We start from the raw sequence: 288,358 nt of genomic DNA, 5'->3' as shown, positions 1-288,358 counted from the left end.
TCTGTGGTAGAGAATTCCACAGCTTCACTACTCTCTGGGTGAAGAAGTTCCTCCGCATCTCGATCCTAAATGGCTTACCCCTTATCCTTAGACTGTGACCTCTGGTTCTGGACTTCTCCAACATTGGGAACATTCTTCCTGCATCGAACCTGTCTAACCCCGTCAGAATTTTAAATGTTTCGATGAGGTCCCCTCTCATTCTTCTGAACTCCAGTGAATACAAGCCCAGTTGATCCAGTCTTTCTTGATAGGTCAGTCCCGCCATCCCACGAATCAGTCTGGTGAACCTTCGCTGCACTCCCTCAATAGCAAGAATGTCCTTCCTCAGGTTAGGAGACCAAAACTGTACACAATACTCCAGGTGTGGCCTCACCAATGCCCTGTACAACTGTAGCAACACCTCCCTGCCCCTGTACTCAAATCCCCTTGCTATGAAGGCCAACATGCCATTTGCTTTCTTAACCGCCTGCTGCACCTGCATGCCAACCTTCAATGACTGATGTACCATGACACCCAGGTCTCTTTGCACCTCCCCTTTTCCTAATCTGTCACCATTCAGATAATAGTCTGTCTCTCTGTTTTTACCACCAAAGTGGATAACCTCACATTTATCCACATTATACTTCATCTGCCATGCATTTGCCCACTCACCTAACCTTTCCAAGTCGCTCTGCAGCCTCACAGCATCCTCTTCGCAGCTCACACTGCCACCCAACTTAGTGTCATCGGCAAATTTGGAGATATTACATTTAATCCCCTCATCTAAATCATTAATGTACTATGTAAACAGCTGGGGCCCCAGCACAGAACCTTGCGTGACCCCACTAGGCACTGCCTGCCATTCTGAAAAGTACCCATTTACTCCTACTCTTTGCTTCCTGTCTGACAACCAGTTCTCAATCCATGTCAATACTCTACCCCCAATCCCATGTGCTCTAACTTTGCACATCAATCTCTTGTGTGGGACCTTGTCGAACGCCTTTTGAAAGTCCAAATATACCACATCAACTGTTTCTCCCTTATCCACTCTACTGGAAACATCCTCAAAAAATTCCAGAAGATTTGTCAAGCATGATTTCCCTTTCACAAATCCATGCTGACTTGGACCTATCATGTCACCTTTTTCCAAATGCACTGCTATGACATCCTTAATAATTGATTCCATCATTTTACCCACTACCGATGTCAGGCTGACCAGTCTATAATTCCCTGTTTTCTCTCTCCCTCCTTTTTTAAAAAGTGGGGTTACATTGGCTACCCTCCACTCCATAGGAACTGATCCAGAGTCAATGGAATGTTGGAAAATGACTGTCAACGCATCCACTATTTCCAAGGCCACCTCCTTAAGTTCTCTGGGATGCAGTCCATCAGGCCCTGGGGATTTATCGGCCTTGAATCCCATCAATTTCCCCAACACAATTTCCCGGCTAATAAGGATTTCCCTCAGTTCCTCCTCCTTACTGTACCCCCCGACCCCTTTTATAACCGGAAGGTTGTTCGTGTCCTCCTTCGTGAATACCGAAACAAAGTAATTGTTCAATTGGTCCACCATTTCTTTGTTCCCCGTTATGACTTCCCCTGATTAAGACTGCAGGGGACCTACGTTTGTCTTTACTAACCTTTTTCTCTTTACATATCTATAGAAACTTTTGCAATCCGTCTTAATGTTCTCTGCAAGCTTCTTCTCATACTCCATTTTCCCTGCCCTCAGCAAACCCTTTGTCCTCCTCTGCTGAGTTCTAAATTTCTCCCAGTTCCCAGGTTCGCTGCTATTTCTGGTCAATTTGTATGCCACTTCCCTGGCTTTAATACTATCCCTGATTTCTCTTGATAGCCACGGTTGAGCCACCTTCCCTTTTTTATTTTTATGCCAGACAGGAATGTACAATTGCTGTAGTTCATCCATGCGGTCTCTAAATGTCTGCCATTGCCCATCCACAGTCAACCCCTTAAGTATCATTCACCAATCCATCCCAGCCAATTCACGCCTCGTACCTTCAAAGTTAGCCTTCTTTAAGTTCTGGACCATGGTCTCTGAATTAACTGTTTCATTCTCCATCCCAATGCAGAATTCCACCATATTATGGTCACTCTTCCCCAAGGGGCCTCGCACAACGAGATTGCTAATTAATCCTCTCTCATTACATAACACCCAGTCTAAGGTGGCCTCCCCCCGAGTTGGTTCCTCGACATATTGGTCTAAAAAGCCATCCCTTATGCACTCCAGAAAATCCTCCTCCACAGTATTGCTTCCAGTTTGGTTAGCCCAATCTATGTGCATAGTAAAGTCACCCGTTATAACTGCTGCACCTTTATTGCACGCACCCCTAATTTCATGTTTGCTGCCCTCCCCAACATCACTACTACTGTTTGGAGGTCTGTACACAACTCCCACTAACGTTTTTTGCCCTTTGGTGTTCTGCAGCTCTACCCACACTGGATAATTGTACTCTGAAGGGACTGACCCGAGTATACCCAGCAATTCCAGATTGCCAGATTGGTAGGACTACCGGGATAGGGATAGTCCTGATGATCCCTATAGCCACGCCGGACTCAGGGCCGTTCCCCCTATAGCAACTAGAGAATATCGGACTAATACGGGAAAATGTCTCCATACGATACTACCTGACCACCACCTCTGCCGTTCGTCGAAACAACATACTTAACGGAATTTCCCTAGCAGATTGCAAGCAAAAGAGAGAAATCACAGTATTCCCTCACCCGGTGGGCTGAGGTGAGCTAGACGAGTGCGGGTTTAACCGAACCGACAGGTGTGTACTAGAAATAGTGCCTGCACACATGCACTTCGCGAGGGCAGGCTACGGAGGGAAGGGAAGATACTGCGTCTCTACCACAGAGCGTTCATACCAGTATAATGACCTGCAGTGCCCGATACCACAGCCAAACTTTTGCTTTACACCACTACGACCTGTCGCGATCGGGCAAGCGCACATCACCCAGGTTAGGCGCCGGAAGTCTGAAGTTATTGAAGTAATCGATCACCTCCATGATCATTTGCAGGATTATGACGAGCCAGATCAGGTCCCTATCACACATGGAACCGAAGTATTACGAGAGTTGAGGCTCAAAGTGGGTCAATCCGTAAAGCTCTATCACCAACTGCAAACTAAAATCAAAGAACTGGAAGAAGATATCGATGTAGACTTACAAAGTCAGAGTTGGTGGAGTAAGGTCTGGGACTCGGGAGTAAATGTGAACATCCACCCATGGATTCGAATAATTTCACACATACTGGTCGGGGTACAATTGATCTGAGCAATAACATGGGGCGTGATGGCCTGCCAGGCATGCAGGCGCCACAAACGGCGGAGACGAACCAATCACCGTTCCCCGGATATTAAACAGGCCTGTTTGATAAGGGGACGGGAGGAGTTAGCATTTGTTAATTTGATCTAAGCAACTGGGACTCCTGAAACCGCGTGACTGGCCAGCACGTTGAGGCAGGGAGTACCGAGCCGTGCACAAAAATCTGATAAAGGCAGTACGATCGGTTAAAAGGGGACTCGGACTAGTACCTTTACCGAAAGGGGGAATTGCTGGAAAGAGTAGAAACCCATATATAACTAGGCATTAGGCACTTGCTGGATATTTAAAACTCACATAAGCTTAAAGTGGACACACACATAAAATGGCTGCCCAGGCATGATGAGAAATCCGGTAGTCAAGCTGTGCACTGTTGAACGTTCAATGACCGAGCAATAAACCTGTGAGACCCACTATATGAATGCCTGGGATGCGGGAAGACAGAGATAAGAAGGAAACCAACTCCTGTGAACAAGGTCATAAACCAATTAATTCCCCAGGAAGAAAGATAAGAGGGAAACCATCTCCTGTAAACAAGGTTAAAACCAATTATTTCTCCCAGACGAAAGAACTAGGGAGAGAACCTATCTCCCGTAATAAAGTCATCGATCAGCCCAAGCTCACAATAACCGAACATATGGTTCCCGGGACACAAGGGAAATGCTATTGGGTTAAAAGAAACTATATGTAATCTATAATCGTTGGGATTGGCTTGTGTCCAGCCGTGATGGGCTGTGTAGCTGTAGTAAACTGTTTTGTAACTGTTGTGAAACATATAAAGGTGCATGCAACCCTTTGTTCTGTGGAGAGAAACCTGGATACGGTCCTGAGTTTTCCTCCCCGCTGATCGTAATAAAGGCCGCCAGGCGTTGGAACCGACTCTGAGTGTTGAGTGATTCTTCTGTGAAAACACTAAAGCTAACACAGACCATAATGTTAGAGGGACTGCGGTGTCGCTGTGCAGTCAATTGCACTCTGGGGCTTGACTTACAAAGGCAGAGATAAAGGTGTATTTATTCTGATGGGACACTGGGTGGTGCAGTGGCTCCTTAACCGAAGGAACTTGGATTGAAACAAAACCCAAACAGGATGTGTAAAAAATATCAGTCAGGGAAATAAAACAAAGTGTAATGGGATATGGAATGGTGCAGATGAGCCTCCGAGAAAGGAATTCAACAACATGTCCAACTTAGTCCAATCACCATTTCAGATTTGTTAACAATTTTGCAAAGAACAATTGATAGAGATGTTTTCAAAAATGTAGCACAAAGTGAATATAACAACACATTGAGACCACAACACAGGTCGTCTGATCTGCCAGCTCTCTGTATAAATGTAACAGACACCTGGGAGAGAAATAACGGCTCAGCATAAAAGGAATGGAATAATTGAGAATTAGGAGCGAGAAAAGTGACTTATTTCCCCAATAAATATTCAAACAACGGTGAAACTCAGAGATATATTTACATTATGGCCACGATTATCTCACATATTTCAAACAGAAAGATGGAAATCCCGGTTATGATTTTCTCAGGTACAGATTCGGATCTATTAATTGAAGCATTTAACTATGAGAATCACCATGGACATATTTATTTTCAGGACACAGAGATGTTAATAAACAGAGAGTTAAATCCACGGCAACCGAAATTCAAACGTTTAGTTGACCTGTAAACGAGGTATTAAAGAGTGGTGAATAATTAAAGAGTGGTGAAGAATTAGTGGTTTGGAGCATTTATCGCAGGGTTGTTATCAATGAAACATCCAGAGATTTGTCAAACCGCTTCAAACAAATCGATGTGAGCGGATTGAATCTTCTCGCTTTCACCAGAGTGACGGCAGCGATGTAGGAAATGCCCAGGAAGAACAGGATGATGCATGTGGAAGCGGTTGTCCAGATGTTGTCGCACTCATCCTCATTGTCTTCACTCGAGATGTGGTCTGAGGAATCTACGGGGATTAAGAGATAAAAATATATTGAGATCGCTTATGAAACCAAGATATCATGTTATCATATATTCTCTTTTCTTTTCCATGAGTCATTATTTTGTTCTCTAACTTAATTGTTAATAACTACCTTGTGTTATGTTAATCTATCTCGCCAATCTATCTCTGTTCCTACCTGCACAGTCGTTCTTCCTTTATGATCCTCCTATAGTCCGTGTTGGAAAATATGAATGTTGCCTTCAATGTCACACGCTAATAGATCTTGCATCAATTTTCTACGATCTACCATTCGGGAATAGTATAATGTCAGATCGAGGGAGGTTTACTGATTGATATCGATAATTTAACGATAGGTTTAGATAGCTACTTATTTGGAGACTGTCAAGGAGACAAGGTAAGTGATCAGTTGCGAGTTATAATATTGTTTATTTTCTTGTTATGGCAGTGCTCTGAACATAATTAAATTCTATCAGTTTCCAACAAGAACATGGATTCAGTGTAGGTGTATAGGACCAGAAAAGGGCAAGTGAGAATTATGTTTTCAGGAATTATTTATTCAGTGCAATCGTTGCATACTGTGTCTGTATAAAAAGTGCATTGAATTCCACATATGTTTATATCCTGACATGTTTTGTGCGCTTTACTATTTGCATATGTGTGTATCATGATCATTGTTTTCGTTTTCTCTGTGTTGTGTTTGAATATGTATGTTAATATGTAAGTATGTGTGTTCTATATAATTGTGCGTGTATTTATGTAAGTGTGTGTATGTTATGTGTAAGTCTTTGTGTGTTTTTGTATATGTGTATTTACATATATAAGTGTGCGTGTTATGTGTAGTAATGTGCATGTACCTTATGTGTAAGTGTGTTTATGCGTAATTGTGGGTGTGAATGTTTAAGTTTGTGTGTTTTTGCGCAAGTGCGTTTATGTGTGTGTTTATATATATGCATATGGTTATATGTAAGTGTTTTTGTATGTTGAGGTCTTTGTTTTGTGTTTTTATGAAGTAAATGTGTGAGTTTGAGTGTAACTGCGTTTGTATTTGTGTGTGTGATTTGTGTATGTTTGTTTGGTTGATATGTGTTTTTATGCGTGTGTAAGTCTGTGTGTTAATGCGTATGTTTGTGTACTTTGTGTAAGAGTGTGTACGTTTACTCAAATTTCAGAGAGTACAAATAACGGAGTCTGACAATAACAGAGTGCATTATATTCTGGGTACCTATATTATTCTGTATTCTTGTGAAGACGTGTTTGTTTATTTGTAAGTCTGTGTGTGTTTGTGTGGAAGTGTGCAGTAACACAAAAACACACAAACTTACACACAATCACGACCACTCGTACACATAAAGACACACACTCACTTTTACAGGCTTTCTCGCCCGCTCTATGTAAAATATTTCCGTGTGAGACACAATGTGATGTCAGTCGATGGATTTCAACAATTCAACCGATGGGCCTCGGACCTATCTTGGAGATAACCATGAAAAACCTGTAGAGGATTGAACAACCTGTTTAGATTTTGACTATTAAATTTCAATCAGTTAGTTTATGAATAACTTGTACAGATTTAGCCAAATACTAGTTAAAGCAGAAATGTTGAACAATATTTATTATACAATATGATGCATATGCGGCAAGTTTAACGTTTTCTGACAGCGAGTTGGAAGCTATCATTTTACTGATTGCTACTGAGTTCACAGAATAGAGATTGGTTGACTTCCCCTCTCTGCAGTAGGGACGGGGGGGCGGATGGCGGGCGTGTGATGTACATCGGGTTAACAATTGTCCTTTCCCCTCTCGCTGGTGGTTGAGTGTGAGATACATTGTGTTAACCATTATCCTCTCCCCTCTCTCTGCAGGCGAGTTGAAGGGACAGTGGGTTAACAATTCCCTATCCTCTCTTTCTGGTGGGATCGTGGGAGGCGCAGTGCATGTACGTGTCTGGCCCTTTTTTCAGTTTCTAGAAGATGCGAAGCTTCAAAATAAAACTGGCCTCAATTCTGAAGGGATGGACAACATGAGATACAGGGACACCAATATCTAAATGGCTGCATTTGTTTGTCGGAAATGGGAATGTCAAAGATTCCTCCAGTGGGAGGAAAGTTGCTGAAGTTACATTGAGGAAACCTGTCATGAAAGAGCTTCACCCTGTCTCCAACCAGTGGTTTATCTGAGCTGGGAGCTTTGGCTGTAGAAGCCTTGAACCAGAGTCCTGTAAATAGCCTGCTTCAGTTTAGCAGCCTCACGTGTTCACAAAAATGAGAAGCAAAATTATTTGATTGGCTATGTATTAAACTCACGATTGGAAGAAAAGGCTTTGACAGTATTTTATTTAAGAATTTAAATGCAATCGAGAGATTCTCTTTGATAAGAATTCACCGTATGTACCAGCTTAAATGAAATGTTCACAAAAGTCGGTTTATCACTGGATTTATTGACCGTTCTGTTGGTGATCTTCAAGGGGATCGCTTCATGTCTCATAACACAGGAGAAAGATGCGCCGCTGGCCCACTCCTCGGCTTCAATGGATAGCATGCTGTAGATGAATAAGGAGCTGCTGCCGTTCTGCGCCATCACCTCGGTGTTATTGGACGTGCCAGAATCCACCGGCTTATCATTGACGGTCCATTTGACGAAGATCTCTCGGGGGGAGAAACCTCTCACTAAGCAGTTGAAGGTGAAGAAACTTTGAATGGAGACTTCTTCTGCCGAGGGCAGGATGTCAGACACGGCCGGTTCCCGCGGTTCTTTAGCTGCAGAACAATTACAGCAAAGGTCAATAATCGAGAGAATTGCAGAGACAAAGAAACCGGTGGTTAGATGTGAGAGAAATGTGCTTTGCTGAATTTTAAAGGATTCCATTTTTCCCCTCTGTGGCCTGTCCGGCTTTGCAGCACGGAGCAGAGGGGAATGCAATCTTTCTCTCTGGGTGCTTTAGGAGTAGGACTGGAAAATAACATAGCATTTTTTATCACAGAAGCGGACCTTTCTCCCCAACTGGTCATTAGCATTGTTTACGCTCCAAACGAGCCTCGTCCACCTACCTTTATCTAACACAAATAAAATATCTTTGCCTTCCTTTTTCCCTAATGGCCTTATCCCTTTTCCACTTAAGTTCATCATCTCGGATCCCAGTCGGATTATTTAGTGGAATTACCATTTCAATTATCAGAGCAGCCCATTAACACACTGAACAGAGCCAATTAGCACACGCACGGAAATAGTCAGAGCGTCTCACTTGTTGCTACAATCTCCCCGCTCATTCTTTTCCTTGTGGATGGCATCTCTCATATTCGGTATAATAATGGTGCTTTATCACGCAGCAGAACTCAACACTGCTCAGCCAGGCATGTTTCGAGATGTTTATGTTGCTGATCACACTGGTGAGAGCTTCACCGGGTTCGACGGCAATCTTTGATTTCCAAGTCTTCTTTTCTCGGGTTCTGGATACTTTGATTCCTTAAGAACCATTAGACACGACGCAGGATAATGTTTCAAGTAAGACCTGTTCTACTGACGGTTGTAGAAGAGTGATTTCTGGATCGGTGCATTGGATATAATCTATGAAGCAGAAATATAAATCAAATCAAGCTTGATCTTCACAATCAGGGTAACAGCATGCAGCCTTCATTCCCCAAAGAAGAATAAATCAACTTTGAGATATTAAGCACTCGCTGTCGCTTAAACAAATCGTTATTGGAAGAACAACAGATTGGCAAAGTGTCCGGGAGACTCTTTAACATTTTCGGTGTCTTTACATCCAGAGCCACATGTAATGTGCTGTGAAACAAATACCCGGCGTAAAACAATAAATACATTCGTGCACAATAGTGTCACGCACTGAATAGCGCTCTTCCCAAAAACCTTTGTTCCATTATGCCCGATTAGAGATCCTTGTGCCCTAAAGTTATCACCGCTCTAAAAATGACTCTGCCCCAGGTTGAAGAGCTCTACACGAAACTTACACTGGTTCAAAACGAGTAACAAATCCAACTCAAAATTTTCGAATCTAAAGGAATGAAAGTTAATTTCCTGGTGTCTTGTGATTTTTGGGGCGATGAAAATATACAAGCAGCATTTGCAGCCCCCGTCCAAGGAGAAGTGAAAGGTCGGAAGAATGGCGTTCCAAGGGGGCTTTTGTGATTGGGAATCATGTGAAATGTTGGTGTGAAGTAGTTTTTTTCATTTATATCATTAGTGAGCCTTTATCATGCCTCGTTAAAGAGTGTCAGAAGGAAATATGGCATTCAGTCCATCAAGCCTGTTCCTCCATTCAATTAGATCTTGGATGATCTGCATGTTGTGTATCTATATAGCACGCATTCCCATGTTCCGACACAAAGCGGCGCATCCCCTGAAGTCCCAAGTGATCCCAGCATCCCTTATGAGCACTGTATTTAAGCCGGCCACTAAGGCCTGTTAATCAGTTTGGAGTGTCTTAATAAAGACTGAGGTCACTCTTACTTTAATCTCCCTGAGTGCAGTCTCATCTGTGTTAGGAACACAATAACTGGCGACGAGTATACGAATCCAACGCAAAGATGCAGCAAACTGTGGCATCCTGGAGGATTTCTCGGAGGGTGAGGACTGGGAAGTATATGTCGAACGGCTAGACTAGTACTTTGTAGCCAACGAGCTGGACCGAGAAGTAAGCACTGGAAAAAGGAGAGCGGTCCTCCTCATGGTGTGCGGGGCACGGACCTACAGCCTCATGAAGAATCTTCTGGCTCTGGTGAAAGCCACAGATAAGTCATATGAGGAGCACTGTACACTGGTTCTGTAGCATCTTAATACGAGGGAGAGCGTGTTGATGGCGAGGTATCGGTTCTATACGTGCCAGCGATCTGAAGGTCATGAATTGGCGAGCTACGTTGCTGAGCTAAGGCGACTTGCAGGACAATGTGAGTTTGATGGCTACCTGGAGCAAATGCTCAGAGACTTTTTTTACTGGGTATTGGCCACGAGCCCATCCTATCAAAACCTTTGATTGTAGAGACACCGACCCTCAGTAATTCCATTGCAATAGCACAGGCGTTTATGTCTGTTGTAGGAATTAGGCACCTGCTGAATATTTCTAAACTCATATAAGTTTAATACGGCCACATATAAAATGGCTGCCCAAGCATGATGGGAACCCCGTTAGTCATGTAATGAACTGGGACTGACCGAGCAATGACCGAGCAATGACCCTGTGAGGCCCATTACCAGGAATGCCTTGGATACAAGATAAGAAGAATGAATCAGTTATTTCCCCAGGAAGAGAAAGATAAGGAGATAACCTATCGCCGATAACAAGGTCATTAATCAGCCTGAGCTGGCAAAAACCGAACATGCAGTTCCTGAGGTACCAGGGGAATTCTATTGGGTTAAAATAACCTATATGTAATCTATAATCGTTATAATTGGATTGTGTCCAGCCGTAATGGGCTGAGTAACTGTAGTAAACTGCTGTGAAACATATAAAAATCCATGAAACCCTTTGTTCTGTGGAGAGAAGACTGGATCCAGTCCTGAGACTTCCTCCCCGCTGAGCGTTAATAAAGGCAGCATTGGCGTTGTAACCGACTCTGAGTGTTGAGTGATTCTTCTGAGAAAACATTCACGCTAACAATGTCCACCAGTGAAAACACCAAACAAACCTCTCAGTACACAAGTGCTGGCAATGTTCATAAATGAACTGGAACTGTGTTTTCGAGCAGAAATGTACAGGGCAGAACACACGAGTCTGCAACTGCCAGCAGGTCTCAGGTGACCCAGATGACTCAGAGCCCGCAGCAAAGGATGAATGCAAGGCATTTTCACCTTGATGGTGATGTGGAGGCTTCCATTCAGCCTATTCATGCCGCTTCAAAGGGTATGTTTGCAAGAGCTGTGGAACAATGGAGCTCCTCCAACGAGCTTGCAGATGAGCTGCAAGCTCGGCAACACGTGCTAACCACCACGTTGCAGAGGAAGATCGGTCCATGGTGGATCAAAGCTATTTAGAGCCTCAGAGAGAGGAGGCAGATGCTGAAATACACTGGGTACACACATTTTTGACGAAATGACCACCTATAATGCTAAATGTAAAATAGAATTGCTTACCCGTAGCCATTGAACTGGACACTGGCGCTAGCCAATCAACCATGAATTAAAAGATGTTTCAGAGACTGTGGTGAAATAAGGCACTCAGACCATCCCTGAGCCCCATCCACACGAAACAGATAACTTGCACCAAAGAGCTTATCACTGTCCTGGGCAGCGCCTTGGTCAAGGTAACCTACGAGGGCACGGTGCATGAACTGCCACTCTGGATTGTCCCGGGGGATGATCGCACATTGCTTGGAAGGAGCTGGCTGGTTAAAATCCGCCGGAACTGGGATGACATCCAAGCGCTATCAAATGTCGATGAGGCCTCATGTACCCAGGTTCTTAAAAAATGTCCTTCGTTTTTGAGCCGGAAACTTTTGCAGGCGAAGGTGTGAATCCACTTGGTCCCAGAGTCACGACCCTTTCACCACAAGGCGCGAGCGTTACCGCACATGATGAGGGAGAGAGTGGAAATCGAGCTGAACAGGTTGCAATGCGAGGGCAACATCTCCCCAGTCGAATTCAGCGAGTGGGCCAGCCCGATTGTTCCAGTACTCAAAAGTGATGGCACGGTCAGGATTTGTGGCGATTATAAAGTAACTATTAATCGTTTCTCTCTACAGGAGAAATACCCACTACCTGAGGCAGACGACGTATTTGTGACGCTGGCAGGAGGCAAAATGTTCGCCAAGCTCGACCTGATTTTGGCCTACATGACGCAGGAGCTGGAGGAGTCTTCGAATGGCCTCACCTGCATTAACACGCACAAGGATTGTTCATCTACACAGATGCCCATTTGGAATTCGGTCGGCTGCAGCGATCTTCCAGAGAAACATGGAGAGCTACTCAAGTCGGTACCACGCACGGTGGTTTTTAAGGACGACATATTGGTCACAGGTCTGGACACCGTCCAGCATCTACAAAACCTGGAGGAGGTCCTTCAGCGACTGAATCAAGTAGGGTTGGGGCTGAAGAGGTCGATATGCGTCTTCATGACAACAGAAGTGGAGTTTTTGGGGAGAAGGATCACGGCGGATGGCATTTGGCCCACAAACGCCAAGACAGAGTCTGTCAGGAACGCGCCCAGGACACAGAATGCCACGGAGCTGCGGTCGTTCCTGGGACTCCTCAACTATTTTGGTTACTTTCTACCGGGGTTAAGCACCTTCTTAGAACCCCTACATGTGTTACTGGCTAAAGGTGAGAACTGGTTATGGGGAAAAAAAACAAGTAATTGCTTTTGAGAAAGCCAGAAACATTTTATGCTTCAACAAGCTGCTTGCATTGCACAACCCGTGTAAAAGACTTGTGCTAGCATGTGATGCGTCGCCCTACGCAGTCGAGTGTGTATTACAACAAGCTAACATTGAGGAGAAGTTGCAACCTTTCGCCTATGACTCCAGGAGCTTGTCTAAGGCCGAGAGGGCCTACAGAATGATTGCGAAAGTGCCATTAACGTCTGTGTTCGGGGTAAAGAAAATGCATCAGAAACTGTTTGGCCTCATATCTGAGCAGGAAACCGATCACAAGCCCCTCATATCCCTGTTCACTGAAAACAAGGGGATAAACACAAATGCCTCATCCCGCATACAAAGGTGGGCGCTCGCACTATCAGCATATAAGTATACCATCCGCCACAGACCAGGCACCGATAACTGTGCAGATGCTCTCAGTCGTTACCGTTGCCCACCACGGGGGTACAAATGGCGCAGCCTGCAAACGTGTTGATGGTGGCGCAGCCCGCAGACTTGTTGATGGGCATGGAAGCGTTTGAAAATGATAAATTACCGATCACGGACCACCAGATTAGGATTTGGACAAGCCAAGAATCTCTGCTCTCCCTAGTAAAAAACTGTGTACTGCATGCAAGGTGGGCCACCAAACCCCTGTGAAACTCAAGAGCTAATCTAGCCGTTCCAGCGGCGAAAGGACAAGCTGTCCATTCAGGCAGACTGCCTGTTGTGCGGTAACCGTGTTGTGCTACCCAAAAAGAGCAGGGAGACGTTCATCTCGGATCTCCACAGGACACCCCCGGGTATGGTAATGATGAAAGCGATAGCCATATCCCACGTGTGGTGGCCCGGTATCGATTCTGACTTACAGTCCTATTTACGCCAATATAGCATGTGTGCTCAGTTGAGCAACACGCCCAGAGAGGCACCACTAAGTTTGTGATCCTGGCCCTCCAGACAATGGTCGAAGATCCATGTCGACTATGCGGGACCGTTTCTCAGTAAAATGTTCCTGATGGTGGTGGATGATTTTTCAAAATGGATTGAACGTGAAATAATTTCGGGAAGCAACACCGCCGCCACCATTAAAAGCCTGAGGGCCATGTTTGCCGCCCACGGCCAGCCTGACATACTGGTCAGTGACAATGGGCCATGTTTCACCAGTGCCTAATTTATAGAAATCATGAACCGCAATTGCATTAAACATGTCACCCCGGCCCCGTTTGAACCACCCTACATTTGGCAGGCAGAGCGGGCAGTACAAATAATCAAACAGAGTCTCAATCAAGTCACAGAAGGCTTTCTACAAACCCGCCTGTCCCAACTACTGCTCAGTTACTGCACGTAACCTCACTCACTCACAGGTGTGCCCCCGGCTGAGCTACTCATGAAAAGGACACTTAAAACCAGACTCTCGCTGGTTCACCCCAACCTGGATGAACAGGTAGAGAGCAGGCGGCAGCAACAAAATGTAAATGATGGTCGGGCCACTGTATCAGGGGTAATTGATCTGAATGACCCTGTGTATGTGCTAAACTATGGACATGCTCCCAAGTGTAACGCGGGCACGGTGATAGTTAAAGCAGGGAGTCGGATGTTTGCAGTCAAACTAGACAATGAACAAATTTGCAGAAAGCACCTGGACCACACGAAGCTGTGGTTCATAGACTGCCCTGAACAACCCACAGCAGACATCACCTTTTTCGAGCCCATAACACACACCCAAAGCTCAATGACACCACGCCGGACCAGGAAATCGAACCCATCACACCAACAGCCCAGCAAGGCCAGGCTCACCCAGCAGCTCTGCAGGGCCAACAATACGTCAGCCCAGCGAGGGAACAGCCAACACAACAGAACCAATATTTGTATCAAGGCGGTCCACCAGGGAAAGAAAGGCCCCCGACCGGCTCAGCTTGTAAATAGTTTTCACTTTGACTTTGGGGGGGAGTGATGTTGTGCATCTGTAAAGCATGCACTCCCATTTTCCACCACCAGGGAGCGCATCACCCGAAGTCTCAAGGAATCCCAGCATCTCTTGAGAGCACTGTATATAAGCTGGCCCCTAAGGTCTGTTACTCACTCTGGAGTGTCTTAATAAAGCCTGATGTCGCTGATACTTTAACCTGCCTCTGAAGTCTTATCTGTGTTAGGAACACAATACTATAACCTCAATATCATCTATACGCCTCATTTCTGTAACACCTGATGCCTCGCCTAACAAAGATGTATCAATCTCAGTTTCGACAATTTCAATTGATCCTCCGCCTTAGCAGCTGTTGCGGGAGAGATTTCCAGATTAATATTAACATTTGTGTGAATGAATCCTTCCTGACCTCACCCCTCAATGGGCTCGCTCGAATTTTAAGTTTCTGCACCTTGTTCTCAATCCCGCACCAAGGAAATATTTTCTCTCTACCCTAACAATTCCGTTTATCAAGTTAAACAACTTAGATCACCTCTTTACCTTCAAAATGAAAACTAATACAAGCCATTCTGTGCAACCTGTCCTCATTATTTAACCATTTTAGCCCCGGTATGATTCGGGTGAATTTGCATTGCACCCCCTCGAAAGCCGGTATATCCATCCTGCGGCGCGGTGCACGGAACTGAACACAATGTTCTAAATTGGGAAGGCGCCCTTTTTAGCAGTGGCTCCTGAGACTGTTACAAGCAAAGGGTTCCAACACCTGCTGTCGCTCCAACTCAGTTTTAACCTGAGACCAAGGGCAGCTGACATATTGTCTGACATTAGATGAGAATGAAAGCAAGAGCAAAATACTGCAGATGCTGCAATCTGAAGCAAAAACAGAAAATACTGAAAATCTCAGCGGGTCATGCAGCATCTGTGGAGAGACAAAAAACTTAACGTTTCAGGTCGATGACTCTTCGTCACGGAGAACATCTTGCGAGTTTATTAAATCCTGAACCATGAGGAATCCCGAATCAGAAGATTGTGGGTTCGAGTCGCACTTCGACATTCTTGAACAAAAAATGTAAGCTGCCACACCCAATGGAGTACTGAGGGAGGATCCGTATTTCGGATGAGCTAGGAAACCAAGGCCCCATCTGCCCTTTGAGTTGGATGGAAAATATCCCTTGGCATTATTGGTAAGGGAGCCCAACAACTTGGTTGCACTTGCTCTGTGTTTAGGGAATCCACATCAAGCATTGGCTGTCGCTCTCACAGCCCATCGACACCGTGCTTGCCACTTGCCAACGGATGTTGGACTCGACGAGCAACCCGAGGGACCCAGACCTTATGGCGCACGCCACGGCTGCCGTAGCAGCAGCCACTGCAGCACAGACCAAAACAACGCAAAGCCTACGTGCTCTCATCGAGTCAGTTCATCTTGTCATCAATACTCAGTGTGCTCTCATGCAGACTCAGTTTGATACCACGCAAGTGCTGACTGTTGCCACCGTCTCTGGGTCCCCAGCAGTGCAACGCTGAAGCAGGCCAGCAAGTTGTGCGTGAGCAGATTGCTCAGGATGTTGAGCCACTGCCCCGGTGAGTGGCAGACGACAACATGCGTGCTCCCACAACTGCCGCTTGTCAATGCTCCTGCCACTTTCCGCACCTCAGCCATGCGAAACGGCTGCCGCACATGCTGAGGTGGTGCAGTCTGCAGCCAAGCCTTTCAGGGCCAGTGTTGGTCGAAGGCGTCCTTCTCGGACATCTGAAGTCTTTGTGTCAGAGTTGGTGTACTCTATTTTCTTGCGGTGTAGAGCAGATGAGACGTCCCGGATGCAGCAACAAACAGCAAGTTGGGAGATGTTTGAGATATCCTCTGCTGGTGCCTGGAAGGAGCTTGTGTCATCTAAGCTGAGGTTTACTGATCCGAGCTTGTCCGAAATCCTGGTCCTGAAGTGCGGCTGGTGGTCTGCCTGCAGAAGGTGGCACAGCTCTGTGACAACCTCCTTGCTAAACCTAAATCTTATTAGGCACTGCTCCTCCGAAATAATAATGCAGTCGAATTCCTTCCGATAAACCTCGGTGGAGTGGACAGGAGATAAGGCCTCCTATTACGACCTCTATGCCTACTCCTCAGGCCTCGGCCCACGTTGGCCATATTCTGCATCTGCAGATGGCGCTGGAGATTACGGAGTCGTTTCCATTGGCAAAGGTTAAAGGCCAGCATTGCCCCATCTACGTCACAAAGGAAGAGATGAATGTGTAGGCAATTGCTAAGCTAAAGAAATAAAGAGCAACAGGTAAACACGAGCAACACATTGTGCTACCAACACACATGGCACTCACTCTGACCTCTCAGTGACCCGATTGTTCATCCCTTTAAATAGCGCCAAACACAGGATGGAGCGCCTGCTTTCTCTGGTGACTTTAGCGCCAGGTGATATTGAGGCAAAAAAATGAAGGTCGTATCTGGTGTGCTTGCGTGGCATTGAACTCGTACTGATGTCACGATCTTCCTTGCGCTAAAGGGCACAGCTCTAACTGCCACAGCTGAAATTCAACTGAAGTTTGCAAGCGGCGCAAAAATTGCTGTGTGCTGCCGAAACCCATTAGTTCCCTGCCAACGTGCTAACGGGTGGTGCTAACCAACTGAATTCCTGGACATCATGGTCTGTGAATTTAAGGGCGCAATGTCCCCATTAAGCATGCAATAATAGAGTTGTTTTCAAGTTTGTAATGTATGTCTTCCTGTAGGGCTGGAGGAGGTTATAGAGATAGGGAGTGGTGTAGGGGCTGGAGGAGGTTACAGAGATAGGGACGGGTGTAGGGGCTGGAGGAGGTTACAGAGATAGGGAGCGGTGTAGGGGCTGGAGGATGTTACAACTTAGATAGTTTACGGCCATTGGTATCTCATTGGCTTTCATAAGATTAACTGCAATCACGTCGCATGAGGTCTATGAACTCACAATTTCCCCCTTTCAAGCAGAGACGATTCTAATTATCAATATTGAGATCGATTTATAGTTCACTGCAAGAGTTATCTTCATGTTTTTTTTATTTACAGTTTGTTTTAAAGTTTCCTCATTATTATACAATTCTACAGAGCACGGAAGAAGGCCATTTGTCCCATCGAGCCCGTGCCGACTCTCAGCTGCTCCCACTACCCCTCCCTTTCGCCGAAGTTCTGCATTTTTTTCCTTCAGATACTTATTCAACTCGCTTTTTTAAAGATAAGTTTGAGTCTGATTCCACGAACCTTTCAGGCAGTGCATTCCAGATCTTAATCACTCGCTCTGTAAAAATGTGTTTTCTTACAGCGCTTTGGCCAATCACCTTCAATTGGTATCATCTGGTTCTCGACACTTCTGCAAATCGGAATAGTTTATCTCTATCGACTTGTCCAGATCGCTCCTCTATCAATTTTCCTCTCAATCTTCTTTACTCCAAGGAGAATAACCCCTGGTTCTCCAGTCTATCAATGTAACTGAAGTCCCTCATTCCTGACATGAATTCCAGTATTTTTTCTGCACCCTCTCTGAGGCCTTCACTTACTTCCTAATATGCGGTGCCCAGAATTGGACACAATTCTCCCGTTTGAGCCGAACCTCCTTATGGTTCTGTATGTATTACCCTTTTCTGAGTAAGATAACTCTGACCGCCCCAATCGTCCATGAATACACTACAGTCTAATTCTCCACCCGCCGTCTCTGTAACAGCTTGAGATCTTTCAAGAAGAACCGACATCTGTTAAAGTCAATCACTGCGATGTATTAATTAGTTTTACGATATTTGATTTTTTGCCGCAGGAACCTTCGGGTCCAGGTCTGACATGAGGAGCTGCGTCCAAGATGGTTAAAAGCTGCTAAATGCTTTTTATTTGTTACAATGGGTCCATTTGGTGCAGGAATGTTTATGATGAATTTAGGATTCATTAAAATGTACAGTGATTAGATTTATGATGTGACACAGACACACTGAAGCGATCAATATTCGACTGGTAGTTCCAGCTAAGCATTCTGCTGCACGTTTTGTCATAACCCTACAACACAGAGCTGTGTCGATTATATTCACTTAATACAATGATTACTTTTGCTAATATCAATATATTGCTTAATCACAAAACAAATTATATCGGCTGATAACTCAACTTGATAACGGCGCTGCTTTATCACCACAATAATAGCGCAAATCTGGGATTTTCCTGATTGTACGGGTAAATTGCACACACAAAAGTTCGTTTCTCAGAGGAGATGTGATACCAGTCAGGAACTCGGTAATGCAGCGTACATAAATACAGCAACTCTGCAGTTAGCCCATTGACTGCTCATTACGCATCGGCACGATGTTGACACAGGCATTAAAGTGTCACTACATTAGTGTGTCAGTTCTCGATGCTGCGGACAATCATAAGCCGAATCCACATTTATATTGTAAATCTAAGGAAATTAATCCAAGCGGCAACACTGGCAATTGTACTATAAAAATAATACTTGAGATACTACCTTTTGAAGTGTGTCAACGAACACCAATTACTTACTGCAACTGAATATAAGCAATCAGATATTGGGCAACATGGAGTTTTGGATGGATAATCAGATTTGTGCGTTTCATTGCAAAGTTATATCTGAGTCGTTGCTCATGGTTTATTGGAAGTAAACGATAAGCAAAACGTGAAGTAAATAATCGAAGCGCAGCCTACAGTAAACGAATCCAAAGGCTGGACACGATCTGGGATCAACAATATCAGCGACTCATAAAGGCCATACATTGATTACCAGCAACTTTCAAAGGATGCAAAAAATGTAGCTTTGGATGTAACTTTTCTTGGTGAATGTGAATGTTATTCTGACCCACATGAGTGTAAGAAATACTATTTGAATTGTATGGGTAAGTTTGTGTGAGGGAGTGAGTGTGTATGTGTACGTGTGATTGAGAGTCAGTGTGTATGAGTCAGTTTGTGTGAGAGTGTGTTTGTATGTGTGAGAGAGGGTGTGTGTCTGAGAGTGAGAGTCAGTGTTTTTGAGTCAGTGTGTGTGAGAATGCATGTGTCTCTGTGTGTAGAGAGAGAGAGAGAGAGAGATTATGTGCATGTGTGAGGGAGAGTGTGTACGTGTACAGGGTCTAATGTAAAATAAACAGAAACAGGTCCCAGTGTAATATAAACAGATACAGAATGTAGTGTAATATAAAGGGAGACAGGTTCTAGAGTAATATACACAGAGGCAGGGTCTAGTATAAGAAAACAGAGGCAGGGTCTAGTATAATATCAACAGAGACAGGGTCTAGTGCAATACAAACAAAGACGGGGCCTAATATAGGAATAACTGAGACACAGTCTAATTTGACATAAACAGAGACATGATATAGTGTAAAATAAACAAAGAAAGAATTTAGTGCAATGTAAAAAGTGAACAGGTTCTAGAGTAATATGAAAAGATACAGGCTCTAGTGTAATATAAAAAGGGACAGGTTCCAGTGTAATATAAACAGAGACAGGGTCCAGTGTAATATAAACATAGACAAGTTCCGGTGTAATATAAACAGAGATCGGGATTGGTTTTATTTAAAAGAACATGGACTAGTGCAGTAATAACTAAGACAACGACCAGTGAAATATAAAGAGAGACAAGGTCTAGTGTAATAAAAACAGAGACAGGGTCCAGTATAATATAAAGAGAGGCAGGGTCTAGTGTAATAAAACTGAGACAGGGTCTAGTGTAATATAAACAGAGACACGGTATAATGTGGTGTAAACAGAGACGGGGTGATTTGAAATTTAATCAAAGACAGGCTGTGGACCAATAGGAACAGACACAGCGTAACATAAACAGGGACATGGTCCAGTATTTTATAATCAGATGAATTGTCATGGATTTTAGCAAGGATTTTGGCAAAGTAACGCATGGCTGGTCAAAAAAGTAAAAGCCCATGGGATCCAAGGGAAAGTGGAAAATTGGATGACAAATTGGCTCAGTGTTACGAAGCAGAGGGTAAGTATCGATGGATGTTTTTGTGACTGAAAGGCTGCTTCCAGTGGTGTTCTGCATGTCTCAGTACTTGTTACCTTGCCTCTTGCGGTATACATCAATGATTTAGAGTTCAATGTAGGGGGCATGATTAAGACGTTATACATGATACAAAAATTAGGGTGTGGTTGATAGTGTGGAATGAAGCTGTAGACTACAGGAAGGTCGCAATGGACTGGTCAAGTGGGCAGAAAAGGGGCAAATTTAATTTAATGCTAAGGGTCAAGGTAATGCATTTGGGGAGGGCTAACAAGACAGGCGAATATACAATGAATGATAGGAAACTGTGCAGGTCGAGGAACAGAGGGACCTTGGAGTGCATGTCCACACATCGCTGAAGGTAGCAGTACATGTCGATCAGATAGTTACGAAGGCACGCGGGATACTTTCCACTACTAGCCAAAATGTACACTATAAGTGCCAGGTGGTTATGCATTAACTGTATAAAACACTAGAGTATTGCTTTCAGTTCTGAACACCACATTACAGGAAATAAATGATTGCACTAGAGAGGGTACAAAGGAAATTTACGAGGATGTTTTCTGGATTGGATAATTTTAGATATGTGACAATATTGGATCTGCTGGGTTGTTTTCTTTTGAAATGCGAAGGCTGAGGGGAGACTTGAATGAGGTGAATAATTTTCGGGGGTTAAATATAGTGGATAGGAAAGACCTATTTCTATTCACAGAGAGATAAATAATCAGAGTGAATAGATATACAGTAATTGGTGAAAGGTTTAGAGGGGATTTAGAAACATAGAAACATAGAGAATAGGTGCGAGAGTAGGCTATTCAGCACTTCGAGCCTGCACCACCATTCAATATAAACATGGCTGATGATTCACCTCAGTACCCCTTTCCAGCTTTCTCTCCATTCCCCTTGATCCCTTTAGCCGTAATGGCCATATCTAACTCTCATTGAATATATCTACCGAAGTGTCATCAACAACTCTCTGCGGTAGAGAAATTCACAGGTTAACAACTCTCTGAGTGAAGAAGTTTCTCCTCATCTCGGTCCTAAATGGCTTACCCCTCATCCTTGGACTGTGACCCCTGGTTCTGGACTTCCCCAACACCGGCAACATTCGTCCTGTATCTAACCTCTCCAGTCCAGTCAGCATTTTATATATTTCTATGAGATTCCCTCGCATTCTTCTAAACTCCAGTGATTATAAGTCTAGTCGATGCAGTCTTTCTTCATAAGTCAGTCGTGCCATCCCGGGAATCTGTCAGGTGAACCTTCGCTGCAGTCCGTCAATAGCAAGAATGTCCATCCTCAATCGGGGGACCAAAACTGTACACAATATCCCAGATGTGGCCTCACCAAGGACCTGTACAACTACAGTAAAATCTCCCTTCTCCTATACTCAAATCCCCTAGCTATGAAGGCCAACATGCAATTTGACTTCTTCTCTGCCTGCTGCACCTGCATGCCAACTTTAAATGACTGATGTATCATGACACCCAGGTCTCGCTGCACCTCCCCTTTTACTAATCTGTCACCATTCAGATAATATTCTGCCTTCATGTTTTTGCTACCAAATTGGATATCCTCACATTTATCCACATTATACTGCATACGTCTTGCATTTGCCCACTCACCGAGCCCGTCGAAGGCACCATCCAGCCTCGTAGAATCCTCTGCACTGCTCACATCGCAACGCAGCTTAGTGTCATTTGTAAACTTGGAGATATTGCACTCAATTCCCGTGGCACACCACTAGTCATTGGCTACTATTCTGAAAAGGACCCGTTTATCCAGGCTTTCTGCTACATATCTGCCAAATTGTTCTCTATCCACGTCAATACATTACACCCAATATCATGTGCTTTAATTTTGCGCACCAATCTCCTGTGTGGGACCTTGTCAAATTGCTTTTGAACGTCCAAATACTCCACATCCACAGATTTTTCCTTGTCCAATCTATTGTTACATCCTCAAAACATTCTTGAAGATTTGTCAATCATCATTTCCCTTTAATAAATCCATGCTGACTTGGACCGATCCTGTTACTGCTTTCCAAATGCGTTGCTATTTTATCTTTAATAATTGATTCCAACTTTTTCTGCAATACTGATGTCAGGCTAACCGGTCCATAATTCACCGTTTTCTCTCTCCCTTCTTTTTTAATAACTGGTGTTATATTAGCTATGCTCCAGTCCATAGCAACTGATCCAGAGTCGAAAGACTGTTTGAAAATGATCACTTATCCATCCACTATTTCTAGGCCACTTCCTTAAGTACTGTGTGATGCAGACTACCAGACACTGGGGTTTATCGGCCTTCAATCCCATCAATTTCCCTATCACAAATTGCTGACGAATAAGGATTTTTTTCATTTCCTCCTTCTCGCTAGACCCTTGTTTCCAGAACGATATTCGTGAAGACAGAATCCAAGTATTTGTTCAATTGGTCTGCCATTTCTTTGTTCCCCATTATAAATTCACGTGATTCTGACGGCAAACGTCCTACGTTTGTCTTCACTAATCTTTTTTTCTGCACATATCTATACAACCTTTAACAGTCACTTTTTATTTTAGCAGCATGCTTCCATTTCTATTCTATTTCCCCCCTCCTAATTAAAACATTTGTCCTCCTCTGCTGAATTCTACATTTCTCCCAGTCTTCAGATTTGCTGCTTTTTCTGGCCAAATTCTATGCCTCTTCCTTGGATTTAACACTATCCCTAAGTTCCCTTGTTTGCCACGGTTGAGCCACCTTCCCTGATTTATTTTTACTCCATACAGGGATGCACAATTGTTGAAGTTCATCCATGTGATCTTTAAATGTTTGCCTTTGCCCTACTACCGTCAACAATTTAAGTATTATTCGCCAGTCTATTCAAGCTGATTCACGTCTCATACCATCGAAGTTACCTTTCCTGAAATTCAGGAACCTCGTCTCTGAATTAACTGTGTCAGTCTCCATCTTAATAAATACTTGTTCCATATTATGGTTACTCTTCCCCAAGGGCCCTCGCACAACAAAATTATAATTAGTCCTTTCTCATTACACATCACCAAGTCGAGGATTGCTAGTACTCTAGATGGTACCTCAACATATTGATCGAGAAAACCATCCCTAATACACTCCAGAAAATCCTCCTCGACCATGTTGCTACCAATTTGTTTAGCCCAATCTATAAGTAGATTAAGGTCGCCCATGATAACTGCTGTAGCTTTATTGCACGCATCTCTAATTTCTTGTTTGATGTTATCCCCAACTCCAACTAGCGTTTTCCGCCCTTTGGTATTCCACAGCTCTACCCATACAGTTGCTGAAATCTTTTATCACCAGGCAGTGCTGGGGTCTGGATACCACTCCATGAAAGGCTCGTAGAGACAATGATCATCACAACTAAAAAGTCCTTGTATATGCAATGAAGTGCTGTACCGGACAGGGTTACGACCCAAAAGCTTAAAAATGTGATTAGGCTGAATAGCTGTTTTTCGGCTAGTGTTGACGTGCCTATGATTCGCTGATTCAATGGCAACCTTTCAGATCTTTGATCATCTCTGTCAAATAAAACTTCAAACATCTCTGCTGTACATAATACAAACGCAGCTTCTCTAATTTCGGCATAACTGAACTCAAAAAAGCATGACACAAATCAAGTCAATCTCCTCTGCACCGTGACAATCTTCCTAAAGTGCGGATTTAAATAATGTCAATCTTTATTGTTCCTTCAGGTTAATTCTAAGGATATATGTGGTGTCTTTCAATCGGACTGAGCAGTAATCTGAGTATTATTAAATTTGATAACAATGACACTACGTATTTGGCAGTACAGACGGTGACTGATGTTCTCAGTAACATGGTATGCTGCATGTTTCATATTACAATACGATTACTGTCGCCACCTGTTGATGGCAAACATCTTCTGCAGGTGCTAGAGTTCTCTTTGAATAATGATTAATAATTACAGGCACAGCAACTTGGTTTGCCCAGTGACATTTATAGAGTGGCGATCCTCAGAACAAACAATAAGAGGGTCAAAAGATAAGGGCGAATTAAGATGGGAAGGAGCCAAAATATTTGTATAACTTCTGAGGAGATTTTCCTGGGAAGTTGTGAAGTTATTTTACAAGAAACGGGCAATAAACAAGGTAAATGTTAGTCCATCACCCACAAACCATCCTAATGGTGTTGGAAGAGGAACAGCTCCCTCTGGAAGGGTAGAATAGTGGCTATTTGACTGGCCTAGTAGTCCAAGGGCCTGGGCTAAAGATTCAGCAAACGTGTGTTCAAAGCCCACCACACAGCTGGTGCATTTAAGTTCAATTCATTAAATACATCTGGAATAAAAAGCTAGCATCAGTAATGGTGACCGTTACAACAGGATTGTCGTAATACCACATCTGGTTCAACAATGTCCCTTAGGGAAGGGAATCTGCCGTCCTTACTGTGTCTAGCCTATACCTGACTCCATACCCACAGCAATGTGTTTGATTCTTAACTGCCCTCTGAAATATCTAGCAATGACACCAAACCGCTACAAGAAATATTAATAAGAATAAAATTGGACAGACCACATTGCATGGACCGCGGCACCAGCGACAGAGATGACAATGGCTCATCCATACCCGGGTCGATCCTACTAAGCGATTCTTTACTAACATCTGCAGACCTGTGCCGACATTTGGAGAGCTGTCCCAGAGAGGAGTCAATCAGCAGCCCGACATAGTCTTTCTCACAGAATCACAATTTTCAGCCAATGTCCCAGAATCTTCCATCACAATCGCTGGGTATGACTTGTCTTACTCGCATTCGTATACGGTCGGAAGCAATTGACCCTGGGAGTCCACAACATTGTGTCCGTCCTCAATGAAGGTTCGTGGCTTTAGGTCAAGCATGGGCATAGAAACCTCGGGCAGCAAATCATCTGCCACCCTCCCTCAGCTGATGAATCAGTACTCCTCCAGCTGTTAGATAACTTTGAAGAAACACTGAAAGTAATGTAGTGACTCGGCAGCATGACGACTGACAGAGCTGGTCGAATCCCGAAGGACATAGCTGACAGAATGAGCCTGCGACAGGAGGTGAGAGAACAAACACGAGGGGAAAACCTACTGAAGCTCGTCCTCATCAATCAATCTGTTTTAGATGCATATGTCCATGACAGCATTGGGAGCAATGACCACCTAATGGCATTGTGGAGCCGAAGCCCCGTCTTCAAGCTGAGGACACAGCCTATCGTGTTGAGTGGCATTACCGCCGTTTCAAATTGGATAGATTTAAAACAGATCCAGCAACTCAAATCTGGGCATCCATGGAGCACTGTGGATCAGCAGCAGCAGATTTCTACTCCAACAAATCTGTAATCGCGTCGGCCGACATATCCCTCATTCGACCATTTACATCAAGCCAGAGGACCAACACTGATTAAATAAATATCACAGAAAGGCATGCCAGGAGCAGTACCAGGTGTACCTAAACATGAGGAGCCAACCTGGGAGTCTGCAACAGAGAATTACATACATGCTAAGCAGCGAAAGCAGCATGCCTCAGACAAAGCGAATTGATCCCACAATCAACGGATCAGATCAAAGCTCTGCAGTCCTGCCACATCCTGTTGTGCATGGCGGTGAACCTTTACACAACTAACGGGAGGAGGAGGTTCCATGATTATCCCTATCCTCACTGATGGTGGAGCTCAACACTGAAATGCAAAAGTCAAAGCTGAAGCTTTCGAACCAACTTCAGCTATAAATGCCGAGTGGATGATTCATATCCGCCTACATCTGAGGTCACCATCATCATAGAAGTCAGTCTTCAGCCAATTCGACTAATTACACGTGTTATCAAGAAACGGCTGAGTACACTGGATACAGCAAAGGCAATGGGCCCAGAAAACTTCCTTCTGTCATGCTGCAGAATTGTGCTGCGGAACTAACTGCGCCTCTAGCAATGCTGTTCCATTACAGCTACAACACCGGCATCTATCGGAATATGTGGAAAACTGCCCAGGTCCGTCCTGTCCGCAAAAAGCAAGAGAAATCCAAATTGCCCAATTGCTGCCCCATCAGTCTACTCACACTCATTAGCAAAGTGCTAGAAGTTGTGGTCATCAGTGCTATTACGTGCCACGTACTCACGAATAACCTGCTCATCAATGCTCAGTTTAGGTTCACGGAGGATCACTCGGCTCCAGACTTCATTACAGCTTTGGACAAAACATGGACAACATGATTGAATTCTAGAGTTGAGGTGAGACTGACTGCCCTTGATATTAAGGCAGCATTTGACAACGTTTGGCATCAAGCGCATTATTAAAATTAAAGTCAATGTGGAATCAGGGGGACACTCTCCACGAGCTGGATTCATACCGAGCACAGAGGAAGATGATTGTGGCTGTTGGATGTCAATAATCTATGCGCAACGGCATGATAGCAGCAGTTCTTCAGGGCACAGTACTAGGCCCAACCATCTTCAGCTGCTTCACTAAAGACCTACCCTCCATCATAAGGTCACAAGTGGAGATATTCACTGATGACTGCACAATGCTCATTGCCATTCGCAACTCGTCTGACAATGAACCCGTCCACGTCCGCATTCAGAAAGACCTGGAAGACATTCAGGCTTGGGCTGATAAGTGAAAAGTAACATACACGCAACAAAAGTGCCAGGAAATGTTGATCTCTAAGTCTAACCACTGTCTCAACAATATTCAACACAATTCCCATCGCCGCATACCCATCATCAACATCCCAGTGGTAACGATTGACCTGAAACTGAACTGGACCAGCGTCATAAATACTGTATCAACAAGAAGAAGTCAGCGGTTGGGTATTCTGCAAGGAATGTCTCTGCTCCAGAATTCCCAAAGTCTTTCCACCATCGAGACGGCACAAGTCAGAAGTGTAATGGATTATTTTCCACTCGCCGAGATGAGTGCAGCTCCACCAAGCAACTCAACTCAATTTAGGACAATGCAACCCGTTTGATTGGCATCCCATGTACCACCTTAAACATTCACTCCCCCCACCACCGCCACACTGTGGCTGCAGTTTGTACCATCTACAAGTTACACTGCAGCAATTCACCAAGGCTTCGTCGGCCGTATGTCCCAATCCGACGACTTCTAACACCGATGCCTAACAGCACCTCCCTAACAGCACTGTAGTAGTAAATAGACGAAACGGAATGCAGAAGTTCAAGAAGGCGGCTCACCACCATCTTCCCCAGGTCAATTCGGGATGGGCAGTAAAGGCTGGTCATACCAGCGACGACTATATCCATTTAACGAATAGATTAACATACAAACTAATACACGCCAGAGCGCCCATGAACTATGATGCCACACGGAGGATGCAAAATAGGTTAAAACCCCATAACAGAAAAGGTGCACGGGATTAAAACAGGAATAGAAAATTAAAGGATCTATTCCAGATTTAACAAACATCTAACAGATGATATCAAAAGTGACTGCACTTTTTCCATTTTCGTAGGGCGAGACATGGGACAACCTGGACAGACCTTCAGTTCACGCTCTCTGGAAGACTCCCATCTAAAGCAGAAACATTCCAGGCCTAGCATCTGCAGAACCCTTGTGACTGAAAAGTTAATGCTTATCTGATACTACATGGTCATGCCTGCAGCATCGGTACAGACGGGTCATCTATCAGTAAATTGGGATGTTTGTGTATCTCATACGGGAAGTTCACCTGTCAGTAACTGGGGTGATTGTGTCTCTGGTGCAGGAAGGTCACCTTTCAATATAACAACAACTTGTAGTTATATAGCGCCTTTAATTTAGTGCAATGTCTGTTTTGGATCGATAATAATAGACCCAGGTTCTGGATCTGTATGAATGTTAATAAAAAAGAAAGCAAAAAGAAGTAAATAATAAAATACCGTTTACTGAGAGAAAAGTAACATAATAATACAGTTTACAAATAAAAGAGAAGTATGATAAGATGCAACAAAGCTCACGGCCTTCAGCCCGTCGGAATTCCACAACGACGGCTGGTCTGGAGCTTTGGGGGTCCCAGCTCACGAATAACGGTCCAAGATAAAGTTCAAAGAGCTACGGGACAGTGCCTCTCCTTTATACTATTAAACAAACATAGTATTGAACAAAACATGGGTGCATGTGGCTTATGGCCAACTCCTAATTTTTAAGGCCCCAGGTGCTCGTCCACAAAGCATGAGATCTCGAGGCGCTGACCGTCTCATAACAAGCTGGTGTGCATCCCAAAGTCGCTTCCCTCTCTCTCTATAGCAACAACATTCTACTGGGCATAGGAAAGAAACAAACTGTAAATGACTAAATATCATAATTAACCCTATGTGAATAACCCTACACAATACAATCTACCCTTGATATTTAGACATTCTACGTAATGTAATCAAATTGAAGGCATAATGCATCAGTTACACGTTGAGTATGCTCAAGCGACGCCCGGAATCTACATCTAAGAATACATATAAGCAATAATAATGCGACATGTAAAACAACGCTAGGATGGATCAACAGCTTTTAAGCGGCGGATGTTTTTACGGACCATCCGTAAAAGATGTCCCACCAATACAATCCACCCTTGATTGTCTTGCGTACGATCACAGAAACGTATTAGATTCTGAGGGGACTGGAAAGGTTAGATGCGGGAAGAATATTCCCGTTGTTGGGGAAGTCTAGAACCAGGGGTCACAGTCTTAGGATAAGGGGTAGGCCATTTAGGACTGTAATGAGAAGAAACTTCTTCACTCAGAGAGTTGTTAACCTGTGGAATTCCCTGCCGCAGAGAGTTGTTGATGCCAGTTTATTGGATATATTGAAGAGGGAGTTAGATATGGTTCCTACAGCTCAGGGGATCAAGAGATATGGAGGGAAAGCATGAAATGGGTACTGAGGGAATGACCAGCCATGATCTTATTGAATGGCCGTGAAGCCTCGAAGTGCCGAATGGCCCACTCCTGCACCTATTTTCTGTGTTTCTATGTTTCTAAGATCAGTGTTAGCTAATCGCCACCCTGTGCGGCCATCCCATGCTGTATTTGAGGATGGAAGTAGCACAGTCACAGATAAGGAGACACAGAAACTTGCCCGCACGAGTTGGTAAGTCGTTACTTTTGGCAGAATTCCTGTGGGAGGAAGCACACATATATTAATTTCAGCCTCGTTTAGTCAATTTACCCTTGTCATCACAGAGAGGAATATCTTGACAAGTCAGGAGCACCCAAAATGTTTGTCCTTCTCCTTTCGCTAAAATTTCCCCTGCTTGTAAGGGTTTCTGGCGGTACTGCATCCACACTTTTCCTCCTTCACAAACTGTGTCCTGAGTCTGATTTTCTTTTTCAATTGTAGCGATACTAACTTTGCCTAACATGTGGCTTATGGGAGCCCCCCTCGCTCCCCCTCAATGGTCTGTGATTCAGATTATGCACTGCTTGTGGTACAACCTTTAGCCACCCTTGCAATGTGTTAATCGGCGTTAATATTTTAATATTTTGCTTAAGTAGTCCATTCATGCGTTCTATTAACCCTGCAGATTGCAGATAGTAAGGTACGTGAAACATCCAATAGATCCCGTTGTCTACCGTCCACTGTTGCGATGTTTGACCTCCGAAGTGCGACCCATTATCGGACTGTACTTCTGCTGGCTCACCGTAGTATGTGACTAAATTCTCCAGTCCTTTAATCGTACTTTGTTGATTCGCTTTAGTCACTGGATAAGCTATCAAAAGTATAGAATAGGTATCAACAGCAGTGAGCAAATATTGGAACCGTGGTTGCAATGGTAAAGCTCCGACATAATCAACTTGCCATATTTGTGCTGGTTGAGAACCTCTCTTAATATGGGCACCGAATTGTCATTGTAGGGGAAAATGCTTCACTTTTTGACAAATTTCACAAGTGTTAATGATCTGTTTAACACCATCCATAGTCAAATGTAAACCCCTATTTCGTGCCATTGTATCGTACCCTGAATGCCCAAAATATCCAGATTTGTGGTGGGCCTACTTGCCCATGCCATATGCTTCGTCTTCCGCCTCTTTAACAGCCCATACCCGGGCTATATAATCAAAGGTGTTAATTTATTCAGAGGTCTTTGAAGTGTATTTCATGTGCGCGTCCACATGATATACAGTTATTTTCATCTCCTGGGCTTTGGAACAAATTTGTTCCCATAGGAGTTTTCCCCACAAGTCTTTTACAGTTATTTGCCATTTATGTTCATGCCAGTTTCGGATCCAGCTCGCCATGCCATTGGCTACCGCCCATGATGTCAGTATATATATGTACTTGTTCCTGTTCCTCTTCTAATGCAAGGACTGCAGCTGCTAGTTCTGAAAGCTGGCTGGAGCTTCCCACGTCCTCATCATTCACAATTATCTGTTTTTTTGGATTGAAGGCAGCGACTCACCATCGCCGAAGGCCGTTTCCCCACACCACTGAGCCATCTGTGAATCAGGCATGGCTCGCTGTGCGAGGCCCCTTGGGGAAGAGTGACCATAATATGGTGAAATTCTGCATTAGGATGGAGAATGAAACAGTTAGTTCAGAGACCATGGTCCAGAACTTAAAGAAGGGATTCTTTGAAGGTATGAGGCGTGAATTGGCGAGGATAGATTGGCGAATGATACTGAAGGGGTTGACTGTGGATGGGCAATGGCAGACATTTAGAGACCGCATGGATGAACTACAACAATAGTACATTCCTCTCTGGCGTAAAAATAAAAAAGGTAAGGTGGCTCAACCGTGGCTATCAAGGAAAATCAGGGGTAGCATTAAAGCCAAGGAAGTGGCATGCAAATTGGCAATAAATAGCAGCGAACCCGGGGACTGGGAGAAATTTAGAACTCAGCAGAGGAGGACAAAGGGTTTGATTAGGCCAGGGAAAATGGAGTACGAGAAGAAGCTTGCAGGGAACATTAAGACGGATTGTAAAAGTTTCTATAAATATGTAAAGAGAAAAAGGTTAGAAAAGACAAACGTATATCCCCTGCAGCCAGAATCAGGGGAAGTCATAACGGGGAACAAAGAAATGGCGGACCAATTGAACAAGTACTTTGGTTCGGTATTCACTGAGGAGGACACAAACAATCTACTGGATATAAAAGGGGTCGGAGGGTCTAGTAAGGAAGAGGAACTGAGGGAAATCCTTATTAGTCGGGAAATTGTGTTGGGAAAATTGATGGGATTGAATGCCGATATATCCCCAGGGCCTGATGGACTGCATCCCAGAGTACTTAAGGAGGTGGCCTTGGAAATAGTGGATGCATTGACAGTCATTTTCCAACATTCCATAGACTCTGGATCAGTTCCTATGGAGTGGAGGGTAGCCAATGTAACCCCACTTTTTAAAAAAGGAGGGAGAGAGAAAACAGGGAATTATAGACCGGTCAGCCTGACATCGGTAGTGGGTAAAATGATGGAATCAATGATTAAGGATGTCATAGCAGTGCATTTGGAAAGAGGTAATATGATAGGTCCAAGTCAGCATGGATTTGTGAAAGGGAAATCATGCTTGACAAATCTTCTGGAATGTTTTGAGGATGTTTCCAGTAGAGTGGACAAGGGAGAACCAGTTGATGTGGTATATTTGGACTTTCAGAAGGCTTTCGACAAGGTCCCACACAAGAGATTAATGTGTAAAGTTAAAACACATGGGATTGGCGGTAGTGTGCCGACATTCATTGAGAACTGGTTGTCAGACAGGAAGCAAAGAGTAAGAGTAAATGGGGACTTTTCAGAATGGCAGGCAGTGACTAGTGGGGTACCGCAAAGTTCTGTGCTGGGGCCCCAGGTATTTACACTGCACATTAATGATTTAGACGAGGGGATTAAATGTAGTATCTCCAAATTTGCGGATCACACTATGTTGGGTGGCAGTATGAGCTGCGAGGAGGATGCTCTGAGGCTGCAGAGCGACTAGGATAGGTTAGGTGAGTGGGCAAATGCATGGCAGATGAAATATAATGTGGATAAATGTGAGGTTATCCACTTTGGTGGTAAAAACAGAGAGACAGACTATTATCTGAATGGTGACAGATTAGGAAAAGGGGAGGTGCAAAGAGACCTGGGTGTCGTGGTACATCAGTCATGGAAGGTTGGCATGCAGGTACAGCAGGCGGTTAAGAAAGCAAATGGCATGTTGGCCTTCATAGCGAGGGGATTTGAGTACAGGTGCAGGGAGGTGTTGCTACAATTGTACAGGGCCTTGGTTAGGCCACACCTGGAGTATTGTGTACAGTTTTGCTCTCCTATCCTGAGGAAGGAAATTCTTGCTATTGAGGGAGTGCAGCAAAGGTTCACCAGACTAATTCCCGGGATGGCGGGACTGAGCTATCAAGAAAGACTTGATCAACTGGGCTTGTATTCACTGGAGTTCAGAGGAATGAGAGGGGACCTCATAGAAACGTTTAAAATTCTGACGGGGTTAGACAGGTTAGATGCAGGAAGAATGTTCCCAATGTTGGGGAAGACCCGAACCGGGGACACAGTCTGAGGATAAGAGGGAAGCCATTTAGGACCGAGATGAGGAGGAATTTCTTCACCCAGAGAGTGGTGAACCTGTGGAATTCTCTACCACAGAAAGTTGTTGAGGACAATTCATTAAACATATTCCAAAAGGAGTTAAATGATGTCCTTACTACTGGGGGAATCAAGGGGTATGGCGAGAAAGCAGGAATGGGGTACTGAAGTTGCATGTTCAATAATGAACTCATTGAATGGCGGTGCAGCCTAGAAGGGCCGAATGGCCTACTCCTGCACCTATTTTCTATGTTTCTATGTATATGTTTCTTCAGGTTTAAACTGTTCAAAAGACACTCCCCAGGAGATCGGTGACTCCTGTGTTAAACTGACAGACGGCTGCGTAAGTTCACTCTCAGCTGTTTGTGGGTATTCAGACACATGCTCATGTAGTCGGGCGATTCCTTCTTTCCCTTTACTTGCTCTCTCTGCGATATACCATTTCCAGCACACAATGGAGGTTTGCTGCGCTTGCCTGACATTGTGTGTCTCATTTTCTGAGAAAACCCAGGATAATATGGGTAGGTCTGGTCTTAAACTGACTTTGACGTCCCCTGTCTGTGCTTCTGTTTCTGTTCGGGTCCAATAACATGCTGCTAATTGTTTCTCAAATGGAGTGTAACGTGTGGAAGCATTTGTCAATTTTCTAGACCAGAACCCTGACCGTATACGGGGGCCATGTGTAACCTGCCACAAACTCCACACTGCAGTATCATTGGTAACGGATACCTGGAGCTCACAAAGCTGCCCAGGCACTCGTGGGGCTAGGGGTAAAGCTTGAGCTACGGCTTCTTTGGCTGTATCAAAAGCCTCCTGCTGTTCCTTTCCCCACTCGAAGTGGGCCTTTTTCCATGTTATGGCATAGAACGGTTTTAATAACATCGTGAAGTGAGGTATGTGTCTCCTCCAGTAACCCAATAGTCCCACAAACCGTTTTATCTCAGTTTTATTCGTGGAGGTGGCCATTTCTTGAATTTTATTCTTCACAGGCTCGGGTATGATGCGCCAACCCCGAGATAATTGGATCCCCAGAAACTGGACAATCTGGCTAGGGCCCTCCAGCTTTTTCGGATTTATCTCCCAGCCCCAGTCTCGCATGTGTTGGACTAAAGTATATAGGGCTTCTGACACCACTGCCTCGGTGGGACGCCTTATTAGTTCATCATCGATGTAGTATGTCAGTGAGAAATTAGGTGCCAACCTGCACATGTCTAGGTCCCGGACCACCAATCCGTGGCATCGGGTAGGGCTATGTAGATAACCCTGAGGTAGACGTTTAAACGCGTATTGCCTCCCTTCCCAAGTGAATGCAAACTGGTCCTGGGATTCTTCCGCTATTGGAATGGAGGTAAAGGCATTGGCCAAGTCGATTACCGCATACCATGCAACTTCTTCCGACAGCCGCTCTGTTATAGTTACTACATCTGGGACAGCGGTTGTCAGGGGAGAGGCAAATTTTCTCAGTTGTCGGTAATCCACAGTCATCCTCCAACTTTTGTCGGGTTTCTGTACAGGCCAAACAGGGCTATTGTAGGCGGGCATCGCATGTCGAATGATACCCTCCTACAAGAGCCCGTGTATGGTTTCCCCTATTTCTTTTTGTCCCCCAGTTATTTGGTAATGTTTCATTGTCACTATACGTGATGGCTATGTATTACCACTGGTTCCCACTTTGCTTCCCCTTCAGTCACAGTGATCGCCCGTATCCCGAATGAGAATCGACCGAACGAGGTGTTATGTGGGGTTCCCTTTAAAAGGTCCATCCCAATGATATGTTCCTTTACTGCCGATATTAAGACCGTTACCCAACGCGGAGGTACATTTCCCAACGCCATTCTGATAGTTGTTCGGACAGCGGGCATTCCTGCCTCTCTGAACCCATTAATCATTATACATGTCCCTGTGTGTTTCCTAGGGTTTCCATGATTAATAGAAACTTCTGCCCCTGTGTCTAGCAAAGCCAAATCTCGTTGTATGTCGCGCCCCCCCCTCAGCAATGTATCGTAATCGAAATGTGTGGCCTCAGATCCCCGGGAGCTTGGGTTGATGTGGTTCTAACGGGCTGTACTCCCGGAACCCGGCCACACCCCGAGTCGAGGGGATTAGTAGCCTTCCACTGCTCTTCTCCGTTGGGGTATAGGCTAGCGGAAAGTGGTTTCTCCGTATCCGCAGGCTTATCGCTACCCGACTTTGTCTCCCTTAACTCCCTACTTTCACCCTTCTCTGGTCCCGGGACGCAGTGTTGCTTCCACATAGAATACATCGCTCCTGTTAGGATTCCAGTTATTTTTCCCTTGGGGAGCCCTGCCTTCAGTAAAGCCACGAACAAGTACCTCCGCATAATTTTTTTTTTGTCTTTCCTGACACTGTACCTTTCCCAGAGGTCGAACCTTTGTCGCTAATCCCGATCCCCCTCTACATTAGCCGTTCTCGACTCTCGCACACTATCGTCTGCATCCTGTAACTGGGCTAACAATAGGCAGGCGTGCCCCACCCGCTGCCCTTGGACTGGTACCAATAATGCGAGTAGCGCACCCTTCATCATAGGAGGGCCACAATTCATCAGCCTGCTCCGCATTCCTGCCGTAAAGATCTCCTGATCTGGCGCCCCATATGGTTGGAGATATATCCATCCCTGTGTTGCCATGTTGCACAACTGTATTGCACCCTCCACCATAGTATTCCAAGGTTTTACCTCCCCTTCCCAATCAACGGCAGAGGGATAGTGTTGCTGGACCCCTGTAGTAACCATGTTCCCTAGCGAACTTGTGCCCTGGACATTCTGCAGCACTGCTGTGATCAGGTGGTCCGTAGTCATAGACCCAATTTTTGTTAACTCTTCGGGGTTAAGTATTACGCCTGATGCTCCCTGGTCCAAAATTCGGGTTTGCCATTCTGACAATGATTCCCCGGCTTTTTGACGAAATCGAGACACTATTTCTTGTAACTCACTCGTGCTGAATTCACGCACCACTCTAGTGGTTGCCAGCTGTTCCCCATCTTGCTGTTTTGTCTTATTTGTTATAAGCGATCTAGCTTCCGTGCCCAGAGCGTAAGAGGGAGGTTTTTTAGTTTCCTCCCGTCCCCCCCCCCCCTCTCCACCTGTTCACTCATATTCTGAGTCAGAGGAGTAACAGATATGTTTGGTGCACCATACACAATTGTTTCCAGCTTGTATATCTTACCCACATAATTTTGTATTGGCTTTTAAACACTCACTGGGGTCTGATTGAGCAAGTCTATACCACATGCAGCAGCAATTCAATGAAGTGCAAAGGATATATTTCAAATCCAGCTGTAATTTCCGTCGTCTAGGTTTCTTTTTATTGTGTACTGTCGCCAGATGGCATATTAAAGTTTCTGATTGTTCATTTACCTTGCCCGCCGCTCTTGTGCAGTGTGGACGGCTTCAGTCGCGGGCGAGTTTTGACTTTCCAAAAACTTAGCAGCTGTTTTTAACTGTAGGTTTTCTGCCTCACTTTCCTTAAGTTGTTTACAAATCATCCTTAATTCTATCGACAAAATCCATCCCATTTGTGAGGGACTATTTTTCTCCAGGAGAGACAGTACCGCGTGGGGTACGGCTCTATCTTTGTTGTGTTCCAATAACGGCGTATCCCCATTTTGCAGGGGTCCAAAACGGGCTAGCACATTGGCAAGAGAGCCAAAACCCTTATCCCTCGTGCTCCACCCTCGTATTCTATACTTCTCTCCCGCAGGAGCAGACTGCTTCTTGTCTTTTCTCTTAAACATTTTACCAGTTCCTGTTCGTGATACCTAAATGTTTTGGATCGATAATAATAGACCCATGTTCGGGATCTGGATGAATGTTAAATACGAGACAATACAAATGAAGTACAGAATAAAATACCGTTTACTGAGAGAAAAGAAACATAATAATACAATTTACGAAGAAAAGAGACGTATGATAAGGTGCAACAAAGCTCACGGCCATCAGCCCGTCGGGAACTCCACAACGACGGCTTCTTTGGAGCCTTGGAGGTCCAAGCACCACAAGCGAATCACAGTCCAAGGTGAAGTTCAAAGAGCTACGGGACAGTGCTGCTCCGTATTACTATTAAACAAACATACTATTGAACAAAACATGGGTGCATGAAGCTTATGTTCAACTCCTAATCTGTAAGGCCCCAGGTGCTCATCCACAAAGCATGCGATCTCGAGGTGCCGACCGTCTCATAACAAGCTGGTGAGCGTCCCAAGGTCGCTTCCCTCTCTCTCTATAGCAACAACATTCTACGGGGCATAGGACAGAAATAGACTGTCATTGATTAAATGTCATAGTTAATCCTATGTGATTAACCCTATACAATACAATGTCGCAGGGCGCTTCACAGGAGCACTGTGAGATTCAAACAAATTTACAACGAACCTCAAAAATAGAAATTAGCGCAGGGGACCAAAAGCTTCGTCAAAGAGTTATATTTTAAGGAGCGTCTTGAATGAGGAAAAAGAGGAATAGAGGCGGAAGGTTTAGGCAGAGTGTTCCCGAGCTTGAGGCTAGGCAGCAGAATGCACGGCCACCAATTGTTGAGTGATTATAAACGGGGATGCTCAAGAGGGCAGAATTAGAGAAGCGCATACATCTCGGGGCTGGAGGAGATTACAGAGATAGGGAGAGGCGGGACCATGGAGGGATTTGAAATGAGGATGTTAATTTTTAAATCAAAGTGTTGCTTAACCAGAAGCCAATGTAGGTCAGCGAACACTAGCGTGATGGCTGAATGGAACCTGTTCAATTTATGACAAGGAGAGCCGAGTTTTTCAGCAGCTCTAATTTGCTTCAGCTAAAATGTGGGAGGCCACCAAGAAGTTCTTTAGAGTAGTGAAGTCTCGTGGTCACAAAGGTATGGATGAGGGCCTCAGAAGTAGATCAGTTGAGGCAAGTGCTGAAACGGGCTATGTTACGGGGGTGGAAATAGGTGGTCTTATTTATGGTGCGGATATGTGGTCTAAAGATCATTTAAGGATCAAATATGACACCAAGGTTGCGAACAGACTGATTAGCCTCAGAAAGAATTTGGGGAGATGGAGCGAGTCAGTGACAAAGGAACTGAGTTTGTGGCCGGGACTGAATACAATGGCTTCAACGTTCTCAATTTTCATTTAGAGAACATTTCTGCTCATCGAGAACTGCATGTCGGGGTGGCAGTCTGACAATTTAGCGACCGTTGAGTGGGTCGAGAGAATAAGTAGTTTGGTAAAGCTGGACATCACCAGCGTACATGTGGAAACTGATGTTGTGTTTTCAGATAATATCTCCAAGGGGCAACGTGTAGAGGAGACGTAGGGCGAGGCCAAGGATAGATCCTTGCAGGTCAGCAGAGGTAACGCTGCAGGTGGCAGGAAGAGAAGCCGATGCAAGTCATTCTCTGCCTTCCATTAGATAGATAAGAATGGAATCAGGCGAGTGCAATCTCACCCGGCTGTACGACGGTGGAGAGACGTTGGAGAACTATAGAGTGGTCAACCTTGTCAAAAGGCTGCATACAAGTCTGGAAGGACGATGAGGTATAGTTTGCCATTTTCATAGTCACATATGATATAATTGATGACTTTTATGAGAGCTTATTTGATACTGTGGCATGCACGGCAACTGGATTGGAGGGGTTCAAACAAGAAATTGTAGGAACTTGGGCAGGGACTTGGGAGTCTACAACACTCTCAAGGACTTTGGAGAGGAAAGGGAAGTTAGAGTTGGTATGGTAGATTGCAAGGACGGATGGTCCAGGGTTGTTTTTCTTGAGGCGCGGGGTTTTGACGTCAGATTTGGGGGCAAGTTAAACAATAGTTGAGGAGAACGAACCGTTAACAATGTCAGCTAACATGGGGGCCAGAAAAGGAATTCGGATGGTCAACAATTTAGTGTGAAACTGAACAAGGAAGCAGGAAGTGTGTCTGATGGACAGCATGAGCAAGGAAAGGTCATGGGGAGAGATCGGTGGGAAACTGGGAAAAATGTGAGGTAAGGGAAAGGATACGGTCTTCCTTAGAGGATGTTTGGCCCAGTGGGCTTGAGGAAAAAAGGGAAGAGGTAGGGGCGGACGAAAGGATGGGCTCAATCATAGAGACATAGAGTTCCTCACATTCATTGTCGGAGGTGGTGGTGGAGACTGGGGAATTTGATACTGGGGAAGTTTGTGTTTCTGGTACAGGAGGGTCACCTTTCAGTGAATTGGGATGTTTGTCTCTCTCGGACAGGAAATCACTTGTCATTACATTGGGAAGTTTTTGTCACTGGTTCTGGAGATACACAATCAATAAATTGTGACCGCTTCTTCTCTGCTAAAATCAGATAATCAGCCCCATTCAACAGTGGGTATGTTCCCCCACTGAACCAGTGACATAAACATCCCAATTTAGTGACAACTGATTTCATGTCCGAGAGAGACAAACATCCCAATTTACTGTCAGGTGTCCCTGCTGTATCATAAACAATCACATCCCCACTTAAAAACTCCCCAGTCTCCACCCCCACCTCCGACAATAATATGAGGAACTCATTGTCTCTAAAATTCGGACCATCAGTTCCGCCGCTCCTTTTATGCTTCAATGCCAGCTTGACAGTCTGGTCTTCACACTAAATTATGGATGGTGATTATTTGATATGTATAATTTTTTAGATATTTGTTGTTGGGATTTGAGTGACAATGACAATACAGCAATTACTACTTATCCCTATGCAGGCACTAAACTGATCTGTTTAGTGCAAGACTGGCGGGCATGTAGGCCAGATCGGGTAGGGGTCAGAAGTTCCCTTGTCTATCACAATTTACAGCATACTAGCAGATTTCAGGTTCAATTGTTTCTTGTGCCAGCGCAAAAATGAACAGATCCATTGGCATAATTATTCAGTTGGTTAGTGGCTGTCATTCGCGGTTGCAGGTGGTGCAAATGGGGAGCAGATGCTGTCGCGCCAGGGTGAGCCGAAATTAGCAACGCACTACATTAGCGCCAGACACTAATTCTCCAATACTTCTAAAGATACCGCCCAATTCCGGACTATATTGAATTTATAGCCCTAATGTTTTCACTTCATATCAATAGCATTTTTTCACAAACACTGAACCGGTCCATGGGCAATTCTCATAATGCACAATGAAACCTGGGGTTTGTACTTTCATTATTTTATTCATTTATCTCGAATATTCAGCTATATTTGAGAGCGTTCTTAACTTCTCTCTGAATTTACTCTGAGATCCTGCATAAATAAAAGTGTTGGTGCAGCAACTCAACAGTGGAAGCATGTTTCCGCTTTCTTGCAGGATAAATTTGGGATCACTGAAACCTTTGATTTTGTAATCATTTGTAAATCGCTCAAACAAGAACTATACAAGATAAGTCATCCACAACAGGATGAAACTTCCCGAGATGGCGATGAGTAAAACGATGGACTTTCTCCGGCTCTCCAACTCTGGGGCACTCTGATTCTCCCCAGTGCTCTGGTTCCGGAGTCTCCAGCGGGCTCTGCTGGCCGCGAGAATGTGTCTTACGCTCACAACATTGAGCAAAATAATCAGAAGGAACGGGAGACATGGTGTTAGAATACGGTCGAACCAGTCAAACGTTCTTCATACAGATGAAGTATAACGGATTTTCTTCAATTTACGATACCACGGGGCATTGTCAATCCTGTACATGGGCTAGTGTATAAAATACCAGGGAACGCTTTTCACACAGCACAGTGCACACACCATTCCAATAACCACAGCCGCCAATTTATCAGTGCAGAATTTTGTTTTCAGCTTCTGGCAACAAATGGCCACAAATCGATCAAAGATGAAAGCGGCCGTTAACCAGACGGAACTGTCTCTGGCTGCAAAATTAAAGCAATACTGAGACTGCACACGGGAGTGATGGACAGGAAGCTACCTGGAAAATAAATAGCAAGAATCCGGTTCATATTACAACGGTGATAATGACCAGGAGATCCGTCGCCGCCATGGACACCAGGGACCGAGTGATGCAACTGGAGAGACGGCACCTTCCTCGGGACAGGATCACAATCGCCACGATATTAACTGCAAGAAGGTGAGAGTGAGAGAGAGATGAAAAATTAAGGTAAACTTCTAAAAATTGACACGTTGTCCAGAATTATGGAAAGATTGCAGCTTTGGTACTTGAAGCGATGAAAACCGTGTAATCATCTAAAGTGGAACAGACCAGAGAACTCGGGTGTATGAAAGATAATAACTTGCATTTATAATGGGAATCGACAAGAAAACAGAATCCATTCAAGCAATTGTTTCCATTTCAAATGGATTAAAAGAGTCGACTGTGCAATGATAAATAAAATAACCAGATCCTGCCTGAGGAGGGAAAGAGCAGCGTTTATAGGAAATAGGTCAGGCGCAGCGAATGTGGAAGTGCAGCAAAGGATCGAGCCTTTGTCGAGGTTATAAAACGGACAGAAGCGCGGGATCAACGTGTTTCCGGAATAAGGTTTATTAATAAACTAGGCACTCATTTCGAAATGTTCACCTAGTAGCTTACTTTCAACTAGTCGATTTGTTGAATTTAATAAGTGTATAATAATTCAGAAAATCAATTGATTGAGATGTTGGATTGAACAATGCTGCATTTTTCAACAAATGTTTAACATATGAACACAGTCAGTGATTCACATACTAACGGATCCCATGGTACTTTTTCGAAAATGAGCAGGGGAGTTACCCCAGTGTCCTGGCAAATATTTATCCCTCAATCAACATCACAAGAAACAGATTGTCTGGTTATAAATACATTAATTGTGGAATCTTGCCGTGTGCAAATGTGCTGCAGAATTTCCTGAATTGCAACAGTGAATGAACTTCAAAATTAATTAATTGGCTGTAAATCGCTTTGTGAAGTCCTGAGTTTGTGAAAGGCGATTCATCAATGCAAGTCGTTTTGTTTTTCTGATTTGTCCAACTGTTTGAGAATTCATGAAAGCAGCTTTTGATTTTTTGCATTGCTATATGGTCTAATTTGAATTGCAGAAAATTAACGCGAGTTTTAATTCAATTAAATTATTTTTTACAGCCATGCCTATCAATTGCAGCCCTTTTGTTTTCACATAGCTCATAGAACCATATAGGTTTACAGAATGGAAGGAGGTTATTTCGGGAATTTGTATCCGCGCTGGCCGACATAGAAGAGTCCAGGCTAATCCCAGGTTTCAGCTCTTCATCCGTAGCTTTGTAGTTTAGGGTACTGCAAGGGTAATAAGTGATAAGGAACATGGAGATGACAGAAAATTTGAAAAAATATTTTGTTTTATTCTTTATGGTAGAGAACATTAAAAATATCCCAACAGTGGAAAGTCATGGGGGTATGGGGAGAGGGGTGTGGCGTGGAGGAACTTAAAACAATCACATCATAAAGAAGGTGGTACTCAGTAAGATAATGGGACTAAAATCCGATAAATCCCCTAAACATAATGGCCCGGATCCTAGGGTCTTAAGAGAACTAGCGGCAGGGATCGTGGTTGAATTGGTTGTCATTTACCAAAATTCCCTGGATTCTGGAGAGGTCCCAGCAGATTTGAAATGTGCAAATGTATCGCCCCTATTTACAAAAGGAGGCAGACAAAAAGCAGGAAACTATAGTGTAACATCTGTGGTTGGGAAAATGTCTGAGTCCATTATTAAAGAAGCAGTAGCAAGTCATTTGGAAAAGCACAATTCAGGCAGGCAGAGTCAGCATGGATTTATGATGGGAAACTCATGTTTGCCAAATTTTCTGAAATTCTTTGAGAATGTTATGAACAGGGTGGTTGAAGGGGAACGGGTGGATGTGGTGTATTTGGACTTCCAGAAGGCATTTGACAAGGTGCCACAAAAAATGGTACTGCACAAAGTAAAAGTTTACGGCGTTGGGGATAACATATTTGCATGGATCGAGGATATGGCAGGGGGATGGGAACCAATGCAGGAAGACAGAGGGAAACAAAAAGGAGGCAAAAGCAAAAGACAGAAAGGAGATGAGGAAAAGTGGAGGGCAGAGAAACCCAAGGCAAAGAAATAAAAAGCCATTGTACAGCAAAATTCTAAAAGGATAAAGGGTGTTAAATAAAACAAGCCAGAAGGCTTTGTGTCTTAATGCAAGGAGTATCCGCAATAAGGTGGATGAAGTAATTCTGCAAATAGATGTTAACAAATATGATGTCATTGGGATTACGGAGACGTGGCTCCAGGATGATTAGGGCTGGGAACTCAACATCCAGGGGTATTCAACATTCAGGAAAGATAGAATAAAAGGAAAAAGAGGTGGGGTAGAATTGCTGGTTAAGGAGGAGATTAAGGCAGTAGTTCGGAAGGACATTAGCTTGGATGATGTGGACTCTTTATGGGTAGAGCTGCAGAACACCAAAGGGCAAAAAACGTGAGTGGGAGTTGTGTGCAGACCTCCAAACAGTAATAGTGATGTTGGGGAGGGCATCAAACAGGAAATTAGGGTTGCATGCAATGAAGGTGCAGCAGTTATAATGGGTGACTTTAATATGCACAAAGATTGGGTTAACCAAACTGGATGCAATGCGGTGGAGGAGGATTTCCTGGAGTGCATAAGGGATGGTATTTTAGACCAATATGTCGAGGAACCAACTCGGGGGGAGGCCATCTTAGACTGGGTGTTGTGTAATGAGAGAGGATTAATTAGCAATCTCGCTGTGCGAGGCCCCTTGGGGAAGAGTGACCATAATATTGTGGAATTCTGCATTAGGATGGAGAATGAAACAGTTAATTCAGAGACCATGGTCCAGAAATTAAAGAAGGCTAACTTTGAAGGTATGAGGCGTGAATTGGCTAGGATAGATTGGCGAATGATACTTAAGGGGTTGACTGTGGATGGGCAATGGCAGACATTTAGAGACCACATGAATGAACTACATCAATTGTACATTCCTGTCTGGCATAAAAATAAAAAATGGAAGGTGGCTCAACCGTGGCGATCAAGGGAAATAAGGGATAGTATTAAAGCCAAGGAAGTGGCATACAAATTGGCCAGAAATAGCAGCGAACCCGGGGACTGGGATAAATTTAGAACTCAGCAGAGGAGGTCAAAGGGTTTGATTAGGGCATGGAAAATGGAGTACGAGAAGAAACTTGCAGGGAACATTAAGACGGATTGCAAACGTTTCTATAGATATGTGAAGAGAAAAAGGTTAGTAAAGACAAACGTAGGTCCCCTGCAGTCAGAATCAGGGGAAGTCATAACGGGGAACAAAGAAATGGCGGACCAATTGAACAAGAACTTTGGTTCGGTATTCACTTAGGAGGACACAAACAACCTTCCGGATATAAAAGGGGTCGGACGGTCTAGTAAGGAGGAGGAACTGAGGGAAATCCTTATTAATCGGAAAATTGTGTTGGGGAAATTGATAGGATTGAAGGCCGATAAATACATTGGGCCTGATGGACTGCATCCCAGAGTACTTAAGGAGGTGGCCTTGGAAATAGTGGATGCATTGACAGTCATTTTCCAACATTCCATTTACTCTGGATCAGTTCATATGGAGTGGAGTGTAGCCAATGTAACCCCACTTTTTAAAAAAGGAGGGAGAGAGATAACAGGGAATTATAGACCAGTCAGCCTGACATCGGTAGTGGGTAAAATGATGGAATCAATTATTAAGGATGTCATAGCAGTGCATTTGGAAAGAGGTGAAATGGTAGGTCCAAGTCAGCATGGATTTGTGAAAGGGAAATCATGCTTGAAAAATCTTCTGGAATTGTTGAGGATGTTTCAAGAAGAGTGGATGTGGGAGTACCAGTTTATGTGGTATATTTGGAGTTTCAGAAGGCTTTCGACAAGGTCCCACACAAGAGATTAATGTGCAAAATTAAAGAACAAGGGATTGGGGGTCGTGCGCTCATATGGATTGAGAACTGGTTGTCAGACAGGAATCAAAGAGTAGGAGTGAATGGTGACTTTTCAGAATGGCAGGCAGTGACTACATGGGTACCGCAACGTTCTGTGCTGGGGCCACAGCTGTTTACACGAGGGGATTAAATGTAGTATCTCCAAATTTGCGGATGACACTAAGTTGGGTGGCGGTGTGAGCTGCGCGGAGGATGCTATGAGACTGCAGAGCGACTTGGATCGGTTAGGTGAGTGGGCAAATGCATGGCAGATGAAGTATAATGTGGATAAATGTGAGGTTATCCACTTTGGTGGTAAAAGCAGAGAGACAGACTATTACCTGAATGGTGACAGATTAGGAAAAGGGGAGGTGCAAAGAGACCTGGGTGTCATGGTACATCAGTCATTGAAGGTTGGCATGCAGGTACAGCAGGCGTTTAAGATAGCAAATGGCATGTTGGCCTTCATAGCGAGGGGATTTGAGTGCAGGTGCAGGGAGGTGTTGCTACAGTTGTACAGGGCCTTGGTGAGGCCACACCTGGAGTATTGTGTACAGTTTTAGTCTGCTACCCTGAGGAAGGACATTCTTGCTATTGAAGGAGTGCAGCGAAGGTTCACAAGACTGATTCCCGGGATGGCGGGACTGACCTATCAAGAAAGACTGGATCAACTGGGATTGTATTCACTGGAGTTCAGAAGAATGAGAGGGGACCTCATAGAAAGGTTTAACATTCTGACGGGTTTAGACAGGTTAGATGCAGGAAGAATGTTCCCAATGTTGGGGAAGTCCAGAACCAGGGGACACAGTCTATGAATAAGGGGTAAGCCATTTAGGACCGAGATGAGGAGGAACCTTTTCACCCAGAGAGTGGTGAACCTGTGGAATTCTCTACCACAGAAAGTTGTTGAGACCAATTCACTAAATATATTCAAAAAGTAGTTCGATGAAGTCCTTACTACTAGCGGAATCAAGGGGTATGGCGAGTAAGTAGGAATGGGGTACTGAAGTTGCATGTTCAGCCATGAACTCATTGAATGGTGGTGCAGGCTAGAAGGGCCGAACGGCCTACTCCTGCACTTATTTTCTATGTTTCTATGTTTCTATTTGCTAACTAACAGAAAACAGCGAGTCGGAATAAATGGTGCATTCTCTGGTTGGCAATCAGTAACTAGTCGGGTGCTGCAGGAATCAGTGATGGGACCACAACTATTTACAATCTATATTAACGACAAGGATAAAGGATCCGAGTGTAACTGCGCCATTTTTCCTGACGATACAAAGATGGGAGGAAAAGCAATGTTTCAGGAGGACACAAAACACTTGCAAAATGACATTGACGGGCTAAGCGAGTTGGGGAAAAGCTGGCAGATGGAGTATAATTTTGGAAAGTGTGGGGTAATACACTTTGGTGGAAATTACTCGATCAGCAAGTTATTATTTAAATGGAGGAAAATGGCAAAATGCTGGAGTACAGCGGGACCTGCGGGTCCTAGTGCATCAAACACAAACGTTTCATCTGCTGGTACAGCAAGTGATCAGTAATGCCAATCCAATATTGACCTTTATTCCTAATGGGATGGAGTATTAAATGAGGGAATTCTTGCGACAGTTATGCAGGGCATTGATGAGGCAACAACTGGAATACTGCGTACAGTTTTGGTTTCCATATTTAAGTAAGGATACACTTGCTTTGCAGGCATTTCAGAGAAATTTCACGAGGTTCCATCAGGATACGAAGGGGTTGACTTATGAGGAAATGTTAAGTATGTTGGGCCTCTACTCATTGGAATTCATAAGAATGAGAAGTGATCTTATCGAAAGGTATAAGGTTATGAGAGGGCTTGACAAGGTGGATGCAGAGAGGATGGTTCCACTGATAGGGGAGACTAGAACTCGGGAGCATAAATTTAGAATAATGGGCCGCCCATTTAAAACTGAGATGCGGAGGATTTTCTTCTCTCGGAAAGTTGTAAATCTGTGGAAATCACTGTCTCACATAGCTGTGGAAACTGGGTCATTGAATAATTTTAAGACAGAGATAGACAGTTTCTTAACTGATAAGCGAATAAAGGGGTATGGGGAGCGGGAAGGTAAGTGGACCTGAGTCCATAATCGGATCAGACATGATCGTAGTAATTGGTGGGGCCGGCTCGAGGTTCCGTATGGCCTACTCCTGGTCGTTTTCTTATGTTGTTATGTTCTTATAACCAATTATTTGTAAAGTGGTGTGGACTTCTGCATCTACCGCTCTTTCAGGCACCGAGTTCCATTCCCGACCCCAATCTTAGTGATAAAAATCCCCTGAAATCCCCTTTACGCCACATGCCAATTAATTTAAATCTGTGGCCTCTAATTGTTGACCCATCTATTGAGGAAAATAGGTCCTTCATATCATCTCTATCTAGGCCCATCATAATTGATACATCTCAATATGTTATTCCCTCAGCCTCCTCTTTTCCAATGAAAACAACCACAGTCTGTCCAATCTTTCCTCATAGGCAAAATTATCTAGTCCAGGCAACATCCTCATGAATCTCCTCTGCATTCCCTGTAGAGCAATCACACCTTTACTACAAAGCGGTGACCAGAACTGCACGCAGTAGTCCACCTGTGGCCTAACTAGTGCGTTGTACATTTCAAGCTTAACCACATTGCTGCTGTATTCTATGCTTCCGCGAATAAGAGCAAGAATACCTTTTGCCTTTTTGACAATGTTATCGACCTGCTCTGCTACCTTCAGGTATCCTTGCACATGCACTCCAAAGTCTCTTTGTTCCCCTATACTTCATAGTGTCCTATCATTTACTGAGTATTCCGCTGCCTTGATATCCCTCCCCAAATGCAGTACCTCGCACTATTTCGGAATGAATTACATTTGCCACTTCCCTGCCCACAAGACCAGTTCCTTAATATCTTCCTGCAGTCTATAGCTTTGTTTTTCGTTATCAAGCATGCACCCAATGTTTTTGTCATCTGCAAACAGCTTAATCATGCTACTTACATTCATGTCTCAATCATTGATATAGACCACAAAAGGAAGGGTCCCAGTACTGAGCAATGCGGAAGCCCACTGGAAATAGCCTTCCAGACTCAAAACACCCATCAAGCATTACCCTTTGCTTCCTGCCTCTGGGCAATTTTTTATCCAACTTTCCCCTTGGCCTTGAATCACATGGGTTTTCCCTTTCGTGACCAGTTTGCCATGTGGGAATTTATCAAAAGCCTTGCTGAAATCCACACACACTACATCAAACGCACTAGCCTCATCAATGATCCTAGTTACCTCCTCAAAAAAATTCAATAATGTTAGTCAGACATGACTGTCCATTAACAAATCTATGCTGACTGTCCCCAAATCGTCCGTGTCTTTCTGTATGAAGGTCTCCGTGCGTTCAATTCTGAGATGCTCAGAAGGCTACATTCACTAACCTCATCTTCTACCCATATGACCTGAGGGGAACACATTGCACAAATTGTGGTCAATATCAAGTTATTGAGAACATCCAGATAAATAACGCTTTTTACGATTGGTAGCTTACTGCAATACGTTACCTGGGACAGCAATAGCTGCAAGGGCAGTGTAGTAAATAGCGTAGACTAGATCTCTGGGCGCAGCGTGCATTTTCTGTGAAAAGCAGTGAGGTCTGTTCGGGATACCGCATGTGCTCTGATCGACATTCAAGGGATCCCTTATTTTACCTATTGTTAAACCTCCAGAGACAAATTTAGACATAATCCACATTAATATCAATTACAGTCATTGAACAAACATGGTCGGTGACATCACCATTTATATCAGTTCAAACCGTAGAACAAACAGATTAATCCTGTCGAATTAATTCTCATTTTGATTCAGTAGAATGGACAAAACTTGATGCCGCAAAGTTCTGAAGCGAAACCCAAAAAAGCTACAATGCAATCCGAACACGGGAATAATATTGCAACGTTTTAGTGTTTTTCTTTACATTTCTTCAGCAATAATATTTAACATACTTCGTATCCGCATGTAGAAACTGTTGAAAGAAAAATGGAAGTCCCTTAATAATTTCGATTCAGTGGTTCGAATTTGACTCAATATTGCGAGCAGGTATGATTTTATTTCAGGTTAAAGAAGACTTAATACACTCAGTATCAGAGCAGCTGTTTGAAAATTGCTATTCACAATTATATGACTCGTGATTGTCCATTGGGTAGTAAGGGTGGCCCATTACTTATTCCTCCTGCTCACAGGCTCGTTTGCACCGCCCGGATCATTGGCCTTCCTGTCCCATCTACACTGGGAATGACCTGCCCGGATCAGTTGCCTTCCTGGCCGGTCTGCACTGAGAATGACCCAAACCAGGTTGGATATACCCCCAGAAACAGAACTACAGAAAATCCCGTCCGATCGTGTATCTTCCTTTTCCCGCATTCTACACAATCCTGGGCACGGCAAGTTCACTCTCCAGGCAAAGCCCTTGGGCCTCCGTAATCTGCTTTTCAGCCTCAGCATACGCGTTTTCTGTTCCTCCTTTCTGTTTCAATTGTGATGACGCAATCTTAATTAAGATGGCGTCCAACCAAAACCCCATTTTTTCAACATGCTTCCCGCTAATTCTAACAGAGGTGAAATAATCCTCCGTTGATAAAACTATACTACCTTAATAAAAAGTAAAATTAGCATCCTCAATATCAAGCCTCAGTCCAGCAAAGCTTACTACGGAAAATGAATAAAAGGGATTCGGAGTTGGTTATGATGCCATGGCTCATATAACTTTCACATTCCCACAGACATGAAACTGAAAAGAGATACAGTTGTTAGAGATCTGAGCCTCCCTTGTCCTTTTCCTTTGCCTTTCTTGCAATAGCAACTGTCGTTCTTCAATGAAGAAGGCCCCTTGTGACGCTCCCAGAAACTTCAGTCAGCAGAACCGCAAGCATGTGTGTTTTCTCTTTAAAGAATCGTTTCAGAGAAAATCTGAAGGTCATTTAGCTCCTGCAACGCTTAAACCCTGAAAATACCGTCAAAAGGCCACGTTCTTACACTGTGCCTCCCATACTCGCCCAGCTAAACACAATTTGATCACGGTTTGGGGGAAAGGTTACTTCTGCAAAGGAAACTTCTGGGCATTCATCATTTTTATTTCATGCGAATCATTGACTAATCCAGTGACACAGCACAGAAGATGGCCATTCCGTCCATCGTGCCTATGAACGATCTATCCAATAAGCCCCGTTCGCCTGCTCATTCCTTGTAGTCCAGCAAATGTTCTCCCTTCAAGCATTTATATAATTTCATTCTGAAAATTACTATTGAATATACTTCCACCGCCCTTTCAGGCAGTGAATTCCAGATCATACTAACTTGCTGCACAAAGTATGGCGCCACATGCCGCCTCTGGTTCGAATGACAATTATATTTAATTTGTGTCCTCTGGTTACCGACACTTCTGCCACTGGATACAGTTGCTTCTTGTTCACTCTAACAAAATCGTTAATGATTTTGTGCACTTGTAACAAATCTCCCTTACACTTCTCTACACTAAGGAAAGCAATCTCAGATACTTAGTCTCTTCATGTCACGTATGTCTTCCATCCCTGTTGCAATTTCTGTAAATCTTTTCTGCACTTTCTCTAAGGACTTGACATCCTTCGAAAAGTGCGGTGCCCAGAATTGGCGACAATACTACAGCCCGGCCTAAATCCAGTATTTATTTTGAAGGACTAGCGTAACTTCGTCGCTTTGGTACCCAATGCCGCTAATTGATAAAGCGAAGAGACGTGTTTTCCTTTTTAGTTACCTTGTTTAAATATCCTGCCGTTATAAGAGCATTTCAACTGTCTATCTATTTCCGCTTGAAGTCTGTTACTATATTGATACATAAATTAAATCACTGTTATAGTTAAAGGTTTCATTTGGTGGATTCACAATAACACAGAACAAACTAACAATGTAAGGGTGTTGTAGTTGTTAGCTCACGGTAATATATCCCGTCTCGCCTACATTCGGGCATTTAACAAAGAGGATGGTGTTACACGAAGATTTTCATCGCCATGGGAACGTGAAAATAGAATCAGTCATCAAGAAAAGGGATGCAGTTGTTAAGATACCAACATATCGCAGTAACTGATACATTTGCAAGAATGCTGAGCCAATCGGAAGTACGGAGGCACAGAACGTCATAAGAGGCCTGTACATAAATACAAATTGCCCTATGCACCCCTGAGAGGAACACATTATATACAAACAAGAGAAAAGATGAAAGAGACGCAGGATGTGAGACATCTGATGTCAGTTCACACTGAGTCAGCATGAGAGCAGTATTAATAACTAGGAGATAAGGACAAAGACACGTACGCGCAGCCCAAGGTGGCTGAAAAGTAAAATGGTAGAGCCTGTTGCCTTCAACAGTTGTAGCACTCGGGACAGCCTGAAGTCCATTTCATTGACTGTAGCCCATAAAGGTGAAGTCTGATAATCTTGAACATCTGCACAGTAAACACGTTGGATTAATTACTTATCAAATAATATAATGTTGTATAACTGTTGTATGATAGCAATCCTGCTATTGTTCAATTAATATTAAAGCTTGATGTTTAACACCACTCGGGCCAGACGCACACGGTTGTTATTGATGCAGGATTTACGACTCAAACATAATTAGGGGAGGAATTCCCGAACAATAAATAATAATTGGATAAAAATCCTCCTTATTTGTGGTTGTATTTTAACTTTTATACAAGTCTGTAATGCAGAAGTGTGTGCATTGTGACGCAGATTGGGGTGAGGTAACAACTTGCGGTTTGGAATGAGCATTTGGATTGCTGAAGACCTGAGATACTGAGCTCAGACCTGCAACACGTTCGAGTTCACAAATAACCATTATCAGGTATGATTGCAAGTGCGGCCTGTTACGTGTATGTTTAAATATTATTCCATGCATTTTTTGCTTAATGGACACAATGCACACAATGTTCAATGCTCAGGAAACTGATTTGTTTTGGGAGTAAATTCTAAAAAAGATCCCTATCTCTAGCAAATCATCAGTTCACGAATATCAGTGTCCCAACAGAATGAGCGTTCGAAATCGCCAGAATATCCCTGGTCATTTGGCAGGAAAATTCTTGAAAGTTCCTGCTCCCGATCTTTATCATTTACCCACCTTTTAGAAAGTTTAGTATATGAGCAGCGGATGGAGCCAGGAGAACTCTCAGCTCAGATTCTGCGCTTTATTGGTGGAACAGTCTGTCCAATCAGGCATACAAATAGTATAATTAGCGTTCAATCTGATACCGCCCGATTTGCGCAAACCGCCTGAGACGAATTTGTAGGCCTCGCTATCCAGAGCCATACATGATGAGGTACGGGTGATGGGAGTGGCCGGGAATTCCCTTGGTGCTCATGGAACCGGGCCCAACACGAGACACCGCCAACAGGAGAAACAGGGAGAAACAAACCCGCATTCACAGACCGCGGATGTCTGATGCTCAATCGCAATGGGTGATGTAAAATGTGGATATGTCGATATGTGGTGCGCGGCCTTCTATCAATTTACCAAATACATCCCGAAAAGTCACAATCACCTCATGGATTTCGTTATCTTCAATATCAAGAACATGGTTGCAGCGGCTTTCTACCCTTCCTTCGACCGTCTCCTGCCCATTTTCCCCACTCTTACCAAACTCATACTGCGACCACGTATATCTCTCTCATGTCTCCTCCCCATTCATTTATTTCATCAGACTCACCTTCTGCTCTTTAGATCCCAGTGCTTTGAATTCCCGTCCTCTCAATTCCACTCCCCTTTCCTCGGGCTGGGTCATTTTGTCAATGTTGCTCTTTCCGCAGACAGCAACCTGACGCCTTCCAACCTGCTGTCCTCATTCTCTCCTTAAAGCAACACAATTTACGCAGTGCTCATCTCCAACTACCTTCCTGTTGAATCCCTCCAGTGCAGCGTTCCTCCTTTGTCACAGCTCCAGATCATTTGACAATAATGCTGTCTGGCGGTTTCACTGAAATTATGTGTCACCTGATATCGATGCTCAACTCAAGCATCTCCAGTAACTCAGGTGTCGACCTGTGTAATTGGTCACCTTGTGAGGAGTGGGATGGTGATGTGTGGTGTGCAGAATGACTCTCCACCAAATGCAAAATCATATTATCTTATAATTTTTGCTAAGGTCATGTTTTTGCTACGTTAATTTTTCAAAACAGTTAAAAAGAACTGAAATTAATTCTCTCGATGCTTCTCCAGCTCGTACTCTGTAATTTTAGTGGAAGAGACCAAGAAACCTCGGGAAAATAGTGTAAAGTAGCAATGAAATCATTGCGTTTCAGTCTTGCCACAGTGATAATAATCTTACCTCTGAGTTCCCACTTCAGAGGTTGAACACATAATGCATGCTGACACTCCAGTGCAGGACTGAGGGAGTTCTGCACTGACGGAGGTGATGTCTGCCAGAAAAATCTTAAGTTAGGACCCCATCTTCTCTCTCATGTGGATGTAAGAGATCCGATGGCAGTTTTCCTGGTGTTCAATTTATCCCTCAAACTACATTACAAACGAATCAATTTACAAATTTCTAGACTCAAGAGTTCAACAATTTCACTCCTTTCCTTTTTTTCGGACAGCAGGTACTGGTAAAAATTCTACTGTTGCCATTTACTGCTCCTCTGGACCCACCTGTCATGCTTTACGTGTTCCATTACCACCCCCGTTTGCCTTACAGCATCATCACTTTAGTCATTTAAATTTTCTTGCCTTCCACCCTATCACAGACCTTACCTTTTGTTCGTTCCTCCAATCAACTTTCCTTAAGTTTAAACTTCCTTAAGATCGCTTTGAACTCTAACCTTTTCCAGTTATGACGAATGGTCACCGACGTGAAACATTAGCTCTGTTTCTGTCTCCACAAGTACAGCCTGAACTATTGAGTATTTCCAGCATTTTCTGTTTTAGATTTCAGATTTCCAGAATACGCAGCATTCTGCCTTGTATCACTTATGACAGAATCACTGATCATTGATATAATTGATGCTTGACAGACCACGATGTCTGCAAAATGGCTGCCCTGCTTTCCAACTTGAAATTTGGACCAAAAATAGTTTCGAAATTATTTGTTAGATGGAGGGGCAAAGCAAAGATTTAATAGATATAGGCACTTTAAAAAATAAAATAAAGTCTGATGAGATTAACTATTGTCACTCGCAGTCAATATCTAATATGGCGACTATGCAGAGCCGGGAGGAGGAATGTCAACTTCACCCCCACGTTTACTGCTGGTCCACAGCAGCACCCAATGACTGGCCATGTAACTGAATGTAGAGCTCAAAACAGTTTTACAGCTTCCGGGCTTCTCGGATTCTCGCATTGATAGAAAATCCGATTAAGAATATCAAAAGTGAAGAGTCAAAGCATTTGAATACACTTCGTGGCGGGAAATCTCTCGTTACTGTTGACATAGGATATCTAATTGGAAAGATATTAGGACAACCCGTTTTTAACGAAAAAGGGAGCAGTTTTACAGAATATAAACGCATCCACGTTTGCACAATATAAATAAAACACAATTTGTTCCTTACCAATCGACCAGTTTTATACAAAACAGGTAAAGCTCCAGTGCCGTTGATCATTACTAATCGAAGAGTTTATAATAATGGTGATATATTAGGAGGAGGCAAATTTGCACAGAGCAAATAATTTCAGCGAGATGAACACGTGGCTCGAAGACAGGTGTAGGCGAAATGGATTTCGATTCCTGGTGCACTGGCACCATTTCCAGGGGAAGAGTGACTTGTCCCTTTGGGATGGGCTTCACTTGAAATGTGTTGGAACTAGTGTCCTGGCGAATCGAATAACTTGATCTGCAGAGACGCTTTTAACCTAATTAGTGGGGGGTTGGGGGGAGCATACGTGTGAGAGGAGACTTAAAACTCGAGGAGAAAGGAGAAGATGGTGGAAATGATAATAAGAGTGTGACAGAAATGGACAGAATGTATAATGATAAGAGTGTATCAGAAAGTGTGGTCAAACCAGGGCAACATGTTAAAACATCAAAATTAAAAGCTCAGAATGCACGCAGCATTCATAACAAAATAAATAATTGACGGCGCACATGGATATGAATCGGTATGATCTGATAGACATTACGGAGACGTCGTTGCAAAGTGACCAAGGCTGGAAATTGAACATTCAGGCGTATTGGACAATTTGAAAGAATAGACCGAAAGGAAAAGTAGGTGGGGTAGCTTGTTAATAAAGGGTGAGATCAGTGCAGTAGAGAGAAATGGCATTGTTACAGAAGATCATGATATAGAATCAGTTTGGGTGGATATAAGAAATAAAAGGAGAAGAAATCAGTGGTGGGTGTAGTATGATAGGCCCCCAAACTGTTCAGCAGAGTATAAATCAAGAATAACGGATACTTGTAAAAAAGATATAGCAATAATCATGGGTGATTTTTATCTTCATTTTTATTGGAGGAATCAAATTGGCCAAGGTAGCCTTGAGGAAGAGTTCATAGAGGGTATCAGGGATGGGGCCCTTGAACAGTACGTTGTGGAAGCAATAAGTGATTAATCTATCCTAAGGCTGGTACTGTGTAATGAGACAAGATTAATATATTGTCTCACAGTAAAGGATCCTCAAGGAAAGAGTGATCATAGCTTGGTTCAAATTCAAGTTTAGTTGTAGAATAAGAAATTTGGGTTGTCAAACCAGTGTCATAATCTTAAATAAATGTGATCAGAAATGTCCAAAATCAGATTGGCTACAGTGGACTGGAGAAACAAATTAAAGTGTAAAACAGTTGATAAGCAGTGGCAGACATTAAAGGAGAGATTTCATAACTGCCAACCAAAACATATTCCGGAGAGAAGTAAAGAGTTTAAGAGAAGGGAGAACCATTGGTGGCTAACTAATGAAGTAAAACAACATATCAATTGACACCAATGGCATACAATGTTGCCAAGATTGGAGGGAGGCCAGAGGATTGAGACATTTATAAAACCTGCAAAGGACGAGTTAACATATTATTTAGAGAGAGAAGGTGGAGTTAGAGATTAAAATAGCAAGAAATGTAAAAACAGATATTAAGAGCTTCTAAAAGTATATAAAAAGGAGATAGTAGCTTAAGCAAACATTGGTCCCTTAGAGGATGGGACTGTTGTATTAGTAATGGAGAACAGGGAAGTGGCAGTGTCATTGAACACAGATTTTGTCTCGGTCTTCTCGGTCGATGGCACTAAAAACATACCAATAATTGATAATCAAGTGTCGAAAGGGAGGGGGAACTTAAAACAATTATTACCACTCCAAAGAAAAGTACACGGTAAGATAATGGGACTAAATGTGGACAAGTTCCCTGGACCTGATCGCTTGCATTGTAGGGTCTTAAAATACGTGGGATCAGAGATAGTGGATGCACTGGTAGCAATCTACTAAAATTCTCTGGATTGTGGAAATGTCCCAGCGGATTGGAAAACCGCAAATATAACGCCCCTATTTACAAAAAGACGGAGACATGAAGCAAAAAACAATAGGCCAGTTAGTCTAACATCTATAGTTGGTGAAATGCTGTGATCCATTGTTAAGGAACAGTAGCAGGACATTTGGAAATGCATAATATACTAAAAAGAGCCAGCATGGTTTTTTGAAAGCGAAATCATGTTTGACAAATTTTCTGGAGTTCTTCGAGGATGTAATGAGCAGGGTGGATAAGGGGGAACCAGTGGATATATTTGTATTTCTAAAAGGCTTTCAATAAGATGCCACATAAAATGTTACAGAACAAGGTCAGAGCTCACAGGCCAGCGGGTAATACATTAGCATGGAAAGAAGATTGGCTAGCTAACAGAAAACAGAGAGTCGGGATGAATAGGTTATTTTGTTGTTGGCAAACGGTACCGAGTGGGGTGCCACTGGTTTCGCTGCTGGGGCTTCAAATGTTAACAATCTATATTAATTAATTGGATGCAGGAACCAAGTGTAATTTAGCAACGTTTTCTCACGATACAATGATGGGTATAAAAGGCAGTTGTGAGGAGGACTAATGTACAAAGGGATATGGACAGGCTAAGTGAGTTGGCAAACATATGGGAGATGGAGTATAATGCGGGAAAATGTGAGCTTTATCACTTTGGCAGGAAAATTAAAAAAGCAAATTATTATTTAAATGGAGAGAAATTATAAAATCTTGCATTAGTTAGGGGCCTTGGTATCCGATTGCATGAAACACAAAAAGTAAGGATGCAGTACAGCAAGCAATCAAGAAGGCAAATGGAATGTTGGCCTTCTTTGCAGTGGGGATGGAGCATAAAAGCAGTAAAGTCCTAATACAACTGTATTTGTGAGAAAACACGTAGAATATTGCGCACTGTTTGTTCTCCGTATTTAAGGGGGACATACTTGCATTGGAGTCAGTTCAGAGAACGTTCATTAGGTTGATTCCTGAGATGAAGGGGTGGACATATGAAGAAATGTGGAGCAGGTTGAGCCGATACTGATTGGAGTTTAGAACAATGGAAGGTGATGTTACTGAAACATATAAGATTCAGAGGGGGCTCGATAAAATAGATGCAAAGAGGGTATTTCCACTCGCGCGAAACCAAAACTAGGGGGCGTTGTTTGAGAATAACGGGTAGACCCATTTAGAACTCAGATGAGGAATTTCTTCACTCAGATTGTCATAAATATGAGAAATTCTCTTCCACAGAGAGGTGTGGATGCTGGTTCATTGAATTTATTTAAGTTGGAGATAGACAGATTTGAGAACGATAATAGAGTAAAGGATCATCAGGACCAGGCAGCGAACTAGAGCTAAGCCCGCGTTCAGATCAGACATAATCTTATTGAATGGTGGGGCAGGTTCGATGGGCGACATTTCCTCCCCCTGGTCCTATTTCGTATATTCTTACATATTCGGGGCAATAGAATCGGGCAGTTCTGAGAATGGTCAGGAAATTTTTCCAGGTGCCATACTAGAGTCTGGAGCATTTGGCGAAAGGTTTTCGGAATCCTTGATGCATTGGAGTGTAATATTCTAGGAACAATGACTCGCTAACCATCTGGGAAAGCTGGAATTTTGGTCCTTTGAACTGGGAACACATTCGAAAGCATTCTTAAGATTTGGGAGCATTTGATGCGATTCTAGGATTCAGGAACACTTGGCGACGTGGAATTACTGCGCTCTGCGGACATATCTGGGATGTAGGAATGGGCGACTGAACTCTGAGTCGGGAGAATTTGAGGTCCACCATTGTTCAGATGGTAATTTTATCATTAAGGGTTTGTGGGATTTGTCTGTTTGGGGAGCAGAGTCTAAACTTCTTTGGGGAAGGTGGCCTCCTCTCATGCCCTCAAACCGATTTTCTCCATCATCAGCCAATTCCTAACCTTAGTTCATGCTGGCAAACATTTAACTATAAAGGCTCAATTTTGTTAATTGATCGGCAGCAAGTTATGGGCTGGCTCCCTATTATTATGATATATGAACACGGGTCAACCAGCATATTGTACGCGTTTACAGTTTTATCAAAGGTGGTTTTCCGTTCCACAGAAAAGGGCGGTATCACCTGGGAATTAGCGACTCACAGTTCCTGCTAACACCGTAAATCAACATATATTCAAAAGACCCGTCTGCTGGGCGGTGACGATCTTGGCTGAATCAGTCGGTGGACTATTTTATTAAAAAATATGACGAATGTTATAGACCATCTCCAACACCACACAGCTCAAATCTGCACGACTGGATATCTGCACCCAAGAAATAAAAATATCGACAAATAAACAAACACTTGAAATTCTCAGATTCCATGATGTATGCAATATTTAAATATTGCATAAAAATTGGTGTTTCAGAACTCAGTCAGCAGTCTCTTGTTAACTGAATATATACAAACAATTGCGATGATTGACTGAAAAATCTCAACAAACAATGCATATTATAATCCAACCATCACCAAAGACCATGGCCCACTGTTACCATTCTCGCTGTGGGCAGTCGATTGATGACACATTTCCCTGTTCACTCCCGTGTCGGATAATAACATAAATTGATTCCAGAGATGAAGGGGTTGACTTATGAGGAAAGGTTGAATAGGTTGGGCCTCTCCTCATAGGACTTCAGTAGAATTAGAGGTGATCTTATAGAAATCTATAAGATTATGAGGGGGCTTGACAAGGTGAATGAAGAAAGGATGTTTCCACTGATAGGGGAGACTAGAACTAGGGGGCATAATCTTAGAACAAGGGGCCACCCATTTAAAACTGAGATGAGGAGGAATTTCTTCTCTCAGAGAGTTGCAAATCTGTGTAATTCGCTGCCTCAGAGAGCTGTGGAAGCTGGGTCATTGAATAAATTTAAGACAGAGATAGACAGTTGTTCAACCAAAAAGGGAATAAGGAGTTATGGAGAGAGAGTATGGATGTGGAACTGAGTCTATGTTCGGATCAGTGTTGATCATAATAAATGGTGGAGCAGGCTCGAGGGGCCATATGGCTACTCTTGCTCCTATTTCTTACATACAGAATCTTAATATATTTATATTAATTCCTCTAAAGCAACGCAAGATTTTTCTGGATCTTTCAAAATAATTAGGAAAAAGCAAAGCTATTCACAGATCCTCCGGTACAGTAATGAAATCCTAAGCAAACTAATATTGAATCAGGGTTAGCGACTCTAAAAGATGAATATAAGTATAATAGTAGCAATACATAAAATAAGTGGCATAGTGGATTGGCAAATCCCAGGAACAGATTATTTCCATCACAAGGTTTTAAAGTAAGTGGTGAGCACATTGTAGATGTCCGACGTTTAATCTTACAGAAGCAAAATACTGCAGACGCTGGACATCGGGAATAAAAACAGAAAATGATGAAAAGATTTAGGCGATCATCAGCATATGTGGAGAGAGAAACCGCGTTAACGATTCAGGTCGATGGCCATTCGTCAGAACTGGAAACAGTTAGAGAAATCAGATGTTAAGCGGTTGCGGAGGAAAGAACAAAAGGGCAGGTTTGTGATAGCGGGGGAAGCAGGACTGATTATGTAACAAAATACTCCTGCATTCCACCCTATCACAGGCATTCTGGAATTAGAGCGACAGGAAACCTTGGAAATTTCTAGTGCTCAAAGCGAGCCAGCATGGATTTGTGAAAAGTAGGTTATGACTGACAAACCTCATTGAGTTTTTTGAGGAGATGATTCAATTCGTTGACAGCGAAATGTATATGACTGCTATTTATATGGACATCCAGAAAGCATTTTATACAGGCATAACATCATAATAACCAAGGTAGAAGCCCATCAAATTTAAGGCAGATTATTAACCTGGTTAGGATATTGGATGAGCGGGAGAAGGCAGGAAGTGGAGCTAATGGCTAGGTATAAAACTTGGCAGGGGGTCAATAATGGTGTCCAACAGGGATCTATGTTGAGGATTCAACTGGTCAGAGTATTTATTAATTAATTAGATGAAGGCATAGAAAGTAACATGTACAAACTTGCTGATGACACAAAGATAGGTGCTATTATATGGAATGTAGATGACAGCATTACATTGCAAAAGGATATCGATAGTTTAAGTGAAAGGACAAAACTCAACCAAATGGATTTAAATGTAGGCAAATTTGAGGTCATCAATTTTGCATCTAAAATGATAGAACATGATTTATTCCAAATTTTGAAAAGTTAAATGCAGTGGAGATCAAAAGAGACTTGGGGTCCAGTTACATAGTCCATTAAAATGTCATGAACAGGTACATACAATAATCAAAAAGGTTAGTGCAATATTTGGCCTTTATCTCTAGAGGGCTAGAATAAAAAAGGTTAGAAGTTATTCTGCAGCTATACAACACCCTGGTTAGACCAGCCCTGGAAATCTGTGAGTAGTTCATAAGAGCATAAAAAATAGCAGGAGCAATAGGCCATTTCACGCCTCGAGCTTGCTCCGCCCTTCACTAAGATCATGGCAGGTCTGATCATGGATTCACCTCCACATCTCTGCCGCTCCCAATAACCCGTTACTCCCTTATCGCCCAATCATCTGTCTATCTATGCGTTAAATATATTATATGACTCAGCCTCCACAGCTCTCTGGGTAGATGTTTCCATAGATTCACAACGCACTGAAAGAAGAAATTTCTCCTCATCTCAGTTTTCAGTGGGCGGCCCCTTATTCTGAGTCTATGACCCTAGTTTTAGTTGCACCTATGAGTGGAAATATGCTCGCTGCATCCACCTCGTCGAGCCACTTCATTATCTTATGTTTCATTAAGATCACCTCTATTTCTTCTGATCTCCAATGTGTATAGGCCCAACCTGTTCAATCTATTTTCATAAGAAAACGCCCTTATTTCCGGAATAAAGCTAGTGAACTTTCACTGAACATCCTCCAATGCAAGTATATTCTTCCTTAAATAGGGCGACCAAAACTGAATGCATTACACCAGGTGTGGCATCACCAATACTCTGCGCAGTTATAGCAGGACTTCGCTGCTTTTATACTCTATCCATTTGCAATAAAGAACAACATTAATTTTGCCTTCCTGATAACGTGCTGTACCTGCATATAAACCATTTATGTTTCATGCACAAGCGCCCCCAGGTCTCTCTGTACTGCAGCAGTTTGCAATTTTTCTCCATTTGAATTAAAAATTGCTTTTCTATTACTTCTGCCAAAGTGGGTAACCTCACATTTTCCAACATTATACTCCATCTGCCAATTTTTGCCCACTCGCTTAGCCTGCCTATATCCCTTTGCAGATTTTTTGTGTGCTCCTAACAATTTGTTTTGCCACCATCTTTGTAACATCATCAAACGTGACTACATTACAATCGGTCCCATCATCCAACTCGTTAATATAGATTGAAAATAAAAAAGGACCCAGCACCGATCCCTCTGGAACCCACTAGTCACTGTTTGCCAAGCAGAAAATGACCCATTTATCTTGACTCTCTGTATTCTGTTAGTAAACCAATCTCCTATCCATGCTAATATATTACCCCAACCCCTTGGGATTTTCACTTGTGCAGTGACATCTTATGCGGCACCTTATCGAATGCCTTCTGCAAATTAAAATACACCATATCCACTGGTTCCCCCTGATTCAACCTGCTCGTTACTTCGTCAAAGAACTACAACAAATTTGGCAAGCATAATTTCACTTTCATAAAACCAGGCTGGCTCTGCTTGGTTGAATCATGCTTTTCCAAATGTCCCGCTACTGTTTCCTTAATAATGAAATCCAGCATTTTCCCAACGACACATGTTAGGCTAACTGGTCTATAGTTTCCTGTTTTTTTATCTGCTTCATTTTTTAAATAGGGGCGTTATATTTGCGTTTTTCCAATCTGCTGGGACCGCCCCAGAATCTAGTGAATTTTGGTAGATTACAAACAATGCATCCACGATCATTGTAACCATTTCTCTCAAGACCCTCGGATGAAATCCATCATGTGCAGCGGAATTGTCCACCTTTAGTCCCATTATTTTACCGATTAATACTTTATTAGTGATATTGATTGAAATAAGTTCCTCCCCAACTATAGCCCCTTGCTTATCCATAATTGGGATGCTCTTAATGTCTACGACCTTGAAGACCGGTACAAAACATTGGTTCAGCGCTTCTGCCATTTCACTGTTCTCCATTTAAATTCCCCGTCTCATCCTCCATGGGACCAACCTTTACTTCAGCTACACTTTACCTTTTTATATACCTGTAGAAGCTCTTATTATCTGTTTTTATATTTCGTGCTCGTTTATTCTCATAATCTATCTACCTCTCCCAATGATTTTAAGTCGTTTTCTGCTGCCTTTAAAAATTTCTGAATCCTCTGGCCTCCCACTAGTTTTGGCAAAATTGTCTGCCTGTGATTTCAGTGTGATACCCGCCCATATTTCCTTTGATAGCTACGGATGGTTATCCCTTCTCCTGCAGTCTTTTCTTCTCATTGGGATATATTTTTGTTGCGAGTTATGAAATATTGCATTAAATGTTTGCCACTGCTCATCCACCATCCCATTCTTTGTGATATTTTCCCAGCCCATTCCATTGAAGCCAACTCTTCACTCATACTTTTGTAGTCTCCTATATTTAAGTTTAGGACCCTAGTTTGCGAACCAACTTTCGCACCCTCCAACTAAATTTGAAATTCAACCATATTATGATCACTCATTCCGAGAGGAACTTAAACTATGATATAATTTATTAATCCTGCCTCATTACACAGTACTAGATCTAAAATAGCCTGCTCCCTGGTTGGTTCCACAACATACTGTTCAAGTAAACTATCCGGATACACTCCATGGACTCCTCCTCAAGGCTACCCTGGCCAATTTGCTTTTTCCAATCAATATGAAGTTTAAAATCACCCATAATTATTGCCATTCCTTTATTTCAAGCTCCATTACTTCTTGATTTATACTCCGTCCAACAGTGTAGCTACTGTTAGGGGCCTATAGACTCTGCCCAACAGCGACTTTCCCTTTATTATTCCTCATCTCCACCCAAACTGATTCAATATCTTGATCCTCTGAGCCAATATTGTTTCTTATTAATGCACTGATCCCAAACTTTGTTAACACTGCTACCCCACCTCCTTTTGCATTCTGTCTGTCCTTCCGAATGGCCAAATACCCTGAATATATTAATTTCCCAATCCTGGTCACCTTGCAACCACTTCTCTGTAATGGCGATCAGATCATATCCATTTGTATCTATTTGTGCCATCACCTCATCTATTTTGTTACGAATGTTATGTGCATTTCGACAAAGAGCTATTAAATTTCTTTTTTACCCGTTTTTCTTTCTGTTTTCCTCTATCCACCCAACTCACTTTCTGCATTATTGCGTTGTAATTCCAGCTTTACTTTCCTCCCTACAGAATCTATTCTCACGTTCCCATCCCTCTGCCAAGCTAGTTTAAACCCTCCTGAAAAGCACTAGCAAATCATCCCCCCGTGAGGATGTTGGTCCCGGCTCTGTTGAGGTGCAACACCTCCCCGAGAAGTGGTCCCAATGCATCAGGAATATAAAGCCCTCCCTTCTGCACCATCACCCCAGCCACGCAGTCATCTGCTCCATCCTCCTATTTCTGTACTCACTAGCTCATGGCACCGGGAGTAATTTTAAATATTACCCCAGAGCATGTCACTGTTTATAATTACACAAGACCCTGTCTCGGTTTATATTACATTTGACCCTGCCTCTATTTATATTACACTAGACCCTGTCCCTGTTTATATTACACTAGACAGCGTCTCTGTTTATAAATATGAGTTTAGAGTACAAAAGCGTGGATATCATGATGAACTTGTGCAAAACACTGCGTCGGACTCAACTGGATTATTATGCCCAATTTTGTGCAATGCACTTTAGGAATAACGTGAAGGCCTTAGAAAGGGTGCAGAAATTTTTTTACGAGAATGATTCCAGGGATGAGGGACTTCAGTTGCATGGACAGACTCGAGAAGCTGGAGTTGGAAGGGGGATAGAGTATAAAAGCAGAGAAGTCCTGCTATAACTCTACAGGATATTGGTGAGCCCACATCTGGAGTACTGCGTACAGTTTTGGTCTCTCTATTTAAGGAAGGATATACTTTCGATGTAGGCAGTTCAGGAAAGGGTCACTCCTTTGATGAGGGGGTTGACTTACGACGAAAAGTTGAGTAGTTTGGGCCTATACTCATTGAAGTTCAGAAGAATGAGAGGTGATCTTATTGAAACATAAAAGATACTGGGGGGCTTGACAATGTGGATGCAGAGAGGCTGTTTGCACTCATAGGGGAATCGAGAAATAGGGGGCATAGTTTCAGATTGAGGGGTCGCCCATTTAAAACTGAGATGAGCGGGAATTTCTTCTCTCAGAGGATTGTAAATCTGTGGAATTCTGTGCCACAGAGATCTGTGGAGACTGGGTCATAAATAAATGTATGGCGGAGATAAACGGATTTTTGAGCGATCGGGAGTACAGGGTTATGTGGAGCGGGCAGTGAAATGGAGCTGATTCCATGATCATAATCAGATCAGCCACGATATTGAATGTCGGAGCAGGCTCGAGGGGCCAAATGGCCTACTCCCGCTCTTATGTCTTATGTTTTTATGTTCTCCTTCGATCAGGGAAGATTGCGAGGATATTGGAAAGAGGTGTTCAAAATCAAGAGAGGTCTTGCCAGGGTAGTTAGAGAGATACTGTTCACATTGGCAGAAGGGTCGACAACCAGAGGACTCAGTTTTAAGGTGATTGGCAAAAGAACGAAAGGCGACACAAGAAAAAAAAACATTTGCGTAGTGAGATGTTAGAATCTGGAATGCTGGGACTGAAAGGGTCGTGGAGGCAGACTAAATCACAGCTTTAAAAAGGGAGTTGGATAAGTACCTGAAAGAAAATCATTTGCAGGGCTGTTGGGTAAGGGCGGGGGAGTGGGACGAGCTGAGGTGCTCTTGCAGTGAGCTGGCATGGGCTCGATGGCAGAATGGTCTTCTTCGTGCTGTAACCATTCTCTGATTCAATGGTTCCAACTCTATCAGCATAACCCTCTGTTCGCTTCTCCTTCAAGTGCTGATCATAAGTGCATCGAAACTGGAAACACAGAGCAAGCATTCAGAGCCGTTCTCTATTAGGGTGGGCACTGGATGTGGAAGTCTTACCATGGCCTCTTTTGTGGGTCTGTTTGTTGCATCATTTTGAGCTGGAGTAGAGAGGGAGACGAAGCTGCTGGGATTAACCTGCAGTGCCTCTGAGCCCAGTGGGGCCATACAATTTCCGATGAGAGACTGTCAACGGCGGTGGATTCTTGGGGAGTTTCGGTAGCGAAACACACACTGGCCACACAATGTAGAAGACTATTGTTTTAAGAACAAGTATTTCTGTAGAGGCTTTCAATACACAGATTTGTTTTAATCCATTCTTGGGATGTGGATGTCACTAGTAGGACCACAATATATTTCCAATTTCAATATGCCCCTTGACAAGTTGCTTGTAGGAATTCCCGAACCCATGCAGTCCGTGTGGTGAGGGTCCTCACACAATGCTTTTGGATGAGGAGTTCCAGGATTTTCACCCAGTGACGATGTAGGAAAGGCGATTTATGCCCAAGTCAGGATGATGTGAGACTTGGAGAGGAACTTGGAGATGATGGATTTCCCATGCATCTGCTGCCCTGGTCCATCTAGATGTGAGAGTTGTGGGTTTGGGAGGTTCTGTCAATGTTCTGGTCGAGTTGCAGATGTATAAAGTCCCTCCTCTTAGTCCCGCCCACCTCTCCCTCCTCTCACAGAGGCCAGAGTCTTGTGTAGGCCCACACCGGATGGTGAGTTCCCTTCCATGTCGGACATTCGTGACCAGTTGGGATTTTACGACAATCCGACAGCTTTCATGGTCACTTTTTTTATGCTGATGGCTGCACAAATAGCCAGGTTCATCAGCTCAATGTCATAACCTGCCTTTGTGTTTTTGTTGGTTTTCTCTCACCACCTTTTTTCGTGTTTGAAACTCACCTTACAGGGTATTAAAAGGGGAGGATTTGTCGACCAGAGGTTCAATCCAAACATCACATTAAGATCTGATGAAGTCACTCGATTCATCGTGAACGGAATATCATCGGCCTTTCATCATGGAAGCAAAATGCACTGTTCACAGCGGGGAGAAACTGTAAACGTGCTATGTGTGTGGACAAGGCTTCAGCCGATCATCCAACCTGCAGAGACACAAGTGCAGTCACACTGGGGACAAATCTTGTAAATGTGGGGACTGTGGGAAACGTTTAAACTTCCCGTCCCAGCTGGAAACACATCAGCGAGTTCACACTGGGGAGAGGCCATTCACCTGTTCTGAGTATGGGAAGGGATTCACTCGGCTCTCCACCCTGCTGAGGCACCAGAGAGTTCACAAAGGAGCAGAGGCCGTTCACCTGCTATGTGTGGGAAGGTATTAATTTCGTTAGCCCACGTGTTGAGGCACCAGCGAGTTCACAAGGTACATTGGAGTGGTATTCTGCTGTTATTGCCGCTGGTAATCACATCCCGACTGAACCATGTTCATTCTGACAGTTGGGGTTTGTTTCTGCTGATAATAACTCCTGTAACTGGGCTGGATTTTAATTTTTGGGATATAGACAAATAAATTCGTGTTGCTTTCAACACATTGCTGTAAATTTTTTCTTTCCCACCCGAGTGTTTAGCAACACCTGGCTGGAGCTCAGAGAGGACAATCTGGGGGGAGGATCGTATGCGGGGCGAGTGGGGGATGGGGGGAGATAAGTTCAGCCTGGACACAGTCCTTTAGCGTCACACTGAGAGGGGAAACGGCACTTTGATCTTTCTCATCTCTCTTCACTGATAGCAAAGTCACCGTGTGGGTTAATCCTGACGGTGCAATGGTGTAGATGATATCCACCCAAGGGTGTTTAAAAAGATGGGACGGGTGCTCTGTCAGCCACTTGCCCATATCTCCAACCGCTCAGTAGAGTCATGGATTGTTCCCTGAGATTTTAAGGTAGCACACGCAGTTCACATTTTCCAAATTGGACACAGGTCAGAGCTCAGGAACTGAAGGCCCATCAACATAAACTTGATCAGCGGGAAGGTGCTTCAAGAGATTATGAGAGATGCTGGTTTCCATCATGGAAAAAGGGAAGGGGCCATTAGAGATAATGAACACGGATTCCGGTAAACATGGTCACATCTTATACAAAGTTGCTTGTGTTTGTAAAGACGTTGTTAGGTTGGTGGATCGGGAATCCAGTTGACATTGTCTGCCTCAGGATGTCAAACTAATTTTCTATGTTGGGACGGATCCAATATCCTGGCGCTTGGCATGGGCCACATTCAACAAAAGGTGTTAAAATAGGTGTACATGAAGATAGCCTACATCGGAATGTACAGTTAGATTTTATTTACTTCCGCTGCTCCCGATCCCTGGTACCTCTTAGCTTGAGCATTCATGTACTGAACTTGCTCAAACCAGAAACGCACGAATATCGCTGCATGGTTGTGCCTGTGAACACAAGACTGTATCACTGCCACACACAGATATTGTTTCCTTGTTTCACATCTCCATCCAAAGACTATCCGTTCACATATCCCCTTTCTAGACAATTGCAGCAGACATGAGCAAGGATGTGAGGCTTATTAAAATACACATTTTTTTACAGCAAAGGTTACACTGGGAGAAATGTTCAGTTATATTCCATTACAGGCAAAATGCTGGGCAAGCCAGCAGCACACTGGCACCTGAACAGTGTCTCATTGGCCGACAGGCTTTTCTTAAATAGATTAGCTGCCGGGATATAAACTGACACCAGCTTTGCAGGCGTGATGCTGTATTCAGACATTCAAGTGAGAGAGATGCTTTGCGGCACACACTAAGTCCAGTGGCTGAAAGTGATTAACGGACTGGGTATTGTGTTTAGTGATCCCGGGCGTGTTATCAATACCAGTAAAAATGAAGCCCAAGGAATAAAAGGGACAGTGAATACTGTCTCACGGTGAGCGTGTCAGAATGAGAAGCGATAACAGCAGCCTATGTTTCACAAAGGGAGACCTCACCTGACCAAATAACATTGGTGGCGTTTAATGGGCTGTTTGTGTCACTGGGCTACAGGATGCTATTTGTGACAGAAGGAATGCTGGTCACAGCAAACAGTTTACCGGTCTGTCCAGGGCCCAATCTGACCCCCACCTTCTCTCTCTCACTATTGATGGGCACTGCTGCAGTAATTGCACCTCTGACCTTTCCCCTCTTGTCCCTCTTCCACCCCTAATACACGGCCTGACACAGTCTCCCTTCCGCTACATTCTTACCAAGATGGAATCCACACCAGTCTCCCCATCTGCTCCTTGTTCTCTCCCTGGATCCTCAAACTGCTGAATTTGCTGATCCCTACTGAAGTCTACAGACACTAAAACTGAAGCTTGGTAGCCCTCAATCTCCACTCCTTGATTTACCTCCCCTTCTCTCCTCCTCTTTCCTCCTTGGTTGTGTTCCACACTCTGGGCCTTGGGACTCCCCTCGGGATTCTTATTATGAACAGGGGGATGTATGTTGAGACAGGATGTCCCAGCTCTCCTCCTCTTTCCCTCTTGGTTGTTTTCCACACTCTGGGCCATGGGACATCCCCGGGGATTGTCAGTATGAATAGGGGGATGTGTGTTGAGATAGAATGTCCCAGCTCTCCACATTTAAAAGGACAAGGAGAGGACCAGCTGGGCTGAATGACCCTGCTTTATGACATCACTGCAGTGCCTAGCAACCAACCTCCCTGAGCCCTGCTCATTATGGGCTGGGTTGATCTCAGTGCTGTTGCAGGAGGGAAACAGGAGCAGGATTCCACCCGTGTTGAGACCAGGGTTAATGCGGAGAGATACAGGATCAATTTATACCTTATTGAGTGAGAAATGGCAGCGACCCGGACAATCCCTGTCCCTCAGTATCTGTGTCCGGGAGTGACCGATGGCTTCACTCTGTATCTATCCCATGCTGTGCCCGACTGGAGAGTGTTCGATGCTGGCACGAGGTGCTCAGCTCAATGAGCACAACACTTAACCCAAAGATGATGACAGAAACCCATCAGCTTCTCCCCTGGACACAGGTCCTGAAGGACAGGGAGTGTCTCTAATAATTTGGCTGGTATCCTTGATCAAAGGTAAATACCTCACTCATCTCTTTTTAAAATGAGTTCATGTGATGCGGGCGTTGCCTCTCACCTCTCATTTTTCTAAACGCGAGAGAACATAGGCTTGGTCTACTCAATCCCTCATAGGACAATCCCCCCATCCCAGGAATCAGTCTGGAGAACCTTCATTGCACTCGCTCTATAGCAAGTTTACGTTTCCTAAGGTAAGGAGAACAAAACTACACAATACTTCAGGTGCAGTCTAAACAGGGCCCTATATAATTGCAGTAAAACTTAAATACACAAATCGTGTTGTAATAAATGCCAAAATACCATTTGCTTTCTTAATTGCTTGCTGCAAGTGCATATTAACTTTTAGCGATGTGTGTACAAGAACACCCAGGTCCCTCTGAACACAATGTTTCCCAATCTCTCACAATTTAAAAAAATACTCTGCCTTTCTATTTTTACTATCAGTGTCTAACTTAACATTTCTTCACATTATATTCCATTTACCATGTTCTTGCCTACTCACTGAGCCTGTATATATCCCCTTGAAATCTGTTTTCATCCTCCTCACAACTTACTTTCCCAACTAGCTTTGTATCCTATGCAGACTTCAATATATTACATTTGGTCCCCTCATGTAAATTATTGATATAGATTGTGAATAGCTGGGGCCCAAGCACCGATCGTTGCAGCACCCCACCAGTTACAGCCTGCAACCCGAAAACGGCCCGTTTATTCCTACTCTCTGTTTTCTGTCCGTAAACCAATCATTAATCCTTGCTCATGTATTACCCGATTCCCATGAGCCCTAATTTTGTTGAATAACTTCTTTTGTGGCAACACAACGAATGCCTTCTGTAAATCTAAATACACCACATCCAGTGGTTCGGCGTTATCTATCATGCTAGTTGCAACCTCAAACAACATTAACAGATTTGTCAAATAAAATTTCCCTTTCATAAATCCGTGCTGATTCTGCCCAATCCTGCTGTTACTTACTAAGTGCTTAATAATAGATTCGAGCATTATCCCGATTACTGATGTCAGGTCTACCAGTAAAGCAGGGGCTAGATGCAGAGTAAATCTCATTCCATCCTGTGCCAAATAAGACCAGGATTGATGCAGATTAAATCATTCTCATTCTACAATATCCCAAATACTCCCAGGGCAGTTACAACATAGGTTAGTTACAGGGAAAAGCTACCTCTACACTGCCCTAACAGACAATCTCAGGGCAGGAACAACATGGGTTTAGATACAAAGTAAAGCTCCCTCTACACTGTGCCATCAAATATTCACAGGGCAGCGACAGTACAGGTTAGGCACGGAATATATCTTACTCTACCATGCCTCAAACAGTCCCAGCGCAGGTATAGCACGGTCAGATACAGAGTAAAGCTCGCTCTGCACTATGCCATCAAACATTTTCAGGGCAGGTACAGCACAAGTTAGATACAGAGTAAAGCTCCCTCTATATTGTCCCAACAAACATACAAACATAGAAACATAGAAAATAGGTGCACGAGTCGGCCATTGGGCCCTTCGAGCCTGCACCACCATTCAATAAGATCATGGCTGATCATTCGCTTTTCTGCTTTCTCTCCATACCCCTTGATTCCTTTTACAACCTCTTAAATCTATCCAATGAACTTGCATCAATAACTCTCTGCGGCAGCGATTTCCACAGGTTAACAACTCTCTGAGGGAAGAAGCTTCTCCTCATCTCAGTCATAAATGGCCTGCCCCTTATCCTAAGATTGTGTCCCCTGGTTCTGGACTTCCCCAACATCGGGAACATTCTTCCCACATCTAACCTGTCCTGTCCCGTCAGAATCCTATACGTTTCTATCAGATCCTATCTCATCCTTCTAAAATCCATTGTAGAAAGGCCCAGTTGATCCAGTCTCTCCTCATACGTCAATCCAGCCATCCCTGGAATCATTCTGGTGAATGTTCGCTGCACTCCCTCAATAGCAAGAACGTCCTTCCTCGGATAAGGAGACCAAAACTGAACACAATATTCCACGTGAGGCCTCACCAAGCCCCTGTACAATTTTAGTAAGACCTCCCTGCTCCTGTAGTCAAATCCCCTAGCTATGAAGGCCACCATGCCATTTGTATTCCTCATCAACTACTTTACCTGCATGTCAACGTTCAATGACTGATGTACCATGACACCCAGGTTTCGTTGCACTACCCTTTTCCTAATCTGACGCCATTCAGATAATATTCCGCCTTCCTGTTATTGCCTCCAAGGTGGATAGCCTCACATGTATCAGTATTAAACTGCATCTGCATGCATTTGCCCACTCACCTAACCTGTCCAAATCACCCTCCAGCCTCTGAGCATCCTCCTCACAGTTCACACCGCCACCCAGTTTAGTGTCATCTGCAAACTTGGAGATATTACATTCAATTCCTTCAGCCAAATCATTAATATATATTGTAAAGAGCTGGGGTACAAGCACTGCGCCCTGCGGCACTCCACTAGTCACTGCCTCCCATTGCGAAAAGGGCCCGCTTATCCAGATTTTCTCCTTCCTGTCTGCCAACCAATTATCTATCCACGCCAGTACATTACCCCTAGTACAATGTGTTTGATTTTGCACACCAATCTCTGATGTGGAACCTTGTCAAAGGCATTTTCAAAGTCCAAATACACCACATCCACTGGTTCTCCCTTGTCCACTCTACTAGTTACATACTTAAAAAATTCCAGAATATATTGTCAAGCATGATTTCCCCTTCATAAACACTCCCAGGTCAGTTACAGCACAGGTTTGAAACAGCATACATACCCATCGACCCTGATCCAGCCATTCCATTGAAGATGCAGCATTTGTTAGATATAAAGTAAATCTCCCTCTACACTGTTCAGTCAAATGCACTCCCATGGCAGGTGCTGCACTGGTTAGACACTAAGTAAAGCTCCCTCTATACTGTCCAAATAAACAAATCCTCGGACAGCTACAGCACACTTTAGACACAGTGCAATTCTCTCTCTAATCTCTCTCTACAATTGTGCACAGTATTGGTCGCCTTATCTAAGGAAGGCTATATCTGCCTTGCTTAGATACAGAGTAAAGCTCTCTCAACGCTGTCCCACCAGACATTCCAAGAGCCTGTACAGCACAGGTTAGATACGGTGGAGATCTCCCTCTACCCTGTCCCAATATTCCAGGGTAGATAGTGCATTGGTTAGATACAGAATAACGCTTCCTATACACTGTTGCATCAAATCACATGGGCATGTACAGCATGGGATAGATACAGAGTAAAGCTCACTCTACACTGTCCCATCAAACACTCCCAGTGCATGTACAGAACCCGTTCTGGACAGAATAAAGCTCTCTGTAAACTGTCCCATCAAATCACAGGGCAAGTACAGCACGGAATATATACATAGTAAAGCTCACTCTACAATGTCCCATCAAAAACACTCAGTGCATGTTCAGCACGGGATAGATACTAAGTAATGTCTCCCTCTACGCTGTCCCAGCAAATAATCCTAGGGCAGGGACAGCACTGGGTAGTTACAGATAGAGCTCCCTCTAACCTGTCGCGTCAAACACTCCCAGGGCAGGTACAGCACGGGTTAGATACAGAGTAAAGCTCCAGCTGGTGTCCCAACAAACAATCTGAGGGCAGGTACAGCACAGGGTGAGATGCAGAGTAAAGCTACTTCGACACTGTCCCATCAAACTTACCCAGTGCATGTACAGCACCCGGTAGGGACAGAATAAAGCTCCCTCAACACTGTGCCTTCAAATCACAGGGCATGTACAGCACGGGATAGATACAGAGTAAAGCTCCCTCTACATTGTCCCATCAAGCACTCCCAGGGCAGGTACAGCACGGGGTTAGATACAGAGTAAAGCTCCCTGTACACTCTTCCATCAAACACGCCCAGGGCAGGTACAGCACAGATTACACACAGGGTACAGCTACCTCTACCCTGTCCCAACCATTCCATGGCAGATACAACATGGGTTAGATACAGACTAAATCTCCATCTATGCTGTTGCACTCGACATTCCCAGGGCAGGTTCTGCATTGGTTAGACAAAAAGTAAAGCTCCCTCGACACTGTCCAAATAAACACTCCAAGGGCAAGTACAGCATAATTTAGATACCGTGTAATTCTCTCACTAATCACTTTCACAATTGTACAGGGCCTTGCTGAGACTACACCTGGAGTACTGTGCAGAGTTTGGGTCGCCTTATCTAAGGAAGGATATATTGCCTTGCTTAGATACAGAGTAAAGCTTCCTCAACACAGTCCCACCAGACATTACAAACGCTGGTACAACACAGGTTAGATACGGAGTATATCTCCCTCTAACCTGTCACAAGCAATCCAAAGTAGATACTGCATTGGTTAGATATAGAAAAAGCTCCCTATACACTGTCCCATCAAACACACCCAGGGCAGGTACAGCACGAGGTTAGATAGATAGTAAAGCTCCTTCTTACTGTCCCATCAAACACTGCCAGGGCAGTTACAGCACAGGTTAGACACAGGGTACAACTCCCTCTACACTTTCCCAACCATTCCAGGGCAGGTACAGCATGGGTTAGATACAAAATAAATCTCCCTCTGTACAGTTCCACTGGACATTCCCAGGGTACGTTCGGCATTGGTTCGACACTAACTAAAGCTCCCTCTACACTGTGCCATCAAACACTCCCAGGGCAAGTACAGCACGAGATGAATACAGAGTAATCGCTCCCTCTACACTGTCCCAACAAAAATTCCGAGGCAGGTACAGCACAGTTTAGATACAGAGGAAAGCTCGCTCTGCACTATCCCATCAAACACTCTCAGGGCAGGTACATCACAGTTTATTTACAGAGTAAAGCTCACTCTAACCTGTCCCATCAAACACTCCCACGACTGGTACAGCACGGGGTAGATACAGAGTAATTTTCCCTCTACACTGTCCCATCAAACATTCACAGGGCAGATGTAGCACGGGTTAGAAACAGAGTAAAGCTCCCTCTACACTGTCCCATCAAACATTCCCTGGGCAGGTACAGCACGGGTTAGATACAGATTAAAGCTCCCTCGACAGTGCGCATTCAAACACGCCCAGGACACGTACAGCACGGGTTAGATACAGACTAAATCTCCCTCTATACTGTTCCACTGGACATTCCCAGGGCAGTTACTGCATTGTTTAGATACTAAATAAAACTCCATCTACACCGTTCAAATAAACACTCCAAGGGCATGTGCAGCATAATTTAGATCGTGCATTTCTCCCTCTAATCTCTCTCTACAGTTGTACAGGGCTTTGATAAGACCACACCTGGAGTACTGTGCACAGTTTTGGTCGCCTTATCTCAGGAATGATATATTTGCCTTGCTTAGATACAGAATAAAGCTTCCTAAACACTGTCCCACCAGACATTGCAAGGGCAGGTACAACACAGGTTAGATACAGAGTATATCTCCCTCTACCCTGTCTCAAGCATTCCAGAGTAGATACTGCATTGGTTAGATACAGAATAAAGCTCCCTCTACACTGTCCCGTCAAACTCTCCCAGTGCAGGTACAGCACGGGTTAGATACTGATTAAAGCTCCCTGTACACTTTTCCCATCAAACACTCCCAGCAGAACTACAGCACGGGTTAGATACAGAATAAAGCTTCCTCTACACTGTGCCATGAAACACTCTCAGGGCAGGCGCAGCACGGGTTAGATAGAGAATAAAGCTGCCTCTACACTCTCCCATCACACATTCCCACAGCAACGACAGCACGGGTTAGATATAGAATAAAGCTCCCTCTGCACTGTGCCGTCAAACACTCCCAGAGCAAGTACAGCACGGGATAACTACAGAGTAATCTCTCGCACAACATTGTCCCAACAAAAATTCCGAGCCAGGTACAGCACAGATTAGATACAGCGTAAAGCTCACTCTGCACTGTCCCATCATATACTCCCAGGGCAGGTACAGCACTGGGTAGATTATAATATAAGAAAAGGAAAGGGAGTAGGCCACTTCCCCTCGAGACTGCTCTGCCATTTAATAAGATCATGGCTGATTGATCTTTAGCTCAGCTACACTTTCCTACCAGCTTCCCATAACACCTTATTCTCTTATCGTTCAAAAATCTGTCCATCTCCGCATTATTATATTCAGTGACCCTGCCTCCACAGCTCGCAGGGCAGAAATTCCACAGATTTACAACCATTGAGAGAAGAAATTCCTCCTCAGCTCAGTTTTAAATGGGCAGCCTCTTATTCTGAGACTATGTCCCCTAGTTTTAGTTTCATCTTAGTGCAAATCTCCTCTCTGCATTCAACTTATCGGGCCCCCTCATTATCTGAAATATTTCAGTAAGTTCACCTCTCATTCTTCTGAACTCCAATGGGTGCAGGCCAAACCAATTCAACCTATGTTCATAAGTCAATCCCCTCAGCTCCAGAATCAACCGTGTGAACCTTCTCTGAACAGCCTCCAATGCAAGTATATCTTCCTTAAATACAGAGACCAATATTGCATGCGTTACTCCAGGTGTGGCTTCACCAATATCCTGTACAGTTTTAGCAGGACTTCTTTGCTTCTATACTCGATCTCCCCTGCAATAAATGCCACCATTCCATTTGGCTCCATGATTAATTGCTGTACCTGCTTTGTGTGTTTCTTGCAAAAGGACCCCCAGGTCCCACTTTACTGGAACACTTTGCAATTTTTCTCCATTTAAATAATCATTTGCTTTTCTATTTTTTTCTGCCAAAGTGGATAACCTCACATTTTACCACATTATACACAATCTGCCAAATTTATGCCCACTCACTTAGCTTGCCCATATCACTTTGCAGATGTTTTGTGTCCTCTTCACAATTTGCTTCCCAACCATCTTTGTGTCATTAGCAAATTGGCTACATTACCATCTGTCCCTTAGTCCAAGTCATTAATATATATTCGACATAGTTGATGACACAGCACCGATCCTACGGTATCCTCTAGTCACCGTTTGCCAGGCGGAAAATGACCCATGTATCCCGATTCAGATACAAAGTAAAGCTCTTCCCCATGAAACACTCCTAGGGCAGGTACAGCTCGGATTAGGTACAAAGTGAAGCTCACTCTACACTGTCCCATCAAACATACCCAGGGCAAGTAGAGCACGGGTAAGATACAGAGTAAAGCTCTCTCTACACTGTTCTTTCAGACACTTCCAGGGCAGGTGCAGCATGGGGTAGATACATCGAAATATAGAAAATAGGTGCAGGAGGCGGATATTGAGCCCTTCGAGCCTGCACCACCATTCAGTAAGATCATTACTGAACATTCCCTCAGTACGCCTTTGCTGTGTCTCTCCATACCCCTTGATCCCCTTCGCCGTGAGGGCCATATCTAACTCCCTCTTGAATATATCCAATGAACTGGCATCAACAACTCACTGCAGCAGGAAATTCCACAGGTTAACAACTCTCTGAGTGAAGAAGTTTCTCCTCATCTCAGTCCTGAATAGCCTACCACTTATCGTAAGACTATGTCCCCTGGTTCTGGACCTCCCCAACATCGGGAACATTCTTCCCCATCTAACCTGTCCAGTCCCGTCAGAATGTTATACGTTTCTATGAGATCCCCTCTGATCCTTCTGAACCCCAATGAATAAAGGCCCAGTTGAACCAATCTCTCCTCATATGTCAATCCACTCATCCCTGGGATCATTCTGGTGAACCTTCGTTGCACTCCCTCAATAGCAAGAGCGTCCTTCCTCAGAATAGGAGACCAAAACTGAACACAATATTTCAGGTGAGGCCTCACCAATTCTCTGTGCAACTGCAGTAAGACCTCCCTGCTCCTATACTGCAATCCCCAACTATGAAGGCCAACATACAATTTGCCTTCTTCACTGCCTGTTGTAACTGCATGCCAACCTTCAATGACTGATGAAACACGAAACCGAGGTCTCTTTGTACCTCCCCTTTTCCTAATCTGCTGCCATTCAATAGCAAGAACGTCCTTCCTCGGATAAGGAGACCAAAACTGAACACAATATTCCACGTGAGGCCTCACCAAGCCCCTGTACAATTGTAGTAAGACCTCCCTGCTCCTGTAGTCAAATCCCCTAGCTATGAAGGCCACCATGCCATTTGTATTCTTCATCACCTACTTTACCTGCATGTCAACGTTCAATGACTGATGTACCATGACACCCAGGTTTCGTTGCACTACCCTTTTCCTAATCTGACGCCATTCAGATAATATTCCGCCTTCCTGTTATTGCCTCCAAGGTGGATAGCCTCACATGTATCAGTATTAAACTGCATCTGCATGCATTTGCCCACTCACCTAACCTGTCCAAATCACCCTCCAGCCTATTCGTGTTCCCCTCACAGCTCACACCGCCACACAGTTTAGTGTCATCTGTAAACTTGGAAATATTACATTCAATTCCTTCATCCAAATTGTTAATGTATATTGTAAAGAGCCGGGGTCCGAGCACGGAGCACTGCGTCACTCCACTCGTCACTGTCTGCCATTCTGAAAAAGTATCCGTTCATCCCGACTCTCTGCTTCCTGTCTGCTAACCAGTTCTCTATCCAAGTCAGTACATTACCCCCAATACCATGCACTTTGACATTGCACACCAAACTCTTGTGCGGAACCTTGTCAAAAGCCTTTTGAAGGTCCAAATACAACAAATTCACTGGTTCTTCCTTGTCCAGTCAGCTAGTTACATCCTCAAAAAATTCCAGAAGTTTCGTCAAATATGATTTTCCTTTCATAAATCCATGCTGACTTGGACCGATCCTGTCACTGCTTTCCAAATGCACTGCTATTTCATCCTTAATGATTGATTCCAACATTTTCCCCACTACTGATGTCAGGCTAACCAGTCTATAATTACACGTTTTCTCTCTCCTTAATTTTTTTTAAAAGTGCTATTACATTAGCTACCCTCCAGTCCAGAGGAACTGATCCAGAGTCGATAGACTGTTGGAAAATGATCACCAATGTATCCACGATTTCTAGGACCACTTGCTTAGGTACTCTGGGATGCAGACAATCAGGTCCCAGGGATTTATCAGTCTTCAATCCCATCAATTTCCCGCCGAATAAGGATATCCCTCTGTTCGTCCTCTCACGAGACCTTCGGTCCCCTAGTACATTTGGAATGTTATTCCTGTCTTTCTTCGCGAAGTCAGAACTGAAGTATTTATTCAATTGGTCTGCCATTTAATTGTTCCCCATTATAATTCACCTGAATCCGGCTGCAAGTGATCTACATTTGTCTTCACTAATCTTTTTCTCTCCACATATTTTTAGATGAGTTTGCAGTCTATTTTTTTGTTCCCTGCAAGCTTCCTCTCACACTCTATTTCCCCTTTTAATTAAACCCTTAGTCCTCCTCTGTAGAATTCTAAATTTTTCCCAGTCCTCTGTTTTGTTACTTTCTCGAGCAAATTTATATGCCTCTTCCTTGGTTTTAACATTATCCTTAATTTTTCTTGTTAGCCACGGTTGAGCCACTTTCCTCGGTTTTATTTTTTACTCCAGACAATGATGTACAATTGGTGAAGTTCATCCATGTGATCTTTAAATGTTTGCCATTGGTTATTAACCGTCAACCCTTTAAGTATCCTTTGCCAATCTATTCTAGCCAATTCACGCCTCATACCGTGGAAGTTACCTTTCTTTAAGTTCAGTACCCTAGGTTCCGAATTATCTGTGTCACTCTCCATCTTAATAAAGAATTCTGCCATATTATGGTCATTCTTCCCCAAGGGGCCTCGCACAACAAGATTGTTAATTAGTCGATTCTAATTACACATTACCCAGTCTAGGATGGCCAGCTCTCTAATTGATTCCTCGAATATTGGTCGAGAAACCCATTCCTAATACACTCCAGGATATCCTCCTCCACCGCATTACTACCAGTTTGGGTAGCCAAATCAATATGTAGATTAAAGTCGCCCATGATAACTGCTGTATCTTTATTGCACACATCCCTTATTTCCTGTTTGATGCTGTCCCCAACCTCACTACGACTGTTTGGTGTTCTGTACACAACTCCCACTAGCGTTTCTGCCATTTGGTTTTCCCCAACTCCAACCATAGAGATTCCACATCATCCAGGCTAATGTTCCTCCTAACTATTGCATTAATTTCCTCTTTAACCAATAACGCCATCGCGCCTAATTTTCCTCTCTGCCGATCCTTCCTAAATGTTGAATACCACTGGATGTTCAGTTCACAGCCCTGGAGACATGTCTCCGTGATGCCAATTACATCATAACCGTTAACTGCTATCTGGACAGTAAATTCGTCCACCTTATTCTGAATACACCTCGTATTGAGGCACAGAGCTTTCAGGCTTGATTGTTAACACACTTTTCCCCTTTATAATTTTGCTGTAATGTGGCCCCTTTTGTTTTTTGCCTTGGGTTTATCTGCCCTCCACTTTGACAATTCTCCTTTCTATGTTTTGCTTTTGCTTCCATTTTATTTCCCTCTGCCTCCCTGCATCGGTTCCCTTCCTCCAACCATGTTTGTTTAACTCCTACTCAACAGCACTAGCAGCACTCCCCCTAAGATATCGGTTCTGGTCCTGCCCAGGTGCAGACTGTCCGTTTTGTACTGGTCGCACCTCCCACAGAACCAGTTCCAATGTCCCAGGAATTTGAATCCCTCCCTTCTGCACCACTGCTTTAACCACATATTCATCTGAGCTATTCTGCGAAACCTACTATGAGTAGAACATGGCAATGGTAGCAATCCTCAGATTACTACATTTGAGGTCGTACTTTTTAATTTAGCTCCGAGCTCCCTAAATTCGTCTCGTAGGACCTCATCTCGTTTTTTACATATATCTTTGGTACCTATGTGCACCACGACAACTGGCTGATCACCGTCCCTTTTCATAATGTCCTGCACCCGCTCTGAGACATCCTTGACGCTTGCACCAGGGATACAACATACCATCCTGGAGTCTCGGTTGCGGCCGCAGAAACGCCTATCGATTCCCCTTACAATCGAATTCCCTAACACTATAGCTCCCCCACACTTTTTCCTGCCCTCCTGTGCAGCAGAGCCACCCATGGTGCCATGAACTTGACTGCTGCTGCCCTCCCCTGATGTGTCATCCCCCAAAGAGGACCCAAAGTGGTGCATCTGTTTTGCAGGGGGATGAGCGCAGGGGACCCCTGCACTAACTTCGTTCCGCTGCTCTTCCTGTTGGTCACCTATTTACTATCTGGCTGTGTACCCTTTTCCTGCGGTGAGACCAACTCGCTAAATGTGCTATTCAGATCATTCTCAGCATCGTGCATGCTCCAGAATGAATCCACCCGCAGCTCCAGCGCCGCAATAAGGTCTTTCAGATGCTGCAGGTGGATACACTTCCCGCACATATCGTCGTCAGGGACACCGGGAGCGTCCCTGACTTCCCACATAGTACAGGAGGAGAATAACACCTGTCCGAGCTCTCCTGCCATCCCTTAACACTTAGATTAACCTAATTTGGCAATAATAATGCTAAATGTTACTTACCGAGATAGAAAGAATAAGAAAAACTACTTTCCAATCACCAGCCAATCACTTACCCCCTTGGCTGTGACGTCACATTTTGAACACTTTCTACTTCCTTTTTGCCTCCCCACTACAGCTGCACCGGCTGGTCTCACTAACGTGCCGCCCCAACTCTTCGACGTTGCTCCCTGCAACTGCTGAGCCTCTTGTAGACCTCACCAACGTCATGCTCCGCCTCCTCGACGCTGCCGCTGCTCCGTGCAATTGCTGGGCCTCTTTTAAGCCTCATCAACATCCCGCTCCGCCTCCTCGACGCTGCCACTGCTCCCTACAACTGCTGATCCTCTTGTTGGCCTCATCAAAATCCCGCTCTTCCTCCTCGACACTGCCACTGCTCCCTACAAGTGCTGGACCTCTTGTCGGCCTCACCATAGTACAGAGTAAAGCTCCCCCTAGAATGTCCAGTCCAATGTTATTGAATGGGGAGCAGGCTCGGGGGTCCGGGTGGTCCACTTCTGCTCCTATTTCTCATGGTCTTATACACCCAGCATGCCCCGCGTGGGAGAATGTGCCGCACCCAAACTACTTGAGCTCAGTGCGCAGGCGCGGGCCATGGCTGTGTTTGGAGCATGCGCGGTGTGTGCAATGGCGTAGGAGATATGTTTTGGACAGGCTCCACAGAAGTGTTTTTTTCAGCGGGGCGGTGGCGAGTAATGGGCCAGCGCGGAGCCGGGGAGGCATCATAAAGAAAAGGGGCCCGCCGGAAGCCAGGAATAATAACCAGAATATCGGCGGTTGCAGCTTCGGGGCTTTCTCCCGGTCACAGGCCCAGGCTAACGGTGGCAATCATGATGCAGGAAGGCAGGTTCAGTGTTCCGCCATCTTGATTCAGTGTGTAGCACAGCGCATGCGCGGCCATCTTGGTGCAGGAATGAAGTGAATGACGTCATGGTCTGGAACTGAATCCAGCCAGAGACAGCACCTTCAGGGGAGGGGAACCAACGAGTTGGAACTGAAACCAGCCAGAGCCGGCGCAATCAGGGGAGCAGAGGGAGGGCAACCAGTGAATGTAGAATTGAACCCAGCCAGAGGCAGCACCTTATAAGAACATTAGAAATAGGAGCAGGAGTAGGCCCTACAACCGCTCGAGCCTGCTCCACCACTCAATAAGAAGATGGCTGATCTGATCATGGACTCAGCTTGACTTCCCTGCCAGCTCGCCATAACCCTGAATCCCCTTATCGTTTTAGAAACGGTATTACTATCTTAAAAGTTTTCAATGTCCCAGCTTTCACAGCTCTGTGAGGCAGCGAATTCGACAGATCCACATCCCTCCGAGGGAAGAAATTCCTCCTCATATCAGTTTTAAATGGGTGGTCCCTTATTCAAAGTTCATGCCCTCCAGTTCTTGTCTGCCCAATCAGTGGAACCATCCTCTCTGCATCCACCTTGTCAAGCCCGCTCCTAATCTTATACTTTTCGATAAGATCACATCACATTCATCTGAATTCCAATGAGTAGATGCCGAATCTACCCAAGCATTCCTCATATGTCAGCCCCTTCATCTTCGGAATCAACCTAGTGAACCTTCTCTGAACTGCCTCCAAGCAAGCATATCCTTTTCGGAAATATGGAAACCAGAACTGCACACAGTATTCCAGGTGTGGCCTCACCAATACATTACATAGCTGTAACAATACTTCCCTGCTTTTATACTCGATCTCCTTGGCAATAAAGGCCAAGATTTCATAGCCTTCATTCCTGACCACATGCTGTACCTGCATACTATCCTTTTGGATTTCATGCACAACTGATCCCACTGTACTGCAGCACTTTGCAATCTTTCTCCATTTAAATAATAACTTGATCTTTGATTTTTTTCTGCCAAAGTGCATGACCTCACGCTTTCTACCATTATACTCCATCTGCCAAATGTTTGCCCATTTACTTAACCTTTCAATATCCTTTTGCAAATTTTATGTCTCCTCACACATTGCTTTTCCTCCTATCTTTGTATCGTCAGCAAACATGGCTACGTTGCACTCAGTCCATTCTTCCAAATCGTTAATATAGAATGTAAATAGATGGGGTTCCCAGCACTGGTCCCTGCGGAACCCCACGAATTACTGGTTGCCGACTAATTAACTCTCTGTTGTCTGTTAATTAGCCAATCCTCTATGCGTGCTAATATATTACCCTCATCCCAGTGAACATTTATCTTGTGCAGTCATCTTTTATGTGGCACCTTGGCAAATGCCTTCTGGAAGACTAAATACACCACAACCACCGGTTCCCCTTTATCCAGCCTGTTCATTACATCCTCAAAGAATTCCAGTACATTTGTCAAACATGATATCCCCTTCATAAGTCCATGCTGACTCTGCCTGACCGAATTTTGCTTTCACAAATGTCCTACGACTGCTTCATTAATAATGGACTCCAACATTTTCTCAACCACAGATGTTAGGCTAACTGATCTATATTGTCTTGCTTTTTTTTGTCTCTTTTTTAAATAGAGGCGTTATATTTGCAGTTTTCCAATCTGCTGGGACGTCCTCAGGATCCAGTGAATTTGAATAAACTACAATCAATGCATCCACAATCCCTGCCGCTACTTTTCTTAAGATTCCAGGATGCAAGCGGTCATTTCCAGGTGATCTATCTGACATTAATCCCATTACCTTACCGAGTACTACCATCTTAGTAGTTTTGTTAAGTTCCTCCTTCAATGTGTCCTCTACCGTAATGGTTGATACAAAATATCTGTTCGGTGTTTCTGCCATCTCCATGTTCCCCATTAATAATTCCTTAGTCTTTTCATCTAAGGGACCAACATTTACTTCAGCAAATCTTTGTTTTACTTTTTATACCTAAAGAAACTCTTGCTATCTGTTTTTATATTTTGTAATAGTTTACTTTCATAGTCTATCTTCCCTTACCAAATCATTTTTTTAGTCGTTCTCTGCTGCCTATTAAATGGTTCCCAGTCTTCTGTCCTCCCACTAGTTTTGGCACATTTGCATGTCCTTGTTTTTAATTAGATACCATCCTTTATTTCTTTAGTTAGCCACGGATGGCTATCTTTTCTCTTGCAACCTTTCCTCCTCACTGGAATATTTTTTTCTTGAGAGTTGTGAAATAACTGCTTAAATGTTCACCACTGTTCATCAACCGTCCTGTACATTAATCTATTTTCCCATTCCACTTTACCCAACTCTGCCCTCTTACCTTCATCGTCTCCTTTATTTAAGCTTAGTATGCTGGTTAGGGATCCAACTTTTTCCCCCTCCATCTGAATTTGAATTTCAATCATGCTATGATCACTCATTGCAAGGGGATCCTTTACTAGGAGATCGTTTATTAATCATGTCTCGTTCCACAGGACCAGATCTAAGATATCCTGCCCCCTGGTTGGTTCCATACCATACTGCTCAAGGAACCCGTCTCGTATGCAATCATATGAACTGTTCCTCAAGGTTACCCTGACAAATTTGATTTCTCCAATCAATATTGAGATTAAAATCGCGCATGATTATTGCTGTTCGCTTTTTATAAGCCCCCACTATTGACTGGTTTATGCTCCGACCAACAGAGTAGATCCTGTTAGGGGGCCGAATGACTACACCCACGAGCGACTTTTTCACCTTATTTTTCCTTATCTCCACCCAAACTCTTTCAACACCCTTATAATTTGTGCCAATATCGTTTCTTACTATTGCATTGATTCCATCCTTTATCAATGGAGATAACCCATCTGCTTCTCCTTTCTGTCTGTCCTTCCAGATTGTCCAGTACCGCTGAATATTTAATTCGCAAACCTGGTCACCTTGCAACCACATTGCTGTCACGGCTATCAGATCATATCCACTTGTAACTATATGTGCCTTCACCACATCTATTTTTTTACAAATGCTACGTGCATTTAGACAAAGTGCCTTAAAGTTTGTTTTTTTAAACTTTATTCCTGCTTGTTTCCTCTCTCCTTCAAACTAAATGTCTTTATTTTTGCTTTCTAATTCCAGCTTTACTCCCCTCCCGACTGAATCTATAAACAGGTTCCCATCCCTCTGCCAAGCTAGTATAAACTCTCCCCAACAGCACTCGCAATCCTACGCCACCCGCCCCCCCCCCCACCCCACACCCCAGAGAGGATATTGGTCCCGGCTCTTTGGAGGTGCAACCTGTCCGGTATATCAATATCTCACCTGCCCCCAGAAGCGGTGCCAATGCCTCAGGAATCTATCTAACAGCATCCCGCCTGCACCGTCTCTCCAGACAGGCATTCATCTGCTCTATTCTCCTGTTTCTGTACTCACTAACTCGTGGCTCCGGGAGTAATCTGGAGGTTACCACAATTGAGGTCCGGCTTTTTAATCTCTTTCCTAGCTCCCCAAACTGGAGAGAGGAGGGAGGAGAAACAGTGAATCTGGAATTGAACACAGCCAGAGTTAGCGCCTTAAGTTAAGGGGCAGATTGGAGGGAGTGGAACCAGTGACTTTACAATTGAACTCAGCCAGAGTCAGCACCATCAGGAGAGGAGAGGAAGGGGAACCAGTTAGTGTACAACTGGACCCAGACAGAGTTAGCACCTTCAGGGGAGGGAGGAGAATCACTGAGTGTAGAAATAAACTCAGGCAGAGTCAGCACTTGAAGGGGAGGGAGGAGAACGAGTTAATGTGGAACTGAAACCAGTTAGAGCCAGCAACTTCTGCAGAGAGGGAGAGGGGAACCACTGAGTGTAGATCTGATCCCAGCCAGTGTCGGCAACTTCTGGGAGAGAGGGAGCGGAGTAACCACCTCCAGGGGAGGGGAACCAGTGAGTGCAGATCTGAAACCAGCCATCGTCAGTACGGACATGGGAGGAGATGTAGGTCAACCACTGCTTGTCGAACTGAATCCAGCCACAGTCAGCACATTCAGGGGAGGAGAGGGAGGGGATTCATTGAGTGTGTCCGAAACCCAGCCAGAGTCAACACTTTACGGGAGGACAGGGAGGGGAACCAGTGTGTGTGGAACTGACCAAAGCCAGAGTTTACACATTTAGGATAGGAGAGGGAGGGTAACCAGAGAGTATATCTGAACTCAGACAGATTCGGTACCTTCAGGGAAGGAATGCGAGGGGAACAAGTGAGTGTAGAACTGAACCCAGCCAGAGTCACCATCTTCGGGGGAGGATAGGGAGTGGAATCAGTGAGTGCAGTACTGAACACAGCCAAAGTCAGCATCTTCTGGGGAGGAGATGGAGGGGAATCAATGATTGCAGAACTGATTCCAGCCTGAGTCTGCACCTTTATGGAAGGAGAGCGAGGGGAACACGAGAGTGTAGGACTGAACCCGGACAGAGTCATCTCCTTTGGTAAAGGGAGGGAAAGCATTAAGTGTAGAACTGAACCCAGCCAGTGTCAACACTTTCAGGGGAGGGGAACCAGTGAGTTTAGAACTGAACACTTCCAGAGTGAGCATCTTCAGAGGAGGGCAACTAGTGAATGTGCAACTGAACCAAGAGAGGGTGAGCACCTTCAGGGGATGAGATGGAGGAGAACCAGTGAGTATGGAACTATACCCAGCCAGAGTCAGTACTTTCAGGGGAAGAGAGGGAGGGTAACCAGTGAGTGTGGAACTGAACCTAGCAAGAGTCAGCACCTACACGGGAGGGGAACCAGTGAGTGTAGAACTGAATCCAGCCAGAGTCAGTACCTTCAAGGGAGGGGAACCAGTGTGTGTGGAACTGAACCCAGCCAGATTCAGCACCTTCAAGAGAGGGGAACCAGTGAGTGTGGAACTGAACCCAGCCAGTGTCAGTACCTTCAGCGGAGGGGAACCAGTGAGTGTGTTACTGATTCCAGCCAGAATCAGCACCTCCAGGGGAGAGGAGGGAGAGGAACCAGAAAGTCCATATCTGAACTCGGAATCGACAACTTCAGGGGAGACAGAGGCAAACCAGTGAGTTTAGAACAGTACCCAGCCAGAGTCAGCATCTTTAAGGGAAGAGAGAGAGGGGAAACAGTGAATGTAGAACTGACATGAGCCAGAGTGTACACCTTTAGGGCAGGAGAATGAGGGAAACCAGTGCTTGTAGAACTGAACCCAGCCACAGTCAGCACATTCAGGGGAGGAGAGGTAGGGAAACCATTGAGTGTAGTTCTGAACCCAGCCAGAGGCATCACCTTTAGGGGAGGAGAGAGAGGGGAGGCAGTGAATGCAGAACTGACCCGAGCAAGAGTGTACACCTTTAGGGGAGGAGAGGGAGAGAAACCAGTGAGTGTAGAAGTGAACTCGGCCTGAATCAGCACATTCAAGGGAGGAGAGGGAGGCAAACCATTAGGGTGTAGAAATGATCCTAGCCAGAGTCAGCATCTTCAGGGAAGGGGAAACAGTTAGTGTAGAACTGAATCCAGCCAGAGTCAGCAGCTTTAGGAGAGGGGACAGAGTGGTGGGAGGTGAAACAGTGATTGTCGAATTGAGACCAGACAGAGTCAGCATTTTCAGGGGAGGAGACGGGAGGCAGTTCAGAGAAGGTTTATGAGATTGATTCAGAGATGAGGGTGTGCAATTATGAGGAAATATTGAAGAGGTTGGGGACAATCTCCAGCATGAATAGAGAATTGGCAAACTAACAGAAAACAGAGAGTCGGGATAAATGTTTGATTCTCGATTTTGCAATCAGTAACTAGTGGGGTGCCTCAGGGATCAGTGCTGGGACGAAAACTATTTACAATCTATATTCACGACTTGGAAGAAGGGACCGAGTGTAAGGTAGCCAAGTTTGCTGACGATACAAAGATGGGAGGAAAAGCAATGTGTGATGAGTACACACACAATTTGCAAAATGACATAGACAGGCTAAGTGAGTGAGCAAAAATTTGGCAGATGGTGTATAATGTTGGAAAGTGTGAGGTCATGCACTTTGGCAGAACAAAATCAAAGAGCAAGTTATTATTTAAATGGAGAAAAAATGCACACTGCTGCTGTACAACGGGATCTTGGAGTACTTGTGAATGAAACACAAACGTTCAGTATGCAGAGACAGCAAGTGATCAGGAAGACTAAAGGAATCTTGGCTTTTATTGCAAAGAGGATGGAGCTTATCAGCAGGGAAGTCTTGCTACAGTTTTACTAGATATTGGTGAGACCACACCTGGAATACTGCGTGAAATTTTTGTTTACATATTTACGAAAGGATATACTTGCTTTGGAATCAGTTCAGAAAAGGTTCACAAAGTTGATTCCAGAGATGAAGGGGTTGCATTATGAGGAAAGGTTCAGTAGGCTGGGCTTCTATTCACTGCAATCCAAAAGAATGAGAGGTGATCTTATCGAAACATATAAGATTATGAGGGCTCGTGGCAAGGTGGATGCAGAGAAGACGTTTCGACAGATGGGGGAGACTCGAACTAGAGGGCATAATCATAGAATAAGCACCCCCCCTTTAAAATTGCGATGAGGAGAAATTTCTTCTCTCAATAGGGTTGTGGATCTTTGGAATTCGCTACCTCAGAGAGCTGTGGAAGTTGGGATATCGTATAAATTTCAGACAGAAATACACAGTTTCTTAAACGATAAGGAATTAAGGGGTTTATTGGGAGCGGTCGGATAAGTGAAGCTGAGTCCATGATCCGATCAGCCATGATCATATTGAATGGCGGAGCAGGTTCGAGCGCTGTTAAGCCAACTCCTGTTGCTATTTCTTATCTTCTTATGTTCCCTGCCTGCTCCCCGTAACCCCTTATCCTCTTATCGTTCAGAAACTGAGCCCTTGGGAGGAGGGTCCGGTGGCCCTGCTGGAAAATGCATGTGTGAGACCTCAGGTGAGGACAGTTGAATAGCCAGTCGACACTCACTGTCGCGGTTCACACATGGAGATCGGGTACATGGGACACATATTGGCGAGAATCTGGTGGGTGTAGAACTGAACAAAGCCTGAGTCAGCACCTTCGGGTGAGGAGAGGGTGGGGAAACATTGAGTGTAGAACTTAGAATAATCAGAATCACCACAATCAGGCGAGGAGAACCAGTGAGTATACAAGTGAACTCAGACAGGGCCCACTCCTTTAGGAGAAGAAAGTGTACCAGTGAGTGTATTTCTGAACCCAGACAAAATTGGTGGTGAAAACTGGGAGTGGAGGAGAAACAGTTTAGAAATGTGTGTTTATTTGGATTTCAGCACAACATGAGGGACAATGTGTGGCAGAAGGATGTATAGCTTTGGAAGAACGAGAGAGAAAAGAATGTTCCATGGAAACAAGGGGGCCGAGTTTCGACTGACCGTAGAACGGCGCACCTCCGAGAGGTCTGCCGATTTTTTGAAGGAAAAGTATGCCTTTTGCTTCCCTCGGGATTCTCCACGATGATCAGGCCTGCTTTGGACTGGGCGCAGCCCAGCAGAACCAGCGGGGGAGTGGAGCACCAGAAAGAGTGCAGGCAGCTCCGCGCTTGCGCAGTGGAGTCTGAGTGCATGCGCAGTAGCTCCTGGCCCTCCCAGCACGTCATGACTCCGGGCGACCCTCTCCCTGGACGAAGAGATTACGCGATGTTTGCCGCCCCTATCCCGGGCCGAGTGGCCTGCCTGCCTCATCGTCCATCGCCTTGCTGCTGCCCAAACTCCGGCCTCGCATTGCTAGCCATCGCCTCACTTTCCTGTCCCTCGCCTCACCGCTGCCAGACCTCGGGCCTCGTCTCGCCGCCACTGCTCTTACCTGGAGGCCTCCTTGCCGGCCCGCCCGATCAACAACTATGCAATGCGGCTGCCTGACCAGTTCTTCATCTGTCCCCACCCGGCCACCTCCTCGGCGGCGGGGCCCCACCCGAGCAATTTCCCGGCGGCGGGGCCCTGCCCGACCACTTCTCTGACGTTGTACCATTACCGAAATCTTCCCCGCCGGCGGGCCCCGCCCTAACACATCCTCGCCAGTGGGCCCCGGCCGAACTCTTCCCCTTGAAAATGTAATCAGGTAGGCAGCCAGGGCTGTGTGTGCTGCTATATGCTACTGGAGGGCTGCTGGTGCTCCCAAAACTATATGTGCTGCAGTCGGGGATGTAGGAACTTTTATTTTTTTATTTATTGATTGATTTTTTGATCATTTATTTAGATGATGGTTCTTTATTTTTAAAAGTGAAGTTTTTAATTGTTTGGAATATCCTCTAATTTTCACCCCACCCCCTTCCACCAATCCCACATCACTGGCTACCTGAGCCTGATTTCTAAAGTGTCTGCAAGGTTTTTATGTGCATACAAAAGTGGACACGTACTCTGGCCTACGTTAGTTCGGAGTATGTTTTCTCTGTCTAAACTTGCTTAAATACTCAAAACAGACGTAAGTGGCTGGTAACGCCCCCTTTTGTAAACATAATTGAACTAAAAATAAACTGAACTAACTGACTGAAACTGGAGGAAACTAAGCATGGAGAATTGCGAATAAGAGGAAACTGCAAAAAAAACTAGTTACTCCAAAAATATAGGAGCAACTCCTGAGGAAACTTGGCCCCTAGATGTGTCTCTCCTGAATTTCTGTCTTGTACTGAGAGTGATGAGTTTTGTTATCGCCTTTTACAGCGTATTAGAAGGGAAGATTTTAAGACAGGAAACACAAACCAAACATTGCGTCAAGATCTGATGGAGACAATCGATTCATCAGGATCTGAATATCATCGGCCTTTGAAATTGGAAGGAGAAATGATTGTCCTGGCTGTGGGAAAATATTTCAAATATCATTATGACTGGAAAGGTAGCGAGACACTCACGCCCGAGCGACTGTTCCAGTGCACGGTCTGTGGAAAGAGATTTAACCAGTTACACAGCCTGAAAAAACATCACACCATTCACAGCGTGGAGAATCTGTAAACGTGTTGTGTACGTGGGCGAGGCTTCAATTGATCGCCCAACCATGGAAATTCACGAGGATAGCCGCATCATGGAGAAACCTTGGAAGTGTGGTGACTGTGGGAAGCTATTCAGATCAACGTCTGAGCTGGAAACAAACCGACGTAATCACACTGGGGAGAGGCCGTTCACCTGCTTTGAGTGTGGAAAGGGATTCATTCAATCATCCAACCTTGTCGTTCACTAGTGAGTTCACATTGGGGAGAGGCCGTACACCTGCTCTGAGTGTGGGAAGGCATTCATTGGTTCATCCCACCTGCTGTCACACCAGCGAGTTTACACTGGAGAGAGTCCGTTCACCTGCTCTGTATATGGGATGGGATTCCCTCAGTCTTCCCACCTGCAATCACATCAGCAAGTTCAAACTGGGGAGAGGACGTTCATGTGCTGTGAGTGTGGGAAGAGAGTCACTGTTTCATCCACCCTGCGGAGGCACCAGCGAGTTCATGCTGGGCAGAGGCCGTTCTCCTGCTCTGAGTGTTGGAAGGGATTCATTCATTCATCCCACCTGCTGAAACACCAGCGAATTCACACTGGGGAGAGGCCGTTCACCTGCGCTGAGTATGGGAAGGGATTCACTCGGTCATCCACCCTGCTGACATATCAGCGAGTTCACAAGTGACTGCAGAGGATGGAACCTGCTGTTATTGCTGCTGTTAATCACATCCCGACTGAACCACATTCATTCTGACAGTTGGGGTTTTTTTCTGACGATGTCAATAACCCTATAACTGGGCTGGACTTTAATATTCTGGATATATTGCTGATTGAGCTCTCGGCCTGCAGTGTCCATTTAAAAACGCTGTGTGTTATCTTTCGGCTTAATTCAACAACTCTTGACAGAATTTCAGTTTGCAATAAAATTATGAACTTGTACTTTAATCCTAAATTGGTCTTTGGTACAAAATCTACAATCGTGTCAAACTTTCCACTGAAAAAATTTCCAATTAGATAGACCTTGCTGACAATTCTTGCTGACTTGCTCATTCCACACAATGGCCCTTCCATTATCCACCAGAAAGAAGGGGAATGGGATTTCGTGGCAAATCAGTGTCCCCAAATGTTGCCGCTCCCGTCTGGTGTAGCAATCCCCTCGGCACGGGAATGGAGACATGTCCAGACCAAAACTGTGTGCAGTACTCCAGGTATGGTCTTACAAACGCCCTGTACAGTTGTAGCAGGACTTCCCTACTTTTATACCACATCCCCCTTGCAATAAAGGCCAGCATTCCATTTTCTTTCTGATTACTTACTATATCTGCTTGCAAATCTTTCGTGTTTCACGTACAAGAACCCCCAGATCCCTCTGTACAACAGCATTTTGTAATCCATACCCATTTAAATAATAATGTGCTTTTTTATGTTTTCTGCCAAGGTGTATAACCTGACAGTTTACCACATTACAGTCCGTTTGCCAGATTTTTGCCCACTCACTGAGCCTATCTATAACCCTTTGTAGATTATGTGCGTCCTCCTCACAACTTGCTTTCCCACCTATCTTTGTGTCATCAGCAAATTTTGCTAAGTTACACTCGGTCTCTTCCTCCATGTCATTAATATCAATTGTAACTTGTTGAGGCCGCAGCAATGATCCCTGCGGCACCCCAGAAGTTATAGTTTGCCAACATGAATATGACGCATTTATCCCGACTCTGTTTTCTGTTAGTTAGCCTATTCTCGCTCCATGCTGATATATCCCTTCCAACTCCGTGAGCTCTTAGCTTGAGCAGTAACCTTTTGTGTGGCACCACATGGAATGCTTTCTGGAAATCCAAATATATGACATCAACTGGTTCTCATTTATCCACCCCGCTCGTAACGTCCTCAAACAACTGCAGCCAATTTGTTAAACATGATTTCCCTTTCACAAAACCATGCTGACTCTGTTTGACTGCAAGATCATTTTCTCAATGTCCTGCTAATACTTCCTTAAAGATGGACTCCATTATTTTCCCAGTGACAGATGGTAGCCTTATTGGTCTACGGTTTCCTGCTCTCTCTCTCTCCTTCTTGCTTGAAAAAGGTGTTACATTTGCAGTATTCCAGTCCGCTCGGACCTCTCCAGAATTCAGGGAACTCTGATGGATTACAACCAATGCATCCACTATCTCTGCAACGTGTACTTAAGACCCAAGGATGCATGCCATCAGGTGCAGGGGACTTGACCACCTTTAGTCCCATTTGTTTGATTAGTACTTTATCTCTAGTGATGGTGATTTTTAAGTCGTCGTCCCCAACCCCACAATATCTCCTTGTTTATCAACTATTCAGACGTTTTAGTGTCGTCTACCGATACAAAATATTTGTTCAAAATCTCTGCCATTCCCATGCTTCCCATTATTAATTTTCCAGTCTAATGATCTATGTGACCAATGTTTACGTTAGCTACTCGTTTCCTTTTTATATATCTAAAGAATCTCTAACTGTCTATTATTAGATTTCTCGCTAAACTGATCTCATGCTATCATCTCTGTCTTTATCATTTTTTTAATCCTTTGCTGGTTTCTAAAAATTTCCCAATCCTCTGGCCTTCCACTGTCCTTTGCAAAATTGCATGCCTTTGCTTTCAATTTGATGCAATCCTTTACTTCTTTGGTTAGCCAGGGATGGTTAATCCTTCTGTTAGCGTTTTTATTTCTCACTTGATTAAATCTTTGCTGCGATTATGAAACATCTCCTTCAATGTTTGCTACTGCGTCTTTGCAGTCTTACCCTTTAACATATTTTCCCAATCCACGTGTTGTCAGTGACAAGGGTTGGTTCATATCACATCGCAGGAAACTGGTGTCAGCGACTTTTGGGTTGGTTCAAACTTCTTTGACCTGACCAAGGCCTTTGACACTTGAACCGTGAGGGATTATGGAGCGTACTCTTCAAATTTGGCTGTCAAAAAATTGTCACCATCCTCCGCTTGCTTCGTGACAACATGTAAGCCGTGATCCTGACCAATGGATCCACCACAGGCCGAATTCATGGACGAACCAGGGTGAAGCAAGGCTGTGTCATTGCACCGACACATTTCCCGATCTTCCTTGCTGCAATGCTGCATCTCACCATAAGTAAGCTTCCCGCCGGAGTGAAGATAATATATAGAACAAATGGGAAACTGTTCAAAATCCATCGCCTTCAGACCAGATCCAAGGTCGCGCCATCCTCTGTCATTAATTACAAAATGCTAATGATGCTTGCGTCTGTGCTCACTCACAGGATGAACTCCAAATCTTTGTCAACACGTTCACTGTAGCATCTGAGATCATAGGTCGTAGACTAAACATCCTTAACACAAAGTCGCTCTATCAAACTGCCTCTGCCCCACAGCACTGCCCGCTCCTCTGCACAATTATCAAAATCCATGATGAGGCCTTGGACAACACGGACTATTTTTCATACATCAGGACCCTACTGTCAACAGAGGCAGATTTTGATAACGAGGTTCAACACCGCCTTCTGTGTGCCAGCGCAGCCTTTGGTCGCTTAAGAAATAGAGTGTTTGAAGACCAGAACCGTAAAACCGGCACAAAGCTCATGACCTAGCGAGCAGTAGTGCTACCTGCCCTCAGACATGCTTCTCAGACATGGACTATGTACAGCAGGCAAACCAAAGCACTGGAGAACGACCATCAGTGCTGCCTCCGCTTTCCAGCTTTCCAGCTCTTGGTTTATTGGCCTACTTTTGTGCCGTAAATTTCTATGATTCTGTTGTAGTTTGAATCCCGACTATTGCTGCTATTTTGGTTTTGGACTTCTCAGAAACTTTCCTCCATATTTGCTTTTCTATCTCCCTCTGCCTGTTTATAGTACACTCCCAACATTGTGATTGCCCCACTTTTGTTCATCAGTTCAACACATATGGCCTCATTTGATGATAATTGCAACATTTCATCCCTCCTAGCTGCTGTAACAACACCTCACCTTATCTGACTTATTCTCTAGACTTCTTGCATTGAAGTATACACCATTAAGCACGGCCTAACTCCTTTGTTGTCGATTTTCTAGCCTTTGTTTCCTTTGCCTCCCAAACTCTTTGATGAATTTTCTGCTTCCATTTCCAAGCTTTGCTTCTCTCCCTGCCTGATCTACGCTCAGGCTCGCATTCCCCTCCCCAACTGTATTAGCAAACCACAGGGAGGATAATGGTAGCGGCCCTGTTGAGATGTGACCTTATCCGACTTGTTCAGTTCCCACCCCCTCAGGAACTTGGCTGTTCACGCTCGCCCTCAGAATGTCCTGCAGCCTCTCAATGACATCCTTGACACTGGCACCAGGAAGACAACCTACCATCCTGGAGTTATGTCTGTTCCTGTAACGATTGAAAGCCCTTGCAATATTGCCTTCCTGACCTTGCTCCACCGCCGCACCCCGCTAAATCCCACCCCATATAGTTGAGCCACCCATGATGCCTTTGGCTTGGCTTTGGCTGCACTCCCTGAGGAACTACCAGGACAGAGAGTGAGATGCACTGAGAGGTGTCCTGCACTACCTGCTTGGTCCTCCATATCTGTCTGGGCAGTCACCCATTCCCTCTCTGCCTGCACACTCTTTGGTTGCGAGGTAATGACCCCCTTAAAGGTGCTATCCACGCAGCTCTCAGCCTCGCAGATGCAGTGACACTCGCTGCTGCTCATGTTCTGAAACGCGGAGATCGTGTTCCTCCAGATGACGACACTTGTTGCACACGTACTTGACCAGGACACCAGAAGTGTTGTTGCTCCACAACGAAAGAGTTTCACCTGTTTAAACAGAAACAACTACACAGTGTTATTTGCTGAAATAATCTCCATGTCTGGCATGAATGAAGCCATGTCACTGCCAAATGCTGCAATGTTTGCTCCACCCCACAGGGTTCCATCTCTTTAAAGCCACAATCGAAATGTCCGCTTCCAACTGGAGTTTGAGAGAAATCAGTTTTAACAATGGGTCAGAGTTTCAGCCCCGACCACTGGGGGGCCGCAAGCCGCAACCCTTGCACACTACGATTGGTTGGAGGACGAACCGTCTGCCCAGACCTCCAGCTGCACCCCTGCTCTCGCTATAGGTCGGGAGCTGCCATCATTCAGCAGGGCAGTGTCAGCTCAGCATGCGCGGTGGGCGCGGCACGGGGTGAGAGATGGGTGGATGAAGGGAGCGGGTTAATTTGCACTGCAACAATGGCCACCATGCTCCACCCTTTGTCCATGATTGGTTCCCTTGAGTATAAGCCAACCTGATGTTTCACTCGAAAGTGTAAATGGAACCACTTATCCCAGCGTCTCACTGACTTTGCAAATTGCAACTTGATCCACTTTGACTTCCTGAAACAACAGATGCAGAGCTCCCCGGTAAACAGTGAATGCCAGCCAAATTGCCTTGCCCCAGTCCCAGTGCATCCATCATCAGCCGAAGTGCCTTACTCCAGTCCCAGTATATGCCTCCCCCAGCCAAAGTGCCTTACCCCAGTCCCAATGCATGCCACCCCCAGCCAAAGTGCCTTGCCTCAATCACCGTGCATGCCTCCGCCAGCAAAGGTGCCTTGCCCCAGTCCCAGTAAATGCCTCCCACAGGCGAAGTGCCTTACCCCAGTATATACCCACCCAGCCAAAGTGCCTTACCCCAGAAGCAGTGCACGCTTCCCCCAGCTGGCGTACCTTACTCCAGTTCCCAGTGCAAGCCTCTGCCAGCCAAAGTGCATTAACCCATCTCCAGTAAATGCCTGCCGCAGCCGAAGTGCCTTACCCCAGTCCAATTGCATGCCTCCTCGAGTTGAAGTGCCTTAACCAAGTTCCAGGGCATGCCTCCCCAGCTGAGTGCATTGCCCCAATCCCATTGAATGCCATCCCCAGCCAAGGTGCTTTACCCCAGTTCCAGTGCATGCCTCCCCCAGCCGAAGTGCTTTACACAAGTCCCAGTGCAAGCTTGCCCAGCCGACATGCCTTAGCCCAGGCACAGTATAAGCCTGCCCCAGCAGAAGAGCCTTACGCAGTCGCAGTATATGCCTGCCCCAGCCGAAGTGCCTTATCCCAATCTCAGTGCAGACTTTCCTCAGCTGAAGTGCCTTACACCAGTCCCAGTAGAGGCCTCCCCCAGCCGAAGTGCCTTGTCCCAGCCACAGTATATGCCTTCCCCAGCCGAAGTACCTGACTCCAGTCCAAGTATATGCCTGCCCCAGCCGATGTGCCGAACCCAATTCCAAGTATATGCCTCCCGCAGAAGAAGTGCCTTACCCCAGTCCCAGTATATGCCTCCCCAGCCGCAGTAACTTACCCCAGTCCCAGTGCATGCCTCCCCCAGCCAAAGTGCCTTACCCCAATCCCAGTACATCCCTCCCCCAGCCAAGGTGCCTTACCGCAATCCCACTGTATTCCTTGCACAGCGGGAGTGTCTTAACCCAGTCCCAGTACAGGCATCGCCCAGCTGAAGTGTCTTACTCCAGTCCCACTTCATGCCTCCCCCAGCCGATGTGCTTTACCCCAGTCCCACTTTATGCCTCCCCCAATCAAAGTGCCTTACACCAATCCCAGTACATGCCTCCCCCATCCGAAGTGCCTTGCCGGAGTGACAGTGCATGCCGCCCCCAGCCGAAGTGCTTTACCCCTGTCCCAGTGCACGCCTCCCCCAGCCAAAGTGCCTTACCCCAGTCTCAATGCATGTTTCCCACAGCCAAGGTGCCTTACCCCCGTCCCAGTGCATGCCTCCCCCAGTCGATGTGCCCTACCCCAGTCCCAGTGCATGCATCTCCCAGCCGAAGTGCCTTACCCCAGTCAGTGCATGCCCCACAGCTAAAGTGCCTTACCCGAGTCCCAGTTCCCCACTCCCCCAGCTGAAGTTCCTTACCCCAGTCCCATTGTATGCCTCCCTCAGCCGAAGTTCCCTATCCAAGTCTCAGTGCATGCCTCCCCATCCAAAGTGCCTTACCCCTGTCACAGTGTATGCCTCCCCCATCCGAAGTGCCTTACCCCAGTCCCAGTGCATGCCTCCCCGATCTGAAGTGCCTTACCCCAGTCCCAGTGCATGGCTCCCCCAGTCAAAGAGCCTTAACTTAGTTCTGTTTCTCGGCACCACCTGCATGGAATGTTTTCGGGCACGGATGTTGCAGGATTTGTCGCCTGTCAGTCACAAAGTGCATAGCCAATAGTTCCGGGTTAATAAACCCCGGGTGGGGTGGTGGGGTGCACAAAGGCAGTGTGCGGGCCCAGGCCCGAGAGACATCACTCCGCACCTTTCACTTCACGCACACCCGGGCTCGGCCCCAGGCACCGAAACACACCCTGCAGGCACCGGCTTTACTCCCCGGTTCCAGGCCCGGGCAGTGAGCCTCCGGGGGAGCCGGCTCAGCGGCTGCCATCTTGGTCAGGGCGTGGTGGGGTAGCGTTCTCAGAGGCGGCCATCTTGATCAGGGCGGGTCTCGCGACGCATGCGCGCCCATTTGGGCAGGGACAATTGGTGGCGGGGCTTCAGGGTGTATGTCAGTTTGATTTGACACATGTTTTTGACCAGGTATGTGGCACCTGAAAGGGAGTCTTGTGCTGATTATTGTCTGGTGAACCTGGGCCAGGCTGGCTCACCCTATTGGGCCAGCCCGTTCTCGACATATTGGGCCAGCCAGCCTGGCTCACCCTATTGGGCCAGCCGGGGCTCACCCTATATGGGGCAGCCTGGGCTCACCCTATTGGACCAGCACGGGAACACCCTGTTGGGCCAGCCCGGGCTCACCCTATTGTGCCAGCCCGGGCTCACCCTATTGGGCTAGCCCGGGCTTACCGTATTGGGACATTCTCTGGGGTTGTGCTCCCTGGGGTGTTTGTGTCAAATTTCCAACCCGTGCTGTACATGCCCTGGGAGATTTTGATGGGACAGTGTATAGTGACATTTACGCCATATGTATCTGATGTTGTACCTGCACTGGGAAAGTTTAACAGGACAGTGTAGAGGGAGACTCACTCTGCTTTGTACTGAACTGTGACAATCTGTGATGGAACGGAGTCCTGTTTTTTTAATAGAACCTGCCATGTGACTGTGACAGACCATAATATTAGAGGAGACTGCATGGTGCACTTGGTCGTTGTGCAGTAATTCCGCCTCTCGAACCGAATACAACAAGGCAGCGGTGGAGGTGTTTTTAGTCCGATGGGACACTGGTTAGCGCAGTGGGCCTTTCACCAATCGGACTTGGTTTAAATCACAAACCAGACTGGAGGGGAGAAAAATTGCTGTCAGGGAAATAAAACACAGTGTGACAGGGAAAGTCGAATGGTGTGGAGGAGCCGTGGAGAAAGGAATTCAGCAAAGTCCAAGTTAGTTCATTTGTCATTCCAGTTTTATTAACAATTTCACAGAAAACAAATTACAGAGAAGTTTATAAAAAAGAACACAAAGTGAATATAATTGAGGTTTACATTGAAAACCGAACACAGGCGGATTGGGCCTGTACTCTCTGGAGTTTAAATTAATGAGAGGTGATCTGATTGAAACATAAGATTCTGAGGGCGATTGACAAGTTAAATGCTGAAGATTTGTTTCCACTGGGCGAACAGTCGAGAACTGGTGGCATTCTCTCAGGGAAAAGGATCGGCCATTTAAGACAGGGATGAGGAGGAATATCTTCAATCAGAGGGATGTGAATCTTTGGCATTCTCTGCCCCAGAGGGCTGTGGACGCTGAGTCTCTGAATATATACAAGGCTCAAATAGACAGATTTTTGGACTCTAGGGGAAGCAAGCGATATGGCTATCGGGCGGAAACGTGGAGTTGAGTTCGATGATCAGCCCTGATCTTATTGAATGGCGTGGCAGACTCGAGGGGCCGTAGGGCCTTCTCCTGCTCTTATTTCTTATGTTCTTATGTCGGAGCTGCCAGCTATCTGTACAGCTGTGACAGACACCAGAGAGAGAGAACAGGGGCTCAGCATAACGGGCAGAGAACAATTGTGAATAATAATGAGAAAAGTTACTTACTTACACATGAACTGTTGGAAGTATGGTGAAACTCTGAGGTACAGTTACATTACAGCTACAATTATCGCGCACATTTCAAACAGAAAGTTTGAAATCCCAGTTATATATTTCTCAGCTACCGATTCGGATCTATTAACTGAAGGCATTTTACTCTGAGAACAGTAAGAGGACATATTTTAATTTTAATGAGAAAGAGATGATAAACAGATGAGCAAAATCCATGGCGGCCGAAATTCAGACCATCACTTGAGCTGTAAAAGAGGGATGAAAGAGTGAAGCCGAGGTTTATTCGTCTGGGGCACTTATCTCAGGGTTTGTCAACCGGCTTCTGTCAGATGTAAGTGTGAGCGGATTGAATCTTCCCACCTTCACCAGAGTGGCGGCAGCGCTGTAGGAAATACTCAGGAAGAACAGGATGATGAAAGTGGAAGCGGTTGTCCAGACGTTGCCGCTCTCGTCCTCATAGTCTGCACTCCAGATGTGTTCTGAGGAATCTACGAGGATATAGGGGAGGAAATGCGTTCAGTTCATTTATTAATCCCGGATTTCATACTCTTATTTTATATTGTCTTTTGTTTGCCTTAAGCTATTAGTTTGTCCTCTAATTGGTCTTTCAATGTATATTTTATTTTCAGTTAATCACTCTCAGCCATATCTCTCTCTCTCACTGTTCCTCACTCCACTGCCGCTCTTCCTTTCTGATCCTCCTATAGTCCGTTTTGGAAAATATGATAGTTTTTCTTCCATGTCAGATGCTAATTGATTTTGGATGACTTTGCCACGATCTACCATTCGGGAATAATATGATGAATCATCGAGGCAGGTGTACAGCTCGATATCGATTATTTTACTTATTTGGAGCCTGTCAAGGGGGCTATGCAAGAGATCAGTTGTGAGTTCTAACCTTGTTTATTTATTTGTTATGGCAACGGTCTGACCACAATGAACTTGTATCAGTTTGCAACAACTACATTGCTTCAGCGTATGTGCAAGGCCAGAATAGTGAAATCTGAGATATTATTTATTCAGGCCAAGCATTAGATACTTTGTCAGTCGAAAAACTGCATTTTAGTTCTACATTCGTCGAAAGCCTGACGTTCTTGTTTGTGCGCTTTAGTGTTTATGTGTGTGTATGGCTATCTATTATTACGGATTAGTCCCTGCTTGTGTGTCACTGTGAGCGTGCTGATGTACGAGTTTATCAAAGTGTGTGCGTGTTTTTGTCTGTGTGTGTGCATTTACGTGTAAATGTGTGTGTTGATGTGTAAGTTCGTGTAAGAAATAGGAGCAGGAGCACGCCATTTGGCCCCTCGAGCCTGCTCTGCCATTTAATACGATCATAGCTGATCTGATCATGGATTCAGCTCCACTTCCCTGCCAGCGCCACGTAACCCCTTAGTCCCTTATCGGTTAAGAAACTGTCGATCTCTGTCTTAAATCTATTCAATGTCTCAGTTTTCACAGCGCTCTGATGCAACAAATTCGACAGATGTACAAGCCTCTTAGAGAAGAAATTCCTCCTCATCTCAGTTGTAAATGGGCGGTCGCTTATTCTAAGATAATGCCCCCTATTCCTAGCCTCAAGTTCTATCAGTGGAAACATCCTCTCTACATCCACCTTGTCAAGCCCCCTCATAAAATGTTATACTTTTCAATCAGATCACTTATCATTCTTCTGAATTTCAATATGTAGAGGCCCAACCGACTCAACCTTTCCTCATAAGACATCTCCCTCATCTCCGGAATCAACTAAGTGATCCTTCTCTGAACTGTCTCCAAAGCAACGATATCCTTTCCTAAATATGGAAACCAAAACTGCACGCAATATTCCAGGTGTGGCCTCACCAACACTCTGTATAACTGTAGGAAGACGTCCCTGCTTTTATACTCTATCATCCTTGCAATGAAGGCCAACATTCCATTTGCCTTCCTGATTACTTCCTCTACCTGCACACTATGATTTTGTGTTTCATGCACACTTACCCCCACGTCACGCTGCACTGTAACACCTTGCAATATTTCTCCATTTAAATAATAAGTTGCCCCTTGATTTCTTCTTCAATAGTGCATGACCTCACATTTTCCAACATTATACTCCATCTGCCAAATTTTACAAACTCACTCCACCTGTCTATGTCCTTCTGCAGATTTTTTGTGTACTCCTCACACATTTCATTTCCTCCCATCTTTGTATTGTCGTAAAACTTGGCTACATGACACCAGGTCCCTTCTACCAAGTTATTAATATGGATTGTAAATATTTGGGTCCGAACACTGATCCCTGCGGCACCCCACTAGTTACTGATTGCCAATCTGAGAATGAACCATTTATCCCGACTCTCTGTTTTCTGTTAGTTAGCCAATCCTCTATGAATGATAATATATTACCCCCAACCCCGTGAACTTTATCTTGTGCAGTAACCTTTTATGTGGCACCTTGTCAAATGCATTTTGGAAGTCCAAATACACCACATCCACTGGTTCCCCTTTATCCATCCTGTTCTGTACATCCTCAAAGAATTCCAGCGAATTTGTAAAACATGACTTCCGCTTCATAAATCCATGCTGACTCTGCCTGACCGAATGATCCTTTTCCAAATGTCCTGCTACTGCTTCTTTAATAATAGATCCCAACATTTACCCAACCACAGATGTTAGCCTGTCTGGTATATGCTTCCTTCTTTTAGTCTACCTCCTTTTTAAAAAAATGATGGTATTCATTACATTCTGATTATGTGTAATATTCTGTGTCAGAGTGTTAACGTGTGTCTTTTTTGTAATTCTATGTGTTAATGTGTAATTTTGCACTTATACAAAAACACACACACGCACAAATTCATCAACGCACTGACATATGAACACACACAGACTCACTTTCTCATTTATCCTCCCACGCTCTGTGTACATGTGTTCCGTTTGAGGAATAACGTGACATCAGCTGAAGGAATGCAACAATTCAACCGATGGGCCTCAGAAACATCAGGTACACAATGGTGAGAAGCCCGCAGAGGATTAAATCACCAGTTCAGATATGGCCCATTAGAATTCAATATTTTAGTTTACAATTAACAGGGACTGTTTCACCACAACATAATTAAAAATATTACATGGAATAAATATTTATTCCAGAATAAAATACTCATGTGGCAAGTTTTAAATCTTCAGTCCATGGGTTCGAATTTGACCTTCTACTGATGGCAACTTAGTCAATATAAAAGAGAGTGGTTCACTTCCCATGTCGCTGCGGGAGCGGCAGTGTGGATCACACTTTGGCCTTTCCCCTCTCGCTGGAGGGTGTGAGAGGTACAGTGAGTTAATAATTACATTTTACTCTCTCCCTGCTGGGGCAATGGCCAGGTACAGTGAGTTAATAATTATCCTTTACTCGCTCCGTGCTGGGGGAGTGGGGAGGTATAGTGAATTCATAATTAGCCTTTACTCTCCCTCTGCTGTGGGAGTGGGGAGGTACAGTGAATTAATAAATCCCTTTACTCTCTCCCTGCTGGGGGAGTGGGGAGGTATAGTGAGTTAATAATTACCGTTTACTCTCCCTGCTGCGGGAATGGGGAGGTAGAGTGAGATAATAATTACACGTTAATCTCTCCCTGCTGGGGGAGTGGGGAGGTAAAGTGAGCTTATAATTAATCTTTACTCTCTCTCTGCTGGGGGAGTGGGGAGGAGCAGTGAGTTAATAATTACACGTTACTCTCTCATTGCTGGGGAGTGGGGAGATACAGTGAGTTAATAATTACCCTTTACTCTCTCCCTGCTGGGGAGTGGGGAGGTACAGTGATTTAAAAATTACCCTTTACTCTCTCTGCTGGCGGAGTGGGGAGGTAGAGTGTTTTAATAATTACACTTTATTCTCGCCCTGCTGGGGGAGTGGGGAGGTACAGTGAGTTAATAATTACACTTTACTCTCTCTGCTGCGGGTGTGGGGAGGTACTGTGAGTTAATAAGTACACTTTACTCTCTCTGCTGGAGGAGTGGGGAGGTACAGTGAGTTAATAATTACACTTTACTCTTTCTCTGGTAGGGGAGTGGGGAGGAACTGTGAGTTAATAATTACCCTTTACTCTCTCCATGCTGGGGGAGTGGGGAGGTACAGTGAGTTGATAATTACCCTTTACTCTCTCTCTGCTGGGGAAATGGGAAGGTACAATGAGTTAACAATTAACCTTTACTCTCTCTGCTGCGGGAGTGGGGAGGTTCAGTGAGTTAATAATTACCCTTTACTCTCTCACTGCTGGGGGAGTGGGGAGGTACAGTCAGTTAATAATTACCCTTTACTCTCTCTGCTGGGGGAGTTGGGAGGTACAGTGAATTAATAATTACCCTTAACTCTCTACCTGCTGGGGGAGTGGGGCGGTACAGTGTATTAATAATTACCCTTAACTCTCTCCCTGCTGGGGGAGTGGGGAGATACAGTGAGTTAAGCATTACACTTTATTCTCTCTGCTAGGGGAGTGGGGAGTTACGGTGAGTTAATAATTACCCTTTACTCTCTCTGCTGGGGGAGTGGGGAGGTAAAGTGAGTTGATAATTACCCTTTACTCTCTCTCTGCTGGGGAAATGGGAAGGTACAATGAGTTAACAATTAACCTTTACTCTCTCTGCTGCGGGAGTGGGGAGGTACAGTGAGTTAATAATTACCCTTTACTCTCTCTCTGCTGGGGAAATGGGGAGGTACACTGAGTGAACAATTACCCTTTACTCTTTCTGCTGTGGGAGTGGGGAGGTATAGTGAGTTAATAATTACCCTTTACTCTCTCTCTGCTGGGGAAGTGGGGATGTACAGTGAGTTAATAATTACCATTTACTCTCTCTGCTGGGGGAGTGGGGAGGTACAGTGAATTAATAATTACCCTTAATTCTCTCCCTGCTGGAGGAGTGCCGAGGTACAGTGAGTTAATCATTACCCTTTACTCTCTCTCTGATGGGAAGTGAGGAGGTACAGTGAGTTAATAATTACCTTTTACTCTCCCTGCTGGGGGAGTGGATAGGTACAGTGAGTTAATAATTACCTTTTACTCTCTCTGCTCGGGGAGTGGGGATGTAAAGTGAGTTAATAACTAACCTTTACTCTCTCTCCTTGCTGGGGGCGTGGGGAGTACAGTAAGTTAATAATTACACTTTACTCTCTCCCTGCTGGGGGCGTTTGGAGGAGCAATGTTTTAATAATTACCCTTTACTCTCTCTGCTGCGAGAGTGGGGAGGTACAGTGAGTTAATAATTACCCATTACTGTCTCTGCTGGGGTAGTGAGGAGGTACAGTGAGTTAATAATTACCAATTACTCTCTCAGCTGCGTCAGTGGGGAGGTTCTGTGAGTTAATAATTACCCTTTACTCTCTCTGCTGGGGGAATGGGGAGGTACAGTGAGTTAACAATTACCCTTTACTCTCTCTGCTACGGTAGTGGGGAGGTACAGTGAGTTAATAATTACACTTTACTCTCTCTCTGCTGGGGGAGTGTGGAGGTACAGTGAGTTAACAATTACACTTTACTCTCTCTGCTACGGTAGTGCGGAGGTACAGTGAGTTAATAATTACACTTTACTCTTTCTCTGCTGGGGGAGAGGAGACGTAATGTGATTTAGTAATTACACTTTACTTTCTCTGCTAGGGGAGTGGTGAGGTACAGTGAGTTGATAATTAGTCTTTACTCTCTGTCTGCTGGGGAAGGGGGAGGTACAGTGAGTTAATAATTACCCATTACAAGCTCTTCTTGGGGAGTGGGGAGGTACAGTGAGTTAATAATTACCATTTACTCTCTCTGCTGGGGGAGTGGGGAGGTACAGTGATTTAATAATTACATTTTACTCTCTCCCTGCTGGGGGCGTGGGGAGCTGGGGGCGTAGGGAGGTACAGTGAGACATTGAGTTAATAATTACACTTTACTCTCTCTCTGCGGGGTGAGTGGGGAGGTACAGTGAGTTAATAATTACACTTTACTCTCTCTCTGCTGGGGGAGTGGGGAGGTACAGTGAGTTAATAATTACCCTTTACTCTCTCTCTGGTGGCGATGTGAGTGTACAGTGGGTGACCAATTGCTGTTCCTCTCTCTCTATTCGGAAGGAGTGGGACTAAGTGGACTAACAATTAATCTTTCCCCTCTCTGTGTTGAGGGGAGTGGGACTGAAGTGTGTTAATAATCACCCTTTCTCCTCTCTCTAGTGCGAGAGTGGGTCTGAAGTGTGTTAATAATCATCTTTCCCCGCTCTCTAGTGGGGGAGTGGGACTAAAGTTTTTTAACAATTACCCTTTCCCCTGTTTGTGCCGGGGAGCGGGTCTGAAGTTGGTTAACAATTTCCCTTCCCCCTCTCTCTGGCGGGGAAGGGATTAAAGTGGGTTAACAATTACCCTTTCACCTCTCCCTGGTGGGTAGTGGGACTAAAGCTGGTTAACAATTACACTTTTCCCGCTCTCGGCGGGGAGTGGAGGATACATTCCATGTCCGTTTGTGGCCCTCACTTCAGTTCGCAGAGGCTGCGATGCTACAATATCAAACTCGCTTCAATTCTGAATTCAGGATTGAAAACCCGTGAAATAGGGACAAAGTGATCTAAATGCGCTGCGTTTATTTGACAGAAATTCGAAAGGGAGGACATTAGCTGGTTACTTTCAGGAATCCTGTAATGGGAGAGCTTCATCCTTTTTCTAACCCATGGTGTATCTGAGCTGGAGCGCTGGCTGTACAATCCATGGATCCGAGATCGGCGCCGTCCCGGCCTGCAAGACCATCAGCAGGCCGGGGCCATCGGAGGGCACAGCGAGCGGCAGCCCCGCCCAGAAATCGGCGTGGACCCGGCGTGCAAGACCAACAGCAGGCCGGGGCCATTGGAGAGATTAGCGTGCTCTGGCCCAGCTCGGAAATCGGCGTGGACCCGTCTTGCAAGACCATGAGCAGGCCGGGGCCATTGGAGGGAGTAGCGTGTGACGGCATGTGCAGCGCATGCTGCTGCAGGAGGGCGACGTATGTCTGCAGTGCGGGCAGATACAGCAGGAGTGGACAGGTCGGGCAAAGGAGTGGCAAGAGTTTGCAGAGGGATGTGATCTGGGCTCAGGAGTGGCGCGATTTCGGGTCCCAGAAGTGGCGAGGGCTCAGGGGCAGCATGGGCCAGCTTGCACTGCGTGCACCAGAGCTGGCCTCCAGTCGTCTGTTTAATCCTTGCCACAGGACCAAGGCCGAGCTCTGTCAAGTCCATGTGGTAGCTGGGATGCATCGGCCACCACACGTTAAAAAAATTCACGCACAGGTATCTTTCACACTTAAAGATGTTGTTTGGAATCCGGAATATTTGGTCATTCATTGAAACACCTGTGAACTCATCCTTTTTAGCAGTGGAAGGAAGTCATTCACGTTTCGAGGGACCGCCTATGATGGACCCGAGACCCGCAAGCACCCTACTTCATATAAACAGCCCTCACATTGGCAAAAATAGGAAATTGAGCGGCTGTGTGTTTAACACAAATGGAAGAAAAGCACTTTATTGGTTTTTATTTAAGAACTGAAATGCAATCGAGAGATTCTCATTGACAAGAATTGACCGTGTCCATCAGCACAAGGGAAATGTTCACAAAACTGGGTTTACCGCTCGATTTATTGACGGTTCTGTTGGTGATCTTCAAGGGGATCGCTTCATGTCCCACCACACAGGAGTAAGAGGCGCCGCTGGCCCAATCCTCGGCTGCAATGGATAGCAGGCTGTACATGAAGAAGGAGCTGCTGCCGTTCTCTGCCATCACCTCGGTGTTCTTGTAGTTGCCGGAATCCACTGGTTTGTAATTGACGGTCCACTTGACAAAGATCTCACGCGGGAAGAAACCTCTCACTAAGCAGGTGAGGCTCACCAACCTCTGAGCGGAGATTACTTCTGCCGAGGGTAGAAGGACAGACACGGCTGGTTCCCGTGGATCTTTCACTGTAGAACAGTTACAATAAAGGCCAATCAAATGGACAGTTCCAGAGACAATGGTGGTCATTTTAACCTACTGATAAATATTACATTTGTAATATTATATTTGAATATTATGTAAAAATGAGGCTGGAATCCTCTATTGTAACCTCCATTTGGTGTTTAACTGTCGCTGGACGGATTTGACACACTGAGTAAATCCCAGCAGTTATAGCGAGGCGGGGGACTGCTGCTTCCAGGTGCTAATTGCCCTTACACCTACATCTAAGATCCAGTGTCCCTGCCTAATCGACCCCCTGCGATCCATGACCTTCTCACTCAGCTTCCAATTCTTCCGTTTTCCCAGGTGGCCTGTGAGACCACCGCCTCCAACTTGCCTTCCGCATTTAAATTCAGCCAATTTCCGATGGTTACATGTGAGATAAATGGACTCTGCGTTGGATTCTAACACTTTTCCTTTTCCGCTCTGGGGTCTCTCTGGTTTTCCATCCCGCAGCAGAGGGAACATAATCTTTCTCTCTCAAATCTTGGGCTGGAAAATTACATAGAATTTACTGCTCAGAAAATGAGATTTGTCCAACTGGTCTATGTTGGTGTTTATGCTCCACACAAGCCTCCTCCTGACTCACTTCATCTAACCCTAATAACAGACCCTTCTATTCCTTTCCTGCTCACGGACTTAAACAGTTTCCCCTTAAATCCATAATGCCAGGTCCCAGAATGCTGAATTCGTGGAATTGCCAACCTGAATGTTGAGAGTAGTCCATGAAGCAATTTATCTAATGACTTGGCTCTTTCACATGCACAGGAAATAGTCACAGTGTCTCACTTATTGCAACAATCTCCCCACTCACCCTTTTCCTTGTGAATGGAATCACTGAGAGAATTCGGCATATCCTGATGGCTCACCACGCAGTAGAACTTGGCCCCACTCAGCCAGTCTTGTGTCGAGATGTTTAAGTTGCTGATCACACTGTTGGGATCCTCTCCGGGTTGGACGGCAATCTCTGATTTCAAAGCCTCCTTTTCTCGGGTCCAGGACACGGTGAGCCCATAAGGAGCGTCAGACACGACGCAGGTTAAGGTCACCGTCGCCTCCAGTAAGACCTGTTCCAGTGACGGGGGGCGAAGAGTGATTTTTGAATCGCTGCATGGTACATCTACTGCGAAACAGGAATGAAAGTCAGGAAAAGCTGCATCTTCAGAATCAGGACACCAATACTTAGCCTTAACTCTTTCAAGGTGAATAAATCATTTTTGAGATTTCAATCTCTCGCTGTTGTTGGAAGGGCAATGAATTGGCAACGATTCCGGGAGATCTGTAACTTTTCGCGTTTATTTGCAGCCAGAGCCACCTGTAATGGGCTGTGAAGCACATACCCGGTGTAAAATGCGAATATATTTGTGCGTCATTGTGTTAGGCACTGAATAGCACATTCCTGAAATCCCTTGCTCCTTTACATCCATTTGGAGTTCCTTGCATCTAAACGCATCGCGGCTGGTTATAATATCTGAAGTATGAATAGCCCGAAGTTCAAGAGCTCTGCACCAATATTAAACTGGTTCAAAATCAGTTTCAAATGAATTCAGAATTTTAGCGGCAACAGGAAACAAAGTTAATGTTCTGGTCTCTTGCAGCGATTTTTGTTGCGGTGAAAATGAGTAGGAACCAGTCACAGCCCGCATCAGAGGAGAAGTGCAATATCGGGAGAATGGCGTTCCAAGGGGTCTTTTGTGGTGAGGAATAATTTGTAATGGTTTCAGATACTTTGTTAATTTCTGTCATTATTGAGCATTTATTTTGTCTGGTGAGAGAGAGGCAGAATGAAATCTGACCTGACGGCATTATTAGCAATATAGGAACAGGAAGGGCCCATTCATAGAAACATAGAACATAGAATATTGATGCAGGAGTCGGTCATTCGGCCGGCGAGCCTGCACCAACTTTCAACATGACCATGGCTGCAAATACAACTTCAGTACGCCATTCCTGCTTTCTCTCCATATCCCTTGATCCCTCTAGCAGTAGGGGGCCACATTTAACTCCCTTTTGTGTATATCTAACGAACTGGCCTCAACAAATTTCTGTGGTAGAGAATTCCACATGTTCACAACGCTCTGAGTGAACAAGTGCCTTCTCATCTCGGTTATAATGGCTTACCCCTTATCCTTAGACTGTGAACCCTGGTTCTGGACTTTCACAACATTGGGAACATTCTTGCTACATATAAACTGTCGAATCCCGTCAGAATTGTATACGTTTCTATGAGATCCCCTTTAATTCTTCTAAATTACATTGAATATAATGCTAGTCGATCGAGTCTTTCTTCATATGTCAATCCTGTCATCCCGTGAATCAATCTGGTGAACCTTCTCTGCACTACCTTAATAGCAAGAATGTCCTTCCTCAGATTAGGTTACAAAACTGAACACAATACTCAAGGTGTGGCCTCACCAAGGCTCTGTACAACTCTAATAAGACCTCCCTGCTCCTATACTCAAATCCCCTCGCTATGAAGGCCAACATACCATTTGCCTTCTTCACCGCCTGCTGTACCAGTATGCCAACTTTCAATGACATAAGAACATAAGAACATAAGAATTTGGAACAGGAGTATGCCATCTAGCCCCTCGAGCCTTCTCCACCATTCAACAAGATCATGGCTTATCTGGCCGCGAACTCAGCTCCTCTTACCTGCCCACTCCCCGTAACCGTTAATTCACTTATTCGTTAAAAATCTATCTATCTGTTACTTGAATACATTCAATGAGCTGATTTACCATGACACCCAGGTCTCGTTGCACCTCCCCTGTCAAAAATCTGTCACCATTCATATAATAATCTGCCTCCCTGTTTTTAAACCAAAGTGGATAATCTCACAATTATCTCTATTATACCACATCTGCTATGTATTAGACCACACACCTAACCTGTCCTGCATTTGCCCACTCAGCCGAACAATCCTGTCCCGCCGTCCAGTTAGATCAGGGCTGATCTACACTCAACACCATCTTCACGCCTTGGTTCTGTAACACTTGATAATCTTGCCTAATAAATATCTGTCATTCATAGTTTTCAAATTTTCAACTGAAACCCAGCACCAGCAGCTTTTTGGGGCGGGAAATCCAGACTTGCTCTGTTCTTTCTGTGAAGAAATCCTTCCTGACATCACCTCTGCGCGGCTTAGCTCTAATCATTAGGTTATGCTACTTGTTATCGACTCTCCCACCAAAGCAAATAATGTTTCTATAACTACTCCATCAATTCCATTTATCAACTTAAACATCCGAATTGGATCACCTCTTAATGTTCTATACTCGGCTCCTCATCATTTTACTTTATTAGCCCTGGTATCATTCAGGTAATCCTGCACTTTACCGCCTCCATGACAGGTATATACTTCCTGAGGTGCAGAGCCCATCTGAATAGGGTAGATGCCCATTCTAGCATGCGGTTCCTGGACAGTTAGCAGTAAATGGTTCCAAACGTCGACTGCCGCTCCGTGTATGATCAGCCAACTCCGGATAAACCTGGGACTAAGACACTTCACTCACTGCATGAAATCAGAGCAGCGGGAAAGTTTCTTTGGTGAGGTTATTAAATCATGAAAAATGAGGAATCCTGAAATAGAAGATCGTGGGTTGAAATCTCACTCCAGATACTTGATCACAAAATGTAAGCTGAGTCTCCCATTACAGTACTGGGGCGTGGTGCACTATCGGAGGTGCCAGCTTTCGGATCAGGTTTTTAACCGAGGATCTGTCTGGCCTCTCAGGTGAAACATCCCCTGGAACTAGTTCAATGAAAAGCAGAGGAGTTGCCCCTGGTGTCGGTGGAATATTTATCCCTCAAAAAACATCACTCTACAAAAAAATCTGGCCATTTTCACACTGCTGTTTGTGGGAGCTTGCTGTGCACTAAATGACTGCCGTACTTTGTACATTACAACTGTGACCACATTTCGCAATTTAATTCATTGGCTGGCAAGCGCTTTGCTTCAGTCTGAGGTCGCTGAAGGCGCTGTGTCAAGGCAACTTTGTATCACAAGTATACGCAAACTGCATGATTAGAAATTAGGAATAGTTGTGCGCTTTTTACTAAATCTATTAAAAATCGTGACTGAGATCAGCGCTCAGAATGGTCTGGAACCTCCCGGGATTGTGCCTCTTACCCTGAGATCTGGTGAAGTTACGGCTTTGCGTGACCCCTTCATGAGTGACCTGGCAGGTGTAGATCGAGCCGGTGAACCATTCCCCGGCAGGGACTGTCAGCCGACTGGACGCCGAGAAGCTCCCATTCACCTCAAAGACCGGAGAGGTGACGAAACCCGAATCCAGGAGTTGTCCACTCTTCAGCCAATTCACGGTCAGTGGCTTTGGCTGGAAATCGATGATTGAACACACGGCGCTTGCATATCTGCTGCTGGTGATTTGTTCAGTGGAACTCAGCGTGAGGAGAAGAGTTGGAGGGACGATGGCCGGTTCTGGTCATTCAATAGAAGATATATTATTGACATTGCTTGCAAAGTACATGATTAAGAAATGCAAAGTATCCTTATATTTTAACAGATTCTATGCTGTCAGACTAACAGTAACCTGCTATTTACAGAGACCAGAACTGGTCACAGTATTCTCAGTGTGATATGGAGACAGCATTGTACACAGTATTCTTCCCGTGATATGGGGACCAAAACTGTAAACAATACTCTAAGTATGGTCTAACGCAACTTCTATACAAGTTGAACATACCTTCTCACCTTATCACAGTTTGCCATGTATCCCACACCACTAACCTGGCATTCTGATGTTCCAGACAGTCACACCGCGTCGTACCTCGCAGTGGATTGTGCTGCTCCCCATCTCTGACTCGGTGATGATTAACTGGCTGCTCAGGGTGTAGGTTCCCTTCTTGTTGAGCACTGACGGGTAGCTCTTCAATCCAGTGGTGATCAGCTCTTTATCTTTCTTCCAGGAAAGGCTGGTGATTTCGGGGGAGTAGTCCATTGCCAAACAGCCGTACGTGACCGTGCCGTCGGTGCTGGGTTGTTCACAGGAGGAGAGCAGGGCGTAGAGGGTGGGGGAAGACGGTGTTACTGGGAAGGAATGGCCCATTGAACAAGTTAGACTCTGTAATCCATGCTTATAAAAGAACCAAACAACTCGAGATTTGACTGCAGAATAAAGTAATTCCACCATTTTCCCATCAAGGACTACACGGGCATTTGAGCTTCTGTCAGTTCCATCATAAGCACCTGTCAATGCCCTGGTCAGGAACACACCTCTCTATCACCGAGCTCTATCACATTACAAAACACGTACCTTTACACATTTCTTCAATAAAGAATCCTTCATAGAAGAGCAGAGAACTGTTCCTGCTATTTCGGCCAGCATTTATTTCTCAATCAGCACCAAATCTGGTCATTATTTAGTTGCAGTTTGCGGAAAATTGCTCTGTGCATATTGCCTCTGGCGCATCCATACAAAACAACAGTGACTGCACTTCAAAAGGAACAGCCGAATTCCTGCTTAGGTAATCAGCCAAACCGCTCAAAACTGTACAACCACAGGATTCAACAGGAGCATTTCCACAGTCTACTTTCTAAGATTGAAGCGGTAGATAAATCGAGGTTGATTCGAATCACTCCCTTTCCGTTTCAGCATTTGAGGGAGAGTGATATCCTCCAGCGCACTGTGATCTGGGTTCTATCCCAAACTTTTGAGTGGATGTCTCTTGAGTTTCCTCCTTCCTCCCACTCAGTTAATAATCCGAATTAAATGCCATTCCAAAATTCGCTTAACTGGAAATTTATCCTAAAATGGCCCATTTCATTTCCCCTTGTTCTTCTTGTTATATAAAATGACGTGGACTAGGGTATATGGAATACCATTTCGAAGTTAAAGATGATGTAAAACCTTGGAAAGTAGCCAATAGTGAGCATGATAGCAGCAGACTTCATATGGAGACAGACAGACGAACCAGTGAAATGGGCCGGGACATGGCAGGTGCAATTTAATGCAGATAATTTTGAAGCGCTGCACTTTGGGTGGAACATGAAGAGGCAGTATAATCTAAATAGTACTGTCTTGAGTGGATACACGAACAGAGACATCTGGATGTACATATTTACAAAGTGAAAGGGCAAGCTGGTAAGGCTGTTTTGAAAGCGTATAGGATAATTGACTTTTTAAATGGGGCATTGACTGCAAAAACAAGGCGGTTATGCGAAACCTTTACAGATCACGGGTTAGGCCTCAGCTGGAGTGTTGTGTACAATTCTGGAACCACAATGTAGGAAGGATATCAAGCCAACGGAGAGTGTACAGGAGTGGCTTTTACCAGGATGATGCCAGGGGTACGGTCTTCAGTTATGTGGTGAGATCGGAGAAGCTGGGATGTTCTCCTTGGAGCAGAGGTTAAAAGGAGATGTAGAAGAGATATTCAGCATTATGTCAGGTTTTGATAGAACTAGTAGGGCGAAACTGTTTTCAGTGGAAAGTAGGTGGGTAACCAAAGGTCACAGATTTAAAATAATTGGCAAAAGATCAAAAGGGGAAATTGGGGTAATATTTTCACACAGGGGGTAGGATTTTTCAGGAAAGCACCAGGCAGCTCGTCATGTACTACAGGAGGACTGATTTAAACGTTTACAAGGAAAACCCTGGCGAGGTGGTCTCAATTGGACGGCTGTTTAAGAGCTGGCACAGGCACGATGGCCGAATGGTCTCTTTCAGTGCTGTGAGATGCTATTATTCTGCACGAGTCAGTGGGAATAGTTCTTCTAGATTTAATGGAAGGAAACGTTCATATTTTGGACACCTCTACCAGATCTATTTGCATTTTCATTATAATGAAAGAGGATATTTAAATTAAAGGGATCTTAGCAATCTGGCGCAAATTAGTCCACCGGATGCTATTATCAATGATGACTTATTGCGGGCTGACTCTGTTGTGTATCTGTAAAGCATGCACTCCCATCTTCCGCCACTAGGGAGTGCATCCCCTGATGTACCAAGGGATCCCAGCATCCCTTGGGAGCACTGTATATAAGCCGGCCCCTAAGGACTGTTCCTCAATCTGGATTGCCTTAATAAAGACTGAGCTCACTGTTACTCTCTGTGTGCAGTCTCATCTCTGTCAGGAACAAAATAACTGGCGACGAGAATACAAATCCAATGCAAAGATGCAGCAAACTGTGGGCATCCTAGAGAAGTTCTCGGACGGTGAGGACTGGGAAGCCTATGTCGAACAGCTAGATCAGTACTTTGTAGCCAACAAGCTGGATGGAGAAGGAAGCACTGCAAAAAGGAGAACGGTCCTCCTCACGGTCTGTGGGGCACCGACCGATTGCCTCATGAAGAATCTTCTGGCTCCTGTGAAACCCACAGATAAGTCATATGAGTAGCTGCGTGCACTGGTTGGGGAGCATCTTAACCCAAGGGAGAGGGTGCTGAATGGCGAGGTATCGGTTCGACACGTGCCAGCGATCCGAAGGTTAGGAAGTGGCGAGCTACATCGCCGAGATAATGCGACTTGCAGGACAATGTGAGTTTGATGGCTACCTGGAACAAAGGCTCAGAGGCTTTTTTGTACAGGGCATTGGCCACGAGACCATCCTATGAAAACTTTTCACTGCAGAGACACAGACCTTCAGTAAGGCCATTGCGATAGCACAGGCGTTTATGTCCACCAGTGATAAGACCAAACATATCTCTCAGCACACAAGTGCTATCAATATCCATAAATTAACTGGAACTGTGTTTGCAAGCAAAAATGTACAGGGCAGAAAACACAAGTCTAAAACTGCCAGTGGACCTCAGGTGACCCTGATGACTCAGAGTCCGCAACAACGGATGAATGCAAGGCAATTCACACCTTGTTGGCATTGTGGAGGCTTCCATTCATCCTATTCATGCCGCTTCAATGGGTACATTTGCCAGAGCTGTGGAACAGTGGGGCACCTCCAACAAGCTTGCAGACGAGCTGCAAGTTCTGCAGAACCTGCTAACCACCACGTGGCAGAGGAAGATCGGTACATGGTGGAATAATGCAACTTCGAGCCTCAGAGAGAGGAGGCAGATGCTGACGTACACGGGGTGCACACATTTTCGACGAAATGTCCACCTCTAATGCTAAATCTAAAATTGAATGGCTTACCCATAGCCATGGAATGGACACTGGCGCTAGCCAATCCATCATGATTAAAAAGATGTTTGAGAGACTGTGGTGAAACAAGGCATTAAGACCAACCCTGAGCCCCATCCACACGAAATTGTGAATGTGTACTACAGAGCTTATCACTGTCCTGGGCAGCGCCATGGTCAAGGTCACCTATGACGGTACGATGCACGAAATGCCACCCTGGATTGTCCCGGGCGATGGCCCCACACTGCTTGGAAGGAGCTGGCTAGAATAAACCTGCTGCAACTGGGATGACATCCGAGCGCTATCACATGTCGCTGAGGCCTCATGTACCCAGGTTCTTAACAAATTTCCTTCCTTTTTTGAGCCAGGCATTGGAAATTTTTCCGACGTGAAGGAGCGGATCCACTTGGTCCCAGAGGCACGACCCATTCGCCACAAGGTGTGAGCCGTACATTACATGATAAGGGAGAGAGTGGAAATCGAGCTGGACAGGCTGCAACGCGAGGGCATTATCTGCATAGTGGAATTCAGCGAGTGGACCAGTCCCATTGTTCCAGTACTCAAAAGTGATGGCACGGTCAGGATTTGCGGCGATTATAAAGTAACTATTAATCGTTTCTCGCTACAGGACCAATACCCGCTACCCAAAGCAGACGACCTATTTGCGACGCTGGCAGGAGGCAAGCCATTCACGAAGCTCGACCTGACTTCGGCTACATGACACAGGAGCTGGAGGAGTATTCAAAGGGCCTCACCTGCATCAACATGCACATGGGTCTGTTCATCTGCAACAGATGCACGTTTGGAATTAGGTCGGCTGCAGCCATCTTCCAGAGAAACATGGAGAGCATTCTCAAGTCAGTACCATGCACGGTGCTTTTTCAGGAAGACATATTGGTCACTGGTCGGGATACCGTCGAGCACCTACAAAACCTGGAGGACGTCCTCCAGCGACTGGATCGCGTCGGGCTGCGGCTGAAGATGACGAAATCCGTCTTCATGGCAACAGAAGTGGAGTTTTTGGGGAGAAAGATCGCTGCAGACAGCAGTCGGACCACAGACGCCAAAACAGAGGCTATCGTGAACGCGCCCAGGCCACAGACATCACGGAGCTGCGTTCGTTCCTTGGACTCCTCAACTGTTTTGTTAATTCCTACCGGGGTTAAGCACCCTCGTAGAGCCCCTACATGTATTATTGCGGAAAGGTGTGAACTGGGTATGGGGAATAAACCACGTAATTGCTTTTGAGAAAGCCAGAAACATTTTATGCTCCAACAATCTGCTTGTATTTTATAACCCGTGTAAAAGACTTGTGCTAGCATGTGATGCGTAGCCGTACGGAGTCAGGTGCGTATTACAAAAAGCGAATGTTGTGGGGATGTGGCAACCTGTCGCCTATGCCTGCAGGAGCTTGTCTATGGTCGAGAGGGCCGAGAGCATGTTTGAGAAAGAGGCATGTTTTCGGGGTGAAGAAAATACTTCAACATCTGTTTGGCCTCAAATTTGAGCTGGCAACCGATCACAAGCCCCTGATATTACTTTTCGCTGAAAACATGGGGATAACCACTAATGCCTCAGCCCGCATCCTAAGGTGGGCATTCGCGCTATCAGCATATATCTATGCCATCCGCCACAGGCCAGGCACCGAGAACTGTGCGGATGCTCTCAGTCGGCTAACATTGCCCACCACGAGGGTGGAAATGGCGCAGCGTGCAAACTTGTTGATGGCGGCACAGCCCGCAGATTTGTTGATGGTCAAGAAAGCATTTGAAAATGATGAATCACCTGTCACGGCCCGCCAGATCACGGGCATGGTGATAGCTAAAGAAGGGAGTAGAGTGTTTGTCGACAATGATCAAATTTGCAGAAAGCACCTGGACCAAACGAGGCTGCGGTTGGTTCACAGGCTGCCCTGAACAACTCACAGCAGACACCACCATTTTCGAGCCTACAACAAACACCCAAAGATCAACGACACCACCACGGACCAGGAAATCGAACCCATCATGCCCAACAGCCCAGCAAGTCCAGGCTCACCCAACAGCCCTGCAGGACAAACAACACGCCACCTCAGCGAAGGCACAATCATCGCACCAGAACAGACATTTGTACCGAGGTGGTCCACCAGCGAAAGAAAGGCTCCCTACCGCCTCACCTTGTCAATAGTTTTCACCTTGACTTTGCGGGGGAGTGATGTTGTTTATCGATAAAGCATGCACTCCCATGTTCCGCCACCAGGGAGTGTATTCTCTGAAGTCCCGAGGGATCCCAGCATCCCTTGAGAGCACTGTATATAAGCCGGCTCCTAAGGTCTGTTCATCACAATGGAATGTCTTAATAAAGACTGAGGTCACTGTTACTTTAACCTCCCTGTGTGCAGTGTCATCCCTGTTAGGGACACAATAGACTCTATCTCTTTAGATAGTTCATACAATTGCAGCTCAGGGACTGTGTGCCTTGTGTTGTGACCCCGGCCAATAGCTGCAACTCGTCACAGTTTGTCCCTGATTTTAACCTTTCTCAGGAAGAATTGGACAAAATAATGGTTCGAAACATGAGGTCCTCATTACTGTTATTTGGAGCGGGAGTCTTGACATTTTCCATTTAAATTGTGAAAATAACTTGCAGCCTCCCAACAGTTCCAAACATGCGCTGCTTTCTGGAGCATTATTCACTTCCTGTTTGTTCTGAAAGTGAGCCGAGGGTCAGGCCAATCACATTCAATAATAATCTGATGCTCAAAGTGTTAAAACTTTACTAACTCATTAAAACTTGGGTATTTTTTCAGAAAGAATCTAAACATCAATGAATGTGCATTGCTTAATCTGGGCAATGGGACGATTTATTATATATATCTGGCTCCAGCACTCGCAGTTTATCTGTTAGACGCATCTAACGGTTCCTTGAAATTTGCCTGACCAAGCACTCTCATGCAGATACAGCAAGGAGAAAATAGATCAAAGTTCCCGCTACACTGCCCTGTGGGTCGGGACAGGCAAAGCAATGATTGTACACCGAGTAATACCTTATCCATACTGTCCACTCAAAGATTCCCAGATCGAGTACGGCAGAGATGTGCTATGAAATGTCTGCCCATAAAATGCGTTATCAAATTGATCAATTGGATTAAGCACAATTAAACACTCAGAAAAGCTTCCATTAAAGCGTATCAGCTCACCTATAGCGCTGATTAAATAAAGGATCAATCTATATTGAAGGTGCCAATTAAACTCCACGTCCATGTAACTAAGATGTTAAATACTGATTAAAGTTCCCTCTGCAATGTCCCATCAAACACTGCCAGATAAGATAAAGCACGAGTTAGATGCAGAGTAAAAGTCCCTCAACACTGTCCCATCAAACACTCTCAGAGCAGGTACAGCACGGGGTTAGATAAAGAGTTTATTTCCCTTTACAATGTCCTATCAAACACTCCCGGGAAAGGTACAGCATGGGTTGCATACAGAGTAAAGCACGCTCTTCACTGTAATATCAAACACTCCCAGGGCAGGTTCAACGTGGGTCAGATACAGACTAAAGCTGCCTCTACACTGTCCCATCAAACATTCCCAGGGCAGGTACAGCACGGGTTAGATAGAGAGTAAACCTGCCTCTAAACTGTCCCATCAAGACTCCCAGAGCAGGTACAGCCAGGTTAGATAAAGACTAAAGCTCCTTATAAACTGTCACATCAAACACTCCGAGGGCAGGTACAGTACGGGTTAGTTCTCGAGTACAGCTCCCTCTACACTCTCCCATCAAACCCGCCCAGGGGATGTACAGCCACGTTAGAAAGTGATTAAAGTTCCTTCTCCAGTCTTCCCGTTGTGTTTCTGAACTGCTCCTTCTGATTGTGACAATCTGGGTTACTGATCTCATTCCTGAGGCGCCTCTTCATTCTTAAAGTCAATCTCCAAGTTTCTCACATATACAAGTTTCTCAAATAACCGATTCAAATGACATGCCCCGCAATACAAGATCACAAAACACAAGTTTAAGAACCAGGCAGAAAGACTCCTGATTCTCACACAGTGAGCAGGCGGACAAAGACAGAACAGATACAAACGGTGCCACAATGGTGCTCCAGGCAGAGAGACCAGTTCAATCTGTTAATTTCAATGAAGCTGTTTGATTTCGAATTGATATCTTGTCAATTCCCAACCACCTCAACTCTGCAGATTCTTTGAAATTAACCTGATAATAATTTCAGAAACTATTCAACATCCAGCCATTTCTCCCCCTCTGTCTGCAATCTTGTAAACCGTGTAAAAATTAATTTCCCTGAAAACAAGTTCTGGAAATAATTCACATTGCTCGGGAATTTGCTGCGCATCACACGGGACTCAGTGACAGAGTAAGAATATCACAATGCAGGAGATATACACATTTTAATCTGATCACCCACTGATTTGATATAGTTTCATCAGTAAATATAATCTGTAATATCATCGAGGCAAAAACAAAGTTCATTCACTAAAATCTGCAGCGACACCTTATCGAATTCAGCACTGCCGAACTTAAACAAATGCAATGTTTTCTAAATTAATTTAGGAATTAATTAAACATTCTCCCCAACCCCTGAGATTATCTAATAACTGTAATACTGACCAGTATGCAACGCAATTGCAAGAGATCATTTATGTTTAATGAATTAGCACTGATGTTAAATTCTAAGTTAATATTCATGTTAGCTCCTCAGAAGCACACATAACTGGTACATTTGAATTTAAATTAAGGTGTTTAATTTCAGCCTTACTAATACAATTCATTAATAATAATTTTCAAACCGTTTTCTGCGTGGTAACTTGTGATATATTAGGGTTTAATTAACTTAGCAAACAATTCATCAATATTAAAATATTAAGCAGCATATTAATTCATAAATACAATCAGAAAAATACATTCTTTTTACTTAACTCGAATCACATTTGAATAATTGACAATTTTCACGCAGTTCTACTACAGTCCGCTCTCTACCGACACATTTAAACACTGCATGTTTCTGATATAGCATAAACTGTGTCTATTCTCAGAGGACGTTTCTCATGATGGATTTAGGAGTGGACTATTTTAAATAGTTCAATGTCAGGCCGGGGTCACAACTCCGTTGGGCTGTGAACCTTTGTTTACCAATGCTGGACTCTCGAGCTGAAATATTCTCCTCAATCTTAACACACCCAAAAATGGTTTTAGTAATTAAATCCTACTCGTGCAGTTTGCAGTCAGTAGCAGAGCCTCCACTATTTAATAACACAGACAATCTTTTATAGTTCACTCCTGTTATTCACACAATGCCCGCAAATTAATGATTAAATATATTCTACTACTTCCTGAAAATAGTTTCCAGAATGGTCAGTGTAAAACTGGAGATAATAATTTATTCAGACCATCTGCGGCACTGAAATTGAATGAGGAAATGGAGGAGAGACTTTGTTCATCAATTTAATATTAATAGGAATTAAGCATATCTCTCAGATATGATCTGTGCTTTTTTCTACGGTTCTATCACGTATACAGCAGCACTTTGGCAGATAGGGTGTGGTTTTACATTCAAAATAAGATGAAACATTTGTAAGTAAATTAATCTGCTTGAATTTCGATGGATAATTTGATAGTCTCCAGCCATACGCAGTCTGAAAATGCCCTAAATTTAAATATAATCTCATGAACAATTCTTTGACTGCCAGCGACGCCTGTCTCTCAGCCTTTGGTCTTGCAAACTGTTTAAGATTAGATTAGTGATAATTCTATCGCTATCAAACAACACACACTATTGATTCAATAACAAATTTCGGCTGCACAGTAAGAATTTCTGACCCCGGCAGATATATTAAATTGACAAAATGCAATTTACAACATGGTTTTAAGTTATAATTTAATACACTCTCTCAGTCATCTGTGTAAACAGGAGTAGCAAGCAAGTGAACACCGAATCAAACTGAACACAACGGTGGAATGAATATATTGTCAGTGAAATAATTGCACGCATAATCAATAACTGTATCCAGCCTCTAAACGTTTCCGCTCCCGTTAATAGAGCCCAGGGTAGGGCAGGATTTTGAAAAGCTAATAATATTAAGTAAATTAACATTGATATTATAGCCTTTTTGATAACATTGGAAGATATTATCGCATTATAATCGGTTGGTTTATAGTCATTTAATTGAACTACAACCTGAAAACTTGCCAATTATGTAGCTGGTAATTACAGTAATACTTCACACCGTAAATATCAGCATTGTAAACATAAATTAATAGTTCAATACATAATTATAACTTCAATAATTTTTAGGTTAAAATACCTCTCAATGAATTCTGATTTCTAAAACCTTCCTGTTCACTGTCTACAATCTGCATTTAAACAGTTTCAAAAACATATCGTGTTTGCATTTGATCAGAAACCTGCTGCTGCCCGCTGTCACTGATAATCACCATTGTAGAAACGTCAAGCAGTTTCACAAATTCGAAGTATCCTGAGTAACACAGACACAAACTCTACTCAGCAAATCAACACTAAATCACATCACTGTGGGGCGGAATCCCTCGACAGAACCTTTCATGGAGCAGACCCTTCATTCCATAAACCCTTTCAGCAGAATCAAATGTATCATTGCAAAATGTCTCAATACAGAATCACCGAACCCGCCTAACACTGAAATAACTAATGATTGAATTAAACAGAAATATAAAATAATGGCCGCAGAAGTGTGATCAGACAGATCATGTTAAATGCATTAATGTTGATATTATAGCATATTTATTAATAATAATGGGTGATATTACGACATTATAATAATGTTAGTAATATTAATTTAAATCTGTTCCAACTTGAAATTGGTTTATTTTTCAGTTCTTAATTACAGTAACACCACGTATTGAATCTGAGCGTTCGGGAACATTACATCAGTACATGAGATGACAATGTAATTTTTACAAAAATACTTTAAAATCCTTAAGATTATTTACCGAGCGCGAAGCATTCAGTTTTGTGCCCACAGTGTTCTTTCAAACACATTTAAACACAATGTTTGCATTCGATCAGTAAAAACTGCAGTAATAGAGGTCATCGAGATTAAACATTGCAAAAACGTCAAACAGTGTAACAACCATAAAGTATTTAAAGTAACCCAGGCACACAGTCTCGTCAGCAGATGTACCTCAACTCACATCAACAACATTTTCTGTGGAGAAACTGTTGAATTCTATATTCCCTTTGCAGCAGAATCACATTGAACATTGAAAAAAAGCTCAATACAAAATCCACCGAATGCAAGTTTCAGTGAATGAAATAAATGTTAAAATAAACAGAAATATAAAATAAAGACACAAATACAACAGTTAATGAATGAGTGAATGTTATTTACCTGCAGTCACCGTTACCATGGTCCCTTGTCCCCAGTGGTGCAAGGCGTTAGTCCCACTTGCACAGTAATAGATGGCGGTGTCTTCGCTCCTCAGGTTATTCATGTCGAACGTGAAGATGTTGCTTGAAGTGTCTTTGGAAGCAGTAAATCGGCTCTCAATCCCTGGGGCGTAATAGCTGCTCGATGAACTATAATATTTAACCAGGCTCTCGACGCTCTGTCCGGGAACCTTTCGGACCCAGTACATGTAGGTGGAATTAAGACTGAACCCGCCAGTTTTACAGGTCAGTCTCAGGGAGTCTCCAAGTATCCTGGTCTCTGCCTTGGGCTGAGTCAACACCACGTCCGTCTGGACACCTGTAAAAAGAATCAAAAACCCCGAGGATCGATCTTGGTGAAATGATTCCTGACTCTGAAACATTCCAGAGAGAGACTAACACTGAGACAGTAACAGTGAGAGATTGGACAATAAAACCTACTCACGGGAGAAGAAAGCCAGCAACAGACTGAGAGATATCGCCGACCTCATCCTCCTGGCAATGAGTGGTAAATGGTTCCGGCAAGAACTCACTGAGCAAACCTTCTCCCAGACTGTTGTATTGCGGTCCTAGTGACCGGCAGTTAAATACCCGGGAGATGGGGGCGAGGTTACAGGCGCCGCCCATTGATTCCCTGATAGAGGCGGTTTCTGGATCCACGTCACACCTTTCACGTCACCAACAGAATAGACTCACATCTGGACTGTAAATTAAATCCCTTTCTTTCCTTACTGATTTACAGGGGACGTGAATCCCTGAGATTGAATTACATTATCACGGATTAAAACACTGCCAGTTTGTGTTTCTCCATCTCCCATGCATCTGTACCAATAAAATATCCCCTGTAATCTGAATTGTTATCATTCTATGTAACCAAGTGCGGGAGATGGCTAATGTGATTCTACAAACAATGGATGACTAAAGCTACACAATTTGTGTCTGGTGATAGGTTTACACACCTCACATTATTCAATTGTCACAAATTGCATTTCACTAACTGCCCCAGAGTCTGTGACCCTAAGACATCTCTTTTAAAATTCGCTGTAAAATAAGTCTTCTTGCCTGATAAGTAAGGATTGAGGTGACGGAGAGACATAAGAAAGTTTGGCCCGCCGGCTTCAGATCAGCATCTTATGAGAGAAGCTTGGGAATCAGAACTGATAATACGATCAGGACACCTCGACATCCAAATCCTTGCAGCTAACTTTAATAGCGACCAACTGTGTAACAGGGACGGGTACCAGATGCACGGCCTATCAGGACACAGCGGTATGTTGCAGGATATTCTAGGAATAAATGCTTTATCTCCCGCTGAAACTGATCTGAATCAGGGCATTTCTCTATCCATTGGTAGCCGGGCTACATGAGGGGTAGTTCACAGACCCAAATCATCTCAAATTACAACGCACAGTGCGCGGCTGCTAATCAGTAGTAAGCATACATCAGGCGTAGAATTATATGAGAATGTTAAAGTAAGTGCAGCGGACTCAAGCCAATTCCATCTCTGTTTATTAACTTTGTGAATAGCACGAATCTTATTACAGTGTGGGGTGGGGTCAGTCATTAAACCTCTCTCCAGCACTCCATGCTCTACAGAATAAAGGGACAGAATGATCTAGAATGGTCTTTATTTGGAAACAGTTTTCATTAGATACCTTGTGGATCAATTCATTATTTTCTAATCCCATTCTACAATATTGCGGTAATGGAATTTACGGAAAATTATTCTCAAGATATAATAGCATGTAAAATGTTTCTTGTTTTAAATGTGCTACTGAATAATTTAATGTTAAAATAGGTAGATACCAACTTTCTCCCATTCATGTTCACGCTAATCTGACCCACACAGTATTTGGCAACAACCCAGCAGCTGCCGTCAGCGAGCCTCGAACACCCAATGTCATTTACAGGAAGCATCTGGCGTTCTGTGCAGTCCATTAAATGTTTGTTTTCTCATTACTGACCGCTTGGCTGGAAGCCAACTTCAAAACCTTTACATTGTCAAAAGGCCTGTTTATATACACATCTGAGCAGTAACAGTACTGGAATTAAGTTTAATGTTTTCGTTGTGTAAAAGTGTGTAACTGTTCCCATATCCCTGGAAAGGAATTATATCAAATGTCTCAGATGCCATGTCAGTAGCAGCAGTCAGCTGGAGTAACAGTACCGCAAATTACCCTGTAATAGATAGATAGATAGAGAGATAGATAGATCGATAGATAGATAGATAGATAGAATGAATTTGCAACAATAATGTTGGTAATTCCGCCCTTAATACTTCCTGATCCTGTGCACCTCTTGTGGTTTGCTCTAAAAAAATCCTCTGGGTAAACGTTCATGTAAGTTAATGTGAGTGGAATAATGAATCATGGTTAAAGTTAAGTTTGGGGCGTGCAGTAGATGTCGTTTATCAGCAGATGGCGACAGTGATAATATTGAAACATGAGTCATGCAGAGGCCGATGTTGCTGAGCATTTCAGTCAGTGTCTGCATTGTCCAAACAAGTAACAGCACTTTTAACAATACAACTAATGCTCAGATTACTGCTCAATCAGTCAAATTTGAAGAGAGCACATGTATCCTTAGAAATAACTGAAGGGCAAATAAAGATTGCATTTATTTCAAGCCAAACTTTAGGAAGATTATTGAGGACTTGGCGAGGATGCAGAGGAAATTGGTGCACGGTATGAGGGAGTTTAGTTCTGTAGACACGAGAGACGATAGGATTGTTCATCGTATAGCATGGAATGCTAAGACGGGAAATTAACAGAGGTTTTCAAAATTGTTAAAGTGTTTAATAGAGTCGATAGTACGGTAGGGTTTTCATCGGCAGGGGTATCGGTACCAGAGGACAAAGTTTAAGATGATTAATAAAATAAATCCAGTGTTGAAATAAGGAGATTTTTTTATGCTGCGAATTGTAATAACCTGGAATGTAGTGCCTGAAACGGTGATGGCAGCAGATTCAATTATAACTTTCAAAAAGTGAAATCAATATACATTTCAAAAGGAAAGATGATCTGGTGTAATATATTAACAGTCAGTGTAGAGGGTAATAATAAACAGGGATAATGTCTAGTACAATATAAGCAGAGACAGGGTCTCGTGTAATATAAACAGAGACAGGATCAAGTGTAATATAAACAGAGACAGGATCTAGTGTAATAAGAAAGAGGCAGGGTCTAGTACATTTTAAACATAGACAGGGTCTAGTGTAATAGAAACAGAGGCAGGGTCTAGTGTAATATAAACAGGGGCAGGGTCTAGTGTAATATAAACAGGGGCAGAGTCTAGTGTAATATTAGATAGAAGTACAGATAGATGGTTAGAAGTATGAATCCACGGACGGATGCACGGAACAACGGACCGAACGAATGACTGAACAACAGACAGACAGATAGACAGAGAGACAGACATAAAGATTTGCATGGCTGGAAAGTGCTATCAAATTACTATGGACACTCTGTATGTTTAAATTACTCTAGATCCTGTTTAATTATAACTGCATTGAATCATCTCTCTATTCATATTGCACAAGGCCCTGACTCAGTTATTACAGCACTAGACTCGTGATCTATTTTATTACTGTAGATCCTGTCTCAGTTAAACTGCACTAGACCCTGTCCCTGTTTATATTATGATAGGCTCTGTATCAGCTTTCACAGCACTAGACCATCTGTTTTAATCATTAGACCCTGTCACAGTGAACACTGCACTAGACACTGTCTCTGTTTATATTACATTAGACATTGTTTCTTTTAATATTTCACTGGTTCCTGTTTCGGTTTATATTGCACTAGACACTGCCTCTGTTTATATTTCACTAGTCCGTGTCTTTGTTTATATTACACTGGACACTGCCTCAGTTCATATTTCACTAACAAATGTCACTGTTTATAATACAATAGATCCTGTATTAGTTATTATTGCAACACGATATCCTTTGTTATGTTATGTTGGGCACTGTCACTGTTTATATTATACTATCCCCTGTCTCTTTAAAATAGACTAGACCCTGACTCCGTTTATATTACAACGGGACCTATCTCGGTTTATATTACACTAGACCCTGTCCCTCTTTATATTACACTAGATCATTTCTCTGTTTATATTACAATAGACCCTGTCTCTGTTTATATTACACTACCCCTTGTATTTTTTTATATTACAGTAGATACTGTCACTGTTTATATTGCACTACACACTGTCTCTGTTTATGTTACACGAGGCCCTGCATTTTTTAAATTACACTGGGTGCTGTCTCTTTTTATACAACACCAGACTCTGTCTCTGTTTCTATGACACTCGACCTTGTCTCTGTTTATATTACACCAGACCCTGTCTCTGTTTATATTACACTAGACCCTGTATTTTTTCTATTACACTAGACGCTGTCTCTGTTTATATTACACGACGCCCCGCCTCTGTTCATATTACACGAGACCCTGTCTCTCTTTATATTAAACGAGGCCCTGTCTCTCTTTATAGTAAACCAGATCATGTCTCTGTTTATATTACACTAGACCCTGTCTCTGTTTATATTTCACTAGACCATGTCCCTGTTCATGTTACACTAGACACTGTCTTAATTTATATTTCACTAGTCCCTGTCTCTGTTTATGTTAGACAGGACACTGTCTCAGTTTATATTGCACTAAAAATGTCACTGTTTATGCTATACTGGACACTGTCTCTGTTTATATTACAAGGGGCCCTGCCCATGTTTATATTACACGAGACACTGTCTCTTTTATTATTAAACTAGACCAGGTATTTTTAAATTTTACATTAGACACTGTCTCTGTTTATATTACAGTAAACCATGTCTCTGTTCATATTACACTATACCCAGTCTCTGTTTATATTATACTAGACTCTGTTTCTGCGTATATTTCACTATACCCTGTGACTGTTTATATTACATTAGACGCAGTCTCTGTTTATATTAAACTAGACACGGTCTCTGTTTATATTACACTAGACCAGGTCTCTGTTTATATTAATGCACTAGAAGCTGTCTCTCTTTATATTACGCTAGACCCTGCCGCTTTTTATATTGCACTACATCGTCTCTCTGTTTATCTTACAAGTGTACCTGTCTCAGTTGTAACTGCACTAGACCCTGGGGTTTAGCTGTGTCTATATAGGTCACATCGAGCACTCCGTATGGCTGAGGATCAAAGGTCGAACTGAAATTGCTAAGGCGAATAAGTCAGAATGATGACGCTGCATTGTTTTGAAGAATGAAGTCAACCGGTGTTTAGGTGTTGCTGACGTGATAATGTCCAAAAGGTAATAAAGAAATACAATGTGTATGATGCTGCACTGATATCTCTGGGGTAGAGGTGTCACTCTGTGCCATCAAACACTCCCAGCGCAGGTACAACAGAGGTCGAGAAACAATGAAGCTCCCTCTGCACCGTCCCATCAAACACTCCCAAGGCAGATACATCACGGTTTAAATAGAAAGTAAAGCTTCCTCCACACCATCCCTTCAACCACTCCCAGGGCAGTGACAACAGGGGGTTAGTTACAGAGTAAAGCTCCCTCTGCACTGTTCCACCAAAGGCTCACAGGGCAGAAACTGCACCGGTTAGATGCAGAGTAAAGTTCCCTCTTTGGAATCCCATCAAAAACTCCCAGATCATTGAGTTCCCACGATATATTTTATTATAATGCTCCCTCTCTGCAAGCCAACCAATTTGGGTTGAGGCCTGGAAATAGACCTTAGGGAATTTTTTTATTAGATATTGACTTCTTATGGTGAGGTAAAGATAATGACGCATTCTTTGGAGGTAAGAAAGATGGTGGGAATAGGAGCGAGAGGCAGAGAGTGAGGGGCTACAGGGAATCGCCACTAATACATTTGAGCTGTCACTATATACGGTGACAAGAATTGTTCCCCATTCTGACCGTGGATATCATCTTTAATTTATTCTCCTATAGCTACTAGAAATATCCCAAAAAACAATTGTTGCTGGAATCCGTTGAGACAGTTGCATTTTTCTCTCTCTTTATTTCTATTCTGTGTTGGAGGGGAAACATTTATTGTGCTTCTTTCGTTCAATGCTCTAATATGGGACTCCTATTTCTGTATTTATTCAGAAAAACACATCACTGGTTTCCATGAAGTGTTAATGGCAGCAAATCAAGATCCACAAATTCACTATCTGATTAGTTTGAACTCACAGCACGCGTTTACTTTTAAGAATATTGACTGTGGTTACAAAGAAATGGAAATATCTGGCGCAGTGATATCGGTGTTTGTTTTGTTCAATTAGAACAGATGTGATTTATATCAAAGGAAAAATATTAAATTAAAAGTTCAGTTCTGAAAATTCTGTTAGCAAAATCAGTGGAACTTCTCTGACCAGACGAGTATTTCACAGGATATCCATTTCGCAGAAGTTTCAAGTCATTTAAACTAAACAAGTTAAAACAATGACTCGATGAGTCACCTATTGCAATGACTATTTTAAATGTTGACATTTAGAAATAACTTGAAACGAATTTCACATCCTTGGAATAGAAACATAGAAACATAGAAAATAGGTGCAGGAGTAGACCATTCGGCCCTTCGAGCCTGCATCACCATTCAATAAGCTCATGGCAAGTTATTCACCTCAGTACCCCTTTTCTGCTTTCTTTCCATACCCCTTGACCCATTTAGTCATAAGGGCGATATCTAACTCCCTCTTGAATATATCCAATGAACTGGCATCTGCAACTCTCTGCTGTAGGGAATTCCACAGGTTAACAATTGTCTGGGTGAAGGAGTTCCTCCTCATCTCAGTCCTAAATGGCTTACCCCTTATCCTTATACTATGGCCCCTGGTTCTGGACTTCCCCAACATCGGGAACATCCTTCCTGCATCTAACCTCTCCCATCCCGGCAGAATTTTATATGTTTCTATGAGATCCCCTCTCCTCCTTCTAAACTCCAGTGAATACAGGCCCAGTCGATCCAGTCTCTCCTCATATGTTAGTCCTGCCATCCCGGGAATCAGTGTGGTGAACCTTCGCTGCACTCCCTCAATAGCAAGAACTCCTTCCTCAGATTAGGAGACAAAACTGAACACAATATTCCAGGTGAGGCCTCACTAAGGCCCTGTACAACTGCGTTAAGACCCCCCTGCTCCTACACTCAAATCCCTATCTATGAAGGCTAACATATAATTTGCCTTCTTCAACACCTGTTGAAACTGCATGCCAACTGATGTACGATGACACCCAGGTCTTGCTGCACATCCCCTTTTCCTAATCTGCCAACATTCAGATAATATTCTGCCATCGTGTCTTTGCCACCATCGTGGATAACCTCACATTTATCCACATTATATGCATCTGCCAAGCTATTGCTCACTCACCAACTGTCCAATCACCCTGCAGCCTTTTTGCTTCCTCCTCACAACTTACACCGCCATCCAGCTTAGTGTCATCTGCAAACTTGGTGATATTACACTCAATTCCGTCATCCAAATCGTTAATGTATATTGCAAAAAGCTGGGGACCCAGCACTGAGCCCTGCAGTATCCCACTAGGCACTCACTGCCATTGTGAAAAGGACCCATTTATCCCTACTCTCTGCCTCCTGTATGTCCAAAAGCGCTTTACAATGAAGTACATTTGAAGTCTGGAAACTTTTGCAACGTAGAAAAGGTGGAGTCAAATTGCGTACAGCAAGCTCCCATAAATGTGATAATAATCACAGAATCTATTGTTTAGCGATGTTTGTTAATGGATAAATATGTGAAATGGACACTGGGGTGAACTCCCCTGCTATTTAAAATTGTGCATTCAATCTCTTACATCAAACTGCGAGGGAAGACTCAGCAGATGTAACGTCCCATCCGCAAGACTGCACCACTGGCAATATACTCCGCTCCCCCCCTCCCCCGCCGCCCGTCCCTCAGTACTGGTACCGGGAGTGCCAGCCGATATTATGTGCTCAACCTCTGGAGAGGGGTTTAAACCCACAGCCTTCTCACTCAGAGGGGAGAGTGATCCCATTGTACCGGGACTTCAACACATCACAGCTTGCTTTTTAAAATGTTGTCATTTAGTTCAGAGTGTCAAATTTCAGGGTCTGAACCGAGTTTCACACGGTCTGTTTAATTCCCGGTGCTAATTCACTTATCTTGCCTGGGATGATATTCCAGCATTGTTGGAAGATGGGATTTCCATATAAAATGTTAGCAACTCCGCATCTGGATGTTTGTGAGGTGCACCAGTAGAGCAGCTGGAAACTGCAATTATTCTCCTTAGATCCGAAGGGCGATTTAATAATATGATCAAAATTATGCGGAGTTTTTTCGAGTATTTAATCAGAAAACTGTTGTACTCGTAGGACATACATTAACCACAAGCCAGAGATTTACAATGTATTGCTGCACTAGACCCTGTCTCAGTTTATATTACACTAGACCCTGTCCCTGTTTACATTACACTAGATCCTCTCTCAGTTTATATTGCACCAGGCCCTGTTTCTGTTTATATTACACTGGACAGTATCGCATTTTGTATTACACTAGGCCCTGTGTCTCTTTCTGTTACACTAGAGCCTGTCGCTTTTGATGTTACACTAGCCCATATTTCTGTTTATATTACACTAGAACCTGTCTATGTTTATATTAAACTAGACTTGTCTCTGTTTATACTTGTCAAGATCCTGAGCCTGCTTTCATTACACTAGACTCTGTCTCTGTTATTACTGCACGTGACCATTTATTTGGCTGTATTAAATCCAGCCCTGTCTGAAATACTACTGCCTTGGACATGGCTATGTTTATATTGCCTTAGGCCGTGTCTCATATATTACTGCATTGCACTGTATCTCTATTTATATTAGGCCTTAGGCCTCAGCTTGAGTCTTATGGACAATTCTAGTCACCACATTTCAGAAGCGCAATAAACACATTAGAAACGGTACAGAAAAAGTTTAACAGGTTGTCACCAAGGAGGAGATGATTAACGGAGAAGAAGAGCTTTAAAAAGTTACAAGTGTTCTCCTAGGAACAGTGAAGTTTAAGAAGCGAGCTAATAAAGATCTTCAAGATGATGTGAGTTTTTGATAGAGTAGGTATAGAAGATAGGTTCCCTCTGGCGATTAGGTCACTAAGCAGAGGTCATAGATTTAACAGCATTGGCAAGATAATTAGTGGGCTGTCTTAGTGATTACAGCACTAGAACATTTTATGTATTGCATTTGACCCCGTTTCTGTTTATATTAAACAAGACCATATCTCTGTTTAAATTACACGAGACCTTGCCTCTGTTTAAATTAAATTATACCTTGTCTCTGTTTATATTACATTAGACCCTGCCTCTGGTTATATTACATTACATCCTGTCTAATCATTAATGCATTAGACGTTGTATCTGTCAGTATTAATTTAGGAAGCGTGTGAAATATTACTGCTCTAGACATGTTTCTATTACCTCAGGTCATGCCTCAGTTGTAATTGACCATGCCCCAGTTTATTTTACACGAGACAATGTCTCTGTTTATATTACACCAGACCCTGTCTCAGTTATTACTGAACTAGAACATTTATCTGTTTATTAAACACGACCATGTTCCTGCTTATATTACACTAAACACTCTCTATTTATATTACACTAGACCCTGTATCTGCTTTGAATACACCAGACCCTGTCTCTCTTTATATTACAGGAGACGATATCTCAGTTGTTAACTGTAGTAGATCCTGCCTGTTTATATTACACTCGACCATATCTTTGTCTCTCTGGCACCAGACCCTGTCACATAGAAACATAGAAACATAGAAAATAGGTGCAGGAGCAGGCCATTCAGCCCTTCTAGCATGCACCGCCATTCAATGAGTTCATGGCTGAACATGAAACTTCAGTACCCCCTTCCTGCTTTCTCGCCATAACCCTTGATGGCCCGAATAGTAAGGACTTCATCTAACTCCCTGTTGAATATATTTAGTGAATTGGCCTCAACTACTTTCTGTGGTAGAGAATTCCACAGGTTCACCACTCTCAGGGTGAAGAAGTTTCTCCTCATCTCGGTCCTAAATGGCTTACCCCTTATCCTCAGACTGTGACCGCTGGTTCTGGACTTCCCCAACATTGGGAACATTCTTCCTGCATCTAACCTGTCTAAACCCGTCAGAATTTTAAACGTTTCTATGAGGTCCCCTCTCATTCTTCTGAACTCCAGTGAATACATGCCCAGTTGATCCAGTCTTTCTTGATAGGTTTACATTACTGTAGGTTTACGTCACTGTTTATATTACACTAGACCTCGTCTCTGTTTTTATTACACAAGTCCTTGTCTCTGTTGAAATTATTTTGGACCCAGCCTCTTTTTAAATTGCTCTAGACTCTGGCTCAGTTATTACTGCATTGCACCTTATATCTGTTTATATGACGCATTAGGTCTCTGCTGGAGTATTATGGACAATTCTGGGCACCTTATTTCCATAACGCTGTAAGGGGAACAGAAAGCATCCAAAAGAGGTTTATCAGGTTGTTACCAGGGACGATGGACTTCAACTCGAGGTTAGAAAAGTTAGAACCGTTTTCCGTAGTGCAGAGAATTATAAGAAATGAGCTAATAGTTCTTTTCAATAAGATGAGATGTTTTAATAGTGTAGAGGCGATATGATGGGATATTTTTCCACGTAGAGGGTGGTGGGGATCTGGAACTCACTGTCTGACAGAGTGGTAGAGGCCGTAATCCTCATCACTTTTAAAAGGTAATTGGAGGTGCAATTAAAGTGCTGTAACCTACAGGACCATGGACTAAGCTAGAAAGTGTGATTTGGTCGGCCGGCGCTGGATAGCTCTTGGTCGTCCGGCGCTGATACGATGAGCTGAAATGGCCTCCTTCTATGTTGTAAATTTCTATGATTCTATGATATAAGTATCGGTTCCCACTAAGCAGAGGTCATAGATTTAAAAGCATTCCCAATGATCTAGAGGGGAAAAAAGGAAAATGTGTTGTCACTCAGAGTCAGCACAGGCGCGATGGACCGAATGGCTTATTTATGCAGTAAGTTTCTGTGATTCGATAAAATCACAGAAGATCGTCTCTCAGTTATTGCTCCACTGGACACTGCCTCAGTTAATACTCCACTAGCCCCTGTCGCCATTTATATTATACTAGACCCTGTCTCTGTTTATATTTCACTACACCCTGTCGCTGTTTATATTACAGTAGACCCTGACTCTGTTTATATTATGGAGGATCCTGTCTGTGTTTATATTACAATAGACCCTGTCTCTGTTTATATTATGCTATACCCTGTCCCTCTTTATATTACACTATACCGTGTCCCTTTTTATATTACACTAGAACCAGCCTCTGTTTTTTTTACACTCGACCCTCTCTCTGTTTATATTACGCTAGACCATGTCTCTCTTTAGATTACACTAGATATTGTCACTGTTTGTAATGTACTGGACCCTGTCTCCTTTTATAATACACTAGACCTTGTCTCTCTTTATATTACCCTAAACGCTGTCTCTGTTTGTATTGTACTACACCCTGTCCCTGTTTATATTACAATAGACCCTGTTTCGCTTTCTGCTTTTTTAGACGATGTTTCATTTTAAATTAATCTAGGCCCGGTCTCATTTATATGTGTTAGACCATCTGTCTGTTTGTATTATCTTTAGTCTTGGCCCAGTTATTACTGCATTCGACCATTTCTCTGTTGATATTAAAACGACTCTATCTCAGACATTACTGCACCAGGCCCTGTCTATGTTAACATTACACTTAGCCTTGTCTCAGTTATTAACACACTGGAGCATATCATAGGTTATATTACATTAGACTCTGTCATTTTTTTTTTACATAAGATGCTGTCACTGTTTATGTTACACTGGAACCTGTCTCATTTATTACTGCACTCAGCAATATCTCAGTATATATTAAACTAGACACTACCTATAAGTATATTACACTGACCCCTCTTTTTGCTAAAATTACAAGGGGTCCTGTCGTACTTATTACTGCACTTTCGCAATCCCTGTTCATATTATGCTCGATCTGTTCTCAGTTTACTGCATTAGACCATGTCTCTATTTATATGACACTCGACCCTGTCACTGTTTACACTACACTAGAGCCGGTCTCTTTATAAAATAAACAAGGCCCTGATAATGTATATACAACACTAGAGCCTGGCGCAGTCGGTAATGCACTAGAACGTGTCACTGTGTATATTACACTCGGCCCCGTCTCATTTATGATGGTACTAGACGCTATACCTGTTTATATTACACTAATCTCTGTCTCTAGTTATAATGCACTAGATTCTGACTCTGATTATACTATATTGGACCAAAGAAAAAAGGAAATATCAGAGGCTCTGATCAACATTTTGCAGTTCTCTTGGCTACAGGTGTTGTGCAAGACGACTGGAACACAGCTAAAGTTGTATCTTTGTTTAAAGAGAGAGAAAAGGATAGATCGAGTAATTTCAGGACAGTCATCCTAAATTCAGGGATGGCAAAATTATTGGAAACAATCTTGAGGGACAGGATAAATCTTCACGTAGAAACACATGGATTAATCAAAGACAGCCGGCACGGATTTTTGAAGGGAAGGCCGTGTCTTACTAACTTGTTGATTTTTTCGTGGACGTAATCGTGAGGGACGATGAGGGCAGGACATATGATGTAGTGTATATGGATTTTAGCAAAGCTTTTGACAAGGTCCCACATAACAGACTGGTCAGGAAAATAAAGGCCCATGGGTTCCAGGGCAAAGTGGCAAGCTAGATCCAAAATTGGCTCAGAGGGAGAAAGCAAAGAGTAATGGTTGATGGATGTTTATGTGAATGGAAGGCTGTTTCCAGCAGGGTTCCGCAGGGCTCAGTGCTGGGCCTCTTGCTTTTTGTGGTATATATCAACAATCTGCATTGACTGCTGCGGGTATGATTAAGGAGTTTGCAGATGACACTAAAATAGGCTGCGTGGTTGATAATGAAGAAGAAAGCTTCAGATTGCAAGAAGTTATGAATGCACTGGTCATCTGGGCAGAACAGTGGCAAATGGAATTCAATCCGGATAAGTGTGAGGTAATGCATTTGGGGAGGTCTAATATGGTAAGTAATATATATTAAATGGTATGACACTCTAAAATATAGAGGGGAAGGGGACCTTAATAAGAACATAAGAAATAGGATGAGGAATAGGCCATATGGCGCCTCGAGCCTGCTCCACCATTTAATACGATCATGGCTGATCCGATTATGGACTGAGGTCCATTTCCCTGCCCACTCCCCATAACCCGTTATCCCCTTATCCTTTAAGAAACTGTCTATTTCTGTCTCAAATTTATTCAATGTCCCAGCTTCCACAGCTCTCTGAGGCAACGAATTGCACAGATTTACAACCCTCTGAGAGAAGAAGTTTCTCCAATTCTCAGTTTTCAATGGGCGGCCCCGTATTTTAAGATTACTCCCTATAGATCCAGTCTACCTTTCCAGTGGAAACATCCTCTCTCCATCCATCTTGTCAAGCCTCCTCATAATCTTCTACATTTCGATAAGTTCACCTCTCATTCTTCTGAATTCCAATGAGTCGAGGCCCAACCTGCTCAATCTTTCCACATAATTCAACCCCCTCATCTCCGGAATCAACCCAGTGAACCTTCTCTGAACTGTCTCCAAAGCAAGTATATCCTTTCGTAAATATGGAAACCAAAACTGCATGCAGTATTCCAGGTATGGCCTCACCATTACCCTGTATAACTGCAGCAAGTCTTCCCTGCTTTTATACTCCATCCACTTTGCAATAAAGGCCAAGATTCCATTTACCTTCCTCATCATTTCTCTACCTGCATACTACACTTATGTGTTTCACGCACATGGATCCCTTGGGGCACATGTATACACAGTGTAGCCCCCGACCTTGTGGTGCATGTCCACAGATGCCTGATTGTAGCAGGTCAGTTGGATAAGGTGTCATGAAGGCATATTGAATATTGCCTTTATTAGTCGATGCATTGAATATAAGAGTCGGGAATTTATATTTGAACTGTATAACAGGGCGCAGCTGGATTAAGCGTGCAGTTCATGTCATCACATTACAGGAAATATGTGATTGTACTGAAAAGGGTGCAGAGGAGATTGCCTATGCTGGTGAATTATTTCAATGAGGAAAGTTTGGAGATGATGGGTCTATTTACTTTGGAATAGAGGAGGCTGAGGGGAGACCAGATTGAGGTGTATAAAATTATGAGGGGCCTCGATAGAGTAGATAGGAAGGAACATTTTCCCTTGGCAGATGGTTCAACAACTAAGGGACACAGATTTAACCTAATTGGTCGAAGGTTTAGAGGCGATTTGAGGGTCAATGTCTTCACTGGGAGAGCTGCGGGGGTCTCACTGGCTGAACGGGTGGTAGAGGCAGAAACGCTCAGCACATTTAAAAATACTTGGGTGTGCAATTAAATTACCGTACCTTACAGTGCTAAGGACCAGGAGCTGATTAGTGGGATAAGGCTGGATAGCTCTTGGTCACCAGACGTGGACACGATGGGCCACAATGGCCTCCTTGCATGCTGTAAATGTCTGCGATTCTATGATTCTATGCCTCTGTTTATATTTCGCTGGACTTTGTGTCGAATGTTACTTCTATAAACCATGTCTCCATTTATAATACACTCGTCCTGGAGTCTGTTTATATTGCACTCGGACGTATGCCTGTTTATATTGCGCTAGCATCTATCTCAGTGATTAATGCATTAGAGTTTCTGTTCTATTAGATTTGACCCTGTCTCTGTTTAGATTACACTAGACCCCGTCTCTATTTATATTACATTTGAACCTGTCTCTTTCTATATTACACTCTACTCTGTCGAAGTTTATATTACATTAGACCCTGTCTCTCTTTATTTTACACTGTAGCCTGTGTCTATATATATTACACTCGATCCAATCTCTATTTTTATTACTCTCGGCCCTATCTGTGTTTATTTTACATCAGACCCTGTATCTATATAAATTACTCGATGCCCCGACTCTGCTACTATTCCAAGAGGCCATGTTTCCGTTATTACAGCACAAGGCGCTCTGTTATATTACAATATTCCCTGCCCCTATTAATATTACACTTGATCCTGTCTCTGTTTATATTACAATAGACCGTGCCTCTGTTTATATTATAATAGTCCATGTCTCTGTTTATATTATACCAGATAGTGTCTCCGTGTAGTCTACAGAAGAATCTGTGACAGTTATTAATAAAATAGACCCTATCTCTGTTTATATTACACTGGACCCTGTCTCTGATTATATTACACTAGACCTGTTTCTAATTATATTACACTAAACCCTGTCTCTGTTTATATTAGTCTAGACCCTTGATCTGTTTATATTACACTGGGCCCAGGCTCTGGTTATATTACACAAGATGCTGTATTTTTTAACATGAATCTATGTCCTGTCGCTGTCTATGTTACAATTAGACCAGTCTCGCTTGTTACTGCACTACACCCTGGGGCGTAGGCTTGCCAATATCGGTCACATCGAGCATCCGTGTGGCTGAGGGTCAGAGATCGCACTGATGTTGCTATGGCGACCTAGTCACATTGATGACATTGCATGGTCTTGAAGAATGACGTCACCCAATGTTTAGGTGCTGCTGCCGTAATGAAGTCAAACAGGTAAAGCAAAATGCAATATACGTGAAATCGCACTGATATTAACATTTTGCAAGGATAGTGGTGTCACACTCTGCCATCATACACATCCAGGGCAGGTACAGCGCGAATCTATGCAGAGTAATGCTCCCTCTACACTGTGCCATCAAATACTCACAGGGCAGATATGGCAGGGTTAGATACAGTGTAACATTACCTCTGCACTGCCCCATCAAACACTACTATGGATGTTAGTGCATGGAGGCGATACAGAGTAACGTTTCCTCTCCACTGTCCAATCAAACACTCCCAGATCATTGAGTTCACAGGAAATATTTTGGAATAAATGTATCGCTCCGCACGGCCACCAATTTGGTTCGAGGCCTGTAAATAGACATTGACTTCTTATTGTGAGGTAAAGATAATGTTGCATTCTTTAGAGACAAGGAGAGAGAGAGGCAGAGAAGAAGGGGATACATGGAATCGCCACTAATATATTTGAACTGTCAACATATACAGTGACTATAATTTTTCCCCATTTTGACCGTTGACATCATCATTAATTTATTCTCCTATAATTTACAGAAATATCTCAAAAATCAATTGTTGCTGGAGTCCGTTGAGATATTTGCATTTCTCGGTCTGTTTTAACTATTGTGTGTTGGTGGGTAACATTTAGAGTGTTCCTGACGCTCACTATTCTAAGCTGGTACATCTATTTCTCTGTTTATTTACATCAACAGCTTATTGGTTTTCATGGTGTTCCTGGCAGCAAAACAAGGTCCACAAAGTCGCTAACTGATTAGTTTCAACTCACAACACTGGTTTATTTTAAGAATATTGACAGTTGATATAAACAAACGGAAACATCTCGAGCAGTGACATCGGTTTATGTTTTGTTCAATTAGAATAGATGTGATTTATATCAAAGGGAAAATATTAAGGTTAAGAATTCAGTCCTGAAAATTCTGCTGTCAAAATCAACGGAACTTCTCTGAACGGACTAGTATTTCACTAGATGTCCATTTAGCGCAGGTTCCAAGCCATTTAAACTAAATCAATTAAAACAGCGACCAGAGGAGTGACCTATTGCCACGAGTATTTTCAAATGTTGATATTTGAAATAACTTTCACCAGTTTCACTGCCTCGGCATTTCCCAAAGCGATTTACAGCCAATGAAGTATGTTTCAGGTGTAGTCGCTGTTGTAATGTACGAAACATGGCAGTCAAGTTGTGCACAGCAAGTTCCCACAAACGTAATGTGATAATGGCCAGACAAACTATTCTTCAGCGATGCTGGTTAATGGATAAATATTTGTCTTGGTCACCGGGGTGAACTCCCCTGCGATTTAAAATAGTGACATTCAATCTTTTACATCCAACTGAAAAGGAAGACTCAGCCGATGCAACGTCTCATTTGAAAGATTATACCTCCAACAGTCTAGCACCCCATCAGTACTGGTAGCGGGAATGTCAGCCGAGATTATGTGCTCAGTGTCTGGAGAGGGGGTTTTAATCCACAACCTTCTGACTCAGAGGAAAGGGTGATCCCGCTGCACCGGGGCTTTAATATATCACAGCTTGGTTTTTAAGATGTTGCCATTTAGCTCAATGTGTCTGAAGTTCAGGGCCTGAGCCGAGTTTCACACGGTCGGATTAATTCCCACGGCTAATTCTCTTATCTTGCCTGGGATGATATTCCGGCACTGTTGTAGGATGGGATTTCAATATAAAACTCGAAGCGAATTCGCATCTGGATATCCGTGAGGTGCATAAGTAGAGCAGCGGGAAATTGGAATTGTGCTCCTTAGATTCGAAAATATTAAGGGCGATTTATTCGAGGTGTGCAAAATTATGAGGAGTTAAAGAAACGTTTCCACTAGTAAGAAGTACCGTAAGCACAAGCAAGATATTTAAAATGTAGAACTCCACTGGACTCTGTTTTACACTGATTAGATTACACTAGACACTGTCTCTGTTTATATTACAGTAGACGCCGTCTCTCTTTATATTACACTCGATACTCTCTCTGATTATATTGCACTAGACCCTGCTACTGTTTATATTACACTATACCTTGTCTCCGATTATATTACTTAAGACCCCGTCTCTCTTTATATTACACTCGACCATGCCTCTGTTTATACTGCGCTCGACACTGGCTCTGCTTATATTACACTAGGCCTTGTATCTGTTATTTCTACATTGGACCCTGTCACTGTTTATATTACACTAGATCCTGTCTCTGTTTAATTTACACGAGACCCTGTCTCTGTTTATACGACACTAGAACCTGTCTCTTTTTATGTTACACTAGAGCCGTCTCTGTTTACCATGCACTAGACCCAGTCGCTATTTAAATCCCTCTGGATGCTGGCTCAGTTCTTAATGCAGTGCAAGTTATCTCTGCTTATATTAGGCCTTAGATCTCAGATGGAATATTATGGACAAATTTGGGCACCACATTTCCATAATGATGTACGGACACTAGAAAGTGCACTGAAGAGGTTTAGCCGGTTGTTACCAGGAATGAGGGACTTCAATTAGAGAGTGGAAAAGTTAGACCTGTTCTCCTGGTAACAGAGGAGTTTGCTTCGTGATCTAATAGAGGTCTTCAACATGAAAACTTGTTTTCATAGTATAGAGGAGATATGAGGGGATATTTCTTCATCGAGAGGGTGGTGGGGGTCTGAAACGCAATGCATGAAATGTTGGTAGAAGCAGGAATCCTCACTACATTTAAAAGGTACTTGGATGTTCAATTAACCTGTCGTAACCTACAGGCTGCAGAACAAGAGCTGGAAAGTGGGCTTAAGCAGGATAGCTCTTGGTAAGCTAGCGCTGATAGAATGAGCTGAAATGGCCTCCTTCCGTGCTGTAAATTTCCAAGATTCAAAGATATCGTATAGGCTCTCACTAAGCAGTGGTCCTAGATTTAAAAGCATTGACAAAAGATCCAGAGCGGAGAAGAGAAGAAATTGTTTTCACTTAGAGTCAGCAGAGGCGCGATGGAATGAATGGCTTTCCTTGTGCCGTAATTGTCTGTGACACTATGAAATCACAGCAGATTGTTTCTCAGTTATTACTCTACTACACCATGTCTCTGATTATATTTCATTCGATCCAAGCACTATTTATATTACATTAGACCCTCTCTCTGCTTATATTAGGTTAGACCTTGTCTCTGTTTATATTACACTAGACGACGTCTCTGTTTATATTACACTAGACCCTGTCTCAGTATATATTACACTGGACCCTGTCTCTGCTTATTTTACACTAGACATTGTTTCTGCTTAAATGATACAAGACACTGTGTCTGTTTATATCAAACGAGATCCTGCCCCGATTTAAAAAGGGGACAGGCAAAAAGCAGGAAACTATGGACAAGTTAGCCTAAAATCTGTCGTTGGAAAAATGCTGTACTCCATTATTAAGGAAGCACAAGTGGGCTATTTGGAAACACAAAATTCAATCAAGCAAAGTCAGCATGGTTTTATGAAAATAAATTCATGTTTGACAAATTTGGTTATGTTCATTGAGGATGCAACGAGCAGGGTGTATATAGGAGAAACAGTTGATGTGTTATATTTGGATTGCTGGAAGGCAATCGATTAGGTGCCACATAAAACGTTCCTGCAGAAGATCAAATTTCACGGGGTTGGGGCTAATGTATTAGCATTGATAGAGGTTGGCTAACTAACAGAAAACAGTGAGTCGAGATAAATGGGTCATTTTCCGGTTGGCAAAAAGTGACTAGTGTGGTGCCGACGGGATCGGTATTGTTTCCTCAAATTTTACAATATGTTAAAGACATGGATGAAGGGACCGAGTGTAATGCACTCAAATATGCGATGATAACAAAGATGGGTGGGAAAGCAAATTGTGAGGAGAACACAAAATATCTGCAAATGGATACAGACAGGCTAAGTTAGTCGGCAACAATTTGGCAGATGGAGTATAATGTCGGAAAGTGTGACGTTATCCACTTTGGAAGAAAAAATAGAAAAGCAAATTATAATTTAATGGGAAAAATTGCAAAGTGCTGCTGGACAGAGGGAGCTAGGTGTCCTTGTTCATGAAACACAAAAAGTTAATATTCTGGTTAATGCAAGTAATTCGGAAGGCAAATGGAATGCCGGCCTTTATTGCAAGGGAGATAAAGTATAAAAGCAAAGAAGGCCTGCTACAACTTTAATAGGTATTGGTGAGGCCACACCTGGTGCACTGCGTAGTTTTATTCTCAGTGTTTAAGGAATGATATACTTGCATTGGAGGCTGTTCAGAGAAGATTCACTAGGTTCATTCCGGACATGAGGGGGATGACTTATGAAGATAGGTTGAATAGGGTGGGCCTATACACATTGTAGTTAAGAACAATGAGATAGGATGTTATCGCAAAGTATAAGGTAATGTGCGGCTCGACAAGGTGGATGCAGAGAGGATATTTGTATTCATCGGGGAAAATAAAACTTGGGGACTTGATCTCAGAATAAGGGGCTGCCCATTTAAAACTGAGATGAGGAGGAATTTCTTCCCTCAGAGAGTTGTAAATCTGTGGAATTCGCTGCCTCATAGAGCCTTGGAGGCAGGGCCATTGAATATATTTAAGGCAGAGCTAGGCAGATTTTTGAGCTATAAGGAAATGAACGGTTATGGGGAGCGGGCAGGGAAGTGGAACTCAGTCCATGATCAGATCAGCCGTGATGTCGTTCAATTTTGGAGCAGGATCGAAGGGCCAGCTGTCTTACACCTGCTCCTATTTGTTATGTTCTTATGTTCTTATGATTCCATGAAAAGGTTTACACTGGCAAGAAGGCCATTATCCAGAGGGCACAGCTATTACTGCGCAAGGCCACGTTACGGTTTACATTAAACTAGGCACTGTCTTTGTTTTGATTGTATTAAGGCCTGTCCAAATTATTGTTGCACAGGTCCCTAACTCCATTTATATTATATTAGACCCTGTCGCAGTTATTTCTGCACTAGACCATGTCTTTGTTTATTTTACACCAGACCCTGTTTCTATTTTATTATTTTAAACCCTGTCTCAGTTATTACTGCACTAGTATAGTCTCTGCTTACATTACATAGAATTTTCTCAGCTTAGAGGGCTCTAGGCCCTGACTCAGTTAACCTTATTTCTCTTTATATTTCATTCAACGGTGTCTCTGTTTATATTACATTGGGCACTGTCTCAGTTATTACTGCCCTAGGCACGGTCTTTTTTACATATTAAACCATATTTTATGTGTTGTACTAGAACCGATCTCTGTTTAAATTACACAAGATCCTGTTTCTGTTTATACCACGCTAGACCATGTCTCTGTTTATATTACACTGCACTGTGTCTCTATTTATATTAACCTAGACCATGTCTCTGTTTATATTACGCGAGATCCTGTCTCGATTTACATTTCACTACATTCTGTCTCTGTTTATATTACACTCGACCCTGCCTCTGTTTATATTAGACTAGACCATGTATCTGTGTATATTAGACTAGATACTGTCCGTATTGTATTGCACGAGACCATATCTCTATTTATATTAAACTTGATCCTCTCTCGGTTTGTGTTACACTCGACCCTGCCTCAGTTTTTTTAAACTACACTCTGTCTCGCTTTCTTCTACACTAGACCCTGTCTCTCTTTATATTACACTAGACCATGTCCCGTTTTATATTACACTCGACTTTGTCGCTGTTTATTTTACATTAGATACTGTCTCTGTTTAAAGGACTTGAGGCCCTGACTCAGTTACCATTCTGCTAAACCATGTTTCTTATTATATTACATTCAACGGTATCTCTGTTTATATAAAGTAGAGCCCTGTCACAGTTATTACAGCACTAGCCCCTGTCTTTTGTTATATGTTAATTTTTGAGGATGTTTCCAGTAGAGTGAACAAGGGAGAACCAAATGATGTTCAAAAGGCTTTCGACAAGGTCCCACACAAGAGATTAATGTGCAAAGTTAAAGCACATGGGATTGGGGGTAGTGTGCTGAGGTGGATTGAGAACTGGTTGGCAGACAGGAAGCAAAGAATAGTAGTAAATGGGTACTTTTCAGAATGTCAGGCAGTGACTAGTGGGGTACCGCATGGTTCTGTGCTGGGGCTCCAGCTGTTTACATTGTCCATAAATGATTTAGACGAGGAGATTAAATGTAGTAGCTCCAAATTTGCGGATGACACTAAGTTAGGTGGCAGTGTGAGCTGCGAGGAGGATGCTATGAGGCTACAGTGTGACTTGGATAGGTTAGGTGTGTGGGAAAATGCATGGCAGATGAAGTATAATGTGGATAAATGTGAGGTTATCCACTTCGGTTGTAAAAACAGAGAGGCAGACTATTATCTGGATAGTGACAAATTAGGAAAAGGGGAGGTGCAACGAGACCTGGGTGTCATGGTACATCAGTCATTGAAGGTTGGCACGTAGGTACAGCAGGTGGTTAAGAAAGCAAATGGCATGTTGGCCTTCATAGCGAATGGATTTGAGTAAAGGGGAAGGGAGGTATTATTACTGTTGTGCAGGTCCTTGCTGAGGACACACCTGGAGTATTGTCTTCAGTTTTGGTCTCCTAAATTGAGGAAGGACATTCTTGCTATTGAGGGAGTGCAGCGAAGGTTCACCAGACTGATTCCCGGGATGGCGGGACTGACATATCAAGAAAGATTGGATCAACTGGGCTTGTATTCTTTGGCGTTCAGAAGAATGAGAGGGGATCTCACAGAAACGTTTAAAATTCGTACGGGTTTAGACAGGTTAGATGCAGTAAAAATGTTCCCAATGTTGGGGAAGTGCAGAACCACAGGTCACAGTCGAAGGATAAGGGTTAAGCCATTTAGGATCGAGATGAGGAGAAACTTCTTTACGCAGAGAGTGGTGAACCTGTGTAATTCTCTACAACAGAAAGTTGTTGAGGCCAATTGACTAAATATATTCAAAAATGAGTTAGATGTATTCCTTACTACTAGGTGGATCAAGGGGTATGGCGAGAAAGCAGGAATGGGGTACTGAAGTTGCATGTTCAGCCAGGAACTCATTGAATGGCCGTGCAGGCTCGAAGGGCTGAATGGCCTACTCCTGCACCTATTTTTAATATTTCTATGTTTCTTTTACACTAGCCTATTCTCTGTTTACTATCTGTAAACTATCGACTATGTTTCTTTTACACTAGCCTATTCTCTGTTTACTATGTGTAAACTATCGACCAGTTTGCCTAACATCTGTCGTTGGGAAAATGCTGGAGTCTATTATCAAGGAAAGAGTAACGGGACATTTGGAAAAGCATAATTTAACCAAACAGAGTCAGCATGGTTTTATGCAAGGGAAATAATGTTTGACAAATTTGATGGATTTCTTTGAGTATGTGAGGAGCAGGATGGATTCGTGAGAACCAGTGAATGTGATTTATTTGTATTTCCAGAAGGCAATCGATTAGCAACTACATAAAAGGTTACTTCACAAGCTAAAATTTCACATGGTTGGGAATAATATATTAGCGTGGATAGAGTATTGGTATAATAACTAAAAACAGAAAGCCGGGATAAATGTGTCATTTTCCGCTTGGCAAACAGTGTGTCGTGTGGTGCCGCAGGGATCGCTGCTGTGGCCGCAACTATTTACATTGTATATTTATGACATGGATGAAGGGACTGAGTGCAATGTAGCTAAATTTGCTGATGATAAAAAGATGGGTGGGAAAGCAAACTGTGAGGAGAACACAAAATATCTGCAAAGGGATATGGACAGGTTTAGTGAATCGTCAAAAATTTGGCAAATGGAATATACTGTGGGAAAATGTGAGGTGATCCACTTTGGCAGAAAAAATAGAAAAGCAAATTAAAATGTAAATGGAGAAAAATTGCAAAGTGCTGAAGTACACAGAGACCTTGGTGTCCGTGTGCAGGAAACACAAAAGGTTAGCATGCTTTTACAGCAAATAATCAGGAACGCAAAAGGTATGTTGACCTTTATTGCAAGGGGATAGAGTATAAAAGCAGATAAGTTCTGCTACAAATGTGCAGGGTACTCGTGAGGCCACATCTAGAGTACTGCATACAGTTTTGGTCACCGTATTTAAGGAAGGATATATTTGCATTGGAGGGTGTTCAGAGAATGTTCATTAGGTTGATTTCGGAGATGAGGGGGTTAATTTATGAAGATAGGCAAATTTATCGGGCCTATATAAAATTGTGTTCAGAAGAATGAGAGGTGACCTTATTAAACATTTTAAGTTAATGTGGTGGCTCGACAAGTGGAAGCAGAGAGGAAATTTCCACTCATATGTGAAAATAAAACTAGTGGACCACCAATTTAACCTGAGATGAGGAGAAATTTCTACTCTCAGACTTTTTTAAATCTATGGATTTCTCTGCCAAAGAGGGCTGTGGAGGCTAGGTCATTGAATATAATGAAGGCGAAGATAGACCAATTTTTGAGCGATAAGGTAATAAAAGGATATGGGGAGCGGGCAGGACGTGGGGCTGAGTCCATGATCATTTCAGCCATGATCTTATTAGATGACAGAGCATGCTCGAGGGGACAGGAGGCCTACTCCTGCTCCTATTTCTTATGTTCTCTATGTTCTTATATTTATTACAGTATACTGTGTCTTTGTTTATATTACACTAGATCCTGTCTCTGTTTGTAATACACTGGAGCCTGTCTCTGTTTAGATTAAACTAGACCCTGTCCCTAATTTTATTGCACAAGGCCGTCTCTGTTTATATTAAATTCGACCCTCTCTCTGTTCATATTCCACTACAGACTGCCTCTGTTTTTATGACACAAGACCCTGAATCTGTTTATAGTACATTAGCTCCTGTCTCTTTTTCTGCTACATGAGGACATCTCTCTGTTAATATTACACTCGACCCTGTCTCTGGTAATATTACACGAGGCCCTGTCTCTGTTTATGTTACACTAGACCGTGTTTCTGTTTATATTACGCTAGACTCTATCTCTGTTTATATTACACTAGTCCCTATTTCTGTTTATATTACACTAGCCCCTGACTCTGTTTTTATTACATTAGACTCTGTTTCTCTTTATATTAGACTGGACCATATCTCTCTTTATATTACGCTAGCCCCTTTCTCTGTTTATATTACACTCGATCGTGTCTCAGTTTATATGACACTAGATCCAGACCATCTTTATATTACACCAGGCCATGTCCCTCTTCATATTACACGAGGCCATGTCTCTGTTTGTATGGCACTGGGCACTGTATCTGTTTATATTAAACTAGACCCTGTCTCTGGTTACATTAGACTAGACCCTGTCTCAGTTTAAATTACACTCGAGCCTGTCACTGTTTGTATTACACTCGGCCCTGTCCCTGTTTATATAACACTAGACCCTGTCTCAGTTTAAATTACACTCGTGCCTGTCACTGTTTATTTTAACTAGGCTGTGTCCCTTTTTATATTACATATACCCCGTCTCTCTTTATATTACACTCGACACTGCCTATGTTTATTTTCCACTAGACCGTGTGAGAATGCCATACTTTTGGTTTAAGTAAATGTTTAGTTTTGTTTTCAGCTATCAACAAACGTGTGCAATATTTAATTGCAATATTGTTTCATTAATATTTGTGTTGATCGCATGTGGTCAATTTTGTAGCAATCTGCCAGAGATGAACTGGGATTGAGGGACAGGACTGAAGGTGAGCAATTCACTGCACTTTGCACTACTTAGTGGCGCTCAGTGTGTTAAAGGCCACTAATTCACACTTGTTTTGTCATGTGCCAATTCCTCCCAGTTTTTTAATGTTAAGGATTGTTTTTCCTCCAGTATTTGCTATTTAGCTGCCAGGTGACCCAATTATTGTGTCAGACAGAGCCTGGAACCGTGAAGTCACAGCACTTCCGGATGAACACCCGCGTGGTCCTAATATCCACCTGAAAATTATTTCATTTGGTTAAGATGAACAACTGAAAAGAGCAAATACAAAGTGGTTTCTGTATGTGTGTATGTATGTGTGTGTATGTGTGTATGTGCATGAGTGTATGTGTGTGTGTGTCCGCGTGTGTGTACAAAACACATCATTCATAATGTGTGCATTCCACAAAGATAAATGATTAGCTACAATTCTTATTTTTCAGGAATTCATTGTATTCAAAATGCAATTGCATGTCGTTTAATAACTTTACCAATTATTGATAACCCATTGCCTTGTGTGCTCTTGTTTAGAAATTACTGTCACACTGACCATTCCGTTACCAAGGTGACCATATCTGTCCGCAGTATTTAAAGGGAAAGGGGATTAAATCACCGAGGATAATGAGCAGTCCCCCACCGGCCTCTGCACTTTATGTTCCATTGATCACCTCACCATCACACAGAAGCTCCTGAGATTTACCTCCAGTGTGTATGATTACAGTAAGTGATGGTAAAAATTAAAATGCATCTGTACCTGGCATGAGGTTAATATATCTGTAATGATTTGACGTATTGTTTCTCGCATTACAACAGACCCCGTCGCAGTTTTTACTGCACTAGACCCAGTCTCAGTTTATAAGGTTGATGTGGTCCACTTCCAAAGGCGTTTGATAAAATGTCTTGAAAATATCCTTGCCAGCAAAGTTGCAGCCCATAAAATAAAACGAACAGTGGTAGTATGGATATGAAATTGGCTGAGTGGCAGGAATCAGAGTGTAGTGCCTTTTTGGACTGGAGGAAGGTATACAGTTGTGTTCCGCAGTGGTTGGTAATAGGAACTCTGCTTTCCTTGATTTATATTCATGACTTAGATTTTGGTGTACTGGGCACTATTTCAAAATGTTCATATTATTCAAAGCTTGGAAGAACAGTGACGAGGATAGTGATGACTGTAAGAAGACATAGATATGCTGGTGGAATGGCAGGATACGCGGCAATTGAAACGGGGAAAATTTTGAAGTGATACATTTTGTTAGAAAGAACGAGGAGAGGCAAAATAAACTAAAGTGTACAATTCTAACGTGTATGATGAACAGAGACACCTGGGGGTACGTGTGCAGAATTATTGACGATGGCATGACAGGCTGAGAAAGTGGTTTAAAAAGCCTACGTGATTCTGCGCTTAACAAATATAGAAATAGGGTACCAAAGAAAGGAAGTTATGATGAACATTTATAAAACACTGGTTGGGCCTCAATTGGAGTATTGTGTCCAATTCTGGGCACCGCACCTTTGGAAGGATGTGAAGGTCTTAGAGAGGGGACAGAAAATATTTACGTGTGGTACCAGGGATAAAGCACTTCAGTTTTATGGATAGACTGGAGAAGCTGGGCTTGTTCTCCATAGAGCAGAGAAGGTTGAGATCAGATTTGAGAGAGGTGTGCCAAATCATAAGGGATCGAGAAAGAGTAGCTGGAGAGAAACTTATCCCATTGCCGTAAGGGTCGAGAACAGAGGACACAGATTTAAGATGATTGGCAGAAGAACCAAAGGCGAGATGAGGAAAAGGGTTTTACATACTTAGTGGTCGGATCTAAAATGCACTGCCTGAAAGGGTGGTGGAGGCAGCGTCAATAATGGCATTGCAAAGGGAATTGGATAAGTATGGGAAGGAAGAACATTCACAGGACTTCGGGAAAGGGTGGTGGAGTGGACTAGCTGAAATAAACTTGAAGAGAGCGGAAAGTGCTATATGGGCCGAATGGCTTTCTTCTGGCCTGTGACCATTCTTTGATTGTATAATACACCAGAGCCTATCTCAGTTATTACTACACTAGACACTGTTACTGTTTATATTACCCCGTCCACCACATTAAATATTCACTACCTCCACCACTGGCCCACCATATCTGCAGTGAGTACTATCCACAAGATGCATTGCACAACTCGCCAAGACTTCTTCATCAGCACTTTAATCTAATCTAATACCTCTTCCACCAAGAAAGACAAGGGCCGCGGCTCATAAGAGCACCATCACCTCCACATAACCCTCCAAATCATGCGCCATCCTGACTTGGAAATTTATTGCCGAAACTTCATAATCGCTCGGTCAAATACGTGAAACGCTCTACCTGACACTTTGGGAGTACCTTCACCACACGGACTCCAGCATTTCAAGGTGGAGGCTCACCACCTGATTTTCTAGGCCAATTAGTGACAGACAATCAAGGTAGGCCTTGCCAACGATAGCCCCGCCCACATGCCAGGAACCAATAAAAAATGTCCCAGTAGCAGTTATTGCTGCATGAGCCACTAACTCTGATATTACTGCATTAGAAATACAAATATTGTATTAGGCCCTGTCTCAGATATTACTGGAATATGCCATGCCTTTGTTCCTATTATTCAAGACTTTGTCTCTGCTTATAATAAACTAGACAAAGACACTCTTTATATTAGACTAGCTCCATTCTTTCCTGTTAATGAACGAGCCCATGCCTCTGTTTATATTAAACTAGTCCCTGCCTCGGCTATTACTGCACTAAACTGTGTAACTCACAGGGCAGGTTCAGCATGTGGCAGATACAAGAATAATGCTCCCTGTACATCATTCCATCAAACACTTCCAGGACAGGTACAGAATGTGTTAGATACAGAGTAAAGCTCTCTCTACACTGTCCCATCAAACATTCCCAGGGCAGATACAGCACGGGTTAGATACAGAGTCAAGCTGTCTCTGCACAGCCCCATCAAACAGCACGTTTAAGATACATTGTAAAGATCCCTGGACATTGATCCATCTAACACACCCAGATCATTAAATACACATGTCACATTTTGGATTAATGCTCCCTCTGCGCTTCTGATCAATTTGGTTCGAGGCATATCATTTGGGCTCAAGGAAAACATCTGTTAGATGTGGACATCTACGTGGGGGGAAGGCCGATTATCCATTCTTGAGAGACAAGTCGGAAGGTGGAAATAGGAGAGAGAAAGGATGCAGAAAATCTCCACTGTCACATTTGTGATGTCACTATATATGGTGACGAGAATCTTTCCCCATTCTGTCCAACGCATCATCTTTACTTTAACCTCCTACAATTTAGAGAAATATACTAAAGAACAATTGTTGCTGGAATCTCTTGAGAGATTTGTATTTCTCTCTATCTTTATTTCTATGCTGTGTTGGTTGGGAAACATTTATTGTCTCTCTGTCGCTCAATACTCTAATCTGGTACTTCTATTTCTGTGTTTATTTACAAAAACGTTTCACTGGTTCCCATGAAATGTTCATGGCAGCAAAATAGGATCAACAGACTCACTTATTGATTTGTTTCAACTCACAACAAGGGCTTATTTTAAGAATATTCACAGTTGGTACACAGAAATATACATATTTCGAACAGTCACTTTGGTTTCTGTTTTGTTCAATTAGAACAGATGTGTTTTGTATCAAAGGGAATAAATTTTAAAATGAATTATTCTATTCTGAAAGTTCTGCTGCCGGACTCAGTGGATCATCTCTGAACAGGCTGCTATTCCACTGCATCTCCATTTCGTGGAAGATTTAAACCAGTAAAACTTAATACGTTAAACGAGTGAGCAGAGGAGTGTGGGATAATCACAGTGATATATGAGCTTTTCACATATCGCAAATTGTATTTTCAAATGTTGACATTTAGAAACACTTGCATTTATATAGCACCTTTTATGACCTCATGTTGTCCCAATGTGCTTTACAGCCAATGAATTATTTTGGAAGTGTGGTCTCGGTTGTAATGTCGGAAATGTGGCAGCCAATTTGTGCACAGCGAGATCCCACAAAAACAATGACATAATGATCAGATGATCTATTTTTCAGATGTTGGTTGAAGGATAAATGTTTACGCTGGAAACCCTGGCGAACTCCTCTGCTCTTTAACATAGTGCCATGTATCCTTTAAATCCAATTGTGTGGGAAGACGGTGTATCAGTTTAATGTCTGCCCCGAAAAACGGCACCTCTAACTGTGCAGCATGCCTACAGTATTGCCAGCAGGCTTGTCGGTTTAGATTATGGGCTCAGGTATCTGGAGCGGGGGTTAGTATCTTTGACTTTCTGAGTCAGAGAAGTGAGTGATCCCACTGAGCCGAGGCTTGAACCTATGACAGCTTGTATTTTAAAAGGCTGCCATTCAGCTCACCGTTTCTGAAATTCAGGGCCTGATACCAGTCTTACATCGATCCGTTTATTATCAGGGGCGAGTTCTCTTATCTTGTCTGAAATGACATTCCCACACTGGGATTTCAACTAGGTCCATGTAAAAGTGTCAGCTATTCTGCAGGGAACATCTGGAAGTCCCGAGGCAGAGGGACGCACGGAAACACAGAAATATAGACATATGAAAAATAAGTGCAGGAGTAGGCCATTCGGCCATTCGAGCCTGCAACACCATTCAATAAGATCATGGCTGACCATTCCCTCTGTACAGCTTTCCCGCTTTCTCTCCATACTCCTTGATCCCTTTCGCCGTAAGGGCCATATCTGACTCCCTCTTGAATATATCTAATGAACTGGCATCGACAACGCTCTGCGATAGGGAATTCCACAGGCTCACAATTCTCTGTGTGAAGAAGTATCACCTCATCTCTGTCATAAATGGCTTACTCCTTATCCTAAGATTGTGTCCACTGGTTCTGGAATGCCCCATCATCTGGAACATTATTTCTGCATTTAACCTGTCCAGTCCCGTCAGAATCTTATAATTTCATCCTTCTAAACTCCAGTGTACAAAGGCACAGTCGATCCAGTCTCTACTCATATGTCAGTCCTGCCATCCCAGGCATCAGTCTGGTGAAGCTTCGCTGCACTCCCTCAATAGCAGGCACGTCCTTCCTCAGATTAGGAGATCAAAACTGAACACAATATTCTAGCTGAGACCTTACTAAGGCCCTGTACAACTGCAGTAAGACCTCGCTGCTCCTATACTCAAATCCCCTCGCTATAAAGGCAAACATACCATTTGCCTTCTTCACCACCTGCTGGACATGCATGCCAACTTTCAATGACTGATGAACCATGACACCCAGGTCTCGTTGCACCTCCCCTTTTCATAATCTGCCGCCATTCAGATATTATTCTGCCTTCGTGTTTTTGCCCCCAAAGTGGTTAACTTCACATTTATCCACATTATACCTGCATCTGCCATGCATTTGCTCACTCAAACAACCAGCCCAATGATCCTGCAGCCTTTTAGCGTCCTCCTCACAACTCACAGCGCCACCCAGCTTATTATCGTCTGCAAACTTGGAGATATTACACTCAATTTCTTTATCAAAATCATTAATGTATATTGTAAAGAGCTGGGGTCCCCGCACTGAGCCCTGCGGTACTCCACTAGTCACTGCATGCCATTCTGAACTTACGTTGTACACTGTGTGAGCTGCACCATCAGAGTAGCTGGAAGCTGGGACTGTTCTCATTAGAGCCGAGCAGGTTATGGGCTACTGAATTGAGGTGTTCAAAATCATGAAACGATTTGATCGGGAAAATTGGGAGATACTCCATCACTCCCGCCGACCATCTCTCTCACCACCTCCCCCGTATCTCCTTCCCTCCACTCCTTCATCCCTCCCTCTCCCCATCCCTCCCTCTGTCCACACTCTACCCGTCCAATACATCACCCTACTGTTGCTCCACTCCTCCTTCCCTCCGTCCGTTCTTCCATCAATTGCTCCCTCCCTGCACCCATGCCTACCATGTCCATCCCTCCACTCCTCCATCACTCGACCCCTACCTTGATCCACTTATCCCTCCCTGCATTCCTCCCTCAACCCAACCGATTCTTTTTTTTTCTCTTTGCAGTGTTTCTGGTTATACTGGTTATACTCCAGCTGGAGTATTGAGTTTAATTCTTAGCGCCATAATTAGGAAAGATTAAACGGCTTTGGAAAGGGTGCTTGTGGAATTTACTAGATTAGTACCTTGGACAAAAGACTTTAGTTAAGTTAAAACACTCGGAGCATTAAGATTGATGTCATTAGAGCAGAGAAGATTAAAAGGAGCTTTTACAAACATGTTCAAGATCGTGAATGTTCTGACACTTCAAATAAGATAATTTTCCAGTGGCTGACGGGTCAGTAAACAGATGACACAGATGGCAAAAGAAACCGAGGCGAAATGAGGAAAAGGAAATACACAACGTGCTGTTATGATCTGGAATACATTTCCCGATAGGGTGCTGGAAGCAATTCGTGTAATAAATTTCAGAAGTAAATAGGATAAATAATTAAAGTTAAAAAAATGCAGATTTGTTGGGAAATAGCTGGGAGAGTGGGACCATTTCGTTAGCTGTTTCAAATTATTGCAGGCACAGATACCAGAGGGCTGAAAGTGCACGTTATGTGCTGTATCATTCTTCTATTCTGTGAGGCTATTTCTACATCATGTCTCGGTTCCTATTACACTAAAACCCGTCTCTGTTTATAAAACACTAGATCCTGGCGCATTTATTATTGCACTGGTCAAGGCATCTTTTTATATCACGCTAGGACCTTAGAAGAAAAGAACATTAAAATATACGAAATATGAGCAGGGGTGGGCCCTCGAGCCTGCTCTTCCATTTAATACGTTGATGGCCGACCTGATAATGGATTCAGCTCCAATGACCTGCCCGTTCCCCCTAACCGTTTATTCACTCATCGCTCGAAAATCTGTCCATCTCCGCCTTACATGTATTCAATGACCGAGCCTCCACAGCTCTCAGTTGCAGAGAATTCCACAGAATTCCTCCGAAGAAATTGCTCCTCATCTCAGTTTTATATGGCAGCCCCTTATTCTGATATTAAGCCTCCAAGTTTAGTTTCCGCTGAGTGGAGATGTCCTCTCTGCATCCACCTTCTCGTGCCCCCTCATTATCTGATATGTTTCGATAAGATCATCTCTCATTCTTCTGAACGCCAACACTTATAGACTCAACCTACTCAATCGTTCTTAATACGTCATCCGCCGCCCCCCTATCTGCGGAATCAACCCAATGAACTTTCACTGAAAAGTCTCCAATGCAAGTATAACTTTGCTTAAACCGGAGACCAAAACTGCATGCAGTACTCCAGGTGTAGCCTCACCAATACCCTGTATTGTTGCAGCAGGACTTCTCTGCTTTTATGCTCCATCCCATTTGCAATAAAGGCCAACATTCCAATGGCTTCCTGATTAATTGCTGTACCTGCATAGTAACATTTCGTGTTTCATGCAGAAGCCCCTCTGTACCGCAGCATTTTCCAATTTTTCTCCATTTAGATTATAATATGCTTTCTTATTTTTTTCTGCCAAAGTGGATTATCTGAGATTTTCACACATTATGCTCCATCTGGCAATTTTTTGCGCACTCACTTAATCCTGTCTATATCTCCTTGCACATTTCTTTAGTTTCTTCCTCGCGATTTGCTTTCGCACCCAAAATTTATTTTTACACCCTTCCCACCCCCCCCCCCCATTAATTCCGTGTTGCGGTCGGTTTTCTCATCCACCCTGCAGTCCCTGTCTTGGTTATGGATGTCCTGGCGCCTGTCACAGTTATTGCTGCACTAGACCCAATCTCTGTTTATATTACACTAGACCCTGTCTTCTCTTTAAATTAAATTAGACCCTTTTTCTGTTTATATTACCTTAGACCCTATATCCGTTTATATTACACTATACCTGTCCCTATTTATTTTACACAACACCCTCTTTCTGTATATATTACACTCGGCCCTGTCTCTGTTTATACTACACTAGACACAGTCTCTGTTTATATTACACTAGACACTGTCTCTGTTTATATTACAGTAGACCCTGTGTCTATTTATATTACACTCGTCTCTGTCTCCGTTTATATTACACTCGACTCGGTCCCTGTTTATATTACACGAGACCATGTCTTAGTTTATATTACATTAGGCTCTGTCCCTGTTTATATTACACGAGACCCTGTCTCTGTTTATATTACACTAGACCCTGTGTCTGTTAATATTACACTAGGCACTGTCTCAGTTATTCCTGGTATAGACCATAGCTGAAATATATTATAATAAATGACTGTCTCTCTTCATATTACACTCAGTATTGTCTAAACTATTAGTGCGCTGGACCCTATCTCTATTTCTTAGACTATAGTCCCTGCCTCAGTTATTTCTGCACATGCGTCAGTAACATAGGCAGAAGATATAAAGAGAGATCGATAGATATTAATATAAATGAAGATGTATATATATGTGGGTGTGAGGATGCGATACTTTTTTATTTGGAAATATATGTTTAATTTTGTTAACTGCTATCAACAGCTGTGTGCGATCTCTAATTGATCTCGTATTGTGACGGTAATATTTGTCTTTTGAGGATGGTGTGAATCTTGTAACAATCTCCCAAAAATGGACTGGGATTGAGGGATAGGACGGAAGGTGAGCAATAGTGCACTGCACTTTGAAATGCTGGCAAACTCTGTGTGTTAAAGGTTACTAATTCACACATGTATTATGCTGTGCCAATTTCTCCAATTTCTTTAACGTAAGGATTGTTTTTCCTCCAGTACTTTCTATTTAGCTGTGACGTGATGCACTGATTATGTCAAACAGAGCCTGGAACAGAGACCTCACAGCACCGCCGGCTGGGCGGCTGCACTGTCCTAATATCCACCGGAAAACACATTCTCATCTTGTTAAATGAACAAGTGAAAAGAGAACACAAAAAGTATTTGCTATATGTGTACATATGTGTGTTTGTGTTCTTATGTGTGTGCGTGTGTGTGTTTGTGTATGTGTGTATGTGTGTGTGTGTAAGTGTGTGTGTGTATGTGTGTGTGTCTATGTGTGTGTGTGTATGTGTGTATGTCTGTGTGTGTGTCTATGTGTGTGTGTTTGTGTCTATTTGTCTGTGTGTGTATGTGTGTGTGTATGTAAGAGTGTATATGTATGTGTGTGTGTGTGTATGTGTATATGTGTGTGTGTGTGTGTGTATGTGCGTGTGTACAAAACACTTGCACACATTCACAAAGATAAATGTTGAACTTCGGCCAATATTTTTCAGCATTTTACATTAATTTAAAGGCAATTGCAGATCGTTTAATAGCTTTAATATTTATTGGTAACCCATTCTGTTTCATACTCTTGTTTAGAAAGTGATGTCACTCTGACCATTCCGTTACCAAGGTGACTAATTCTGTCCGCAATATTCAGTGGGAAAGAAGATGAAGTTCCACCGAGGATAGTGAGCAGCCAGCCGCCACTCTGTGCGCTTTATTTTCTAGTGATCACCTCAGCATCACCGAGAAAACCCTGATATACACCTTGAGGGAGTGCAGCCATAGTTCACCAGACTGATTCGCGGGATGGCAGGACTGACATATGAAGACCGATTGGATCGATGAGGCTTATATTCACTGGAATTTAGAAGAATGAGAGGGGATCTCATAGAAACATATAAAACTCTGAGGGGATTGGACATGTTAGATGTAGGAATAATTTCGCGATGTTGATGAAGTCCAGAACCAGGGGTCACAGTTTAATGATAAGGGGGTAAACCATTTAGGACCGAGATGAGGAGAAACATTTTCACCCAAAGAAATGTGAACCTATGGAATTCTCAACCATCGAAAGTTGTTGAGTCAAGTTTGTTGGATATATTCAAAAGAGAGTTAGATATGGCCCTAACTGCTAAAGGGATCAGGGGGTATGGAGAGAAGACAGGAGTGGGTTACTGAAATTGTTTATCAGCCATGATGATTTTGAATGGTGCTGCAGGCTCGAAGGGCCGAATGGCCATCTCCGCTACATATTTTCTATGTTTCTATGAGTAGTGCCCATGATGGTAAACATTAAACTGCACCTGTACCTGGCAGGGTGTTAATAAATCTGTAATTATCTGGCATTATTTCTCTGATTACAGCAGACGCCGTCGCAGTTTTTACTGCACTAGACCCAGTCACAGTTTATAAGGTTGATGTGGTGTACTTCCAAAAGGCGTTTGATAAAGTGTCTTGATAAGGTACTTTCCATAAACATTTTAACCCATAGAATGAAGTGGACAGTGGCAGAATGGATATGAAATTGGCTGAGTGACAGGAACCACAGAGTAGAGGTGACCTGTTGTTTTCTTGGACTGGGGGAAGGTATACATTGGTGTTCTGCAGCGGGTGGTACTAGGAACACTGCGTTTCTTCATTTATATTCATGAATTAGACTTAGGAGTACAGGGTGAAATTTCGAAATTTGCAGATAACACAAAACTAGGAAGAAGAGTGCACAATGAGAAGGATATTGATGATTTCAAGAGGACATAGACATGCAGATGGAATGGTTGCACTCGTGGCAAATTAAACGGAGAAAAGTGTGAAATGATACATATTGATAAGACGAATGAAGAGAGGCTAAATAAACGAAAGGGTTCAATGATAGAGGAGATGCATGAAGACAGTGACCTAAGGGTATATGTGCACAAATCATTGAAGGTGGCAGGGCCGGTTGTGAAAGTGGTCAAAAAAGCTTACGTGATTCTGGGCTTCATAAATAACACATAGAGTACAAAAGAAAAGAGGTTATGATGAAAGTTGATAAAACACTGGTTCAGACTCACCTAGTCTATTGGGTCAAATTCTTTAGGAAGGTTGTGCAGGTCTTAGAGAGGACTCAGAAAAGATTTACAATTGTAGTTCCACGGATACGGTACTTCGGTTATGTGGATACTCTGGAGAAGCTCGAGCTGTTCTCCTTAGAGCAGAGAGGTTGAGATGAGATTTGATCGAGGTGTTCAGAATCATAAGGGCTTGAGACTGAATAGATAAAGAGAAACTATTCCCATTGGCAGAAATATCGAGAAGAGAGGCCACAGATTTAAGGTGATTAGCAGATGAGAAAACTGCAAATTTAGCGCCACTATTAAAAAATGAGGCAGACCAAAATCAGGAAAAATTGACCAGTTAGCCTAACACCTGCGCTTGAGAAAATGTTGGAGTCCATTATTAAAGAAGCAGTAGCAGGACATTTGGAAAAACAAAAATCGGTGAGGCAGAGTCAGCATGGATTTATGAAGGGGAAGTCATGTTTGACAAATTTGATAGAATTGTTTGAGGATGTAACAACCAGGGTGGCAAAAAGGGGAACCAGTGGATGTGGTGAATTTGGACTTCCAGAAGGCATTTGACAAGGTGCCAGATAAAAGGTTACGGCACAAGATCAACGTTCACAGGGGTTAACATATTAGCATAGTTGGAGGATTGGCTAACTAACAGAAAACAGATAAATGGTTCATTCGAGGGTTGGCAATCAGTAACTAGTGGCGTGCCACAGGGATCAGTGCTGGAACCCCAATAAGTTGCAATCTAATGACTTGGAAGAAGGGACCGAGAGTAACATAGCCAAGTTTGCTGATGATAAAAATAGGAGAAAAGCAATGTGTGACGAGGAAACAAAATCTCTGCACTATACTAGACACTTCTCAAGTTTATTTCACCCCATCCACCATGTTAAATATTCCCTCTCTCCACCACCGGCGCACCATGTCTGCAGTGATTAAAATCCCGAAGATGCTTTGCAGCAACTCGTCAAGAGATCCTCGACAGCACTTTCCAAACCTATGATCTCTTCCACCTGGAAGGTCAGGGCAGCAGCCTCAGGGGAATACCATCATCTCTACCTACTCCTCCAAATCACACACCATCCTGACTTGCAAACTTATTACCATTCCTTCATAGTCACTGGATCAAAATCGTGGAACCCCTTCCTTAAAACTGGGGATCCCTTCACCACACGGACTGTAGCAGTTCAAGGCCGCAGCTCACCACCTGCTTCTCAAGGCCAAATAGGGATAGACAATCAATGTTGGCCTTGGCAGCGTCACCCACACCCACATGCCAGGAACGAATATAGAAATGTCCCTGTATCAGTAATTACTGCACGAAGCCCTACCTCAGTTTTTACTGCACTACCTCTACCAATATTGCATTGGCCCAGTCTCAGATATTACTGGAATATGCCATGTCTTTGTTCCAATTATACAAGACCCTGTCTAAGTTTATATTATACTAGACCCGGACATTTGTATTTATTAAACTAGCCCCATCCTTTCACAAAATTAGACCAGGTTACTGTTTACATTACACTGAAACCTGTCTCAGTTATTAATGCACTACACTCTGTAACTCCCAGTGCAGATACAGCACGGGTTTGATACAGAATAACGTGCCCTCTATACCCTCCCATCAAACACTTCCAGGCCAGGTACAGCATGTGTCAGAAACTGAAGAAAACGCCTTTTACATTGCTCCATCAAACACTCCCAGGGCAGGTACATCATGTGTCAGTTAGAGAGTAAAGCTCCCTCGATAATGTACAATCACACAATCCCAGATCATTTAAGGCACAGGTCACATTTTGGTAACACGCTCCCTCTGTACACTCCAATCAAATTGATTCAAGGCATGTCATTAGGGCTCAAGAAAAACGTTTGTCAGATGTTGATATCCATTTGTCAGGTAAGGTCAATTATCCAATCTGCGGAGACAAGTTGGAAAGTAGAAATATGAGAGGGAGAGGATGCAGGAAATCTCCAGTGACATATTTGTGCTGTTACTATATACGGTGACTAGAATATTTCCCCATTCTGACCGTGGATATCATTTTTAATTTATTCTCCTATAACTTAGAGACATGTCCCACAAATCATTTGTTGCTGCAATCTGTTGAGAGATTTGGTCGGGGAACATTTATTGTGTTTGAACATTTGCAATGTTCATGGCCACAAATTCAGATCAACAGAGTCAATTAGTCTCAACTCACAACAAGGGCTTATTTTAAGAATATTGACAGATGGTACAACATTCTTAGATATATCTCGAACAATGATGAGGGCTTCAATGTTGGTCAATTAGAACAGATGTGATTTATAGCAAAGGGAATCAATATTAAAATTAATAATTCACTTCTGCAAGTTCTGCTGCCGCAATCAGTGGAACATCTCCGAAGAGGCTGCTATTCCACTGGATATCCATTTAGTGGAAGATTTAACCCATTGAAACTAAACAAGTTAAACCAGTAACCAGAGGAGTGCCTAAAATCACAGTATATCTGAGCTTTTCATGTATCGCAAATTGTATTTTAAAATGATGACATTTTGAGACAACTAGCATTTATATTGCGCGCTTCGTGACTTCATGATATCACAAATGCTTTACAGCCAATGAATAACTTTGGAAGTGTGGTAATTTAGGAAATGTGGCTGCTAATTTGTGCACGACAAGATCTCATACACAGCAATGAAATAATGATCAGATAATCTGGTTTTAAGATGTTGGGTGAGGGAAACGCAGGAGAACTCCTTTGTTCTTTAAGATAGTGCCATATGTCCTTCAAATCTACCTGAGTGTAAAGATGGGGCCTCAGTTTCATGTCAGCCCCGAAAGATGGCATCTCTGTCCGTGCAGCACTTCCTCAGTACAGGCACCAGGCGTGTCGGCATAGATGATGGGCCCAAGTCTCTGGAATGTGGATTAGTAACTGTGACCTTCTGAGGCAGAGGCAAGAGTGATCCCACTGAGCCGAGGCTTGAACATATTACAGCTTGTATTTTAAAATGCTGCCATTCAACAAATCGACTCTGTAGTTGCGGGCTTGAGCTATGTCTTATACTGATCCGTTTATTATCAGGGGCGAGTTATATTATCCTGCTTGCGATGTCTTTCCCACAATGGCATTTCCACTGGGTCCATAGAAAAGTGCCAGTGATTCCACAAGAAACAGCTGGAAGGGACCGATGCAGAGGGACTCACGGAACTTGAGTTTTACACTGTATGAGCTGCACCATCAGAAAAGCTGGAAGTTGGGATTGTTCGCCTTCGAACCGTGCAGTCTATGGGCCATTTAATAGAGGTGTTCAAAATCTTGAAATGTTTTGATCGGGTAAATTGGGAAATACTCCATCACTCCCGCCCAACATCCTTCCCTCTCTCCATCCATCTCTCTTTACCTTCCACCCATCATCCCTCCCTCCCTCCATCCCTCCCATCCTCCAAATAATTCCAGCCATCCATACCACCATCCCACCCTCCATTAATCGCTCCCTCGCTGCACCCATCCCTCCCTTTCGTCATCCATCCCTCCAGCCCTCCATCACTCCTCCCCTATGTTGCTCCACTCCTCACTCCATCCCTCCCTCAGCTCAGCCAATTTTTATTTTTCCCTTTTGCAGTGTTTCTGCTTCCATCGATGCGGATTCCTCAGCTAGAATTTTCTGCACCCAATTCCTTCACCGGGTTTCATATATATTAACAAATAAGAGAGAGCGATGGCAAATATATATATTTAACCCTCACACTGAAAAAAACTGACAAGAAATAAAATGGTGACTTTCGGGAGGGAGCTGGCACTGGGAAACTGGCACTGGGTAGAAATTCTACTTGGGTGATTCAGGATATTTTTCCCTTGTTCAAATAAATAAAATAAGCGAAACCAATTTTAAACATTATTTTAAGATATCTTCGACGTTCAGCTGCTGTTGTATTCTTCCATTTATCGCTGTTCAGGATGGGCCAGTGCCTGCCTGGAGCTCACTGCCATTGTATGTACGGGACGGTAGGGCACAAGCTCTCGCTACGTGGACAGATTAGGAGAAGCTGGGACTATCTCTTTACAGCAGAGAAGGCTGAGGCGAGATTTGCCAGCTTCATACCAGCGATGAATGATTCGAACACTAGTTCGGTCCCAGCTGGAGTATGTGTCAAATTCTGGGCACCAAACTTTAGGAATGACATGGCGATTTTCGAGAGGTTATAGAAGAGATGTATTGGAAAGCATCAGGGATGTGGGATTACAATTATTTGGAGAGGCTGCAGAAGCTGGGTTTGTTCTCCTCAGAGCAGAGAAGGTTCAGAGGAGAATCAGAAGTTTGGTACCTGCACGAGGGACCAGTTAATGTGGAAAGACTGGAGAAGATGGGATTGTTCTCCTTGGAGGGTGCAAGGTTAAGGGCATGTGTAATCGACTGGCATCAGCTATGAGGGAATTCAGTTAATCTGAAGAGACAGGATAAGTTGGGATTCTCCTCTTCAGAGGAGAGAAGTCTAAGAAGAGAATTAATAGACGTTTTTAAAATCATCAAGGATTTAGATTTCGGAAATAAATAGAAACTTTTTCAGATGTAATGTGACTGACAAAAGAACCAGAGGCGAGATGTGGACGGAATTCGCTAAGCAACCACTGGTTAGGAATTAGAGCGTACTGCATGTTATGGTGGAAGATACAAATTCAATAATAGCCTTCAAAAGGAAATCGTATAAATATGTGAAGGAGAAACAAATGGAGGGATATAGGGAAAGAGCGGGGGATTGAGACCAACTGGATTGCTCTTCGAAAGAGCTGGCACAGAATCTATGGGCTAAATTGGCAACTTCTATGCTGTACTAATCTACGAGTGTCCATAACATGTATGAATTTCAAATTCAGTTGTAGGGCGAGAGAGTTGGTTCTCAATCCAGTGTCCTAAGCTTAAATAAAGGAGACTACAAATGTATGAGGGCAGAGTTGGCTAATGTGGATTGGGAAAATAGATAAAAGGATGGGACGGTTTATGAGCAGTGGCAGACATTTAAGGAGATATTTCATAACTCGCAACAAAAATATATCCCAATGAGAAGGCAAGACTGCACCAGAAGTGATAACCATCCTTGGCTAACTAAAGAAAAAAGGGAAGGTATCAAATTGAAAACGAATGCTTACAATGTGGCCAAGACCAATGCGAGCCCACAGGATTGGGAAACTTTCAAAAGCTAGCAAAGAACTAAATAAATGATAAAGCGAGGCAAGCTAGATTATGAAAGCAAACTAGCACGAAATGTAAAAACCGATAGTAAGAGTTTCTACATGTATATAAAAAGTAAAAGATAAGCTAAAGTAAATGTTGGTCACCTAGATGATAAGACTGGGGAATTAATAATGGAGAACATGGAAATGGCAGAGTCATTGAAGAAATATTTTGCATTGGACTTCACGGTAGAATACACTAAACACATCCCAATATTGGAAAATCAAGGGGCTATAGGGAAGGAGGAAATTATTACAATCACTATTACGAATGAAGTAGTACTCGGTAAAAAAATGGCATTAAAGGCGGAAAAGTCCGCTGGACTTGATGGCTTACATCCTAAGGTCTTAAGCGAAATGGCTGCGGAGATAGTGGATGCTTTGGTTATAATCTACCAAAATGCTCTGGATTCTAGGGCGGACCCAGCAGATTGAAAAACTGCAAATGCAATGCCCCTTTTTAAAAAAGATGGCAGGCAAAAAGCAAGAAACTATTGATCAGTGAGTGGAAAGTCAGCCAATGGGAAAAGGCTGGAGTTCATTATTAAGGAAGCTGCAGCGGGACATTTGGAAAAGCCCAATGTAATCAAGCAGAATCACCATGGTTGAATGAAAGGGTTATCATGCTTGACAAATTTGCTGGAGTTCTTTGAGGATGTAACGAACAGGGTAGATAAGGGGGTGCCAGTGGATGTGGTGTATTTGGATTTCCAGAATGCATTCGCTACGATGCAACATAAAAGGTTACTGCACACGGTAAAGGTTCATGGGGTTGGGGTTAATATACCAGCATGGATAGAGTATTGGCTAACTAGCAGATTGGAGAATCGGGATAAATTCGTCATTTTCCAGTTGATGAATAGTGACTAGTGCGGTGCCACAAGGATGGGTGCTGGGTCCTGAACTATTTACAATCTATAGTAATGACTTGGATGAAGGAACTGAGTGTAATATAGTCAAGTTTGCTGATGAGACAAAGATGGGTGAAAAAGAAAATCGTGAGGAGGACACAAAAATCTGCAAAGTGTTATAGACAGGCTAAGTGAGCGGGCAGAACTGTACAGGATATTGGTGAGGCCACACCGAGAATTCTGCGTAAGGCTTTGCTCTCCGTATTTAAGGAAGGATATACTTACATTGGAGGCTGATCAGAGAAGTTTTACTCGATTGATTCCGGAGATGAGGGGGTTGACTTATGAAGGTAGATTGAGTAGGTTGGGCCTATACTCTTTGGTGTTTGAAGAATGAGAGGTGATCTTATTGAAACATAAGACAATGAGTGGGCTCGACAAGGTGGATGCAGAGAGTATATTTCCACTCAAAAGGGAAAATAAAACTAGGCGACAAAGTTTCAGAATAAGGGGCCACATATTTAAAACTGAAATGAGGACGAATAGTTAGGAAGGACATGAGCTTAGATGATGTGAAATCTATATGGTTAGAGCTGCAAAACACCAAAGTGCATAAAACGTTAGTGGGAGTTGTGTACAGACCTCCAAACAGTAGTAGCGATGTTGGGGAGGTCATCAAACAGGAAGTTAGGGGTGCATGCAATAAAAGTGCAGCAGTTACCATGGGTGACTTCAATAGGCATTTAGATTGGGCTAACCAAACTGTAAGCAATACGTTGGAGGAGAATTTCCTGGAGTGCATAAGGGATGGTTTGTAGACCAATATGTCGAGGAACCAACTAGGGGGAGGATATCTTAGACTGGGTGTTGTGTAATGAGAGAGGAATAACTAGCAATCTCGTTGTGCGAGGCCTCTTGGGGAAGAGTGACCATAATATGGTGGAATTCTCTTTAGGATGGAGAATGAAACAGTTAATTCAGAGACCATGATCCAGAACTTAAAGAAGGGAAACTTTGAAGCTTTGAGACTTGAATTGGCTAGGATCGATTGGCGAATGATACTAAAGGGGTTGATGGTGGATGGGCAATGGCAGACATTTAGAGACCGCATGGATGAACTACAACAAATGTACACCCCTGTCTGGCGTAAAAATAAAAAAGGGAAGGTGGCTCAACCGTGGCTATCAAGGGAAATCAGAGATAGTACGAAAGTAAAGGAAATGGCGTACAAATTGGCCAGAAATCGCAGCGAATCCGGGGACTGGAAGAAATTTAGAACTCAGCAGAGGAAGACAAAGGGTTTGATATAGGCAGGGAAAATAGAGTACGAGAGGAAGCATGTAGGGAACATTAAGACAGACTGCAAAAGCTTCTATAGATATGTAAAGCGCAAAAGGTTAGTAAAGAAAAACGTATGTCCCCTGCACTCAGAATCAGGGGAAGTCATAACGGGGAACAAAGAAATGGCAGAGTAATTGAACAACTACTTTTGTTCGCTATTCACGAAGGAGGACACAACCAACCTTCCGGATATAAAAGGGGTCAGAGGGTCTCGTAAGAAGGAGGAACTGAGGGATATACTTATTAGTCGGGAAATTGTGTTGGGGAAGTTGATGGGATTGAAGGCTGATAAATCCCCAGGCCCTGATGGACTGCATCCCAGAGTACTTAAGGAGGTGGTCTTAGAAATAGCAGATGCATTGACAGTCATTTTCCAACATTCCATAGACTCTGGATCAGTTCCTATGGAGTGGAGGGTAGCCAATGTAACCGCACTTTTCAAAAAAGAAGGGAGAGCAAAAACAGGGAATTATAGACCGGTCAGCCTGACATCAGTAGTGGGTGAAATGATGGAAACAATTATAAAGGATGTAATAGCAGCACATTTGGAAAGAGGTGACATGATAGGTCCAAGTCAGCATGCATTTGTGAAAAGGAAATCATGCTTGACAGATCTTCTGGAATTTTTTGAGGATGTTTCCGTCGAGTGGACAAGGGAGAACCAGTTAATGTGGTGTATTTGCACTTTCAGAAGGCTTTCGACATGGTCCCACACAAGTGATTAATGTTCAAAGTTAAAGCACATGGGTTTGAGGGTAGTGTGTTGACGTGGATTGGGAACTGATTGTCAGACAGGAAGCAAAGGCTGGAGTAAATGGGTACTTTTCAGAATGGCAGGCAGTGACTAGTGGGGTACCGCAATTTTCTGTGCTGGGGCCCCAGCTGTTTACGTTGTACATTAATGATTTAGACGAGGAGATTAAACGTAGTGTCTCCAAATTTGCGGATGACACTAAGTTGGGTGGCAGTGTGAGCTACGAGGAGGATGCTATGAGGCAGCAGAGTGATTTGGATAGGTTAGGTCAGTGGGCAAATGCATTGCAGGTGAAGTATAATGTGGATAAATGTGAGGTTATTCACTTTTGTGGTAAAAACAGAGAGACAGACTATTATCTGAACGGTGACAATTTTGGAAAAGGGAAGGTGCAACGAGACCCTGGTGTCATGGTACCTCAGTCATTGAAGGTTGGCATGCAGGTACAGCAGGCGGTTAAGAAAGCAAATGGCATGTTGGCCTTCATAGCGAGGGGATTTGAGTACAGGGGCATGGAGGTGTTACTACAGTTGTACAGGGCCTTGGTGAGGCCTCACCTGGAATATTGTGTACAGTTTCGGCCTCCGAACTTGAGGAAGGACATTCTTGCTAATGAGGGAGTGAAGCGAAGGTTCACCCGACTGACTCCCGGGATGGCGGGAGTGACATATTAAGAAATACTGGAACAACTGGGCTTGTATTCACTGGAGTTCAGAAGAATGAGAGGGGATCTCAAAGAAACGTTTATAATTCTGATGGATTTAGACAGGTTAGATGCAAGAAGAATGTTCCCAATGTTGGGAATCACTAGAACCAGAGGTCACAGTCGATAGATAAGGGGTAAGCCATTTAGGACCGAGATAACGAGAAACTTCTTCACCAAGAGAGTGATGAACCTGTGGAATTTTCTACCACAGAATGTTGTTGAGGCCAATTCAATAAATATATTCAAAAAGGAGTTCGATGTCGTCGTTACTTCTCGGGGGAATCAAGGGGTATTGCGAGAAAGCAGGAATGGGGTACTGAAGTTGCATGTTCAGCCATGAACTCATTGAATGGCGGTGCAGGTTCGAAGGGCCAAATGTCCTACTCCTGCACCTATTTTCTATGTTACAATGTTACTATGTTTCTATGAAATTGTTCTCTTCCAGTTTTGCAAATCTATGGAATGCTCCTCACCAGAAAGATGTGGAAGCTAGACATTCAATATATTTAAGCGGCGATAGGCACATCTTCGAGCGATAACGGAATAAAACATTATGGGGAGCGGGCAGGGAAGTGAACCTTAGTCTTTGATTAGATCAGCCATGATGATAGTAAATAAAGGAGCAGGCGCGAGGGACCAGGTGGCTTTCTCCTGCTACGATTTATTATGTTCTTATGTTCATATATATATATATATATATATATATAAAACACTCGGTACTATCGCTGCTTATATTACACTAGGCCCGGTCTCTGTTTATATACACTAGACCAGGTCTCCCTTTAAGTTACACTAGGTCAAGTATCCATTGCACTTCTCAAGAGCTTCCAGCAGATTTGAAAACTATCTGTTATTTAAAAAAGGAGGCAGCCAAATGCAGAAAACTATAGAGCAGTTATCCTATCATCAGTGGTTGCGAAAATGTTGGCTCCATTATTAAAAAGCAGTAGCAGGACATTTGGAAAAGCATAATTCGGTCAGGCAGAGTCAGCATAGATTTATGAAGGTGCAGTCATGTTTGACAAATTTGCTGGAAATCTTTGAGGATGTTACGAACAGGTGGATAAAGAGGAAGAAGCGGATTGGTGTATTTGTACTTCCAGAAGGCATTTGATATGGTGCCACATAAAAGATTACTACACAAGATAAAAGTTTGCGAGGTTGTGGGTAATATATTAGCATATTAGGATTGGCTAACTAATAGAAAAGACAGAGTCGGGAGAAATGGTTCGTTCTTGGGTTGGCAATCTGTAACTTTTGGCGTGGCGCAGGAATCATTGCTGGAACCCCAACTATTTACAATCTATATTAACGACTTGGATGAAGGGACCGATTGTAACGTAGTGAACTTTGATGACGATACTAAGACGGGGGAATAGCAATGTGCATGCAGGACACAACAAATCTGCAAAAGGATATAGACAGGCCATGTGATTGGGTAAATATTTGGCAGATGGAGTATAATGTTGGAAAGTGCGAGGTCATTAACTTCGGCAGAAAAAAATCAAAGAGCAAATTGTATTTCACTTGAGGAAAATTTCAAAGTGCTGCAGTACAGTGGGTCCTGGGGGTACTTGTGCATGAAACACAAAAGGTCAGTATGCAGGCAGGCCAATGGAATCTTGACCTTTATTGCAAACGGGATGGAGTATACAAGCAGGTTGGTGTTGCTACAGTTGTACAGGATATTGGTGAGGTCACACCTGGAATATTGCGTGCAATTTTCTTTTCCATATTTTTTAAAGGATATACTTGCTTTTGGGGCAGACCAGAGAAGGTTCACTTGGTTGATTCCTGAGAGGAGGAGGCTGACTTATCGGAAAAGTTTGAGGATGTTGGGCCCCTTCTCATTGGAATTCAAAAGAATTAGAAGTGATCTTATAGAAACGTGTAGGATAATGAGGGGGATTTACAAGGTGGATGCAGAGAGGATGTTTCCACTGATAGTGGAGAATAGATCTAGGGGCATACGCTTAGAATAAAGGGTGCCCATTTAAAACAGATGAGGAGGAATTTATTTTCGTTGAGGGTTTAAATCTGTGGAATTCGCTGCCTCAGAGAACTGTGGAACCCGGGACAGGCAAGGAAGTGGATCTGAGTCCGTCATCGGAACATCCATGATCATATTAAATGGTGGAGCAGGCTCGAGGGGCCCAATGTTCTACTCCTGCTCCTATTTCTTATATTGTTATGGTCTTCTTATGTTACAGTGTCTGGTTGTATCTCACTTTCATACCGGTCGAAGATAGTTTTGGGATAAACACCCACTCCAAGGAGTATATCTCTATTTATTGTACAACAGACCCTGTCTCAGTTATTTCAGCACTTGACCATGCGTCTGTTCGATAGATAGAAGATATATAGACGGTCCATCGATATTACTTTAAATAAATATATTGTTGTGTGTTGTTGAAAGGTTGCCATATATTTTGTTTATAACATATGTTTAGTTTCATTAATAGGTATCAAGAGTTATGAACAATGTCGAATTGATCTGGAATTGTGTTGTTAATATTTGTGTTGAGAGGAAGGGCTGAATCTTGTAACAATCTCCCAGAGATGGACCGGGATTGAGGGACAGGACTGAACGGCAGCAATTCACTGCACTTTGCACTACTTAGTGGCACTCTGTGTGTTAAAGGTCATTAATTCAAACTTGTGTTGTCTTGTGCCAATTGCTTCCAGTTCTTTAATGTTAAGGATTGTTTTTCCTGCAGTATTTTCGATTGAGTTTTCACGTGACCCACTGATTGTGTCAGACAGAGCCTGAACCGCGACCTCACATCACCGCCGGATGTGCGACCACAGGTTCATAATATATATCTGAATATTAACGCTCAACTGGTTAAGATAAACAACTGAAAAGAGCACACTCAAAATATTTGCTATATGTTTGTGTCTACGTGTGTGTGTGTGTGTGTGTGTGTGTGTATGTGTGTGTGTATGTGTGTGTGTGTGTGTGTGTCTGTGTGTGTGTGTGTGTGTGTGTATGTGTGTGTGTGAATGCGTGTGCCTGTGTGTGTTTGTGTGTGTGTGTGTTTATGGGTGTGTTTATGTGTGTGTGTATGTGTGAGTGTGTGTTTGTGTATATGTGTGTGTGTACAAAACACATCGTACATAATGTGTGCAAGTATATTCCACAAAGATAAATGATTAGCTTCAACCATTATTTTTCAGCATTATATTTTGTTCAACAGCTAATTGCAGATCGTTTAATACCTTTAACATTTATTGATAAAACATTGTCTTGCGTGCTCTTCTTTAGAAAGTGATGTCACGCTGACATTTTCATTATCAAGGTGAGCATGTGTGTCCGCAGTATTCAATGGGAAAGTGGATTAAATCACACCCGGGGATAATGAGCAGCCAGCCACCAGTCTCTGCACTTTATTGTCCAGTGATCACCTCACCATCACACAGAATCCCCTGATATGCACTTCAAGTGTATGATTATTCGTGCAAGTGATGGTAAAAATGAGATTGCACCTGTACCTGGCATGAGGTTAATAATCAGTGATTACCTGACTTATTGTTTCCATCATTACACCCGACCCCGTCGCAGTTTTTACTGCTCTCGACCCAGTCTCAGTTTATATGGTTGATATGCTGAAGATTCAAAAGGCGTTTGATAATGTGCCTTGATAACATCCTTGCCAGCAAAGTTGAAGCCCACCGAATAAAAGGGACAGTGGTAGCATGGATATAAAATTGGCTGAATGACAGGACTCAGAGAGTAGTTTTTTTTTTCGATTGGAGGAAGGTATGTAGTGGTATTTCGCAGCGGTTGGTAATAGGAACAATGCTTTTCTTGATTTATATTCATGACTTGGAACTGCGTGTAAGGGCACAATTTAAGATGCAAATGACTCCATTTTATTAATGATTTAATCCACTGAAACTAAACAAGTTGAGACAGTGATCAGAGGAGTGTCCTAAAATCAAAGTAATATCTGAGCTTTTCACATATCGCAACTTGTATTTTCAAATATTGACATTTAGAAACACCTTGCATTTATATAACGCATTTCGTGACATCATGATATCCCAAATGCATTACAGCCAATGAAGTAATTTGGAAGTGTGGTCTCTGTTGTAATGTCGGAAACGTGGCAGCCAATTTGTGCACAACAATTTCCCACAAACAGTCATGAAATAATGATCAAATAACCTGTTTTTCAGATGTTGTTTGAGGGCTATTGTTTTTGCCTGGAAATTGGGGAGAATTTCTCTACTCTTTAGATAGTGCCATGAGTCCTTAAAATCGAACTGAGTGGGAAGATGCGCCTCAGTTTAATGTCTGCCCCGAAATACGGCACCTCTGACTGTGCAGCACTCCCTCAGTACTGGCGCCGGGCGTGTCGGCACAGATTATGGGCACCAGTCTCTGGAGCGGGGTTTATTATCTCTGATCTTCTGATTGTGAGGCGAGAGTGATCCCACTGAGCCGAATCTTGAACAAAGCACAGCTTGTATTCTAAAATATTGCGATTCAGCTCAACGTGTCTGAAGTTCAGGGCCAGAGCCCATTTAGGGGCGAGTTCTCTTATCTTGCCTGGGATGTCATTCCCACACTGGGATTTCCATTGGATCCATATAAAAGTGTCAGCGATTCCACAAGGAACATCGGGAAATGCCGAGGAAGAAGGACTCACGGACCCTGAGTTTTACACTGTGTGAGCTGCACCATCAGAGCAGCTGGAAGCTGGGATTGCTGTTATTCGAGAAGACTAGTTTATGGGGCAATTGATAGAGGTGTCCAAAATCATGAAGAATTTTGATCGGATGAATTGGGAAAAGCGCCATCACTGCCTTCCACATTCCTGACCACCCTCCACCCGTCTCTCCTTCCCTCCATCCCTAAATCCCCCCTCCCTCCATAATTCCCTCCATCAATCGCTCCCTCCCTGCACCCATCCCACTCTCCCTTCGTACATCCCATCACTCCTCCATCACTCCAGCCCTAACTTGCTCAACTCCTCCCTGCCTCCATCCCCCCCTCAGCCCAACCGATTCTTGTTTTTCCATTTGCAGTGTTTCTGTTTCCATCGATGAGGATTCCTCAACTGGAATTTTCTGCACCCAATTCCTTTACCAGGCTTTCATATATATTAACAAATCAGACAGAGAGAGCAATGTAATATATATATATATATATATATATATATGTGTGTGTGTGTGTGTGCATATTTAACCCCCTCCCCCCACCCTAAAAACACCGACAAGAAATAAAATAGTGACCTTTCCGGAGAGGGAGTTGGCTGGGGAAGTGGCACTGGGTAGAAATTCTAGTTGCGGCAGTCAGGATATTTTTCCTTTTTTTAAGTAAAAAAATTAAGGGGAACAATTAATAAATTGTTTCAAGACATCGTTGACATTTAGCTGCTCTTTTTTCTTCCTCATTCTCCCTGTTGAGGATGGGCAAGTGCCCGCATGGAACTCGCTGACATTGTGTGTGCGGTATGGTTGGATGCAAGCTCTCGCACACGGATAGAGTTGGAGAAGTTTAGCGGAGATTTACCAGATTGATAACAGGGATGAATGACTCGAAACACTAGTTCGGCCCCAGCTGTAATATGGTGTCCAATTCTGCGCACCACACTTTTGGAAGGATGGGAAGATTTTCGAGAGGGTGCGTAAGAGATTTACTGGAAACGTATCAGGGATGGGGGATTAAAATTATGTGGTGAGACTGGAGAAGCTGCGGCTGTTCTCCTTAATGCAGAGAAGGTTAAGAGAGGGTTTAATAGATTAAAAGAACATAAGATCATAAGAAATATGAGTAGGAGTAGGCCATACAGCTCCATCATTCAATAGGAACCAGGCTGATCTGATCATGGACTCAGCTTCACATCCCCGTCCGCTGCCCATAAACTCTTATCCCCTTATCGTTTAAGTAACTGTCTATTTCTCTCTTAATTTTATTCAATGTCCAAGCTGCCACAGCTCACTGAAGCAGCGAATGCCAAGGAATTATAAGCCTCTGAGAGCAGAAATATCTCCTCATCTCTGTTTTAAATGGGCTGCCCATTATTCTAAATCATGACCTCTAGCTCTAGTCTCATTATCAGTGTAAACACCTTCACTGTATCCACCTTGTCAAGCCCCCTCATAATCTTATACGTTTCGATAAGGCCACCTCTTAATCTTCTGAATTCCAATGCATAGAGGACCAACCTGCTCAGCCTTTCCTCATAATACAACCCACTCATTCCCGGAATCAACTTAGTGAACCGTCTCTGAACTGCCTCCAAAGCAAGTATATATTTTCGTAAATATGGTAACCAAAACTGCACGCAGTATTCCAGGTGTGGCATCACCAATATCTTATATAGCTGTAGCAAGACGTCCCTGCTTTTACACTACATCCGTTTTCCAACAAAGGCCTAGATTTGATTGGCCGACCTGATCAATTGCTGTACATGCATACTATCCATTTGTGTTTCATACACAAGTACGCCCAGGACCTGCTGTACTGCGGTACTTTACAGTCTTTCTCCATTTAAATAATAACTTGCTCTTTGATTGTTTCTGCCAAAGTGCATGAACCTCACACTTTCCAACATTATACTACATCGGCAAATTTTGCGCACTCACTTGGCCTGCTTATGTCCTTTTCCTATGTACTATGAAGTAGAAACTGTTTTAAATATAAGATGATTGACAAATGAACCAGAGGCAACATGTGGACGAACTCCTCTATGCAACCACTGGTTAGGATTTGGAGTGTACTGCCTGATGGGTTGATTGGTACAGGTTCAATAGTAGCCTTCAAAAGGAAATTGTATATATACTTGAAGGGGAATAAAAATGCAGGTATATAGGGAAAGAGCGGGGGAGTGAGCGTAATTGGATTGCTCTTTCGAAGAGCAGGCACAGACTATTTAGGCGCAATTGCCATCTCCTGTGCCGTACTAATCTATGCGTGACAATAATATGGTTGAATTTCAATTTGAGTTGGAGTGTGAGGGAATTGGTCATCAAACCAGTATCCTAGCTTAAATAATGGAGACTTCAAAGGTATGATGGCAAAGTTAGCTAAAGTTGAATGGGAAAATAGATTAAAGCATGGGTTGGTTGATGAAAAAAAAATAAGGGATGTATGCAATAAACGTACAGCAGTAATCATGGGTGCCTTTAATCTACATATAGAATATGCTAACCTAACTGGTGGCAATGCGGTGGAGGAGGATTTCCTGGAGTGCATTAGGGATCGTTTTCTGGACCAATATGTCGAGGAACCTATCAGGGAGCTGGCCATTCGAGACTGGGTGATGTGTAATGAGAAGGAACTAATTAGCAATCTTGTTGTGCGAGGCCCCTTGGGGAAAGTTACCATAATATGGTAGAATTCGTTATTAAGATAGAGAGTGACAAAATTAATTCGGAAACTAGGGTCTTGAACTTAAGGAAAGGTCATTTCGACGGTATGAGGTGTGAATTGGCTAGAATAGACTGGCAGAGGATACTTAAATGGATGACGGTGGATAAGCAATGGCCAACATTTAAAGATCACATGGATGAACTTCAGCAATTGTACATCCCTGCCTGGAGTAAAAATAAAACTGGGAAGGTGGCTCAACCATGGCTAAGAACGGAAATTAAGGATCGTGTTAAAATCAAGGAAGAGTCATATAAATTGGCGCGAGAAAGCAACAAACCTGAGGACAGGGAGAAATTTAGAATACAATTGTGAAGGACAAAGGGCTTAATTACGAAGGGGAAAATAGAGCACGATAGGAAGCTTGCAGGGAATATAAAAACTGACTGCAAAAGCTTCTATAAATATGTGAAGAGAAAAATATGAGTAAAGACAAACGTAGGTCGATTGCAAGTGAATTTATAATGGGGAACAAAGTAATGGCAGACCAATGGAACCAATACTTCGGTTCTGTCTTCACAAAGGAAGATACAAATAACCTTCCGAATGTACTAGGGGACAGTGGTTCTAATGAAAATGAGCAACTGAAAGATACCCTTATTAGGCGGGAAATTGTGTTAGGGAAATTGATGGGATTAAAGGCCGATAAATCCCCGGGTCCTGTAAGTCTGCATTGCAGAGTACTTATGAAAGTGGCCCAAGAAATAGTGGATGCATTGGTGATCGTTCTCCAACAATCTATCGGTTCTGGATCAGTTCATATGGACTGGAGGGCAGCTAATGTAACGTCACTTTTTATAAAAAGGAGGGAGAGAGAAAGAATGTAATTATAGACGGGTTAGCCTGACATCAGTATTGGGGAAAATGTTGGAATCAATAATTAAGGATGAAATAGCAGCCCATTTGGAAAGCAGGGACAGGATCGGACCGAGTTAGCATGGATTTATGAAAGGGAAATCATGCTTGACGAATCTTCTGCAATTTATTGAGGATGTAACTAGTAGAGTGGACAAGGCAGATCCAGTGGATCTGGTGTATTTGGACTTTCAAAAGGATTTTGACAAGTCCCGCACAAGAGATTGGTGTACAAAATCAAAGCGACTGGTATTGGGGGTAATGTACTGACATGGATAGAGAACTGGTTGGCAGACAGGAAACGGAGAATCGGGATCAATGGGTCCTTTTCAGAATGGCAGGCAGTTACTAGTGGGGTGCCGCAGGGCTCAGTGCTGGCACCCCAGCTCTTTACAATATACATTAACGATTTGGATGAAGGAATAGAGTGTAATATCACCAAAGTTTTCGGATGACACTAAACTGGATGGCGGTGTGAGCTGTGAGGAGGAGGCTAAGAGGCTGCAGGGTGAATTGGACAGATTAGGTGAGTGGGCAAATACATGGCAAATGCAGTATAATGTGGATAAATGTGAGGTTATCCATTTTGGGGGCAAAACCACGAAGGCAGAATATTATCTGAATGGTGGCAGACTAGAAAAAGGGGAGTTGCAACGAGACCTGGGTGTCATGGTTCATCAGTCACTGAAAGTGGGCATGCAGTACAGCAGGCAGTAAAGAAGAACAATGGTATGTTCGCCTTCATAGCTAGGGGATTTGAATATACGAGCAGCGAGGTCTTACTGCAGTTGTACAAGGCCTTAGTGAAGCCTAAGCTGGAATATTGTGTTCAGTTTCGGCTCATAGTCTGAGGAAGGACGTTCTTTCTATTGAGGGATTGCAACGAAGGTTCACCAGACTGATTCCAGGGATGGCTGGACTGTCATATGAGGAGAGATTGGATCAACTTGGCCTTTATTCACTGGCGTTTAGAAGGATAAGAGGTGATCTCATAGAAACATATAAGATCCTAACTGGACTGGACAGGTTAGATGCGGGAAGAATCTTTTCGATGTTGGGGAAGTCCAGAACCAGGTTACATCGTCTTCGGTTAAGGGGTACGCCATTTAGGGCTGAGATGAGGAGAAAGGTCTTCACTCAGAGAGTTGTTGACCTGTGGAATTCTCTGCCGCAGAGAGTTGTTGATGTCAGTTCATTGGATATATTCAAGAGGAAGTTAGATTTGGCCCTTACGGTTAAGGGGATCAAGGGGTTTAGAGAGAAAGCATGAAAGGGGTACTGAAGGAATGATCAGCCATGACATTATCAAATGGTGATGCAGGCTCGAAGGGCCGAATGGCCTACTCGTGCACCTATTTTCTATGTTTCTATGTTTCTATGACACTGTCTCTTTTGACGTAACATTAGGCACTCTCTCTGTTGAAATTATACTAGATCTTGTCCCTATTTATATTAAACTAGACCCAGTCTCTGTTTATATTACACTAGACCCTGTTTATTTTTATATTAGACTAGACCCTGTGTATATTACACTCGTAACTGTCTCAATTTATATTACACTGGACCCTGTCTCTGTTTATATTACACGGGGCACTTTTTCCCATTACGCTACAGGGGGCAAAGTATCAATTGCACTTCACAAGACAATGTATTTTGTGTCAACCGAGGTTCACTGTGTCTCACGTTCTCCTGAGTCTCAGATAGATTTGAGATAAACTCCCACTCCACGGTCTATATCTCTATTTATTGGACAACAGTCCTTGTATAAGTTAGCTTTGTACTTGAACATGAATCTGTTAGATAGATAGAAGATATATAGAGGGTCGATCGATGTTAATAAATATAAATAAATATTTGTGTGTGTGTGGGAGGATGCAATACTTTTTTGGTTGGAAAATATTAATAACTATCAAGAGTTGTGTGCAATGTCCTATTGTTCCGATAGTGTGTCGGAAATATTTATGTTGAAATGATGGGGTAAATCTTGTAACAATCTCCCAGAGATGGACTCGCATTCAGGGACAGGACTGAAGGTGAACAAAAGTGTATTTAGTACTACTTACTGGCATTCTGTGTGTTAAGGTTACTAATTCACACTTGTTTTGTCCTGTGCCAATTTGTCCCAGTTCTTTAATGTTAAGGATTGTTTTTCCTGCAGTATTTTCTATTGAGAGTTTAAGTGACCCACTGTTTGTGTCAGACAGGGCCTGGTAATACCTCGACTGTGTGAGGAATAGTGCAAATGATGGTAAAAATGAAACTGCACCTGTACCTGGCATGTGGTTAATAAATCTGTAATTACCTGATTTATTGTTTCTCTCATTGCAACAAACCCCAGCACAGTTTTTACTGTACTAGACCAAGTCTCAGTTTATATGGTTGATGTGTTGGACTTGCAAAATGCGTTCATGAAGTGCCTTGACAATATCCTTGCCAGCAAGGTTGAATCCCACAGAATAAAAAGGACTGTGTAAGCATGGATATGAAATTGGCGGTGTGACAGGAATCAGAGAATAGTGTTTTTTTGTGGACTGGAGGAAGGTATACATTGGATCCCGGAGCGGTTGGTACTATGAACACTGATTTTCTTGATTTATATTTATGACTTAGATTTAGGTGTACTGGGAACAATTTCAACATTTTCAGATGACTCAAGGCTGTGAAGTATAGTGAAGAGTGAGGAGGATAGTGATGACTACAAGAGGGCATAGACATGCTGGTGCAATGGGCGGATACGTGGAAAATGAAACGCAGAAAAGTGTGATGTGGTACATTTTGTTCGGAAGAACGAGGAGAGGCAAAAGAAAATAAACGGTACAATCCTAAAGTGTGTGAATAAACGTAGTGACCTCGGATTATATGTGCAGAAATAATTGAAAGTGGCAGGGCAGTTTGAGAGAATGTGTTTAAAATGATATGGGATCCTGGGCTTCATAAATCGAGGCATAGAATACAAAAGCAAGGAAATTATGACCAAACTGTATAAAACAGTGGTTAGGCCTCAACTGGAGTATTGGGTACAATTCTGGGCTTCGGTCTTTAGGAAGGATGTGAAGGCCTTCGAGAGGGTGCAGAAAATACTTATGTGTGCTCCTCGTGATAAGGTACTGCAGTTTAAAAAAGAAGGCAGACAAAAAACAGGTAAAGATAAATAAATTAGCCCAACATCTGTGGTTGGAAAAATGTGGAAGTCCATTATTAAAGAAGCAGCAGCAGGAAATTTGGATCAGCAAAATTCGGACAGGCAGAGTCAGCATGGATTGATAAAGGGGATGTCAATATTGACAAATTTGCTTGAGTTCTTTGAGCATGTAACGAACAGGGTGGATAAAGGGGAACCATTCGATCTGGTGTATTTTGAATTCCAGGAAGCATTTGACAAGGGGTCATATAAAAGGTTATGGCACAAGATAAAATATCACGGGCTTTGAGGTAATATCTTAGCATGGATAAAGGATTGGCTAAGTAACAGAGAACAGAGAGTCGGGATAAATGGTTCATTATCTTGTTGGCAACCAGTAACTAGTGGGGTGCCGCAGGAATCAGTGCTGGAACTCCAACTATTTAAAATCCACATTAACGAACTGGAAGAATGGATGCAGTGTAACATAGTCAAGTTTGCTGATGATACAATGATGGGAGGAAAAGCAATGAGCGAGGAGGATACAAAAAAATCTGTGAAAGGACATAGACAGGCTTAGTGAGCGGGCAAACAATAGGCAGATGAAGTATATTGTTGAAAAGTGTGACGTCATGCACTTTGGCAGAAAAAAAGTAAAAGAGCAAGTTATTATTTAAATGGAGAAACATTGCAAAGTGCCGCAGTACAGCGGGATCTTTGGGTCCTTGTGCATGCAACATCAAAGGGTATTAAACAGGTACAGGAACTGATCAGGAAGATCAATGGTATCTTGCCATTTATTGCAAAGGGGGTCGAGTATAAAAGCAGGGAAGTCTTGCTACAGCGATACAAGGATTTGCTGAGCCCACACCTGGAATACTACGTGAAGTTTTGGTTTCCATGTTTCTGAAAGGAAATACTTGCTTTGGAGGCAGTTCAGAGAAGGTTCACTAGGTTGATTCCGGGGAGGAGGAGGTTGACTTATGAGGAAAGGTTGAGTAGGTTGGACCTCTACTTATTGGATTTCAGTGGAATGGGAGGTGATCTTATCGAAACGTATTCGATGATGCGGGGGCTTGACAATGTAGATGCAGAGAGGATGTCTCTACTGATGGCTTAGATTGAACTAGAGTGCATATTGTTGGAATAAGGGACCGCCCATTTAAAACAGACATGAGGAGCAATTTCTTCTCACCGAGGGTTGTAAATCTGCAGAATTCGCTGCCTCACAGAGCTGTGGAAGCTGGGACATTGAATAAAGTTAAGACAGAAATAGACAGTTTCTGAAACGACAAGGGGATAAGGGGTTATGGGGAGTGGGCGGGGGAAGTGGAGCTGAGTCCGTGATCAGATCAGCCATGATCTTATTGAATGGTGGAGCAGGCTCGAGGGGCGGTATGGCCTTTTCCTGTTCTACTTCTTATGTTCTTATTTTGATAAACTGGCAAACTTGCGGTTGTTCTCCTTAGAGCAGATAAGGTGGAGATTACATTTGATAGAGGTGTTCAGACTCATAAGGGGTCTAGACAAAGTTGATAGAAAGAAATTTTTCCCATTGGCGGAACGATCGAGAACAGAAGACACAGATTTTAGCAGAAGAACCAAAGGCGACAAGAGGACAATGGTTTTACCCAGCGAGTGGTTAGGATTTGGAATGCACTACATGAAAGGATGGTGTCAGCGGGTTCAATCGTGGCATTCCATAAGGAGTTGAATAAGTACCTGAAGGAAAAAAATCCAAAGGACTACGGGAAGGCGCGGATGACTAGCTGAAATGCTCTTTCAGAGAGTGGCACGGACTATGTGGGCCTATTGCCATCTTCTTTGTTGCAACCATTCTATGATTCTATAATACACCAGAGCCTGTCCCAATAATTACTGCACTAGACCCTGCTCCAGTTTAAAGTTCCCCTTCCACCACTTTAAATGTTCACTCCCACCACCACCGGCACACCATGTCAGCAGTGATTACTATCCACAAGATGCATTGCAGCAAAGACATCTTCTCCAGCAACTCCCACATTGCGACCAGTTCCACCTAGAATGACAAGGGCAGCAGGCTCATGGTTACATCATCACCTCCACGTACCCATCCATATCACACATCATCCTTACTTGGAAATGTATTACCGTTCCTTCATAATCATTGGGATAATTTTGTGGAACCCTTTCCTTAACACTGTGGGAGTCCATTCACAACACGGACTGCAGCGGTTCAAGGTGGCAGCTCACCACCTGCTTTCAAAGCCAATTAAGGATAGACAATTAATGCTGGCCTTGCCAGCGACACCCAAATGAAAAGAATGAATAAAACAATGAATGTCCTTGTATCAGTAATCGCTGCACTAGACCCTACCTCAGTAACTACTGCACTAGAACTAACAATATTGTACTAGTCCCTGTCTCAGATATTGCTGGAATACGCCATGCCTTTGTTCCTATTATACAAAACCCTGTTTCTGTTTATAATAAACTAGAAAAGGATACAGGTTATATTACACTAAACCCATTCTTTCATATTATTAAACGAAACCATGTCACTGTTTGTATTAGACAAGACACTGTCACGGTTATCACTGCACTATAATATGCTTCTGTTTGAAATAAATTACACATTGTGTCAGTTATTACTGCAGTAAACCCTGTAAGTCCCAGGGCAGCTGCTGCATGTATCAGATAAACAATAATGCTCCCTTTTAACTGCCCCATCACACAATGCCAGGGAAGGTACAGCACGAATAGATACAGAGCAATCCTCTCTCTACACTGTCCCATCAAACACTCCCAGATAATTTAAAGCGTAGGTCAAGTTTAGATTAAAGTTCCCTCTCTGCACTCCAATCAATTTGTCCGAGCCATATCGTTAGTGCTGAGGGAAATCATTTGTTAGACGTTGACATCTAGTTGTGGGAAAATATCAATGAATCATTCCTGAGAGACAAGACGGGAAGTGCAAATTGGAGAGGGAGAGGATACAGGAAATCACTAACACATTTGTGATGTTGCGGTACATGCTGACGAGAAGGAATCTTTCTCCATTCAGTCCGTGGGTATCATCTTTATTTTATTATTCTATAATTAAGAGAAATGTCCAAAAAACAATTGTTGCTGGAATCTGTTGAGAAATTTGCATTTCTCGCTATCTTTATTTCTATGCTGAATTGGTGGGGAAACATTTATTGTGTTTCTGTCACTCAATAGTCGAATCTGGGACTTCTATTTTTGTGTTTATTTACATAAACGCCTCACTGACAGCAAAATCAGATCAACAGTCACTTATTGTTTCGTTTCAACTCACAACAATGGTTTATTTTAAGTATATTGACGGTTGGTACACATAATTAGAAACATCTCGAACAGTGACGTCGTCTTCAGTTTTGTTCAATTGGAACAGATGTGATTTACATGAAAGGGAATAAATTTTAAAATTAAGAATTGATCACTGAAAGTTCTGCTGCTAAAATCAGTGGAATATCTCTGAACAGGCTGCTATTCCAGTAGATCTCCATTTAGGGGAAGATTTAACCCACTAAAATTAAACAAGTTAAAACAGTGAGCTTACGATTGTCCGAAAATCACAGTAATATCTGAGCTTTTTACATATAGCAACAAGTGTTTTCAAATGATGACATTTAGGAACACATTGCATTTACATAGCGCCTTTCATGACCTCATGATGTCCCAAAGTGTTTTACTGCCAATGAATTAATTTGGAAGCGTGGTCACTGTTTTAATGTTGGAAACAATTCAACAAATTCGTGCACAGCAAGATCCCACAACCAGCAATGAAATAATGATCAGATAATATATTTTTCAGATGTTTGTGAGGGATAAATATTTGCGCTGGAAACTCGGGAGAACTCCACTGATCTTTAAAATAATGCCATGAGTCGTTTAAATCCAAGTGAGCGGGAAGATGGGTCTCAGTTTAATGTTTGCCCCAACAGCCGGCAACGATGACCTTGCAGCACTCCCTCAGAACTGGCACCGGGCGTATTGGCATAGATTATGGGCTCAGCTCTGTGGAGTGGGGTTTATTATCAGTGATCTTCTGAGTCAGAGGCGAGAGTTATTCCACTGAGACGAGACTTGAAAATATCACAGTTTGTATTTTAAAATGCTACGATTCAGTTCATCGTCTCTGACGTTCAGAGCCTGTGCCCAGTCTTACACCGATCCGTTCATAATCAGGGGCGAGTTGTCTTATCTTGCCTGAGATGTCATTCGCACACTGGGATTCTGACTGGGTCCATATAAAAATGACAGTGTTTCAACGTGGAACTTCTGGAATTGCTCGAGGCAGAAGGACTCACCGAACTTGAGTTTTACACTGTGTGAGCTGCACGATCAGAGCAGCTGAAAGCTGGCACTACTCTCCTTGGAGCCGAGCAGGTTACGGGCCACTTAATAGAGGTGTTCAAATTCATGAAGAGTTTTGATCAAGTAAATTGGGAGATCCTCCATGACTCCCTCCCACCATCCCCCCTCCCTTCACCTGGCTCTCCTTCCATCCCTCCCTTCATCCGTCCCGCCCTCCATACCTCCTTCCCTCCATTCGGCTCTCCTTCCCTCCCACCGTTCATCCCTCCAGTCCTTCATAAATCCATCTCTCCCTCCATCAATCGTTCCTGCCCTGCACCAATCCCTCCATCCGTCCATATCTCCACCTCTCCATCACTCCACCCCTCCCTTGCTCCACTTCTCCCTCCCTCCATCCCTCCCTCAGCCCAACCGATTTTAATGTTTTACCCTTTGCAGTGTTTCTGCTTCCATCGATTAGGATTTCTCAGCTGGAATTATCTGCACCCAAATCTTTCACCGGGGTTTCATATATATTAACAAATAAAAGGATGAGCGAAAGCAAAATATATATGTATATATATATATATATATATATATATATATATATAGAAATACATTTAACCTGCAACCCTAAAAAAAACTGGCAAAAATAAAATGGTGACCTTTCCAGAAAGGGAGTTGGCTGGGGAACTGGCACTGGATAGAAATTCTAGTTGCAGCAGTCAGGATATTTTTAATTTTATTTAAGTGTAACAATGAAAGAAATTGTCCAATTAGTCGTCGACATTCAGCTGCTATTTTTTCTCCCCCTTCTCGCTGTTGAGGACGGGCCAGTGCCCGCCTGGAGTTCGCTGCCATTGTGTGTACAGGACGGTAGGGCGCAAGCTCTCGCTACGCAGACAGACTTAACGAAGCTGGGGCTGTTCGCCTTACAGCAGAGAACGGTGAGCGGAGATTTACCAGATTGGTACCAGGGATGAATGACTAGAAACCCTAGTTTGGCCCCAGCTAGAGTATTGTTTATAATTATGGGCACCACACTATAAGAAGGACGACGAGTCTTTTGATACGGTGCAGAAGAGATTTACTGGAAACGCATCAGGGACGGGGGATTAAAATGTTGTGGAGAGATTGGAGAAACTGTGGTTCTTCTCTTTGGAGGAGAGTTTAAGAGGAGATTACGTAGATTAGTACCGGGCATGCGGACTTCCGTTAATATGGAGCGACTGGAGAAGATGTGATTACTCCCCTGCAGGAGAGAAGGTGAAGGGAATGTTTAATCGAATGGAACCAGGGATGAGGGATGTGTTATTGTCGAGAGACAGGAGAAGATGACATTCTCCTCCTTCGAGGAGAGAGGTCTCAGAGAAGATTTGATAGACGTGTTTAAAATCATTAAGGGTTTAGATAGAGTAAATAAATATTAACTGTTTCAGATGTAAGTTGATTAACAAAAGAACAAGAAGCGATATGTGTAAGGAATATTCTATGCTTCCACTGATTCCGATTTGGAGTGTACTGCCTGATTCGGTGGTAGATACAAATCGAATAATCGTCTTCCAAAATAAATTGTATAAATGCTTGAAGGAGAATGAATGCAAGGACATGTGGAAAGAGTGGAGAATTGAGACTAACTGGATTGCTCTTCAAAAGAGCCGTCACGGGCTCCATGGGTTGAATTGCCACCTTCTGTGCTGTACTAATCTATCAGTGACCATAACATGGTTGAATTTCAAATTCAGTTGCAGGGTGAGAGAGTTGATTCTCAAACCAGTGTCCGAAGCTTAAAGGAGACCACAAATGGATGAGGACAGAGTTTGCTAAAGTGAACTGTGAAAATAGATAAAAGTATGGGACGGTTGATCAGCAGTGGCAAACATTTAAGGAGCTATTTCATAACTCGCAACAAATATAGAAACATAGAAAATAAGTGCAGGAGTAGGCCATTCGGCCCTTCGAGCCTGCACCGCCATTCAATGAGTTCATGGCTGAACATGCAAGTTCAATACCCCATTCCTGCTTTCTCGCCATACCCTTTGATCCCCCGAATAGTAAGGACTACATCTAACTCCTTTTTGAATATATTTACTGAATTGGCCTCAAAAACCTTCTGTGGTAGAGAATTCCAGAGGTTCACCACGATAGAACCGTATGTATCCCAATGAGGAGGCAAGACTGCAACAGAAGGGATAGCCTTCCGTTTCTAACGAAGGAAATAAGGGATGGTATTAAATTGAAAACAAATGCGTACACTGTGGCCAAGACTAGTGGGAGGCCAGAGGATTGGGAAGCTTTTAAAAGCCAGCAAAGAAGAACAAAACAAATGATAAAGAGTGGGAAGATAGATTATGAAAGTAAATTAGCACGAAATATAAACACAGCTGGTAAGAGTTTCTATAGGTATATAAAAAAGGAAACGAATGTCTAAAGTAAACGTTGGTGCCCTGGAGGATAAAACTGGTGAATGAATAATGGAGGACAGGGAAATAGCAGAGAAGTTGACCAAATATTGTGTATCGGGCTTCATGGTAGAAGAAACGAAAACCTCCCGATAGCGGAATATAAAGGGGCTACAGGGAGGGAGGAAATTATTGCAATCACTATCAAAAATGACTCGGTAAAATAATGAGACTAAAGGCGGACATATCCCCTGGAACTAATGACTTGCATCCTAGGGTCCTAAAATAAGTGGCTGCAGGGAAATTGGATGCATTGGTTGTAATCTAGCAAAATTCCGTAGGTTCTGGGACAGTCCCAGTTGATTGGAAAGCTGCAAATGTATTGCCCCTATTTAAAAAAGTAAGCAGATAAAAAGCAAGAAACTATAGACCAGTGAGCCGAACTTCTGTCAATGGAAATTTGCTGGAGATCATTGTTAAGGAAGCATTAGCGGGAAATTTCGAAAAGCATAATTCAATCAAGCAGAGTCAGCATGGTTTCATGGAAGGGAAATCAAGTTTGACAACTTTGCTGCAGATCTTCGAGGATGTAATAAGCAGGGTGGATAAGGGGGAACCACTGGATGTGGTGTATTTGGATTTCCAGAAGGCATTCTATAAGGTATCACATACAAGGATACTGCACAAGATAAAGGTTCACGGGGTTGGGGGCAATATGTTCGCATGGATAGAGGATTGGCTAATTAACAGGTCGGAGAGTCGGGATAAATGGGACATTTTCCATTTGGCAAAAAGTGACTCGTGCGGTGCCGCAGGGATCGGTGCTGGGACCTCAACTATTTACAATCTATAGTAATGACTTTGCTGAAGGCACTGAATGTAATGTAGCCAATTTTCTGATGATACAAAGATGGCTGGAAAAGCAAATTGTGAGGAGGACACAAAGAATCTGAAAAGTGATATAGACAGACTAAGTTAGCATGCAAAACTTTACACGGTAATAATGAGGCCACACCTAGAATACTGCGTACAGTTTTGTTCTCCCTATTTAAGGAAGGATATACTCGCATTGGAGGATGTTCAAAAAAGGTTCACTAGGTTGATTCCGGAGATGAGGGCGTTGACTAATGAAGATAGATTGAGTAGGTTGTGCCTAAACATATTGGAGTTTAGAAGAATGAGAGATGATCTTATTGAAACATAAGATAACGAGGAGGTTCGACAAGGTGGATGCAGGGGGGATATTTCCATCAAAGCGGATAATAAAACTAGAGGACATTTATTGAACAAATGAAGAGGAATTTCTTCTCTCAGTGGGTTGTAAATCTATGGAATTATTTGCACTGAGATCTGTGGGGGTAGATATTGAATATATGTAAGGCGCTGATAGACAGATTTTCGGGGGATAAGAGAATAAAGAGCTGAGGGGAAAGCGGGCAGTGAAGTGGGGCTGAGTCCATGATCAGATCAGCCAGGATTTTATTAAATGACGGAGCAGGCTCGAGCTGCCAGTTGGCCTACCCCTGCTCCTATTTCTTATGTTCTTATGTTCTTATATTTATATTACACTAGACCCTGTCTGCGTTTATATTACACTAAATCATCTGTACATTCCACTTCACAAGCGTTTCCAGCAGATTGGAAAACTGCAAATGTAACGTCCCTTTTTAAAAAAGGAGGCAGAAATAAAGCAGGAAACTCTAGACCAGTTAGCCTAACATCTGTGGTTGGGAAAATGTTCGGGTCCATTATTAAAGATGCAATAGCAGGACATTTGGAAAGCATAATTCGGTCAGGCAGATTCAACATGGATTTATGAAGGGGAAGTTAAGTTTGACAAATTGGCTGGAATTCTTTGAGGTTGTAACCAACAGGGTGGACAAAGGGGAACCGGTGGATGTGGTGTATTCGTACATCCAGAAGGCATTTAACAAGGTGCTACAAGAAAGGTTGCTGCACAAGATAAAAGTTCACGTGGTTGGGGGTAATAGTTTAGCATGGGTAGAGGATTGGCTAACTAACAGAAAACAGAGAGTCGGCATCAATGGTTCCTTCTCGGGTTGGCAGTCAGTAACTAGTCGGGTGTCGCAGGAATCAGTCCTATATTAACGATTAGCTAGAAGGGACCGAGTGTAATGTAGCCAAGTTTGCTGACGATAGAAAGATGGGAGGAAAAGCAATGTGTGAGGACGACACAGAAAATCTGCAAAAGGACATAGACAGGCTAAGTGAGTGTGCGAAAATGTGGCAGATGGAAAGTGTGAGGTCATGCACTTTGGCAGAACAAATCAAATAGCAAGTTATTATTTAAATGGAGAAACATTGCAAAGTGCTGCACGACAGCGGGACCTGGGAGTACTGGTGTATGAAAAATAAAAGTTTAGTGTGCAGGTAAAGGAAGTGATCAGGAAGGCCAAAGGTATTTTGGTCTCTATCGCAAAGGGGATGAAGTATAAAAGCAGGTTGGTCTTGCTACAGTTATACAGGGTATTGGTGAAGCCACACATGGAATACTGCGTACTGGTTTGTTTTCCATAATTACGAAAGGATATACTTGCATGGATGCAGTTCAGCTAGGGTGCACTCGGTTGATTCCGGAGATGAGGGGGTTGACATTTGATGAAATGTTGAGGAGTTTGGACCTCTACTGATTGGAATTCAGAAGAAAGAGGGGTGATCTTATTGAAATGTATAAGATTATGAGGGGGCTTGACAAGGTGGATACAGTGAGGATGTTTCCACTGATAGGGGAGACGAGAACTCGGGGCATAATCTTCGAATAAGGTGCCGCCCATTTTACACTGAGATGAGGAGGAATTTCTTTTCTCAGAGGGTTATAACTCTGTGGAATTCGCTGCATCAGAGAGCTGCGGATGCCGGGAAATTGAATAAATTTAAGAGAGAGAGAGAGACAGTTTCTTAACCGATAAGGGATTAATGGGTTATGGGGTGCGGGCAGATAAGTGGATCCGAGTCCATGATCGGAGCAGCCATGATCGTACTGAATGGCGGAGCCGGTTCGAGGGGACGTATGGCCTACTCCTGCTCCAATTTCTTACATTCTTATGAAATTCCTATGTTGCAATGTCTGTTTGTGTCAGCCTAGGCTCAGTGTGTCTCACTTTTGCCTCGGCCTCAGATAGTTTTTGGATAATCACCCACTCCAGGAACAATAACTCTATTTATTGTACAACAGACCCTGTCTCATGCATCTGTTAGATTAACAGAAGATATGTAGACGGCCGATAGTTATCAATAGAAATAAAGATATTTATCTGTGTGGGTCTGAGGATGCATTACTTTTTTGGTTAGACCATAAGTTTAGTTTCATTAATAAATATCAAGAGTTGTGGGAAATGTCGAATTGATCTGGTATTGTGTCGGTAATATGTGTGTTGCGAGGATGCGGCGTATCTTGTAACATTCTCCCAGAGATGGACTGGGATTGAGGGCCAGGACTGAAGGTGAGCAATTCACTGCACGTTGCACTACTTAGTGGCAAACCATGTGCGTTAAAAGTTACTAAATCACACGTGTGTTGTCTTGTGCCAATTGCTACCAGTTCTTAAATGTTAAGGATTGTTTTTCCTGCAGTATTTTCTATTCCGATTTCACATGACCCACTGATTGTGTCAGATGGAAGCTGGAAAAATGACCCCACTGCACCATTGGATGGGCGGCCGCAGGGTCCCCATATCTACTGGAATAAGGACTCTCATCTGCTTAAGACGAACAACTGAAAAGGGCACACACAGAGTGTTTCTATGTGTGTGTGCGTTTGGGTGTGTGTGTGTGTGTATCTGTGTTTGTGTGTGTGTGTATCTGTGTGTGTGTGTGTGTGTGTGAGTATGTATGTGTGTGTGTGTGTGTATGTGTGTGTATGTGTGTATGTGTGTGCCTCTGTGTGTATGTTTGTGTGTGTGTGTGGTTACAAAACATATCATTCATAATGTCTGCAAGTGCATTCCACAAGATTAATGATTGGCTCCGACTATTATTTTTCAGCATTTTATTTTATTCAACAGCGAATTGCAGATCGTTTAATACCTTTCACATTTATTGATAAGACATTGTCTTGCGTGCTCTTCTTTGGAACCTGATGACACTCTGACCTTTCCGTTACAAAGTGACCATGTCTGTCCGCAGTATTCAGTGGGAAAGGGGATTAAATAACACCGAGGATAATGAGCAGCCCACCCACCAGTCTCTGCACTTTATTGTCCAGTCATCACCTCATCATCACACCGAATCCCCTGATATACAACTCTCAAGTGTATGATTATTGGTGGAAGTGATGGCAAAAATGAAACTGCATCTGTATCTGGCGTGAGTTTAATAAATCTGTAATTACCTGACTTATTATTTCTCTCATTACACTAGACCCCGTCGCAGTTTTTACTGCACTATACCCAGTCTCAGTTTATATGTTGATGTGGTGGACTTCCAAAAGGAATTTGATAAAGTGCCTTGATAATATCCTTGCCAGCAAAGTTGAAGCCCATAGAATTAAAGGGACAGTGGCAGCATGGATATGGAATTGGCTGGTAGATATCAAGCAGAGAGTAATGTTTTTCTGGACTGGAGGAAGGTGGAGAGTGGTGTTCCACGGCGTTTGGTACTAGGAACACTGCTTTTCTTGATTTATATTCATGACCTAGATTCGGTGTATTGGGCACAATTTCAAAACTTTCAGATGATTCAAGCCTTGGAAGTTTAGTGAACAGTGAGGAGAGGAGGATAGTGTTGACTTCACGAGGACATCGACGTGCTGCTGGAATATACGGACACGTGGCGAATGAAGCGGAGAAACGAATAAAGTTATCCATTTTGGTAGGAAGAAGGAGGAGAGGAAAATTAACGAAAGGGTACAATTCTAAAGGGTATGAAGTACACACAGACCTGCGGCTATATGTGCACAAATAATTGAAGGTGGCTGGACAGGTTGAGAAAGTGGTTTAAAAAGCATATGGGATCCTGGGCTTCATAAATAGATGCATTGAATATAAAATCAAGGCAATTATGATGAGCTTCAATACAACACTGGTTCGGCCTCAACTGGGGTATTGTGTCCAATTCTGGACACCGCATTTTAGCAAGGATGTAAACGCCTTAGAGAGGGTGCAGAAGAGATTTACGTGTGGTTCCAGGGTTACGGTAATTCAGTTACGTGGATAGTCTGGAGAAGCTGGGCTTGTTCTCTTCAGAGCAAAGAAGTTTGAGATGAGATTTGATCGAGGCGTTCAGACTCACAATGGGTCTAGATAGAATATATAGAGATAAACTGACCCCATTGACGGGAAGATCGAGGACACAAATGTAAGGCGATTAGCAGAAGAACTAAAGGCGAAATGAGTAAAACGGTTTTACCCAACGTGTGGTTAGGATCTGGAATGCACTGCCTGAAAGGGTGGTGGGGTCCGATTCAATCGTAGAATTCTAAAGAATATTGGATAAGTATCTGAGGAAGAAAATTCATAGGGCTACCAGAAAGGGCGAGTGAGTGGACTAGCTGAAATATTCTTGCAGAGAGGGGCAGGGTCTATATGGGCCGAATGGCCCTTTTCTGTGCTGTAACCGCTCTATGATTCTATAACACACCAGAGCCTGTGTCAGTTATTACGACATTAGACTCTGTACCCGTTTATATAATCCCATCCATTACGTTAAATATTCCCTCCCCGCACCAGCGGCGCGCCATCTCTGCAGTGATTACGATCCACAAGATGCTTTGCAGCAACTCACCAAGACATCTTCGACAGCATTTTCCAAACATACGACCTTTTTCCCCTAGAAGGACAACGACAGCTAGCTCGTGGGGACACCAGCACATCCAATTCCCCTCCAAAACAAACACCATCCTGACTTGGAAATGTATTACTGTTACTTCATAGACGCGGGGTCAAGTTTATGGAACGCCCTCCCGAACACTGTCGGAGTCCCTTCACCACACGGACTGCAGCGGTTCAAGCTGCCAGCTCACACCTGCTTCTCAAGGCCAATTAGAAATCTTAGGGTTTGACAGGCAAGGTTGGCCTTGCCAGCGACTCCTACATTCCAGGAAAGGATAAAACAATGTCCCTGTATCAGTAATTATTGCACCATGCCCTACCTCAGTTATTCCAGCACAAGAAGTAGTAATAATATATTAAGCCCTCTATCAGATATTATTTTAATATGCCATGCCTTTGTTCCTATTGCAAAAGACCCTGTATTTGTTTATATTAAATTAAACAAATACACTGTTTATATTACATTAGCCCCATTCTTTCAAGTTACTAAGCTAGAACATGTCTCTGTTTATATTATACTAGACCCTGTCACGGTTATCACCACAATAGATCATGCCGATGTTTAAAAGACACTAGATCCAGTCAGTATTTATATTACATTACACCCTGTCTCAGTTATGACTGCACTAGACCCTGTAAATCTCAGGGCAGGTACAGAATATGTCACATGCAGACTAAAGCTTCCACTACAGTTTCCCATCAGACACTCCCAGGGCAGGAATAGCATGTTTTAGATGCAGAATAAAAGCCCCTCTGCACCGCCCCATTAAACACACGAGATGCACAGGTCAGAGTTTGGATTAAAGCTCCCTCTGCGCACTCCAGTAAAGTTAATTCGAGGCATATCATTAGGGCTCAAAGATAACGTTTGTTAGTTATCCATTTGTGAGGGAAGACCAATTATCCATTCTTGAGAGGCAAGACGGAAAGTGGAAATAGGAAAGAGAGAGGATACAGGAAATCTCCACTGACACATTTGTGAAATCACTATATACAGTGATTAGAATCTTTCTCCATTCTGTCCGTGGGGATCATCTTTACTATATTCACCTATAATTTAGTGAAATGTACCAAAAAACAATTGTTGCTGGAATCTGTTGAGGGATTTGCATTTCTCTCTATCTTTATTTCTGTGCTGTGTTGGTGGGAAATATTAATTGTGTTTCTGTCCCTCAATACTCTAATCTGGGACTTCTACTTCTGTGTTTATTTACATAAATGCCTCATTGGTTCCCATGAAGTGTTCATGGCAGAAAAATCAAATCAACAGAGTCAATATTGATTCGTTTCAACTCACAATAACGGTTTATTTTAGGAATATTGACAGTTGGTACACAGAACTGAAAATATCTCGAACAATGAGGTTGGTCTCAGTTTTGTTCAATTGTAACATGGAATAAATATTAAAATGAAAAATTGAGTTCTAAAGGATCTGCTGCCGAAATTATAGGAATATCTCTGAATAGACTGCGATTCCACTGGATATGCATTTAGTGGAAGATTTGACCCACTGAAACTAAACAAGTTAAAACAGTGAGCAGAGGCGTGTCCTACAATTTCATTGACATGTGAGCTTTTCACATATCGCAACTTGTATTTTCAAATGTTGAAATTTAGAAACAACTTGAATTTATATAGCGCCTTTCATGACCTCATGTTATTCCAAAGTGATTTGTAGCCAATTAATTAATTTGGAAGTGTGGTCACTTTTGTAATGTAGGGGATGTGGCAGCCTATTTCTGCACAGCAAGATCCAAGAAACAGTAATGAAGTAATGCAGATCATCTGTTTTTCAGATGTTGGTTGAGGGATAAATATTTGCGCTGGAAACTGGGGCGATCTCCTCTGCTCATTAAGATAGTGCCATGAGTCCTTTAAATCTATCTGAGCGGGAAGATGTCTGACCGTGCAGCACTCCCTCAGTTCTGAAACCCGGCGTGTCGGCATAGATTATGGGCTCCGATCTCTGGAGTGGGGTTTGATATCAGTGACCTTCTGAGTCAGAAGCGATAGCGATCCCACTGAGCCGAGGCTTGAGCATATCACAGCTTGTATTTTAAAATGTTGCCTTTCAGCTCATCGTGTCTGAAGTTCAGGGCCTGTGCTCAGTCTTACTCTGATCCTTATATGATCAGGGGCGAGTTCTCTTATCCTGGGTAGGATGTCATTTTCAAACGTTGGGGTTTCCACTGGAATCATATAAACGTGACAGCAACTCCGCAAAGATATCTCAAAGTTCGCAAGGCAGAAGGAATCACGCAACTTGAGTTTTACACTCTGTGCGCTGTTCCATCAGAGCAGCTGGAAGCTTGGATTGTTCTCCTTGGAGACGAGCAGCTTATGGGTCACTCAATAGAGGTGTACAAAATCATGAAGAGTTTTGATCGAGTAAATTGGGAGATACTCCTTCATTCCCACCCACCATCCCTCCCACCTTTCAACTTTCTCTCCTTCCCTCTCTCCCTTCATCCTCCCTCTTTTCATCCCTCCCTCCACCCGTTTCTCCTTCCCTTCATCCTTTCATCGCTCCCTCCCACCATCCCTCCCTTCCTCTTCACGTTTCTCCTTCCCTCCTTCCCTTTATCACCCCCTCCAAAAATCCCTCGCTCCCTCCACCCGTCTCTCCTTCCATCTGTCCCACATCCCTCCCTTCCACCATCCCTCCCTCCCTCCACCTGTGTATCCTTCCCTTCCTCCCACCGTCCCTCCATCAATCGCTCCCTCCTGGCACACATCCCTCCCTCCCTCCTTCCCTCACTCCACCCCTCCACCCCTCCATTCCTCCATCCCTCCCTTGCTCCACTCCTCTCTCCCTCCATCACTCCATTGGTCGCACCGATTCTTATTTTGTACTTTGCGGGGTTTCTGCTTCCATCGATGAGGATTCCTCAGCTGAAATTTTCTGCACACAATTCCTTCATCGTGCTTTCATATATATTAACAAATAAGACTGAGCGCGACAGCAAATATATACATTTAACCCCACACCTTAAAACAATTACAAGAAATAAAATGGTGACCTTCTCCAGAGAGGGAGTTGGCTGGGGAACTGGCACTCGGTCGAAATTCGAGATTTACAGTCAGAATATTATTCCTTTTTGTAAATAAATAAAGTAAGGGTAACGAGTTTTAAAATTGTTTGAAGTCATCGTCGACTTTAAGCTGCTCATTTTTCCTCCCCCTTCTCGCTGTTGAGGACGGGCCAGTGCCCACCTGGAGCACACCGCCATTTTGTGTACGGGATGGTCGGACCCAAGCTCTCGCTATGCAGACAGACTTGGAGAAGCAAGGGCTTTTTCCTTGCAGCAGAGAAGGGTGAGGCGATATTTAACAGATTGGTACCAGGGATGACTGGCTAGAAAATCTATTTCGGCCCCAGCTGGAGTATTGTGTCCAGTTTTGTGCACCACGCTTTAGGAAGCACGTGAATACTTTCGAGAGGGTACAGAAGAGATTTATTGGAAACGTATCAGGGATGGGGGTTACAATTATGTGATGAGACTGGAGAAGCTGGGATTGTTCTCCTTAGAGCAGAGAAGGGTAAGAGGAGATTAAGTAGAATAGTACCAGGCATGAAGGATGTCAGTTAATGTGGAGAGACTGGAGAACATGAGATTTTCCTGCTTAGGGGAGTGAAGTCTAAGAGGAGATATGAAAGACGTGTTTAAAATCATCAAAGGGTTTAGATAGTAAGTAAATAAAACCTATTTCAGATGTAAGGTGATTGACAAAAGAACCAGAGATGACATGTGGACGAACCTGTCTATGCGACCATTGGTTAGGATTTGGAGTGTACTGCCTGATATGGCGGTAGATAAGATTGAATAGTAAAATTCAAAAGTAAATTATATAAATACTCGAAGGAGAAGAAAATGCAGGGATATAAGGAAGAAGCAGGGGATTGACATTAACTCGATCGTTCTGTGAAAGAGCCGGCACAGTCTCTATGGCCTGAATTGCCAGCTTCTGTGCTGTACTAATCTATGAGTGATCATAACATGGTTGAAATTCAAATTCAGTTGGAAGGTGAGAGAGTTTGTTCCCAAACTCGTGTCCTTAGCTTAAATAAAGGAGACTACAAAGGTATGACGATAGTGTTATCTAAAGTGGACTGAGAAAATAGATACAAGTAGGTGATGTTTGATGAGCAGTGGCAGAATTTTAAGGAGATATTTCGTAACTCGCAACAAAAATATATGCCAATGAGAAGGCAAGAATGTAAGGGAAAGGATAACCATCCGTGGCTAACTAAGGAATTAAGGGTTGGTATCAAATTAAAAACAAATGCGTACACTATGGCCAAACCTAGTGGGGGGGCGGGGGGCAGAGGATTGGGAAACTTTTAAAACCCAGCAATGAACAACGAAACAAATTATAAAGAGAGGGAAGATAGATTATGAAAGGAAACAGCACAAAATGTAAAACCAGATCGTAAGATTTACTCCAGGTACATAAAAAGGCAAAGAGTTGCTGAAGTAATTGGTGGTCACCGAGATGATGAGTCTGGGGTATTAATAATGGAGCACACGAAAATAGCAGAGACGTGCAACACATATTTTGTATCGGTCTTCACGGTACAAGATACTTAAAAGATCCTAATAGTGGACAATCAAGGGGCTAAAGGTAGGAGGAACTTAATACCATCACTATCAGTAATGAGGTAGTATTCGGTAAAATAATGGGACTGAATGCGGACAAGTCCCCTGGACCTGATGGCTTAAATCCTAGGGTCCTAAAAGAAGTGGCTGTAGAGATAGTGGAAGCATTGGTTGTAATCGACCAAAATTCCCTGGATACTTTGGTGGCCTCAGCGGCTTACAATACCTCAAATTTAATGCCCATATTTAAAAAAAATAGGCAGACTATAAAGCAAGAAAATATAGACCAGTTAGCCAAACATCTGTCAATGGGAAAATGCTGTCGTCCATTATTAAGGAAGCAGTAGCGGAACATTTGGAAAAGCACAATTGAAACAAGCAGAATTAGCATAATTTCATGAAGAGAAATCATGTTTGAAAAATGTTCTGGAGATCGTTGAGGATGTAAGGAGCAGGGTGGATAAAGGGGAACCAGTGGATGTGATGTATATGAATTTCCAGAAGGCATTCGATAAGATGCCATATAAAACGTTACTGCACAAGATAAAATGTCATGGGGTTGGGGATAATATATTAACATGGATAGAGGATTGTCTAACTAACAGATCGCAGATTCGGTATAAATGGGTAATTTTCCGTTTGGCAAACAGGGATCGGTGCTGGGTCCTCAACTATTTACATTCTATAGTAATGACTTGAATGAAGAGACTAAGTGCACTGTAGGCAAGTTTGCAGATGAAAAAAAGTAGGTTGGAAATGTCACAAAAATCAGCAAACGTATTTCGACAGGTTAAGTGAGTGGGCAAAACTGCACAGGATATTGGGGAGACCACACTTAGAGTACGGGGGAAATACTTGCCTCGGAGGCTGTTCTGAGAAGGTTCACCAGGTTGATTCTGGAGTTGAGCGGTTTGAGTTATGAAATAAGTTGAATTGATTGGGCATAGACACATTAGAGGTCAGAAGAATTACAGGTGAACTTATTGAAACATAAGATATAGAAGGGGCTCGACAAGGTGGATGCAGATAGGATATTTCCATTCATAGCGGAGAATAAAACGAGGGGACATCGTCCCAGAATAATGGACCGCCAATTTAAAACTGAGATGAGGAGGAATATCGTCTCTCAGACGGTTGTAAATCTATGGAATTCTGTGCCCCAGAGAGCTGTGGATGCTATGTCATTGAATATATTTAAGGAGGAAATAGACAAACCTTTGGTCGACAAGGTAATATAGAAATATGGGGAGCGGACAGGGAATTGGAGCTGAGTCCATGATCAGATCAGCCATGATAATTTTAAATGGCGCACCAGGCTCCAGGGGGCAGGTGGCCCACCTCTGCTCCTATTTCTGATGTACTTATGTTTATATTACACGAGGCACTGTCTCCATTTATATTACACTCGGCCATATCTCAATTTACATTACACTAGACCCTGTCTCTGTTTACATTACACTGGACGCTGTCTCTGTTTATATTACACTAGTGCCTGTCGCTGTTTAAATTACTCTAGATCCTGTTCCTGTTTATATTACACTAGATCCTGTCCCAGTTTATATTAAACAAGACCCTGTCTCTGTCTATATTAAACTAGACCCTGTCCTTTATATTACACTGGGCTCTGTCTCTGTTTATAATACACTAGACTCTGTCTCTGTTTGAATTACACGAGAGCCTGTCCCTGTTTAAATTACTCTGGAGCCTGTCGCTGTTTATATTAAAGTGGACCCTGTCCCTGTTGATATTACACTAGATCGTGTCCCAGTTTATATTACATAAGACCCTGTCTCTGTCTATATTAGACTAGACCCTTTCGCTGTTTATATTGCACCAGACCCTGTCTCTGTTAATATTACCCTTGACCCTGTCGCTTTGTATTAAACTGGGCCATGTCTCTGATTATATTACACTAGACACTGTCGCTGTTAATATTACACTAGACCCTGTCCTTTATATTAAACTGGCCCTGTCTCTGTTTATATCACACTAGACACTGTCTCTGTTAATTTTACCTGGACCCTATCTGTGTTTATATTACACTGGGCCCTGTCTCCATTTATATTACACGAGACCCTGTCTCTATTTATATTACACGAGACTCTGTTTCTGTTTATATTACACTAGAGCCTGTCGCTGTTTAAATTACTCTAGACCCTGTCCCTGTTTATATTACACTCGATCCTGTCCCAGTTTATATTACACAAGACGCTGTCTCTGTCTATATTAAACTAGACCCTGTCCTTTATATTACACTGGGCCCTATCTCTGTTTATATTACTCTAGACTCTGTCTCTGTTTTATTATACTAGAGCCTGTCCCTGATTAAATTACTCTGGAACCTGTCCCTGTTTATATTACAGTAGACCCTGTACCTGTTTATATTACACTCGATCGTGTCCCAGTTTATATTACACAAGACCTGTCTCTGTCTATATTAAACTAGACCCTTTCGCTGTTTATATTGCACTAGGCCCTGTCTCTGTTAATATTACCTTAGACCCTGTCGCTTTGTATTACACTGGGCCATGTCTCTGATTATATTACACTAGACTCTGTCGCTGTTAATATTACCTCGACCCTGTTTTTTATATTACACAGGGCTCTGACTCTGTTTGTATCACACTAGACACTGTCACTGTTAATATTACCCGAGACCCTATCTGTGTCTATATTACACTGGGCCATGTCTGCCTTTATATTACACTACATACTGCCTTTGTTTATATTACACTGGACTCTGCTTCTCTTTAGATTACACTAGACCCCGTCCAATTTATATTTTACTAGACCTTGCCTCTGCTTTATTACACTAGACCCTGTCTCTGTTTATACTCGACTGGAACCTGTCTCTGTTTATATTACACTAGACACTGTCTCTGTTAATATATACTCTGGACCATGTCTCTTTATATATTATTACACTCGACCCTGTCTCTGTTTATATTACACTAGACCTAGTCTCTGTGTTATTACACTACACCGTGTCTCTGTTTATATTACACTAGGCCCTCACTCTGTTTATATTGCACTAGACCCTGTCGCTTTGTATTACACTGAGCCATGTCTCTGATTATATTACACAAGACACTGTCGCTGATAATATTACCCTCGACCGTGTCCTTTATATTACACTGGGCTCTATCTCTGTGTATATCACACTAGACACTGTCTCTGTTAATATTACTCTAGACCCTATCTGTGTTTATATTACACTGGGCCATGCCTCCCTTTATATTACACGAGACTCTGTCTCTGTTTATATTACACTAGACCCTGTTTCTCTTTATTTATTATTACACTGGTTCCTGTCTCCCTTTATATTACACTAGATCCTGCCTCTGTTTATATTACACTGGACTCTGTTTCTCTTCATATTACACTAGACCCCGTCTCTATTTATATTTCACTAGACCTTGTCTCTGCTTTATTACACTAGACCCTGTCTCTGTTTATGTTACACTAGACACTGTTTATGTTTATATTAGACTGGACCCCGTCTCTGTTTATATTACAGTAGAGCGTGTCTCTGTTTATAATAGATTCGACCTTGTCTCTGTTTTATTACACTACACCCTTTCTCTGTTTATATTACACAAGGCCTTCTCTCTGTTTATATTGCACTAGACCCTGTCTGCCTTTATGTTACAATGGGCCATGTCTCAATTACAGTTCACAAGATAATGTCTGTTTGAATCAGCCGAGGCTCGGTGTGTCTCATTTTCGGCTTAGTCTCAGATAGTTTTGGGATAAAATTCCACTCCAGGGACTATATCCCTACTTATTTTACAACAGAATCTGTCTCAGTTATTTCCGCACTTTGTCATGCGTCTGTTAGTTAGACAGAAGATTTATAGATGGACGCTCGATATAAATATAAAAAAATATATTTGTGTGTGGGTGAGCGGATGCAATACTTTTTTGGTTGGAACATATGTTTAGATTTATTTATAGCTATCAAGAGTTCTGTGCAATGTCTAATTGATCTGGTATTGTGTCGGTAATATTCGTGTTGAAAGGATGGGGTGAATCCTGCAACAATCTCCCAGAGATGGACTGGGATTCAGGGACAGGACTGAAGGTGAGCAATTCACTGCACTTTGCACTACTTACTGGCACTCTGTTTGTTAAATGTTACTAATTCACACTTGTGTTATACTGTGCTCATTTCTCCCAGTTATTTACTGTTAAGAATTGTTTTCCTGGAATATTTTATATTGAACTATCACGTGACCCACTGATTGTGTCACACAGAGCCTGGAAACGTGATCGCACAAGACCGCCGGATGGGCGGCCACAGGGTCCTAATGTCCACCGGAATATAACTCTCATTTGGTTAAGGCGTACAACTGAAAAGAGCACAGTCTAAATGTTCGGTATATGTGTGTGTACATGTATATGTGTGTGCATGCGTGTTTGTGTGTATGAGTGTGTGTGTATGTGTGGGTATGTATGTGTGCGTGTATGTGTACATAGAAACATAGAAACATAGAAAATAGGTGCAGCTGTAGGCCATTCGGCCCTTCTAGCCTGCACCACCATTCAATGAGTTCATGGCTGAACATGCAACTTCAGTACCCCATTCCTGCTTTATCACCATACCCCTTGATTCCCCTAGTAATAAGGACTTCATCTAACTCGTTTTTTAATATATTTAGTGAATTGGCCTCAACAACTTTCTGTGGTAGAGAATTCCACAGGTTCACCACTCTCTGGGTGAAGAAATTCCTCCTCATGTGTATATGTATGTGTGTCTTTATGTATGTATGTGTGTGTGTGTGTGTTTATGTGTGTGTCTAAGTGTGTGTGCATATATGCGTGCGTGTATGTGTATGTGTGTGTGCGTATATATGTGTGTGAGAGTGTGTGTGTGTGTGTGTGCGCACGCGCTGCAGTTTGTGTACAAAAAACATCAATGATAATGTTTGCAATTACATTCCACAAATATAAATGATTAGCTTCAACAATTATTTTTCAACATTGTATTTTATTCGACAGCTAATTCCAGAGTGTTTTTATATCTTTCCCATTTATTGATAATATATTGTCTTGTATGCACTTTTTTGGAAAATGATGTCACAAAGACCGTTCCATTAATAAGGTGACCATGTCTGTCCGCAGTATTCAATGGGAAAGGGGATTAAATCACACCGACGATAATGAGTAGCCAGCCACCAGCCTCTGCACTTTATTGTCCAGTGATCATCTCACCATCACACAGAATCCCCTGATATACACTTCAAGTGCGTTATTATTGGTGCTAGTGATGGTAAAAGTGAAACTGCACCTGTACCTAGCATGACGTTAATGCACCTGTAATTCTATAATTGTTTCTTTCATTACACCAGACCCCGCCGCAGTTTCTACTGCACTAGACTCAATCTCAGTTTATATGATTGATGTGGTGGACTTCCAAAAGGCTTTTGATAAAGTGCCTTGGTTATTTCCTTGCCAGCAATGTTGAAGCCCTTCGAAGAAGAGGGACAGTGGCAGCATGGGTGCGAAATTGGCTGCGTGACAGGAATGAGAGAGTAGTGGTTTTATTGGACTGGAGGAAGGTATGCAGTGGTGTGCCACAGCGGTTGGTACTGGGCGCACTGCTTTTCTTGATTTATATTCATGACTTAACTTGTGTGTATGGGTACAATTTAAATATTTGCCAATAAAACAGAACTTATAAGTATAATTTAAAGTGTGGAGGATAATGATAGACATCAAAAGGACATTTCAGGCTGCTGGAATGGGTGGACACGTGGCAAATGAAACGGAGAAATATGTGAAGAGATACATTGAATTAGGAAAACCGAGGAGAGGCAATATTAACAAAGAAATACAATTATAATGGGATGCATGACCTGGAATTATATGGGCACAAATCATTGAATAATGCAGGGCCGGCCGAGAAAGTGTTTAAATAAAAGCATACGTGATTCTAGACTTCATAAAAGAAGCGTAGAATACAAAAGAAAGGAAGTTATACTGGTTCATCCTCAACTGGAGTATTGGGTCCAATTCTGGGCATCGCAAATTAGGAAGGATTTCAAGGCCCTAGAGAGGGATAATGTAGTTCGGTTACGTGAATAGTCTTGAGCAGCTGGGGTGTTCTCTTGAGAGCAGAGAAGGTTGAGATGAGATTTGAGAAAGAGGTTTTCAGAATCATAAGGAGTCGAGAGAGAGTGGCTGGAGAGAAAGTGTCCCCATGGCGAAATGCTCGAAAACAGAGACCACAGATTTAAGGTGATTGGCAGAACAACCAAAGGCGACATGAGGAAAACGTGTGTACGCAGCGAGTGGTAAGGACGTGGAATGCACTGCCTGAAAGGAAAGTGGAGGCAGTCAATCGTGGCATTCCAAAGGGAATTATATAAGTACCTGAAGAAAGATAATTCACAGTGCTACGGGAAAGGGCGGGGGAGTGGACTAGATGAAATACTTTTGCAGAGAGTGGCACGGGAAATTTGGACCGAATGGCCCTCTTCTGTGCTGTAACCGCTCTATGATTCTATAATACACCAGAGCCTGTCTCAAGTATTACTACACTAGTCCTCGCTCCAGTTTATATTACCCCATCCACCACGTTAAATTTTCATCCCCTCCACCATCGATGCACCATGTCTGCAATGATTACTATCCACAAGATGCATTGCAGCAACTCTCCAAGACATCTTCGACAGCACCTCCCAGACCTACGACCTATTTCAACTAGAAGGACAAGGGCAGCAGGCTCATAGGAACATCATCATCTCCACGTTCCCTTCCAAATCACACAGCATCCTGACTTGGAAATGTATTACCATTACTTCACATTCCTGGCTCAAGGTGGCAGCTAACCTTCTGCTTCGCCGGGCTATTTAGGGACAGACAATCATAGCTGGCTTTGCAGCGACACCCACACCCACATGCCAGGAACTCTGTATCAATAATCACTGCGCTAGGCCCGACCACACTTTTTAATGCATGACAGCTACTAATATTGTACATGGTCCTGTCTCATATATTACTGGAATATGCCATGCCTTTGTTCCTATTACACAAGATCCTGTATCTGTTTATATTAAACTAGACAAGGACAATGTTTATATTACACTAGCCCCAATCGTTTGTATTACAAACTAGACCATGACTCTTTTTATACAAGACTAGACTCTGTCACCGTTATCATTGAACCACACCCTTTATCTCACAGCGGAGGTACAGCATATGTCAGATAGAAAGTGATGCTGCCTCTATACTGTCCCGTCAAACAATCCCAGGGCAGGTACACCACGTGTAAGATATAGAATGATGTACCCTTTACACGGTCCCATCAAACATCCCCAGGGCAGCTACAGCACGGGTTAGACACAGAGTGATGCTCCATCTACACCGTCCCATTAAATATTTCCAGGGCAGTTACAGCACGGTTTAGGTAGAGAGTAAAGCTCCCTCTGCAGCGTCCCATGAAACACTTCCAGGGCTGGTACAGCATGGGTTAGATGGAGAGAAAATCTCACTCTACACTGTCCCATCAAACATTTTCAGGGCAGATACATCACGGGCCGATAGGCTGAAACGATCCCTCTGCACTGTCCCATGAAAAGCTCCCAGATCATTTAATGTGCAAGTCACATTTTCGATTAAATCTCCTTCTTTGCACACCAAATAATTTGGTCAGAGGCATATCATTAGAGCTGAAGGCAATCTTTTGTTAGATGTTGACATGTCGATGTGGGGGGATGTCAAAGATCCATTCTTGAGAAACAAGACAGAAGGTAGAAACAGGAGAGTGAGAGGATACCGGAAATCTCCACTATTAAATTGGTAATGTTGCCGTACATGCTGGCGAGAAGGAATATTTCTCCATTTTTGTCCGTGGGGACCATCTTTACCTTATTATCCTGTAATTTAGAGAAGTATACCAAAAAACTATTGGTGCATTTCCATCTATCTTTATTTGTATGCTGTGTTGATGGGGACACATTTATTGTGTTTCTGTCGCTCAGTCCTCTAATCTGGGACATCTATTTCAGTGTTTATATACATAAATGCCTCACTGGTTCCCATGTAGTGATCATGGCATAAAAACAGGTCAACAGAGTCAGTTATTGATTCGTTTCAACTCACAACAAGGGTTAATTTAACAAACATTGACAGTTGGTACAACATTAATAGAATTATCTCGAACAGTGAGGTTGGCTTCAGACTTGTTCAATTACAACAGATGCGGTTTATATCAAAGGGAAAACATATTAAAATGAATAATTGAATTCTGAAAGTTCTGCTGCCGAACATCTCTGAACAGGCTGCTATTCCACTGGATCTACATTTCGTGGAAGATTTAAGCCACTGAAACTAAACAATTTGAAACAGTGACCAGAGGAGGGTCCGACAATCACAGTAATATCTGAGCTTTTCATATATTGCAATTTTGTTTTTTAAAATATTGACATTTATAAACAACTTGCATCTATATAACACCTTTCATGAAGTCATGATGTCCCAAATGCTTTACAGACAATAAATTACTTTAGAAACGTGCTAATTGTTGTAATGTAGGAAATATGGTAGCCAATTTATGCACATCAAGATCCCACAAATAAATGTCTGCGACAAAAGACAGCAATCTGATCGTGCAGCAATCCCTTAGTACTGGCATTGGCGGGTCGGCGTAGATTATTGGCTCAGGTCTCTGGAGTGGGGTTTCGTACCTGTGACCTTCTGAGTCAGAGGCGAGAGTGTTCCAACTGATCCGAGGCTTGAACATATCATAGCTTGTATTTTAAAATGTTGTTATTCAGCTCATCGTGTTTGAAATTCAGCGCCTGAGCCCAGTCTTACATGAATCCGTCTATTATCAGGAGCGAGTAATCTTTTCTTGCCTGGGATGTAATTCCTACGCTGGGATTTCCACCTGAAAATGTCAACAATTCCACAAGGAACATCTGGAAGTGCCTGAGGCGGAAGGACTCACGGATCTTGAGTTTTACACTGTGTGAGCTGCACCATCAGAGCAGCTGGAAGCTGGGACGGTTCACCTTAGAGCCGAGCAGGTTATGGGCCAATTATTAGAGGTGTTCAAAATCATGAAGTGTATGATGACAAAATCATGATCGGGTAAATTGAGAGGGACTCCAGCACTCCCTCCCACCATTACTCCCACCCTCCATCCGTCTCTCCTCCCTCCATTCCTTCATCCCTCCCTCCATCCCTACCATGATCAATCCCTTCCTCTATCAATCGCACCCTCGCTGCACACATATCTTCCTCACTCTGTCCATCCCTCGGACCCTCCATCCGACTCTCCTTCCCTTTCTCACTTCATCCCTCCTGCTTCCCTCCCTCGTTCCATCCCTCCACCCACCATCACTCCAGTCCTCCCTCCCTCCATCTCACCCTCAGCCCAACCGATTCTTACTTTTTCCCTTTGCAGTGTTTCTGTTTCCATCGATGAGGCTTCCTCAGCTGGAATTTTCTGCACCCAATTCCTTCATCGGGCTTTCATATATATTCACAAAAAAGAGAGGCAGCGATGACAAATATATATATTTACGACACCACCCCCCCCACCAAAAAAAAATAAACTGAAAATAAATAAAATGGTGATCTTTCCGGAGAGGTAATTGGATGAGGAACTGGCACTGGGTAGAATTTGTGTTTGGGGCAATCAGAATAATTTTCCTTTTTTTAAATGAAGAAAATAAGGGCAACAATTAAAACATTTGTTTTAAGACTTCGAAGACTTTCAGATGCTCTTTTTCCCTCCCCCATCTTGCTGTTGAGGACAGGCCAGTACCCGCCTGGAGCTCGCTGCCATTGTGTGTACGGGACGGTACGACGCAGGCTCTCACTTCGCAGACAGACTTGGAGAAGCTGGGGCTGTTCTCCTTAAGCACAGAAGGGTGAGGGGAGATTTACCAGATTGGTACCAGGGATGAGTGACTAGAAAAACCACTTCTGCCCTTGCTGCAGTATTGTGTCCAATTCTGAGCACCACAATTTAGGAAGGACGTGAAGACTTTCGAGAGGGTCAGATGAAATTGACTGGTAACGTATCAGGGATGGGGGATTAAAATTATGTGGAGATACTGGAGAAGCTGGGGTTGTTGTCCTTCGAGCAGAGAAGATTAAGATGAGATTTAATAGATTAGTACCAGGCATGAGGGACCAGTTACCGTGGAGAGACTGGAGGAGATGGGATTGTTTTCCTTGGAAGGGAGAAGGTTAAGGGCATGTTTAATAGAATTGTACCACGAATGAGTGACTTCAGTTAATGTGGAGAGACAGGAGAAGTATTCTGCTCCTTAGAGTAAATTTGATAGACGTGTTTAAAATCATCAAGGATTTAGTTAGAGTAAATAAATAGAAACTGTATCAGATGTAAGGTGATTGACAAAAGAACCAGAGGCGATATTTGGACGAACTTCGCTATGCTACCACTGGTTAAGTTTTGGAGTGTATTGCCTGATAGCGTGTTAGATATGCATTGAATATTAGCCTTCAAAAGGAAATTCTATAAACACTTGAAAGAGAACAAATGCCGGGATATCTGGAAAGGGCGGGGGATTGAGACTAACGGGATTGATCTTCGAAAGAGTGGGCACAGAATCTATGGGCTCAATTGCGACATCGTGTGCTGTACTAATCTATGGGCCTGAGTTTGGTCAAACTTAAGTTTTGCTCATGTACCGTCCAAAGGATAGCTAAGGTAAAGGGTGGAGCTTTGGTGGAACAATGGGAAAAAAAACATCCAGCGTTCAAAGTGGGCTTTAAACGCCGATTCTGTGCGGCAGGGGGCGGTAGGTCAGATTCTGGCCAGCAAATGCGATGCTCGACAAAGTAACACCGAGCATAGCGTCAGTCCACGGAGGGGGGCAGAAATAAAAACAATTCAACACATGAAAAAGAAACTATTACAAATCCTTCAGAAGATGCTATCTCCAAAATCGCTGCAAAATAATGAAGAAAACAAGTGCACTAACATTTTCTTGGACATCTGCAAACTTACCATTCAGTTAGGACCTGCCTCCATGCGGCGGTCTCTTCTGCTGCTGGAGGGGAGGAACACTCAGACCAATCTCGGGAGGCAGCGTGCATTAGGTCTTTTGTTGGTGTTGCAAGCCGGCGCATGTCAATGGAAGCTCCCCAGTGGTCTTCGAGCCCCACCTGCATGAGGGCCTTACGAAACTCTCTCGGAGGGGAGAGCGCAGAAAAAACAGGGAGACCGCCGAGAAAATGCAGTGGCAGCCGGCGATATGTCCACAAATTCGGCCCTGTGAATCTATGAAAATATTCCCACTGACAGGAGGGCCATTAACCAGACGGCACAGCTGCTGCTGCATAAGACCATGTCTCAATTTATATGATAGTAGGCACTATCTCCGTTTATAATGGATTAGGCCCTGAGTCAGTTAGTACTGTTCTAGATCTTGTCTCTGTTCCTATTAAACAAGACACTGACTTAGTTATTACTGCACTGGACCAGAATCTCAATTTATACTACACTAGGCACTGTCTCTGTTTAAATTGAATTAGGCCCTGTCTCTGTTTATATCACACTAGATCCTGTCTCTGTTTCTATTATGCCAGGTCCGTCTCTGTTTATATTAGACTAGACCCAGGCTCTGTTTATTATAGACGAGACCCTTTCACTGTTTATATTACACTAGGCCCTGTATCTGTCTATATTACACATAACCTGCCTCTATTATTATTGCACAAGACCAAGTCTCGTTTCATATTACACTCGTCCCCGTCTCTCTCTTTCGGTTACATTGGGCCACATATCAATTGCACTTCACACGACAATGTATGTTTGTGTCAGCTGATGCTCAGTGGGCCTCGTAATCACCTCGGTCTCAGATAGTTTTGGGATTAATTCCCACTCCAGAGACTTGTGCGCAAAGTCCAGACACATCACTCCCGTTGCCAGTGCTGAAGGAGCGCTGCACTGTCAGAGGTGCCGTCTTGGAATGACAAGTTAACCCGAGATCCCGTCTGCCCTCTCAGATCGACGTATAAGATCGCGTGGCATCATTGAGCAGAAGAGCAGAGGATTTATCCACATTTTCCTGTATAATAACTTTTCCTCAATGAACAGGATTGAGAAGATCGATTCTCTGCTCATTTATCGCATGCAATTTGTGGGATCTTGCTGCGCTCAATTTGACTGCCACGTTTCCTACATTACAACTGTGACTACACTTCAAGTAATTTTATTGTCTGGAAAGTGCTTTGCGACGGCCTCAGGTGCTGAAAGGAGCTGTGTAAATAGAAGTCTTTCTTTCTTATTGATGGATGCATTTTCTTGTGAATGAATTTCAGATGATGCATTTCCACGTCTAAGAAAGAGAAATATCAGCACATCAAGAGAAATAAATACATCAGTATGCTCCACGCACACACATCAATGTGCTCCACACACACAGATCAATGTGCCCCACACACACATCATTGTGCCCCACACACACATCAATGTGCTGTACAAACAAATCAATGTGCTCCGCACACACACCAATGTGCACCACACACACATCAATGTGCCCCACACATACATCATTGTGCTCCACCCACCCACATTAATGTGCGCCACACACACATATCAATGTGCTCCACCCACACATATCAATGTGCTCCACCCACACACATCAATGTGCTCCACACACACATCAATATGCTCCACACACACACGAATGTGCTCCACGCACACATCACTGTGTTCCACACACACATCAATGTGCTCCATGCACCACACACACATCAATGTGCACCACACACACATCAATGTGTTCCACACACACACATCAATGTGCTCCACACATATACACCAATGCGCTCCACGCACACATATCAATGTGCTCCATACACACACACCAATGTGCTCCACGCACATATCAATGTGCTGCACGCACACATCAATGTGCTCCATGCACACATCAATGTGCTCCACACACACACATCAATGTGCTCCAAACAGACACATCAATGTGCTCCACACACACACAGCAATGTGCTCTACACACACATATCAACGTGCTCCACACACACACACCAATGTGCTCCAAACAAACACACCAATGTGCTCCACACACATATCAATGTACTCCAAAAACACTTCAATGTACTCCACACACACATCAATGTACTCCACGCAGACACATCAATGTACTCCACACACACACATCAATGTGCTCTACACACACATATCAATGTGCTCCACACACACACACCAATGTGCTCCAAACAAACACAACAATGTGCTCCACACACATATCAATGTACTCCAACAACACTTCAATGTACTCCACACACACATTAATGTACTCCACACACACCTCAATGTGCTCCACACACACATCAATGTACTCCACAAACACATCAATCTACTCCACACACACATCAATTTATTCCACACACACTCATCAATGTGTTCCACACACACACATCAATGTGCTCCACACACACACATCAATGTGTTCCACACACACATCAATGCACTCCACTCACACATCAATGTGCTTCACACAGACATCAATGTGCTCCACATACACATCACTGTGCTTCATATACGCATCAATATGCTCCACACACACACATCAATGTTCTCTACAGACAATGAATCGTTTGTAAATTTTGCTAATTAACAAAAGCGCAAGTCAAGTTAATCACCGGTCAGGGAAATTAATTATTTATGGTGGTGTGCGAATGGTGTTAATCAGGAAGTCCGAATAAGTCCCTTCCCTTCCTCATAATGTACCATAGAATCGTAGTAGTTCGTATCACAGAAAGAAGCCCATTGCGTCCATGCTTGATCTGCACTGGAATAACACAAATCTAGTTACGCTGGTCATCTCTCTCTGCAGAGTTTGTTATCATCCTTGCTTCAGACAATTATTCCACCATCTCCTTAAAAGATTTTATGACGAATTGTCATTGTGCGAAATGTTAACTCTGTTTCGCTCTCTACAGATGCTGCCTGACCCGCTGAGATTTAAATTTTTTTCTGTTTTTATTTTATCCCTTAAAAGATGTAGCGGCCTTTGTCTCAGACAACACCAAACGCACTCTACCTCTAGCCTATCTCTCCCTCTCTATCTCTCAGACACCACCTAACTTATCTAAAGCCTTCTACTTTCCAAGAACATTGTTTGAGGGAAATTAATTTTATTTACCCCTTTTCTATCCCAGTGATCACCTTCAGTCCATCTCCCGCTTTAGTGAATGTGTTAAACACCAAATAAATTATTGGATTTTAATCTTTCAAATGAGAATGGAGGTGATTGCAATGTTGCGACTAGGGGCAATCTGTGTTGTGGGTCTTGGAGCTATTAGGGTGAGGCCTCTGTGTGTGGGTGCTGTCAGGGTAAGGTCTCTGTGTGTGGGTGCTGTCAGGGTGAGGCGTCTGTGCTTGGGTCTTGGTGCTCTCAGGGTGAGGCTTCTATTCGTGGGTCTTGCTGTTGTCAGGGTGCGGCCTCTGTGTGTGGGTCTTGGTGCTGTCAGGGTGAGGCCTCTGTGTGTGGGTCCTGCTGCTGTCAGGGTGATGCCTCTGTGTGTGGGTCTTGGGCTGTCAGGGCGAGGCCTCTGTGTGTGGGTCTTGGTGCTGTCAGGTTGAGGCCTCTGTGTGTGGATCTGGGTGCTGTCAGGGTGAGGCCTCTGTCTATGTGGATCTCGGTGCTGTCAGGGTGAAGCCTCTGTGTGTGGGTCTTGGTGCTGTAAGTGTGAGGCCGCCCTCACAGACCGGAAGCCTGTTTATTGTGATAACATCGAACTGACGCTATTTTATTCTCAGGCAACACAACTTCCTGTTTCTCTGCTGCGGCACCAAACCGCACATCTTACTTCTGAGTAGAAAATAAACCCCGGGACCGCAATCTGGTGGAAACATCTGATAAGGAGATCTATATCTGGCCAGGGAGATAGTGCAGAGCCTCACATTGCGGTGACATTTGCAAATGAGGCTGTTGTTCAGAGTCTCTATTCTGGAAATGACTGTCGGTGTGTGTGGATCAGTCACTGAGCTCCCTCAGTTTTCTGAAGCCGGGAGATGGTCACTCGCTCTCTGTCATTTTATATGGTGATGTTTTTCTTTATGCAGCGAGTTTCTGTGAAATGGAACGCACTGCCTGAAAGGCTGGTGGAAGCAGATTCAATAATATCTCCCGAATGGGTAATGGACAGATACATGAAGGAAGAACATCACAGGGCTATGGGGAAAGAGCAGGGGATGGGGACTAATTGGATCGCTCTTTCAAAGAGCCGGAATCGGCACGGTGGGCTGAATCATTCTGTGATTCTATATCTCAGCTTTTATCTCCCACCATCTCTTGTCTCCTCTTTTTAAGTCTCTTTTTCTCTTTCTCAGTCTTTCTGGGCTTCATAGATTAAAGTTTAGACTAGAGAAGTATGATGCCTACTGCAGCTGGGGTGGAACCTGTGATTTATAAACCTTTACCAATAATTTCCTTGCTTTAGCATGGAAATAGTAGGCAAAATAATCAGGTATATTCACCCAGTGGAGTTTCTGTCCCTTTTGGAAAGGTACTGAACCAACTGTTTTATCTCGAGAACCTCCCTTTGTTGCAGTTACACAAAGAACGCAGGGAATAATTTTCATTGTCGTGCCCGGGCAGTAATCCTGTCGCAAGATCGATCACTTGTAATAAGAACATAAGAACATAAGAAATAGGAGCAGTTGTAGGTCAAAAGGCCCCTCGAGCCTGCTGCACCATTTAATACAAAGGGTCCGCAGGTTTTCTCAAGGCCTTAAAGGGGCTCACATCAACTTTCAGCTTTCAGTCCTCTTCCAACCCTTTGTTTTTACACCAGACTTCTCTTCTGTTGTGATCTCTTCCCGATGTTATTCTTAAACCAGATCCCATTTCTTCTCTTGTAACACCACACTCCCCGCCTCTATTAGACAGGACCACAGGAACACGAGGAGGATGGTCTGCCCCTCGATCCTGTATCTATAGCCAATTACATTAGAAGGTAAGAAAACGTAGCAGGATTAGGGCATGCGGCCCTTCAAGCCTGCTCCGTCATTTAATATAATCTTCGCTGATCCGATCAGGGACTCAGCTCCACTTCCCTCCCCGCTCTCCGTAACCCCTTATTATCTTATCAGTTAATAAACTGTCGATCCCGGTCTTAAATGTATACAGTGACCCAGCTTCCACAGCGCTCTGAGATAGCGAACTCCACAGATTTACAATCCTCTGAGAGAAAAAATTCCTCCTCATCTCAGTTTTAAATGGGCGGCCACTTATTATAATATTATAGAAACATAGAAACATAGAAAATAGGTGCAGAAGTAGGCATTTCGGCCCTTTGAGCCTGCACTACCATTCAATAAGATCATGGCTGATCATTCTCCTCAGTATCCCGTTTCTGCTTTCTCTCCATACCCCTTGATCCCTTTAGCTGTAAGGGACATATCTAACTTTCCCTTGAATATATGCAATGAACTGGCATCAACAACTCTCTATGGTCGAGAATTCCACATATTAACAACTGTCTGAGTGAAGAAGCTTCTCCTCATCTCAGTCCTAAATGGCTTACCCCTTATCCGTAAATTTTGTCCCCTGGTTCTGGACTTCACCAACATCGGGAACATTCTTCCTGCATCCAACCTGTGCATTCCCGTCAGAATTTTACGTGTTTCTATGAGATCCCCTCTCATCCTTCTAAACTCCTGTGAATACAGGCTCAGTCGACCCAGTCTCTCCTCATATTTCCGTCCTGTCAACCCTGGAATCAGTCTGGTGAAGCTTCGCTGCACTCCTTCAATAGCAAAAACGTCCTTCCTCAGAATAGGAGAACAGAACTGAACACAATATTCCAGGTGAGGCCTCACCAAGGTGCTGTACAACTGCGGTAAGACCTTCCTGTTCCTATTCACAAACCCCCTAGCTATGAAGGCCAACGTACCATTTACCTTCTTCACCAACTGCTGTACGTGAATGCAAACTTTCAATGACAGACGTACCATGACACCCAGGTCTCGTTGCAACTCCCCTTTTCCTAATGCCCCGCCATTCAGATGATATTCTGCCTTCGTGGTTTTGACACCAAAGTGGATAACCTCACATTTATCCACATTATACTGCATCTGCCATGCACTTGCTCACTTACCTAACCTGTCCAAGTCACCCTGTCGTCTTTTAGCATCCTCCTCACAGTTCAAACCGCCACCCACCTTAGTTTTATCTGCAAACTTGGAGATATTACACTCAATTCCTTCATCTAAATCATTGATGTATATTGTAAATTGTTGGGGTCCCACCACTGAGCCCTGCAGCACCCCACTAGTCACTGCTTGCTATTCTGAAAAAGACCATTTATTCCGAATCTCTGCTTCCTGTCTGCTAACCAGTTCTCTATCCATGTCAGTACATTACACCCAATACCATGCACTTTAATTTTGCGCCCCAATCGCTTGTGTGGGACCTTGTCAAAAACCTTTTGAAATTCCAAATACACCACATACACTGGTTCTTCCTTGTCTACTCTATTGTTACATCCTCAAAAAATTCTAAAAAATTTGTCAAGCATGATTTCCCTTTCCTAAATCCATGCTGACTTGTACCGATCCTGACAATGCTTTCCAAATGCGTTGCTATTTCATCTTTAATGATTCATTGCAACATTTTCTCCACTACTGATGTCATGCTAACCGGTCCATAATTACCCATTTTCTCTCCCCTCCTTTGTTAAAAAGTGTTATTACATTAGCTACCCTCCAGTCCATATGAATTGATCCAAAGTCGATAGACTGTTGGAAAATGATCACCGATGCACCCACTATTTCGAGGGCCACTTCCTTAAGTATTCCAGGATGCAGACTATCAGACCCCGGGGAATTATCGGCCTTCAATACCATCAATTTCCCCAACACAATTTCCCGCTTAATAACCTTCTCACTCGACCCTCGTTCCCCCAGTATTTCATGAAAGTTATTTGTATCTTCCTTCTTGAAGACAGAACCAAAGCATTTGTTCAACTGGTCTGCCATTTCTTTTTCCCCATTATAAATTCACCTGAATCTGACTGCAAGGGATCTACGTTTGTCTTAACTAATTTTTTTCTCTTCATCTATCGATAGAAGCTTTTGCACTCAGTTTTCAGTTCCGACTGAAAACCCCTAGTTCTAATTCTAGTCTCCCCTATTAGTGGAAACATCCTCTCTGCATCCACTATGTCAAGCCCCCCATAATCTTATACGTTTCGATAAGATCACCTCTCATTCTTCTGAACTCCAATGAGTAGAGGCCCAATCTACTCAACCTTTCCTGATAATCAACCCCTCATCTCCGGAATCAAGCTTGTTAACCTTCTCTGAACTGCCTCCAAAGCAAGTTCATCCAGTCGTAAATATGGAAACCAAAACTGCACACAGTATTCCAGGAGTGGCCTCACCAATAACCTGTACAACTGCAGCAAGACTTCCCTGCTTTTATACTCTATTCCCTTTGCGACAAAGTCCAAGGTTCGATTGCCTTCTTGATCACTTGCTCTACCTGCATACTAATATTCTGTGTTTCTTGCACAAATGCCCCAGGTCCCGCTGTACTGCGCTTTGCAATTTTTCTTCATTTAAATAATATCTTGATCTTTGATTTTTTACCGCCAAACAAGCACTAAAGGGAAACATCTTAGAATAAGGGGCAGCCCACTTAAAACTGAGATGAGGAGGAATTTCTTCCCTCAGATGGCTGTAAATCTGTGGAATTCGCTGCCTCAGAGAGCTGTGGAAGACAGGGCATTGAATAAATTTCAGACAGAAACACACAGTTTCTTAAACGATAAAGGAATAAAGTGTTATGGGGAGCGGACAGGTAAGTAGACCTCAGTCCATGATCAGATCAGCCATGATCTTATTGAATGGCGGAGAAGGCTCGAGGAACCGTAAGAACATAAGAAATAGAAGCAGGAGCAGTCTATTTGGCCCCTTGAGCCGGCTCCGCCATTTAATAAGATCATGGCTGGTCTGCTGCTAGCTCAGCTCCATTTCCCTGCCCGCTCCCCATAACGCTTCACACATTTATCATTCAAAAATCAATCTAACTCCAACTTTTAAGTCGTAGCAGGGTATTTAGAAAATCATAATTGCAAACAAGCAGCATAAGCATGGTTTTATGAAATGGAAATCGTGTTTGATAAATTTATTAGAGTTATTTGAGATATAACTGGCAAGGTGGATGAAGGGGAAGTGGTAGATGGAGTGTATTTGGATTTCCAAAAGGCATTCGATAAGGTGCCATATAAATGTTACTGTGCAAGATAAGAAGTCATGGTTTTGGGGGTAATAAGGATGGAGGATTTGCTCACTAACAGAAAACAGGGTTGGGATAAAATGGTCATTGTCAGGTTGACAACTGTAATTAGTGAGGTCCCACAGGGATCAATGCTGGGGCCGCAACTATTTACAATCTATATTAATGACTTGGATTAAATGACAATGTAATGTTGCCAAATTTGCTGATTATACAAAGATGGGTGGGAATGCAAGCTGTGAAGAGGACACAACGAGTCTGCAAAGGGATATAGACAAGCTCAGTGAGTGGACAAAAAAATTGGCAGCTGGCGTATAATATGGGAAAATGTGATGTTACCAACTTAGGTAGGAAGAATAGAAAAGGAAAATATTGTTAAATGGAGAGAGACTACATAAGAACATAAGAAATAGGAGCAGGAGTAGGCCATACGGCCCCTCGAGCCGGCTCCGCCATTTAATATAAAGGGTCCGCGACCTTTCTCAAGGCCTCAAAGGGGCACACGGCAACTTTCAGCTTTCAGTCCTCTTCCACCCCTTTATTTTTACACCAGACCTTGCTTCTGTTGTTATCTCTTCCCGATGTTATTCTTAAGCCGGATCCCATTTCTGCTCTCGTAACACTTCACTGCATGCATCTATTACACAAGAACATAGGAACACGAGGAGAATGTTCTGGCCCTCAATCCTGTATCTATAGCGGAATCAACCTTGTGAACCTTATCTAAACTTCTTCAAAAGCAAGTATATCATTTTATAAATATGGAAACCAAAACTGTACGCAGTATTCTACGTTTGGCCTCATCAGCCGTAGCAAATTTTCCCTGCTTTTTAATCCATCACATTTGCAATAAAGACAAAGATTCCATTGGCCTGCCTGATCACTTGCTGTACCTGCATACTAACCTTTTAATTGAAGAGATAATGGCTGATCTGCATCATCATTCCATCTATCCTTTTGTCCCCATATCCCTTCATACCTTTAGTTAGTAATAGTTTATCTATCTCAGATTTAAAATGCTGAATTGACCCAGCTTCTACTGCTGGTTATGAGAGAGAGTTCCACACTTCTACCACCCCTGGTGTGAAGACGTGTTTCCCAACTTCTCTCCTGAATTATAACACTCGGCCCTGATGTGCGCACACTGATATATGTTATCCTATATTTGTTTCGTTGCACTAGACACAGCCTGTGTGATCATCACGCTAGATCCAGCATTGTGTTCAGCATTACATTAGAGTCTGCCTCTATTATTATTGGATCACACACTGTCTTTCTTACTCACAAGGTGGGCCATGCTTTTGCTGTTATTACTCTTGACACTGCCTCCACTCTTAGTGTATGAGACCCTGTTATGGAATTATTACACGAGACCCAGCCTCTGCTATGATTGGAAAATAACCCGCCCCTGTTATTCCAGTTCTGGTGCACGTTCTATTATTATAATCATAATACTAGTTGTTTCTAGTTTTCCAATCTGCCCTGCCTCAATTATTACTGCACCAGACCATTGCCAGAAACTGGTGGAAGATGTTGGATATAAAATCGTGAGGGTAGCAGTCAATTTCTGCGCAGATTAGCAAGTGTTTCATCCTTTTTCCAATCGAGGAAAATAAGTGGCACTGCTGCACTGGGGATGGGGGAAGGCGGTGGGGAGTGGAGGAAGGAGAGTGGAAGCTCTATAATGGTAGGGGATTCGAAGTTAGGAGAGCAAATATGCGTTTCTGCAGCCACAAACATGACTCCAGGATGGTATGTTGCCTCCCTCGTGCTTGGGTCAAGGATGTCATCCAGCGGCTGCAAGACATTCTGGAGGGAAAGGGTAAACAGCCAGAGGTCGTGGGCCTTATCGATACTAATGACATAGGTAGAGAAAGGGATGTGTTCCTGCAGGCAGACTTTAGGAAGCTGGGAGAGATATTAAAAACAGGACCACAACGATTACTGTCGGAGCCACGTGCAAGTGAATACAGAACTAGGATAGAGCAGATGAATACCTCGTTGAAGCGATGGTGCAGGAGGGAGGGCTTTAGATTGCTGAGGTATTGGGACCTTTTCTGGGGAGGTGGAACCTGTACAAGCCGGACGGGTTTCAGCTTGAGAGAGCCGGGACCAATATCCTTCCGTGGGGTGTTGACCTGAAATATTAACAATGTTTTGCTCCACAGATGCTGCCTGACCAGCTTAGATTGCTAGCATTTTCTCTTTTTATTTCAGATTCCAGCATCCGCGGTATTTTGCTTTTATAAATGTTCTCAACTGGCGAAAGTCAATTTTATTAAACTAAATGTGATTTAGCCAAGGTGGACTGGAAACAGCTACTTGAAGGTAAATCCGTGTCAGAGCATTCAAGGAGGAGATCCGGAGGGTTCGGACTAAATATCTTCCCTCAAAGGAAATGCTTGCGACTAACAAATCTCGAGCCCGCAGGATGTCAAGTGACATACAGGGTAGGACAACGAAAAAAACGGGAGGCTTATGGCAGATACGGAGGGATCAATGCTGCAGAATCCCTAGAGGGGTATAGAAAGTGTAGGGATTAATTTAAAAAGGAAATTAGTAAAGCAAAGAGAGAGCAAGAAGATTCAAGGAAAATCAAATATGTTTTATAAATACATTAGGAGCAAGAGGATAACTAACGAAAGAGTGGGGCCTATTAGATAACCGTAAATGTGCTCTGTGTGCGGAGGCAGAAGAAGTTCTTAATGCACATTTTGCATCTGTTTTCACAAAAGAGAGGGGCGATGCAGAAATTGTAATAAGCGAAGAGGAGTGTGAAAGGACCTATTTGCTTTACCAGAGGGGTCAACAACCAGGAGGCAGAGGTGTAAAAAAATTGGTAGGAGGTTTAAAAGGGATTTGAGGGGAAATCTTTGCACGCAGAGGGTGGTAGGGCTATGGAACTCATTGCATGAAAAGGATGGTCGAGGCAGAAACACTCACCACTTTTTAAATGTATTTCGATGTGCACTTGAAGTATAGTAACCTACAAGGCAACAGACGGTGATCTCAAAAGTGGGATTATGTTGGATTGCTCTTTGTCAACCGGCATGGACATAGTTTACTTGCACAAGATAAAAGTTCCGTGGTTGAGGGTAATATATTAGCATGGATAGAGGATTAGCTAACAAACAGTAAACAGAGAGTCGGGATAAATGGTGCATTCTCGGGTTGGAAAACAGTAACTAGTGATTGCCGCAGGGATCAGTGTTTGGACCCAACTAAAATACAATCTATATTAACGACTTGGAAGAAAGGACCAAGTGTAATGTAGCCAAATTTGCTGATGATACAAAGATGGGAGGAAAAGCAATGTGTGAGGAGGACATAAAAAAATGTGCAAAAGAACATAGACAGGCTTAGTGAGTGGGCAGAAATTTGGCAGATGGAGTATAATGTTGCGAAGTGTGAGGTTATGCACTTTGGCAGAAAAATATCAAAGAGCGAGTTATGATTTAAATGGAGAAAAATTGCAAAATGCTGCAGTACAGCAGGACCTGGTGTGCAAGAAACATAAAGGGTTAGTTCGCAGGCACAGCAAGCTATCATCGATGCCAATGGAATCTTCGTGTTTATCGCAATGGTAATGGAGTATAAAAGCAGGGAAGTCTTGCTACAGTTGTACAGGATATTGGTGAGGCCACACCTGGAATACTGCGTGCAGTTTTGGTTAACATTTTTACGAAAGGACACACTTGCTTTGGTGGCAGTTCAGAGAGGTTCACTAGGTTGACTTCGGTGATGAGAGTGTTGTCTTATGAGGAAATGTTGAGTGCGTTGGGCCTCTACTCATTCGAATTCAGAAGAATGAGAGGTGATCTTATCGAACCGAATAAGCTTTTGAGGAAGCTTGAAAAGGTGCATGCAGAGAGCATGTTTCCACTGATAGGGGAGACTAGAAATAGAGGGCAAAATCAAAGAATAAGCGGCCGCCTATGTAAAACTGAGATGAGGAGGAATTTCTTCTCTTAGAGGCTTGTGGATCTGTGGAAGTAGCTGACTCAGAGAGCTGTGGAAGCTGGGATAATGAATAAATTTAAGACAGAAATAGACAGTTTCTTAAAAGATAAGGGCATGAGGGGTTATGGGGAACGGGCAGGGAGTTGGACCTCAGTCCATGATCGGTTCAGCCATGATCGTATTGAATGGTGGAGCATGCTTCAGGGGACATATGGCCTGCTCCTGCTCCTATTCATACGTTCTTATAAGACCATAAGAAAAATAAGCAGTAGCAGTCTGTTAGGCCCCTCGAGCCTGCTCCACACTTTAATAAGATCATAGCTGATTTGATCGTGGGCTCAGCTCCAGTTCCCTGCCTGCTCCCCATAACCCTTCACATTCTTATCATTCAAAAATCTGTCTCTCTCAATCTTAAATATATAAGTCGTAGCAGGACATTTAGAAAATCATAATACAATCAAGCAGCATAACCATGGTTTTATGAAAGGGAAATCCTATTTGACAATTTTATTAGCGTTCTTTGAGGATGTCACGAGCAGAGTGGATTAATGAGAACTGATAGATGTAGTTTATTTTGATTTCCAAAAGGCATTCGATAAGGTCTCACATAAAGGTTTCTACGCAAGATAAGAGGTCATGGTGTTGGAGGTAATATGATGGAGGATTTACTAACTAACAGAAAACAGGGTCGGGATAAATGGGTCATTTTCACGTTGGCAAACTGTAAATAATGGGGTGCAACAGGGATCAATGCTGGAACCGCAAATATTCACAATCTGTATTAATGACTTGGATGAATGGGCCGAGTGAAATGTTGCCAAATTTACTGATAATACAAAGATGGATGGGACTGCAAGTTGTGAAGAGGACACAAGGAGACTGCAAAGGGAATAAGTGAGTGGCCAAAAATTGCCACCTGGAGCATAATGTGGAAAAATGTGAGGTTATCCACTTAGGTAGAAAGAATAGAAAAGCAAAGAATTATTGAAATGGAGAGAGACGACAGAATGCTGCGTGACAGAGGGATATTGGGGTCCTTGTACATGAAACACAAAAAGTTAGCATGCAGGTACAGCAAGTAATCAGGAAGACAAATGGAATGTTGACCTTTATTGCAAGGGGGATGGAGTATAAAAGTAGTGAAGTCCTGCTACAACTGTACAGAGTGTTGGTGAGACCACACCTGGAGTACTGCATACAGTTTTGGTCTCCTTATTTAAGAAAATATATACTTGCTTTGGAGGCAGTTCAGAGAAAGTTCAAGAGGTTAATTACTGAAATGAAAGTATTGCCTTATGAGGAAAGTTTGACCAGGTTGGGCCTGTACTCTTTGGTATCTCGAAGAATATGAGGTGATCTTAATCGTGCACATACGATTCTGAGGAGGCTTGACAGAGTAGATGCTGATACGATATTTCCCCTCGTTGGATAATCACGAACTAGGGGGCATAGTTTCAGAATAAAGGGTCACCCATTTAAGACGAAGATGAGGAGGAATTTATTCTATCAGAGAGTCGTGAATCTTTGGAATTGTCTACCACAGAAAGCTTTAGAAGCTGCATCATTGAACATATTCAAGGCTGAGATAGACAGATTCTTGAACTATAGCGGAGTCAAGGGTTGTGGGGAACAGGCAGGAACGTGGAGTTGGGACCAATATCAGATCAGCCATCAGCTGATTAAATGGCGGAGCAGGCTCGAAAGGCCGGATGGCCCACTCCTGTTCCTAGTTCTTATGTTCTTATAAACCAACATTTTGTGTGTGCTTTTTGTGTTCCTCTCAACCAAATGAGAGCTGTTAAACACAGTGGACATTAGGACCCAGCGGCTGCCCAACCGGCAGTGTTGTGAGGTCACGGTTGCAGGCTCAGTCTGACAAAATCCGTGGGTCACGTGAAAGCTGAATGGAAAATACTGCATCAAAAACAATCCTAAACATTAAAAACTGTGAGCAATTGGCACAGGGCAACACAAGTGTGAATTAGTAACATTTAACACACAGAATGCCACTAAGTAGTGCGAAGTGCAGTGAATTGTCAACCTTCAGTCCTGTCCCTCAATCCCAGTCCATTTCTGGGAGATTGTTACAGGATTCACCCCATCCTCTCAACACAAATATTATACACACAATACCAGATCAAAAGGATATTGCCCGCAGATGCTGATAGCTGTTAACAAGAATAAATGCGCTCCGAAGTAAAAATAAATTATTGCATCCTCTTACAGATGCAAAAATATATATTTACGTTTATCAATGTCTATCTATCACCTGTCTCACTATCTAACAGAGACAGTGTATAATTTAATATAAACAGAGACACGTTCTAGTGCAGTAATAACTGAGAAAGGGTCTAGTGTAATATAAACAGAGACAAGGTCTAGTGTAATATAAAGAGAGACATGGTCTAGTATAATATATAAACAGAGACAGGATCTAGAGTAATATAAACAGATAGGGCCAAGTGTACTATAAACAAAGACAGGGCCTAGTGTGATGTAGACAGAGACATGGTCTACTGTAATATATACACAGAGACAGGATCTAGAGTAATATAAACAGATAGGGTCTAGAGTAATAAAACATACAGGGCCAATGTTATATAAACAAAGACAGGGGCTAGTGTGATGTAAAGAGAGACAGGTTCCAGGAAATGCAAACGTCTATGAGTCCATGACTACCTTTCATAATTTTAATCACCTTAGGAATTTTAACTAAGACACAGCCTTGCATAATATAAACAGGTGCATGGTCTAGTACAGCAATAACTATGACAAGATCGACTGCAATATAAACAGGGGCATGTTATAGTGTACAATATTTCAAACATGGTGTAGGGCAGTAATAACTGTGACAGGGCCCAGTGTAATATAAACAGAGAAAGAGTATAGTTTCATATAAACAGAGTCAGGGCCTAGCGTAAAATAAACCGAGATAGAGTCTCGTGTATTTTAAACAGCGATAGGGTCTAGTGTAATGTAAACAGAGACAGGGTCTAGTGTAATATAAACAGAGACAGCGCCTATTGTAATAAAAACATAGACAGGGTCTAGTGTGATGTAAACATCTATGATTCTATCACAACATTTGCTCATTTTAAACACTTCTATAAAATCATCCTATAACCTTCTCCGCTCAATCCCAGTTTCTCTACTCTCTGCATAAGTGAAATACCTCATTCCTGGGAGAATTCGAGTTGATCTATTCTGCACTGTCTTCAAGGCCATGACATATTTCCCAAAGTCTGGATTGAAATTCATTCAATCTCAATTGTTCCGTCACATTATTTCTAAAGATGAAAGCTCTCTTAAAATTGGACTGAGCAGTAATCTGAGTATCAGTAATTATTAATTGATAACGACGATATAACTTGTCCTGACAGTGCAGACGGTGACTTATCTGATCAGCAACAGCAGCCTCTGCTGATTCCTATTTCAATAAGCTCATTCTCGCCACCTGCTGATGATAAACATGTACTGCAGGCACCAGAGTTTTGTTTAAACATGATTATTTAATTCCACACACAATAACTTGCATTTTCCCAGCGACGTTCACGCAGAGGAGTTTCTCAGAGCAAACCACAAGAGGGCTAAGAGATCAGGGGGAGTTAAGGAGACAGGACACACTTAGTGTTATCAATTCTGAGGAGGTTTTCATGGGCAGGTGTGAAGTTTTATAAGAACATAAGAATTCGGAGCAGGAGGCGGCCATACGGCCCCTCGAGCCTGCTCCACCATTCAATAAGACCATAGCTGATCATCTACCTCAATTCCACTTTGCTGCATTATCCCAATATCCCTTGATTCTCCTACAATCCAAAAATCTATCAATCTCAGCCTTGAATATATTCAACGACTCAACATCCACAGTCCTTTGGATTGTGAATTGAAGATTCACAATGCTCTGAGTGACGAAATTCTCTGTCTTAAATGGCCGACCCCTTATCCTGAAATTATGCCCTCTAGTTCTAGACTCTCCAGCCAGGGGAAACAACGTCTCAGCATCTACCCTTTCAACACTCTTCAGAATTCTATATCTTTCGATGAGACCTTCTCTCAGTCTTCTAAACTGCAGATAGCATAGGCCCATTCTAAACAATCTCTTATCATAAAACAGCTCTCTCATCCCAGGAATCAATCCAGTGAACCTCCGTTCCACCAACACCAGGGCAAGTACATGCTTCCTTAAATAAGGGGACTAAAACTGCTGCATTACTCGAAGACGATGGAGTGCAGGTCCATAGAACCCTGAAGGTGGAAGGAAAGGTAGATATAGTGGTTAAAAAGGTAGATGGAATACGTGCCTTTGTTAGTCGTGGCATAGACTATAAGAGCAGAGAGGTTATGCATTAAATCTATAAAACACTAGTAAAACCACCGTGAGAGTACTGCGTTCGGTTCTGGTCACCATATTACAGGAATGATGTGATTGCAAGAGAGAGGGTACAGATGAGATTGACGAAGATGTTTCCTGGACTGGAGAATATTAGCTATGGAGAAAGATTGGATCGGCTTGTGCTATTTTTTTGGAAAAGTGGAGGCTGACTGGAGATTTAATTGATGTGTACAAGATTATAAGGGGCCTAGATAGAGTGGTTGGAAGGAGCTATTTCGCTCAGCAGAATGTTCAATAACCAGGGAGAATAGACGTAAAGTAGAAGGATGAAAAAGGATCGAGGAGAAATGTTTTTTATCCAAAGGGGTGGGGGTCTGGAACTCACTGCCTGAAAGGGAGGTGCAGGCAGAAGCCCTTATCTCATTGAAAAATACTTGGATATGCACGTGAGGTGCCGTAACCTACAGGGCTATGGACCAAGAGCTGGAAAGTGCGATTAGGCCGGATAGCATTATTTCAGCCGGCACAGACACGATGGGCGCAATGGCCTCCCTCTGTGTCATAAACCTCTATTGTTCTGTCACAACCTTTCATCCTTATAATCACCTCAATTAAATCGTCCTTTAACCTTCGCTGCAATCCCAGTTTCTCTCGTCTCTGCATAACTGAAATAGCTCATTCCTGGCAGTATTCTAGTAAATCTCTTCTGTTTCATCTTCAAGGCCTGGACATACTTTCTAAAGTCTGGATTGAAACGAATTCAATCTCTCTTGTTCCGTCAGATTAATTATAAGGATGCTTGCTCTCTTACAATTGGAGTGAGAAGTAATCTCAGTGTTAGTAAATTATTAATTGATAACAATTATATAACTTGTTCTAACAATGCAGCCGGTGACTTATCTGCTGAGCAACAGCGGCCTCTGCATCATTCCTGTTTCAATGAGCTCACTGTCGCCATTTGCTGATGATAAACATCGACTGCAGGCGCCAGAGCTTTTTAACATCATTATTTAACTCCACACACAACAACTTACATTTTCCCAGTGACGTTCGCCCAACGGAATCTCTCAAAGCAAACCACAAGAGGGCCAAAAGATCAGGGGATGTTAAGGGAGAAAGGATTCAATTAGTGTTATCAATTCTGCAGGGGTTTTCATGGTAAGGTGTGACGTTATATAAGAACATAAGAATTAGGAGCGGGAGTGGGGCATACAGCCACTCGTGCCAGCTCCGCCATTCAATAAGATCGTGGCTGATTGTCAACCACAAATCCACTTTGCTGCATTGTCCCCCTATCCCTTGATTCTTCTACAGTTCAAAAATCTATCGATCTCAGCCTTGAATGTACTCAACGATTCAACATCCAGTCATTTGGATTGAGAATTTCAAAGATTCGCAACGCTCTAAGTGATGAAATTCATCCTCTTCTCTGTCTTAAATCACCGACCCCTTATCCTGAAACTCTGCCCTCTAGTTCTAGACTCTCCAGCCAGGGGAAACAACCTCTCAGCATCTATCCTGTCATCCTGCTCAGAATCGCTTATATTTCAATGAGATCTCAATTGCTCTCTCTGTGTTTCCAGATTTGGGTCTTGAGCAACGCGGGCAATAAAACACAAGGAAAATAAAACGGACGGGGGGGAGCGAGTGATTAATAATTTGCTGGTAGGCCGCGCCGCACGATTTAATAAGTTGGGGAACAGCCTCAGGGCCTGAAAGTGATCCAGCGGCCCGTTGTCTGTTCCATCGGACGGCTCCCTTGAGGCTTTTTATCTGTGACAAGCCCGGGTTACGGACAGCCATCTTAGTGCAGGAAAGAGAGAACGGTTCCACTTGCAGCGCAGCCTTCTTCGTACTGGAATGAAGAGTGGGCGGGGCTTCAGGGTCCCAGTGGCCAGGAGAGAAAATCATTGACTCATTGATTTTATTCTCACTCTGCACACGGAAGGGTGAAGAACTGAAACCAACCAGAACAGAGGGAGGGAGAAAACTGGGAGTTCAGGAAAGAAGTGTTGGAGATGGTGCGATAGATTTTGGTTTCTGCTCAGGGAGGAGGGAGAGTGCGTAGGACGGTTTTACAGGTTTGGGGGAACAAGAGAGGAAAGAATGTTCCATAGAAACTAGAATTGTCTGTTCTAAATATCTATCCTATACTTACAGTGATGTATTTTGTAACTCCTTTTACAGCGTATTAGAAGGGGAGGATATGCAGACGGGGAACTCGAACCAAACATCACGGTTAGAGCTGACAGTCTCACTCGATTAATCAGGACCTGGATTTAATCGGCCTGTGAATGTGGAAGGTGAAATATTTGTCTGTTCTTTCTGTGAGAATCCTGGAATGTCACGTCCTGAAATGTTCTGTCGTGGAATCTGAAATAAAAACAGAAAATGCTGATAATCTCAGCGGATCAGGAACATTTGTGGAGAGAAACAGAGTTAATGTTTCAGGTCGATGACCCTTCGTCCGCACTCCCTTCAGAAATGTGTTTGCAATAAAATTATAAAATTTTGCTTCAATCCTAAATTGAGCCTTGGTACAAAATCTACAATTCAGTGACTGAAAGGTTTCACTGATGCACATCTTCAATTAGAGAGTGCTGATTAATCCTTGCTGACAATGCTCACTGACTTGCACATTACACACAGCGGCCCCTCCATTATCCACCAGAAAGAAGGGAAATGGGAATTGGTGGAGAATCAATGTCCCAAATGTTTCCCCTCCGTCTGGTACAGCAATCTCCTTGGCACCGGAATGGAGACAATCCAATTCAAGTAACGGGCTGAGTTCAATCCTTCTGGGCCTGTGGGGTCGGTTCATATCAGACAGGAGGGATTGGTGTCAGTGACTGTGGGGTTGGTTTATATCAGACAGGAGGGAATTGGTGTCAGTGACTGCGTGGATGATTTGTATCAGACAGGGGATTGGTATCAGTGACTGTGGGGTTGGTTTATATCAGACAGGAGAGGATTGGTGTCAGTGACTGCGTGGATGATTTGTATCAGACAGGAGATTGGTATCAGTGACTGTGGGGTTGGTTTATATCAGACAGGAGGGGATTGGTGTCAGTGACTGTGGAGTTGGTTTATATCAGACAGGAGCAGACTGGTGTCAGTGACTGGGGTTGGTTTATATCAGACAGGAGATTGGTGTCAGTCATTGTGCAGTTGGTTTATCAGACAGGAGGGGATTGGTGTCAGTGACTGTGGGGTTGGTTTATATCAGACAGAAGGGGATTGGTGTCAGTGACTGTGGGGTGGGTTTCTATCAGATAGGAGGGGATTGGTGTCAGTGACTGTGGGGTTGGTTTATATGAGACAATCGGTAAGTGTAAGTGCTGTGAAGTCTCTTGCAAGGTTTTGCTCTGTGAACAGTCTGATGGGAAGTTGGGAATGTGGGTAATGGAGACCTCTTGTGTAAATAATTACGCAATCACAGCATTCTTTTCATGCGAAAAGAGAGGTTTCCTCAGGTCTTTACACTGCTGTACCCGCTCTGAGAGTGTTTGTTTGGACAGTGTAGAGGGATCTTTACTCTGTTTCTAATTCGTGCTGTACCTGCCCTGGAAATATTTGATGGGGCAGTGTAGAGGGAGCTTTACTCTGTATCTAATCCCCTGCTGTATCTGCCCTGGGAATGTTTGATGGGACAGTGTAGTGGGAGCTTTACTCTGTGTATAACGTGTGCTATACTTGCCCGGGGAGTGTTTAACGGGGCAGTGTAGAGGCGGCATTATTCTGTTTTCCAAACTGTGCTCTCCCTGCCCTGGGAGTGTTTGATAAGACAGTATGGAGTGAGATTATCTCTGTATCTAACCTGTGCAGTACCTGCCCTGAAATTGTTCGATGGACAGTGTAAAGGAAGTTTTATTCTGTATCTAACATTATCTACCCCTCAACCGCAGCTTCCCAGTTTTCCCTGCGTCATTCCAGCCCGAAGCTCAACAAAGCGACCCCAAGGAAAACTCCAGGATAGGAAGTGAATCAGGGAGAGTCTGTAAATAAAGATACATTGAAGACTAGTTGAGGAGAGCCCCTCACCAAAATTACAGACGGAATATTTATAGCGAACGACAGAGTATTGTGAAGAGGAACGGAGCCAGAGCCAGCACCACCAGGGGAGGAGAGGGAGGCGAACCAGTGAGTGTAGAACTGAACCCAGCCAGGGTCAGCACCAACAGGGGCGGAGATGGAGGCGAACCAGTGAGTGTAGAACTGAACCCAACCAGAGTTAGCACATTTAGTGGAGGAGAGGGAGGGGAACCAGTGAGTGCAGAATTCCCCACTGTGAATGGTGGAATATTTTTCAGGCTGTGTAACTGATTAAAGCTCTTTCCACAGTCAGTGCACTGGAACACTTTCAATCGGGTGTGTGTGCGTGCCTCGGTGCTTCTCCATTCACACTGATGTTTGAAATCTGTTCTCACAAACATAATTGGTCAACATTCCTTCTTCCAGATTCAAAGGCTGTTGGCGTTCAGGTCCTGATTAATCAAGGGACTGTCAGATCGTGAAAAGGTGATAGTTTTGAATTTCTAGTCTGTAAATCTTCCCCTTCTAATAACCTAATAACCTGAAAAAGACTTCGAAAAGTCCACGATAGAAAATCAAAACAGACAATTCTAGCTCCGAAGAAATATTCTTTCCTCTCTTCTTCCGACAAACATGTGATCCAATCAAACAAAAATAAGGCAAAATAAGCAACAAAAGAAAAAGGAACATTCCCAAATAAACCAGAATGTAGTTCCAAGTGTGTATGGGGCACTCTGTACCCTGAGGTTCCACTGGTCGCGGAAGGCATCAAGGAACCAGTGCACACTGCATGCTCCCTCTCCAAGCCCATCCGGGCACCAGCAAGACATAAGACCACAATAATTAGGCACAGGAATAGGCCATACGGCCCCTCGAGACAGCTCCACCAAACAATAAGATCCTGGCTGATATTTGACCATAACTGCACTTTCCTAACCTCTCTCGACATCCCTTCCTTCCCCGCGAGTCCAAAAATCTACTTATCTCATTCTTGACTGTATTCAACACCTCAGCACCCACAGTCCATTGGGATAGATAACTCAAAAGATTTACAATCCTCTCAGTGAAGACATTCCTCCTCATCTCAGTCTTATATGGCCTACCCCTTATCCTGACACTATGCCTCCTAATTCTAGACTATCCAGACAGGAGAAGCAACCTCTCAGCATCCAACCCTCTTAATCTTCCTCGGAATCTTATGTTTCAATGAAATCACTTCTCATTTTTAAACTCCAGAGAGTATAGACGCAGTCTGCTCAATCTCTCCTCATAGGACAATCCCCCTGTCCCGTGAATCAGTCTGGTAAACCTTCGATGCACTCCCTCGAAGGGAAGTATATCCTTCCTCAGATTAAGGAGACCAAAACTGTGCATAGTACTGCAGGGATGCTCTCACCAAGGCCTTTTACAATTGTAGCAAGACGTTTTACTCTTGTACTCGAACCACATTGCAATAAAGGCCAACATGTATTGTTAATTGCTTGCTGGACCGGCATGCCAGCTCGCTGTGATTCCTGTCGAGGACAACTAAATCTGTCTGAACACTAACATTTATTAGTTTTTCACCATTTAAAAAATATTCTGTTTTTCCATCCTTGCTAACAAAGTGAATAACCTCGCATTTCCCCACATGATACTCCATCTGCCACATATCCCTATCCCTCTGCAGCTCTTTGGGTCCTCCTCACAACGTATTTTCCCACCTGGCTTTGCATCTTCAGCAATCCTGTATACATTTCACTTGTTCATGAATATAGAATGTAAGTAGCTGAAGTCAAAGCTTTAACATCCTACTAGTCACAGCCTGCCAACTGGAAAATGGCCCGTTTATCCCGACTCTCCGTTTTCCATCTATTAACCCTCTATCCATACTAATACATACCCCAACTCCATGAGATCTTAACTAGCATTTTTGTGGCACTTCAAATGCGTTTTGGAAATTCTAAAATATTACACCCATTGGTTTCCCTTCATCCACTCCGCTAGGTACATCTTCAGAAAACTGAATAAATGTATTAAACACGGTTACCTTTCATAAAATCATGTTGACTCTGCCTAATCATACCATTTTTTCTATATGCTCTGTTAACACTTCTGTAGTAATGGACTCCAACATTTTTCCAAAGACTGATGTCAGGCTAACATGGGTTGTAGTTTCCGGTTTTCTCTGTCCCTCCTTTCTTGAACGTGGAAGAGAGGCAGGTAGCTAGATTGACCCACCCCTGGTACCCGCCCACCCGGGACCTACTCGTTGCTGTTTGAGCCAGGCCCAAGAGCAGGTCCAGGAGAATAACCTCCGTCTTGCCTTCACCCCTCCGCATCAGGCGGCCAAAGATTAGGAGCACGGGGCCAACGTCTAACCAAGAGTTGATGAGCAGCCCCTTCAGGTAACGACCCAGGGGCTGCAACCTCTCACACTGAATATCTACATGGCCCATGGACTCCCCTCGGCCACAAACATCAGACCTGGGAGCAGGATGAAGCAGAAAAAGCATGCGTATGATAGGTGTCAGGTCGATAATACATCTGAGAGATTAAATAATTAACGTGCAAAAATCGTTGAAGATGGCAGGACAGGTTATGAAAGCGATTAAACAAGCTAACGTGATTTTGGGCTTCCTGAATAGAGGTATCGAGGACAAAAGAGTGGCAATTAAGATGAACCTATATAAAACATTGGTTCGGCCTCAACTGGAGTAGTGCGTCCAAATCTGGGCACCGCACTTTAGGAAGGATATGAAGGGTTTAGAGAGGGTGCAGATAAGATATATGAGAATGGTTCCAGGGATGAGGGCCTTCAGTAACGTGGATAAACTTGAGAAGCAGAGGCTGTTCTTCTTAGAGCAGAGAAGATTTGATAGAGGTTTTCAAAAACATGAGGCATTTGGACAGAGTCGATCGAGAGAAACTGTTCCCATTGGCGGAAGGGTAGAGAACCTGAGGACACAGAGGTAAGGTGATTGTCAAAACAACCACAGGCAATATGAGAAAAAAAGTACTTACACAGCGAGTGTGCAGGATCTGGAATGCACAGCCTGAAGGCATGGTGGAGGCAGACTCAATCATTGCTTTCAAAAAGGAGTTGGATATGTATCTGAAGGAGAGGAAGTTTTAGATCTACGGGGAAAAGGCAGGTGAGTGGGATTAGCTGAAGTGCTCTGGCAGAGAACCGGCACGTGTTTGACAGGCCGAATGGCCTCCTTCTGTGCTGTAACCATTCGATGATTCAAACGACACCCAGCTCTACCTCACCACCACGTCTCTCAACCCCTCCACAGTCTGTAGGTTGTCAGACTACTTTTACAACATCCAGTACCAGGTGAGCAGAAATTTTCTCCAATTAAATTTGGGAAGACTGAAGCCATTGTCTTTTTTCCCCGTCACAAACTCCATTCCCTAGTCACCGACTACATTCCTTTCTCTAGCATATGGCCGAGGCTGAACGAGACTGTTTGCAAACGTTGTGTCATATTTGTCCTAAAATGAGCTTCCGAGCACACATCCGCAGCTTAACCAAAACCAACCATTTCCACCCCCATAACATCGCTCATCTCTGCTCCTGCCACAGCTCATCTGCTACAGAAGTCTTCAACCATGCCTTTGTTACCTCTAGAATTGACTATTCAAACACACTCCTGGTTGGCCTCCCATGTTCTACACTATGTAAACCCGAGGTCATCCAAAACTCATCAACCCATGTCCTAACTCGCAACAAGTCCTGTTCACCCATCATCCGTGTGACCTACATTGGCTCCCTGGTATGCAACGTATCAATTTCAAAAGTCCCATCAATATTTACAAATCCCTCACTGGCTTCGCCCCTCCCTATCTCTATAATCCCCTTCAACATCAGAAGTCCAACCCCCTGCTAATATATCTATGTTTCTCGAATTCTGCCCAATTGCGGATCCGTAATTTTAATCGCTTAAACACCAGTGGTCCTGCCTTCTGCTGCCGAGGCCCAAAGCGCTAGAACTCCTACCCTCTGCAGGTAGTAGATTTAGAGGGGATTTGAGAGGAAATGTCTTCACCCAGAGGGTTGTGGGGATGTGGAACTCACTGCCTGAAAGGGCGGTAGAGGCAGAAACCCTCACCATATTTAAAAAGTACGTGGATGTGCACTTGAAATGCCATAACCTACAGGGCTATGGACCGAGAGGTGATGTGTGGGATTAGGCTGGAGAGCTCTTTGTCGGCCGACATGAACACCATCGGCTGAAATGATTCCTTCCATGCTGTAAATTTCTGTGATTCTAAATCTCTCTGCTTCGGTGTCAAATTATTTTCTAATAACGCTCCAATGTAGCGCCTTTCGACGATTTACTATGTTGAAGGCGCTATAGAGACATAGAGACATAGACAATAGGTGCAGGAGAAGGCCTTTCGGCCCTTCGAGCCTGCACTACCATTCAATATCATGGCTGATCATTTTCTCAGTATCCCTTTCCTGCTTTTTCTCCATACCCCTTGATCTCCTGAGCTGTAAGGGCCATATCTAACTCCCTCTTGAATATATCCAATGAACTGGCATCAACAACTCTCTGCGGCAGGGAATTCCACAGGTTAACAACTCTCTGAGTGAAGAAGTTTCTCCTCATCTCAGTCCTAAATGGCATATCCCTTATCCTAAGACTGTGTCTCCATGTTCTGGACTTTCCCAACATCGGGAACATTCTTCCCGCATCTAACCTGTCCATTCCCATCAGAATCTTATACGTTTCGATGAGATCCGCTCCCATCCTTTTAACACTCAAGACCCAATTGATCCAGTCTCTCCTCATAGGCTAGTCCAGCCATCCCTGGAATCAATCTAGTGAACCTTCGCTGCTCTCCCTCAATAGCAAGAACGTCCTTCTTCAGATTAGGAGAGCAAAACTGAACATAATATTCCAGGTGAGGTCTCACCAAGGCCCTGTACAACTGCAATAAGACCTCCCTGCTCCGATACTCAAATCCTCTAGCTATGAAGACCAACATACCATTTGCTTTCTTCACTGCCTGCTGTGACTGCATGCCAACTTTCAATGACTGTTGAACCTCCCCTTTTCCTAATCTGCCGCCATTCAGACAATATTCTGCCTTCGTGTTTTTGCCCTCGAAGTGAATAGCCTCACATTTACCCACACTATACTGCATCTGCCATGCATTTGCCCACTCACCAAACCTGTCCAAGTCACTCTGCAGCCTCTTAGCGTCCTCCTCACAGCGCACACCGCCACCCAGTTAAGTGTCAACTGCAACCTTGGAGATATTAGACTCGATTCCTGCATCTAAATCAATAATGTATATTGTAAAGAGCTGGAGCCGCAGCACTGAGCCCAGCCGCACTCCACTAGGCACTGCCTGCCATTCTGAAAAGGATCCGTTCATCCCGAATCTCTGCTTCCTCTCTGCCAACCAGTTCTCTATCCACGTCAGTACATTAGCCCAATACCATGTGCTTTGATTTTGCACACCATTCTCTTGTTTAGGACCGTGTCAAAAGCCTATTGAAAGTCCAAATACACCACATCCACTGGTTCTCCCTTGTGCACTCTACTATTTACATCCTCAAAAAATTCCAGAAGTTCTGTCAAGCATATATAAATAGAGGTTACTGTTGTAACTTGTTTTCCAGGTTGCTGTTAGATGCATCTGTTGCCGAGTTTACTGTTGTGAGGTGATGAAGAGCCTGTTGCCCAGCTTACTGTTGTGAGATGATGAAACATCTGTTGCCAGGGTTACTCGACCTCGCGGGCACTGGGACCCTGAAGCCGCGCCCACTCATTGTTCCTGACCAAGGTGGTCGCGAATGCGCCATGACCCCGCCGTTTGCAAGATGGCGGCCATTGACGCCGCAGACCCGGGCCTGTCCCCGGGGGGCAAACCGAGGCCTGTGGGCTGTGATTAAGACCTGAGGCCTACATCGGATCTGTGTGAACCTCCCCGGCCCACCCGCGGACCCACATCCTCGCCCACAATCTCCTACGGCCTCCGGGAAGCATCTGACCCCCTCAAGTTCGGGGCAAGCGCCGGAGCCGCAGCTTCTTGTTCGGAGCCTGAGGCCTACCACGGGTGATTAGAAAGCCTCCCCGCCGTTTTCAGGGCTCCCCTGCGTGCCCGCGACCTCTCCATTCTGGAATCTTCTCTCCTCCTCCGGCCTTTGGGTGGCGCGCGATCCAGGGCATGTGTCTCGGGCCCAGAGCCTGATTGACAGAATCAATCAGATTCCGACCAATGCGGAGCGAGATCGCGGGATCAGTGGGCGGACGGCCAAGGGTGATACGCGCTCGATCGTGCTGACGTCATGAAAAGTGCTGACACCTTGTCGTCAATGCAACTTGGTTCTCCTGAGGGAGGGCGGCTACGCATCAAGGTTGATGACAATCTGTGCTGAACCTTGACCTCCCTTGCTCCCCAGTGCAGACCAAGTGTGATTGCACATTAAAGCTGCTCTCTGTAGGGGTTGTCAGCTGATCTAAGCCTGGGCTGCAGTTAGGGAGACTGCAGTTAACCTCAGTGCCCTTGGCTTCTGCTGCTGATCAATGTCCATTCACCCCAGCAGCAAAGGCCGCGTCTGCAACGGGGTCGTTTTTCGGAAGGTGATGCCCCCAAGGTTGAATAGGCTGCCGACAATCACTGCATAACCTCACAGATTAGCTCTTTGGAAGTGCACTGGAAGGCAACCTGTGACTGTGGAACTCCTCACTGTAGAGGAATAGGAGGAAATGTTGATAGGGTCGGAGGAGTCTCGTGTTGAGTTTAAACCCCGACACGGACCAGTTGGGCCGAGTGCCCTGTTTCTGTGCTGCGTATTCTTTGTAATACCTGAAAGGTCAAATCAAGTCAACCAACAACAACAAAAACAAAACTTGTATTTATATAACGCCTATACTGTGTAAAACATCCCAAGGAGTTTCACAGAATATTATAAGACAACTACTTGACCCCAAGCCACATAGGCAGATATTAGGACAGGTGACCAAAAGCTTTGTCGCAGATATGGGTTGTAAGGAACATCTTAAAAGAGGAATGAGAGGGGGAGAGGTTTAGGAAGAGAGTTTCAGACCTTGGGGCCTAGACAACAGAAGGTTGAGTGATTATCATCAGGGATGCTGAAGAAGGCAGAATTAGATGAGTGCAGATATCTCAGGGGTTGTGGGGCTGGAGGAGATTATAGAGATAGGGAGGGGCGAGACCATGCAGGGATCTGAAAACAAGCATGAAACTTTTGAAATCAAGGTGTTGCTTAACCGGAAGAATGTAGGTCAGCGATGCTCCCCCAGCATTCTAGGCACACAAGCCTTCCCTCGATCACCTGGACCTTGCTGCCTGCGATATTTCATCCTGTGTCCTCGCATCCACTTGCCTCTCCAAGAACAAAAATGAAAAATAGCACCGCTCTGTGAGAGATCTTCCCTCCACAGGTCAAACTTAGATTATTTGAATTACATTTCCCTTCCCGAATGCTTGAGCAGCAACTCCTATCTATTTAGCTCGTCAGTTTTATTTTCACAATAACCTGTATCCAGTCTTTGTGAGTTAACAATACAAAAAGTACCTGCAATTCGTTTGCAGCAAGTCCATTCTCTTCCCCCTCGAGCAATCTGTCGTGGAAGATAACACATGACTCAAAATCATTCATTCCAAGCATTTGTTTTGAAAGTCTTAAGTTCAATTTTGTTACCATTCTGTGGCATTCAAGATCCATTACTGCAGTTAAAATTTGAACGTTACAGGATTTCGTCTCTTTTGTTCAAGCGAAGTTCAAGGACCTAATATTCCGGATATCGATTACTATGATGGGTGGAAGATGCATGTAATAATTTTTCTCTGTGCAATTGATTTGCAAATATTAAGAATGATGTGCTTTGTACATACGCACATACACACACACATATATATCATACACAGATATATACATACACACATATATACATATTTATATACATAAAGGGACAGGGACTTCCCTTTCTCTGCCTCTTTAAAGTTAACGGGACAGTCCAGTTTATCTTGTGGTGTTAGAGGACTTCACTAACAGAGCTCCCATTAACAGTCGCTCCCTTCTGTACTGTGCAGTGATTGTAAAGCTGTCTGTTTCAGTAACTGAGCCTTTCTAAAATGTCTCACTATTTTTGATGATCCATTTAACGTGTTTGTCTCATTTGGAAAGAGTTCAGAATTGCGCAATGTGACGAAGGTTTCAAACTATTCCGTTCTAACCATCCCCCAACCCCCCAAATTTTAGAACACCGCATTACTGACTGGGAAGGTCCCAAGTTCGATCCTTGATCTGGGCTTTTGGTTGAGCTCAGCAATTCAGAGGTTATAATTGTCCACAGTACAACTGGGAAGTGTATGGATGTCATTTGAGGACAGGATTTGAGGCTGTGATGCCTATCACAGGGGAAATCCTGCTGGCGCTCACTGAATCGACTGACCGTGAGGCACTCGATGTTAACTAATGTCTGTTGCATTGCACCCAGCCCGATTCAGCACTTTCTGGAGATAATAAAGCTCAGGCGATTAAATGAATGTTGATTTTAGACAGTGAATATCTAGAATAAGGAAGTTACAGCTTATGAGGGACAGGAGGGGAAAGAATGTTCTATAGAATTGAGAATTGCCTGCACTGAATTTATATCCTGTACTTACAGTAACAACATTTCTAACCACCATTTATTTGCAGGATATTAGAAAGGGTTGATCTGCATCTGGGAAACACAATTCAGACATCGTGTCAAGATTTGACAGATTCCCCGGATTGATCAGTATCACTTTTTCAGCCATTGTAAAAACACCTTTCACAGCGGGGAGAAACAGGACACATGTTCAGTGTGTGGTGCACCTTCAAACAATCGTTCAGCCTGTGAGACTCGTGAGCCCACATAAATCAACACTGTGAACGTGGGACAGTGGGAATGGATCCTGTTGCGCGTGGAAAGTGATTCAGTCGCTCATCTCACCAACTGACGTTCGAGGTGTTAGATAACAGACATTCTCCTGTGAATATAGAGCTGGGTTATTGGGCCGTGATGTGTTTACTTGTTCATCTTGGTGACTCTAAACCTTTGCCAATTATTTCATGTGACTGGTTTACATGTACATATGTTTTAAAATACATTTGCTGAGTGGATTCAAATTTAAATTGAAACCAGGTTTGCAGGCGTAATGCTCCATTTACACATCGAAGGTGAGAGAGATGCTGAGGGGCACACACAAAGTCCAGTATCTGAAAGTGAGTAACAGACTGGCTTTTGTGTTTAGTAATCCCGGATATGTTAATGATACATTCCCTCGATACCAATTCAAGGAGAGGCAATCTGGAAGGTATAGGGAACTGGGACTTGTTCCGGAGAATAACCGATGGTAAGAGAACTGTAATAATCCAATGTTAGAGAGGAGAAAAGGCCCAAAATGGAGTTGTCAGTAACAGGACATCTCTTATCTTGGAGACATCAAATATCGACACATTCTGTTATTTGAAATATGAAACTATTAAACTCCAATCCAGTTATATGGGTTATTAGCATCAGCAGAAACAAACTCCAACTAATACAACAAATATGATTCAGTAAGGGTGCGATTAATAGCAGCAAAAGCAATATAATCCAAACCCTGCAGTCACTAGTGAACTCACTGGTGTCTCAGCAGGTGGGATTACCGAGTGAATCCCTTCCCACACTCGGAGCAGGTGAATGGCCTCTCCCCGGTGTTAACTCGCTGGTGTGTCAGCGTGTTAGATGAATAAATGAATCCCCTCCCACACTCAGAGGAGGTGAACGGCCTCTCCCCGGTATGACTGTGACGATGCATTTTCAGCTTAAAAGGTTGGGTCCAGTTCCACACCCGCTGTGTGCAGACTTAGAATAAAATCAATGAGTTGCTGAATCTCTCCGCTGGACAATGGATTTTTCTGCTGGCCCAATAGGTTGAGCCCGGGCTGGACCAATATGTGAGCCGGGGCTGGCCCAATAGGGTGAGACGGGCTGGCCCAATGAGGTGAGCCTGGGTTGGCCCAATTCTATGAGCCCGGGTTGGGTCAACAAAGTGAGCAGGGCTGGCCTAAGGTCACCAGAAAACAATCAGCACAACAAGGCTCCCTTTCAGGGACCACTGACCTGGGCACAAACATGTGTCTAATCAAACTGACAGACACCCTGAAGCACCGTTCACCTATTGTCCCTGCCTTGTCGAAGCTCCGAGTAGAACGTTTGCTTTCGGGGGCTTGAATTGGACATATGGACAGCCGAATATGTAGAGTACACTCCATAATGCCTCACGGTTGACTGTGTCAAAGGCCTTGGTCAGGTCAAAGAAGTTTGAACCAACCCCTCAGTCACTGACACCATCTCCGCCCATGTGATCGAAACCAAACCTTGTCACTGACACCGAGTGGACTGGGTAAATATGTTAAAGGGTAAGACTGTTGAAATGCAATGGCAAACATTTAAGGAGATATTTCATAACTCTCAGCAAAGATTTAATCAAGTGAGTAATAAAGATGCTAAGAGAAGGATGAACCATCCCTGGCTAACTAAGGAAGTAAAGTATGGTATCAAATTGAAAAAGTCATACAATGTTGTGAAGAACAATGGAAGGCCAGAGGATTGGTGAATTTTTAGAAACCAGCAAAGGACGACTAAAAAAATGATAAAGACAGAGAAGGTAGCAGATGAGAGCAAACTAGCAAGGAATATGAAAACAGACAGAAAGAGCTTCGACAGGGATATAAAAATGAAACGAGCAGCTGAAGTAAACGTTGGTCCCTTAGTATATGAGACTGGAGAATGAATAATGCGAAACACGGAAATGGCAGAGACTTAAAAAAATTATTTTGTATCGGTCTTCACGATGGAGGGCAGCTAAAAACTTTCCAATAGTTGATGACCAAGGAGCTATTGCGGATGGGGGGAGGTGAGCGGGGGAGGAATCACTATCACTCGAGTTAAAGTACTAATCAAACTAATAGGACTAAAAGAGGGACAAGATCGCTGGACTTGATGAAATGCATTCTAGGGTCTTTAAAAAGTGACTGCTGAGATGTGGATGCATCGGTTGTATTCTAACAAAATACCTAAATTCTGGAGAGATCCCAGTGGACAGGAAAAACGCAAATGTAACACCCCTAATTAAGAAAGGAGGGAGACAGTGACCAGGAAGAAGTTAGCCTGCCATCTGTCAATGGGAAAATATTGCATTCCATCATTAAGGAAAAGTAGCATGACATTTAGAAAATCATGTTGAAGTCAAGCAGAGTCAGCATGTTTTTATGAACGGGAAATCATGTTGAAAAATATCCTGGAGTTGTTTGAGGATGTAACGAGCGGAGTGAATAAAGGAGAACCAGTTGATGTACATTTGGATTTCCAGAAAGCATTCCATATGGTGCTACACAAAAGGCTGCTGCACAAGATAAGAGCTCATGTTGGGGTAATATATCAGCGTGGATGGAGGATTGGCAAACTAACAGAAAACAGAGAGTCGGGATAAATGGATAATTTTCAGGTTGGAAAACTGTAACTAGTGGAGTGCCACAGAGATCAGTGCTGGAGCTTCAACTATTAACAATTTATATCAATGACTTGGATGAAGGGACCGAGTGTAATATAGTCAAATTTGCTGATGATGTAAAGATAGGTGGGAAAGCAAGCTGTGAGGAGGACGCAAATAATCGACGAAAGGATATCGACAGTGAGTGGGCAAAAATCTGGCAGATGGACTGTAATGTGGTGAAATGTCAGCTTATCCCTTTCGCAGTACAAATAAAATAACACATTATTATTTAAATTGGGACGATTGCAAAATGCTGTAGTACAGAGGGACCTGGGGGTTCTTGTACATCAAATGCAAAAATGTAGCATGCAGATAATGCAAATAATCAGGAAGGCAAATGGTATGCTGGCCTTTTTTTGCAAGGGGGATTGAGTATAATAGTAGGGAAGTCCTCCTACAAATGTACAGGGCGGTAGTGAGAGCACACCTGGAGTACTGCACATAGTTTTGGTTTGGAATTGTCTGAATTCCCGTGCCGAGGGAGTTGCTACACCAGATGAGGGGCACCATTTGTGGACACTGATTCCCCACCAATTCCCATTCCCCTTCTTCTGGTGGATAATGGAGGAGCCGTTGTGTGTAATGTGGAAGTCAGTAAGAATTGTCAGCAAGCTCTTTCTAATTGGAGATTATATTCAGTACACACTTTGAAACTATTGTAGATTGTGAACCAAAGATCAAGATAGGATTAAAGTAAAAGTTCGTAATTTTATTGTTGGGAGTTGCTGAATTAAGAGGAAAGATAGCACACAATGTTTTAAATGGACACAGCAGCCCCGAGAACACCATCAGCAATATATCCAAAATATTAAGATCCAGTCCACTTTCAGAGTTATTATCAGCAAAAACAAACCCAACTTTGAGAATGAACATGGTTCAGTCGGGATGTGATTAACAGCTGAAATAATAGCAGATTCCAACCCCTTGAGTCACTTGTGTGTCAGCAGAGTGGATGACTGAGTGAATCCCTTCCCACACTATGAGCAGGTGAACAGCCTCTCCCCAGTTTGTACTCGCTGGTGTGTCAGCAAATCGGAATACTGACTGAATCCATTCACACACTCAGAGCAGGTGAACGGCCTCTCCCAAGTGTGAACTCGCTGGTGTGTCAGCAAGTCGGATGACTGAGTGAATCGCTTCCCACACTCTGAGCAGGTGATCGGCCTCTCCCCAGTGAGACCACGCTGGTGTTTCAGCTGGTTGGATTCCTCAGTGAATTGCTTCCCACACTCAGAGCAGGTGAACGGCCTCTCCCCAGCATGAACTCGCTGGTGTTTGAGCAGGTGGGATGACCGAGTGAATCGCTTCCCACACTCAGAGCAGTTGAATGTGTTCTCTCATGTGTGAACTCGCTGGTGTTTCAGCAGGGTGGATGATGCAGTGAATCCCTTCCCACACACAGAGCAAGTGAATGGCCTCTCTCCAGTATGACTACATCTTTGTCTCAATCTCGCTGTCTGTCTCTCCCTGTTTCTCTGTTTGTCTCTGTCTTTCAATGTCCCTGTCGACTTCTCATGGTGTCCAGTAGTGTTCACAGCTCGATTCCTGCTCTAACAGAGATGAAGTTCCAGTTCTGATGGCGATCAGAGTCGCTTTCCACAGTCAGCACATTTCCCTGGTTTCTCCGTGGTGTGGGTGTCCTTGTGAATCTCCATGGTTGGTCGATCATTTGAAGCCGAACCCATGTGCGCAAAACGTTTACAGTCACCCGGTGCTTTGTATGGTGTGATGTTTTTTTCAGGCTGTATAAATGGTGAAAGCTTTTTCCACAGTCGGTGCACTGGAACACTCACTCAGGTGTGTGTGTGTCTCAGTGCCTTTCCAGTCACACTGATATTTTGAATCTTTTCCCACAGGCAAGACAGACAAACATTTCTCCTTCAACTTTTAAGGCCGATGATGTTCAGGTTCTGATGCATCGAGGGACTCTGTCAGATCCTGACGCGATGTTTGGTTTGTGTTTCCTGTCTGAAAATTCCCTTTCTAATACGCTGTAAAAGGGGATAACAATCTCCCCGCTGTCAGTACAATACAGAAATTCAGGATAAGCACATCTAGTTTCCATGGAACATTTTTAACTCCTTTGTCCTTCCAAAGCTATAAATCCCTGTCCCACCCGTTCTCCCTCCTGCTGCGCTGAAATCCAAATCAAGACACATTTCTAGACTGTTTCTCCTCCACTCCCAGTTTTCACGACCAATTCTGGCTGGGTTCAGGTTTACACTCACTGGTTCCCCTCCTTCTCCTAAAAGTGCAGACTCTGGCTGGGTTCATTTCTAAACTCACTGGTACACTTCCTTCTCCTAAAGGTGCTGACTCTGGCTGGTTTCAGTTCTACACTCACTGGTTCCCTTCCACTGAATGTGCTGACTGTGGCTGGGTTCAGTTCTACATTCACTGGTTCACCTCCCCTGAAGTAGCTTACTCTGGCGAGGTTCAGTTCCAGACACTGATATCATTCTCCCTGTTCCTGGACCAAGATGGCCGCGCATTGCGCTGTGCTACTCTCTGCATCAAGATGGCGGAGTGCTGAACCTGCCTTCCTGCACCAAGATGCCCTCCATTAGCCTGAGCCTGTGATTGGAAAAATGCCCCGAAGCTGCAATCACCGATAGTCTGGTTACTATTCTGGGCTTGCGGCGGGCACCGGTTGTTGATGAAGCCTCCCCAACTCCCCGGTGGTCCATTATTCCTCTCCGTCCCAATGAAAAGGGCACTTCTGTGGAGCATGCCCGGAATGTTTCTCCTCTGCCATTACACACACAGCGCATGCTCCAAACAAAGCCAGGACACGCACCAGCGCACTGAGCTCCTGTCGTCTGGGTGCGGGACATTCTCCCACGCGGAGCAGGCTGGATACGTAAGACCATGAGAATCGGAGCAGGAGGGGGCCACCCGACCCGCCGAGCCTTCTCCCTATTCAATAACGTTGGACGGCACAGTCGAGGGGGAGCTTTACTCTATTTACTCTATATCTAACCCGTGCTGTACTTGCACTGGGAATATTTGATGCGACAATGTAGAGGGAGCTTTATTCTGTGTCTAACCCGTGCTGTACCTGCCTGGGAGTGTTTGACGGGACAGTGTAGAAGGAGCTTTAATTTGTATCAAACCAATTCAGTATCTGCTCTGGAATGCTCGGGGCAGGGTAGAGGGAGATATACTCTGTATCTAACCTGTTTTGTCTCTGGCCTTGTAATGTCTGGTGGGAGAGTGTTGAGGGAGCTTTACTCTGTATCTAAGCAAGGCAAATATATCCTTCCTTAGATAAGGCGACCAAAACTGTGCACAATTGTAGAGAGATTAGAGAGAGAATTACACTGTATCTAAATTGTGCTGTAGCTGTCCTCGAAGTGTTTATTTGGATAGTGTAGATGGAGCTTTACGTAGTGTATAACCAATGCAGTACCTCCCCTGGGCGTTTTTGATGGAACAGTGTAGAGGGAGATTTAATTTATATGTAACAAATGATCTATCTGCAACGTAATGGCTGGGTCAGGGTAGAAGGACATGTACTCCGTGTAACCTGTGCTGGACCAGCACCGGGAGTGTCTGATGGACAGTGTCGAGGGAGCTTTACTCTGTATCTAACAACGTGCTGTACCTGCCCTGGGAGTATTTGATAGGACAGTGTAGATGGAGCTTTACTCTGTATCTATACCATGTTGTACCTGCTTGGGAGTATTTGGTATATTTTAGACTGAGATTTAATTTGTATCAACCCTGGTAGTGTTTGGGACAGGTTAGAGTGAGATTTACTCGCAATCTCACCCGTGTATTGCTGGTAGTCCTGAAAACAGTCGTAGTGAATATGCTAAAATCTATTATTAAGCAGGTAGTAAGTAATAACCAGATTGGGCAGAATGAACACGGATTTATGAAAGGGAAATTGTACTTGACAAATCTGTTAGTGTATTTTGAGGTTGTCACTCGCAGGATAGAAAAGGGCGAGCCACTTGTTGTGGTTTATTTAGATTTACAGAAGGCATTCAATCTGGTGCCGCACAAGGGATTATTAATCAAAATTATGGCTCCTGAGATTACGGGTACCATATGAGCAAGGATTGGTTAATGGACAGAAAACAGAATAGGAATAAACGGGTGATTTTCGGGTTGGCAAGCTGTAACTGGTGGGCTGCTGCAAGGTTCGGTGCTTGGGCCTCAGCTATTCACAATCTATATCAATAATGTGGATGAGGGGACCAAATATAATATATTGAAGTCTGTTGAGGCTGCAAAGCTAGTTGGGAATGTAAGTTGTGAGGAGGATGAAAAGAGGTTTCAAGGGATATATACAGGCTCAGTGAGTGGGCAAGATCATGGTAAATAGAATATAATGTGAAGGAATGATAAGTTATAAACTGGTAGTAAAAATAGAAAGGCAGAGTATTTATTTAAATTGTGAGTGATTGGGAAATGTTGGTGTTCAGAGGGACCTGGGTGTTCTTGTACACAAATCGCTAAAAGTTTACAGGCAAGCAATTAAGAAAGCAAATGGTATATTGGCCTTTATTACAAAAAGATGTGAGTATAAGAGTAAAGACATCAGACTGCAATTATACAGGGTCCTTGTGAGACTACACCAGGATTATTGTGTACAGTTTTGGTCTCCTTATCTCGGGAAAGATAAACTTGCTATAGAGGGAGTGCAACGATGGGTCACCAGACTGATTTCTGGGAAGGGAGAGATTGTCCTATGAGAGATTGAGTAGACTAGGCCTATATTCGCTATCGTTTAGAAGAATGGGGGATGACGCCCACATCCCATGAACGATTTTTTAGATAGAGATCTGAGGTGTTTAAATTTGATCAAGGGCACCTTAAAAATTATAGAGACACTCCCTGTCATTCAGGACCTGTGTCCAGGGGAGAAACTGATGGTTTTATCTGATCATCTTCAGGTTAAATGGTGTGCTCATTGAGCTGAGCACCTCGTGCCAGCATCAAACACTCTCCAGTCTGAAACAGCACGGGTCAGATACAGAGTGAACCCATCGGTCCCTCCCCGATACAGACACTGAGAGACAAGGAGTGTCTAGGACAAAGACATGTCTCGCTCAATAAGGTACAAATTGATCCTGTACCTCTCCCCATTAATCCTGGGCACCACACGGGTCAAAACCTGCTCCTTTTCCCCTTCCTGTAACAGCACTGAGCACAATCGAGTCCAAAATGAGCAGGGCTCAGGGAGGTTGGTTGTTCGGCACTGCAGTGATGTCATAAAGCAGGGCAATTCAGCCCAGCTGGTGGTCTCCTTGGCCCTTTAAAGGTGAAGAGCTGGGACATCCTGTCTCAACACACATCCCCCTGTTCATATTGATAATCACCAGTGAAGGCCCAAGGCCCAGAGTGTGGAACACAACCAAAGGGGAAAGAGGAGCAGACAAGAGGAGGTAAATGAAGGAGTGGGGACTGAGTGTCACCAAACGTCAGCTGTAGAGCCTGTAGACTTCAGGAGGGGAAGAATGAGTTCTGTAGTTTCAGGATCCAGGGAGAGAACAAGGAGCAGTTGGGGAGACTGGTGTGGATTCCAGCACAGTGAGGATTTAGGAGGAGGGAGATTTTGTCGGGCCGTGTATTAGGCATTTCGGAGGGACAAGAGAGGAAAGGTCAAAGGAGCAATTACTGCAGCAGTGTCCATCAATAGTGAGAGAGAGAAGGTGGGGTTCAGAGTGGGCCCTGGACAGGCCGGTAAACTGTTTGTTTGCTGTGACCAGCTTTCCTTCTGTCACAAATAGCCTCCTGTAGCCCAGTGACCCAAACAGCCCATTAAACGCCAGCAATGTTCTTTCGTCCGGTGAGGTCTCCTTTTGTGAAACATCGGCTGTTGTTAAAACTTCTCATTCTGACTCGCTTACAGTGAGACAGTATCCACTATCCCTTTTATTCTATGGGCTGCATCTTTGCCGGTATTGGTAACACGCCCGGGATCACTAAAAACAAAGCCCAGTCTGTCAATCACTTTCAGCTACTGGACTTAGCGTGTGGCCCACAGCATCTCTCTCACCTTCAATGTGTGACTAGGGCATCACGCCGGCAATGCTGGTTTAAGTTTATATCCAAGCAGCAAATCTATTAAAGAAAAGCCTGTAGGCCGATGAGATACTGTTCAAGTGCCAGTGTGCTGATGGTTTGTCCGGCATTTTGCCTGTATTGGAAAATAACTGAACATTTCTCCCAGTGTAACCTTTGCTGTAATGAAATGTGTCTTTTAATAAGCCTCACGTCCTTGCTCGTGCCTGCTGTAATTGTGCAGAAAGGGGATGTGTGAAGAGATGGTGTTTGTACGGAGATGTGAAACAAAGAAACGGTATCTGTGTGTGGCAGTGACACAGCCTTGTGGTCAGAGGCAGAACCGTGCAACGATATCCTTGTGGTTACGGTTTGAGCAGGGTTAGTTCATGAATGATTAAGCTAAGAGGTGCCACGGATCTGGAGCAGCGGCAGTAAAACAATCTAAATGTAAATTCCGATGTAGTTTATCTTCATTAATTCCTATTTTAATAGCTGTTGCTGAATGTGGCCCATGCCAAGTGTCAGGATATTGGATCAGGCCCACCATAGAAAATGAGTTTGACACCCTGAGGTAGACAATGTCAACCGGATTCCCACATCCACCAACCTAACAACTTATTTTCAAACTCAAGCTAGTTTTTAAGACGTGACCTTGTTTTCCTGAATCCATGTTCAGCATCTCTAATGGCTCCTTCACTTTCCCCATGACGGAACACAGCATCTCTCAGGATCACTTCAAGCATGTTCCCAGTGATCGTGGTCACGTTGATGGGCCTTCAGTTCCCGAGCTCTGACTTGTGCCCAATTCAAAAATGGGAACTACATGTGCTACCTTCCAATCTCAGGGAACAACCCATGAATCTGCTGAGCTGTTGGAGAAATGGGCAATAGGCTGACAGAACACCCATCTCATCTCTTTAAACACGCTTGGGTGGATATCATCCGCACCTTAAACTGTCAAGATTAACGCACACGGGTTGCTGTCAGTGAAGAGAGATGAGAAAGACCAAAGTGCCATTTGCCCCTCTCAGTGTGACCATGAAGGACTGTGTCCAGGCTGAACTACTTCCCCCATATGATCTTCCGCCCCAGATTGTCCTGACTGAGCTCCAGCCAGGTGATGCTAAACACTCGGGTGCTAAAGACAAAAATCTACAGCAATATGTTGAAAGCAACATGAATTTATTTGTCTCTATCCCAAATATTAAACTGCAGTCCAGTTACAGGAGTTTTCATCAGCGGAAACAAACCCCAACTGTCAGAATGAACTTGGTTCAGTCGGGATGTGATTAACAGCAGCAATAACAGCATAATCCAACACCTGCAGTCATTTGTGCAACTCACTGATGCCTCATCAGGTGGGATGACTGACTGAATCGCTTCCCACACTCAGAGCAGGTGAACGGCCTCTCCCCAGTGTGAATTCTCTGGTGCCTCAACAGATGGCATGACCGAGTGAATCCCTTCCCACACTCAGAGCAGGTGAACCTCCTCTCTCCAGTGTGAACTCGCTGGTTTGTTTCAGCTGGGACGGGTAGTTGAAACATTTCCCACAGTTCCCACATTTACACAGTTTCTCCCCTGTGTGACTACGCTTGTGTCTCTCCAGGTTGTATGATCGGCTGTGCCTTGTCCACACACACAGCATGTGCACACTTTCTCCCCGCTATGAACTGTTCTTTTTGCGTCGATAGTCAAAGGCCGATGATATTCCATTCTCGATGAATCGAGTGACTTCGACAGATCTTAACATGACGTTTGGTTTGAGCCTCCGGTGGATAAATCCTCCCCTTTTAATACCCTGTAAAGTGAATTTCAGTCAAGTTAAAGTTTCGGTGAGAGAGAACTCACAAAAACACAAAGGCAGTTTGAGAAATTGAGCTTAATGAACTTGGTCATTTGTGGGGCCAGCACTAGAAATAGTAACCATGAAAGCTGCCAGTTTGTGGTAAAACACAACTGGTTCATTCATGTCCTTCAGGGAAGGGAACACACCTCCATTAACAGCCCCACATGGCGAACTGTTGGTCTCACTGGGCCCAGAAATACTGGAGGTGAAACCCAGCAGCTTCTCCTCCATCTCATCTCCAGCACAAACAGATTCAACAAATAAACCCACACAGGAGGCCAGTTATCCAAAGCATCTTTCTAACATTTGCAGCATAGTTGAGAGGCGATTTATTGTAAATTGCCATAGAGTTGTAGAATTGAGCTTCTAAATTTTGCTTCATACCAGAATCCAGGTCGCCGATTGGAGCATGGGCAGGACCATCAGAACAGCCCAGGTACAGCAGGCTATGTGGCAAGCAGCAGATGAGCGGTGAGGTTGTGGTGGAGTAGCGGCGAGAGATCGCGGCTGAGAGATTGGGACAAGGGGAGGCGCGGGTTCGGGGAGGAGAGATTGGGGCCAAGGAGAGGCGAGAGTTCAAAGTGGAGAGATTGGAGCCCAGGAGAGGTGAGATATTGGGGCGGAGTGATTGGGGCCCTCGAGCGGCAAGATGTTTGGGCGGCGAGATTGGGGCCCATGAGTGGCGAGCGAGTTTTGGGAGGAGAAATTGGGGCCCACGAGAGGCAAGATTTCGGGGCTGAGAGATTGGAGCCAAGGAGAGGCAAGATATCGGGGCTGCGAGATTGAGGACGATGAAAGGCGAGTGTTGGGGGCAGAGAGATTGGGCCCCAGGAGCGACGAGAGTTTGGGGCAGAGAGATTGGGGCCACAAGAGGAGAGAGTTCGGGACGGAGAGATTAGGGCCCACGAGAGGCGCGAGTTTGAGGCCCATCAGAGGCAAGGGCCCAGTGACAGCATGGGCCAGACCAGACTGCGATCTATGGGGAGTAGGAGTATGTGCACCAGGTCTGTGCGGCAGAGCTTGGTCTCCAGTCGTCTTGGTTAACCTTTGCCACTGGACCAAGACCTCATTCTGTCCAGCCCGTGTGGCGGCTGGTTTGCCACGGACACACACGTTAAAAGAATCCACACACAGGCATCTTCCACCCTTCAATATGTAGTTCTGGACCTGGAAATATCAGGTCTCATATTGAAACATCTGTGAACTCATCACTTTTTGGTGTGGAAGAGGATCCGCTCGATTCAAGAGACTGCCTAATACTATACTGTACAGGAGGCCAGGGATTGACTTCCGCATTCAGCGCCCACCCTGATATAGAACAGCTGGGAATTGCTGGGCCTGCTGTATAAATGCAACCAGTTGTTTTCATGGTGTGGGGGAGGCACTGCCCCCGGGGTTTGCTGGTGCCGGGCTCGGATGCCTTGTCTCGCAGGCTGAGAGCTGGATTCGGTGTTGCCCAGGGCCAGACAGCTACACTCGGTGTTGCCCAGGTTATGAGATCCACACTCGGTGCTTCCCGGGGCCTGAGATCCAAACTCGTGTTGCCCTGGGGCTGAATATCAAACTCGTGTTGCCCGGGGCCTGGGAGCCGCATTAGGTTCTGCCCCGGGCCTGAGAGCCGCACTCTGTTCTCCCGGGGCCTGAGAGCCACACTCGGTGTTTCCCAGCGCCTAGGAGCCACACTCGGTTCTGCCCGGGGCCTGCGAGCTGCATTGGGTTCTGCCCGTGATGGGGGGAGGCGCACTCAGTGATGCCCGTGTAGCTGAGAGACTCACTTGGTGCTGCCCAGGGCGTGAGAGCCGCACTCGGTTTTGCCCGTGCCTGAGAGACACGCTTGGTGTTGCCGGGGGCCTGAGAGCCGCACTCAATATGTTGCCCGGGACCTGAGAGCCACACTCGGTGTTGCCCGGGGCCTGAGGATTACTCTCGCTTTTGCCCAGCACCTGAGAGCCAAACTCAGTGTTGCTGATGCCGTGCTCACTCCACTCAGTCTCCATCGCCCTCTCCGCATAGGGGCGTGCTCTTCAGTGACCAGCCCTTCCCACGTTGCTGCACTGCTGATGGAAATAGGGCGTATTCCGCCGGGCGGAGCACTCTGGGTATAATCATTCGCCATTGTCAGGGAGTGGTCCAGCACAGAAGGCCATGTGGCCCATCCTGTAGTGCCGGCTCTTTGGTGGAGCTGTTCAATGAGTCGCATTGCTGTGCTCTTTACCCAAAGCTCAGTATATTTTTCCCGGCAAGTATTTGTCCAAATCCCTTTTAAAAGTTACATTTGAATCTGCTTCCACCACCCTTTGAGACAGTGCATTCTGGATCATACCAATTAACTGGGTAACAAATGATCCCACATCTCACCTCTCGTTATTTTGCCAATCAGCGGATATCTGATTCTTATGGTTACCTACCGTAATGCCACTGGAAACACTTTCTCCATATTTACTCTATCTAAATCGTTCATAATTTTGTACATCTCCATCAAATCTCCTTTTAACCTTTCCTGCTCTCTGGAGAAAACTTCACCAGGCTCTCCACATTACGGCAGTCCCATCTCCCTGGCACCGCTCCTTCTGCACCTTCTCTAAAAGCTTGCCATCAATACCAAAATTTGGAGCCAAAACTTGAACACAATTCTCCAGCTGAGGCCTTACCAGTGTTTTATAAAGGTTTAGCAAATTAAACGTCAAATGCTGATATTTCTCTGATGGGGTTTAAAGGGCGAGCTCCATCCAGTCAGTTGGATGTGTGAATGAGACTGAGAAACTAAAGAACTGCATTTGGAGTGGAGAGCCAGATGCAGTGTAACTGGGCTCAAACTCTCCTGCACAGCCCCCACATCACCTGTTTCACATTTGGCATGAAAGTTAAGTGTTACCTGCAACAATTCAATTGATTTAATTTCAAATCGTTTAGTATAGAAATTTAGTCATGTTTCTATGATTTTTCCCCAACTCAGATTCAAGGCCTCAATTTTTCTCTTCATCTGTGTACAGTCATAGAAGTCCAAACCTGAGACTGTACTTTGGGATTGCAATCCTGGGACTGTACATGGGGATTCTAACTCTGGGAGAGTACTTGGGCATTCTAACCCTGGGAGAGTACATGGGGATTTTGAACCTGTGACTATACATGTGGATTCTAACCAAGGCATTGTAAATGTGGATTCTAACCCTGGGACTGAACATGGGGGAGGATGTGGACATTCAAACTCTGGGAGAGGACATGGGTATTCTAAACCTGTGGCTGTAGGTGGGGATTCTAACCCTGGCACTGTACATGGGGATTCTAACCCTGGCAATGTACATGGGCATTCTAAAACTGGGAATGTACAGCCGGATTCTAACCCAGGGACTGCACATGGCGTCCAGGCATTCAGGCCCCCTTTGAAAATGACTGAGCCTCTACTTCCCTGCAGTGCTCCAGGTGTGGTCTAGCCAGGGCTTTCTGCAACTGCTGCGGCTGGCAGCACTCATGGAACAGTACCAAAGCTTACGACTGATTTTCATTTTAAACTTTATAATAACTTGGGAAAACTTTTAAAACTTCAGGAGAAACTTTTAAACAACTTGGGAAAAGGTTTTTAAAACTCAGGGAGAACCTTTTTAAACTTCTGAAGAAACGTTTACCAACGTGGAGGAACTTTTAAGAATTATTTTCTTTTAAAATATTTATTTAAGCAATTGAATACTGCACCCCAATCTAAGTAGAAAATAGTTTGGTGTGTTTTATTAGCATCATTTGCAGCCATTTGAAACCATGTTACTCACGACGACGCCCAGCAAGCAGGTATGCTTCCGACCCGGTGACTGCGACATCACCCGGCCCGTCCTGCGGCGGGCCTACATCCCTCCAGCGGCGGGTTTTCATCCCTCCAGCAGCGGGCCTACATGTCTCTCCTCATCGAAGGCTGGACCTCCCCTTCCCCACTGGTGGTCTGACTTTGATTCTTTCACCCTCCTACTCCATGCTGACCTCCCGCTTCGAACTCTTGTAGACAACTGACTTCCTAATGCCTGCCCCCAACCAAGCCTCAGATCAGCTACCATCAAGGCTACTCAGCGCCGAGCTTGCGGCCAACATTTCACCTGAGGCAATTAGGCTCATACAGAAGTACCTGGTATCCAGTCGTCTTGGATCCCTTGCCACTGGACCAAGACCTTGCTCAGCTATGCCACCCCATGTTAAAAGCACTCACACACAGGCATCTTCCACTCCGTTAACATGAAGTTCGGGACCTGAAACGTCAGGACTCCCATTAGACAACTCCAACAGCAAAAGGCCAGAATGCCGCACCACAATAGTTGCCCGGAAACATAGAAGCTTTGACATCAACATCGCCACCCTAAGCGAGATCCGGCAGGGGAAGGCCAGCTCAAGGAACAAGATGGAGGTTGCACCTTTTTCTGGAAAACAAAACCAGAGGAAGAACGCCACATTCATAAAATCGGCTTTGCCATCAAAATGATCTGGTCGACAGTCGCAAAGACACCCCCTGTGGGGTTAACGAACGACTCTTGATGCTTCAACTCACCCTATTCCGGAAACAATGTGCCACAGTCATCGGTGCGTATGCCCCAACAGTCGATACAATGGAGGAGACCAAAGAGGGTTTTTATTCCAACCTCGAAACATCCCTGTCCTGCATCCCTGCAGGCGACAAAATCATCCTCTTAAGGTGACTTCAACGCCAGGGTCGACAAAGACACAGCCCTTTGGGGAGGCATGATTGACAGTGAGGGGGTACGGAAAGCCAACTCCAGTAGTACCCTAATCCTGACAAAATGTCAAGAATATGAACTTCTCTTCACCAACACCTTGTTCCGTCAGAGGGACAAATAAAAGGCATCGTGGCAACACCTTCACTCCAAACACTGGCACCTGCTCGACTTTGTCATCGTCCGAGCCAGGGATCGCGAGGGTGTGCGCATCACCCGTGTCATGACAGGAGCTGACGACTGCTGGCTGGACGACCGCCTGATCCATCATCGACATTAACATAGCCCCAAAGCGGAGGGGACAGCAGAAGCAGTGCCAGAAGAACGTCAATGCCGGGGCACTTAAAGACCCAGCTAAGAGAGCCCTGTAACAGCCAATGCTGCACAGCTAACCTAGCGTGCCTTGATGACGCTGAGATGCTGAATGCCCACAGCGCTCTGTCTGCCCTCCACGCCTCCATAACCAGTGCCTGTGAAGAGATACTTGGTTATACAACCAGAACACACGAGGACTGGTTTGATGAGAATGATCAGAGATCCAAGAATTTATATTTCTGAGGCTCAAGCAACAACCCAACTCAGGAGCAGCAAAGCAACATTACAGGCGGCTCAAACCTGAGGTCCAACAAAAATCCTGGGACCTAAAGAACAGATGGTGGATGGAGAAAGCACAGGAGATACAACCACTGGGCAACAGCCATGATGTGCGTGGATTCTTCATATCAGTCAAGGCCACCTACGGTCCAAACACCCAATGCCCCACCCCACTGCTGGCCAAGAATGGGGAAACACTCATCAAGGACACCAAGGTTGTCAGGGCCCGCTGGACGCAGCACTTCAAAGATCGCTTCAATCGAATTCTGACTTTGACTCGAGTGTTCTCGAATCCATCCCACAGCATGCGTCCCGCCCCCACTTCAGTGAAACACCAACATTGCATGAGGTAGGAAAAGCCATAAGACAGTTTAAGAACAACAAGGCTACGGGAGCGGATGGAATCCCTACTGAGGCGCTAAAGCATGGCGGAGGTGTGCTGTTGGCATGGATACATGACCTCATCGCTCTCATCTGGAGGGAGAAGAGCATGAAAGGAGATCCCAGACATGCAGTGATCGTGACCATCTTTTAAAAAGGGGGGCAATCCAACTGCAGCAACTACAGAGGAATCTCCCTGCTAATGAGCCACTGGGAATGTTTTTGCTAGAGTCCTCTTCAACCGTCTTCTCCCTGTAGCCGAGGAGCTCCTCCTGGAGTCACAGTGCCCCACGGGGCACATCGGACATGATCTTTGCAGCGCGACAGCTGCAGGAAAAATGCAGGGACCAGCGCAAGCTGTTATACATGGGCTTTTTCAACCTGACAAAGGGATTTGACACTGTGAGCCATGAGGGGCTATGTAGCGTTCCCCTCCATTTCGGATGCCCTCAAAAATGTTTCAACATCCTTCGCCTGCTCCACGACGACATGCAGGTGATAATGCTTACCAACGAATCCATTACAGACCCAATCCATGTCCGGACCGGGGTCAAACAGGGCTGCGTCATCGCTCCCACCCTCTTCTCAATCTTCATCATTGCCATGCTCGAACTCACAGTCAACAAATTCCCTGCTCGAGTGGAACAAAACTACAGAACGAGCAGGAAGCTGTTTAATATTCGCCGCCTCCGGGACAAAGTCCAAGACAACCCCAACCTCTGTCGTTGCGCTACAGTACGTGGACAATGCCTGCGTCTGCGCACATTCTAAGGCAGAACTCCAGGATATAGTCGATGTATTTACTGAGGCACACGAAAGCATGGGCCTTACGCTAAATATCCATAAGACAAAGATCCTCCACCAGCCAGTACTCGACGCACAACACTGCCATTCAGTCATCAAGATCCACGGCGCAGCCCTCGACAACATGGAGCATTTCCCATACCTCTGGAGTGTCTTATCAACAAAAGAAGACATTGATGAGGAGATTCAACACCACCTCCAGTGCGGCAGTGCCGCCTTCAGCCAGCGGAGGAAAAGAGTGCTCAAAGACCAGCCCCTCAATGCTACCACCAAGCTCATGGTCTACAGGGCTGTAGTAATACCCACCATCCTGAATGGCTCAAGACATGGACCATGTACAGTAGACACCTCAAGTCGCTGGTGATATATCACCAATGATGTCTCCACAAGACCCTACAAATCCCTTGGAATAACAGGCGCACCAACATTAGTGTGCTCGTCCAGGCTAACATCCCCAGCATTGAAGCACCGACCACACTCGATCAGCTCCGCTGGGCAGGCCAATTAGTTTGCATGCCAGACATGAGACTCCCAAAGCACGTGCTCTATGCGGAGGTCTTTCATGGTAAACGAGCCAAAGGTGGGCAGGGGAAAGGTTATAAGGACATCCTTCAAAGCCTCCATGATAAAGTGCGACATCGCAACTGACAGTGGGGAGTTCCTGGCCAAAGTTCGCCCCATGTGGAGGAAGTGCTTCTGTGAGGGCGCTGAGCACCTCGACTCTCAACGCCGAGAGCATGCAAAAATCAAGCCAGGCAGCGGAAAGAGCGTGCGGCAAAACCAGTCCCATTCGCCCCTTCCCTCAACGACTATCTCTCTCACCTGTGGCTCTCGTATTCGACTGTACAGCCGCCAATAAACTCATTCAGGAGTGGAAGCAAGTCTTCCTCGATTACGAGGGACTGTCTATGATAATGATTAGATGGGGATTCTAACCTTGGGACTGAACATGGGGATTCTAATCCATGAAGTAAATATTTCTGGGCCTTCTCTGTTACAATTATGTAGGACTTAAACCATAAGGTCGGTACAAAGCATCGCCTTTAGGGGAGATGGTGAGACATTCGAGGTGTGGAGAGTGAGAATAAAATATCTGAGACAGTCCTTTACCCACTGGAACCCGGTTGGAAACAGACACTTTGTTCCTGAAACAAGATGGCCGCGCATGCGCGGTGCGACTCACCGAATCAAGATGGCGGAGCGCTGAACCTGCCTTCCTGCACGAAGATGGCCGCCGTGAGCCTGGGCCTGTGACCAGAAGAAAGACCCGAAGCTGCAACCACCATTATTCCGGTTATTTTTCAGGGTTGGCGGCGGGCACCGTTGGTTTATGAAGCCTCCCGCGCCACCCGCAGGTCCATTGCTCCCCTCCACCCGCTCAAATTGAGCGCTTCTGCGGAGGGCATGATACCCATTTCTCCTTCGCCACTACATTCGCCGCCCGTGCTCCAAACCCAGCCAGGACAGGCGCCTGCGCACTGAACTCCTGTAGTCTGCATTCAGCACCTTCTTGCCCGTGGTGCATACTGGGTAAATACGCCGCCATTGCAATGCTGCGTTGGTGAATGGAACAGGATTTACTGGGATTGCATTGGGCATTGAACCATATATATTCTGGCAGTTATTGTTTGTTGCTGCTGATCTTAATAACCACTATACCTGCGCTGGAGATTAATATTCTTTATTAATGTCCTGTGACAGTTTGAACTGGTGCTCTCCTCTCTCTATCCTGCGACAGATGGAGCTGGTGCTCTCCACTCTCTCTCCTGCGACAATTGGAGCTGGTGCTCTCTACTCTCTCTCCTGCGACAGTTCGAACTGGTGCTCGACACTCTCCCGTCCTCTGACAGTTGGAACTGGTGCACTCCACTCTCCAGTCCTGTGACAGTTGGAACTGGTGCTCTCCACTCTCCCGTTGGTGCAGGAGGGAGGGCTTTAGCTTCCTGAACAATGGGGACCGCTTCTGGGGAATGTGGGACCTGTACAAGTCGGACAGGTTACACCTCAACAGAGATGGGACCAATGTTCTCGCGGGTGGTTTTGATAGTACAGTTGGGATGGCTTTCAACTCGCGTGGCAGGGTGAATGGGAACCCAGGGGAGGTCTCCGAGCTCGTTAGAGTGGGAGAGAGCTCAGATGACTCGAACCCGAAGGAAGAATGCAAATGGCAGGACGCAACAGAGCAGAGCAGAGCGCTAGGGTAAGTGTAAACCACAAAGTGATAAGAAGGGACAATATGTATGAATATTAACGGTCTGCAGGAGTGGTCAAAACTAAAAATCATGGATTAAAATCGAGTATTAAAACACTCTATTAAACGCATGCAGCATTCGAAATCAAGTAAATGAGTTGACTGCACAAATCATTAAAAATGGGTATGATTTGGTGGCCATTACAGAAACGTGGTTGCAGGGTGGCCAAGACTGGGAATTAAACATATAGGGGTATCTGACAATTCGGAAAGATAGACAAGAAGGGAAAGGAGGTGGGGTAGCTCTGTTAATAAAGGATGATATCAGGGCAGTTGTGACAGACGATGTTGGCTCCATTGAACAAAATGTTGAATCATTGTGGGTGGAGAATTGAGATAGTAAGGGGAAAAAGTCACTGGTGGGCGTAGTTTATAGGCCTCCAAATAATAACTTTACGGTGGCACGGACAATAATTAATGGAATAATGGAGGCATGTGAAAAAGGAACGGCCGTAATCATAACGGATTTTAACATACATATCCATTAGTCAAACCAAATCGCACGGGGTAGCCTGGAGGAGGAATTCATAGAATGCATACGGAATTGTTTTTTACAACAGTATGCTACAGATGCTACAAGGGAGCAAGTTATCTTACATCTGGTCCTGTGTAATGAGACAGGAATAATAAACGATCTCCTAGTAAAAGATCCTCTTGGAATGAGTGATCAAAGTATGGTTGAATTTGTAATAAAGATTCAGGGTGAGGAAATAGTGTCTCAAACGAGCGCACTATGCATAAACAAATGGGACTATAGTGGGATGAGGGCAGAGTTGGCTAAAATAGACTGGGAACACAGACTAAACGCTGGCACAATTGAGGAAAAGTGGAGGACTTTGAAGGAGCTCTTTCATCGTGCTCGACAAAAATATATTCCAGTGAAAAAGAAGGGCGGTAAGAGAAGGGATAACCAACCGTGAATAACCAAGGAAATAAAGGAGAGTATCAAATGAAAAACGAATGCGTATAAGGTGGCCAAGGTTAATGGGAAACTTGAAGATTGGGAACGTTTTAAATGACAGAAAAGAATGACTGAGAAAGTAATAAAGCAGGGGAAGTTAGATTACGAATGTAAACTTGCGCAAAACATAAAAACAGATAGTAAAAGCTTTTATCGATATATAAAACGGAAAAGAGTGACTAATGTAAATGTTGATCCCTTAGAAGATGAGAATGGGGTTTAATAATGGGAAATGTGGAAATGGCTGAGAACTTAAACAATTATTTTGCTTCGGTCTTCACAGTGGAAGACACAAAAACCATGCCAAAAATTGCTGGTCACGGGATTGTGGTAAAGGAGGACCTTGAGACAATCACTATCACTAGCGGGGTAGTGCTGGGCAGGCTAATGGGACTCAAGGTACACATGTCCCCTGGTCCCGATGAAATGCATCCCAGGGTATTAAAAGAGATGGCGGAAGTTAGAGCAGGTGCATTTGTTATAACCTACCAAAATTCTCTGGACACTGGGGATGTACCATCGGATTGGAAAGCAGCTAATGTAACGCCTCTGTTTAAAAAAGGGGTCAGACAAAAAGCAGGTAACTATAGGCCGGTTAGTTTAACACCTGTAGTGGGGAAAATGCTTGAAGCTATCATAAAGGAAGAAATAGCGGGACATCTAGATAGGGATAGTGCAATAAAGCAGACGCAACATGGATTCATGAAGAGGAAATCATGTGTAACTAATTTACTGGAATTCTTTGAGGATATAACGAGCATGGTGGATAGAGGTGTACCGTTGGATGTGGTGTATTTAGGTTTCCAAAAGGCATTCGGTAAGGTGCCACACAAAAGGTTACTGCAGAAGATAAAGGTACGCGGAATGAGAGGAAATGTATTAGCAAAGATAGAGAATTGGCTGGCTAACAGAAAGCAGAGAGTCGGGATAAATGGGTCCTTTTCGGGTTGGAAATCGGTGGTTAGTGGTGTGCAGGGATCGGTGCTGGGACCACAACTGTTTACAATATACATAGATGACCTGGAAGAAGGGGCAGAGTGCAGTGTAACAAAATTTGCAGATGACACAAAGATTAGTGGGAAGCGGGTTGTGTGAGGACACAGAGAGGCTGCAAAGAGATTTAGATGGTTAAGCGAATGGGCTAAGGTTTGGTAGATGGAATACAATGTCGGAAAATGTGAGGTCATCCACCTTGGGAAAAAAAACAGTAAAAGTGAATATTATCTGAATGGGGAGAAATTATTTATATGCTGCAGTGCAGAGGGATCTGGCGGCCCTCGTGCATGAATCGCAAAAATTAGTTTGCAGGTGCAGCAGGTAATCAGGAAGGCGAATGGAATGTTGGCCTTAATTGCAAGAGGGATGGAGTACAAAAGCAGGGAGGTCCTGCTGCAACTGTACAGGTTATTGGTGAGGCCGCACCTGGAGTACTGCGTGCAGTTTTGGCCACCATACTTAAGGAAGGATATATTAGATTTGGAAGGGGTACAGAGACGATTCACTAGGCTGATTCCGGAGAAGACGGGGTTACCTTATGATGACAGATTGAGTAGACTGGGTCTTTACTCGTTGGAGTTCAGAAGGATGAGGAGTGATCTTATAGAAATATTTAAAATAATGAAGGGGATAGACAGAATAGAGGCAGAGAGGTTGTTTCCACTGGTCTGGGAGACTAGAACTAGGGGGCACAGCCTCAAAATACGGGGGAGCCAATTTCAAAACGAGTTGAGAAGGAATTTCTTCTCCCAGAGGGTTGTGAATCTGTGGAATTCTCTGCCCAAGGAAGCAGTTGAGGCTAGCTCATTTAATATATTCAAATCACAGATAGATAAATTTTTAACCAATAAGGGAATTAAGGGTTCTGGGGAGCGGGCGCATAAATGGAGCTGAGTCCACGGCCAGATGAGCCATGATCGTATTGGGTGGCGGAGCAGGCTCGAGGGGCTAGATGGCCTACTCCTGTTCCTAATTGTTATGTTCTTCTGTTCTTATGTTCTTATTAATGTTGGGGAAGTCCAGAACCAGGGGTCACTGTCAAAGGATAAGGGTAAACCATTTAGGACCGAGATGAGGAGAAACTTCTTCACCCAGAGGGTGGTGAACCTGTAGAATTCTCTACCACAGAAATTTGCTGAGGCCAATTCACTAAATATATTCAAAAAGTAGTTAGATGTAGTCCTTACTACTAGGGGGATCAAGGGGGTATGGCGAGCAAGCAGGAATGGGGTACTGAAGTTGCAAGTTCAGCCATGAACTCATTGAATGGCGATGCAGGCTCGAAGGGCCGAAGGGCCTACTCCTGCACCTATTTTCTATGTTTCTATGTTTCTACAAATATTGAATAAATCAGCTTGTTTCAAGCACAGTGTTTCGAATGTTTGATTTCTCCATAATAATAACTAATTCATGTTCTGTTACCGACTATTCCATTTTGGGCCTTTTCTTACATTCGATTATTTCACTTCTCACCCAGTTGATCTTTTATGATATTAAATCCCAACGTTGTTCTCTTTGAGTATACGGCTAGTGGGTGTCATAAACTGAACCGGAGTGTTTCACATTACACTCATTTGGCGTTCCTTTCAACCAACCAGTGAAAGAACTATGTTGCTTAAGACTGGAAATCTATTATTGTCTCTATTGTTTAACGCTTTTTGAATGTGGATACTATATGTAATCGTCTTTGAAATGTGTGATCTTTGTTACTGTCTTTCCTGATTTAATAGTTTTGTTGATATAATTTCTTGTTGCTAACATTGCTTGCAGTATTTCTTGAATAAAGATAATTGTTTAATTACTTCCATTATCGTGTTTTTCGCACCTCCACTGATCGCTGTGAACAACCTTTGGTTAGGGACTGGGTTTGGGTGCGGATTTAGGGTTTAGTGGTTGTGGTTATTTGTTCGGATTGGGGTTAGTGGTTGGGATAGTCAATAAGAAATTAGGAACCTTGGAATCCCTGGCCAAAGACCACCCTAAGTGGAGGAAGAGCATCCAGGAGGGCGCTGAACACCTCGAGTCTCATCGCCGAGAGCATGCAGAAAACAATCGAAGGTCGCGGAAGGAGTATCTGGCAAACCAGACTCCTCACCCAGACTTTCCATCAACGACTGACTGTCCCACCAGTGACAGTGACTATAATTCCTATATTGCACTGTACAATCACCTGAGAACTCACTTTTAGAGTGGAAGCAATTCTTCCTCATTTTCGAGGGATTGTCAATGATGATGATGTTAAGGGTTAGGAGATAGTAATTCTCAGAACACCTCGATCTCAACACCGAGAACATGCAGAAATCAAGTGCAGGCAGCAGAAAGAGCGTGTACAAACCAGTCCCATCCAACTGTTCCCTCAACGACCAACTGTCCCATCTGTGACAAGTCAGTGGCTCTCATATTGGACTGTTCAGCCACCAAAGAACTCACTACAGGAGTAGAAGCAAGTATTCCTTGATTCCGAGGAACTGCCTATGATGATGAGTAATTAACATAGAAACCATTATTGACAATATAAGTGTCACTGGACGTGTCCTTTTCCATTTCATGCCTTTAACCTCATGCAGACGAGTCACAAAACTGCCTCACAAACTGTTCATTCAAAGAACCTTCTTTCCTGCAAGCCTCATTTCCTCCCTTCTCTACAAATCTCACCGTACATTTAATTAGGGACATTAGATTTTGGTATTTTGGAACAAGAACAGACGGATACGTTTTCTGCGCTGGTTAAATCAAATTATCAGCCTGTCTGAAAAGTGCTTCTGACAATAAACTTTTACAAAATTGAAAAAAAACGAAAAGCAAATTATAATTTAAATGGAGAAAAATTATAAAGTGCTGCAATACAGAGTGAGTTGGGGATCCTTGTGTATGAAACACAAAACGTTAGTATGCAGGTACAGCAAGTAATTAGGAAGGCAAATGGAATGTTGGATTTATTGCAAGGGGGATGGATTAGAAAAGCTGAGAAGTCCTGCGACAACTGTACAAGGTATTGGTGAATCCAAACCAAGAGTACTGCATACAGTTTTCACCTCCGTATTTAAGGAGGAATATACTTGCATTGGAGGCGGTTGAGAGAAAGTTCACTAGGTTGATTGCAGTGATGTGGTGATTGACTTATGAAAATAGGTTGAGTAGGTTTGGTCTAATCTCATTGGAGGTCAGAAGAATGAGAGGTGATCGTATTGAAATATATAGGATAATGAGGAAGCTCGACAATTTGCATGCAGAGAGGATATTTCCACTCATAGGGGGAACTAAAATTGGAGGCAAAGTCTCAGAATAAGGGGCCGCCCATTTAAAACTGAGATGAGGAGGAATTTCTTCTCTCGGAGTGTTGTAAATCAGTGGAATTCTCTGCCCCAGAGAGCAGTGGAGTCTAGGTCATTGAATATATTTCAGCAATAAGGGAATAATGTGTTATGGGGAGCAGGCAGGGAAGTGGAGCCGAGTCCATGATCAGATCAGCCATGAGGGGCCAGGTGGCCGACTCCTGTTCCAACTTCATATGTACCTGTACCAGGCCCCATCAGTCACCATGTGATTCCACCGTCATATCTTCATCCATTACTCAGCTTTTACCCTCACTCGAGCTGATTTCACCATCATGATTGTTGCCCACACTGTTGCTTTCTAATTCCTGAATGGTGCACAAACGCCAGCATGGACTGGTTATTCGGAATGGCCCATTTCTGTGTCGTATATCCTATGTAATTTTGTAGTCTCAGTGTAAATGATCCCTGGAATTGGTGCCTCAGTGTAACTGATCGAAGGATTTCGTGTCACAGTGTAAGTGCTTCCTGGATTTGGTGTCTCAGTGTAACTGATCGAAGGATTTCGTGTCACAGTGTAAGTGCTCCCTGGATCTGGTGTCTCAGTGTAAGTGGTCCCTGGATTTGGTGTCACAATGCGAGTAATTTTTGGATTTGTTGTCAAAAGCACCTCGTCACTGGGACTGAGTGCAAACCCGCAGCCCAGCATTTCATTCAGCACAGAATGATCCCACTCAGTCTATTCCCAATTAACACGGTCCACATTAATTCAAAAGAAACAACGCAGTGCCCACAAGTAACTGCTGCCCCGCATTTAACTTCAGTGAAACACGCAATTCTAAACATTTTAAAGTAAAAATGAACCCCATAATAGCACAACAGAGGTGATTAATTTCAGTAAATCCCCTTCACTCATGCACCTCCTTCACCCGGACTCTTCAACTGCCTCTCTAAATACAACTCCTCACCCCAGCTCCTCTTTCACCCATACAATTTCATTTTTACCATCACTTATATCAATAATCAAGACGGGAGGTAAACCTCAGGAGCTTCTGTGTGACGGTGCGATGATCACTGGACAATAAAGCGCAGAGACGGCGGGGAGGGGGGGGTGCGGGGCTGCTCATTATCCTCGATGTGATTTAATCAGCTTTCCCACTGATTACTGCAGAAAACATGGTCACCTTGTAACAGAATGGTCAGTGTGAAGTCAAGTTCTGAACAAGAGCACACAAGACAATGTGTTATCAATAAATGGTAAAGGTGTTAAACACCTCGCAATTGCATTGTAAACAAAATGGAAATAAATTGTTGGAAAATAATTGGTGCAGATAATAATGTATCTCTGTGGAATTGACTAGCAAACATTAGGAGTCTCGTGTTTTGTTTACACACACACACACACACACACAAATATATATATATATATAGCAAAGACTCTGTGTGTGCCCTTTTCAGTTGTTCTGCTCAACCCACCGTTTTTACGATGTCGATTTTAGGACCCTGCGGCAGCGCATCCGGCGGTGCTTGCTGGGTAGGATCGAAAGAGACCGTGCGCAGTTCCTCCTCCCACTGCCTGGGGGAATGGGCAGATATTTAAAGGGACAGGGGCTCCCCTTTCTCTGCGTCTTTATCGTTAAAGGGACTGTCCAGTTTATCTTGGGGTGTCGGAGGACATCACTAACCGAGCTCCCATTGACAGTCGCTCCGTTCTGTACTGTGCAGTGATTGTAAAGCTGTCCATTTCAGTGACTTGAGCATTTCTAAAATGACTCACTGATTTTGATGATCCAATTCTATAATTTGGAAAGAGTCCAGTATTGTGCAGTGTGACGAAGGTTTCATTTAAAGGTAGAGTAACATTTGTTTCAAAATATACTGTTCTAACGATTTCCCAACCCCCAGATTTTAGAACATGACAATACTGACTGGGAAGGTCCCAAGTTCAATCCTTGATCTGGGCTGTTGGTTGACCTCAGCCAAGGCAGCACTTCAGGGGTTATAATTGTCCTCAGTACCATTGGGCTAAATAATAGTAAAAATCAGCCACTGCCCCTGCTCTTCAGGCCGATCAAGTGACTGCAACTGGGAAGTGTGGGATGTTATTTGAGGACAGGATTTGAGGCTGTGATGCCTACCGCAGTGGAAATACTGCTGGAACTCACTGTGTCGACTGGCGGTGAGGCACGAGAGGTTTTCTAATATCTGTGGAATTGCACCCAGCCAGATTAAGCAGTTTTTGGAGAGAATAAATCTCAGGTGATGAAAGTAATGTTGATTTTAGAGAGTGAGGAAAGAGGGGAGAGTCTTGAATAAGGAATTTCCAGCTTAGGGGGGACAGGAGAGGACAGGATGTTTTGCAGAATCTGGAATAATCTGTTCTGAATTTCAATCGTTTACTTAAAGTTACAACGTTTGTAACCATCATTTGCAGGGTATTAGAAGAGGAGGATCTGCAGCTGGGAAACTCAAACCAGACATCACGTCAAGATTTGACAGATTCCCTGGATTGACCAGGATTATCTTATCGTGAGACTTTGTAAAAGCACCAATCGCAGCGGGGAGAAGCAGGACACATGTTCTGTGTGTGGATGTACCTTCAACCGATCGTTCAGCCTGTGAGACTCGTGCGTCCACCTGACTCAACACTGTAAATGTGGGGACAGTGGGAATGGATGCTGTTGCACGTGTAAAGTGATTCAGTCGCTCATCTCACCAATTGACATTCGAGGCGTAAGATAACAGATTTCCTCCTGTGAATATAGAGCTAGGTTTTTAGGCTGTGATGTGTTTACTTTTTCATCTCGTTGATTTTAAAACTTTGGCAATTATTTGATGTGATTGGTTTAGAGAGAGATGCTGTGGGGCACACACTAAGTCCAGTATCTGAAAGTGATTAAGAGACTCGGTTTTGTGTTTAGTTATCCCGTGCGTGTTTCTGACACCTTTGCTCGATACCAAGGCAAGGAAAGGTACTCTGGAAAGGAAAAGGAACTGGGACATGGCCCTTCGAGTAACCGAAGATATGAGACTGAAATAATCTAGATTTAGAAAGGAGAAAATGCAGAAAATGGTGCAGTCGGTAACAGGAAATAACTTAGTCCACTCTTATCTTGGAGACATCAAATATCGACATACTCTGTTCTTTAAAAAAACAAAATATTATACTCCAGCCCTGTTACAGGGGTTATTCACATCAGCAGAAACAAATTCCAACCAATACAACAAATATGATTCAGTCAGAATGCCATCAACAACGGCAATAACAGCAGAATCTAACACCTGCAGTCACTTGTAAACTCGCTGGTGTGTCAGCAGGTTGGATGACTGAGTGAATCACTTCCCACACTCAGAGCAGGTGAACGTCCTCTCCCCAATCTGACTGTGGCAATGCATTTCCAGTTTACAACGTTGGGTTCAGTTCTGCAACCGTTGTGCGCAGAGTGAGAATAAAATCAATGAGCGACTGATTCTCTCTGCTGGGCACTGGGTCTTCTGTGCTGGCCCAATAGGGTGATCCCGTACTGCCCCAGTAAGGTGTGCCCGGGATGGCCAGTAGGCTGAGCCTTGGCTGGCCCAAAAGAGTGCAATTGAGTGGTCCAATAGGGTGAGCCCGTGCTGGCCTAATAAGGTGAGCCCGGGCTGGCCCAATAGTGTGAGACTGGGATGGCACAATAGGGTGAGCCTGTGCAGGCGCAATAGGGTGAGGCCGTGTGGCCCAAAAAGGTCAACGCATGCTTGCCAAATGGGATGAGCCCATGCTGGCCCAATAGTGAGATCCTGGGCTGGACCAATCGGGTGAGTCTAGTTTGGAACAATAGGGTAACCCGTACTGGCCCAACACGGTGAGCCTATGCTGGCCTAATAGGGTAAGCGGGGCTGGCCCAATAGGGTGAGCCCGGGCTGAACCAATAGGGTCAGCCCAGACTGGCCCAATAGGGTGAGCCCAGGCTGGCTCAATATGGTGAGTCGGGCTGGCCCAGAATCACCAGGTAACAATAAGCACAAGAAGATCCTTTTCAGGGGCCATTGAACTGGTTACAACTGACAGGCTCCCTGAAGCCCAGCCCACTCATTGTCCCTGCCGAAAAAGCCAAGAATCTGCCGCGAGCCCCGCCCTGACCAAGATGGCGGCCGCTGAGCCCGCTCTCCCACCCTCCACCCTGACCAGTATGGCGGCCGCTGAGCCCGCTCTCCCACATTCCACCCTGACAAAAATGGCGATCGTGCCTGTAACCGGTGGGTAAACACACGGTCTGCAGGCTGTGATTCGGGGCCTGGCGACGAGCCCGGGTGTGTGTGATACGGATGGTGCGGAATATTGTCTCTCGGGCCTGGGCCCGCACTCGGGGTGAGTGACCCCTCTCACTCCCCGGGTTTATTAACCCAGGAAACTATTGTTTCTGCACTTTGTGATTGAAAAGCGGCAAGCCACGCCCCCTCCTGGCCCGAATCATTCCATGCAGGTATGCAGAGAAATAGGACTGGCGTGAGTCACTTCAGCTGGGGAAGGCAGACACTGGGACTCGGGTAAGGCACTTCAACTGGGGGAGTGGTACACTGGCACTGCGGATAGCACTTCAACTGGGAGAGGCATATACTGGGACTTGTGTAAGGCACTCCAACTGGGGGAGGCTTGCACTGGCACTGGGGGAAGGCACTTCAACTGGGGGAGGGATACACTTGGAGTGGGGTAAGGCACTTCGGCTGTGGAGGAATACAATCGGACTGGGGTAAGGCACTTCAACTGGTGGAGGCATACACTGCAACTGGGGTTAGGTACTTCAACTGGGGGAGGCATAGACTGGGACTGGGGTAAGGCTATTCAACTGGAGGAGGCGTGGACTGGGACTGGGGTCAGGCACTTCAACTGGGGGAGGGATAGACTGGACTGGGGTAAGGCACTTCGGCTCACGAGGGATAGACTGGGACTGGGGTAAGGCACATCAACTGTGGGAAGGTTACAATGGGACTGGAACAAGGCTCTTCAACTGGGGGAGGCATACAGTGGGACTGGGGTAAGGCACTTCAACTGGGGGAGGGATACACTGGCACTGGGGTAAGTCACTTTGGCCGCGGAGGGATACACTGGGACTGGGGTAACGAATTTCAACTGTGGGAGGGATACATTGGGACTTGAATAATGCACTTCAACTGGGGGAGGCATGCACTGGGACTGGGATAAGGCACTTCAACTGGGTGAGGGATACACTTGGACTGGGGTAAGGCACTTCGGCTGGGGAGGGATACACTCAGACTGGGGTAAGGCACTTCAACTGTGGAAGGCATACACTGCAAGTGCAGTAAGGCACTTCAACTGGGGGAAGTACACACTGGGACTGGTGTCAGGCACTTCAACTGGGGAGGGATACACTTGCACTGAGGTAAGGCGCTTCAACTGAGGGAAGCATACATTTGGACTGGGGTAAGGCACTTCAACTGGGGAGGGATACACTGGGACTGTGACAAGGCACTACGGCTGGGGAGGCATATACTGGGACTGGGGTAAGATACTTCAACTGGGACAGGGATAAACTGGACCGGGGTAAGACACTTCAACTATGGGAGGGATACACTGGCACTGGGGTAAGATACTTCAACTGGGGGAGGCAAACATTGGGAATGGGGTAAGCTACTTAAACTGGGGGAGGGATTCCCTGGGACTGCGCTGAGGCATTTCGGCTGGGGAGCGATACACTGTGACTGGAGGAAAGGCACTTCAACTGTGGGAGGCTTAAACCGGGACAGGTCTAAGGCACTTGAACTGGGGGAGGGATATCCTGGGACTGGGGTAAGGCACTACGGCTGGGGAGGCATATACTGGGACTGGGGTAAGATACTTCAACTGGGGCAGGGATAAACTGGACCGGGGTAAGACACTTCAACTGTGGGAGGGATACACTGGCACTGGGGTAAGGCACGTCAACTGGGGGATGCGAACGCTGATACTGGAGTAAGACACTTCAACTAATCGCGGCATGCACTGGGACTGGGGTAAGGCACTTCAACTGGGGGAGCGATACATTCAGACTGGAGGAAAGGCACTTCAACTGTGGGATGGATACACTGGGTCTGGAATAAGTCACTTCAAATGGGGGAGGCATAAACTGTGACTGGGCTAAGGCACTTCAACTAGTGGAGGAATACACTGTGACTGGCGTAAGGCACGACGGCTGGGGGAGGCATGCACTGGAATGGGGTAAGCCACTTCGGCTGGGGAAGGCATATACTGGGATTAGGGAAAGGCACTTAGGCTGCGGGAGGCATGCACTGGGACAATGGTAAGGTATTTTGGCTGGTAAGGCATGCACTGCGACTGGGGTAAACTACTTTGGCTGGGGGTGGCATGCACTCAGACTGGGGCAAGGCACTTCGGCTGGGGAATGCATGCACGGGACTTGGGTAAGGCACTTCGGCTGGGGGAGGTGTGCACTGGGACTGGAGTAAGGCACTTCGGAAGGGCGAGGTGTGCACTGGGACTGGGGTAAGGCACTTTGGCTGGGATAGACATAAACTGCGATTGGTTTTAGGCACTTTGGTTGGTGGAGGCATATACTGGGACTGGGAAAAGGTACTTTGGCTGGGAGAGGCATGCACTGGCACGGGTGTAAGGGACTTCGGCTGGCAGAGGTGTGCACTCGGACTTGAGAAAGGCACTTCAACTGGTGGAGGCATGCACTGGGACTGGGGTAAGGCACGTCATCTGGGGAGGGACACACTGGGACTGGTGTAAGGCACTTTGGCTGGGGGTGGCATATACTCGGACTGGGTAAGGCACTTCGGCTGGGGAGGGTAGAGTCGGACTGGGCTAAGGAACTTCTGCTCGGGGAAGGATACACTGCGAATGGGGTAACGCACTTCAACAGGTGGAGGGATACACTGGGTCTTATGTAAGACACTTCAACTGGGGGAGGCATACACTGGGACTCGGGTAAGGCACTTTGGCTGGGGGAGGCATGCAGTGGGACTGAGGTAAGGCACTTCAATTTGGGGAGGGATACACTTGGACAGGGGTAAGGCACTTCGGCTGGGGAGGGATACACTCATGCTGGGGTAAGGCACTTCAACTGGGGAAGGCAAGCAATGCAATTGGAGAAAGGCACTTCAACTAGGTGAAGTATACACTGGGACTAGTGTAAGGCACTTCAACTGGGGAGGGAAACACTGGGACTGGGGAAAGGCACTTCAACAGGGGGAGGGATACACTGGGACTTATGTAAGGCACTTCAACTGGGGGAGGCATACACTGGGACTGGGTTAAAGCACTTTGCCTTGGGGAGGCATTCATTGGGACTGGTGGAAGGCACTTTGGCAGGGGGAGGCTTGCACTGGGACTGGGGTACGGTACTTCAGCGGGGGAGGGATATAGTTTGACTGGGCTAAGGCACTTCGGCTCAAGTAGGTATACACTGCGACTGGGGTAACGCTCTTCAATGGGGTAAGGGATACACTGGGACTGTGGTATGGCACTTCAACTGGTAGAGTCATACACTGGGATTGGGCTAAATCACTTCCTTTGCGGGAGCCATTCACTGGAACTGGGGTAAGGCACTTCAACTGGCGGAGGCATATATTGTGACTGGGGTAAGGCACCTCGGCTAGGGGAGGCATGCACTGGGGCTTAATTAAGGCAGGTCGGCTGGGCCAGGTTTGCTCTGGGATGCAGTAAAGTACTTCGTCTGGGGAAGGCTGATACTGGTAATCTGGTAAGGCAATTCGGCTGTGGTAGGAATATACTGGGACGGTGGTAAGACACTTCGGAGGGGGGAGAAATGCACTGGGACTAGGGTAGGGCACTTCGGCTGGGGGAGGCATGCACTGGGACTTGGGAAAGGCACGTCACCTGAGGGCAGTTGCCCTCGGTCTGCGGGAAGGCACTTCAGCTGGAGGAGGCATGCACTGGGACTGGGGTAAGGCAGTTTGACTTGGGGAGGGTTGCACTGCGACTGTGATAAGGCACTTCAGCTGGGGGAGGATACACTGGGACAGGAGTAAGATACTTCAACTGGGGCAGGGATACACTGGACCAGGGTAAGGCACTTCAACAGGGGGAGGGTTACACTGGCACTGTGGTAAGGCACTTCAACTGGGGGACGATAACATTCGGACTGGAGTCAGACACTTCAACTTGGTGAGGCATGCACTGGGACTGGGGTAAGGCACTTCAACTGGGGGAGGGATACATTGGGTCTGGGGTAAGTCACATCGGCTGGGGAGGGATACACTGGGACTGGAGGAAAGTTACTTCAACTGAGGGAGGGATTCATTGGATCTGGAATAAGGCACTCCAACTTTGGAGGCATAAACTGGGACTGGGATAAGGAACTACAGCTGTGGGAGACAAGCACGGGAATAGGGTAAGGCACTTCGTCCCGGGGAGCCATATACTGCTACTGGGGTAGGGAACTTCGGCTGGGGGAGGCATGCACTCGGACGGGTGTAAGGGACTTCGGCTGGCAGAGGTGTGCACTTGGACTGGAGCAAGGCACTTCAACTGGTGGAGGCATACACTGGGACTGCCGTAAGACATTTCAACTGGGGGAGTCATGCACTGGGACTGGGTTAAGGCACTTCAACTGGGGAAGGATACGGGGTGCTGTGGTAAGGCACTTCGGCTGGGGGAGGGATTTACTCGTACCAGGGTAACGCACTTCAACGCGGGAGGGATACACTGGGACTTGTGTAAGGCACTTTAACTGGGGAGGGATAGAGTGGGACTGGGGTAAGGCACTTTGGCCTGGGGGAGGGATACGCTGGGATTAGGGTAACGCACTTCAACGAGAGGAGGGATAAGTTAGTACTTGTGTAAGGCACTTCAACTCGAGTGGGCATACACTGGGTTTGGGCTAAGTTACTTCGACTGGTGCAGACATACACCGGGACTGGGTAAGGCACTTTGGCTTGGGGAAGCATTCACTGGGACTGGGACAAGGCACTTCGGCTGTGCGAGGCATATACTGGGACTGGGGTAGAGTACTTTGTCTGGCAGAGGTTTGCACTGGCACTGGGGAAAGCCACTTTGGCTGGGGGAGGCAGATATTGCAACAGGCGTAAGGCACGTCGGCTGGGGGAGGCATGCACTGGGACTGGGGTAAGGCACTTCAACTGGGGAGGGATACAGTGGGACTGGGGTAAGGCACTTCGGCTCTGGTAGGGATTCACTGTGACTCGGCTAACGCACTTCAATGTGGGGAGAGATAAAGTGAGACAGTCGGAAGGCACTTCAACTGTGGGAGGCATACACTGGGACTGCGCTAAGGCACTTCAACTGGGAAGGCTTGCACTGGGACTGGGGTAAGGCAAGTCGGCTGGGGGAGGCATTCACTTGGACTGTGTTAAGGCACTTTGACTGGTGGAGGCATGTCCTGGGACTTGGGAACGGTACTTCAGCTGGCGGAGATATGCACTGGTACTGGGGTAAGGCACTTCGCCTGCGGGAGGCCAGCACTGGGACTGGGGTAAAGCACTTCGCCTGCGGGAGGCCAGCACTGGGACTGGGGTAAAGCACTTCGGCGGGGGGAGACATGTAATGGGACTGGATTAAGGCACTTCGGCTGGGAGAGACATAGACTGGGACTGGGGTAAGGCACTTTGCCTGGGCGAGGCACATACTGAGACTGGGGAGTATGTGTCTTCAGTTGGGGGAGGCTTGCACTAGGATCGAGGTAGGGCAATTCGGCTTGGGGACGCTTATACTGATACTGGGGTAAGGCACTTCAGCAGTGGGAGGCATATATTGGGACGGTGGTAAGACACTTTGGATGAGGGAGAAATGCAATGGGACTGTATTAAGCCACTTCGGCTGGGGGAGGCATGCACTCTGACTGAGGTAAAGCACTTCGGCTGGAGGATGCATGCACTGGGACTGGGGTAATAAACGTTGGGTGGGGGAGGCATGCACTGTGACTGGTGTAAGGCACTTCGGCTGGGGGAGGCATGCACTTGAACTTTGGTAAGGCACTTCAGCTGGGGGAGGCATATACTAGGACTGGGGTAAGGCACTTTGCCTGGGGGAGACATATACTAGAACTGGGGTAAGGCACTTTAGCTGGGGGAGGCTTATATTGATACTTGGGTAAGGCACTTCGGTTGTGGGAGGCATATACTGGATGGAGGTAAGACACTTCGGCTGTGGGAGAATTGCAATGGGACTCAGGTCGGGCACTTCGGCTGGGGGAGGCATGCACTCTGACTGGGGTAAGGCACATCGGCACGGGGAGACATGCACTGGGACTGGGGTAAGGCACGTTGGCTGGGGGAGGCCTGCACTGGGACTGGGGTAAGGCACTTCAGCTGGAAGAGGCATGCACTGGGAATGGGGTAAGGCACTTCGGCTGGGGCAGGCATGCACTGGGACTGTGTTAAGGCACTTCGGCTGGGGAAGGCATATCCAGGGACTGGGTTAAGCCACTTGGCCTGGGGGAGGCATATAATGGGACTGGGGAGTATGTGTCTTCGGTTGGGGAAGGCTTGCACTGAGACCGAGGTAAGGCACTTCGGCTGGGGGACGCTTATACTGGTACATGAGTAAGGCGCTTTGGCAGTGGGAGGCATATACTAGTACTGGGGTAAGGCACTTCGGCTGTGGGAGGCATATACTGGGACGGTGGTAAGACACTTTGGCGGGAGGAGAAATGCAATGGGACTATGGTCAGGCACTTCTGATGGGTGAGGCAAGCACGGTGTCTGGGGTAAGGCAGTTCGGCTGTGGGGTGTTGCACTGGGATTGGGTTAAGGCATTCAGCTGGGGGAGGCATATATTGGGACTGGGGTAATGCACTTCTGCTGGGGGAGGCATATCTTGGGACTGGGGTAAAGCCCTTCTGCTGGGGGAGGTTTGTACTGGGATTGGGGTAATGCACTTCGGCTGGTGGACGCATGCACTGGGATTAGGTTAAGGCACTTCGGCTGGGGGAGGCATGCACTGGGATTGGGGTAAGGCACTTCGGCTGTGGGAGGCAAGCACTGGGAATGGGGCAAGGTACATTGGCTGGCCCTTGCTATCTTATGGGAAGCTCTGTCCTCTGTCGCTTCAGGAAGTCAAAGTGGATTGAGTTAAAATTTGCAAAGTCATTGAGACTTTGGGATGGGCGGTTCCAGTTACAGATTCCAGTGAAATCTCAGGGTGTGGCTTAAGCTCCAAGGGACCAATCATAGATAAAGGCTGTCGAGTGACGGCCATTTTGGCAGTACAAATAAGCGCGTCCTTTATTAACCCGTTCCCTCCCTCCGCCCATCTCTCATTTGCTGACTCACCCACTGTGCATGCCCAGCTCTCACTGCCCGGCTGATTGACGGCAGCTCCCGACCAATAGGGAGAGTGGGGGCGCGGCTGGAGGACCAGGCAGGCGGTTGTTCCTCCAACCAATCAGAGTGTGCGAGGGGTGGGGCTTGTAGCCCCGAGTGGGCGGGGCTGGGTCTGGTTCTCGCTCATTGGCTGAAACTCTGCCCCATTGTTAAAGTTGATGTCCCTCAAACTCCAGGAGGAAACGGGGCAGTTCTGTCGTGGCTTTAAACAGATGAACCTCTGTGGGGTGGAACAAACATTGCTGCATTTGGTAGTGGCATGGATTCATTCAGGTCAGAGAGCGGGGATTATTTCAGGAAAAAACACAGTGTAGTAGTTTCTGTTGAAACAGATGAAACCCTGTCGTTGTGAACCAACCACACTTCTCGTGTCCTGGTCAATCACGTGTGCAACAAGGGTCGTCATGGAAGTAAAGGATGGTATCAATTTGGAAAAAAGGCATATAATGTTGTCAAGGACAGTGGAAGGCCAGAGGATTGGGAAATTTTAGAAACTAGCAAAGGACGACTAAAAAATGAAAAAGACATAGAAGATAGCAGATGAGAGCAAATTAGCAAGAATTATAACAACAGACAGTAAGAGCTTCGATCGGGATATAAAAAGTAAATGAGTATCTAAAGTGAACATTGTTCACTTAGAGGATGACATTGGAGAATTACTAATGGGAAACATGGAAATGGCAGAGATTTTGAATGAATATTTTGTATTGGGCTTCACGGTAAAGGACACTAAAAACTTCCCAACAGTTGATAACCAAGGAGCTATTGTGGAGGGGGAGTGGGGGGATGACTTCAATCAATCATTATCACGATAGATAAAGTGCTAATCAAACTAATGTCATTAAAGGTGAACAGGTCCTCTGGAGCTGCTGGCATGCATCCTAAGGTCTTAAAAGAATTGGTAGCAGAGATAGTGCATGCATTGGTTGCAATCTACCAAAATGCCCTGAATTCTGGAGAGTTCCCAGTGGACTTGAAAACTGCAACTACATGCCTATTCAAGTAAGGAGGGAGATAGACAGAAGGAAACTATACATCAGTAAGCCTACCATTTGTCAGTGGGAAAATACTCGAGTCCATCATTCAGGAAGTACTAGCAGGACAATTCGAAAATCATACTGCAGTTAGGCAGAGTTAGCATGCTTTTATGAAAGGGAAATCATGTTTGATAAATTTGCTGTAGATGTTTGAGGACGTAACGAGCAGAGTGGAAAAGGGAGAACCAATTGCTGTTGTATATTTGGTTTTCCAGAAAGCATTGGAAAAGGTGCCACACAAAAGGTTACTGCACATGCTAAGAGCTCACGGGGTTGGGGGTAATATATCAGCATGGACAGAGGATTGCCGAACCAACAGAAAACAGAGTTTCGGAATAAATGGGTCAATTTTAGGTTGCCAAACTGTAACTAGTGGGGTGCCACAGGGATCAGTGCTGCGGCCTCAACTATTTACAAATTACATTTATGACTTGGATGAAGGGACAGAGAGCAATGCAGTCAAATTTGCTGATGGTACAACGATAGATGGGAAAGCAAGTTGTGAGGAGGACGCAACAAATCTACAAAGGGATATAGATAGGCTCAGTGAGTGGGGAAAAATCTGGCAGATGGACTATAATGTGGTAAAATGTCAGGTTATTTCCTTTGGTAGGGAAAAAAAGCAAATTATTATTTAGATGTGGACGATTATAAAATGCTGTTATACAGAGAGATCTGGGGATTCTTGTACATGAAACTCAAAAAGTTAGCTTGCAGGTAGAGCAATAATCAGGAAGGCAAATGGAATGCTGGCCTTTATTGCAACGGGGATAGAGTATAAAAGAAGGGATGTCCTTCTACAACTGTACAGGGCTTTGGTAAGACCACAGCTGGATTATTGCGCGCAGTTTTGGACTGGACTTGACTGCATTCTCATGCCGAGGGGATTGCAACACCACACGGGAAGGACAACGTTCGGGAACACTGATTCCCCATCAATTCCTATTCCCCTTCTTTCTGGTGAATAATAGAGGGGCCACTCTATGTAATGTGCAAGTCAGTAAGAATTGTCAGCAAGCTCTTTCTAATTGGAGATTATATTCAGTGGAAACTTTCACACAATATTGTAGATTTTGTACCAAAGATCAATGTAGGATTAAAGTAAAGGTTCACCATTTTATTGTAAACTAAATTTCTGTTGAGAGTTGCTGAATTAAGGGTTAATATAACCCACAGTGTTTCTTAAAGGACACTGCAGCCCCGAGAACAAAATCAGCAATATAAGCAGAATATTAAAGTCCAGCCCAGTTATAGGGATATTAACATCAGCAGAAACAACCCCCAACTGTCAGAATGAACATGGTTCAGTCGAGATGTGATTAACAGCCTCAATAACAGCAGAATCCAATCCCTGCAGTCAATTGTGAACTCGCTGGTATGTCAGCAGGTGGGATGACTGTGTGAATCTCTTCCCACACTCAGAGCAGGTGAATGGCCTCACCCCATTGCGAACTCGCTGGTGTGTCAGTAGGATGGATGATTGAGTGAATCCCTTCCCACACTCAGAGCAGGTGAATGGTCTCTTCCCAGTGTGAACTATCTGGTGTTTCAGCAGGTGGGATGAACAAGTGAATCCCTTCTCACACTCATAGCAGGTGAACGAACGCTCCCGAGTGTGAACTCGCTGCTGTGTCAGCAGCGTGGATGACTGAGTGAATCCCTTCCCATAATCAGAACAGGTGAATGGCCTCTATCCTGTGTGAACTCGCTGGTGAGCTACAAGGTTGGATGAATGAGTGAAACCCTTCCCACACATAGCGGAGGTGAACGGCCTCTCCATAGTGTGACTGCGTTGATGAATTTTCAGCTCAGATGGTGATCTGAATACCTTCCCACAGTCACCACATTCCCACGGTTTCTGTATGGTGCAGGTATCCTTGTGACTGTCCATGGTTGGACGATCAGTTAAAGCCTCTTCCACACACAACACGTTTACAGTTTCTCAGCGCTATGAATTGTGTGATGTTTCTTCAGGCTGTGTAACTGGTTAAAACTCTTTCCACGGGCAGTGCACTGGAACACTCACTCGGGTGTCTGTTTCTCACTGATTTTTCAGTCACACTGATAATTGAAATCTTTTCGTTCAGACAAACAGATAAATTTTCTCCTTCCACTTTCAAAGGCCGATGATATTCAAGTCCTGATGAATCGATTGACTCTGTCAGATCTTGATGCGATGTTTGGTTGGTGATTCCTGTCTGAAAATCTCCCCTTCTAATACGCTGTAAAAGGAGATAACAAAACTCATCACTCTCAGTACAAGACACAAATTCAGGATAGAGACATCTAGTTTCCATGGAACATTCTTTCCTCTCTTTTTCATCCAAAGCTGGAAATCCCTGTCCCACACATTATCCCTCCTGCTGTGCTGAAATCCAAATCAACACACATTTCTAGACTGTTTCTGCTCCACTCCAAGTTTTCACCACCAATTCTGGTTGGGTTCAGTTCTACACTTACTGGTTCCCGTCCCTCTCATCCCCTGAACGTTCTGACTGTGGCTGCGTTCAGGGTGACATTCACTGGTTCCCCACCTCCCCTGAAGATGCTGAGTCTGGCTGTTTTCAGTTCCGCACTCACTGGTTCCCCTACCTCTGCTCCCCTGATGGTACTGTCTCTGGCTGGGGTCATTTCTACAATCACTGGGTGCCCTCCGTCCCTCCCCTCCTTCCCCAACACTGAAGGTACTGACTCTGGCTGGGTTCAGTTCTACACTCACTGGTTCCCCTCCCCTGAAGGTACTGACTCTGGCTGGGTTCAGTTCTACACTCACTTGTTCCCCTCCCCTGAAGGTACTGACTCCTGCTGGGTTCAGTTCAACACTCAGTTCGTTCCCCTCCCCTGAAGGTATTGACTCTGGCTGGGTTCAGTTCTACACTCACTGGTTTCTCTCCCTTGAAAGTCTTGACTCTGGCTGGGTTCAGTTCCAGACAATGACATCATTCACTTTGTTCCTGTACAAAGATCGCCACGCAAGTGCTGTGCGACTCAGTGAATCAAAATGGCGGCGTGAACATGCCTTCCTGCACCAAGATGGCCGCCGTTAGCCTGGGCCTGTGACCGGAGAAAGCCCCGAAGCTGCCACCACAGAAAATCCGTTTATTATTCCGGGGTTGCAGCGTGCACCGGTTGTTCATGCAGCCTCCCCGGCTACCCGCTGGTGATTACTCTGCTCCATCCCGCTGAAAAGACCACTTCTGAGGAGCCTGTACAAAACGTGTCTTTTCCGCCATTACACGCACCGCGCATGCTCCAAACACAGCCAGAAACCGCGCCTGCACACTGAGCACATGTAGTCTGGGTGCGGCACATTCTCCACCGTGGGGCATGCTGGGTACATAAGACCATGAGAAATCGGAGCACGAGCGTGCTACCCGAACCCCCGAGCCTGCTCCCCATTCAATAAGATCATGACTGGTCTGATCATAGACTGAGATCCACTTCCCTGTCCGCTCCCCAGAACCCTTTATTCCCTTATCGCTCAAAAATCATGGATATTCAATGATCCAGACTCCACTGCTCTCTGGTGCAGAGAATCCCACAGATTTACAACCCTCCAAGTGAAGAAATTCCTCCTCATCTCAGTTTTAAATAGGCTGAGGAGAAAGGCTGCATTTGTGAAACGAACTCGATTTACTGTGATTGCATTGGGCACTGAATGTTCATTCTGACAGCTCTTGTTTGTTGCTGGTGATCTTATAACCCCTATACCTGAACATAACAACATAAGGAATAGCAACAGGAGTAGGTCATACGGCCCCTCGAGCCTGCTCCGCCATTCAAGAAGATCATGGCTGATCTGATCATGGACTCAGCTCCACTTCCCCGCCCGCTCCCCATACCCCCATATCCCCATATCGTTTAAGAAACTGTATATTTCTGTCTTAAATTTATTCAATGCTCCAGCTTCCACAGCTCTCTGAGGCAATGAAGTCCATAGATTTACAACCATCTGAGAGACGAAATTGCTCCTCATCTCTGTTGTAAATGGGCGGCCCTTTATTTTAAGATCTTGCCCTCAAATTCTAGACTTTCCATTATCAGTGGAAACATCCTTTCTGCATCCAGCTTATCAAGCCCCCTCATAATCTTATACGTTTTGATAAGATCACCTTTCATTCTTCTGAATTCCAGTGAGCATAGGCCCAACCTACTTAATCGTTCTTCATAAGTCAAACCCCTCATACCCAGCATCAACCGAGTGAACCTTCTCTGAACTTCCTCCAAAACAAGTATATCCTTTCATAAATATGGAAAGCAAAACTGCACGCAGTATTCCAGGAGTGGCCTCACATATAGCTGTAGCAAGACTTCCCTGCTTTTATATCCCATCCCTTTTGCAATAAAGGACAAGATACCATTGGCCTTTCTGATCATGTGCAGTACCTGCGTACTATCCTGTTGCGTTTCATGCACAGGTACCCCCAGATCCCACCGTACTGCTGTACTTTGCAATCTTTTGCCATTTAAATAATATGTTGCTCTTTGCTTTTTTTCTATCAAAGTCCATGACCTCACACTTTCCGACATTATAGTCCATCTGCCAAATTTTTGCTCACTCAATTAGCCTGTCTATGTCCTTTTGCAGATTTGCTGTGTCCTCCTCACATATTGCTTTTCCTTCGATCTTTGTATCATCAGCAAACTTGGCTACATTACACTCAGTCCCTTTTCCCAAGTCGTTAATATAGATTGTAAAGCTGGAGATTAATACCCTCTATAAATGTTGAATAAATTATCTTTGTTTCAAACACAGTTTGTTGAATATTTGATTCCTCCATGATCAGAGGAGAATAATTGATGTTCTGTTGTGGATTGTTTCCTTTTAGGGCTTTTTCTTAAGCTAACTTATATCACTTCTCACCTCGTTAGCTTTCTATTATATAAAACCCCAAACTTATTCCATTTGCATACATGAGTTGTGCTCATAGTAGACTGAACTCAGTGTCTCACTTAAAACTCAGCTGAAATCGTTTAAAGCCACCTCTTTATTGAACTGTTTTGCATAAGATTTGAAACTCGTTACTTTCTATAACAGTTAACCCGTTTTTGAAACCGATTGAATATTAAAAACTCATCCACACATTTTGCAAGTGATAGACTGTGAAATATTCTGATATTTGTAATTGTCATTGCCACAAAATCAGTTCCCAAGCCACCGACACCATCCCTCTCCCCAACTTCAGTCTGAGCCTGAACCAGACTGTTCGCAACCTTGGTGTCATACATAACCTGAAATAATGTTTTGAACACATATCCACAGCATAACTAAGAATGCCCATTTCCAACTATGTAACATCGCCCATCACCGCTCATGCCTCAGCTCATCCACTGCTGAAGCCCTCATCCATGCTTTTTTTTCTTCTGGACTTGACTATTTCAATGCACTCCTCCCACATTCTGACCTACATAAACTAGAGTGTTACAAAACTCGGCAGCCCATGTCCGAACTCGCAACAATTCCAGCTCACCCATCACCCTGTGCTCGCTGACCTACAATAGCTTCCAGTGAAGCAAAGCCTTGACTTCAAAATTCCCGCTCACACTGCCCCCCGCAACACCCCCACCCCCGCCCCTCCCGCCCATGAGATATCAGTCTTTCTGAGTATTCCTAATTATAATTTTTCAACCATTGGTGTCATTGGTGGCTGTGCTTTCTGTTGCCCAGGCCCCAATACTAGAACATTCAGCCTAAACATTTCTATCTAACCCGTGTTGGACCTTCCCTGGCAGTTTTTGATGGGATAGAGGTTGTGTTTGATGGGACAATGGAGAGGGGGATTTACTCTGTATCTAACCCGTGCTTTACCTACGCTGGGAATGATTAATTGGACAATGCAGAAGGATATTTACTCTGCATTAAAACCATTTCTGAACCTGCCGTGGAGTGGCTGATAGGACAGTGTAGAGGGAATTTACTCTGTATTTATCATTTGTGTACTTACCCTGGGAATGTTTGCTGGGACAGTGTAGAGCGGACGTTACTCTGTTTGTACCCAATGCTGTACGTGCCCCAGGAATGTTCGATAGACAGTGTAGAGTGAGTTTTACGCTGTATCTAACCAGTGCTGTACCTGTGATGGGAGCGTTTGAGAGATCAGTGTAGTGGAAACTTTCCTCCGTAACAAACCCGTGTTGAACCTGCCCTGGGAATGTACGGTTCAACATTATAGAGGGAGACCTCCTCAATATCTAATGAATGCTGTATCTGCCCTGGAATGGCTGGGAAGTTAGAGGGAGATGTACTCTGTGTCTGTACTGCACTTGCCCGGGGAACAGTATAGCGGAAGCTTTGGTCTGTATTTAGTCCATATTATACCTGCCCTGGGAGAGTTTGATGGGACAGTGTATTGGGATCCTTACTGTGTACCTACTCATATCTGTCATACCCATTGGAGGACGAAATGCGCACTGTGACTCCGGGAGGAACTCCTCAGCCACAGGGAGAAGAGAGTTCATGAGGATTCTAGCGATTACTTTCCCAGTGACTGATAAACATAGAAACATAGAAAGTAGTTGCCGGAGTAGGCTATTCGGCCCTTTGAGCCTGCACTAATATTCAATATGATCATGGCTGATAACGCAACTTCAGTACCCGATTCATGCTTTCTCTCCCGATACCTTGATCCCTTTAGCCATAAGGGCCACAACTAACTCCCATTTGAATATATCTAACAAACTGGCCTCAACAACTTTCTGTGGTAGTGAATTCCACAGGTTCACAATTCTCTGATACAGAGAAGTATCTACTCATCTCGGTCCGAAATGGCTTCCCCCTTATCCTTAGACTGTGATGCCTGGTTCTGGATTTTAACATCAGGAACATTTTTCCTGCATCTAACCTGTCCAATCTCATCAGAATTGTATATGTTTCAATGAGATCCCCTCTCATTCTTCTACATTCCAGTCAATATAAGCCTCGTCGATCCAGTCCTTCTTCAGATATAAGTCCTGCCATCCCGGCAATCAATCTGCTAAACCTTCGCTGCACCCCTTCAATAGCAAGCATGTCCTTTCTCAGAATAGGAGAGCAAAACTGCACACAATACTCAAGATGTGGTCTCATCCAGGCCATGTACAACTGCAGTAAAATCTCCCTGCTCCTATAATCAAATCCCTTCGCTATGGAGGCCAGCATGCTATTTGCTTTCTCTACTGCCTGCTGTGGCAATGTAACTGTCGATTATTTTACATCAATCTGGTTCAGCCAAATTACTGAAACGAATACTATTTGTGCTTTAAACAAAGTAACCTTTTATTTAAAAAGCAAATCCCGATCGGGGACCTTATCAGACAGAAGGAATGCAACTCTGATAGAACGCACCCACTTCCTACGGACAAAATGACGTTACATTGTAAAGGGACGATGGTTATACATTTTCTGCAAAAGATAACAAGATAGGGCTAGAGTGACATCCTAGTTCAGCCTATCTCTTTTGATCCCTCTTTTCTTTGTCCACTCATAAGCCGACCTAAGTATGGTCTGATTTTAAACAAAGTCCTTCTGTTAATGTTTTAGGTAAATAACATGATTTAATAAGACCTTGAGGTTTTTTTGCAAGCTGTGGTTTTGTTTCAATATGTGTTAGTGTTGTAACATTTCGCAGTCTCGAGTCTGAGATGTCATGGCTATTCCTCCATGAATTCGTTGTTAGCTTATACTGTCCCTATACAATTCCCACGTTCTCAACTTCAATGTCTCTATACATTTTTAAACTTTCACATTCCCCCCTTTTATCATTCCGTGATAACCCTGGTGACTATTCCAGGAGTATCGCATTCAGCCCTTTGCATTCTCTTTCCTGATCCAGATTGTTCTTACTGTCGAGTAGTTCTTTCGTTCATTGGATCATGACTCGGGAGCCCTTGACAACAAGAGGGTTTGCTAACCTTGCCATCATTACTTTACAACAAAGGTTAAGGCAACCAACAATTAGCCAGGATCTCCAAGATCCATCTTATAGCCAATCAAACCAGCTAGATCATTCTGCTGGTGTGGATAACTTCTTCACCTCACTTCTTATGTGATCAGCCAGATTGGTTATGTTTTCTGACCAATCAGGAATGTAAGTGCAACATTCAGATCCTATCAGGGCACACGTTCCCCTTTCTCAGCGAACAGGTAATCGAGGGCCATTCGGTTTTGTAGTGCTACGATCCTTATTGCTACCATTTCAGCTGTAATGCCCTCCAGAGCTGCTTCAGTATTGTTAGCTATCTGTTCCAGTATCTTCTCTAGGTTCTGTACTTCGTCGATGAGACGTCTTATCCCAATTGGGAACATTAAGACCCCAAAGAATTGGTCGGTGGGGGTGATCGGCTGGAAGCATGTGCTTCCGCCAGGGTGCGTACTTGCCGCACAAATGGCACCACATATCCGAGATAGCAGAAACCTGTCCATCGCCTAGGCAACCAAGGATTCGGATCGTGAGAGTGGATGGTGACTCGTGCACCTGTGGGGAGGTTGAGACTGTGTGTGCAACTGCTGTACCCTACGATATGTCCCTTGTTACTGGTGTCATTTCGGGTTTAACATATGTCCCCGGTTGGCCTCCCAATCCCCGAAGTATTGTTCAGGGCTACGAATGGGGGTTCCTTTCCACGGTCGTAGGTTGGTTGGTACAATCCCTGGAACGTCTGACTAATTGTATTGACCCCCCTCCTCTCGTGATAGTTTGGCTCTGAATCCATCTGACAGTCTCAGTTCACGTTAGTGGAACGGGGCGCAAAGGAATTTCCCCTTTGGAATTTATAGGGATGTGTGAATACACCCAACATCTAGAAAAGTTCCCATTTTGCGCATAAACATAAGACATGTACAAAAAGGTGTTTACATGGAGCTCTCGGCTCTGTCTCCCCTCCCATGCGCCGAAACTGTCATATATCAACACTATTATAAAGACTGTGGCATACAGACACAGTTTCATCTTATGGCTCAGGATTCAGATAAAAGTCCAATTATTTTCGTGATTAAAAGAGTTGAGTTTTTCCGTCTCTCTTCTCAGGTCACCGTCGGTGTAGCTGGCTGTCTATCACTACGGGTAAAAGTTCAAACTGGTCCACGTTCCAATTAGGATGCCAACGGCCTTGTTCAGCTATGGAGAAGAGGAAGTCTGGAACAGAAACAGGAGTTAGAATAACCAGTAAAATAGGTTCGTTAGAGGGTGGTGAGCTTGCAGTGGTGCAGGTGAACCCAGGCACTTTTCCCCTTAAACTTGGCTGCAGTGAGGGTAGTGAGTAACACCTGAAAAGGCCCCTCCCATCGTGGCTCCAATCCCTTCCGAATCCACCTCTTAATCAGGACATACTTCCCAGGTACCACGAGGGAAAATTCGGGTAAAACTGGGAGGTCGAGGTGAGCCTCTCGAACCTGATTGTGAGCTAGTCGCAGAGCCTGAGTCAGAAAAAGAACAGATGGTCATCAGTCGAGCTGAGATACCATATCTAGGAACAATTTCCCTCATTAACACCTTAACAACAGTTTGAGCCTTATTGTCCAGGGTAGGGTAGGATTCAATCCATCTGCTAAACACATCTACTATTACTAACACATATTTGTAACAATGAACTTTTTTGCAACTCAATGTAGTTCAACTGAAATGTCTGAAAGGGACCTTCGGGTCGGGGCGTTTTACCCCAATTACAGGGGACTCTCTTCCCTGGATTTTGTTGCTGGCAAACCAGGCAACGACGACTGATGTCTGGGCCAGCGCCTGGAATCGAGGTTGCCACCAAGTAGCCAAAAGTGTGTCACTCGTGGTCCTTGCTCCAGAATGAGTAGAAACATTCATACATTCAATAACCCATAGAGCCAATTCGTCAGACATGCAAGTCTGTTCCGCGGGAGTGGTCCAGAGTTTGGAAACATTGTCATAAGTACATCCATAATTTTTCCACAACAGTTTTTCTTTTTCAGGAGCGTCCTCCTGTACTTTAATTAAATCTTCGATGGTTGGCATTGATTTTTCCGAGGCTAACTTATCCTTCGCAGGATTTTTAGTCTGTCTCAACATTTTGGGCACTACCATATGATGTTCACGAGAGGCCTGTTTATCCTCTTTCTCAGCACAGTGGTTCCCTATATCAACCGGGGATTTTCCGGCTGTGGGCGGTACTTTTAACAATGGCAATGCGCTTGGGGAGCATGAGGGCTCGCAACAAATCAGATACGAGTTGCTTATTTTTCCATAATTGTCCGAAATCATCGGCCACCCAAAGGCATACCTAGAGTCGGTATAGATATTGACTTTGAGGTCTTTGGCCAATTTACAGGCTCGGGTGAGGGCGAATAGTTCAGCTTGTTGGGCAGAATAGGCGGTTTCAAAAGCGGCAGATTCCAAGACCTGATTCTCCTGGTTTACTATGGCGTATCCTGAGATTCGTGTACCTTCTGGATTAATAGAAGAACTTCAGTCGGCATACATAATACAGTCTGGATCTTCAATTGGTACATCAACTAAATCTTCCCTGACTGCTGTAGCCTCTTATATTAAAGATAAACAATCATGACTGGGTTCTTCCTCATTTTGGGGTGGCTCAGTAAGCAAACAGGCCGGATTAATTGCAGTGCAGTGCCGAAAGGTCAGTTTAGGATTGCATGTGATGTCAGTGGGTTCTGTCGGATAGAGATCCAGTCCACATTGCCCTGCACTGGGATCTCAATCGGATCAATGGGAGTATAACCCACTTGGGAGGGGTCCTCTGCCCACACATGAGGATCCACATCGTCAGGTATGCCAGAGCCAGTATGATGCTGCAGAGTCGTTAAGACCTTCTCGGGATCTCCGTGGAATTGGACTGTTCGGCCATGTTTTACAATTTGCACATCCCGGCTGGTAGGGTGAGCCTCGTCTATAGCCTGGTGCACCATAACTTCCAAATCTTCAGCGTGGTGGGGACATAATACTTCGTGTAATATGTGGTGCCACTGTTGGGGGCTGTCCATTTCCACAAAACTGCCTTCCCTTCCGGTCCAGTCACTCTAGCCCTTAATAAAATTTCCTTCACTTCCCCTTCATGATCCTGATAAAAGTTCTGCAGGTCCTGATTCTTTCCACTGGGATCGAATGCTAGGGTCACGTGATAGGGTGCCTGCGGCAGGTCCAGAGACCACCACTGAGGGGTTCTAATGGTATAATACTGCCGCTTAAGGGTTCTCTATTTTACAATAATCCCATCATCTCCATACTCCAAATGCAACTGGAATTTGCAGAGGTGGTCTCGAGCCATCATGTTACAGTCCAGATTGGTTGTGATAACAAATCGATGTTCCACCGATTCTTCCTGGTAACCCATTTTAACCGGTTCTGACACTAGGAATGTCGAGACCTGTCCCAGGAATCCTGACAGTCCCTGTGTTTCAGTGAAGGCGGGGAGTTTAAGCTTAGATTGTACAGAAGAAATGAAGGCTCCTGTATCGATCAAGAAGGCTTGCCACTCATTCCGAGTTTTTAACAATATCATCGGTTCGTCATTCGGGGAGGGTCCCTGCACAATCAAGCTGCTTAGTCAATACGAATCGGGGGACGGTTGGCCAAAGGGGTTGTTCTGGGAGAAGTTAGTGTAAGATTCCCGTCCTCTCCCCCCTTGCACCCCTCCTCTTCCTCCTCTTCCTTTTTCGTGCTGACGGGAGGGACAATTTCTATTCCAATGTCCTTCTTGCCCACAAATAAAGCATCCATCTCGTCTTTCCCAGCCCCGACCTCTTCCCATACCAGGCCGGGGACAGTAGGGCCGTCCGTAATTAGCAGGGCGCGGGCCATTTGGGTGTTTGATATAACCGTATCCCTGTTTATCCACCCAACCCTGCACGCAATACTGCGGTTCCATCTGTTGTCCTCTTTGGTCAGGTTTTGGTCTTTCCACCCGAGGCGGCTCTTCCTTTACAGTCATGTATTCAGTCTTGTCCCGGATTGGGGACGCACCTCCCACCTCTCCTTTCTTTTCCTGCCAATAATATTTAACCGCCCTTTCCATCTGGGCTTTACTGTTATCTGCCCAATTATTTGTCCGGATAGCATGAGCAACCGAATAGGGCAGGCACTGAAGTAGGATAGCGCCGAATTGAGGAGAATCCTCTCCTGCCCTGAAGGCATTATCTCCTGATTGACTTCCGTATATTTCAATAAATCTTTCCATGAATTCATCGGCAGTTTCTTCTCGTTTGGGTTTAGTTTCTAATACTACGGCCATACTGATGGGCTTCTGAAGGGCCGTGGTGAGAGCATTAAAGATAGCGTTTCGGCGATCCTGGACATCGTTAGGGTGAGCAACCACCAATGCATCATGAGTAGCACGTCCTTGGTGAGCTAGAAATCGGGCATGCTCAGTTGGGCTCAGGGTTTGCTTTACCAGGGCTCACAGGTCCCTTGATTCTGCATTATATCAATGCATGTCGAGATCACTCCGTGAAATCGGAGGTCAGGGTGAAGTTGGGTTTGTGGATCCCTTTCAGCTTATTTATCTTAGCCTTTTAACTCTTCAATTGGTTTTGTTTGAGTATCTATTTCTTTATTGCATCAGGCAAGTATCATTAACTAAGCTCGTTCTGGTTTTATTTTTATTCTGACTATTGCACCATTCCTCTGTTAGGTGAGTCTTTTTTCTATTAAAAAATCCAAATTGATAATGTTCAGTATGAAACGGCTTTCAATGGAAAGGGTTAACTCCTTTACAGGTTTGTAAGAAGACCTGATGTCATTACGTGATTCACGTAACCATCTGAAAAAATATATGTTTTCATCAGGAAAGGCAGCATTTGATTAAACTCCAATATTTTTTTAACTTCTTATTCAAGTACTTGCCAAATATATTTTTTTAAATTGATTTAAAACGAGACCACACATTTGTTTACTGAAATTCAATTTCGTCATCAGCCTCGGTCAACGCATAGCCAACCATTTTAACTAAGTAGTCTATCGATACATTTCTCAGAGGTACCAGTGGAACTCTGAGTACGTTTCTCGTGCGTGCACTCTTTCTTTAAGACGTCTACGGTGTTTTAATATGTCCTCCTTCTGTCAATGAAAACCCTAATTTAATGGAGTTTTTCTACCAACTGGACAGGAGTGAATTTTTTTAGACTGCAGTGGAATTTTTCTCATAATTTAAAATCTCAGAAGATTTTCTTTTCTTTCAGCACCTATTTAGTACGTTACTTTTTTTTTGTCTTTTCCATAAATAGAGAGAAGTCTGGCACGTCGGCTGTGGACTGCTTTTCGTTATCTCAATTGTTCCAGCCTCAAGGTCGTGTTATTTAACATAATATTTTTTTTGAATCCTTTTTAATCCATCTCAGTTGTTTTGCTGTGCCTTCTCGGAATGTTTTCTTTCGACAAGTAAGCGAGCATGTCAAATCCTTTTTTTGACCACCGTGACGATGTATTTTTTCTTTTTTTTTACTCAACAAACCTATCTTTTGTGCATTTCCTGGCTCCATAACTTATCAGCCGAATATACATAATTCAATAAGGTTCACACTCTTAAACGTCCCACATACAGGACAACACAACGAAGGGTTAAAAAAAACTTTCCAAAACGTAATTCAATAAGGTTCAAACTCTTAAACTTCCCACATACAGGACAACACTACGAAGGGTTAAAAAAACTTTCATTCTGTTTGAAAAAGTAGGTGGAGCTAAAACAAACCACAACTCACCGGCTTTTTTCTTTACAGTAAAAATCACACAAGCATTTCTCATTTAAAACATACGTTCACAAGAGTCTCTTTTCTTTTCTAATAGTTTTTGGATCCATGATCGATCATCTATCCCTATCTAGCTCTAACTATCCCTACTTTCTGTGTCGCCGCATGGATCTACTTGGGCCTCGAACCCACACAGACACTGGGCCTTGAACCCAGGCAGGCTCTGGGCCTCAAACCCAGGCAGATTTATCCATCTCTCCAAGTCGCCGCTTGGTTTGCGTCACCGCGCAATTCTAACCTATCTTTCCAAGTCGCCGCTTGGTTTGCGTCACCGCGCAATTTTCCTATCTCTATCCCTATTCTAAGTTTGAAAGGTATTCACCAGATTGTCCTGGATCTCGTTGAGACACTACCTGAGAACCAGCGAGTGGCTAAACTTTCCTCAGAATTTTGAAACCGGGGGAAACTGGAGCAGTATTGAAATCATACTCACTCCAGTGGCCACTTTCCCCTCGTCTCGCCCATGGCACGTCTGGCTCTCAATTCGCAAGTTTTCGGCAGTAGTTCGTTGAGATCCCACTTCTGACATCAAATCTCAATGTAGATTCTTTTCCCTCAATCGGGTTCAGCAAAATAACTGAAACGAATACCGTTTGTGCTTTAAACAAAGCAAGCTTTTATTAAAAAGCAAATCCCGATCGGGGACCTTATCAGACAGAAGGAATGCAACTCTTATAGAACGCACCCACTTCCTACGGACAAAGTGACGTTA

At 44.1% G+C, this 288,358-nt stretch overlaps 1 pseudogene and 1 gene segment (V, D, J or C); both read right to left on the bottom strand.

Moving 5' to 3' along the window:
* Positions 1-40,151: 40,151 nt before the first annotated feature.
* Positions 40,152-48,479, bottom strand: LOC139235588 (probable G-protein coupled receptor 139; annotated as a pseudogene).
* Positions 48,480-107,297: 58,818 nt separating this feature from the next.
* Positions 107,298-238,016, bottom strand: LOC139235587 (Ig heavy chain C region-like). The segment is given in 8 exon segments: positions 107,298-107,689; positions 108,538-108,843; positions 111,856-112,167; positions 112,477-112,776; positions 123,191-123,547; positions 204,427-204,526; positions 205,467-205,539; positions 237,865-238,016. Coding segments are annotated over 8 exon segments (1,992 nt in total).
* Positions 238,017-288,358: the final 50,342 nt, after the last annotated feature.

This window comes from Pristiophorus japonicus, chromosome 23 (assembly GCF_044704955.1).
Source record: "Pristiophorus japonicus isolate sPriJap1 chromosome 23, sPriJap1.hap1, whole genome shotgun sequence".
NCBI classification, from domain to species: domain Eukaryota; kingdom Metazoa; phylum Chordata; class Chondrichthyes; family Pristiophoridae; genus Pristiophorus; species Pristiophorus japonicus.
This window is presented reverse-complemented; position numbering and strand designations above follow the sequence as displayed.